Below are 250990 nucleotides of genomic sequence, written 5' to 3' on the forward strand. Positions count from 1 at the left end.
TCGATATTAATGACGACGTCGTGTGAACGGATACAGCGTTAAATCGGTATATCGGCCATTAAACCGATTTAAAGTCGCAGTGTAGACCTGGCCTAAGATAGAAGACTCACTGAACTTTAATTCTCCAGTATGTGGGGAAAAATAAACTGTTTAAAATGAACTGCAGTTACAGATCTCTTCAGCCATTCTTGTTGGCTTGTATTTTACATCACTGTCAATTCAATGAATAAGCTAGTGACATTTGCCATTTCAGCTTCCCAGTGTTAAAAATGTTTGTAATATGTGCATTTTGGAAAATAAATACAGCCAACTTTTCACACTTGAACAAAAATAGAATTGAAACCTTTTGAGAAACCGTTTTGCAGCACAAAGTTAGTCATCCTATTTGCAATTTAAACAGAAGAAAGATAAATGTCTTTCATTCCCTAGTGCAATGGCCATTAGTCATCTTAATGGAATTACAGAAAGTAGGTACAAATACTGATCATTGGCTGCCTTATAACTGTGGCACAAGGGTTAGTGTAAAACATCCTATAGCCTGATTAAAAAAAAAAATACCACTCTGTAAGCAACCTCAGTATGCATACACACATCATGTATTGGCATGTGCCAAAGTTGAGTGTAATAAAATTACACTTGCACTTTTGAAAATTTGGGCCTAAAAATTAATGCATTTAAAAATGAATGGAGATGATTTATAATTCTACTAACCATTGTATGATGTCAGAAATGGACTTAATTGTCACAACATTTAGCCATTTGTCTCTTTAAGGACTGGGATGGGGAGAGATAACCTCTCTCGCAATCTATGTAGGACAGCCAAATATTTTTTTAAAAATGTTTTGTTATTTAAGATTTCAGACTAATTACATTAAAGAGGGACATCTGAATGGAGTCTTGTTAAATTATCTTTGGTTAGAAAGATAATTACAGTGATACAGGGCTTCAAGACTTGGGGAAGGGGATTCAGTGGGAGGTTCTTCACAACTCCACTAGGCATGCAAAGGACACGGAGCGATCAAATTTAAGCCTTAATATAATCTAAGAATGCGATACCCCATACTAAACTGCTAATCAAAGATTTTGTATAAGCACTGAAGAATCAAGATTGATAGACATCACATATTTTCTGAGGTTGACTATTCGTGTTCAATACTAGTTTTCCACTAAATAGATTAATAAAAGGAAAGAGTGAAAGAAAACAAACAAACAAACAAACAAACGAGGGCTGTCAAGTGATTAAAAAAATTAATCATGATCACACAATTAAAAAAATAGCAATTAATTGCGCTGTTAATACAATACCATTTAAGAATTTTTGTATATTTTCTACATTTTCAAATATTGATTTCAATTACAACACAATATGAAGTGTACAGTGCTCCCTTTACATTTATTTTTTATTACAAATATTTGCATTTGTTTGTCTTAGCGATTGGTTGAACCAGAAGTAGGACTGAGTGTACTTGTAGGCTCTAAAGTTTTATACACTTTTGTTTTTGAATGCAGTGCTCTAGCAAAAAAAAAATCTATATTTAAGTTAGTTTTACAATAGAGATTGCACTACAGTATTTGTATGAGGTAAATTGGAAAAAATACTGTTTTTACAGTGCAAATATTTAATTTAGTGTGCACTGTACACTTTGTATTCTGTATTGTAATAGAAATCAATATATTTGAAAATGTAGAAAAACATCCAATATATTTAATAAATGTCAATTGGTATTCTATTTAACAGTTCATTTAATTGAAATTAATTTTTAAATTGTGATTTTTAAAATCACGATTGAGTTAATGTAAGTTAACTGCGATTAATCGACAGCCCTAAGAAAAAAAAAACAAAAAAAACAGGTCTCATTTTCCTCTTGCTTATGCCTTGTCCGCATAAAAAAAAATTCTACCAGTTTCATTAAAGGTGTTATTTTAAACCAATTTAGTAAAACTGGTACAAACCCCTGTATGGATGCTCTAATTTCTATTTAAACTGGGTTTATTTCAGATGATTTTAATTAATTCTTAATACATTCCCATAATTCCAATACTCTGATGCAAATCTTGAGTAACTCCACCACAGAAATCAATGGATTACACTACTGTAAAACCACTGTATGAGATAGGAGATTTGGTATAACTTTATACAATATAAACTAGACACAATTCGTTGGCAACCTAATCAATGCGAGACTGTAATGATTAAATAATTTTTGAAATATTTTAAGATAATCATGTGAAAGGTGCCATACAAGTGCTTAGTACTATTTTTAGAATTTTGTTTAGGAAAAAAGAGAAATTGAAACAGCATTTTGATAAGGTTGAAACATCCAATTTCAACCTGATTAGAATGGAATGTTTCTCTTTATTATACTGCTTTATTGTTATATTTTATAAAATAGCATAATATAGCCATAGAAAAATTAAAAATAATTTAAAAAGTGAAAATCAAAGCAAAACACTTTGACTTGAAACTAAATATTTTGGAAGTTTCATTGTGGGAAATTTAGACTTTTCATTCTGATTCAGAACAATTTTTGGGGGGAAATGCCAGCATTTCCTGTGAATCAGAAATGGTTTCCACTAGCTCTAAGTGCTAAATATTTTTATTATACAGATGTCTCCCAAGTAAGAGACTCTGAGAGTTAAGGTCATCCCAAGTAAGCCAAAATTGAGAATCAATTCAGTCATTTTAAAATCATGAACTTTTTAATAGTCATATTTTGCTGGAAATGTTGAAGCTTTTCCATTCTTTTGTTAAAAATAATTCAAAGTGATTGCAGTTAGACCATGGGGATGTCTACATATGTGATCCATCAGAAATGCAGGATCACTTCAGTCTTTAGGCTCTCTCAAATAGGGGATAGCCTTAGGTGGAAATTATCTAAAAATTGAGAGGATAGTGGGGGCACTGCTGTCAACCTTATTTCTGTATTTCCTTACTGTCTCATGTTTGGCTTCTCCACGTGAACAATGCATTAATCTCAAGTTTTTGCACGGCTATAATACATCAGACACAGAGGATGGTATTTTTGTAAGTTAAGAACAACAACAACTTGGAATATCCAAGTATTCAAAAAGGCTTCCTCACAATCTGAATGCCCAGTAGTTAAATTTAAATTCAGGTGAAGCTGCACTTTACATAGTTCAGTTAATTTAGGTATTTTTAAATGAGCTACTTATGCTGTCAGAAATGTTAGCCTCTCAGTCACACATGGTAACAAAGGAACTGGGTAGAACATTTATTATATCATCTTCACTTTTGCCCATTATGAACAATGGAACATGATTCCTTCTAGGCAGATCACTTCATCTGCCTCCTCAATCCTTGCTGTGTAATTTAAATTGAAGAACAATCATTTCAGTCAGATTTTAACACCATGATATTTGATAAGCAAGATGTCCTCTTCATAGCATACAGTGTACTCAGTATTTACCTTTCATTTTGAGATTTCCAGTGGCACTAGACTCAGTCTAATGAATGTTAATTTTACAGCTTATTGTGTAAAAAATGATAATGTATCTTTAAAAATTGGTAAGGTAGTCAGGATTCCTGACAAAATAAAGTATCCTTGGCATGTAAAGACAAATAGGGCTAGATCCCACCCATCTATAGACTCTATCTGAGACTGAGTTATAGCTACAGGATGTAGAAACAAAGACGACAATAAAGTGACAAAAGGCAACCCTGCCGGGTGCCACTGTACAGTTGGGAAAAAGCTGTTGCTAAGGATTATGATCATCCACCTAACAAAAGGGCTGCCTGAACCAAGTTTTCCCAGCACTGCAAACAGAAAGCTCTGTTTAATCATGTTGACTGCTTTTTCTACGTCCATCATCAAGATAACTTCTGGCAGGCCTTCTGGGTCTGAGCTTTCAAGGGTAGATAAGAGACTATAGGAAACATCTGACAGATAGTGGTATATTGTGAAGCCTGCCTAGATCACCTTGGGAAGTAGGATATCTGGCATTAGGCTGAAGTTTTGATTAATATTTTTAGCCTGCACTGAATGGTAGGATTGGGCCATAAAATTGGTAGCCTCAAGAGTCCCTTCCTGCATCTTAAAATACTGAAATAAATGCCAACTTAATTTTCTTTTACTTTATTGTTATTCAGTCACAAAATTAAAAGCTTTGCACACTGTCACATGGGGATAGCTGATCTTTAAATATCTTGTAATAGTTTGATACTCAGGTGGGGCAGGAGCTTTATCATCTTTTAGATTAAAACTAGTTCTCTACATTTCTGCCTTCTCTATTGATGTCTGTCTAAGGTGTCTTTATCCTTGGGCTTCACACTTGGTAAATTCATGGCCATTACTGATAAATAAAAAGATTGGGCCAGGGGTCTCAAACTCAATTAACCTTAGGGCCAGTATCAGTCCTCAAATCCTCCCAGCAGGTCAATAATGTCACTCATGCCGCTCAGAACCTGCCCCCCAAAACTCCACCCCTGACCTATCTAAGGCTCTGGGAGGGAGTTTGGGTGGGGGAGGGGTTCTGGGGTGCAGGCTCTGAGTTGGGGTGCAGGCCCTGGGAGGGAGAGCCACAGGGAGGGGCTGGCAGCCATGTGGAGCGAGTAGACCAACGCCTCTCAGCTCTGCTGCGCTGCTGGTGGTGGGCGAGGGACACATGGGACGGGGAGCACCCGGGGGTGGCAGGCAGGGCCAAGAGACCCGTCCTCAAAATTGCTGGAGCCCCACAGGCCACACTGGGGAGGTTCTCAGGCTGCAGACGGCCTGCAGGCTGGGACTTTGAGACCCCTGGATTAGGCCATAAATTGATATTGACCTGTGCCTACAATAAGGATAGAATACAGCCAAAGAAGGGGAGGAAGGAGAAAGTGGGATGAGGGCCTGATCCAAAGCCCATTGAAGTCAATGGAAAGATTCCCATTCCCTTGATTGGGCTTTAGATCAAAACTTAAAGGATGAGATAAAGGAAATCAGACTCACAAAGCTGACCACCAGTTATCCAAAAACTTCAGAGCCTCTTCCTGCAGACCTTACTATGTAAAACATCTGTTAACTTCAGTGAAAGATTTCTCTAAGGAAATTCTGCAGGACTGGCTTGTCTACATGGTTTAGTAGAAACTAAAACAAATTCAGGCCTCTTTAATTCTGAATGAGTGTATACACACAATGGTTTCAGGCAGTTTAAATCAATCTCATGTTAAAGTGCACATAAATTTAACATATTACATTTACACCTTCGGTTAATTCACATTAACTTTCCTGAGTGTTCCTCTGTAGACAAGCCCTCAGGTTTATTCCTCTCACATTTCAGAGCAATGCAAGCATTCTTCTATAACGAGACAATGTGTCAGACAAGTGTTCTGATAAGGCCAACATTATCAGAAAGAGTAACTGTGTAGTTTTGTTTATATACATAGAACAAACATTTGTCACTCACAGTATATCCAGTAAAAAGAAAATACACAATGTATGCATGCATACATGTCATTCTTGTTTGAGTATTACTGTATAACATTTTACAGCAATATATATAATTTTTAAAGAAAAGAGCCTGAGCCATTTTTACTTTATTATGAAATATAAAGAAGGCCTGAAAGTAGAGAGATGAGTCCCCCTACCCTTCCTTTGCGCCATTAGAAATTCAGGTCTTGTCTTCTTGTTTTTTCATGGACAACTCGAGGCTAGCTATGACTAGAAAAATTACGGCATCACATTTACTGAGAGAGGAAGCCATTTTTGCCCTGTGAAAGTTTAAAAAACTTTGTTTTTATTTTTTTGGGGCAGGGAGTGGGAAAACCAAGGCCTTGCTATAAAACAGACTTTTCAAAGCTGTTGCCACTCCTGGCACAGCTCTCAGCATCAGCCTTGCTTCCTGATGCCACATGCAGGCTAGCTCATTCCCCACTTCTCCTGGACTATCAGTGCCCCTTTAAACTATTCCTCCAGTGGGAACACGCCTTGCTCCTATTGAGGGTTCAGGACTCTCAAGCCCACTATTGCTCTACTCCTTAAATTGGAGCCTGGAGACCCCATCACAATGTTATAAAAAAGCAAAAATGGTTTCCTACTTGATATTTTTCTTTTTCAGGTAACCTGTAAATCTCTTTTCCACCTTCCTCACTCCCTCTCACACACAATCCTTCCCTCTACTCCAATCTCCAATTTGCCACCTTTTCTCCCCCCCCCCCTTACTACTATATGGAGCATTCAGGGCTGGCCTTACCATGAGGCAAACTGAGGCAGTCACCTCAGGTGCCAGACTGGGGGGAGGGGGTACCACTAAGACTCAGAGTGTAGAAAGTTTGTGTCTGCTACTGGTGCATATGTATTCTCTCTGCTCTAGCCGCACAGAGATGGTGGAGTGCTGTGCTGGAGGAGGGAGGGCACAAGAGACATAACAGGCAGGTGGGAGAAAAGGTGAGAGGGAACAACAGAAAGCAGCAGAGAGAGAGGGGAGGAGGAGCCTCTTACATACCTCTCTAGCACCCCCAAGAGCCTGGACTGATTATCATCAGCTTCTGAGGGAGCTTCCTGTTTCCTGCTGCTTCCCTGAACCCACTTAAGGAGAACAGGCAGTCAACTGAAGTAGTACGCTCTTAAGATGCTGTTATCTTTCCTCACTCAGGCCCTGCTAGGAGCCTGCTTATTTGTCCACTTCAACTGAGTGTTGAGAGCCACTTTAACTGGCACAGAGCAACAGTCATGAGTGAAAGAAGAAAACACTCCTCTCGGGCAACATTCAGAAAAAAAGCAACCTAAGCAAACTTTTCTATCTAAGCAGGAATGAGCTCTCCTGAATTACATAGGCACAAATGTTCATGGTGAGCCTTCTGGTCCTAGTGAGGATGTGAGTGGTGGGGAGATGCCTGATCTTCCAGTTAATCAGAGTGCAGGTGACCTGGCAGCTACTGCAGCATCCATATCTCCATCTCAAAAGGAAGTAACCATGCACGTTCTTGAATAAACGTGTAGATTAGAGAAGAGTGTGGTGAAGGCACAAGAAACAGCTGATGCTGAGTTTAGTTCCTCAAGTCTAGATAGGACTGTGGACCCACTTGAGCAGTAGCCTTAGGGACTTCCTTGTACTGCATGGGCCACAACAAGTGAAAAATCATGTTCCTCAAAGAATGAAAATAGATGTTTCCATCCAACACATTACTGGCATGAAATCCCCAATGGTGACAATGTGGAGAGGCCATGGCTTATGTACTCAAAGCCCCAGAATGCTGCATACTGTTTTTGTTGCAAATTCTTCCAGTCTAATGTTCCAGCCACATTGGGTTCTACAGGAACAAAGGACTGGAAAAATCTGGCATGCCGTGGGAAGGCAGCAAGTCACCAGAGAGCATTCCAAAAGTGGAAAGAGCTTGAGATGAGACTAAGGTTAAAGGCCCCATGTAACAGGTTTGGACTCACCAGCTGGCACCTCCTGCTGGTGACTCTGGGAATTAGCTCTGTCCAGTGGAGCGCCCCCTCCTGGTGGTGTCCCATCTGTCATTCTGCCCTCCTTGCTGTCTCTGGACCCACATTGCTCTCTGCTCAGCGGCATCCTCTTCAAGGCCACTGCCCTCTGGCAGTGTCCCTTAGTCCATCTGGACCCCCTTCCAGGGGTCAGTGATCAATAGCTCTACTCTCCCCACCGTGTCCAACCACCCTCTGAGTCCAATCCCTCTTGTCAGGGATCTGGCGTAGTCTAATGGCCACTCCCTACAGCCAATGGCTGGGTATACTGCAAGGAGTGAAGTGGGGGACCCAGGCCTGCCCTCTTCTCTGGGTCCCAGCCCAGGGACCCTCTGGCAGCAGCCTCACTGTCCTCCTTATCTCCCTTCATCTGTCTGCTTTCTTGGGCCGCTTCCCCTACGGCCCCTTGCACCCGCTAGGTCCTTCCTTTCAAGGACTGCAGCCTGGCAGGTTATGGGCTCAAGCTCCCTAGCCTCCCCAAGCCTGGCCAGCACTGCGCTGTCCACAGTGCTAGTCTCCTCCCTTGGAGACTGATCTTCTCCTGTCAAAGGCTTGGGACAGACTGACTGGTTCTGCTCTGGGCAACCTTTATATATATCTGAGCCTGGCCCTGATTGGCTGTCTACAAACTGGGCCCTGATTGGCTCCCCATCTGCGCAGGCGCCCTGACCTGCCACAGCCCATTCTCACAGGGAGTGAGGCAGTCTGCCCCACTACACCCCACCATAGATGACCAGCATCAAGAGAAGATTGCATCAAAGTCTCTTTACTGGCAAAATGTTCTGAAAAGGCTCATTGCCATTGTGATAATGCTTGCTACCCAAAACCTAGCACTGTGCGGCTCTTCAGATCAGCTGTATGTGCCAAACAATGGAAACTTCCTTAAAATTGTGGAGCTGATGGCTGAGTTTGATGCAGTACTCCAGGAGCATCTGAGAAGAGTCACCACCCAAGAAATGTGCACACACCATGTCATGGTATAATTCCCCACCCTGAACCTTAGTGTCCAAAAGATGGGGTACCAGCATGAATTCCTCTAAGCCCAATTACCAACTTAGTACTTGTAGTGCTGCCACCAACCAGGAATTCCAGTGCCTGGTACACTCTGGTCCCCCCAAAACCTTGCCTGGGGAACCCCAAGACCCAGATCCTCTGGATCTTAACACAAGGAATGTAAACCCTTTCCCCCACTGTTGCATCTCCCAGACTTCCCCTCCCTGGGTTACCCTGGAAGATTACTGTGATTCAAACTCCTTGAATCTAAAAACAGAGAGGAAAATTCCACCGTCTCCTCTTCTCTTTCCCCTCCCAGCCTCTCCCTGGGAGAAAGTATACCTAACAACGAGAGAAATTAACTTTCTCTCCTCCCTCCCTCCTTTCTCCCCAGTCGCCTGGTGGTCCAGACACCAGTCCCCGGGGTTCAACCAGAATAAAAAAACAATCAGGTTCTTAAAACAAAAAAGTTTTAATTAAAGAGAGAAAAACAGTAACAATTATCTTTAAATTGTAAGAGGATTAGGTAAGGGTTTTTTAGCTAATAGACAACTGGAAATACCCTCAGCCGAAGTTATAACAGTAACAAATTAAAATCCTTTCAGCAAAGTATCAAATTTGAACTCCTAAGCCAAAATACACATTGCAAATAAAGAAAACAAACAAGCCTAACGTCGACTATTCTACCTAGTATGCATTTTTAAACTGTAAGAGCCTCGTATCGAGAGATTGGAGAGGAAATGGTTGCACGTCTGGTCACTCTCAGAACCCGAGAGAAAACAACCAAAACTCACAGTACACACACAAACTTCCGCTCCCTCAAAGATTTGAAAGTATCCTGTCCCTGATTGGATCCTCCAGTCAGGTGACACCAGCTTACTGAGCTTGTTAACCCTTTTACGTCAAAAGAGATATAAATCTTCTGTCTATTAACTCCTACTATTTGTTTAGGACACACCACGTACTTGGAAAAAACAATTCAAAATAAGATCATACAGTTACTGTGCAAACAAAAGTCAAACAGAGATTGTGGCAGCTCTGAGTCAGCAAGATATTACTGTGTTATTCTGACATGCATACTGACATCAGCCATACAGAAAAATATGAGCTTTAATGGATGTTTCATAAGCAACCAACAGACACTAGTGAAAATGTCCTGCATGGTGACTGTCAGAGAGCATTTTCTAGAAGGTATTGACATTGATGAGAGTGGGCAGAAGCTGTATGTCTATGTGCTCTTAAAAAGCTGAAGAATGGGAATGCATTAGCTGACATGAGAGGTCAGGCATTGGCTATGAATAATGGTGCTGATACACGCCAGGACAACGCACAGAGAGTGCAGACCAGATCCGAGAGTTAAAACTTCGAGCTGTTTTTTGTCCATGCAGTTCTCATTCATTGCACTTGGTGGTCAGTGATTGCAGGCATCAGCTTCTAGTGAGGGCTGCTGAATTTTAATGTAATGAAACATCTATGTATTTTTCCTCTGCATCAACTCATCATAGCAAATTTTGAAGCAACATCTGGGAACATCTTCTCTGACAGCTAAAACCACTGAGTGCCACACAATGGGAAAGTTGATGAAGGGATAAAGCCTGTCAAAACCAAATTGAGAAGATAGATAGTCTGACATTATGGAGGAAGAATCTATGACAGGAAACTGTTCATGAAGAACAGTGGCAGAGGGAAATGGAAATCACCCAGAAACATACATGTAACTTCAAATTCTGTGTGGCTTAGGTTGTGGCATGACATACTGTTTGCAAATAAATGTTTGTAAGCAACAGAGACTCCAAGGTGTTGACCTGATACATCTGGAGGAATGGAACACGTGGACAAAGCCAGCGTCATACCTACAGTCTACTGGTCAGATGAGGGATTTCAAAAACATTCTGAAGAGTGCACACAGTCCGGCAGAGGAACTTCAACTGAAGCTATTTTCCTACCCATTCAAGAATACAAGAGGCACCAAAGAAGACATTTTGATTACAAGGCACAGGATAATCCCATAAGAGACCCCAAACAACAATTCAAAGTTGAATTCTTTAAGCAGGTGCTGGATTGTGCAATACAGTCAGTTGAAGAATGTTTCATGCAGCTCAAGAAACACAGCAGTATATTTAATGTGTTGTATGATATTCCAAAACTCCTCACTATATCTGAAGAAGACCTATACCAGCAATGCAGGGCACTAGAGAGAGTGTTGATACATGATGACATGCACGATATTGATGCAAATGATTTAGGTGATGAACTGAAAGCCCTTTCAAGATACATTTCAGCAGGATCAACTCCAAAGGGTGTTCTGAAAATATATATGCATAAATAAGATGATCACCCTCTTTCCAAATGCTTTTGTTGCTCTGCGCTTACTTCTAACACTTCCTGTAACAGTTGCCAGTGGAGAACGCAGCTTCTCCCAGCTGAAGTTAATAAAAACACTTCTGTGCTCCACAACAACACAGGAAAGGCTGGTTGGCCTTGCAACCATCTCAACAGAGCATGAGCTGGCCCAGACTGGGAACCTTCAGGAAGCAGTTCAAATCTTTGCAACCGAGAAGGCACGGAAAGCACCCTTTCTTTATTCAAACAAATAAAAATGCCAGTGTTTACTATGCAGACAAGAAAAGTTACATTTGCTGTTCAGGCATTTGAAAGTTAAGTGTTACTTAAAATTTTTGAATAAGGCATTTTAAGTTGTTAGTTCTCCTTTATTGGGGTAAGTAGCAGAGCAGTATCATGAGAGGAGTAGAACAGGAAGAAGGCAGAATTGAGCATTGGCCCAAGTGAGGGGGTATGGGGGTGTCATTTGAGCCCCCCGCCTCAGGTGCCAAAATGTTGTAGGCTGGCCCTGGGAGCATTGCATCTATGATTGTCCTGAATATAACTTAAGCCAACATAGAGTATGGGGTAGTGTTTGAGCATTGCTAAATTCTTTATTTTTTCATTGTCATTTTCTTATTGAGCAGAGAAGAGCTGATAGTAATGAAAGACTGCAGAGCTTCTGTTTTTTTCTGCTTTTAATTTAGTCCTACAAAATTTTGGTGTTTAGGCCTCTGCTTGTGTAAACTGTTTTTCTAGAAAGTACTGAATATCTGCTTTCTTGGTGTACTGTTCTTGATGATGGAAGAAAGAAAACAAAACAGATGAGCAACATAAACGCAACTCATTAGGCAAGAAATAGAAAACACACAAAGCTAACACAGGTCTATGCAGTATGTTAATACATTATTTATCATATAATAAAGTAATGTATCTGGATTACATCCAAATTACAAGCCATCATTGCTTCTGTTGACCTTTTGAAACTCATTGTTCAGTTTGCAGGATTGCATTCAAAAGTGCAAAAGTTTCATCTCAAAACTTAACCATTCCATTGCATTTAAGATGATATTGACAGATTGGATTATTATTCATCTATGAATGCAAATGTAGCAGACATTCCTTTTGTTAACGTTCCTTCCATGACCCCAGGTCCAAACCCAGTATATTCCAGTATATTCCTTCTCCTTTAACACCAGACTTTCCTTAAATAACATTCTTGCCAGTTTGACATTCCAGTCCTGTAGAAGAAATAATGTAACTTCCCTATGCTGCCTCATCAATGTATTTCAGCCCTGATGAAGGTCATGTCTACACTAGAAAGTTTGACAGAAGTTCTGCCAGCATACTGCAACCAGCATGCTTCTTTTGACAGAGTGCAATCCCATTTGGCTGCCTTTGCTGGTGCAGTATGTCCTCACAGAAACAGGTTATCTGCGCAAAAGACATGGGGCATTCTGGGAAGACATTTCAGTGTCCCCCATGCCATTTTTGGCACACTACTTTGTAGAAAATTTTTTCAGTTTTTTGTGATCCTGCTGCTAGGTATTGGGGGACAACATCACTCCTCCTAGGGAATTATGGGAATTTCCATAAATCCCTCTGTTCCATCCTATACTCTACTCTTTGTTATGCCATTTTTCATTCTTACCATCAGAAACATGGATGCTTTACTGATCAGTGGAGCTGTCTTGTCTGTTTTAGGAACAGAGCAAGAGATTCTTTTGTATCTATGGAACCAAAGTGTTTGGATACTGAGCATGAATGCAAGACAGAAAAGAAAGCTGGAATGCTGGCAAGTATTCACTGACCAACTGCACACAGTGGAGTAGTGGTTTGAGGCCTGTATTATGAAAACAGAATTGTGGGATTGGATTGTGATGCAAACCTGGGACAATCAGCAATGGTTGTAGAATTTTCAGGTACAGATGGCCACATTGTAAGGTTGTGTGCGAAGCTCATCCTAGCTTTACAGTGCACAGAGAACAACTCCTCTGACAGTGGAGAAATGGGTGGCAGTTGCTGTCTGGAAGCTTGCAACCCCAGATTGCTAATGATCAATGGGCAATCAGTTTGGGGCCAGTTGTCATCCAGGTGTGCAAGGTGATTAAACACATTCTGTTGCACAGGGTTTCATGATGGGCAATATCAACGGAGTGATAGATGGATTTGATGCAATGGGCTTCCTGATCTGTGGTGGGGCAATAGATGGGACTCATATCCTAAATCTGAATGCCCCTCCCTCTGCCTTGCCTCTGAGTATATAAGCAGAAAGCGATACATCACCACAGGAATGCAAGCACTAGGAAGGATTTACTAATATTAATGTTGTCTGAATAGGGAAAGTTCATGATGCTCACATCTCAGGAACACAGGACTTTCTGCAAAGCTGAAAGCAAGGACACTTTACCCAGACTGTCTTATTGACCTTAATGGAGTTGCTGTGCCAGTTGTGATTCCCAGGGACACAGCACTTTGTTTCCCTGGCTCATGAAGCCACAAACCATCCAGGTGCCTGGACAAATTTAAACGTCACCTGGGCCAGTGCAAGATGGTTGTGGAATGTGCCTTTGGAAGACTATAGTGTAGATGTAGGTGTCTCATGACAAGGCTGGAAAATACTCTTGATATTATTGCTGCATGTTGTGTACTGCATAACATCTGTGAAGCTAGAGGGAAACACTACTGCCAGGGTGGAGGGGTGAGGTTCCAGGCTGTCTGCAGATTTGAAGCAGCCTGAGACAAGGTTGGTGACTTGTACCAGTAGGGGTGCTGTGTGTTTAGAGGAGCTTCAAAAGCACAGTTTGACAGTAAGCAGGAGCCAGCATGTTACTTTGGGCTTATGCAAATAAGTAACTGGTTTATTAATTGTATTTTTGATGGGAGGAAGGGTCATTGCTTTGGGGGATTTTCATCTCTGCATTGTAAGGAAAAGTAAATAAATTGATATTTTCATAAAATAGAACTTTATTAAACATCATTTACAATATATAAATAAATAGCAAGGTGCATGCAGCTACATCACATCAGGCAGTAGGTGTGTTCAGAGCAGTTCTCATTATTGTCCATTGGGGCTCAATGCCAGGGATACTGCTGCTGAAAGGATTGGAGTCCCTACAGAAAGAGGAATTTATGACCCTGTCAGGAGTAAGGACCCACAGCTAGCCTGCTTACCTGCTAGGTTAACCCCAGGCAGTCAAATGAGCGCAGCTGGGCCCCATTTCAGCCACCTGATTGGCCAAACTGCCCAGTTGGCTGAGAAGATTAGCAGACCTGCTCTTAAAATGAGAAGCTACTAGCTGCTTTAACATTTAACCATGATTGGGATAAATCTTTGTTCCCAGGCTTGTATTCATCGTGGTTCAGCCCAGCCCAGCCCAGTCCAGTCCAGTCCAGTCCTCCTCCTGCTTTTCCTTACTCTAGGTAACCTGATTCTGACCCTCAGCTCTGATTCCTGACTGGCTGTGACCCTTGGCTCTGGCCCTGTCTAAGGACTCCTGCTCTGACCACCAGGTATGACCCTCCACCCCAGCCAGAAGGAATTGTTCTCCAGGCTGTGTAGTGGCTGTTGGGATGCTGGTCTTTGGGTGCTTTGATCAATAATATGCTCTAACAGCTTACTTTAAGAGCTGCGTGATGTCTTGGTGCATCTCTCAATCTTTGTCTTCCTCCCTCTCTCCTCAAGCATATGGTCCCACCATTTTTTGAATCTCATAGACTCTGTGCTGGGCAGTTTGGATCAATCTGAAAACCATGTCTTCTCTTGTCTGTTTCTCTCTCTCTCCTTCTCAGGCTGAGTTGCTCAGCAAGTGTAGAAGGGATACTCCTAAAGGATACCCCAGCTGAGGTTACTGAAACAAATAGAAAGCCATTGTTAGAGGTGTGTGTGTGTGTGTGTGTGTGTGTGTTTGGGGAGTGGGATGCCAGACAGCAGACAATAACAGTCTACATTTTGCCATCTAAGGTGTATAAAACTACTATGTCTCACAATTCCCATTGCTTCAGACGCCTTTAAGAGCACACTGCATGGTGAGTACAGGGGAATGTGTTTTTTTTTTGTTTTTTTTTCAACCCTTGTAGCTGTGAGGGCTAGCTGGGCATGGGGGCCTCATAACTTTTTGGTATAGAATAGTAACAACTACTTAAGTTATTACAGATAATCATGGTCCTTGAGGATATAATGATGTGGGTCTCCAAGGGTCAGAGAAGGAAGCTGCTTGAGAAGGTTAGTGGTCAGCTGGGGCTGTTTACTGCCAGCCTCTTCAAAATGATGATCCTTGAAGGCCTTACAGAATGCATGGGAAATCCTTGCAGAATCCTTGAAGAATCCTTGCAGAATCCTTGAAGGCCTTACAGAATGCATGTCCTACTATGGCAGGAGAAACAAGACAATTCTGATTAGAAACATCCAGGCAAAGATTAAATACTACTTGCTGGAAAAGTTCTGTGAAGTTTTAGCAGCAAACTCCAAAGTTGTGTGTGTGTTAAGATCAATGGCCTTTGCAAGCAGTGAGGAGTCCTGGCACTCACCAGTTAACATATGTCAGAAGTTTATCACTGTTTCTCCCTCTTTCCTGAATTCAGTGCATGCAAGTGTAGACTAAAAGTCATTCTAGATCCTTTTATTTACCCCCATAATATTGCATTTTATTAGTTCTAGTTGTTCCAATGATGCATTTTGTTTGTTTGGATGGTTTGAAGCAAACATGTTCTGTAAAACTATGTACCGACAAAGCTCACTCAGTTTCACGGTAGCTAAGAAGTGCTTTTGCATTGCATAGTACTTTAAAAAGCATTGCAAGTGCTTTTATTTTGTTACTATGTCACTACACAATATTGCATTTTATTCATTCAAAGAAATCTTATTCTGTACGATGATTTATTTAGAGTGCTCACTCATTGGATTCATTGTAGTTTAAAAGCAATACTTAGTAAGTTTTGTCTTTGCTGCAAAATTTCTGTTCCTATTTTTGTATTCCTGTCTTGGTCTACTGCCTGCTAATTTCATTTCATGCTCTTAAAATAAATCAGCTAGTTCAAAACAGAATTTCTTTCATCCCACACGTAAATGGCCACCATGGAGGTGGGTAGGAGGGAAGAAAAGAAGGGTGATGATGCTTTAGGGACTATAGAAAAAGTAAACAAAATGGCCTGTATTAATGGGCCAGTCCTATTAAATTACACGGGAGTCCCTTTCCAATGCATCTAGCTGGGTCACAAAGAGCACCTGGCTCTTGGTTCTGGCATCATCCACGTCAATGTCTTCAGTGGTATTTCCCTTAATCACCATTTCTAGTATGCCCTTCAATGCAGGTCATAAGATGTCCATTGTTGTTGGCGAGAAGATGGTGGGGTTCTGGTTCAGTATGGTACTGAGCATCTCATCATAGGGGCATATCTTTTAGTAAGCCTTCTACAGTTCCTTTCCCTATGCCTGGCCCTGGCCCTTGTCCCTGCTGTACCCTTGGGCCTCTATGCCCTTTGTAATTTTCTAGTGTATATCTTGAAGGAATTCCCCAATTGTGCCTGCACACATTCCTCCCACACAGGTTGAGGAAATCTAGGACCTATTTCTTAGAGCAAGTAACACCATGAGGGTAAGGTTCCTGAACAGATGTGCTTGCAAAGGTGGGTTAGCAGAAAAGGAGGCATTTCCAAGATAGGCTGAGGGCTTTAATTTTTCAGTTGAGGAGGGGGTGCCTCCAGTCACTGTGACCCTGGGCAGCATAGACTTACACACACACACACAGGCTTGAGTGGTCACTGCTGTAGAGAGAGCTGTATTGTAGGCTTGTTGCAGGATGACCTATTGTACTAGCATAGGTACTTCTGCATCCACATGGACATTGTGCCAATTAAAAAGATGGCAGTTGAGTGCTTATGTCACTCAAGGAACTGGTTTAAGTTTAAGGAACTGGTTTAACTTTGCCAGCTAAAATTGAAGATTTTGGCAGCAGGATTTAAAAATTAAGAATGGATTCATTCAAGGTTCTCCTGACAAAAGGCCTGCTCTGCTGGCAAAACTTCATAGTGTAGACCCAGCTGAATGCATCACTTATTGGGGAGAATATTGTTCAGATTTCATAACCATTCAAACCTTGGTCTCTGTTCTGAGAGTTCCAAATGTGCTAGTTGTACTGGGTATACGTTTGGTGCATTTTTTTTCTTTGTGGACTTAGCTTAAGACCACAAACTTATATAAAATAGGCACTGGTGAGACTTCAAGTGGCTGTGATTTTTGCTAATCTGAATCCATCTTGGGTCACAATCTAGAGCTAAAAAGAACCAAAATCCACTTAGTAGTAGTTTTCTCATTCAGTCTTTTTTTTATTTTTCAATTTTCTTAACATTCACGTTAAGAGCCCTCTTCTGCTACACCTAATACAACAAAAAATTGTAACAATCAGCTATTCTAAAGTATACTTTAATTTTATTTTTAATGTTTTCTAGTCTCCACATTTATTTATTTTGGCAGTGCCTAAAGGCCAACCGAGAATGGGGCCCAGTTGTGCTAAGCACCGTACAATCACAGAGTAGCAGATAGTCCCTGCACTGAAGAATTTACAATCTCAATAGGCAAGACAGATGCCACGTGGTGGAAGTGGAATAACACACAAGCACAGTGAACAATGTGATGGCAGCAAATGGCATGTTAGCTTCATAATTCTTTTTTGGGGGTGCAGGAGAGTGGGTTTAGTTAAGAGGGGCATCAGCTAAATTGAAAGACGGGAGGAAAGGCGTGAAATGGACAGAGGAGAAGAGAGTAAGAGGGGCAAGTGTAGAGCAAAGCTGAGGTGAAGAGAGTGTTGGGGAGAAGGTGGGAGCAAAGAGCTGATCAGCACAAGCCCCAAAGTCCTGTCAAAACTGTATAAGGTTTCCTGAGTATCAGGATGTCCCTGCTGTGGGTGCTTCTGTTGCTACTGGCTGGAGTCTGAGGCTGGCTCCTCTGTGCCATTTTCCCCAAAGGCCATATGCAGGGAGGAGGGGAAGGGAGGAACCACTTGGGCTCTAGTAGTACTATGAATATCCTTCCACTGAACATATCTTTGATACTGTGAGGGGCCTGGCACCTGACCGCCCCTTTGGGGCAGGAGTGGGGTGGGGTTCAGAACCTTGCCGCTCCCAAGTTTGCATGGTCACCTCTCTGTGGGCGGCCTGATGCAGCCTAATAGCCTCTCTCAACACGCTCACCCCTTAAGTCAGGGTAGTGTGCCCTAAAGGCCGGTGTCCGTATAAATCGCTTCCAGTGTCAGAGCGGTGCGGCCCAGTGGCCAGAGTCCATGTAACCCCTCACCTTGCAGGTGAGGTAGTGTTGCCTAGTGGCCGGAGTCCATGTGGCTCGTGTCAGCACAGTGTGGCCCAATGGCCTGAGTCCATGAAAGTTGCCCCAGTGTTGGAGCAGTGCAGCCCAATGGCCAGAATCCATACAATCCCCCTTGCAAGCTGGGTAGTGCGACCTAGCAGCTGGAGTCCATGTGCCTCAAGTGTCATGATAGTGTTTCCCAATGGCTAGAGTCCAAGGAAGTCACCCTAGCACTCGAGCAGTGTGGTCCAACATCCATATAATCACACCTCTCAGGCAGGGTGGCTCAGCCTAGCAGCCGGAGTCCATATGATTCCTGTGCTGGGCCACCCCACTCAACCTGGAAGGGGAAGGGGGGGCACAGGTGGCTGGGAGGGGAATAGGGGGACCTGGACCCGCCTTCTCTACCGGGTCCCCACCCAGGGCCCTGGTAGTGGCAAGTTCCCCTTGCTACCAGCTTGGTAGGGATCCACCCGAAACACACCGAGCCTCTGAGGCTCTGACACTATTTTTCCTCTAAAGTTCCCCTGGGTCACTTCCTACCATAACCTCCGAGTCCTCCATGTCAAGGGGTCCTCGGGTCTGTTCCTCTGCTGTGAAGTGCTCTGTCTGGGCGCGTCCCATCTTGGCTGGCTTCCAGATCCGGGAGCACAGTCTAGCACTCTTTGGCAGTCAACTCAGATGGAGCAGCTCTGCAGGCTTTTATACCTGTTCTCCACTTGGATTATGCCCAGCAGAGCCTCAGGGGCATGGCTTTCTTTGCCCTGTCACAGATACCCTTTACAAAGTCACTTTAAAAATATTTCTAAAAGCATGAGACAGTCATTCTGTCATTTCATAAACTGAAACTATTCTGCAGCGTCAATAGAATTCAGCTTCCCAAAAGGGTTGATTATCCTTTAGGGGATGAGGATGATCCCCCACCATCTATAAAGGGCTGGCATTTATGATAGCCTCTGACAGCAAAACTTCTCTTCACTGGCCTTCAAGTGCCATTGAAATTGGGAATGTGAAAGGTGGGTGTCCTGTGCCTGTAACATAAGCATTAGCTCAGGACAGATGGGACCTTTTAGCCCAGGAGGACATCCTAGCTAGGAGAAGGAAAAGTCTGATCTCAACTCCAGGTCCTTGTGTTAAAAGCAGCCTGGTATTGGATAGTGGTGGCACCAGCACTTCCTGTTGATGGTTCACCAAGTCAATCCCAACAAGGTGGGGAAGGGTGGGCATGTACTTAGTCTAACTGGAGAAAGATCCTTGCACTGTAGTGGGTATAGGGGATGCCAATGATATACTAGAGCTCTTAATGGCACAAAGTATCTGTTAGTGCAAGCAGATTTCTTTTTCTTGTGGCAAGTTACCAAAGGGCTGTGGTTGACACTCATTATAAGGAGGGGTGAGACTGGCCTGTATGACTCTCTGCTAGGGACTACCACTAACGATGGGAGCGGATTTCAGCCCTATGCCAGCAGTTTGCCCACCCTAAGCCTGGCAGCACCAGCCCAATAGGATTTCTGGTGGCTGGTGTCTGAACTGCCCTCTAGAGGGTCAGAGGACCAGTGGTCAGAGCAAAGAATCAGACTTAAAGCAGTGACCTGCACAGCCAAAAAAGCCTTATCATAAAAGTAGCAAAACAGTTTCATGGGTAAAGGTATGGAAGTAGCTGATGCGATGTTAAGGAGAGGTATCAATGTTCTGTGTCTACAGGAAAGATGGTGGATGGAGAACAATGAAGGAGTTGAGCTTAGATTGTAAAGTCTCCTATGCAGGTGACAAAAGGGGGCATAATGGAGTCTGGGTGTCAGAGAGAGGAAAGCTGAGAAAGATGGTGTTTAAAGTTAAGGGTAAGTGACAGACTGATGGCTATGTGAGCCCTAGTTAAAAGGTACATCATGTTCATGATACAGTGTATGCACCTCAGCCAGGACATGAAGGAGAGTTTCCACCAAGACTTAGTGGACACAGCAGCCCCTGAACAGCTGCTGGTGATATGGGTAATCTGAATCCACTCCCATGCAAAAATAGAAGAGATTATGAAATTTTTTGGGGAAAATGCAGTCTAGGCTGCATGAATGAGGAAGAGAAAGCACTAATAGATGTGTATTGTCAAACAATGGATAATAGCTGATACATGGTTCCAGAAGAGGGTGAGTCATTTTATTGCCTACATCACTGGTGGAAACAAAAAACAGATTGATGTGATGTTGGTGAGGAGTATAGTTATGGACTATCAAGAGATTGTGGTAGTGTTGGTAAAGGAGGGAACTAAGCTCAAAAGAAACAAAATTAAAGTATGCAGAGGTGTGGACAGGAATTTTAATTTCCTTGCTTTTGGAGGGGCATGTTCTGTGCCCCACAACAGACCTGGGGCCAGAGGAGTTCACTCTCCCCGTTGTGGCCCCAGGGGCAGAGTAGTTCTGCTGATTATTGCCGGTGTGGGAGTGTGTGTCCGTGTTTGCTCCCCCTTGTGCATGCCCCTGAAAGTATGAGAAATTAATGAGAAGGGCGACTGAAGTTTCTGCAAGCAGTGCAGGATAAGTGTCTGGAAACTGATTTGAGATCCACTGAAGAGGAGTGTCACCACCTTAAAAGAACATAAGAACCGCCATAGTAGGTCAGACCAATGGTCTGTCTAGCCCAGTATCCTATCTTCTGAAAGTGGCCAATACCAAGTACTTCAGAGGGAATGAACAGAACAGATAATCATCAGGTGATCCATCCCCTGTCGCCCATTCCCAGCTTCTAGTAAACAGAGGCTAGAGAAACAATCCCTGCCCATCCTGGCTAATAGCCATTGATGGACCTATCATCCATGAATGTATCTAGTTCTTTTTTGAACCCTGTTATAGTCTTGGCCTTCACAAGATCTTCTGGCAAATATGGATCATGGCGGTAGAAGACATTTGTAGATGATGCAGATGGGGAAAAACAAGGGAAAGAGAGGAGAGGTAGTGGACCAATAAAGTGCAAATAGTAATCTGAAAGAAGAAAATGGTGCATAAAAAGAAAAATGAATCCATTGAGAATAAATGAAAACATCAAAACCAATACAAAGGAGCAAAGTGAACTGCCAAGAGGGGAGTGAAAAGGGCCAAAAAGTGCCTCAAATGACTTATATACTGAACTTGTAAACAACCCACAGTTGGCTGGCAAAAAGATCTATAGCATTGCAAAAATGGCACTTAGAGAAGGACGGTATTGTAAATGATGATCTTTGGAGACTGTTAGTAACGCCTGAACACAGGAAGGAAAGGTGGAAACAATACTTTGAGAGAATCTTAAATGAAGCAAATCCTGCTAGGGCATAATTGCAAACATATAATCCTGGTGCTGTGCCTGAGCCTGACGTAACAGAGAAGGTGAGAAATGCAATCCAGGAAACGAATAGTAAGGCAGCGGGACCTGATGAAATGACAGTGGACCCAGTGAAAGTCCTGGGTCAGAGAGGCAGAAAATGGATGAGGAGAGTGGTTAAAGCCATATGGCAAGACAAGAGAATTTCCTTAGGACTAGTGCTAATCTATCTTGGTCCCAATACATAAGTCCACTGCTGTTTATCAAATTGATGGGATATGTCAGCAGGAAGATCTCCATGGGAAATGGTGAGAAGTTGTTGTATGCAGATATAGCAATAAGGACATGCTCAAAAAAAAGGCCTAGAGGAAACAGTAAATCAAGGGTATGACCAGTGACCTGGCATAGGATGAAAATGAACAGACTAAGACTGAGGTCATGTGGTCAGAGATGCCACAGGGAAACTGGTCATAGAGATTAATGGAGTGAGACTAACCCAGACTGATCAGTTAAAGTACGTTGGTGTCTGGATTACAGAAGACTGGAAACTTGACTATGAGGTATAGTCCAGTTTGGGGAATGCTGGAAGAGTGTAGAAGAACATCTCAGGGATTGTATATGACAAGTGTATGCCACTGAGACTAAACGCTCAACGATATAGAATCTTGGTTCGCCTTGCAATGCTGTATGGTGCAGGAGCATGGGCAATAGTGTCTGCAGGTGTCTGAGATGTTGTCTTGCCATAAGAGGAGTTACACAAAGACAGCTTTAGAAATGAAAGTCTGTAGTGTGGCTGACAAAATCCAGGAAGCATGACTGTGTGCTTGCTCTGACTCATGCGGAGGATTAATGAAGGGGACATGGTGCTAATAGTATGCCAGGAGAAGATGGTAGGAAAAAAGACACTGAGGAAGTGATGGATGGATTATTGCAAAGAAGATGGAAAGGAAGTGGACCTTAGTGCCACCTCAGACAGATGACGATGGTGGATGCTTGTACAATGACCTGACCCCAGTTGATGGGATAAGGGAAAGAACAAGAGAAGAATTCATCCTCCTACACTGAAACTTTTTTAATCACAATGAGGAATTAGTGTATGTGTTGAGTGAACAATATTATGCCCATTGCTTTATCTTCAGAAGCAGCAAACCCACTTTTGAAGTTTATTAATTGTCCATTTTTTTTCCTACAATGTGTGGGTAAATTAAAATCTTTTGAGGGTATCCATGCCTGTTTTTTCCTGGCCTACTGGAAAATTCTCATCTTTTAAAAGTGCAGTAGCTTCAGAACAATCATCTTAAGCATCTCTTCTACACTTGGGCTGGGGCCAAGGTCTGCAGGCACCCTTTCAAATTCTGTGCTGTGACTGAAAGGTTCTGCTCCACTTACTTGTACCAAAAGATTTTGTGAATTTCTTCTATTGAAATTCTTTCTTTCCGTTTTGACCTCTGGGAAGTTCCATCTATTTTCAAGTTAGATAATATAACTCCACTGAGATTTTTCGAGGTTCTCTGTTCTGGTAGCTAGACAAACGAGTTTTAAATTATACACACTGTGTATAGAACTATGTGTGATCAGAACTATGCTGTCCTGTGGTGTGATATTCTACTTCCTTCAACTTATTCTGGAAGCTCTCTAGTCTTTTAATGGGATAATGTGGTTCTAGAAATATATTGCTAGGTTCAGCTCTTATGTCAGTTTGAAATAATAATCAGTGTTTCTTTCACAGTGGCAGGAGAAGTGGGTCCCAAGTGCTTTGACCTGCAGAGAAATTAGCTCCGTTCTGCAGAGATAGGATGGATGGCGGGGGAGGAAAAAGAGTTATGGCTTTTAATGGGTTGTCATAACCCCACAAAATAGAATTTAGTAATAAAGTTCTGTCTTGCATGTTTAATTGTGACAAACTATCTAGACACACCCAAAATCCAGATAATTACACCCTTTGGTTAAAACAGTTAATAGGCATACCTGCTTCCTTTGCCGATTAAAACACTTTGCAAACTAAGGGCTTGATTCTCCACTCTCTCATACCAGTTGTACAACAGTGTATCTTATTGAAATTAAAGATAACATTGATGTAAAATAGTGGTGAATCAGGCCTTATGTGTCAATTGGCATAATGGTAGGATTCACAAAGATAGAAATAAAATACATAAAGAGAAAGTAAAAATGATTATAGGAAACATGGAAAGAATATTTTCCCTGTGAACAGGACTTTGCTGGGAACTTTCTGGACCTGCTAAAAGTAAAAAAATGGACTTAGAACGAGACTATATTTGTATTTCTTAGAACAACAAACTCTGCAGCAAAAAGATGTCACATGGAGGTCATGATGGAGAATAGTGTTGAGTGCCTGGAGGTGGACATCAGTCATAGGATGAGAGGGACTATCATAAGCATCTTTCCCAATTCTGAACCTTAGCGTCCAGAAATCTGGGTGCCTAGCATGAACCTCCAAGCTTAATTACCAGCTTGGATCTTATCTCGCTGCCACCCCTCTCTCTCCCACCCAGACTTTCCTCTCTGGGCTAACCTGGGAGTACTGATGCAATCTCTTTACATCACAATACCAAGAAGCATGTCTCCTCTATTCCACAAAGAGACAAACCCCAAATACAAGGAAACAGAAAAGATTCTATTCTCCCCTCCTCCACCAATCACCTGGTAGCCTGCAGACGTTGCACCCTCCGTAGTCAACACAAAGAAATTCCCTCCCCTGTGTTCCATTAGCCTACCAGAGAGAAAACTAAACAAGTCTTTAAAAAGAAACTTTATATAAAAGAAAGAAAAAACATAAGAATGCTAATCTCTGCATCAAGTGCACCAATACAGGCTATGCTTATAAGAAAAATATGAATAAACAGTCTGATTCCAAAAAGATTGATTTCAAAATTTTTGGAAAACATCCAGCAAGCTACACACATGTAAATACAACCAAAACAACATAAAAGCCCTCATATGTCGTTATTTTCTACCTGTAACTTACAATTTGAAACAACGAAGATTGAAGATAAAAAAGAACCTTCTAATAGCTGAGGACAGACAAAGACTCAGCCCCCAAAAAATCCCCTCCCTGACTTTGAAAAATCCAGTTTCCTGATTGGTCCTCTGGTCAGGTGTTTGGTTCCCTTTGTTAACCCTTTACAGGTAAAAGAAACATTAACCCGTAGCTATCTATTTGACAGGGACCTATATAAGAGCCTCCAAATCTACATCATATATAGCCTGTTTGGACTTCAGCTCTCTGTTAATGAGCGCCTAGTCAAGGACAAACAGGAGCGGCACTAATCAGCACTTCTTGGACTGGATTGCAGGCCCGTATTTTTCAGCTAAGTACAAAGCCATTTTGAAGGGCAGATAACATTTCTGCTTTTCACACTAATTATTGAACTTTGGGTGTTTAGTTATGGATGCAGACTTTTTGTAATTAATACTTTAATTTAGGGGATTAATTAGCATTCAGTTTATTAACGAAAAGACACCCCCGCTCCCCTTCCCACATATATACACACAATAGTTAACAAATTCATATGATTTGGCTCAAGATGTTAGTAATATATGGATCTTTTCACCTTAATCTACCAGTTCAAATTCAGTTTAAATTGGTAGTGTCTGCATTTCTGGAACAAGCAGATGACTGTTTAGTACCTTACATGAAATGAGTTGATGGTCTTAGCTACTTCCAAATGTCTGTCACAAATCTCTACCACCAGTTGGTGCCCTTGTTGCCTCAGGACAGAATGGGCCTGTCAGAGCAAGATTGAGACAGAGTGGCTTCAGCACTCAGGGGGAATGTTGCCATGCTGCTGCCTGTACTATCCCATCTTGGATGTCAGGCTTCAGGGTGCTGGGCTCTTAATCCGGCATTTTTCACAAGTGCAAAATTGATTTAAAGTTAAATTAATGTATTCCTTTTAGTTTTAATGTAAAACTAATACAGACTATCAGTCTTGTTGCACAAGCCATTTTATGTTCATATAGAGAATTGTAATAAGGCCATTATAAATAGTATGTAAATATATCCAACACTACCTCTTTTGTTAATTGTTTTATTGTGATTACCAGATGATTTTCCTGGTTTCAGTACAAAGCAGATATACTCTATCACACATGCTCCTGCTGTAAGATACTTGCTTTGCAAGACTGTAAGCTCTTCAACTTGCATGTCACGGTTACTGCAAGGTTGAGTGAATAAGAGGAGAAAGGTGGCACCATAGTCACTCACTGTAAGGAGGCAGAGTAGGTCCTTCTGTCTCTTCTCCATTCGTGTATGTGTGTAGGGGGTGCGCTCCTGGTATCCTGACATTTGCTGTCCCAGCTCCTCATGGAGGCTTGTCATAAACGGATAGTTAAGGGTTAATGTCTCTTTTACCTGTAAAGGGTTAAGAAGCTCAGTAAACCTGGCTGACACCTGACCAGAGGACCAATCAGGGGACAAGATACTTTCAGATCTCGGTGGAGGGAAGTCTTTGTTTGTGCTGTTTGTTTTGTTGGTTGTTCGCTCTTGGGGCCAAGGGGGGCCAGATGTGCAACCAGTCTTTCTCCAATCTTTCTGAAACAGTCTCTCACTGTTCAAATAGTAAGTACTAGCTAGAAAAAGGCGGATTAGTTTATGCTTTTTTTCTTCAACTTGTGAATGTGTATTTTGCTGGAAGAATTTTAGCCTCTGTTGCTATTACTTGTATCTTAGGCTAAGGGAGGAGTCCCTCTAGTCTATATAAGCTGAAATCCCTGTAAAAACATTTTCCATCCTGGTTTTACAGAGATAATTTTTTACTTTTTTTGTCTTTAATTTAAAAGCTTTCTTTTTAAGAACCTGTGATTTTTCCCTTGTTAAGACCCAAAGGTTGGGTCCTAAACTCACCAGGGATGTTGCGGGGGAAAGGAGCTGGGAGAAGGTAATTCCTCTCGTTTTTAAGATCCAAGGAGTTTGATCAGTGTAGCTCTCAGGGTAACCCAGGAGGAAAAATCTGGCTGAGGGAAGGTGGGGGAATGGTTTATTTCTCCTTGTTTTAAAGACAAGGGATTTGGTCCTGCGGTCCCCCAGGAAGGTTTTGGGGGGACAGGGAGCTGTACAGACACTGGAATTTCTGGTTGGTGGCAGCGCTATCAGATCTAAGCTAGGAATTAAGCTTAGAAGGGTACATGCAGGTCCCCACTTTTTGGACGCTAAAGTTCAAAGTGGGGAAAAATACCAGGCTGGAAAATGTATCATCCAATAATGAGTCCTCTCTAAGGATACGATTCTGTCAGTGAAATCATGGATTCTCTGGTTTTGATCAGACCTCCATGATTTCTTTGGCTTCAGCCTGCCGCAGTGGTGGGACTGGAGAAGCTGCTAGCTTCTGCCCAGGAGCAGCGTCAGGACTAGAGCAGCAGACAGCCACGGGAGCAGCAGTCAGGGCCGAGTTGGCTGCTGGGGCTGTCAGAACAGCAGCCTGGGGCTGGAACAGTGTCTGGGAGGAGTCAGCCCCCACCACAGGAGCAGCAGCAGGGCTGGAGCAGCAGCCAGTTGTGAGCCCCTGGTGGGGCTCCCACTGTTAGTCTCTCTTCCCCCCTCTCCCCCCGGCTATTTTTAGTAAAAGTCAAACAGGTTGCAGGCTTCCGTGAATTGACAAAATCTTTTAACCTTAGTCATCTCTGATCCTGATTACCTGAGGGTTCTATGAACCCTGGTTGATTGTCAATCTACAGATGAAGGTCAACTAAGTGACCCAAGGCCAGGAATATAGGTTCCCATTGGCAGCGGCCACTCCAGTCAAGTGCTGGGAGTAATCCCTGACACTTGGTGGATCAGACCAACTGTTCCTTGTTCCAATTCTATTCTTCATTTCTGCTCTGACACTTAGCTGGAGTCCCTAGCCTGATCTCTAGGCCCAACCACCATTGCTCTAACCATTAGGCATGACGATCTCCTTCTCAGTTTGACACCTTCCTATCAGAAATCCAGAAGGAGGAGACTCTTTCAGTCACCAAAAGTAGGGGGGGGAGAGACTCCGCCCCCTCAAGTTCATAGAGAGGCAGAGGGAAGATTCCCCTTCCTCACCTCATCTACCAGAAGCAGAGGAAGGAAGAGAGAGAAGGGAGACCTTCCTCATCTATCCAGAGTTAGAAACCTGACCAGGAAACCCTTTATCCTTCAGAAGGAGGATTACAGCAAGAGATAAAAGCCTTGTCTTCTCTGCATGCTAACATCATGCTCAGCCTTCCCCACCCCCCTTTAACCTATTAGGCATTCACACATCCATATGCCTCTATCAGTGCTGCACAGCATGGCAGCCACCATGCTCTGAATTATAAGGCAGAGCATGTGGTAGCTTTTTTTTAATGTGTTGTCTCAAGGTTAATGCAATATAAATGTGCAGCCACAAAAATCAAGATATGACCTTCACATTCCTTTATACTACCTTGCCATCTTCCTGTGCTGTAACCCCTGACTGGAAGTGGTCTATCTTCATATTCCTTTACTGGGTATCCATGCTTACACCCTGCTTGCAGTTTCTCCAGCTTCACCCATCTCTGGTATTTGAAACAGCAGAATGATGGCCTCTAAGAAGCCAGTGTATTATTTTGCAGCCTCATAGCTATATGACTGACCGCATCAGAGTCTTGGTGCAACTTTGGAACAAAGTGAGCAAAACCCACGACTTGAACAAGGTAAAGAGTATTAGTGTAGTTTGTGAATCCAGTGGTACATTCCACCACAATACTGTAATAATTGTTCAAGGTACGCCATGTAAGGTATCATTTGAAAAAGCATAATTTGCTGATCAGTATTGTCCTGATAAAATGTGTAACTTTGTATGTGAAGCTACAAGATCCCCCTGTATGTTACTATTAACACATGTTCCAAACCCCACGGCTCCGCCAAAGCAGAAGCTGGCAAATGGGTCTGTCCTAAACAAAGGGGATGTTCGGTTTTTGGGGGGAGGGGTTGGCTTTCAAATGTAAAAACTATGAATATTGCTTCATGAGACCACACCAGGAGCCCCTTCTCTTCTCTTCATCTCCCCCAACACAGGGAGCTGACAAGTAGCTTGGAGCTCCTTGCCAGTGACTGCAGGGGGAGGAATGGGCCAGGTTGGCACCATCTCCCAGAAGACATTGCCAGGAGCTACCCCTGTGCTCTTCCACATGGAGCAGAGAAGATGGGAACCAGAAGCAGGCTTTGAGACACTTTTGGCCAGTCTGATTTTCTGACTGTCTTTGTTTTATTCACTCAGATTGAGTATTAGCAATTTTTGTGATGTGGGCATGGGGAGAGGCGGCCACTATGGGTTGGTTGTGGCATATACAGTACATAGAATACAGGAAAGGCTAGTTCGGGGAAATGTAATCAACATGCTATGTATTTTTGAGCTGTTGGTTACCACTTTTTTAATTTGTCTTCTTTGTTTGGATTGCAAGCTCTTAAGAGCAAGGATTGTTTTTTACTCTGTTCTCTAGCATAATGATAGATCTTCCATCATTATGCACTACTGTAATACAAATAAATAATTGTACATATGAATTTGCATTGTAAAAAAGCAATTCTGCTCTATGCCTAGTACAAGTAAAACAATTTTTCACGAGCCTCTCCTCTATATATGTTTTACAGTTAAAGGCAGTAAATGAGAAGAGGGAATCCCTTACAAAGTGAAGCTGATTTGTAATATTCTCTCCAGAAAGTATATTTCAATTGCACTGAAAGAGAGATCAAAAGAAATATCACACAGAATATAATCTGAAAATCTACCATAATGTATCCTTAAAATGCTAAGACATTATATTTCCATTGGCAGTAAGCAACAGCAGGCATAAACAAATGCAAATTGTGTTCCATATTGTCAAAATTATTCCAGGAACAGCAAATTCTTAGACATATGTGATGATTTAATTAGTTTGTGTACCATAGGTTAAAACATCTGACACATTCCTAGGAATGGTTGCATTTTGAAGTTACAAAGAATTATTATTTTTTCTATAAAGTAGGAATACCAATCTAACACACCAACAGAAATGAAGATCCAAATATAGATGAAGTTATTTTCTACCACGGTGAGCCAGGGAAAAATGTGTAATGACTACTCACACAGTAAAGCTAAAGATTGTTAAATAGATAGCCCAGGTAAAAGAACAGTGCTCCAAGGAAAATATTCTGACGCAGGGCTGAATCTTTGGTTCCAACACGGGACTCGGGACCATCATGCACACACGGTCTGCTACTGTATGCTAAGAGAGAGAATTGTGGATATGGTTTACTAGTCCCTTCTAGCATGTGGTTTAAACCTTGTGGATTCAGCGTGTGACCCCTCTAGTAATCTCCAAATAGTCATGCTTTCGCTCCAAGTGAAAGAGCATCATGAAAGTCTACTCCACAGTCCTGGAAGAGGGGCAGGACTCCTGAGTCACTCTGTGTGGCAGTGATGTACATTTCCACTCCATTTAAGCCTTACATGAGTGTGGATGCCTATTTAGCATTAGGTCCATTGGTTGTATTGCAGGGGTAAATCAGAGAACTATGGTTGTATTTTATAATAGAAAACTCCCAAGAAAATCCAGTTTAGGATCCAATTTAGGATCCAGTTTAAAATATTTCTCTCTTAACTATTTGACTCCTAATGATCAAACTGATTGAAGTGGTCCATTAACTTCATAGTTCTGTTTGTGGCTTGTGCTTTTAACATGACAATTATCATGTTTAATGCTCTGAGGTTTTTTATTTTTTGTTTGTATTCATTAAATATTAGTTTAAAAAAAACCCTAAACTGATATTTTATCTACAATGTATTTTGATCAACATTCTTTACTTCAATAATGTCGAAATAGGCAACTTTATCCACACCCATTCATTGTTGGTTTTCCCCCACTTAAATAATGGTTGTGTAAAAATTTGCAGTTCCCAGAATTGTTTCTCAGGTGTAAGATAACTCTTTGCATTGTTTCTTTATCAACATATTAGAAAGAAATCGGTGTCAACAGATTTTCTTTATTCCATTGTGTACACAAGAAAGCTATTGCCAATTCATACACATTCTACCTGGAACCATGTAACCACCACTCTGTTATGTGTCCCACGCACTTCAGCTTAATGTAGAGAATATGGTGTTCTTTACATTTCATTAAGTATGCTGTGCTTTTTAGGGATGGGACTTTGTGTTTAAGGCTTTTAGGGGTGCAGGAAGTTGGTGGTTGTTGTAGAGACATTCCTCTAGCTGCACAGCTCTGATCACTGTTCCTTCCTCAATGCTCATGCGGAAACTCAAGAGCTGCTTCATTCTTTGCTCTCATGTCATATCCTTTGCTCTCATGTCATATAATTTCTGTCTTCTCTATCTCGCCCTCAACTGGCTTTTTGTCTCTTCTGTGCTCTCTCCCCCATAACAAGCACTCGTTAAGTATCGGCTTCTATTCTGAAACTAAAGTTTACTTTTCTGCTGTTCATATATTTTTCTTTTTAACTAAAGCAGAAATACTTGTTACCAAAATATCTGCCAAATGAAATTCCATGTTGTCAGTATACAATTAAAAAAAGGAAATACCAGGTAGAATTCCATAAAGAAACAGAAGAAATGAACTGGAGCCATTTTGTAAAAACATATCAGTATACACTGTAAGTTTTGATTCATCATTAGATGAGTTGGTTAAGCCATTTCCAAATATTCTTTTTCCTTTTTGGAATTTTGTGCTTGCTGATCTTTGTTATATGCATGATTTACTATTACTCTGTGTAAACTTCAATAAGCTTTCATGTGGGTTAATACACATTCATCAAGACTTTCAGACATATGGCCTGTCATGGATTACATTCAGATCTCAACACAGCTTTGAAGCCAAACATGCTGCTTTTTTTCATGTCCTACTCATTAAATTACCATTTGCTGTGAAGTTATTTGACGCCAAGAATTCAGATGTACTGAATCAGTCCAGGGAGGATTAAGGCAGGAGCTTTGTGTTCCAGACTTAATGGTGAAAGAGGGACCTGGTACAGACAGTGGGTAACAGCTGGCATACTGTACAGCTAATAGAAACTGGCCACCCACTAAAAAAAGAAGATGAATTCTAAGTTCATGGTACCCATCCATTGTTGGGTCAGGACATGTTATGTGATTCATGGGAAAAGCTAAAATCAGGGGTGAGAAAACAGCTGGAAGTCATATGGATCTGACTTAAGCTGATTTGCACTTTGAGTAGGTTTACCTGCACTACTTTCAACCTAGGTAGCACATTAAAAATAGCCATGAAGATGTAGTGGCATGGGCCATAGTGCAGGCTAGCTATGTGTGTACGCAGAGGAACTGGGTAGGCTTCTACTGATGCCTGTGCTACCACATCTGCATTGCTATTTTTAACCATGCACTCTAGATTAAAGCTAGCACACATCTGCCTACTCAAGCTGCAAATAACACCTATTGCTTGCAGTGTAGACACAGCCTTTGTCAACATAAGTAGTTCACACTGCTATCTAGAGAAGCCAATTTTTTTTTATTTTTTTTGGGGGGAGGGGTGTGTGAGAAAGTGTCCAAAACTCTCGTGGCAATAAACCTAGTATAATCTTAACTGACCCCTGTGAATGATAGAGCAATTTATAACAGCTTGTGGCAACAGACTCACTTCATTTGTCAGGATACTAGAACAGAATCAGTTAATTGTTAGCCTTAAATGATTCAGTTTCACGTGGATGATGATGATGATGATGATGATGATGACAAAGCTTTAGAATTACAAAGTCTGGTTTCTTTCCACAGAAGAAACAATACCCCAGGAGCTTTCCTTCAAACAATATCATCTTTTATTAGATTAAAAACTGGATTCCGTCGGGCACAACTTTAAAAAAATTCTTACAATCCAGAAGAAATGGGAGACGTTTTATTGTATGAAACCTCACTAAAATTTCTGAAATATAAATTATTCTGATATTTAAATTCATGCACTAATTCATTCAAAAAATGAAAAAGAACTGATGAAGAAACCCCAGAGCCAATCCAACATCACACAAGATTCCCTGTAAATGCTGAAATGGTCGGTCACAAAGACCACAACATCATGAAAACTATATTTACTAAACTCTGCTACCACTGAATGGGCCTTGGAAATCTACCATTTATTAGTAAAAAGATATTTTTCTCCAAGATCCTTGTTGTTAAGTGGATGCCAACACTGATGCTAAATTTCTCCAATAAAATTTATGAACCCTGCAAATGGATTTTGAGAAAGGTATCAAAAGAAAAGTTGGCTGTTACAAGAGGTTATTGGGGATGATACTAAACCTAAATTTATTTTTTCAATATATCTTATTTGGGTATTGTTTTAAAAAATATTTAATTTTGCACAAGTTTTAAGGCAACATGAATATTTATACTTTTCCTATTGTTTTGTTTCCAAGTGAAGTGTGAGAGGCTTGTAATTCCCTACTGCTCACATCTTGTTTTCAGTGTTTGAAGAGCTACAGTAGTCCAGTGCAGTTTAATGTGAAAGTAATCATGCTTTATAAATAAAAAAATTAAGGACAGTAAAGAATGAAACACAAAGTCATTATGAAAATTTTAAAAATCTTTGTGTAAGGGATCAGAAATTCATTAAGATAGATTAAAATTCACTGAAATACACTTACTGGTTCTTTACTAAACCTAATTTAATAAATTGTATTTCTCACACTGAGTCAAATTCACAGGTAATGTATAAAGGTTTGTAGGAGAGAAACAAATTACACATTGGTAACTGGGTGTGAATCTAGAGGAGACAACTGCTACAGCTGCAGGGTGAGAGCGCTAGAAGAAGGTGCAAGAGACACAGAGCTAGACTCTTAGATTTTTTTTGTCCTTGAATATGGTTGTCATAGCTTCCTACTCAGATTTGAACCTTAGCGTTCATAACCTGTGAAGCTAGCATGAACCCCTCTAAGCTTAATTACCAGCTTAGATGTGATATTGCTGCCACCAGCCAAGAATTTCCAGTGTCTTGGCTCACTCTGGTCTCCCCAAAACCTTCCCTGGGGGACCAAGACTCAGAGGCTCTGAGTCTTACCACAAAGGGAAATAAACCATTCCCCCCACCTCTCTCCCACCCAGAATTTCCTCTCTGGGCTAACCTGAGAGTTACTGATGCAACCTCTTTACATCACAATACCAAGAAGCATGTCTCCTCTCTTCACAAAGAGCCAACCCCAAAGACAAGGAAACAGAAAAGTATTCCTCTCTCTTTCCCCTTAGCTTCTTCCCGCCCATGGGGACACTTAGGAGAGTTAAACACAGAGAAGCAGTTTCCCCTCCCCCCCGTCTTTCCTTCTCCACAATTTCCTGGTGGTGTCAACTAGAAAAAAAACAGGTTCTAAAAAAAAGCAAAACTTTTAATTAAAATAAAGAAGAAAGAAAGAATAACAGTACTCTGTAATCTAGATGGTAAGTATACAGGGTTTCAACTTATAGAAAATGAATAACCATAGAAAAAGATAAACAGCCTTACCCCAAACAATCCAAATTAAAGTGCTTATAGCCAATACACATAAAGACTCCAACCAGTCAGATACACAGATGCCAATACGGCAAAACAATTTAAAGACTATACTTGCTAACTTTGTACTTACAACTGGGAAACGAAATTGAAGGACTGAAATAGACCCTCTCATAGCTGAGAAAGCACAGAACAGACAAAGCCAAGACAAAGAAAAACCCACAAATTTCCTCCTCAAGCCTTTGAAAATCCGGTTTCCTGATTGGTCCTCTTGTCAGGTGTTTTGGTTCCCTTTGTACCCTTACAGGTAAAAGAACATTAACCCTTAGCTATCTGTTTATGACAATGTACTCTGATTTTAATCACTCAGAAAATCTCTGTTGTCTTTTGTGGAGGAACTGGAAGACCAGGGGGCAATGTTCAAAAATTACAATGGTAGTTAAAAGAATTGAGGAATCCTCTGGTACCTTAGAGACTAACAATATTTGGGCATAAGCTTTGTGAGCTAAAACCCACTTCTCAGATGCATGAGTGGGAAAATCACACGTAGAGTGTGTGTGTGTGTGTGTGTGTAAAAACAGTACATGAAAAGATGGGAGTTGCCTTACCAAGTGGGGGGTTGATACAATTCAGTTAAAGTGGGCTATTATCAACAGGACAAAAAAATCACTTTTTTAGTGGTAATCAGAGTGGCTCATTTCAAACAGCTGTTAGTCTGGTGGTTAGGCTCTCAACTCCCATTCCTTCCCCAACCTTATCCTGTCTTTTCTCAGATAAAATGTAAAGAGAAGCTGTCTATTGTAGGAACCCAGTTTCCATTACTGGGAAAGCCTAGCCCCTTTCTTATTTACTTTCCACTATTGAGGAAGACAGGGTCATCCAAAGTCCACTGATGTCAAATGGCGTCTTTTCCTTTACCGTAATAAGTTTCAGATCAGGCTCTTAAGGCACATAATCCGAACTCAGAGGATATACTTCTATTTGACTAGGTGTCCAATCTGATCTGACCTCTAAGAGAGTAGCTCTATTTGCCAGAAATCCCCAAAAGTTGTTTACAGGTTTTGCTTCATGTGGCTGGGACCCTCTTACATCACAAAGACAACATACCTATTTTCGCTTATATCACGGTCATTTATATTAGTTTTATAGAGAGAGCTACCTCCTACAGTAATATTTTGGCACATGTTTATACTTATCTTCTTGCAGGTAAATCCTTTCTTATTCCTATCTATAGGCCAAATGTACTATCTTCAGGATACAGCTGTTCTGTGCTAAGCATTGGGAGATTTGAAATTAAACTGAAGCTGCTTGCCTACACTCTTGACCGTATTGTTTTCATTTCAGATCATTGTGCTATACATAGTTCTTTCATGTCCCATAGTTAGCTATGTACAGTAACCTCATATTGTGGTTCAGTGACTTGTGAAGGAGGGAGGCAGCTATAGGAGTCAGCAGCTGATTTGTAAGTCTGGTCTGCTATAGAACAAAAATAGTAAAAGCCAGTCATCAAATCTGATATTTACAGCAAAAGAGACAGTCACGATTAGCTAGTGGCAAGAGTTGGCTATACACTTTAAGACACATGCTAGCCCTACATGGATTCGCTCACATAAGAACAACAAAACTCTGTATCTACTTGTGACTACTTCTTGGAATTGTTCTGTCTGAGCATGAGATGAGGTTTATTACGGAACTAGCAAAAGGTTTAATCCCCTAAGTGCACAGAAACTCCAGGATATGCATTGAATATAGATAAATCAGAGGGTCAAGAACATTTGTGTGGCTGCTTGGCACTGCTACCTGGGCTGCTTTTCACTGCCTCCCCCTTCCCCATATCACTTCTGTACAGAAAATGCTCCCTCAGACCAACTCTAACCCCGGAGTTAGGATCTCTGGAGCATTTTTTGCCATTCTCTGATCTACATGGTGGAAAATGTGTCACCATTATATTTACTGCATAATAAACAAATTTTTGGCCTGTTTTTCAGTTTGTAAACAAGAGGCTTCAATAGGGAGGATCCTCTCTCTAATCCAGGGGTTGGCAACCTTTCAGAAGTGGTGTGCTGAGTCTTCATTCATTCATTCTAATTTAAGGCTTTGCATGCCAGTAATACATTTTAATGTTTTTTTTTTGAAGATCTCTCTAAGTCTATATATTATATGACCAAACTACTGTTATATGTAAAGTAAACAAGCTTTTCAAAAAGTTTCAAAGCTTTATTTAAAATTAAATTAAAATGCAGATCTTATCAGTTTAGTGTGATCCTTGCCCTTGCTTTTCCTTGCTAGTACTTCCTAATTCTAATGGAATTGGATTGCTTGCTTTCTTGATCAAAGAAAGAAAGAGAAAGAACAGACAAAACAAAGCCTCTCCTCGTCCCCCCAGATTTGAAAGTATCTTGTCCCCTTATTGGTTCTTTTGGTCAGGTGCCAGCCAGGTTACCTGAGCTTTCAACCTTTACAGATAAAAGGATTTTGTGCCTCTGGCCAGGAGGGATTTTATAGTACTGTATACAGGAAGGTTGTTACCCTTCCCTTTATATTTATGACAAGGTCTCTACAGGAGATTACTGACTGGGAGAAGGGTTTGGGCCTGAAAGAAAGAGTCAGAAGGCTGAGCTCCATCTAGGAAGGACTGAAAGTAGTGAGTTTATGAAGAGCATACCAGGACAGAAGAAGAGCTCTGTGTATGTTAGAAGCCAGAGCTGAGTATGAATTTTTGTGTTGTGGTGATGGACTTTATTTTGGGACCTTAAGGATTGTTTTGAATTGTTTTGGTTGTTAAACCAGCTCCAGGCAGGAGTGATGTGTTGGTTATTAAACCAGCCCCAGGCATTGTGTGGAGTTCTTAAAAGGCCCTGAAAAGGGGAAACAGGCAGGGTACCATATAGCCATGACTGGCCATGAGGTAGGGCCGCCCAGAGGATTCAGGGGGCCTGGGGCAAAGTGGGGGAGCTGCGGCACTTCTACTCACCTGGTGGCGGTCTGGGTCTTCGGCGGTATTTACGGCGTGGGGCCCTTCAGTTGTGCCACGTCTTTGGCAGTACTGAAGGGCCCCCCGCCATCAAAGACCCAGAACGACCGAAAGGCCCCCCCCCCACTAAAATGCCAGCTGAAGACCCGGATTGCCGTTGGGCCAGGGCTCGCAGGGCCCCTGCGGGGCCCAGAGCAAATTGTCCCACTTGCCCCCCCTGGGTGGCCCCGCCATGAGTCAGTGGTGACTGGCTAGTTAGAAATTGGTGTAGTTGGCAGGATCCTGTGCACCTCCTCTCATCAAGGCATAGTAGAGACTAGAGGATGTTTTCTTTTGCTGGTCTTAACAGCAAAAGTGGTCACAGGCAATTTTTTTGCTGGAGTAGCAGTGGCAGCAGCAGCAGCAATTTTGGGCCATAAGAAAAGGAGAGGTGGTGGTTTGAGTGTATCTGTTGCAGAGAAGATTTGAGTGCAACATGAGGCAGTATGAGCATAAGAAAAGACAGCAGCATGGGAGGGATGGGACCCAGATTAAGGATCTGCTCAAATGTTTTGAATGTGGAGAGACTGGAATGTTCAGTGTCTGCCACAGCAGAAGGGGGAGAAACAGAAATGTTGTTCTGTCTTTCTTTCAGGAGGGAGTGGATCTACGCTGGGCTCTCTGCTGCCTCCTTCTCCCTCTCCTGCTGTGAAAATAGTGAACTAAAGGGAAATACTTTGCTGGCTTCAGGCAGGATTTAACTTTGAGAGGGCTGAAGATTCTACTATAATCATGACACTAGCTCCAGCACCCCCTGAAAACCTATTGCTCAGCAAAAAAATGCTAGAGATGGCCATATAGCATTCCATTTCACAACAGTGTAACTTGACGGTCACACATTTTGTCCTTCTGTAGGCCTAGCTGAACAACGTATGTGAAAGTGCGCTATTTCTACCTGTGATGAGTATAGGCATCAGCAAGGGGCGCCACAAAGATTCCGCTGCCTGCAGCAACTTAGTGGGGGAGAGGATGTGTCGGGACTGAGGGAGAATAATGGAGATGATGGGGGGCCTAGGTGGAGTTACAGATACTCTTTAGCTCCTATACTCGAGTTGCTTTGTCCTTTTACCCTCCACTGACTCATTAACCTGACCCTCCACCCCGTTCCCTCCTGACCCCAGAAGTTCACTGCTCTCCCTCGTACTGGGTCCCTGCTTTTGCCTCCATCTCTACTCTGGGTCCCTGCTTCCCTACATTTCCCTCCAACTCCACTTCCCCCACCACCACTATTTTCCTTCCTTCCATGGGACCCTGGCTTCCTCCCCACTTCAGGTTTCTTCTCCCCACCACCTCCACCCTGAAACCCACTTTCCCTTAAAAAAACTTTCTCTAAGACCTTCTTATTTCTGTTGAACTCCAGGCTATAGTCAATCTTCCCACTCAGCAAGTTATTCTGCTCCCTATGATATGTGGAGGCAGCAGCAGGGAGAGCCAGAGAAATTCTTGGCCTCCAGCACCAATTAGTCTGGAGGCTTGGTTTTCCTCTGAGTCAGGTTTTTCCAGTTTCCAGCAAAATCAATAGGTTCTGCCTATTGATGCCTTGAACATTCCCTGCAACTCTGGAAGTGCCTGGATGCAGCATTCAAAAGTATCTCATTACATGAGAAGCAAACAGGGAAAAGCCACGAAGTTGACTGTAGGGCCTTGCTTCGCTTGGCCAATTACTAACATTCTAGATCAGACCGGACCTGAATGCTTAGAAAGTGAATTGCTCCAGCTTGAAACTGTATACCTTAATCTACTTAGCAGCAAATGCAATGTAGGTTAAGTATTTATGTGATGTTAGCAGTGGGCAATGCGGCACTGCTTAAGCTGTTTCCTGAGCGTGTGGGGTATATGTACATATGTCTGTCTGTTTTTGTCAGGTCCTCTGGAGTGGCTTATGAACTTGAGTTCCAGCCTCAGGACAGACTGTTACAAACCAGGGCACAAACCCAAAATTGATTGTGAGTTCTATACTTAGATTCACCAACCAAGTAACAAGTGTGAACTCCTCATGCGCTACAGCAGCCTAACCATGGAGTCACAGGCAGTCTCCCTTGGGTACTCCAGTCTGTTTTGGCATCAGGCAAACTTACATTTGTGGTAGATGGTCCCTTACATAAAAATCACAACAATAATCAGGTTACCAAAGGACCAGTTATTCTCAGATCTCAAACCAAAGACAATGTTTGTAGCCAATCTGCAACAAACTAACAAAAGATATACTCATTAAGAAAAAGAAATGATTTATTTACAAGGTTAAGGCAGGTAAACATACACACACAAATTACTTAGAGTCTTAGGTTACAAAAGGTAATAGAAGCTGTTGTGATATGCAAGCTTTCTATGAGAAGCTTGGGGATCCCTTGCTTATGCTTAGAAATATAGCCCTCTAAATGCCAAGCAGCACAGTTCATTCTGGTCAGGGGTTTTATTCCTTTTCCCTCCAGTTGAAATGAGTTTGTGCCCATCTCCTCTTCATGGGTGTATGTTGGGGGTGGGGTGGGGGGATCAACAAAGTCTTTGTCCTTTGATGTTTCACAAAGACTCATTTGGTTTCAGTAGCCCTGCTTGTTACAGGATCAGCATTTTACATTAATTAATGCTACTTTCCTTTTTGAGTTACATAGTTACGAAGGTTTACAATGCAAATACTCAATATAATACGTGGGATACATGTTATAAGTGAGATCAATATATGCAGCATCCTACGAGCATTTCATAAAGGCTAAACAAGTTCTGATAGACTTAACATCTATTTTAACAATGCTAATACACAGATGAGCCAGACTGGTTTCCAGCTATGCATTTGTGAGTGTTCAGTGAGGCCTAAGGGCCTTGACATGAGCTGGCACCTGGTCTACCAGTGTCACAGATTTCATTTGGATTCAAATAAGTGATTTATCTGACTGACATTCAGGAAATAGGTTTTAAGTTATTTTTGGAAAGACTACTTTCTGGAAATTGGTATTAGGGTGAGGATAATGTAATCTGTAAAGCTTGTACTGCAAGCTAAAGAAAACCAGCCAGACTCATACACTGTTAGAAAGTTTCTCCTCAGGAATCCTTGTAGCTCAATTTTTGTGAAGCAGCCTAATGCGCCTATATATTTAATCTAATTGAGAAAACATCACAGTAACACCAGAAACCACCACAAGTAAACTGTTGAAGAGTAGCTGCCAAACACCTTAAATACTGTTCAGTTGTATCACAAAAAAATTGATGCATTGAAAATAAACCAGTCTGGCAATAAATGTGAAGACTTGCTGAGGGAAAGCAACCTACAATAACTTTATTTCAAATAATAACCCCTTCCTATCCCATCTTATATCAAGTCCACTTTCCAAGACTAGACATGCTTAAATAAGATCAAAACATGTTAGGGTCAAAGGGACCTGCAATCTGGAAAGTGTTTTATAACTGATGTGAATTCTTCTAATGAATGTTTTGTAATTATCTGCTGAAGCATACAGAAGTCACTATCTATAATCATGCCACCTCTCAGAATTTTGCCATGTGATCTTCTGTGCTGCCATTTATTTGGTTACCTTTGCATTTATCAAATATTTTAAAAAACTAAATCAGTATTCAAAGAAACCTCAGAAAGGCAGTGATTTTTGTTTGTGTCTCCAAAACAATAAAATAATGTATAGTACCAACGCTGGGAACAGATCCTAAGCATACTAGAAATTCTGACCCTGAGCCCTGTAGTCGTGCATTTAATTAACCATCAAACACATTTAATGTGTGGCATTTATCTCTTCTGCTTATTGTAAAATTGGTCTTAAGAAGGCAAGGTAAGTGTTAATTATAAACGTTTAATACAAGAAACAGGAGGAGTGAAGATGAATAAGAACTGTTGCCAGGTTAATGTAAGATCTTTGAAGGCAGTTATGGTTTTCAGATAACAGCCATGGGTCATTATTTATGTAGCTTGGCAGTAATGACCTATGCTTATACCACAGCATCCTGGCTAAAGACTGAGGCAATCTGTTCATACAGCCACTCAGCTGCTGATAAAGAAGGCTTATGCATCTTACCACATGGAAACCGCTGCTTTACTGCTATCCTTTCATAGGACTGTTATATTAGCACTTACGCTAATAAAAAAATAAAGAGAAAATAAAAAAAAATTGACAAGGTAAGGACACTGTCTCTGTGCTTCTTTCATTTAAATTAAGATGGTTAAAATTAGCATGGACAACCTTAATTATGGCCCTTCCCAAATCTTGAGTGCTTGATTCTGCAACTTTAACTGAGGTTATGTCTACACTAGAAATGTAAGTCGACCTACTATAGTGGTATAGTAATTACTGAAGTAGTGCATGTCCACACTACTCTCCTTGGGTTGGTGGTGCATGTCCTTAACAGGAGCACTTCCACTGACTTAAGACTGGGTTCTCATCTTCTCTGGCAGCTCCACAGCCTCCTGGGCTCCTTGAGGGCTGCTGCTGCTCATTCTCTGCTGGGAGCAGGGGTAGCCACTCAGCTTCTTGCCTCCCCGTTCCCTGCTGGGAGCAGGGAAGAGGGAAGCCATCTGGGGATCCCGTGGAGGGAGAAAGCTGCCCAAGGCTTCTTGGCTTTTCACCCTAGCTCCTTCCCAGAAGTGAATGGGACGCTGCCCAGGCTTCTTGCCCCAGCTCCAAGACTGGAGTGGTGTCCAGCCACCCACCTCTCCAGGGCAGCTGGGCTCTGGCTCCTGGCTTTCTTGTCAATTTCATGGCTCCTGCCGTGAAACTGACAGGACAGCCAACAGCAGATGTAAGTAACACACCATCTACACAGACACTGCTTCTTCCTAACTATACTGACATAAGCCCTATGCCTATGGAGTTATTAAATTGGTGTAGTAGGACACTTACATCGAGAGCAAGGCTATTGTGTAGACACTGGCAATTAGGTAGAGGTAATCTGCCTTACATGTACTTTAACTGTGTAGTGTAGACCAGCCCATAGTTATATGTAATTTCCTAAGCTTTTTTAAAAAAAAGTGAAAGAACAAAAATTTCAGCAGGTGGAACTACAATGGCCTCTTCCACATGCACCACTGGCAGGATTGGAATCTTTCAATCCGCAGGAACTGCCTTTATCGCTTGAGCGAACAGAGTGAGCGGCAAAAGTAGTAGGCTTGTTATCCTCTATGCGAATCTATGACTAGAAGGGGATGAAGACATGCTTTGATGGAGAGTTTCATAGCTATATGGAAAACATTCAAGATGCCTGAGTTCAATTCCAGGTTCTGTAAGTGTGTGTGTTATGGTGGTTACAAACTATCCTGCTTGTCTCCTCCCCTGTTGCTGTCCCTCTCAGCTTCTTACCCATTCCCACTGCTCTTATCCTTCTGCTTCTCTCTCTGTTCCTACTTCCCCCCTTCATCCCAGTCTTCTGCTCCCACTTTCTAATCTCTCCTCCCACCCCAAGGCTCCTATTTGCTCAGCATTTCTTTGCTCTACCACATCCATTGTTCCTCAGTCCTCTGCATTCAAGTGAGGCAGCTTTTTCCTTCTCCTCCATTCTGCCCATGGGCAGCTGGCAAAACAGAGTGCCCAGGACCGACACACTCTCTAGCACAAGAGCAGCCTGCAGCAGCTAGGAAACAGAAATTTCAGGGAAAGGGCTGCATAGCCCCTTGAGCCCTGGGATGAAGCATGCTCAGATGCTCTGGGAGGATGGTGTATGTGTGCTCCAGTTGGCATCTAGGAACTGTGAGGTACTGGAGCATGCTCAGGGTAGACAGACTCCTTGGAGAACTTAGCTACGAAACTCTAACAAGGCTCTCTAGAACATGAGGTTTTCCAGAGGCTTATAATGAGGGAGAAATTCACAAGAACGACAAAAGGCATATGCATAGCCCAAATTTCACATCCTTACTCCAAAGCATGGAGGCATTAGAGTTTCTCACTGAAACTGTTTAAAAAAAAAAAAAATCAACATGGACAAATCACTGTATTTTCCCCTTCTAACATTCACAGAAATGGCTCAACTCCAAAAGCATCAGCATGAGGTAGCCTACTACTACGGAAAAATTTAGGCTGTACAGTTTAAGTTAAGCAAAGTCATAAGCAACTAAAACTAAAGTCTTATAAGGAGAAATGGGGGAGGGGCGACCTAATAGTGGGCAGCCTTAGCTGCACCATCTGTACGGGCACCGTGGCCCCATTTCAATGAGGTAGAAGAGCTTGTTTTGGTAGCTTATCCAGATTGTGAAATGACTGATCTCAACTGAAACTGCAGCAGGCCCAGCCAATGCATCCAGGTGAACGAGGACTCAAGGCGGGGAAACAGATGGGGATACAAGATCCGGAAAAATGACAGCTCCTGTGTTCCCTCTCTTCTCCCTTCCCAAGCCGCTCACGGTGCCAGCTGCTGCGGCTACCCACCGCCTGCGCCAGGAGGGCCCTGAGCACGCAGGGAGCCAGGCTGGCTGCCATCACCACCACGAGGGTCCCTGCAGGGGAAATCCTGGTCGGTGCCTGTTGTGCTGGAGCAGGCCCAGGGGGGTGGATCCCGGCACCTGAGCCCAGGCAGAGCCAGGCGTTTTCTTACTTTCAGCGCTGTCAATGACCAAGAGACGGCGGCTCAGGCCCTGTCCACCTTTCGAGAGCGCCGCAGCTTGACTCAAGGCAGCACAAGCCGCCACGCTGGTTCCTATCGCTCCGTAGGGCCGCGGGGAAGCACCAGCGGGAACAGTTCTGCGCCCGCTGCTCCGTGCTCCCGAGGGGGCGACCGGCAGCAACAACAACGGCTCGTGCCCCGCGCGGCCTACCGAAGCCGCAACCGCAGCACACGCAAGTACGTTCCGCGGAGCTGACGGGCGGCAGCAGCAACTGCCACGCCCCTCAAGGGTGGGAGGGGCAATCGCTTCTCCTTCCACCGCTCGGTTCAGTGCCGGCCCCTGCCTCAGAGCCCTGGCGACGTGTCACGCGCAGGCCCCGCCCGGCCTCGGTGCGTGCAGGGGGCGGAGCGCGTTGCTCTCCGGCAGCAGCGGGGGCTGGTGCTGCCCGGTTGGGGGCTCCTCGCTCCCAGAGCTCAGTGAGCGCGCGGCGCCCTCCCTACTGCCAGGTCTGTGCTGCGGGGTCCTCTTGCTGGGGGGCGGCGACGGACTTCGGTGCCGCTCAGAGGCAGCCGGGCGGAGCGGAGCAGCTGGGGTGCAGCAGAGTTGGTCCCGCAGCGCCGCCACTGCTCCTCCACTCGGTAATAACTAGTCCGGGGGGGCGTGCAGTCCGCTCCGCTCCCGGAAACTCTTGGCGTCTCTTGAGAAGGAGGCGGCGGCGCAGGGGGCTGAGCGCGGCTGGAGCGGGGGAACTTCGGGGACTTGGGGCTGTCGCGTGAGGACACCCACTGCCGCCTCCTGGACAGCCTGGCCGGAGGAAACTTTTCCCTGTGAGCTGGGGAAGGCAGCGGGCCCGGCGGAGCCAGCGACCACCCCCAGAAGTTGAGCGGGCGCTGTCAGAGCCCCGGCCGGGTGAGCGCGCTGGGAGCTGCTGGCTGCGGGGCCCGGCTGCCAGCGGACATGAAGCTGAGCAGGCAGTTCACGGTGTTCGGCAGCGCGATCTTCTGCGTCGTGATCTTCTCCCTCTACCTGATGCTGGACAGGGGCCACTTCGACCATCCCAAAAGCCCCCGCCGGGAGGGCACTTTCCCCAAGGTGAGTGGAGCAGACGGCCCCCGGGGGGGGGGCGCGCTGCTGCCGGCAGAGGGGGGGCGAGTTCCGGGCAAAGGTTTTAAACGGTGCGTGGGTGAGTTATTCGACGTTCCTTTTCCCCCAGTGCTGCTGGCTGGAGGTGGGACAGCTGCCCCCCTTCTCTCCAGCTGCCCAGATGCAGGTAAGGTCTAGCAATTTCCTGCCAAGGTTCCTGGGCGCTGTTGGGGGGGGGGGCGTCCTGCCTTTGGGGCATTACCCCCTCCTGGTGAAACCTTAGCGTCAGCGGGGTGCTGGGACTGGCGGTCGGTCAGGTTAGGGGCAGCGTGTTCCGCCGGGGTGCATGTTTGTATCGTTCATGCAGGAGGAAGGAAGAGATCTGTGCAATGGGAAATACCCACTCTAGTTTTACAAACGTGCGTTTGAAACTGCAGTTGTGGCGCAGGGCCAACAGTGTCTCTCCTGCTGCCCCTGCTGAGTGCATGCACACATCTGACATGTGGGTGACTTTGTCGGTTTATGGTGGTGTGGATAGCTGGTAAAGAAGGTGACTAAATGTCCCGATTGTTGGGTCTTTTTCTTATATAGGCTCCTATTACCCCCCACCCTATGTCTCGATTTTTCACATTTGCTGTCTGGTCACCCTATTCCCAAGAGGCTTTCTGTAGCAATGAGACTAACACAGTTTGTCAGTGGAGGTGTCGTCCCCTCTGTTGTTAGCTGTTGTGGCATTCTGTAGGAAAATGAATCTGTTAAGTTTTGTTGTTATAGGGGTTAGTTTAGGTACAAACCACCTGTTTGAGAGGAGGACATAATGCCATAGTGTGTTCTAAATGTTGTTTTTATTTGTAGCAGATATGTAACTGAGGAAATGTAAAACATCTGTCATACTTTGGAGATGAGCTGTGTGGTGCTCAATTATGTGCTGTTCATCTTAACTGGGCAAACCAGACTTTTCTATGCCTAACAGCTTAACTCATGTTCAGTGCAGTTAGTGAGCGGAACCAAAGATGTAAAGTTTATTCTTAAGTGCTAGTTCTCAGAATCCAGAAGTTCAAATAATTGTTAAAGACATGATTATGTGTGTGTTTTATCCTGGAGTTCAGTTATCTGGATCAACAGGTAGGTCTGTTCTAAAGAAAAATTGATTTGTATTGGTCTTTTTTGCTCTCTAAGAGTTACTTTGGGCTGTTTTCTGACTATTATTCATAACAGCATTGCATGTTACATGAGGATGATAAAGTACAGAAAGGCATTTGTAGCCCTTCTCTTTTTCTTGCTGTTTGTGTGTGAGAGAAATTTAAATGCTATTTACATTGTGTTACTGTTGATTTAGGAGATAGTTCTCTAGAAAGGAAAAATGTGGCTTGTAGTTCAGTTAAAAAAACTAAACCAACAAAAAGAATCCAAACTGGTACATGAGTGGTTGAGAAATTGTGTATTCCTGTTGCTTTAATGTGGAAAATGTAAACATTACAACTAGTGTGGAATCCTGAAATTCATATTAGTATTTCTTTTTGATGTAACTAAAAGGAACAATGCTTTTCAAATAAGATGTTGTGCTTTGAAAACTGCCACTTAAAACAAAACAACCACTTCCCTTCACTCTTTTGTAAAAACAGCAGAATACTGACAGCATATGTCTGTGGAAAGATAAATATCCCTGTTGCCTTTACAATAATCTGTCAAGATAAAGTACAAAAGGTCAAGTAAAAGGCACAGCATTTTTATATTTTTCACTATTTTCAGAAACAAACCAAAAATTTCCTTTAAGACCCCAAGAAGCTTGAAGTAAACAGGTGAATCTTCAAATGTTATTTATTAAAAATAAAATGCCTTATTTCTTGAGTTGAATGTCTTAACTGTTCAGATACTGCTAAAATGATAGTAGTAATAAACTAAAAAGAACGGGGGTAAAAAGCAAAACATTGACACCACTTAGGTGTGAAAGAAGGGTACAAACCTGCTATATTCTCTCTCTAAAATAAATTTATGTGTCAAAGTCTATCCACCAACTTTTCTGGAAGGAAAGGGAGAAAATGATGCAGATACTGCAAAGTAAATGGATAAAGTCCAGAAAAAAGTCAGAAAAAGAATGTATTCATTCATTTTCTTTTATGTCATTATACAGTAACTTCAGGGCCTGGAAAAAAAAAAGTAGGACATGTAAGATTTGATGGGGATTCTCATTGTCCACAATCAGTACCTTGGTGTTGGGATTTCTTCCAGTTTTAGGTCTTTCACCTTTTTTAGCATTTGGATCCTATTGACATCCAGCGGGGGTGGGTGGGCGAAGCCCGCCCACTTCTAAAGGACCTCCCCCCAGCCTAAGGGGAGGACCCACAGATCTGGGACACCAAGTAAGTGCATGGGACAGCTAATGAAAAAACAGGATTGGGAGTGAGGTCATAGGGCTAAACTAAGGGAACCTGATCGGGACACCGAGCAGAGAACCCCGGACAACGCCCACTGCTCCTCAAAGGCGTCAAGGGAGCCAGTGGACGCCGCCCAGAGGAACTCCGCCCGGATGCGTGAACAGACGGAGGAACGGAAATAGGCCCTACAGTCGCAGGAAATCCCGTCAGCCAACCTCCTCTCCCTGGTGTTGTAGATGGCTAGTTTGGCCAGGGCTAAGAGGAGGTTGATAAGGAGATCCCGCGACTTCATCTACGCACTCCCCATCCGTGGCCCCACGAACAGGTGAGGGGAAAAGTGCAACCAAAAACGCATTTAGCATTTGGATAGCAGATATTTAAATTTGCCTCCCCCAATCAACCCATTCTGGTTCCTAAAAGAGAGAGTACTCCTGTACCCCCTACTTACCCCCAAAATGTCTTGTTTGCTGTGAGGGGGCGGGGAGGAGACAGTGTTTTTGCTATTCTTGTTAATAGCATTTTGGGTAGTTCTTTCTTAATGTAGTATGCCCACCTATCCTCTGTTTCGGTCCTTCTGAGTGAAAAGCTTCAGTTCTTGTTTTTGCTGCTTATTTTATTTCCCCGAGCAATTACACATGAAACCGATGTTATTTTTGTCAGTTTTTTTTTGCTGTCAGCAGTGAAAGCTGAAGAGACTACTAGTTTTACACTTTATTATAATTTGGGAAAACTATGACACTTATCAGGCACAAGTTAATCCCAGTGATACGTTAGCTTGAGGTTGATATGAAAGATGAGGATGTGAGGCAAAAGCCATCAGCAAGATTTAAGGGCAACAGCCCCAGTGGCACCTTAACTGACTTGATTTTATCAGTTCACTGTTGCTGTCAGGGTTCAGAATAGCATCTGTTAAACTGACCAGTATATTGTCAATTTCATGCTGCTGCTACAGTATACTGTTTATGTCCAGGCAGGGGACACAAAACACAGTATTTTATTGACATTTGGAAGTTTATCTTCGTAGATGCTAGAAAGTTAATTTTTATAAAACCCAAAAGCTGCTGCAGAAATTGATGGTTTAGGTCTCTCTATTTGCTTCCTACTCATCTATGGTGAATTAACCAAGTTTCATGCCCTCAGGGATGTGATTTGTGACATTTCCTTCTCCAACTCCATGTGGCTGAGGCTGTGGTCTTGGTAGAGAAACTTAGGTCTCTTGAAAGGATTTTGTTGTTTCTGTGTTCTGCATGTTAGATCAAACTAGAATTATCATAAACCATATTTTCATTGTATTTTCTTGAACTCTGTATGACCTCTTCACCTATATTAAATCATCTTTAAGTCTAAATAGGTTGGGTGACATGTAAACCCGTAGCTCCCTTAGTATCCATATGCTCCCTTCTCCATGTTTATCTCAGCATGTTTACATGTTAAAACTTCAACTTGCCTCGTCTACACTAAAATTTTAATGTTAGTTAACACCTTAGCCAACACATGCTAAAAAATACACTTTTTTCCTAGTGAAGACTAGGACTTTGTCTTGACTAGGAAAAAGCGATTGATGTTTGTTAGTTTAAGTTAAAATATCCCTTTTTTCCAAGTATAGGTGTGGCCTTTGTTTATTTAAATTGTAAATCTTCAGGGCAGAAATTCTCTTTTCTATGTTTTTGAATGGCACCCAGCACAGTGGAGCCCCAATCCCAGTTTGAGGTCATTTGGATTACCATAGAATAGATATTTATTACTGATAATTAGATACAATTGTCTTGTGAACAAGATGGTGCTAATGACATTCTGATGCTTAAATCATTGCCTTGTTTACAATGACTAACATGAAGTAAGTAAAGGGCTAGTGAGTACTGGATGTATATGGTGGATTAAATGGAAGTTTTAAAGATTGTAGTTCAGTTTCTACCAAATGGAGCTAGTTGCAGGAATATAGGATGACAAAGGTGGCTGTCATCTTTGCATGTCCTGGTATTCTTGGCCTGGCTCCTAGTAGGTGTTATATTTTGGTTGCAATTGCTTCCATGGGCTGGCCACATACTGAGAATAGCCAGAGTGCAAAGCTACTCCTCCTCTCTGGCATGTCCCCTATACTGGAAGCAGGGGAGAGCTGGAGTAAAGCTGTCCTGGAAGCTTTTTACTGGCTTGTGAGCCCTCTTTATGCTGGGGCCTTTCTGTGGGTGGTGCTTCTATGTGGTTTGTAACCCCTCTAATGCTGCTGGAGCACTATGGAAATGCAGTTGAAAACCAAAATTTTGGCCCCAAGTGTTTGTACTGCATGTCAAAGCAGTTAGATTACCATAGAAAATAAAGTGGCACAAGCATAACACACCAATCCCAGAATACTGACTCCAAGTGGACTAGTTTAGGTTTTGTTCAGTAGGCTTTAAGGTAGCGTATTACTTTTTACACCATATTACTATTTTTTGGGGGGCTCTTCTTTCTAGGCCTCTCTAAAGTTTAGCCTTTCTGGTCCTAGAATTCAGAACTCCTTCCTTTTACTGTTTTAATCTGCAGTTAGTTGTCATTTCCAGGTAGCTTGAAGTCATGGGTAATTAAAAGCTTGCATCTGTCCTGGGCCAGTTGATTTGGGCTCATGGGGCTTGGGCTGTAAGGCTATTTATTTGCAGTGTAGACAAACAGGCTCAGGCTGTAGCCCAGGGTCTGGGACACTCCCACCTTGCCGGGTTCCATGGCCAGCCTCTCTCTTTTTGCCTCTCTCTTTTTGCCTCTCTCCAAGTTATTTTATGGCTGCTATAGCAGGGGTCAGCAACTTTCAGAATTGTTATGCCGAGTCTTCATTTATTCACTCTAATTTAAGGTTTCACGTGCCAGTAATAATTTAAACATTTTCAGAGGATCTGTTTCTATAAGTCTGTAATATATAACTAAACTATTGTTGTATGTAAAGTAAATAAGGTTTTTAAAATGTTTAAGAAGCTTCATTTAAAATGCAGATCCTCCCGAACCAGTGGCCAGGACCTGGCCAGTGTGTGCCACTGACAATCAGCTTGTGTGCCGCCTTTGGCACCCGTGCCATAGGTTGCCTACCCCTGTGCTATAATGTCTTTCCAGATAACGCAGCTAAGGATTCGCTCTACAGAGACTAAACTTTAAACTCTCTTGTACAGGTTTCTATCTTGATTTGAGGTTAGTCTGTTAAACTGTAGGCAAGAGCTGGAATGCTGCAGTAGTATGTGTATCCAAGGAGTGTCTTCCCATCTAGTATCAGAGGGTTAGCTGTGTTAGTCTGGATCTGTAAATAGCGATAGAGTCCTGTGGCACCATATAGACTAAAAGACATATTGGAGCATAAAACTTCGTGGGTGAATACCCTCTTCATCAGATGAATACTCACTTTGTCTGTCTGTCTGTCTCACTCTCTCTCTCCACTAAATAATGGGAAAGGTTCCTGTCACAGGCATAGTTATGTGATAATCATTCATCATGCTGTTTTTAGTCAAATTTAGGCCAACACATTCTGCTCACATTGTATAGTGGCAGAAAATCTGAAGAAAACAAATCATTCAGTGGCTCTTTCATCTTAGTCAGTATGGAATCAATAAGCCACAGCACATGAACTATGCAATTGTTGGATTTACCTATGAACTCTGCATTGACTTCCAGTATTAGAAGTTTTCTAAAGTGACTACGTTGGTCAAAGGCATGATTTTCTGAGTATATATTCAGCTACAAAAACCTAAGACTTATGGCAAGAGGAAAGACAAAATGAGGAGATACTTACTACAATACTATATATCCCTTTAAAATGTATATTCTTGTGCCTGACTGGCTACTGAAAAGTCAGCATGAAAGTTTACCAGTCCAGACACACAATCTGCTCTTAAAGATTTTTGTGTAAGATAATCATGCTAAGAAAATATTAAAGCCGCACAGTTAAGTACTCCTGTCAGAAAATGCAAGAGCTAAGGTTTCACAAGTAATCTGAATTCTGATCCATCCTGCATATGCACTTAATTACATGTTCCTGTACACTCTCAAATATGCACATGTAGCATTTTTCAGTATTTATTTAATTTAATATCTCTCTTTTGACTTAGACTTCTTATTCTTTTTTAGGTATATATTTTAGTAATTTTGTCAGCACCCATGTACCATACTCTTCAACCATCAGCACAGCTTATGTTGCTTACCTCAGCACTGAATTGTACCTAAGTTCACTGTTAACTTCATTTTGAAGTTAAATGGCCTATGTTAATTAGTACATGTTCACTGTCATGATTGTGATGATCCGGGGAGTCTGTGTACCACTTAGGAATTTTGGTGGTAGTTATAAAATTGTTGTCATGGAATGCCTCTCTGTGCAATCCGCATACAATTTGCAGACCGCATACAATACCTTTACTAGACCAGGGACAATGGATTGGTTGGACCTCTATTATGGTGGAAATATCTTGAGACAAAAGGCTGGCTCCTACCCTTTAAAACTGCTTTACCAGTATCAGAGGGGTAGCTGTGTTAGTCTGGATCTGTAAAAGCAGCAAAGAATCCTGTGGCACCTTATAGATTAACAGACGTTTTGAAGCATGAATTCCCACTTCATCAGATGTATTCACCCACGAAAGCTCATGCTTCAAAATGTCTGTTAGTTAGCAGCATTCTTTGCTGCTTTACCAGGGGAGAAGTTGCCAGGAAATGAAGTCACCTGCTAAGAGTAGTCACAGGTTGAGGCCCATCAGGAGCCACCTGACAAGGGAAGCTGAAGGTTGCAAAAGAGAGCAGAAAAGAACAGAGATTTCATAGTCTGGATGAGAAGTCACATGAAGGAGGGTAGGGGCCATAGGAAGGAACCTTAGAGGACTCTGGCCTATTCCCTAAATTGCAATTTGGAGTGGTTAGGAAACTGAAGCAGGGAAAATGCATATAGGGCTATTTATTATTTTGTCTAGCTCTGTATATTTCTCATGCTAAGTAATTAGTAGTGGTGCTCTGCCCAAAATCTGTTTTCTTTTTGCTACTGTGTAGCCCTGAAGAAGTAAACTGCAACCCAGAAAGCTTAGGTCTTCAGTGGGATTCTGGGGAATGTACAATAGCTTTTAGGGAGGGTTCGGGGAGATGGTGCTTGTTTCAGGGCCTAGATATTGTACTATGGGGTACCCACTGCCAAGAGATATCGGACACGAAGTCTGCACCTGCTTCCTAGAGGTCCAAAGCCAGGGACAGTGCCTAAACTCTGCCCAGCCTGCAGTAAGCTAAGGGTATGTGGGATTCAGCTTTTGGGTCACCTCACAGAAGTCTGGAATCTGTTACAGTAGTATGCTGTCTAAGTGTGGTTTACTGTGCATTTTCAATGAGCTTTCTGGCATACAAAGTATTATACAGTGCTACAAAATAGTACATGTCTGTGTGATAGGATGTAGAAAAACTGTATGATTCTGTATTTGAGAAACAGTTTGAATATCAAACTTTAGTGTGTAACATATTCCCAAGACAGCTGAGTTAAGGTGGTTGCTGCATATAACCTTAACGTTGTAATTCCTTGACTTTTGAGTGCTGAAATGTGCAAGCATAATGACATCTTGGTATGGCTTTAAGATGGTATGGCTTTAAGAGTGAAGAAGACAACAAAAAGGATCTTAATTTTCTAGAGCTTTGAAACTCTGCTGGGTTGCGCGCACACCCACAAAAAAATTAGCAACAGCGCTTACAGATTCCATAATCTGAAACTCTTCAAATGAATATCACAAGAGTGGTTTGCACATATGCCTAAAATGCTGTACAGGAAGGAGTCTCTCTTTTGCAAACATTTGGAGTTGTGGAACTCATAGTCCATTGCAAAGGTCAGTAAAGTGAAGCAACCATCTGTAATGCCTCAATACCTTCACTACAGGGACTGAGCTCATATCTCGAGTTCATGCACACTTTTTTTGATTATACAGTCTGATTAGCCAAACATGGGTAGCATCAGTAGCTACACTGTTTATGGGCTTAGTGAAAAATGATGTACATAAGTACATTTTGTACATGTGATTTTTAAGAAGTCATAACTTGGTCAAATAAACGTCACTAGAACACTCAGTTCCCAAAGAGAGCTATTTCTGTGCCAAACTTCAATTGTCTGCTCCAAGCCATTTCAACTAGATAGCTTTTTAAAAAGCAAAAAGTATTCAAGTTCCACTTCTACTAAAAAAAAAAACAAAAAAAGGGTTGGACCATATTTGCTCAAACACTTAAAAATAACCTATCAAGTAGAAACTGAGCCTGGAAAATAGCTTGAAAAGTGAAAATTTCAGAAAGTTATGAGCAACTAAAAACAAGATTAGAATGGAAGCAATCATACAGACTTCTCTGTAGTGGTGGCTGCTATCTGTTTTAATGGAGAGCAAATAATATTATTTTTGTCTGCCCTCTCTCACCCCGCCCCCCAATGCATTAGGTGAGAGGAAAAAGTAGAATCTTGCAGTGTTGCACTAGGCAACAGCAAAAATTAAGAAACATTTTGCTATAGAATCTACATTAAATTTAGAACTCTAAAGAGTAATATAATATATTAAAAATAATTTCTATATATGTTGCTTTCTTATGCGTTTCACCTTTTGATAGGTTTATTTTTGCCTTCTGCTTTTTCTTAAAATATGGGTGTCCATTTTAAAGTGAAACTATAGAAAAAATCAAGATCCTAGTTCTGCAATTTGATCCATGCAGGTGGATCTAAGTGCCTGCATGGAACTGAATTGACTGACATGAGTGGGGTTCTCAGGGTATGACTTCACTGCAGAGCTATCCTGTGCTCTTACCAGAGGTTTAGCCCACCCACCCTTACCATCCACGCGCACAAACCTTTTGCCCGGGTTTATATATGCTTTGAACCTGGGCATGTTTCCTGACTTGAGGTGTAAGTTAGTCTGGATTTTGCTTCAAAGCAGGCTCTAACCTGGCAGAGATTTTGGCCTCAGATGTTTGTCTTTTGTACCACCAGAGGGCATGAAACTACACTTACTTTTTCTCCACAGTATTCTGTCATTATACATATCAATTTTCTGTTTGTTTTGGAGTTATAACCTTTACAGATATCTAGGATATTGTTTTGGTGAGGTAGACCTGTATCCCTGTTTGGTTAACCAAACTCTAATATGTGGAAGGGTGGGAATTTAGTCATCATCATGATACGTTTTGTAAACATGGTAAAACAAGTAGAATATTGGGAGGGCAACAGCCATGTTATTTGTTTGTGAAGCAGCGAGTAGAAAAAAAGTATTCTAAGAAAGTTACATTTTAAAGGTTAGTGTTCAGAGAAGGTTAACTTAAACAGGCTGAGTGAACACAGATTCTATTTCAAAACAAACTATGTAGTCCAAAAAAATGAAGAGACAAACTGGAAAAGCTTATGAAATCATGAAACAAGTCTTCCACATGATTGCAAAGAACTGCTTTAATGTTTAAAAGTAATGGAAATGCCTAGTAGATAAGGTAGTGAAAAAGGCCATTTTGTCTTATCTGGATGAGGGATGGTCCTTATGGTACAAACTCATTCAAAGTAAACGCTTTTCAGGGAATTACACAAAAAAACTCTACGCCTCATAATTTAAACAAGAGGCCGATGGCTTAGTGCAATAGTTGGAAAAAATTTAAGTTTGTCTACACTGGCACTTTCACCATTAAAACTTTTGTTGCTCAGGGATGTGGAAAAAATGCACCCCTTGTTAACAAATGTTTTAATGATGAACAGCGCTGGTGTGGATAGTTGTGCTCCTGGCGAAGAAGCGACTGCCCCTAATTGGAGGTGGTTTTATTTTGTCACCGGGAGAGCGCTCTCCCAGCGATAAAGAGTGGCTACACAGCACACCTTACAATGGTGTGGCTGCAGTGACACAGCCATGCTCTTGTAAGGTGTGAAATGTAGACATAGCCTAAGTCTTTTCAAATTGAAGTATAGATCTCTGCACTGTTTTTACATGTTAAGGAAACAATTTGGGCCTTCCAAAGAATGTGCATGAGCATGTTTCTGGTGAATGGGGAGAAAAAGCATTCAGTTTGGAGTTCTATCGCTGATTTTGAGGATTATGTCCTTTCTGTCACTGAAGGCCCTGATGCTGTTTATAGGACATTGAAGCTTCATCACTCATCTTAAAAACGAGTGCTTGTTTATATTCAAGTAAGAATCCCTCTGACAATGGCTGTTAGTTGTATTATAAAATAGAAGCAGCAAGGTACCAGCAAAAATTTGAGTGTTAAGTCATAAACTCTGCAGATCACTAAAAGGATTCATTAAAGGGCAGTTGCTCTGTGACAGTATTAGCTATATGTTGAACATAATGAACAAAGTTTAGGCAGAAATCTTGACCTGTAATTTTTTTTTGATATAGAGAGAATTTTTGGCAAAAATGACTCATGAATTCTATTCTTTTGGAATAGGTCAAGGATTTTTTAAAGAACTTGTTTAAAGTCCCTCTGTCCCTCAGTCTTTCTTACTGATGGTGGAACCTGTGGACCCAAAATACTAGGGTGGAGATAAAACTAATTAGTGAGCAAATATATCCACATGTCAAAAACCCAAATGCCATCTTGCTTCTTGTGGTTGTATAAAACACCTTTTAAAAAAATTATTGGAGTTTGTAAATGTACTGCCTACTCACTAGCTGGAAGTGATTTGAGATTAAAAGATGGGGCAGAGTTGTCTAAGGGTTAGCACCCTGGTAGGAAGTACAGCACCTTTTGCTCCAACTCCCACTGGCCAGTCTAAGATTATTGGCTGATAGGTATGGATAGGTATTGTTGTCCTTTTGTTTTGCCTGGTTTCCACTCATCCCTGTCTTCCTGGAGGAAGGGTCAACTTCTTTTCCTTATGTTTCCTGCCAGCAAGGTCCAGAACTAGATCAGTTGGTCACTGCAAAATTGGTTATGACCCTATGACTGAAGACTCCATCAAGTTGAGAGAGCTTTCATAGCTGCTGCCAAATAGAAATAACTTGTTTAATTTTAGGTTTCATTTGTATAACTGTAATATTATACTACTGCTTGTACTCAATCTAAGTAAAAGGATTAGCTACTATGGATCAGGCAATTTATATTTTTCTCCCTATTATGTACCACTTCTGTTCTTCCTCAGACCTCTGCTGTGTTTCTTTTAAACAGTGAAATCATGTACAAATTTTTATGTAGCTATATCTTTGAAAGGTAATAAAAACTATGGAATGTTACATTGAAAGACCATCTGCAGATACAGGAAAACCAACTTTATGCCTTGTTTTCAAGCCCATTTCAAAATGCAACTAACTCTGTAATGAAAACAGATTTTTCTTCAGATAAAGACATGCTAGTATATGCAGAGGCTGGGTTTTTGGAAAATTTTGATAAGCATGAAGGAAAGTTTTAAATTTGAAATTTCCAGCTAACTCGTAATTATCTGCCATGATTAATTTGGTGTTTGAAACCCAATGTAGCTATTTTTGTCGCTGTTGAATATCCTTTATATTGTTGGTTAAACATTGTAGCATGAGTTCAAGTTTATAGCAAAGTATAAGACATATTTTCATGCTTTGTTTTTCTTTCAGGTGCTGAAGTTTCCATGTAGCACTGCAAGATGGTTAGGAGCCCTTTTTCATAATTAGTTCTATTTCTATAAGTGAACACAAAATAATGGTGTATTCAATAAAATGTTTGTCAGGAAATACCACTTTAGCAGAATTGAAAATGGAATTCCAAATATTTAGATTTGCAAGGAGATAATCTGAGGACTAATAGAATTTTAAATTTCTTTTAATACAGGGCCAGCTTTCAATATTACAAGAGAAAATAGACCACTTAGAACGTTTGTTGGCAGAAAATAATGAGATTATTTCCAACATAAGAGATTCTGTGATCAATCTGAGTGAATCTGTGAAGGATGGTCAAAGAAACCCAGAGGCCGTAAATTTCAGTCAAGGATCTTTTTCTGAGCTTCTGCCATCTGCTCTAGTATCTCTCACAATTGATCCTGAGGATTGCTCATTTGCTTCAAAAAGTGGAAGTCAAGATTCAAATGTACAGGTAAGAAGCATGTAAATAAATATTAACCTTCCTAGTAACAAGAAATCTAACCCTGATATAGCACCTGGCACTGCAGAACATTACTACTAGGTCACAAAATCTACCACCTCGATGTTTAAATTCTGATAATTTATTATCAAACATTAATACTGATTATAGAGGTCTGGCTGGGCCTATTTTTAAAGCCTGACTTGAGCACAGCCAACCTGATTCGAGCGTGTCAAGTCAATTTTAGACCTGACCAAAACCTGACACTTCCCCTTGAACCTGTCAGTGCTGCCACTGCCTCTTTGTCAGTAGACTTGGCCTGGTGGGACTTTCCACTCCCTACACCCATGATCCATCTCTGGATGCCTCCTGCTGGTAGGATTGGTGTGGTGGCAGCAATGTGCCCTGCTCCTGATGGCCATTGCTGTGCTGTGTGCTATAAAATGAGGCGCTATGACTTATGAGTTGGCACTGACAGGAGTGAAGCACGCAGCACCAAACACACAAGCAGCAGGAGATAATCAGAGATGACCTGAGCCCAAGAGGGTCAGGTTGTTTTTAGATAACCTAACCCAAACCTGATAAGAGGTTGCAAGACTCTAACAGATGATACTTTGGAAATATAGTAGTCTCTCCATGGTTATAGGTGTGTGTTGGGTTGGTTGATTTTTGACTCTCCTTCCATCCTAGTCTCAAACTTTTCTGAAATTGAACCACTTGAATGGAAATATGGAAACTTCTGTATGCTGCTTTTAGAGAAGAGTTGCAGAGGTGATAATTTAATTTATTTTTGAGGGGTAACAATGCATGTGAAAAGTGGAATTTTGAAGGAGAGAGAAAATCTTGGGTACTGTTTCCTTTTTTGAGAACTGTTTCTGTTTTTTGGAATATTCATGTCTCAAAAAATTGGCCTAGAAACTTGGGCTTGACTTTTCAAAAGTGATTAATGCTTGTGAAATTTATTTTAACATGGACTCTGGGTGTTCAGGATCTTTTAAAGTCGTATTCTACAAGTTAAGTTTATTTTATAGTTATCAGTGAAAAATGGGGTCTTTTTTTATTTATTGTATGGTTACTTTTAAGGAGCAGGGGAACCTCAGAGGTTGTACTCTGTATTATTTAGTTCTGAACTCTGTTATTTTGGATGTCGGACGTGGCTATAGATCCTGTATGCAAAGATTAAATTTTGTGAAGCCTGAATCACAGAGAAGCATCTAGAAATCAGTCTCTGAACAGCAACAATATCTAGGAAACAGTTGACTCTGGATAACTGAATGTGGGCATAACAATATCTATAAAATCTGCTGCACCTATTACAATACTTATAAGCTCTTCAGGTATCCTGGTACTAATTCATACTATATTAATACTTCATATATAGAGAGAAATAGATTCATCTTTTAAAATCAGTAATCTACACAAGTGTCAGTCATCTTTCTATAATGCATTCTAAGGTGATCAGATAAAAACTTAATTAAGCTAGTAATAAGGTTATAAATACACATGAACACTGGTAGCAGAGGGTGCGGGGGGAAGTTTTTAGAGCGCTGCAGTTTTAGAAAAGATGTCAGAGCTGGAAACATTAATAGAATTTCAAGGCCAGAAAGAATAATTATAATGATTGTCTCAGTTCAGCTCAACTGCACTTGGAGTTCCACTCTGTGCAATCACTTTTAGGGCAATCGCTTTCAGGCTTCTGGCTCCCCTACCTCTGGTGGGCGGAGACCCACATCTCTCTGCCTCAGGACCAAGGTTTTTCCAGGCTGCACAGTTCCCTTCCAATACTGTCTGTGTTTTTCACCAGCAGGTGAGACAGCCTCTGAGGAAAAAGCAAAGTGCAGGAGCAGGCCATTTTAGGCAGTGTTCTGTTATAATTGCCAACAGTTGTAAGCTACCACACAGCTCTTTATAAGCAGGAACATTCTTCTTAAGGTGAAAGCATTAGAGAGAAAATATACCAAAAACAATAAAAGATCACCCTTCCTCCCCAGCTCCAGCAGGGGCTTCTGCAGGAGTCAGTCCTTCAAACCCTACCAAGGGGTTTTTCTCTAGGGTTGCCAGGTTGCCTGTTTTCGACCGGAATGCCTGATCGAAAAGGGACGCTGGTGGTTCTGGTCTGCACAGCTGACCGGGCCACTAAAATTCTGTTAAGCTGTAGAGGCCAACTCTGCGTGGCTCTTGGAAGCAGCCGGCGTATCCTTCAGGCTCCTAGGCACAGGGGCAGCCGGGGGACTCCACACCGCCTCTGCCCACAGCACGGGTGCCACCCTGAGCACCAGCCCCTCAGCTCCCATTGACTGGGAACTGTGGCCAACGGGAGGTGCAGGGGTGGTACCTGCGGAGTTCCTGGCCACCTCTGTGCCTGGGAGCTGGAGGTACATGCCAGCCACTTCCAGGAGCCACCTGAGGTAAATGGTGCCTGGAGCCTGCCCCCATTCCTGCACCTCAGCCTTGAGCCCCCTCCCACATCCAAACTCCCTCACAGAGCCTGCACCCAACTCCCTTCCTCAACGTTGAGACCCCTCCGACACCCAGACACCTCATCGTCAGTCCCACCCGGAGCCTGCACCCCCAGCTGGAGCCCTCAACCCACCCTTGTACCCAACCCCCTGCCCCAGCCTGGAGCCCCATCATGCACCCCAAAACCCTCATCTCTGGCCCCACCCCAGAGCCCACAACCCCAGTTGGAGTTCGCATCCCTTCCCACACCCCAATCCCTTGCCCCAGCCCAGCGAAACTGAGCAAGTGAGTGAGGGTAGGGGAGAGCAAGCGACAGAGGAAGGGGAGATGGAGTGAGTGGCTGACAGGGCCTTGGTCAAGGGGCGGGGCAGATACGAGGCCTCAGGGCAGGGGTTGAGGCAAAGATGTTTGGTTTTCTGTGATCAGAAAGTTGGCAACTTCAGTTTTCTTTGGTTACAAGTTCATAACAGCTCAGAACAAGCACTCTCATGAATAAATCAAGTCTCTCTTGTATGCAACCTTGGCCTTTGAACTCCAGGTTCCTGAGACAAGTAATTTGTAAATAATGGTTGTCTCCTCAGGGCATAGCTTCCAAAGGTTGGGTCTGGTGGTGGGTATTAGCATTCACCTCCGCCTTAGGAATTTCCTAGGGAAACCACTTAATTTTGTTTGTCCTGAAAATTACTTCTTGCCTGACACATTGTTTTAAATAGTCCTTTTGAAGCTCACAACATTTTCCAAGGTTTACATTGGCCACGTTTCCCCACTAAAGAAGTTACATCCAATCCCACAATAATGTGTAAACTTTTCAATTGATACAATAGAGTCCACAGATACTTAAATGTAATTCAGTAATATTTTTTCAAGGATATGACTGGAAATTGCCCTATTTGTCACAATAATGTAATCTAGGCTTCTGCATTACACAGGTTGTATAACTTCACCCAGGTTCTGGCCGAACTAAATCGGGGATCAACAACCTTTAGCCCGCGGCCTGCCAGGGTAAGCACTCTGGCCGGGCCAGGTTGTTTATCGGCTGCGTCCAAGAGTTCGGCTGATTGTGGCTCTTACTGGTCGTGGTTTGCCGCTCCAGGCCAATAAGGGCAGTTGCGGGGTGGCTGCCAGCACATCCTTCAGCCCGCGCCGTTTCCCACTGCCCCCATTGGCCTGGGACGGTGAACCGCGGACAGTGGGAGCCACGATCGGCCAAACCTGCAGACATGGCAGGTAAACCATCCTGTCCCGTCAAGGTGCTTACCCTGGTGGGCCACGTGCCAAAGGTTCCCGATCCCTGAACTAAATCATAGCTTTTAGAGAGACATTGTCTTGTGTAACGCATGACCAGAAAGGGTTAAGCATCCTGCAGGATAAATAACTCAAATTCAACCCTTAAAAACATATGATGTTTGTGTGTATTTACATATATATTGGTAATAGTCAACAGTGTAATCAAACAGTCCCTCTCTGCCCTGTATTCTGTTAATTCAAAGATCAAAATAACATATTAACATTTAAATTAACCGTAAACATAGGTTGGGCAAAAGAGCACTGTACTTCCAGCCCTTTGCAACTCCAGTTCACTGTCTCTGCTTGGTGAGTTCAGCTGCTTTCCCTCTGTTTTTCATTTAGACCTTCATCAGTTCCATGTTAAGTCCCTGTGAGATTTTCCTGAGCGTGTTCAGTCTGATGGCATATTGCACCTTTGTCACCGTCTTTGCAGGTCTAATGATACCATGCTGTCAGGTCTGGTTAAATGTGGTGCACAAATAAAGTATTCATTCTTTAATGAATCCCTTCTAGCTCCTGATAGGCTTGAGACCATAGGCGCCAAGTTCTCCTGGTGCCAGTGGGTACTCGACCCTTCCCCCACCCCTGACTCCACTCCTGCCCTGCCCCCATTCCAACCCCTTCCCCAAATCCCGGCCCCGGCCCTGCCTCTTCCCTGCCTCCTCCCCTGAGTGTTCCATGTTCTCACTCCTCCCCCCTCCCTCCCACAGCTTGTTATGCTGCAAAACAGCTGTTTCGTGGCGGCAGGCACTGGGAGGAGAAGCAGGGACATGACGTGCTCAGGGGAGGAGGCAGAGTTGGAGACGGAGGTTAGCTGGGGTGGAGAGCTTGGCTGCCGGTGGGTGCAGAGCACCCACCAATTTTTCCTCTTGGGTGCTCCATCCCCGGAGCACCCACGGAATTGACGCCTATGCTTGAGACTCTCTACTGTGGTTGGCTCAACTAGAGAGTGTGTTTTGAAAAGAATGGATGCCTTTCTCCTTATCTAAGAAGTAGACAAAGACAGGCACAGATGTGTTCAGGAATGCATCTGTGAGCCCCCACTATTTGTGGCCTTCAGTTACCTCAGGAGTCTAGACTTCGTATAAATTTGTTAGAGCTAGGGCCAGCAGGCTCCTCTTATCTTTTTATCATAGATTATGTGACATCCAGTGCAGTTTGTCAGACAGCATGGTTAAAATATATTGCTTGAACACATGTCATGCTCGACCATCTCTCCAGGAATGAGGCATCTGAAATCAAGTGTCTTGTTTGCTTTCTGCAGCTGTCTGCAGAATAACAGCCTACCCGCCTCTCAACATACCATTGTTGATGCTCTGAGTTGGAAGATTTTGGATAGGCTTGAGTGATGGCTCAAACCCAATGTGTTTGCTCTAATATTTGGAATGGGGCTCCTTTTGGATTCATATCCTTGTTTGATATGAATTAGAGCAGGAGATGTTTGGGGTCCTGTCTGAGAGTGGGTAAGGACCCTTGGTGCATACCAACACCTTTCTTTTATGTTGAGGTGTGTTGGGTTTCTTTTACGTCTTTCCTCAATTTCCTCTTTCCCCCAGAATATTGAGCAAGATAAAGCCCTTGTGACCTCAGATACACTTGCTTGAGCACTGCAGGCTGTTTTTCAGAGCTGGTGGCTCTGTCCAGAAATGAGCCATTCTTTTCCCTCTTTAAGTCAGCTCCCTTGACCCAGTAGTCTGGCAGGGGTCGTATGTCCAGATCTCAAGTCCTTTATTCTAACAACATAGTTATTGGATTCCTATGCAAAACGTCCTGATCTTGTGAGGAAACCAAGATAGTGCTGTTTTAGTGCAGGACACCTTTCACTAAGAAGTGCTGTGCTGATCAGATGCAATTATTAAGTAATTTGTTCAAATAGGGAACTGAAGAGAAGAGAGACTAAGTGACTTACCAAGGTCACACAGGAAGTATGTGATAGAATAAGGAATTGAACCTGCATCTCTGAAGTCCTAGACTAGGACCCTGTCTGCTGGACCATCCTTCTATTCTGCTATCCCTGGCAATTGTATAGATTTATTTAGGCACTATTTTTGCCTACCATATTGCTGTGAAGGACAGATAAGAGATCTTGGCAAAACAATATTTAATGGATCTTAGACTTTCATCCTCCTACTCATTAAAATTGGTGTCCATTACCTTTGACAGGAGGGTCTTAGAGATGCAGTCCCAGAAAGCCTCATGAATTTTAAACCATGTTTCTCAAAGAGAAAGTGGTGCTTGCCCCTCATACCAATATCTGACAAAAGTGATATTTGACTTTCATCTAAATAAGCTAACGTCAAAGCCTGCCCCCGCCTCCATAGCCCCATGCCGTCCTTGAAAGGCAAAATTTTTCACGCTTTATGTGAGAACAACTTTAGCTTTTACTTAGTCTGGTTTTCTAAATGTCCTTGTACTATTTGTGGCCTTCATAGAAAAATGTAATGGTTAAGTGATCTTGGTTCAGTCTGTGTAAGTGGAGAAGACTCAGCATCTAGTCCTGTTACAAACTAACTATTGATCCTTCTGTGCCTGAATGCCTTAGGGAATGCCAAAGGGATGGCAGATTTAAAAGAATGTAGTTGCTGTGTACCCTTAACTGAAATCTTTAGGGTTCTGTGTGGCATTTGAGTCACACCTATCTTAATTGTATCTTCTTGACAATGCCTGAAGAACAGATGAGTTTTGGGAAGACAGTGATTTAGTCTGAGTTATTGGAGCTCCGCAGCCCACCTTCTCAAGGATGTCATTGCTACCCTGGGGCTTTGTGGGGGAAACTCCATGTAGGAGGAACAAGTGGTTACTTACCTGTGGAGACACTTGTTCTGGAACTGTATTGCCACCTGAATCCACACTTACTGTCTCCCCTTCTGGTTGTAGAGAACTTAGAAGATCTCTTACGGGATATGTGGTATTTATGCCTGTGCCTGCATGTCTTTAGGCAAGTGACTCCAGCAGTGTATGCCTGGATGCAAACCAGCTGGAAAATGAGTTACTGTAGATAAGTAAGCTTTTGTTTTAGATTAGGTGAGGCTGTATTTGTTTTTGTGAGAAGGGACTGAATGATCAGTATAAGCATTGAGGCTACGTGGTCTTTACTTATGCTTAGGAACATTCAGTCTCTCGGTGCTTATGTGGTCCTCAACAGTATATTGAGTGCCTCACAATCAGTGAATTTTATTCACACAATACCCTTGTGAAATAGAGGCAAGCTGAGTGTGTCAGCACCCAGGTGCATTGGACCCCCATGTCTTGGTCTTACCCTCAGTAGCTTTTAGGGTGTTAGTTCATTCACAGTGCAGAGTTGTCCTCAGTGCGTAAGGACCTTAGTGCAATTGTACCTGAATGGTGAACCCTACCATGGTCTTAATGTTGCTTTTGAGTCTTGATTCTTTGCCCTTGTTGGGGCATAGTTTGTTAGTATCTCAGAGTAGTCTTTTTGTTTGTCATAGAAGCACTGTGTTTTGAATAAGGGGTTAGGTCTATTCTGAATTCCAGAGACCTGAATCAGTTTCTCTTTGTAGAAAAAAAAAATTTAGATGAATTCTCGTAGACTTCTTAGGGAGTGTCTACATTAGCCTTTTTTCCCTAAAAAATTCCTGCTGTTTCTACTGTTAAATATAGATCAGAATTTCAACCATAAATTTGTCTGACTGCTCAAAAGAGATGTAGACCATACACTATATTGTTAAAATGCTGCCTGTTGCTGCTTGAGAGATCTAGGAATAACAATTACTAGTTGAATTGCATCTCTAGTATCAATATTGTGAACTTTTAGGAAAGGTGAGTCCAGTGTAGACAAAGCTTTGTGGCAGTCTAAACCAAGCTACTTGAGTGGTCTCTATACTCTTGCTGTTGTCCATAAATTATAATATAGCATATAAAATGAGAAATTTGCTGTGATCAGCCCAAACTGAGCTATCTTTATTTTATTTTATTTTATCTTAAAACAAAAGAATAAACCTTTTGAGTGATCAAGATCTTACTGCCAACAGATCTCTACAGATGAAATCCTGGCCGCATGTAGATGTCAAACTTATGAAATTGTATGCTATCTCTGATTCGTTAGTGACAAGTCAATTTTCTCTAAATTGATACCATCTTTCCATGAGTGTTGTTGTTTAGTCACATAAATTCTTACTGTGCTATGTAAACATTCATTCTATAAACTTTTTCTGAGATGGGATATGACTAGGATCAGAAAATATAACTGCAACATTCCATTGTGGTTTATTTATCTAATTTTAAGTCTGTAAAGAAAGTTAAATCTGTGAGCTAGAAAAAGAAAATTGACTCAGTGTGCCCTTAGACACACTAGCATATTGTTATAAAGAGAGTTTAAAGTAGTGTGATTTCTGTAGATTGGTGTTAGTGCCAAAACCTGAGATCCTTGCTTGGTTTTTGTTAATGACTTTTTAGGTTGCCTAAAGATAATCTTATCTGGTGACTGCCTATGCTTCAATTGCATTTTGCCTAACCCAAGCACCTGGAGAGTCGGCCCAAACTTAATAGAAGGTTAATCTTTTGTGTATGATTTTTCAATCAGTCTTTTAATGTTCTGTTAACTGTTTTGGTACTCTGGCCACAATATAAAACCATTTGAGGTTTTACGGATAATGCTTTCACAGAGTGCGTCACTGATATAGACCTGAATTAAAGACCTAAAATATTAAAAAAAACAACAACAAAACAACCCCCCCCAAAAAAGCCAACTTTTTGATTTCATTGCGAAATATGGGGATCCAGCTGAGCTCTCTTTGGAAATGGAAATAATTTATTTTTTTTCAGAATTTGAAACCGTAAAGTTATATGTTCGGACAATGTGAAATTTGCTCTTCCTAGATGATCTTTTTCCTTTAGTAATATGGATGATATAAAGTTAATTTCTAACAAAATAAGTGGGTAACAGCTCTGTGTTTTTTAAAATTGGTTAGAGAGTAAAAACGTGGTTCTCCAAACCCTAATTAGCAAAGTCAGATATAATTCCTGTAGTATGATATCAACACAAGATTTTCTCCATAGAAAATTGTCCATTAGTGTCTAAATTCTGTAGGTACCTCATTTTGGAGAGCTTCATTTACTGTGACCTCAATTATCTGAATAAACTTCATATCTCTTGTTTGACTTGAGCAAGTATTTTACTAAGGAAGAGAGCAGCTACAGAATCAGCCTTTATTATATCAAGCAACAAGAGTGTTTCCTATAGTTTTGACTGGACTTTGGTCTTTTTGTTCCATCCCCCTAGTGTCTGCTGTCTTTGTAGACTCTTTACCTCATCTTCACATCACACCTGTCCTCAGACCGTCCTCTTCTCTCTCCTCACTTGTTTTGTCCCCTCACCTTCTCCGTTCCCTTGACTTCCCATTTCATTAATCCCTTCCTAATAGATTCCCCCACCAAAAAAAATTGTGGAACTAGACATCACATATGCCACCATCATGCTGGTCAATTTACTTGTATTTATATATCACTTTTCCCTACCCTTTAGTCTTTGCAGTTTAGATTGTAAGTTCTTTGGAGCAGGGACTATCTACTGCTGTGTATTTGAACAGTGCTCAGTACAATTAACCCTTGAGCTTGGTTGGTCCCCAGTCATTATCGTACTAAGCATGTTTTGTGCTGCTATAAGTCAGATTGGTCTTCAGTTACCCATTTAAAATATATTTTTTAAGAGCAACAGCCAGAATTTAATACTGGGTTTTAATGAACACAGAGTTTTTTTAATATGGAACTGTACGCTATATCCATTCTGTGAATTCATGCTGTACATTCCTTTTACTCTTTTTAGATGTTGGATGTCTATAATATTCTTCCTTTCGATAATCCAGATGGTGGAGTTTGGAAACAAGGATTTGATATCACGTACAATGAAAATGAATGGGATGATGAACCTCTTCAAGTGTTTGTTGTGCCTCACTCACATAATGATCCAGGTAATACATTGCTATATGGATTTGAAATCTGGGTATTTAGCAACTTGAGTTAAGATATGTAGGACTGCAGCCTTATTTTGGTGTTAGGGTTTGGGCTTTCCTGAACCATGCTGCCTAGTGTATTAGGTGTTGATTCACCAAAGCATTTGAGCATGTGTTAATTTAGCCCATTGACTTCACTGGAACTACTAAATGCTTAAATCTGTGCATATGATTAATTATTAGCTAGTCAGAGCCTTAGTGGTGGCATTGTGCATTGGTGTGTAGTATGGAATTTCTAGATGCTCATCACTGTTAAGTCAAATGGAACTACACATTACTGCATTAACTAAGTTCATTTTAATAAGATTTTTTTTTACCAGCATGTAGAATAAGAAAAATTTCAACTTTGATAATTGTTTGACCATTTTTAGTGCAAGCTGCCAGTAATTATTAATAGTCTTGTATCTTTGGAAGATGTGATACTGGGGAATCTAAAGTTCTGTGGTTTTTGTCTTCATTGCTCATACTTAAAGTGGTTACCAAATGTAATTTCCTCCCTCCCCTGAGACGAGTTAACATTTCTAATGACTATGTGAAGTTAAAAGTGCCAGAGACCTATAAAGTTTATATAACAGGGCAATAAATGCAAAAGGTAATCTGTTCAGTACATAAAACTAAAATTCAGGTAAGTTGCCTGCCACAATTTAGATTTCTTTTCAGCAAATCTACATTCCATGCACCTCAGGGGAGAGTAGGGAAGAAGTAGCTTAAAGTCAGATACCTAGTGTTCCTCTGAAGGGGAAGGGGATGTATGTCACCATTTTTAGATGACCTAGGACTGAGGAAGCAAAGGTCTGTTTTCAAGAACACTGTTTCTTGGTGAATTTGGAGAGAACCCAGGTCCAGCCTCACAGTCTTTTGCAACATCTAGGGATGACTTTAATGTAGAATCTCCACCATCTGCCACTACCATTTTAAACATTGTATCAACTAAATATATTAGGCAGGTGGTCCTCAAACAGGTGTACGTGTACCCCTGGAGGTATGCAGAGGTCTTCCAGGGATTACATCAGTTCCTCTAGTTATCTGCCAAGTTTTACATCAGATTACATAAAATAACTAGGGAAGTCAGTACAAACTAAAATGTCATACAGACAATGACTTGTGTTTACTGCTCTATGTACTCTACACTGAAATGTAAGTATGCTATTTATATTCAGATTGATTTGTTTTATAATTGTCGACATGGAAAAAAAAATTATACTGGTATAAACTAAAATGTGAATTTAAACCAATATAGTTCTACCAGTATAACCTCCTGTGTGAATAGTTATTCTGGAATAAGAGTTTTTCGATTTTGCTTATGTTGTTATGAAGGGGTGTGAATTAATGTTCTTAAAAAAATAAGTGGTGGGGAGGGAACAAAAAGCTACTTTTACTCCATAATATGCCCATACAGGGAGGCTATACCAGTATAACTGTAACACTTTCCTATGTAGACAAATCCTGAGAACGTTAGCCCTGCTCATTGGTTTGTACACACACAAGACTTCTGTTGATGAGGGGGGAGGGGAATCTACTTAGCACTAATTATAATAATTTGAATGTAACAATTTAAATAATTAAACCTTTCCTACTATGATTCTTTCCAAATATAATTTCATTGATGAATTCTTTCTAAACAGCTTTTTAATATTTGTAATACTATGGGTCAGACTGAAATATATATGACTCATTTTGAAATTACCAGACATCAAGAAATAGCAGATAATAAAAAAAATTCTTTTTTGTATTGCATAATACATTTGTGATAGAAGTGTCACAAAAACAAACACTAAGCACACTGTATGTGATATACATTATCTGATATAACATATTATGAGCTGCCCCTTCTTGTCTATCTTTTTGCTAAGTACCCCACTGTGCTTTCATAAATGTTCCCAGACATACTGGAGTAAAGAGTAGCCTGCACTAAATGAAAGCGCACTTGTAGTATGCATCAGTAGGGTCTACATGGACCAGTTAATGCTCAGCAAGTTAGTGTGCTTTAGAAATCACGTCCTACGTAGTGAGCACTGATGCACCATGTACAAAAGCCCTAAGAGGACAGGCAAAATGTAATTTGGTACAATTTTTTTTCAAAAATTGTCAGAAGACATAACTCATTCCTTTTGTAGTCTGTTTAAATAACAAAATGATATACACAGGAATAAAAATTAATTACAGTTTAAAGATTACAAGAAAGAAATGATTTTAAAACTTAACTGCCCTATTTGCCTTTCTTAACTTATTGCTATTTTGACTTTTTCTAGATTTTAGTTTTGAAAAAGGTACAATATTCAAAAGCTAATAAAAAGGAACTGAAGTTGTTTCTGCTCAGAAGCATCTGTCCTTTTTTGCTACTAATGAATATTTCTGGAGCTGCCTGTTTGAGCCGTATGCTTGATGGCTCCTTGCCAGTACGTGGTTTCTGAGTTTTTAAAATATCTTTCTGTATTCTGTAAAAGCAGCAGAGAATCCTGTGGCACCTTATAGACTGACAGACATTTTGGAGCGTGAGCTTTCGTGGGTGAATACCCACTGCGTCTGTTAGTCACGCTCCAAAACGTCTGTTAGTCTATAAGGTGCCACAGGATTCTCTGCTGCTTTTACAGATCCAGACTAACACGGCTACCCCTCTGATACTTTTCTGTATTCTTTGAAGTAAAATAAAGGTGTTTCATTTCCTTGATCATCAAATTCATACCTAAAATGACCTTTTTTAAAAAGGTGTTCAGTACACAGATTTGAGTTTTCACATTCTGGGGAAATGATTTAATTTAATCTTTCACCTACATGATGTTAATTAGCCACAGTTCTGAAAAAAACTTAGTTCAACTTTTAGTTCAATTCTAAAACAGATTTCCTTTCTTCTTCAGAGTTCTGGGCTCTGTTGCCCAAAAATGAGCTGTGTTAGACCTTCTTATGGGGAGCATGTCCTAGATAATTAAGAGATCCCTACCTTTGATATGTCAACAATTCTCACAAGATTATCTGTCTATTCTTAGATTCTAGACATAGATTAATCAAGAATCAGTTGATTTCTGTCCTTTTTGAAAACAAAGCTAATAGCGTACATTTTAAAGGAAAAACAGACAAAACAATAAAACTCGCAACAAAAGCCAAGTGAAATGCTAGGAATTAAACAAAGTTAAATGTAAATATTGTGTGTTGGCTGGTAACTTAACAGCAGATGTCCTGATTCAGCAACATTTTACTTTGTTTTAAAAGAGAATATATTTTCATCCTTAACTTTTAATGAAGTTTTAGTCTGGAAAAGCCTTATTGTTTTGCATATGTGTCACTGTGGATCCCAATGTGATGCACATTCATGTAAGAGTAGAACCTTTTGAAGAATTCTCTCTGTTGGCACTGCCTCATATTCCAGTGCAAAGGCATAAAGGCTAGAGTGGCCATGACCCTCCCTTGCTTTTTTCTTATCACCTATGGCAGCAATCTGAAACTTAGTGAATATCTGACCTGAAAGACTTCATTTCAGTTTTTCAACTCTTCTGTGTTAAACAAATTTCATCTTCACACTTTTGTTTTCCTCAGTTTTTCTTTTCTTTGGGAGGTCCTATTAGCTATCGCTTTGTGCATCCCTCTGTACAATGGAGGAAGATTCTGCATGCCAGTGGCCACGCCTCTTGGCAGACTCTAAATCATTAGGATTCAAACAGTGCCCGTCTTGCGACGGACTGAATCCCACCAAAGGTGGACGTAATTGATACCTCTTCTACCTACAAAAGAGCCACATACCTGGTAGGTGCTCTATGTAAAAGTCCTTCTCAAGGACCTGCAAAATCAAGGCTCATGTTTCTGCTAGAACAGTGCATGTGGGTCACTTCAGACCCTGAAGTGATAACTGCCAGTGTGAGTCTGGAAAAGACAGCATCGGCTAGCACTCCCTCAAGCACACTCCAGACCCCTGGGATTGGACAATGAAAGGAAGGCTAAGAGGATGCTGATGAAGCTGGCACTAGCAACATTGGCACTGAAAACTTCAGCATTAATGAAATCTTTTGGCACAAGCAGCCTGAAACCAGCATGCCAAGCAATAAAGCCAGCATCTATAATAAGAGTGGGCTGAAATTTTTCAGGCAAATAACTTATTTGCCAAAAAGGTAGGTAAATGCCTGAAAATGTTGATGAATTTGAGACACATTTGCCAAATAGTTTTGGTTTTAAAAAAAAAAAAAATTTTTTTGCTTAGGTGATGATGCTTATCTACAAATTTTATAAGCCTACTCTCTACCCTACTATCCAAGTCATAAATGAAAATATTGAGTAGTACTGAACCTAGGACACTGTCTTGTGGGACTACAATAGATACACCCTCCCAGTCTGAAGCAGAATATTGACAACTGCTCTTTGAGTACAGTCTTACAGCCAGTTGTACTCATCTTATAGTAATTTCCACTAATTTGCTTATCTGAATGTCATGTGGGAATGTCAAAAGCCGTATTGAAATCAAGATATATCATGTCTGTTGCTTCCTCCCCCAGCAAACCACTGGGGCCAGTTTCCTTTCGTAAGTCACACTCTGTTCCGGGAGAAGAAGCAGTTGCACACTTGATGTTTTCAGGGCCTTGTTTTATTATTTTAACAGAACCCAACTATACAAGCTGTCCCCCTGGTTGTTTCTTGCTATAGTGACTAATCTAAAGGTCAGGCCATCTCATTTGACTATCAAAATGGATGAGACAACGTATTTTGCTGTGTTAGCAGTTAGCTGGTATACTGCTCCCAGTGAACATCATGTAGCTGTCTCCACCACAGCACAAGCAACATGATCTCTCTGCTTCAGAAATGTGCCAGTATCAACAACTGGTAGAGCAGCAATATGGAGTAACTCATTGACCTTTGTCAGACACTAAGCCTTCGACAGAGATGCCAAGTCACATGCCAAAGTTGGGAGACCTGTACTGCAATCGCAATTCAACTGATACGAGACTCCTCATCCCCCTCCCATCCAGAGGTGATACTGCTTTCCAGTCACATACAGATTGGATCCAGGCTGACACATACTCAGAGATATTCATTACTTTCCTTATAGTCCTCCATTTCTGATTTTTGGAGTCCTCTGCTATCGTGGGCTTTGAATTGTGATGGAACGGAGGGAGGGTCTTGTATTATGCCCTTTGTGTCTTCACATGGGAGCAAGAAGAGGCACAGGGTGCACATGCAGCCCTGATGGACACTGCTATTGAAAAGAAGCTGATCTTATGCTGGTGAAGTGCCTGCACACCTATTCCTATAGTGGGATCCACAGTGACTACAATATCTTGAAGAGCCATAGTTAGAATAGGGTTCTTTCCCCTCTTCCAAAACCTTTTAAAGAAAAAAAGAAAAAGCCTTTTGTTACCGAAATGCCGGGTCTGCCTAGCTGAGAGCCAATGACAGCCACGCAGGGATAAGGAAAGGTTGTTTTATTCTGCAGAAGAAAGGAGAGTTCTGTACTTCGTTACAAAAAAACCTCTACTCCATACAAAAACCAAGAATCTTTTATACATACTCATACGCAGGCTTCGATCATGTTAGCGTTTGATTGGTGGTTAGCAAACCCTGCACTTCTGCAATCTGCTCAGCAAAAATCAGCTCTGGATCAGCTTCAACTGCCTCAGGACTGATAAGGAAAGACAGTTCAAAAGTTCAGGCTGCTGTGTCCGTGAGGGATCCAATTTCTCCTAAAGGTTGCTAGCTATTATAAGGCTACTAGCTGTTAGGGTGGGCTGCTGACTGTCACACTATTGTGCTCACATAACTCAGATTAGTGGATGCTGCCTATAATTTGAGAATTTCCTCTGTGCTGCTAAAGAGTCAGAAATTATGCTAAGAGGTTAGAGTTTATGTGCAATTTCAATTGTAATTTCTGGAAGAGGCTACAAGCTTGTACCAGGTATAACAATATTTGAGGGTCTAGGTAATTACATCCCTTGCCTGTGTCAGCTATAACTGTGACCACCATGAATCCTGCATAACAAGTATCTTTAATAATTCTCATGAACATAGCATTTGAGTCTTAACAGTGATTATAAACTTTTGTCTAGACTGCTGACTATTAGTGTCAACAATAGGTGCATTTGAAATTGTGTGTGTGTGTGTGTGTGTGTGTGTGTGTAACGAAAGCTTGGGCCCATAACTTACTGTCAGAGTTCAGGATTTAAAGAGTTGGAAGAGATTACATCAGAAAAATTCAGAACAAAGGTTTCCCTTAGGTGCCATTGTTAATATTTAGAACTGTCCAAGTGTACAGAACAATTGAAACAGTTTTCTGCCTTTTCAATATTTGGGACCTGTTGTCTAGAAAAGAGTTGGTTTGGTCTGCTCCATAGGGAATGAAGCACTGAGTCATTAACAGGCCATCTATCAGCCATGTGTTCTTTTGATCTTAGCCCAGGCTTTTCACTAGACTAAATGTCCTACTGCTTATTTCTCACTCTAAAATTTCAGTTTGTACCATAAATCCTAGGCTATGTCTTTACTGCAAAAAAGATGCCGTTTCTTTTTTCCCAGTGGTATAGGTAAATGTGTATTAGCTATTGCTTTATAAAATCCCAGGGGGAACAAGACAATAATTTTACCACGGGTTGCTGGAAGAGGTCAACACCGCTACCCCAACTGTGGTTAACCTGGCTTGGCTACCTTGTGGTAAAATTACGTTTTGTCTTCACTAGGATTTTTATAGCGCAATAGCGAACATTTTTTAGTTATCTTGCTGAAAATCCACCCTTTTTTTAGCAGTGAAAACAAACTATAGTAACTCTTATGAACAAATCAGATAGTATGAGTTATTGTCACACAGTCTGAGTTTATATTAACTTTTCATACAGTACTGTAAACTAATTGGCCTCTTGGTGACGAGATAAGCCTTACACTGTATTATAAGAATAATAAAAATTCTTAGTTCTTATAGTGGGTTTATATCTGTAGGTCTGAGTTTTCCCACATTATGGATTTCAGGTCAAAGAGGGTTTATAGGGTTTTGTGGGAGTTCGTGTAAAAAAAAAAGTAAAATGGAGGAGAAAATGCATGTAGCCCCCTAATAGTGTTTCACTAGAAGGGCACCAAAGTATTGTATTTTGAGACCCCCTGCCAGTGGTTCAGTAAAGGATATGAGTGTTTGCAGCAGGCTGATAACACTTCTGCTAATAAAACAGTATTATTTATTGGGGTAATGCGGAGGAACCCTAGTCATGGATTAGACCCCATTGTGTTAGGCTCTGTGTAAGCACCCTGCAAAAAGATGTTACATGCTCCGCAAGAGCTGCCTTATATAGGAGAACATGCCCTATTCAAATGTTGCTTATTATGTACAACACAAAGCATATAGACTGTGGAAACATGTGTCCCTGAATTAGAACATTAGATATTCCTGCTGTAAATTTTAAGGAGCCTGAGGGCACCACTGAGCCTTACACAAACGCATTGCATAAGCTCATTTTTGCTGGAGCTCATTGATATGGAAAGAGATCCTTTTGTGGAAAAGGACAGTGTCAGTTTGCTCCAACAATGGCTGAAAGAGAAGACAGGAAAGTGTGTGGAAAGCTTTTTCATATTGTTTAAAATATAGGGCATCCTAAAGTGCTGTAGGCCAAAAGTATGAAGCCTTCAATGTTATTTCAGAATCTAGAACGGGGTGGGTAAACTTTTTGGCCTGAGGGCCACGTTGGGGTTCCAAAACTGCATGGAGAGCTGGGAAAGGAAGGCTCTGCTTCCCCAAACCCTAACCCTATCCGCCTCGTCCCACTTCCCGCCCCCCTGACTGCCCCCTTAGACCCCACGACCCATCCAACCCCCTCTACTCTTTGTCCGTGACCACCCCCTCCTGGGAACCCCTGCCCCTACCGCCCCCTTGGAACACCACCTCCTATACAACCCCCCACCTCTCCCTGACTGCCCCAACCCCTGTCCACACCCCTGTGTCCTGATATCCCCTCTGGAATCCAACCCCCCAAACCCCTTTCAGAATACAGCCCTGCAGACATGGGTGGAGGATTCAGGAAGAGCAGGGGCAGCGGCACAGCCAGAGAGAAGTGACGGTTTCCCCTTCAAAGCTCTGCTTTTCTCCGTTCGGCTGCACAGCTTCCCAGTGCTCCTCCTGAGTCCTCGCCTGTGTTCTCAGCGTTCCTGCCACTCGCACCTCCCGCCTGCTCCCCTGAGGGTGCAGGTGAGCCTCCCTCCCTGCCCTCCTGCTCCCCACAGTGCAACCCCCTCCTGTGTTGTGTCACACTGAGGCTGCAGGGGAGGAGGGACAGCAGGGGAAGGGTTGGGGGCAAGCCTCCCTGGCTGGGAGCTCAAGAGCCTGGGCTGGATGGTCCCATGGGCCGGATATGGCCTGCGAGCTGTAATTTGCCCACCTCTGATCTAGAAACTGGACATATATCAGTGAAAGGTAAACCTGAAGACATTTTTCAGTGAAAATTTAAGCCTCCAAAGCTGATCAAGATTTGGTTACTCAAACTGGCAATGTCAACATGAACTTTTTCAGATGTCTTATTTTGCACAATGTACAGCACATTTACCAGAGAAAATCATATTCTTCCCTGCATAATAGAAATGGCTTCAAAGGTTCTAAAGATGTTCAAGAGCTATCAGTGTCTGGCGCTGTACATTCATGACACTTTTGAATTGATTTGTGATTATGTGAGTTTCTGTAACTATCAACTGTTTTTTATGCTGAAATTAGATTATGCATGAAGTAAAGTGCTATCTTGGCTTGTTTAATTATGAGCAGAAGTCAGGGACGGCTCCAGGGTTTTTGCTGCCCCAAGTGCCCCCGCCAAAAGCTGCGATCACGATCTGCAGCACTTTGGCGGAAGGTCCTTCGCTCTGAGCGGGAGTGAGGGACCTGCCACCGAATTGCTGCCTAAAAGCCAGACGAGCCGCCCCTCTCTGGTGTGGCCGCCCCAAGCACCTGCTTGCTTAGCTGGTGCCTGGAACCGGCCCTGGCAGAAGTGCAGGTTTTCATTAATGGTTAGTGATTGCCTTTTGCTTATGCCTTCAATAATTGATCTTGGTGGTATACTTAGCTTACCTTCCTGAGGTCTTTAGGCACATAAACTGAAGACTTCATTCTAAAGGTGAAGTATGAATGTTCTACTATACACAACAAGGTCAAAGTATTAATTCAGAATGCTTGGAAATTGGTAGGTTGGAGTGCATAAAGGAAACTTGGAGCCATTTCATCATGTTTCAGACTTTGAAAGAACTGAGGAGCCAGATGGGAAACATTACAAAATTATGTCTGCATTTGAGTGACCTTCAAATTCCAGCTGTCATACTTCCTACCCCCTCCCCCAATAATTTGCAGAGAGGGAAAGAGGTGGCTCATCAATCCCTGTCTGTAGTTGACTTGACAGCACTAGCTGGGCCATTACAAAATGTAGATTTGTCCAGTGGCAAGATCCTGCAACTGACTTTGTCTGCTGGAACTAGTAGAAATAGGGTGGGGCTAAAAAAGGTATACTCAGTTTTACTTGCAGAAGCCTTAAATTATCCTAGTTTCTCTCTTCTGAGTTTATTTGTCTATGCAGGTAATGGTAAATGAGTGCTGTTGAGACTTTTAGACCACACAATTATATGGTCCATATACACCACATATTTTACAGGAAAATCAGTTAAGAAAAGTTGATTTGTTTAAAAAAAATTGTCATAATAATTTCTTTAAATTCCTCTACCTATAAACCTGACTTTGTTAGCACTGTGAATCTAAATGTATAGACTTCTGAGAGAGTGAAATCATTATATTTGTATCTGTTTACTTTAAGTTTCGTATGTACCGACTTCACAGAACTAGAAACAAATGCTGGGGATCTTTTTGAAAGCTGAGAATTTCCTCTATTCAGTGGTATAAACCCTGCATTTTTAGTCTTGAAGGATCGTGAAATAGCAGATCTTCAACCTCTTAATGACCTGGAACTTGAATGTTGCCTGTCTTACAGAAGTGCCATGAGAGTGAAAGTTCCATATGGTGGGAAAAGGAAACTTTTTTTGGTGGGGGTGGCTGTAGAAGATGTTTAGAAAGTATGGAATTTTAGTAGTTCTAAAGAGGATGGTTTAGTGGGGGAGAATGTGGTAGAGGCATTTGAAAATGTGGGATAAATACAAGTTATCATATGAGTCTTCAAATTATTGTGTGGCTATTACCTTCAGACTGTGTGTGTTTAACATCTATTTAATTTATTTTAAAAGGCCTCAACTTAAGCAAGCAAACAAAAAGGGTTCCTCAGGATTTAGGAGTCTAACTTTGGGCATCCATTTTTGAAACTCTTGGCCATAGTCTCCATATTTGATGTTACAGCTAGGTTTCATTTTGTGGGTTATTTTTAACCCTCCCATAACTTTGGTTAGTGAAATTGGATTGCTCTGAAAGTGAGAGAGATGTTTTCTGCAGAGTTTGAGAATTGGTCAAACTGTGTTAGTTATCTTGATATGCAATCCTGTAACATGACTCGTAACTAGTTACATAGGATATACAGCACTGTAGTATGTCGTCTCTGACTGTTGTAAAAATATTCTTCAGTAACAGTAAAACTGTCCTGTTTAAAAAACAGGCCTTGTTTCTGGAAACATTCCCCACTGAAGAAGGTAACTAGGGTTCTGTCACTTTTCATATCTTCAGTATTGCTCCATTTTAACATTGTTAGAAATTTTGAGGTCAGGTCCTCTGGTACATTGGGGCAGTTTTGTGCTGGTCTGTTAACAAAGCTGTTCTAAATCCAGGTTAACTAGCCCTAACTGAATTCTACTACTTAGGAGGAATGTGGGGTGCCTGTGTTGCCTCTTTTCCCTCTGACTGGAACATGGGGCATGGTTGGGGAAAAAAGGTGTGGCCAGGGATCCCTTTCATGGATCTAATCACTAGTTGTCATAATGGTACTTTTGTGGTGTTGGCAACTGGTGGCAATTAGAGCAGTCCTTGAGCTGCTTTAATTTGGGACTGGCTCAATGCTGACCTGCCCCAGGAGTGGAGGAGTGCAAAGATAGCTTTGTCACCTTTTTCCATCTCCCCTTCACTTCCTGGGTGAACCTGAAGAACATCTGTTTGTGATTAATGATCAGTAATTTGTCAGTAATCAAGAACCAATTAATTGATAACCAGTAATGGTTAATCTTGTTAACTGTGATTATATGTTTAACGAGAGGAGTTATTTTAAGTATGGATTAGTTTAATAAAAACAAACCTCAGCTTTGATTGGATTTATTGATTTAACAATTAGAGAAGGCAGCACATACATAGAGAGGCATACAGTTACCAACAGCTATGGAAGATGTTTCTTGTAGTTCTATGAGAACCTGCATCCAGTCTGCAGATGGTCTTACTTTTCCTATGATTTAGGGGCAGTTATGTCCTTTTTACTCTTCCTCTGAATCATTCTGGTCCGTATCTATTCCTTCGTTTTGGTACACAGTTATTAAAACAGGGTATTTCCAGGGTTCTCTGTTCCATTGCAAGTATCCAACCATTTCGACACCTGTTGGTTAGTCACATAAGCCTTTTTTTAGACATTTATTTGTTTCATATCTTGTGGTTAGTACAATGCGGAGATTTCTCCTACAACAGCTTTCAATACTTGCTAAGGGTTACTGCTTGATAAAATTCCACTCTGTAAAGTTAGCTTCATCTTAATGTCAAAACATCCTGGGAGTCTTATTACCAGGCAAACCTTAAAATATTATTTGGCTGATATTAAATATCAACACATCTAATGTTCCTCAACTGGCCCCCAGGATCTTGATAATTGCAATATCATTTTTCTCCACTAGCAGCTTGACTTGCAAGTTTGTTTTCTACTATCAGTATGTAGTAGATTGGAATCTTTTTAGAGCTGTGTAATCTATTGTGTATATAGTAGTTGTGAAGAACCAAGCCCATAGTGATGATGATTAATGTAGAAATTAGATTAAATTCAAACGAGAAAATAGCCTTCAGTTTTTCCATAAAAATATTTTTGCTTTAGTACATGCAAATACCTAGCTATTCACTGACAAAGAACACTTCATTTACACAGAGTTAAGGTTTCCTGGTGATATCTCATGCACATCCATAGTGTCGAATTCAGCAAAACTCAAACATATGAGAACCAAGAAATACGGAATTAAGGTACACAGCGATGCAATCTTAACTCCGCACTCCTAGAGTGGGCAACAGCAACTGGGAATTATCTGCATGCACTCGAGCTGCATTCCCAGTGTTATGTATAGCAGTATTGAATGGAAGGGTTGTATAAAGCAAATTTGGCAGGGCTATGACTGTTATGAGGTGATCTGGCGGGGTTCTGCCCTTCTAGGAATATGAGTCCTTCTGTGTGACCCCACCCCCATGTATGTGATGAAAGGAAAGAAATGCATGTGTACCTTCAGAGATTCAGTATGCCTCATTTCGGTACTGTATTATGTAGGTCAGGGGTGGGCAAACTTTTTGGGCTGAGGGCTGCATTGGGTTTTGTAAGTTGTATGGAGGGCTGGTTAGAGAAGGGGGTTGTGGCCAGGCACCCACCTCCTATCTGGTCCCTCCCCCCGACTTCTGCCCCATTCAAACCCTTGTTTGCCTGTACCCCTACCCACATCCACATCCACACCCCCACCCCCTTACCACCACCCCAAACTCCCCTGCCCTCTATTCAATCTACTATGCTCCCTGCCCGCATACCGTGCTGCCTGGAGCATCGGTGGCTGGCAGTGCTACAGCTGTGCTGCCGCAACCAGCACACAGCACAGAGACTGGGTCAGGCTGGACTCTGTAGCTGCGCTGCCCCAGGAGCTCACAACCCAGCTACCTAGAGCATTGTGCTGGCAGCAGAGTGAGCGAGCTGAGGCTGCGGGGGAGGGCGGACGGTACGGGAGGGGCCGGGGGCTAGCCTCCTGGGCCAGGAGGCCATAGTCCTGCAGACCATAGTCTGCCCACCTCTGATGTAGGTTGTGCCAATATCTGGGCATAGGAGTGGTCTTGCTATGGGAATTGTAAGCACTAGGTGGGAGGTGAGTTTGCACTGTGAGTATAATGAAAGGCAAGTGAAAGTATACTTGTGTACATAAGGGTAAAGGTAGAGTTTCCAAATTTTCAATTTCTCAAAAGTGGACACTCCAGCAGAAGCATCGGAACCTCCCCTGCTCCGCCTCTTTCCCCTGAGGCCCCATCCTCGCTCACTGCTCTCCCCTCTCTCTCCTCCCCCTTCCTCATTGCTCTATCCTCTCCCATTCCCATCCTCCCCCAGCTGGGCTGCTTCTGCTTGGAAGGGGACTACTCGTCTGCCACCATGGAGCCAGGGCTGGGAGCTGCAATCTGACGCAGAGCCTGCCTGCCTGCCTGCCCGCCCATGAGATGCAGGTAGGAGGTGGCCTTGGCTGAGCAGGGATTGGTGCAGGTTGATGATGGGTGCCTCCCCTCTGCCTATTTTCCCTTAAGGCAAGTAGAAAGTTCCGGGACCCAGGTTCCCTCCCTGCCCCCATTCCAGTGCCCCAGCACTACAGCTATGGTCAAAATTGTGTGGAACACTCAGCTCCCCCCAGGAATCCTTCCCTGCCCAGCTGCCGCCAAAGAGCCAGGCCCTGCTCTCTTACCTCGTGGGTGGCTCCTCCAGGTCCATTGCAGCAGCCAAGCCAGCCCTGCTCGGGCTGGGGTAGAGTAGAACCAAAAGAGCCTCTGGCTGGGGGCAGACTGGCCCCTACCAGTGCTCCCTGCTCCTGCCTGGCAAGTGTTGCTCTGCCCTGGGCTCTGGCTGATGCTGCTGGGCCCAGAACTGCAGGGGGTTGGGTGCTGATGCCGCACTCCACCGGCTCTACACCTGGGGAAGCTGTTCCTCTCGCTCTACACTAGTTAAGGTCCTGTGGTAACTGGACTTTTGGTGTCCGGTTCATACTTCTGACTGGAGGCTGTAAAATTGGACTTTCCAGTCAAAAACTGGACACCTAGCAACCCTAGGTAAAGTGATTGTAAAGTGAGGTAAAGAGGTTATAAAACTTTAGCAGATGTGGAATAGACTAAGTGTTTGAATAGAAGGCATCTATAGGTAGTTCCTGTTCAGCACAGTGTGAAGGCAGAATGTGACTCTGTGTGTTATGGGTATACTGGGACATGGTTCAGAAGGCAGAGTTAATGTTCTGTGGGCATGTATGTAGGCTTGCCAGTTGGTCAATTGACCAGCCAAATAATGTCAGTTCACCACCTATTTTTGACCACTGTCCTGTACTGGCAAGTATTCCAGCAGAAAGCCCAAATTTAGGTGGTGGCCTGTGTTTTAATTGCATCATCGTGCTATGCTTTATTAAGCTTACATAGATGTCTTGATTGCTCACTTTTCTATATGCTAATAGCACCTTTTGGGAAAATGCTTAACTAATTGAAAGCTGAGCATCTTGATTGGCTGGAAGTTTCTAGAATCAACATTATGTATTTATTTGTATACCAGGTCATCTATATACATGGTGGTTTACAAAGCACTTTAAACAGGTTTAAAAGACACAGTTCCTGCCTGAAAGAGTTTACAGTCTAAACTGACCTATACAAATACCGAAATTAACACAGAATGGTGTGAATGTGGAGGGGTAGAGAGGAGGGTTCACAACCATTTAGCTGTTTGAAGAGTTGGCCTCCTGTGTGCCTAACATTAAGTGCATTTAAAAATGACCTTTTCTTTTATAATGGCTACATGTTTTTTTTGTGTAATTTTTTCTTTTGTAACTGTTCAGTCTTGAATAACGCATTTAAATGCTGACTTGACATTGCTAAAAAGTAATTATTCTTCCACTTTTAAAAACTTCATTTAATTGTTTTGCATTTTTTTGAGTTAAAATAACTTAAGTAACTTTGTTTTTGTAATTAGGCATAAGTACGTATCCAAGGCTAAACCTATTTGAGACCCTAGTCTGTCTTTTTTGTTTTCGGTCAAATAAATTACTGCTTTAAAATATTTGACCATTTATGATGTTGTTTGGCTTGTTAGTTGCCCAACCCTGAATACACTGATCTGTATTTCCTTGTTTTCAGAAATTTGAGTTTTTCTCCACTCAGCATTTTGGAAAGGGATTATATGCTGCCAGCCAGCCTTCATTTTTTTTTTTTGTCAGTGAATTTCCTGGTTGTTTTTAACAGAAAGATAAATGTGAATAGGAGTTAATTGTCACTTAAGCAGTTGTAATGTATGTTTGCAGTTGAGACATTACTGTGAACAGGTATTGATAAGAATACCTAGCTATACATCAATAAAGCTCAAGGCAATTTACCAAGGTACAAAACTTAGAAATATAGAAGTGTAGGACTGGAAGGGACCTTGAGAGGTCTTCTAGTCAAGTCCCCTGTGCTCAAGATAGAACTATTATTAGATTCTAGACCATCTTTAATAGATGTTTGTCCGACTTGCTCTTAAAAACCTCCAGTGATGGAGATTCCACAACCTCTCTAGGTAATGTGGTCCAGTGCTTAACTACTCTGGCAAGAAGTTTTTCCTATTTTCCACCCTAACTGTCTCCTGCTGCAATTTTAGCTCATGGCTTCTTGTCCTATCCTCAGAGGTGAACGAGAACAATTTTCCTCCCACCTCCTTGTAACAACCTTTTCTGTATTTGAATACTGTTATAATTCCCCCCCCCCCCCTTAGTTTTCTCTTCTCCAGACTAAACGAACCCAATTTTATCAATCTTTCCTCACAGGTGATGTGATGTTTTCTAGACCAGGGGTTCTCAAATTTCATTGCACCACAACCCACTTCTGACAATAAAAATTACTACATGACTCCAAGAGTGGGGACTGATGCCTGCGCCTGCCCGAGCCCCACTGAACTAGGCCGGAGGGAGCGGGACAAAGCTGCTGCTTACAGCTCTAGACTCAGTGTGAAATGGCTGCTGAGTGAATCCTTCAAAAGCGTTCTTTTTGTTTAAAATCAATAATACTCAGGATCAGAATTCTCTTATTAGGGAATGACAATGTTTGTTTCTTTGGTGGAACAAAAGTGAGAATCTATTTTGAAACTAGACAAGCTGTTTCTTCTTGGAGATACAAATGTGTAATTCTGGAGGGTTTTCATTTGCTATGACCAAAGGCCCATAAATCTCTAGAATTTTTATGTGATAGAAGAAATCTCTCTGGCCTTTCACACTTTACGACAGAGATTTTGCTTTTGGTTAAATATCTGATCACTGAATGCCTGGATACACATTTGAAGCAGAATACAGCTTACATCCTCAGAAATGTGGCACTTTTCTTTGTCAGATACTTCAAGCTAAAAAATGTACCACTAAATTTATCAATAATCTATGGCATGTAATATTTTTGTAATGTTATCTTTACAGTCCATTGGGTAAGACTCAACTACCACCAACTCTTAGCAGAACACACAACCATAGCAGGTGACTATGGAATGATTCTCAAGTTAGGGCATACCACCTGTCCAGAAGGTTAAAGCTGATGTCATGCTCTTTCAACAGGAGTGTTTTTCCTCCTAGCTAGTGGGCATTACTTCCAAGATATTTTCTAGAGGAGCTTTAAGTGGTCTATCAAAACATCCCGTTTCCAGCATACTATTACTAATACTGGAACGCAGTGATGTTCCAATTAATTTTCTCCTTTGCTTCCATTTTCCTCACTGACAGAGTATAAACTGGAAGGTAAAGCTCTTGCCAGAATCTTTTAATTTTTATTTATTTATTTTACCATACGGTAGCCTCCTCATGAGTAGTAATCTTACTGTTTTCTCTAGGTTATGTCATCACAGCCAGTGGTTCTTCAGATGCAACAGTGAAATCCTGGCCACTGAATTGCTTGATTCTGTTGAGTCATAAAGTAAGGGCCAACACCCATCCTTTACAAAACAGACAAATGTTTGATGCTATCAGAAACTATTTGTAAAATAGTAGCTAGTTTGTTTTATCTACTTTGACTATGTTGCTGCAGGTTTATATGAAATGCAAAGGTGACAATGTTATGGGACATCAAAAGTAAGGCAGAACATTTGCACCCAAGTTTTGAAACTTTCAGAAAAGGGGGATTTTTCCCATTGATTAAATCACACAAGTGCTGATGTTGAATTGTCCAGTCATTGTAGCTATGCAAACTGAAACATTAAACTTTGTTCTGTGATAATGTATATATTTTTCCACCTTCAGGAGGTCATCTTACTTGAACTGCTTACTACATTTATCGTCATTATTCTCATTAGTGTATACAAAATATGATCAGCTAGGCAACCATGCTCCAGACTGTTTATATGGGAGTGTCATGGTACAATTCTCCACTCTGAACCTTAGCGTCCAAAAGATGGGGTACCAGCATGAATTCCTCTAAGCTCAATTACCAGCTTAGTTCTTGTAGTGCTGCCACCAACCAGGAATTTCAGTGCCTGGTACACTCTGGTCTCCCCAAAACCTTGCCCGGGGAACCCCAAGACCCAGATCCTCTGGATCTTAACACAAGGAAAGTAAACCGTTTCCCCCACCGTTGCCTCTCCCAGGCTTCCCCTCCCTGGGTTACCCTGGAAGATCACTGTGAATCCAAACTCTTGAATCTAAAAACAGAGAGGACAATTCACCTTCCTCCTCCTTCTCTTTCCCCCTCCCGATCTCCCTGAAGAGACAGTAATCCTAACAGAGAGAAATTAACCTTTCTCTCCCCTTCCCTCCTTTCTCCCCACCAATTCCCTGGTGGATCCAGACCCAGTCCCTTGGGTCTCACCAGAATAAAAAACAACCAGGTTCTTAACAAGAAACTTTTAATTAAAGAGAGAAAAACAGTAAAAAATTATCTTGTAAATTTAAGATGGATTAGGTACAGTTTTTTTAGCTATAGACACTGGGATAACCCTCCCAGCCTAAGTATACAAGTACAAATTAAAAATCCTTTCAGCAAAATAGAAATTGAACTCCTTCCAGCCAAAACACATTTGCAAATAAAGAAACAAACATGGCCTAAACTCGCCTATCTACCTAGTACTCACTATTCCTGAACTTATAAGAGCCTGAATGGAAGATTGGAGAGAACCTGGTTGCACGTCTGGTCACTCTCAGAACCCAGAGAGAACAACCACCAAAAACTAACAGCACACACAGAAACTTCCCTCCCTCAAGATTTGAAAGTATCCTGTCCCCTGATTGGTCCTCTGGTCAGGTGACAGCCAGGCTCACTGGTCTTGTTAACCCTTTACAGGCAAAAGAGATATGAAGTACTTCTGTTCTATTAACTCTTACTTATCTGTTTATGACAGGGAGTATGGACAAGGACCTAATGTTGAGCATTTCGTGCGTAGAATGGCAAAACTTATTATTAGTCCTTTTTTTGAGGACATTTGTATCTGAGGCTTTCACATTCATCTTGAAGCATTAATGTAGTTACCAGAAATGGAGACCTCTTCCTTTTAGTCCCTAATCTTGGCCTCTTTGGCTTTTCCGACTGTCAAGTATATTTAATGGTTAAGAGTTCTGCTAAGAGTTGGTGGTATTTTCGTCTTATCCAATGGACTATGAAGATAACTTTACAAAAAGATTACATACTGTGGATTGTTGATAAATTTAGTCGCACACTTTTTAGTTTGACGTATTCGACAGAGAGAAGTGCCACGTTTCTGAGGAGGTAAGCTGTCTTGCTTTTTGGGAAGTTGTCATCTAAGTGAAATTCAGAAGTGTGCTTTTTTATTCATTTAATTCCGATAGAAGTACAAGATTATAAAAAAATTTCTTATACAAATTACTTTGATCAATGGAAGCTGTTAGTACTGTTATGTTTGTACTCTCAGGTTCACTGAAATTGAATTTGAATGACTTCAAAGATCTTAAAAAAAGGAGAAATTGGCAGCCCACTAGATAGAAGAAAAGTGTCTTGAGTGCATTAGTCTGATAAATGGTTAAGTACTCAAGTTATGTATAATGTCAATCTTTTCTTTGAAGCAAACTTTATTATTAGGAATGACAAGCCTCTTGCATGAATGCCTTTTTCCCTTACCCCATGCATGCTGCCCACACAATGCAGTTGGATGTTTCTGCTAAAACAATCAATAATGAAAAAGTTAACATTGTTGATGTTTTAAATGGCCATATTTTGGTTTCATATTAACCATCCATTGAATGCAGGAGGCAGTGAACACTTGTTTGCTTGTTGTGTTTTGTTTGTTTTTTTTTTTAGGCTGTGTGCAGACTCACGCAGACAGCACCGCATGGTAGAGTCTCATTTAGAAGGTTAGGAACACTGCATTCTTTTAAAATGCAAGCTTAGGTTCTGAAGCATCAATTCATCATCAAAAATATTATAACACAAAAATATTTAATGTTGCTTGTGATGTAGCTAGAAACAGTATTGACTACCAATGGTAATAAATATCATGAAAATGAGAGAGTAACCTGTGCTTAGATTTTGGCCTGGGACTTAGTTTATAAGATGAAAAATGGCCGGAGCAGTAGATGTTAGGCAATTCTTTTTCTCTTGTTTACTATTTCTGACTTGAGGTAGGGGATGGAGACTGGATTATGATCTTGAGAGCAGCTGACGGAAACAGGAATAGTAGAAAAAATATCTGTTATGTTAAAACTTTATATTCCTTATAAAGTGCTTTAACCTGATGCTTGGGCTATCTCTGCTGAATATACTACAGGCATAGATTTGATTGAAAGTTGGGGCAAGTTGGGAGGTGCAGGCCTGTGCAGGGGTATATTGAGGGTACTTTCCAGAAAAAAAATGTTCGTATTATTTAAAAAGTTTAAGGTTACCACAAACTTCACTTGACACAAAACCACAAAAGCAACACCAGTTACCAGTTAAGCAATTTAACAGTGCAGACCCACATTCCCATTTGGATACAAATGGAAAGTTGTTGGTTCAGCAGTGCAGGCTAAGATCAGGTCTACACTAAAAACTTTTACTGGGATAGTAATGTTGCATAGAGGTGTTACTCTCTTTTTTGCTACCTTTTTATACTGTCAAAAGCTCAAGTGTAAACACAATTATACTGGCAAAAAGGTGTTTTTGCTAGTATAGCTTTTTTTGCTTTGGGAAATGGCATAAGCTCAATTAACAAAAACACACTTTTATTTATTTATTTCCTGGCATAGCTCCCATCTACAGTAGAAGGAATACTAGCAAACCTTTTCTGGTGTAAACCTGGTCTTGTCTTGGCATAGTTTCCTGATGTTGTTTAATTAGTGTCTCAATGGGTGATGCACTTTAGGTCAGTAGCTACTGGTGTGGGGCTCTGCTCTTCTTCGATGATAAGTTGGCTGCGTGTGTGTTCCCTCTGTGTGCTGCCCCAGCTCTGTGCAGGTAGCTGACACCGCAGATCCCAAGAGAACCCCCAAAGACCACAGACTCCAGTAAGGTATGAAGGTACCCAGCCAGGTTTATTGTCAAACGAAGCACAGTAATAATTTCCTGTAGACTCTACAGGACATACTACGAATATGTGCCCCCTGGCAATGGACACAGCTCAGTCAGTGGCGGGACACTCCACTGCCCCCTAAGTTGGATGACAATGTGCACTTCCAGACCTATTCTTATACAGGTGCAGAACAGATTACTCATCCCTCATGACTTATTGAGGTGCAGCCCCTTTACTCATTAGGGTGCTACTTCTCCCATTATATGTTGGTTCAAACAAATCTATCCATCATGTTGTTCTTTTGACCCAGTCTTAAGATGCATTTGCCTGTTTTTCGTTATCTCTGTGGAGTGTTCTGATGCCATCTTGTCACAAGTTCCTCTTATTAGCACTTATGTGTGGATGCACCTGCTTCTAGCAACCCTCTTCTCGCCAACTTCTGTGAGTGGGGCCTGCCTCTGGTTCACAGCACAGCTTTTGGTTAGCAATGCCTGTAAGTACTTTGGTTCTTCTTCGAGAGATGTCCCTGTGGGTGCTCCACTTTAGGTGTCAGTGCGCCCCTGCGCCTTTGATCGGAGATTTTTACAGTAGTACTCCTACCGGCCATGCATGCTTAGAACCTGTCACTCACTTTAAGTATGTCACTAGAGAGCATGTGCGGCTGGTACCCTCAGTTCCTTCTCTACCGCCCCCAGCTTGAGACGGAGCTCAGCAGACTCCTTAATATTTCTTTCCTTATCTTAAAATACCTGTAGTTAGCCAGTTTTTTCTCCTGTTAGTTAGCTCTTAGTTAGCGTTACTTACTTTTCTTCCTACTAGTTAGAAAAAAAAAGAAAAAAAAAGAAAAAAAATTTCTCGTTCTGTCAGCCGCTTCAAATATGCCTGGCTCCACAGGCTTTAAGCGCTGCTCCTCTTGTAAGGACTCTATCCCTCTTTCTGATGGGCACTCTAAGTGTATAAAATGCTTGGGGGACGCTCATATTCCCCAAAAATGCCCTCACTGCACTAAGTTAACCTCTATAGCTAGGAAGGACAGGGAGTTAAAGTTAAAACTTCTTCTACTTCAAAAATCCCTGCAGTCTGCCTCAGATCTTGGCGCGGACTCTGCCTCCAGACCCAGCTCTAATCCTTCAAAAAAAAAAAAAAAGAAAAAACTAAGAAGACGGCTAAAAGAGAACACTCACAATCAAGAGGAAACTTCACTGGTAAACCTTCTCCTGTCAGCTCGTCAGTTTCCCCGCCCGAGTGTTTGACGAGCCGGGCTCCTCCGGTACCATGCTAAACCCGCCTGTGCTTTTGGCGGTGGCACGAGGCTCTGGTGCCAAAGTGACAGGCTTTCAGTTGCCTGCCTTGATTGTGGCACCTATCGGCACCGCGATGAATGCAGCACCGACAACTCAGGCACCGAGGGAGGCACCGCAGCCTGCTATTAATAGCACAGCACTGCCTGCAGCACCGGCATTACTACCGCTACTTGGCACGGAGCCAAGACTAAAAACTCCGGTGCCAGCCTGGATTTCCTCACAGGATCTCTATCTGCCTTCGTCTACGACAGCCTCACCGTTACAAATTACCCACTCAAGTGACCTCCTAGTGTCACCTACACTGCAATCGCCCTTTTTTGGGGACGGCTTCTCTATACAAATAACTCAGGGTCCGAGCAGCCTTTCTCCAGTGAGCAGGAGTCTGAACTGCTGTGCCAGTGCAATCTGCATTCTACACTCACAGTCCTGTCCCCCGCGGACACAGGAAAACTGTCCCACACCAACCTCAAGTTCCCACCTCCTGGGGTGTTCACCCCTGGATGGCACCTGCTATGCCTTTTCCACCACCATGGCAGTATTGGGCTCCATGGCCATCTTTCCCTCGGCAGCACGTCCGCTACTCTACTCACACTAGACGCGAACGTCAAAATCCTATGACGCACTTGGCGGCACCCTCCCATCCTCAGGATCAATTAACTCCAGCTCCTGACCCAGTATTACCTCACGTGCCAACTGATCCAATACCTGAGGAGGCGTTACTTCCTTCCCCTCCACTGCCATCAGATGATTTTTCAAAACTCCAAGATCTCTTCAAAAGGGTTGCCAATGAGCTTAGAATCAATTTGGAGGAAGTACCTGACCAATTAACTCAGCCCTTCTGGGACCTGCTAAATCCATCTGGCAGACTCTAGCCACAAGCCAGCCTACCTGCAAACAGGCGGACCGGAAATACTTCATTCCCTCGAAGGGCTCTGAATTCCTTTTCTCACATCCTGGGCCAAGCTCTTTGGTAGTGGATGCAGCCAATCAGTGAAACAAACAGTATTTCCGCCATACCCCAACCAACAGAGAAGGCAAACGCTTAGACCTGCTGGGTCGTAAGGTATATGCCTCTTCAACGTTGCAATTTCGAATTGCCAATTGTACCGCAATTCTAGCAAAGTACGACCATAACAACTATAATAAGTTCATGCACTTTATTGAACACATCCCAGACAACAAGAAACAACAGTTTACAGCTTTAGTTTCCGAGGGCCAAATCATATCCTGCACGGCTCTTCAAGCAGCTCTGGATTCAGCCAATACTGCAGCAAGATCCACCGCTACAGCGGCCGTCATGCACCGAGGTTCCTGGCTTTCCTCTTCTCTCTTTCCTCGCGAAGTTCAGAGCACCATAGAGGATCTCCCTTTTGATGGTTATAAACTCTTTGCTTCCACCACTAATGAGGTGCTGCACTCAATGAAGGACTCAAGGGCAACTCTGTGATCCTTAGGTATCCAGACCCCTACAAACAGAAGGCGACAGTACAGATATCAACCTTACCACCGTCCGCGCTAACCCTCATATACTCAGCATTTCCCGGGAGCTCAGGATCAACAACAACAACGCCAACGCCAGAGGTCCAGATACCAGTGGCGTTACCCCAATTCTTCCGGGGTACCCCAACTTCTTCAAAATAATAAACAAATTTGAACCTTTGGTCGAGGGTCTTGAAAACGTCGCCCCTATTCCGGCGCATGTACTTCTCACAACTGTCTTTGGACATCGTCTACAGCCATTTTTACACCAATGGCAGAGTATTACCACCGACAAGTGGGTTCTAGAGGTCACCACAATGGGGTATTCCATTCCCTTCCTCTCCTTACCTCCCTCCCACCCTCCCCGTCCCTCTTCAGGGACACCTTTCACGAGCCACATCTCCAGCAAGAAGTACAACATCTTCTTCACCTGGGTGCTATCGAACTCGTGCCCAAATGCCACAAGGGGAAAGGATTCTGTTCCCCTTATTTCCTAACACAGAAGAAAACTGGAGGATGGTGACCTATCCTCGACCTCAGCAGACTCAACGATTTCATCAAGAAACAAAAGTTCAAAATGGTTACTCACACCACCATAATTCCAGCCCTGCAGCAGGGCGATTGGTTTTCAGCCCTCGACCTACAAGACGCCTATTTTCACGTCACAATCCACCGTTTTCTCCGTTTTACCTTTGGCTCGACGCATTCCCAATACAGAGTTCTACCATTTGGCCTTTCCACTGCCCCTCGAGTTTTCTCCAAACTTCTACCGGTAGTCACGGCCTACCTCACGAAATAAGGGGTTATAATATTTCCTTACCTGGACGATTGCCTTCTCGAGTGCTTTCAATCCCTGGGCCTGCAAATAAATGAGAACAAATCCACATTAAGTCCTACCCAACGCCTGGACTTTATAGAAGCAAGCCTCGACTCCAGAACCGGACGGGCATCCCTTCCACCCGACTGTGTCAATACTATACAACTGCTGGCTGCAAGGCTTCACAGCAGCCCTCGGGTCGCCGCCTGAGACTGCCTCCAACTACTGGAGCACGTGGCCTTGTGCACTTTCGTGGTCCAGAATGCATGTTTCCACATGAGGTGCTTCCAAGCTTGGCTGACCACGGTTTACAAACCAAACATGCACTCAATAAACAAATCATTGACCATACCTTACAGGGTCAAGGACTCTGTCATACGGTGGACAGTCCCTGACAACCTCTGTTCTGGAGTCCCCTTCCTCCAGACTCCACCAACTGTGATGATGACAACTGACGCATCCCTCACCAGCTGGGGGGCCCATATCTCTACACGGGCTGTGGTCTCACTCCGAGACCTCCCTAAACATAAACGTTCTAGAACTTCGCGCTATCCAGAATGCTTACCGTTGCTTCCTTCCACTAATCAAGAATCAGCATGTACGCATAATAACAGACAACATTGCCTGCATGTTCTACGTCAAAAGACAAGGAGGGGCTCGTTCCCACTCTCTTTGTTCAGAAACCATGAAACTCTGGAATTGGTGCCTTGCAAACCACATCCAGATATCAGCTGTTTACATCCCAGGCGTGATGAACACCACTGCCGACGAGCTAAGCAGACGCTTTCGGAGATGGGAAAGGTCAAACCCACTCCCACACGCGCCCCAGCCAGATCAGAACTGGTGGGCAGCGTTGCTTTACCCTCCCTGGAGCGGAGGCAAGAAGCAGAACAGTCTCACAGGAGAGACTTTAACAAGGGTAGGGGGTCTCCCGCGAGATCCCTACCCTCTGTGCTGACAACACCAAAGGCAGGTGCCTCAGCTTTTTCTGATGCCTCAGCCACAGCTCTCACAGAGCACTGAGGCAGGGACCCGACCTCCCATGTCAGGAAGGTCCTTGTCGCTCCTGTCCCCTTGGCACCGCAAATGGGTCGCAGTGCCAGCAGTGCACTCCCCCTGGGCACCGCAAATGGCCATGGTGCCAGCAGCGTGCTCCTCCTCAGCACTGCAAATGGCCGCAGTGCCGGCAGCGCACTCCTCCTGGGCACACCAAACGGCCACGGTGCCGGCAGCGTGCCTCTCCCTGGCACCGCAAACGGCTGCGGTGCCGGCAGCACGCCTCTCCTCAATCCTCTACCCAGACATTGAGCCACCGCTCATCCCGTCACCAAAGGTTTCCTGAAGGGGCGCCAAACCCTATATCCAGATGTTAAGTCACCTACCCCTCCATGGGATCTTCACCTAGTATTGTCCTGTTTAACTCACCAACCCTTTGAGCCCTTAGCCACCTGCTCCCTTTTGCACCTCTCAATGAAAACAGCCCTTTTGGTGGCCATTACCTCCGCCAGACGGGCAGGCGAGATAGCAGCTCTTGCGGCGGATCCACCATGTGCCCTCTTCTTCAAGGACAGAGTTGTTCTGCGTTTACACCCAAAAATTTCTTCCAAAAGTTCATGCTCCTTTTCACCTCAATGAACCAATACAGTTACCAACTTTCTTCCCGAAACCACACGCAAACTCCTTGAGGCCACGATGCACACACCTGATGTGCGTAGGGCCTTGTCCTTTTATCTGGACAGAACACGACCCTTCCGAGGCTCGCCTGGACTTTTTGTCTCTATTGCGGACCGTTCCAAGGGCATGGCTATCTCTGCTCAGAGGCCTTCGAGATGCATCTCTGAGTGCACACGTCTCTGTTATCAGATAGGGAACGTTACACCTCCGGCATTGATCAGGACACATTCCACTGGATCTGTATCTACCTCTGTAGCCTTCCTACGCAGAGTACCCTTGTCAGACATCTGTAGGGCGGCCACCTGGTCCTCCCACCATACATTCATTACTCACTATGCCCTTACTCAAGGCCCCCTCTCTGACACTCGATTAGGCAGGGCAGTATTGTTTACGGCATTCCTGCCAGATCCGAAGTCCCTACCTCCTTGAGATACACTGCTTTGAAGTCACCTAAAGTGATGCACCCACAGGGACATCTCTCGGAGAAGAAGAGGAGGTTACTCACCTTGTGCAGTAACTGACTTTCTTCGAGATGGGTGTCCCTGTGGGTGCTCCACTTTAGGTGTCGGTGTGCCCCTGCGCCTTTGATCGGAGATTTTTACAGCAGTACTTCTACCGGCCACGCATGCTTAGAACCTGTCACTCACTCTAAGTATGTCACTAGAGAGCATGCGCGGCCGGTACCCTCAGTTACTTCTCTACAACGGAGGCTACCCCAACTCTGAAGCAGAGGGGAGGAGGGTGGATTTAAATGCTGCCTGAAATGTACAGAGACTATCCCAGTCAGCGAAGGACACTCTTAAGTGCATTTGCTGCCTAGGGGAGTTGCGTGTTCCACAGAAGAGTGACTTTCGTGTAGCCCTCAAATCCATGGCATGGAAGAACCAGGAAATCAAGCTGTAACTGTTAATCATGGAGCACTCCCCTTGTCCCTATTTGGGAGTAAGGTCAGGAAAATCTCTCTGTACGCCAGTCTCCTGGGGTCTCTGACATCTCTTTGACCTTGGCACAGCACTTTCCTAGAAAGAGGTAAGTCTCAGATCCTTTTCTAAAGATTCCAAGAAGAGGAGCTTAACTTGCTTCTTAAAGAATTCACCTAAAAGAAGACCTTGCTCTCTGAGCAGGTCAGCAGCCTCAGAGACTTTGACCTCAAGACTTGGTATTGTAGAGGTGAAGGACTCCTCTGGTACCACCAAGAGGGGAAGCTCTTGCAGCATTTTGAAAAGTCAGCATGGCTCTGAGAAGGCCCTGGTATGTACAGTCTGTCAGAAATGGTGAGAGCAAACGCAATAGATCAGTACCTTCAGCCTTAACTTCTCTCCCAGTGCCCCTCTCAGGCTGTTCGGAATCATGTAAGAGTAAGCCTCTATGCTTATCAGTGATGTCTGTGAAGCGCTCAAAACACTTGGTACCATCCTGCGGGGATGAGCATAGCAGTCTGTGTTGTCACAACTTTACTGAGTGCTGCAACTCCATTCAGTTCCACAAGTCTGCTTGGTACCACAAAACTTTAGGTACCTGAAGAACTTATTAGTGATTGCTGCACCAGAGTATCAAGAACCACATGGCCTTCAGGCTCTGATATATCCCCAGTACTGTTTAATCCACCTCCCTCTTTGGCTGGAGCTCTTTTGTTAAAGGAAGAAGAGACAGAACAGTGATGAAAATCTCCCTTCAGTTTCATCAGTCATGAAGAGACAGGGAAGAAGTCCAGACACCTCATTGCTCTTGGTGAAGCAGCCCAGGATGCCACCTGTAAGGGTCTGGTGCTGGGGCTCATTCCTCTCAGGCGCGGCGGGGAGCCAGGGCGCCTCCCTACAGGCAGCGGTCCGTGCAGAGTCCAGACCCTCCAGCTGGGCTGAGCAAACGGATAGTCTCTAAGCAATTCTGAGCCCTAGCCCTTCAGCAGGGGCTAAGCTGACACAGGATCTATAAGCCCGGCCCTGGAGCAGGGGCAGGGCAACAAGCAGTTTGGGCTCATGGCCCTTCAGCAAGGCTGAGCAACACAGTACATAAGCCCGGCCCTTGGGTGGGGCAGCACGCAGTTCAAGCTCAGGCCTTTCAGCAGGGGCTGAGCAACAAGTGAACAGTAGCAGTCTGCAAAGCCCAAGCCCTGGCTCGGGGCGGGGCAACAAACACAGGTAAGGGTCAGACCCTCAAGCAGGGACTGAACAGCGAGTTAAATGGCACAAGAGGCCTCTTCAGGCCAGGGGGAGGGGGAATCTGCCACCCTTGGAAGGGTGGCAGGGGGGACGCAGGCCCTCCCACTCCACTGTGTCCCTGCCTGGGGCCCTAGCAGCGGCAAGCGTTCTCTGCAGTCAGTGGGAATCCTGGCCGCAACACACTGACATTGGTTCAGGGTCCCCTGGAGCCAGACTGGGGTCAGCTTTCCCCAGGCCACTTCTAATCTCCCCCTCTCTAGGTACCTGTCCTTTCGCCGGTGTCGTCCGGCGGGTCCCAGACCATGAGTTCCTCTCGATACTGGGCACGGGGAAGCTTGGGCCAGCGTTCCTCTGGGTACCAGGCACGAGGCAGGTCAGGCCAGCGCTCCCCCGGGTAGTGAGCACGGGGTAGGCTGGGCCCGGCCGGAGCCCGGATACCAGCGTCTGTCCTCTCCGGCAGTCTGCGGCCAACTGAGTGCTGAGGCCAGGCTTTTATACTTCCTGTCCTGTCCCGCCCCTTGACTTCCGGGGGTGGGGGGTGGGGGAGACAGGTGGTGGTGGCCCCGCCCACGGAGGCACCTGTTCTGGCTCGTCCCTCTCAGGCGTGGCGGGGAGCCAGGGCGCCTCCCTACACCACCCTTTCCCACATTGCCTGCACTGAAAGACTCCAGGATCATGTTATGTTCATTATATATCTGCATTCCTGTGAACAAAAGAGAATTTAGTAGATCACCAGCTCAAAGATCCCCCACCCCCAGTGCAATTCTCTGGCATTTAGAGACTGTTGGAAGTTCCAAGAAAGGGACATGGGTTCCAGAGAAAGATCCTCTAACCCAACAAAAGTTCGCTGCAGGCTTCATCTTCAAAGTGTCAGTTTTGACAGGATGGTCAAGGGTTTAGCCTGTCAGCTGCCATGATTGGCCTGCCTCCCCCCACATGGAAACCAATGCATTTCTGGCAAGCATGGGAACATACCTCAAAATGAGTGCTGCAAATAATATCATGGTGCTGCAAATAATATCATTGTGCTACACAATCCATTTTACTTCCTTTCTTCTCACCCACCTTCCCTGTTCTCCTTCAGGGATCTCATTCCCGAATTCTGACTAAGACCGGAAATGAACTCCCTTCATATAGGAGTGATGGAGCCATTCCCTGCTCAACACAAGGGAAGAGGCTTCTACTTGAGGTTCTTTTTCAGGCCAAAGAAGAATGGGGGAGTGGAGACCAATCTTAGATTTAAGACACCTAAACAAATTTGTGAGGTCTCAGAAGTTCATGATGGTGACTCTGACAGTTATAATTCCTGCTCTCAATGCAGCGGTTTGTTTTTTGACCCTTGACCTTAGACATCTTTACATATGGCAATACAACTGTCCCACAGAAGGTTCCTGTGTTTTGTCATAGGTCAGGATCATTTTCAGTACAGGGTACTCTCATTATGTCTCTCCTCAGCTCTGAGTGTGTTCAAAGGTTCTGTCTGTCGTGACTTCCTACCTGCATTATCAGGTGATCATAGTATTCCCATGATTAGTTGTTCAAGAGTTGATTTTATCAATAAAGGTTGACCGCCATGCAGAAAGCACTTTCTCTGTTCTTGGACTTGGGTCTTCAGTTGAAAATCCACAGTGACTCCCATACAGGCTATACAATTTATTCTGGCACCCCTGAATTCCTTGGCATGGACAGATTGATGATACTATCAAACCGTGTCAGAACTAGTCAAGGGAGCCCCCAGACTTGAGTCAAAAACTGTCTTCAACCTCTAGGTTAGATGGTGGCTTGAACTTTTGTGACAGAACAAAAGACTTGCTGTTTCCAGTGATGGCTCAAATCAGTTTACTCATCACACAGACAAAGCCCAGAGAAACAGGTGTCAGTTCCTCAATAGGTGAAACACTCCAGAGACTTGTGGAAGGTTCAAGGCAATTGAGGGGTGAGAGTTCGCTTGCTCCAACCAACACCAGTGGTAATTGTAAGCATGAATGCATCTTTTTGTTAGAGCATTGAGGTGCACTCCCTGTCCTAACAGTACAGAGCAGAAGGTCACCGCCAAGAACCCACCCTCCACATCAACCTATTGGATCTCAGAGTGGTCAGAAATACTTGTCTTTGTTTTATGTCTATCAGAGTTATGACAGAGAACATGGCCAGCGTGTTATATCAATTGACAGGGAGGAGCGAGGTTCTCTTCCCCTTCTGCCAAAGCAATAAGGTTATGGAACTAGTGCATAAAGTATTGCATGGAATTTCGGCAGTATATCTCCTGGGCAGTCAAAATGTCACAGCCAATGTTCTCAGCAGGTGTTTTTCCCAAGACTATAAATGGGAGTTGGATTCCCAGCTTCTTGCCAGTGTATTTCAACCTTGGAGATCATAAAAAGTGAATCTCTTTGCCACAGCTACAAATAAATTGCCATCTATTCTGTTGGGGGGAGGAGAGGAATGGATGTTAAGATTGCAGTTACTTGGGGGATACTTTCCTCTTCATTTGGGCAAAGTAGGTATTCTGCGCATTTGTCCCAAAGCTTCTCATTCTCAGAGAGGTGAACAGAATCATAGGATAAGGCCAGAGTTATCTTAATAACCCGGATGAGGTCAAGGCAGGCATGGTTTCCTTATCTGTTTTACCTATCTCTTTGTCCAGTGGTAAATCTTCCAATCACTCCTCAGCTCCTCTCCCAGTACACTGGTTGACTGCTTCATCACAAACTGAGTAATCACTGCCTCAAGATGTAGTTCCTCCATGGTTTGTAAGGTTAGAATTGGCCTGTTCTGCAGAGGTACAGCAGATATTATTAAATAACAGAGTCTCTGTCAGAAATATTCACTTTCAAAAGTGGAGAAAGTTTAGACACTGGTGTGAATTCCAGAAAGCTGTTCTCACTTCCTTTTGTTCTAGATTAGCTGCTGCGACTAAAGAAAATGGGCCTTTTAGTTCTCTCAAGGTTCCTTTGGCTGCAATTGAGGGTTCTTACTGTTTGTTTATCCTACAACTGTAAGGTTCATGAAAGGTCTGAAAAATCTTCTCTCAGGTGAAAGTCTCCATCCCAGTTTGGGATCTTAATTTGGTTCTTAAAAATCTCATGGAATCTCCTTTTGACTTAATGGTGATCTGCTCCTTACTGTATTTGTTTGAGAGGAGCTTCTGAGTGCCTATTACACTGATGCCCCATATTCTTCATAGAAATATTGTCATGATTATAGCCTATGATGTATTTTATACAGGATAGATCATGTGAGGTATCATTGAAAAGGTTATGATTTACTGAATATGATTATCCTATTTGTATACATGTATTTTCATATCTGAACTTAGGAATATTGTCTATGCATCTACTACAAATGTGTTTACATCTGGGGAATGCCCACTAGACAGAGTGAAATCAGTCTAGATGGCTTGCTGGGAAGGGTCATTGGGGAGAACAATAGGTCTTAAAAGATGCTAATCACTCACTGGGTAGCCTTCCTGAGAAGCCTTTCTGGAGACACTGCAAATAGCCACTGAGTTACGGCTGTCTGACCCTACAGGGACGTGTGACCAAGTCACCTGGTACTGGAATCCATGATAATAGTGTTTTTCCACGGATGGGAGGTGGGAATCAAACTGGGAGACAAAGGATTCCTGCCATATGCAAAAACTATTTAAGGCAAGGGAGTGACATCGTGGTTCATTCTTCTGACTTCCCCTGCCCCCCAAGAAAGAAGACTGCTGGAAACAACTGAGAAACAAAAGGACTGAACCCAGGCTAGAGGGTGGTCTAGCCTGTGAATGGAATATCTGGAGTTTTAAGCTGCAAGCAAGTGCAGCTCGCCTTCAAGACTCTCTGCAAACTGCCTAGAACAACGTTTAGGATGAGAATTGCTGCTCATATCCATTTTATTAGTACGTTAAGCATAGGTTGCATTTTTGTTTTATTTGCTAGATAATCTGCTTTGGTCTGTTTGCTATCCCTTATTATAGATTCATAGACTCTAGGACTGGAAGGGACCTTGAGAGGTCATCGAGTCCGGTCCCCTGCCCTCATGACAGGACCAAATACTGTCTAGATCATCCCTGATAGACATTTATCTAACCTACTCTTAAATATCTCCAGAGATGAGATTCCACAGCTCCCTAGGCAATTCCAGTGTTTAACCACCCTGACAGTTAGGAACTTTTTCCTAATATCCAACCTAATCTCCCTTGCTGCAGTTTAAGCCCATGCTTCTCGTCTATCATTAAGAGGCTAAGGTGAACAAGTTTTCTCCTCCTCCTGATGGCACCCTTTTTATACCTGAAAACTGCCATCATGTCCCCTCGTCTTCTCTTTTCAATCTAAAAACCCAATTCTTCAGCTTCCTCATCAGTCATGTTCTCAAGACCTTTAATCATTCTTGTTGGTCTTCTCTGGACCCTCTCCAATTTCTCCACATCTTTCTGAAATGCAGTGCCCAGAAGTGGGCACAATACTCCAGTTGAGGCCCCCAGCGCAGATGAGCGGAAGAATGATTTCTCGTGTTTCTCACACACACCTGTTAATGCATCCCAGAATCACGTTTGCTTTTTTTGCAACAGCATCACACTGTTGACTCATATTTAGCTTGTGATCCACTGTAACCCCTAAATCCCTTTCTGCTGTACTCCTTAACTACAAAAGATTTTAAGTGACTGTTGGGTCAGGCGGGCTCAGTGATAACACATTTCCAGGCAGCACCCTGAAGGGTGGGGAACCAGTCAAGCCTCCTTTAACAATATTCTACAAGGACAAGTTTTCCTTAAGGTTACACTCCAGATTTCTTCCTAAAATATCTCCTGAGTTTCACCTGGATCAGATCCTTTACCAACAAGTTTTCTTTGCAAAATCATGTAATTCTAGTCCTGAGATGTCCTTCCATACTCCAGATGTTGGAAGGGTGTTGGCCTTCTATCCAGATAGGGCTAAATCATTTTGAATATCTACTAAACTGTTCTTTTGGCGACAGACGTAAAGGTTGTGCATGTATTATTGATTGTTACAGAGCTGCTAGTGTTCCATCCTCTTCTGGTATATCAGCTCACTCCATTGTCTATATCTATGGCTCTAATTAAAAATGTCCCAGTGTCTGAGATCTGCAGAGCTGCTACAGGTCCTCAGTACGTATTGTCTCCAGGCGCTATGCCTTAGTTGATTCCTCTAGATCTGAAGTGAGGGAGTTGGCAATGCAGTTCTTTTGCTATATTTTGGACTTTGTTTTCCTTATGTTACCCACAGAGCCTGGTGATGGGTGGACATAGTAGGGTCCAAGATTAGTTACAGGATACTAGAAAGTGTAAGACATGTTTCCAGAATTTCAGAAAAGGGACAATTACGAGGGTTTGTAACTAAGTCTAGGAGTGCTTGTCAGTATTCCCAGTACTATCAAAATTCAAGGGGAATAGTTTTAGTTCTATTTTTAGGGGCTTTTGGATGGTAAGTTTTGTGAGCTACAGAGAGGGTTTAAGGGCTAGTTAAGGCCAGATGGTTTACACAATGCTTTCAGGGTTGCTGCTGGTCCTCTGTAATACCTGACATACAGCCTCTTTTGCTGAATACACACTGTTTGTTTTTTTTAGTTGATCTCACATTAATGTATTACATTTTGCATGAATGTATTAAAATAGAATTCAACATAACAAAACCTCTTGATTACTCTATTGTATAGCATCTATAAAAGCTAATTTACTGTTATATTGTGCCAGTTTTACTGTGTATAGGTAAAAGTGTATCAAGCTATCTTTCAATCCATTCTTAATTGTGTGATGTGGTAATCATAGGACTAGAAGAGATCTTAGTAATATTTGTAAATATTCCAGAAGAACTTCATGGTATAAACAGTTCTTAATTCATAGTTCATATAAACACATTGTTTATGTGAACCATAGTGCTGGTTCACATAAATATCTTTGAAATATTTGTCTTTGATTGTTGAAATGTGAAAGGAAAATTAATTAATTAATTCTGAACCCACTTCCTACTGCATGAAAACTTCCACAACAAAACATTCTCTGGAATGGATGTTGTTCTCAGCAAATTACAGCTCTGATAAAAGTAGCAAGTTAGAGAAAATAAGACATTTTTCTGTTTGTTACTTTTCCTTTTTCAGTCTCTTTGCAAATATTGCATATAATAATTCACTATCTACTTTTGTTAACCTGTTGCAATCTCAAACAATTTGTATGTTTTATATTTAGTTTTTAAGCAGTCTTATTTTAATTACGTTTTTCTTGTAAGATGTACTTTCCCTCCACTAAGAGACCCTGTCAGACAGCTTAGGCCCCCTACTACTAAATCTATTCAAATTTAGAATTGTGGTGTGGTTCCTCTAGATTTTAAATATGATTAAAAAAAGCTTAGCTATAATCATAGTTGAGGCTTTAAAGAGATGCTGCTGCGTAAGGAAACCATAAAAGTGCTATTACGCTCTGAAAACTGGCACTGAGGGTGGTTTTCTTTTTCCCTCTGTGACCTAAAAAAATCTATTTTACTCAATTTATGAGTAAAAAGATGTCTCTCCCTCTCCTCCCCAACCCCCAACTGCCAACTCTGCAAACTTAGGCCTGGTCTACGCTACACGTTTATACCGATTTTAGGAGAGTTAAACTGATTTAATGCTGCTCCCTTCCACACAACGAGGCCCTTTATATCGATATAAAGGGCTCTTTAAACCGGTTTCTGTACTCCTTCCCGATGAGAGGAGTAGCGCTGAAATCAGTATTACCATATCGGATTAGGGTTAGTGTGACTGCAAATCGATGGTATTGGTCTCCGGGCGGTATCCCACAGTGCACTACTGTGACCACTCTGGACAGCAATCTGAACTCGGATGCACTGGCTAGGTAGACAGGAAAAGCCCTGCGAACTTTTGAATTTCATTTCCTGTTTGCCCAGCGTGGAGAGCTCACCAGCACAGGTGACCACGCAGAGCTCATCAGCACAGGTAGCAATGTAGTCTCCTGAGAATCGAAAAAGAGGTCCAGCATGGACCGCACGGGAGGTACTGGATCTGATCACTATATGGGGAGAGGATTTTGTGCTAACAGAACTCCGTTCCAAAAGACGAAAAGAAAAAACAAAATTTCCAAGGCCATGATGGAGAAAGGCCACACCAGGGACTCAGTGCAGTGCAGAATGAAAGTTAAGGAGCTCAGACAAGCCTACCAGAAAGACAAAGAAGCAAACGAAAGGTCCGGGGCAGAGCCGAAAACATGCCGCTTCTACACTGAGCTGCATGCTGTTCTAGTGGGATCCGCCCCACTACCCCACCCCTGTCCGTGGATTCTGAGGTGGGGGTGGTAATTTCAGCCATGGCTGAGGATTCTGCAGATGGGGAAGATGAGGAGGAGGAGGAGGAGGAGGACGAGCTTGCAGAGAGCGCACACACTCCGTTCTCACCCAGACGGAATTACCCTCCCAGCCCTCCCAAGCCAGTAGCCCAGACAATGAAGCCATGGAAGCAACCTCTGGTGAGTGTACCTTTGTAAATATAAACCATGGTTTAAAAGCAAGCGTTTTTTAATGATTGATTTTCCCTGAGGACTTGGGATGCATTCGCGGCCAGTACAGTTATTGGAAAAGTTTGTTAACATGTCTGGGGATGGAGCAGAAATCCTCCAGGGACATCTCCATGAAGCTCTCCTGGAGGTACTCCAAAAGCCTTTGCAGAAGGTTTCTGGGCAAGGCAGCCTTATTCCATCCACCATGGTAGGACACTTCACCACGCCATGCATCTAGCAAGTAATCTGGTATCATTGCATGACAAAGCCTAGCTGCGTATGGTCCCGGTGATTGCTGGCATTCAAGCAACATCCATTCTTTATCTCACTGTGTTATCCTCAGGAGAGTGATATCGTTCATGGTAACCTGGTTGAAATTCAGGAATTTAATTAAGGGGACAGAGATGGCCATTCCTACTGGGCTGTTTGCCTGTTGCTTAAAAGAAATCCTTACTTGCAGGTAACCAAGTGGGGGGGAGAGGAGGGCGGTAATGGTGCTGAGCTTTTTCGCATTTGGCTAGCAGGGATCTTCCCTGCTACCAGCCACACGGTGGGGGGAGGGGTAAAGCGATCATCCCAAGGAATTGGATGTGGGGGTGGTGTCTGCTGCTGCATGTTAACAGGAAAGAAGCAGCACTGAACGGGATTTGCTTGGCATTTGGGAAAGGTGGGCACTGTGTATATGAAGACTGCAGAAACCGAAAGACAATGGCTTACCATGGCCACATGCAAGCTGAATTCTGCTGCCCGGACCTGTCTGTGAGATCTCTAACACCAGAGCCACAGACACTCAATATTAAGATGCAAAATGCGACCTTGTAGTGAAATCACATGTGCTATGTAAGGTGAATAATGTTGTTCACCGTAAAAGAGTATAACCATTGTTCTGTAAAATGTATCTTTTTAAATACTTCTCTCCCTTTTTCCCCTCCCTCATGCAGCTGCAAATTTTTCAAGAAGGCTATCTCAGATAAGACAGAGGAAAAAAGACGTGAGATGAAATGTTCTCGGAAATCATGGAAGTAGCCCGCAATGAAAGAGCTCATCTGAATGAGTTGAAGGACGTGGTATCAAATCGCAGGAAAGATGCCAGTGAACGTGAGGACAGGAGGGATGCTCGAGATGAGAGGTGGTGCCAGGAAGATCAGAGGTGTAGGCAGGAAGATCAGCGGTGGCAGGATGCAACGCTGGGGCTGCTGAGTGATCAAACTGACATCTTCCGACGTCTGGTGGAGCTTCAAGAACAGCAGCAGGGTCACAGAGTGGCACTGCAGCCTCTGTGTAACCACCCTCACCACTCACCATGTTCCACATCTTCCTCACCCAGACATGTAAGAAAGCATGGGGGAAGGCTTCGTGCACCTGCCCACTCCATCTCTGTGGACAGCTGAACCAAAAGGCTGTCATTATTTTGAAATTTTTTCAGTGGCCTTTTCCTTCCCTCCTATCCTCCTACCAAACCACACCTGGGATATCTTGTCAGTTATCTCTCTCTCTTTATAAAGACTTTTAAATAAAGAATACATGATTTTTAAACGATAGTGACTTTATTTCCTTAAGTAAAGCTTATCGAGGGGGAGGGTGGTTGCTTCAGGGAATGAGTCAATTCAAAGGGCGTTCATGAAGCGGAAACAAACACAACAAGTCACATACCGTAACCTGACCCGGATGAAACTCATTTCAAAGCTCTCTGATGCGCCAACCGCTCTCTGGTGTGCTCTTCTAATGCCCTGGTGTCCCGGCTGCACAGTAATCAGGATGCCCTGATTTGCCTAGATCTCCACCCCAGCCAATAAAGGTCTCCCCCCTACTCTCACAGCCATTGTGAGCAACACAGCAAGCGCCAAAACAATGGGGACATGGGTTTGGCTGAGGTCTGATCGATTAGTCAGTAATGTTGCCACGATCGCCTTAAATGGCCAAGCCACATTACCACCATCTGCATAAGCTGAGCGCTGTAGTTGAACAGCTCCTGACTACTGTCCAGGCGGCTGTGTAAGCTTCATGAGCGCATGACATCAAGGGGTTAGGCTGGGTTCACGCAGGATAAGATACAGGCATTTCAACATCCCCAACTGTTTTCTGGTTTGAGAAGAATAATTCTCTTGCATGCAGCCGTTTTAAAAACAGAGTAGTGTTCCTGAAGACACGCAGCGTCAATAGAACCTTCCTGGCCATCCCACGTGGAGTTTGTGAAACATCCCTTGTTGACTTCCACCAGTGCTTGCCAGCAGCCATGGAAAAGTACCCCTTGCGGTTTACGTACTGGGTGCCCTGGTGCTCCAGTGCCAAGATAGGGATATGGGTTCCATCTATTGCTTCCCCACAGTTAGGGAATCCCATTGCAGCAAAGCCATCCACTATGACCTGCACATTTCTCAGAGTCACAACCTTTCGTAGCAGCAGCTTAATGCTTGCTTTGGCTAATTGCATCACAGCAGCCCCCAGAGTAGATTTTCCCACTCCAAATTGATTCGCGACTGACTGGTAGCTGTCTGGCGTTGCAAGCTTCCAGAGAGCTATTGCCTCTCACTTCTCAACTGTGAGGGCTGGTCTCATCTTGGTATTCTGGCGTTTCAGGGCAGGGGAAAGCAAGTCACAAAGTTCCATGCAACTGCCCTTACGCATGTGAAAGTTTTGCAGCTGCTGCGAATCGTCCCAAACCTGTAAACTATGCAGTCCCACCAGTCTGTGCTTGTTTCCTGGGCCCAAAATCAGCATTCGATGGCTAGAACCTGCCCCCTTACCAGCAGGATCTCCAAAACGCAGGGGCTGTGTCCATGTCCTCATCGCTGTAGCCGCCGCCTCCTCGCCTGGCTTTGCAGGTCCTGGTTCAGCATAGACTGCACGAGAATGCATGAGGTGTTTACAATATCCACGATTGCGGTCTTGATCTGAGCAGCATCCATGCTTGCTGTGCTATGGCGTTTGCACAGTTCAACCAGGAAAAAAGGCGTGAAACGGTTGTCTGCTGCTTTCATGGAGGAAGGGGTGAGGCTGTACCCAGAACCACCTGCGACAATGTTTTTTGCCCCATCAGGCACTGGGATCTCAACCCAGAATTCCAAGGGGATAGCTACCCACAGTGCAACGCTCCGGAAATCGATGCTGCCTCGGTACATGGACGCACACTGCTGAATTAATGTGCTTAGTGTGGCTGCGTGCACTCGACTTTATACAATCAGTTTTACAAAACTGGTTTATGTAAAATCGGAATAATCCCGTAGTGTAGACATACCCTCAATCTGAAACCTGAAAGTCAAGCTTTAGTCTTTGTGGCTGTCATACATCACCAATAATAAAAGTTTTGCATTTGAAACTTAGCCAACAATTTGGATATGTGAGCTGGAAAAGGATTAGCTTGTTTTTGCAAAGTGTATTGGCTTTGCAATACTGACAGAAGTAAAACTTTATTTTAAAAAATATTTGAGTCGTTAAGATAAGTACATAGGATCTGAATACCTGGACAGAGAAGATTTGTTTAGCAAAAAGGAAGCTCTTTTTGGATAGTTGGTTTTCTGTTTGATATCACACTCTAAAATACTCTTTTTTTTTTTTTGTATTTATCTACTGGCTTTGGAGCATTATTTAACGCTAGTATTGCCAGAGCAGTATGGGACTAGTGTGTTGAGTTGTGGGGTTTTTGATGAAAAATCCCCTTTAGTGTGTAAACATTAGAGACAAGTTTCTCATCTGTTGCTTACTCTTGAGGGGTGCTCTGCAGCTGCTGTTTTCACTCCAGAGTCACCTGTTGCCTTCCTTTGTCATCACTATACAGCAATGTGCATTGCTGCTACAGACATCAGGAAAAAGAAGAGACTACTTGTGTTCCAGGGTGATAGAGATCATCGCTCTTCCTTGTTCACCCCTGGGAAAGAGGGTGAAGAAACCATGCTCCCAGCAGGGCCTATGAAAGGGAACAATATGAAATATTTCCCTGTGCACTTTCATAGGGTCTTTGGGGTGTGGGTTAAGAATCTCATGGCAAGATGCTCTCCCGTCTAGGATTACCAACATTGTATTTCAAAAATACAGGACTGTTTTCTTAGTAATCCTGTGGGGGAGGAGTACCTAGTACACGAGGGCCAGGGGTGGGATGCCCAGAACCACAGGTGATGGGGAGAACTAACCATGTGCCAGCTGAGGAACCCTTCTGTGCCGGTCAGACTATCTTGACTGCTGGGGTCCAGCTCTGGAATTGAACAAGGGAGCACTGAAGGGGCAGGACTGGGAGGGGAGCGGAGGATGCATCTGTGAGTAATGGCCCCCTGCGGGACAGGCTCCCTGCTGACTCCAGCCCTTGAATGTCTCCCTGTCTGCTGTCACTGTGCATTCTCTGTCTGGCAGGGCAAGTGGATGGGGCTGTGTGCCCTGGAGCTGTGCTGAAGGGCCAGGGTCAGGAACGGGCTCTCTGGCAGAGGGATCAGTACTTGCTGGATGTAACTTTCCATTTCCTGCTCACAGAGTCTCTGCCAATGCCCCCAGCAGGGGAGCATAATTACTGGTTGGTGGCAGCTGCAGCAGTGGAGGAGTGAGGTGGGCAGGGACCATGGTTCTGACAGCTGAGGCCATCTGCACAGAACTCTGTCTGCTTTTCCGGCTGGACAGAGCCACCTCCTGACTCCAGCCTCTCAGTGCTGCTCCATCAGCTCTTCATGTCCCCCAATAACCTTATTGCTTCCACCCCCAGGGGGCTGCAACCCATAGTTTGGGAACCTCTGTACTGTAGGTACATCGGTTCAGTAAATCATGGGACTGATTCTACATTACTAAATTGTCTAATTTTGCGAACTTTGTATCATTGGAATGTAAGGTAATAATAAAAATATCATTATGCAAAGCCAGTTTTTATTATGTTGAAATACTGGATAAAAGGCGTCCTATAGTTGTTTAGTACGGGACAGGCAATTTTCTATTTAAATAATGCACGTGCTGACTGTTCAGAACCCTACTTGAGGCCTAAGCAGTTGGTTAAGCTCCTCCTGCAGAGCACCCTTTTTCTTCACTCTCCACTTCGTGTTTTATGCTGGTAGAATTGATATGCATCCACAAAGCACATCTTCCATTCCCAGTTACCTTTAGCAATAAATCTTTTCCCTCAGTATCTGTGTTTAGCTTCTCTTAAAAGCCATAGAACATAAGTCACTGGTGCTTGGCTGCGTTCCTCTTCACCCTTTTTCTAGGGGAAAACACATGGCTCTTTACCTTCCTCCCCAGCCATGGATGTAGGGTGAAGCTGGGGCATCTTTAATCCAGCTCTTCCTCCCGCCCTCCCCCCCCCAGCCCAGTGTTTTAGAGAAGAGGAGGATTTGAGTGTACTTCTCCTCCCTTCTTAAGCGTAGGGGGCGGGAAGGAGGGAGTGTGGCCTGCTGGGTTTTTTTCAGATCCCCTCTCTGCAAATGGATGGGCGAGCTATTGGAAACGTCTTCCCTGTTCTTTAACCTTGATGGGGGAGTGGTTGAGAGGAATCACACTGCCTAAGGCCCAGGAAACTTATTTCCTTTCCCAGAATCAATGCCTCCAGTGTGTTTTGATGTGTTTCCTTGGTGATGATGTCCCACCAAAAAGAGGCAGTAGCTGAAGGTTTCTAGGCAGTGCAGGCTACAGGGATTCGATAGTTTAAATTCTTTCTTTGTGGTGCTTACATTTTTTAAGTGGTCATTTCTGCTTCAAATATTAAGCTTCAGGCCTTCTCTGTTTAAACCTTTTCTTTCTGTGTTTCCTTCCTATTTTTTTCTGTGTTCCTCCACCACTATAACCAAACTCCTTACCCTAGCAATTACTTCATCATGGATTATGCTAAAACTACAAAACTTTTTTGTAACTGAGCCGTTTGACAATTTATCTTTATGTAAATATGGTACTACTGGCTGGAATGTTATGTTTTTAAGTTGAGCATGTTTTTTTAAAGAAAAACCAAGATATAAAAATTGTAAAACCAAAGCCAAAAAATAGACACACTATAAAACTGCTTAGGAGGATTCCTATTGCTTATGAAAGTCTAGCACTGCAAAATTGCCCATAGTATGAAACGTTTGAACATTTAAATGAGTGCTACACAATAATATTTAAAACTAACCCTTTTTCTGATGGGATGAAATCTTTAGATGGGACCATTTAAACTTACATTTTATGCCTTGTATTCTTATTTTTAACTTAGGTTGGTTGAAGACTTTTGATGACTACTTCAGAGATCAGACCCAACATATCCTAAACAACATGGTGGTAAAACTGCAAGAAGACAACAACAGGAAGTTCATGTGGTCTGAAATCTCTTACTTTTCAAAGTGGTGGGATGGAATAGATAGCCAAAAAAAGGATGCTGTTAAAAGGTTTGAACCTCTGTATTTGTTGATGTATACCATATTTGTAGAGTTTTGTAACTCTTAATGATGTGCTTAAATATATGTAAGCTTGGAGCATCATTGATAGAAGTATACATTTCTTAAAGATATCTTATTTTTAATATTATGCTGGATGATTATACTTTCATTTTTTTCATAATTTTTAATAAGGTTGTTTTCAGGGAAATGGAGGCAGGCTGCACATAAGACAAATGTGTTTGACAAAGAACAAAATAAAAATATCTGTGTACATATATTAGGATCAAGTAGCAGCTGCTCCATAGTTCATGTTGCAATTAAGTCTTCATTTTAAGCTTAACTTATACTTCCCATCCCCAACACATAAAAAAGTTACATTGTCCTTGACATTGATAAGTTGGGCCTGAAGCTAAGATAGAATCTTTCTGTAAAATATGTGCATATGATAAGGTTCCTTGATTGGGACATCTAGGAATTGAGGTGCTCATCAGATTTTTTTTTTTTTTTTTTTTTAAATCCTTGATGTTTTTGACAACACTCTGTAGCAATAAAAAAAAAATTGTCCTCCTTAGATGAACTCTAGTGCAAGGACTACTTTTTTTTATTTGAGAACAATCAAATCAATGCATCTGATGAAGTGGGTATTCACCCACGAAAGCTTATGCTCCAAAATGTCTGTTAGTCTATAAGGTGCCACAGGATAATCTCTGTGATCTTAAGCTACCCTTAACAAAAAAATAAAGTCGGGGTGGGGGTGGGGGAGGGAAGCAAGCCTCTCCGTTTAATTTGTGGGGATAGTCCTGAAAATGTAAGCTGATCACTTGAGGGACTTCTAAGTGAATAAGAACTTTCCACCAAAATTAAAGTTCTCAAATAAGTTGGTTTGCTCCATCTATCTTGAGAATGTAGAGTAGAAGATGAATACAGATTAAGAGATTTCCCCATTATTTCGAACGAAAGTGATCAGAAAGCATGAGTCAAGTTCTCCTCCAAAATTGATTGGTTTAAAAATCATGAGACTGAAAGAAGAGGGGAAGTATTTGTCTTCTGGTTTTTAACCTGTAAAGGTGCATTTTTCACATTTTCAAACTTCTTTACAAAGATGTGGGCTAGAAACTTAAATAAATCTGATATTCTCATGTAATCATAAAACTCCAAGAGTTGGGACTCTGATAAAAAGAACAAATTTCAAGACTCTCATTAAAATCACAAGAGTTGATAACGTTATTTATGTATTTCATGGTGGGATGTGAACCTTCATGCTTGGGAAGAACATCTTATAAACAACTGCACAACTACTTTGGTATCCTCCTTCAAAACCTCTCTTTTACAACTTTTCCGTAAAACCTCTAGAAGGTTAACTGTTAGGCCATTTGTTTGCTGAGACCATTGCCAATCATCTTAGTTAATACTCTTTCTTCTTCAAGTAGATGCAGCTGTGTATTCCACACAAGAGCTGGAGAATTTTGCCTAGCAGTAAACGTAGGGACAGTATTCATGCCTTGTGGATGGTAGCCCACCCTCTGGCTATATGAGGTGGTGCCACCCGAACTCCCTCTTGGTTCCTTCTTGTTGCCCATAACTGGAGTTGGCACTCAGTGGTTATCACTTCACATTCACTTATCTGTTTTCTGAGAATTACCTTTCCATGTACTGTATATAGTTTTTATGTAGTTAGTAGTATTCTAGATAGTGTTAGGATACTTATTGCCCTGTGCGATGCCCTCACTAGGGTTCAAGTACTACCTGTAGAGTGAGTGAGTGTGTGTGTGTGTGTAGCGATTCCTAATAGTGATCCCTACATGAGGCGCTTGCTGTGTTCAGGCAAGGGGCGTACTAAGGACTGGTACTCTTATATTTAAGTTGATCACCAAAAGAACCCAGGTGGTCAGTGAATTATACTTGAAGCAGCCCCTTCTTGAGCAGACCATGAGGCCTGTTTTGGTACAAAGCCCTGTGTCTGATTGGCGGTCTCTTTCAGACTTGGTGACTGAGGCTGCTCTGTGTTCCAGTGCTGCCATCTCCCCCAAGAGAAGGAGGGTTCTTTCACCCTTCATAGTGGTGCCAAGAAAGAAGTCCCATAAAACTGACTGGGACCAGCGCTCGTAAAAACTCTTCTTCCTCCTCTAAAAAGAGTACAGACCACTACCATACCACTTCCAGCATGTGGGATGGAGCGGGTCTGTCAAACCACTCCCTGATGTCACGCCGAAACCTCCAGGACATGGTACCGTTGACTCTGATTCTGGCCGTGGGGCATTTGTGGAGTGCAATACTGATTACACAACACGGGCACCAAGAGTCTCCATGCTGGTGGCATATCAGGCAGCAGCAGATTTACTTTGCCAATCTGTTCTGGACTTTGCCATGGTTGTGGCCTCCACTTCCTTGATACTCAATATGCAGAAGCTCAGAAACTATCCAGTTTTGCCACCTCTATTCCTAGTGACTACAGGCCAAATTTTTAAAATGTATTTTAAGTATCAAATGATACAGATAGGGATTTAGTGGAATTTTCAAAAACACTTGGGTGAAATAATTGAAAGCAACCTATCTGCATATTTAGTTTCCTAAATACCTTTTAAAATCTGGCTTTAGTACCTTACTATGTGAGTCGCTTCTGAATCAATGAGATTTTTTACAGAATAGAGTACTACTGCAGGTAAATACAGGTGGCAAAATTTGGCCCTACAATTTAAAGTCCATTCACCAAGTGATCTAAAATCCCCTCTGATAAAGCCATTTGAAATAATGTAGCACACTAAAAAAATTAACATTTATGTTTACAAGGAGAGAAAAAAGGCCTGTGTCCAAGATTTCATAGTCTCCTTTTAGATTTTTTTCATCTACAGAAGTCTGAAGTAAGGGAGTTAGTCCTAGAATATGTGCATAATTACATTTCTTTCCCTTTGCTTTGCATGGTAAAACAGGCTAATGGGAATTTTTAAAGTACCGCTGAACTTGCTGACTTATTAGAGAAGACCTCCTGGTAACCATCTTCTTGCCTGACTAATAGCTGTTCGGCAATGGGTTGCAGAGGTATTATCCTTTGAATCAAGCTACTTTCTGGCTGTGTTTAGAAAGATCCTTGTTGTTGATATTTAATAATTACAGAGATCACATTTTTCTAGGATTTGTTTTGATATTTTCTCTCAATCTGTGTCTCTCAAATATTTATTACAGTAGTTGTCACTGAGATTATTTTTGGGGGAAGAACGGTTTTACAGGTACTAGTTTTATAAACCAGTCACGCTGGTCAGTTACATTTGTTTTTGCAATGTTTTAGTCGTGTTGGTCCTGGGATGTTAGACAGACAAGGTTGGTGAAATATCTTTTATTGGACCAACTTCTTTAGGTGAAAGAAACAAGCTTTCAAGCTTCTTTAGAGGTCTGTTTATATTATCAGTCTCACTAAATCCTGACAAGAAAAAAATATATAAACAGGATGACAAGCGAAAACAAAATTAGTATGAAATCTATTACTGTATCTCAGCAAAGAGAAACAAATTAACCTTGTCTTGTTTTGATGAAAAACAAACAAACCCACAGTCTGATGTACAATTAATTCTTTACTCTTTGAAAGGAAATGTACTATATTACTAGTGGAACTCAGTACCCATGTTATGTATGAATTGTTCAGCACTGATCTTCATGGCTTAAAAGTAGCGTGAATTAGCTATGAAAGTTAAAAATAGTCAGAGTGCTTTGAGACATCTACTTTTTCTTAGGTCTTGCTATTTATATATATGTGTGTGTAGTGTTTACAAGCACTAGAAAAATATTTTTAAAGTGCAGAGTCGCTTTTATTGTGCTTGATATATAGTAAAACCAGTCTATACTAAGATTTTTTGTTAGACTGCTAACAATTATCTAGGGTCTCTGTGTTGGTCTCTGTTGTGCAACAGTTTATCTCAAAGACAGCCTTCTCTGATAGCTATGACATTTTGGGGTGCAATTCAGACCAATGAGTGGCTATGTCACTTCTGCCTTGCAACGTTGGGTGCTTCACAATGCCTTGCTGCTGTAGCTCTCACCTGTGCCACTCCACAAACAGCATGCCTGTCACACCCTGGGTGTCTGTGAATGGCCACTGTTCTTGTTCAGGAACTATGATCCCAGCAGTCTGTCAGCAAACACCAGCCACACTCTGGCTTCAACTAGCCTTGGTTGCAATTACTTGCAAGGTGACTCCAACACACTTCCAGACCTGAATTTTCCCCTGAAAATGTGTTCTATACTTCTCAGCTTTCTCCTGGACTGTTCAGATGTTTTAGGTCCGTTGTTTCTATAAGGGAGCAATACACAACAACTTGCCTCCTTAAATAGAGCTACCCAAAACAGTTCACAACACTGGATGAATTTTGATTTAAAGAACAAAGAACGTTTATTTAACTACAAAGAGAGATTTTTAAGTGAGTACAAGTATTAAGTCATTAAGATCAGAAATGATTACAAGAAAAATAAAGATGAAATATTTCCTAGTACTAAACTTAACAAACTAGACTTGGTTTAAGCTGAAGTTCTTATCACAGGTTTTCAGTGCATTGCTGACCAAATTCTCAGACCAGGATCTGCTCGCAAGGTCCAGTGGTGGTTTCTTTTGTTGTCTTGGGTGAAAAGAGATATGGACAGGGAAAGAGAAACTGGGTGTTTTTGTCCCCTCGCTTTTATAGTTCAGTCACTCTTTGAAATGTATTTTCATGAGAGTGACTCCTAGATAAAGTTTTTTCTAGCTGAGAGCAAGGATACATGGAGTCTGGTGGAGAAGAGGGGTTATAGTGTTTCTTTTCACTTGTGTATGATGAGATGCTGATTTTGTTTGTTTCTTTTTTCACTCTCTCGTTGTCTGAGGACTCTGTTTACAGCTTGTATGCAAATTGTTTTAAACATACATTCCGTTAGTTAACACAGGCTAACTTGACCAGTTCTATCTAATTGGGGCTACATGAGTTTGAATGTGTGCCTTTAACATCATACGGGGAGATTTCATAACTTTACTCAGTGTTGCAACATTCATTTCAAGATATTATCAACCAGTGAGTTACTAGTTTTCAAATGATACCTCCCAAGGCATATTTTGTACAAAGATTATTACAGTAGTGCTTACGGTGTGAATACAGAAATGTTTGGTCACAATAGCATCAAAATATGTTTTACTTGATGTTTAGGGTTGATTTTAGTATCCATTTTTGTTAGTGCTGAGCAGCTCTTACAGCCTTGGCTCTTTTTTATAGTGGGAGTGGCAGTGACTGCTATAAGCAAGTCCCTGTGTACTCTGCATTAAACTGGATCTAAATTCTGTGACAGAATACCTGGTTTGTGTTGCAGACAGGTAATCTTACAAGTTTCATTAATTTTCTAAAATGGAGGCTTTTATTGAATTACACTTGAAATTTAAAGAACAATTAATACAGCATCCCCTATCGTGTTCTGTTACATTCAGCTTAATTTACAGCAACCTAGACTTGCAATATTTTCATGTGTGAGATTTTTGAATTGACAGTGCATAATTGTATAATGGAAGTTAAGAAATGGGAAGTTGAAGGTTTTGACAAGGTGGAGGGCATTTTGTGACTTTGTCCCCTAGGTAGGTTGGTTATGGGAAAGGGATTGAGATTGTGGGATAAGCTCATTAATATTTCTGCAAAATGGATTTCAGTGAAATAGTTAAATTTAGGTATTTTGGCACTATTCCCATGTGAACATTTTACATTGTCAGTGCTATTACTGTGAATGCTAAACTTCATGGATTTTTACTTTATAGATATATTATTTTGTTAAATCAGATTTGCACTTCTGGACACAAGTTTACTAAATATTTTTCTCCCAGATTAATAGAAGATGGCCAGTTTGAAATAGTAACAGGAGGATGGGTCATGCCTGATGAAGCTTCTGCTCATTACTTTGCTTTAATTGACCAGCTGATAGAAGGACATCAGTGGCTGGAGAAGACTCTAGGTATATATGTGTAATTTTTGTCCCTCAACTTGATGTTTAAACTTAAAAACTGACAAAGAACTAGGTCAGTCAGCAAGTGTTATACAATGTTTTGATGACTGACTATAAGTAGGCATCATTGCAAGCTAAACTATTTTCAGAGAAACAAATCTGTGCAAAGATAGTTACATTTTTAATGAGTTTGTGACTCTGAAAGCCTATATGTCAGGAATATTGTTCATGTCTACTCTGTTAAGACAGCCATAATTCTGAAAAGTGACTTTGGACCTGATTCACAATTTCTGAAGTGGCAGTCAGTGACATTGCGTGGGTGCAGTGGTCTGCCTATACATGGTAAATTGCAGGATTGGCACCTGTATTTGTGGTGATCATTTGTAAATATAGGTTCCCAGGGTAAGAGCAGTTAAACTATTTTCCGTTCTATTATTTTTTCTGTTTTGATCTGTGGAAGAAACTTATATTACTTAAGCATAATAAATGAGGAATAACATTTGCTTTAATATAGCACCTGTGAACCCGTGGAATGAGGGAATTGGGAAGCACCAGTATTGTCACTACCAACTTTTCAAAATTCATGAATCAGGTCCAAAATATCAGATTTTCAAAATAATAAGCATGGGTCCTTATTTGCCATCTGGTTTTTGAGCTTATGGCATTCACATTTTCCACCTTTTCTTTCTAAAAGTACGGGCCAGATGCTTACTACTACTTTTTTCAGTGAAAGCTGAGATTTTTATATAATTCTAATTGGTTAATGGGGTTTTAAGTAAAATATGAAATATTGTGACACAACAAAAATGCAAGAGACAGCAATAGTAGAAATACTATAGATTCTATTTACAGGTTTTTATGAAGGAAAAGAGATTGGCCTACTTGTAATTATATATGTATATACTTCGTTTCTGTTTATACTTTGTAATGATAGTGTCTTAAGCAGACTTTTTCTTTCATTTATCTACTTAAACTGTTTGTCAGAGGATGTGTGAAGTCCAAAACTATAACAGGTTTCAAAAAAAAACTTAGTTCATGAAGGATAGGTTCATCAGTGGCTATTAGCCATACTCTGAAGTGTCCACAGTCTCTGTTTGCCAGAAGCTGGGAATGAGCAATAGAGGATGGATCACTTGATGATTACGTGTTCTGTTCATTCCCTGTGAAGCACCTGGCATTGGCCACTGTTCAAAGACCAGATACTGGGCTAGATGGACCTGTGGTCTCACCCAGTATGGCCGTTCTTGTGTTCTTAAACTAAGTGCTTTTCACCACTTGACATTTCCGAACACTGGGTTGAATAATATGGGTGTAATGTTCTTTGAAATGAGAAATAAGAAAGAAAGATACAAACTTCTGACACATTCTTCTACTCAACAGGAGTAAAACCGAAGTCTGGTTGGGCCGTCGATCCCTTTGGGCATTCGCCAACCATGACTTACCTTCTGAAACGCTCAGGATTTTCCAACATGGTTATACAGAGAGTCCATTACTCAGTTAAAAAATATTTTGCAACCCAGAAGACGCTAGAATTTTTTTGGAGACAGAACTGGGGTATGTATTGTTTTCTTGGTATCACTCTGTCATTAGTTGCTTCAGACCTCCTGAGAATTGGAAATAGGCATTGAATAAACAGTTTTGAAAACCTCTACAGCAAACAGATTACTTAGTGCAGAATGTATTAAGTAATTAAAAGTAGGGCTGGTCAAAATTTTAATATTTTACTGGTGCAAAAAACATTTTTAAAGAAAGGAACACATTTCATTGTGTTCAAAATTGTGATTTTTTTTCAGAATTTTTGTCTTTTCTGTCAAAAATGAGAGAGAGAAGCGTCATTTAATTTTGAATTTAAAATATGAGTTTTGTTATTTTCTCACATTTTAAAACAAAACAAATGTTTTTTCCCATGTTTTCAATGGGCAGGAAGAAGTAAAAAGCGGGAAACTTTTTTTCTCCCCCTTCTCTCTCTTTTGCTTTCACTTTTTTTTCCTTCCCCAACTGAAAAAAGTAAGGGAAAAGAGGGAAGAGTAGAGTGAGGATGCAGAGAGAGATTTTTTTCTTACAACAAAAATTTCAACAAAATTTTTCAGGTATTTTGATGAGATTTGAAGGTGTAGAAGGGGATGTGATTCTTCCATTAGTTTTTAATTTTATCAAGCAAGACTTCAGAATAATTAATCTTCTCAAACAGAATTTTACTAAGCAGGATTCTTCAGAGTAATTAATCTTCTCAGACAGTTGGGGTGGTAGAATTAGAATGCAAAGGATAAAGTTTAATCTAGTACATCAGAATTGTTAAGTGAGTATTCTGGTCTGCTTTAATAACAAAAACCAAACCAAACAAGAAAACTTTAGTCTCATTAACAGCTGTAGCCAAACAACCCCTATTCAAAAATACAAGCAGGATATAGATCAGGTGTAAAGGTTAAGTATCCAGTATACTAATTAAATGTTAGCAGATGGATATTGGCTAGAAATGTATATTCTGTTTTTGTATATATTTTTACACCATGCTCATTACATAGTGTGAGTGCTTTCCAGTAGTATATTAAGCAGCATGACTAAAATCCGTCATGTATTAGTTCATTCATTCTTTCCCCAGGGAGAGAAGTGTGTGTAATAGGATGTTTTTGTTTCAGAATTTAAAAAAATAATTAACATTGCTGTTTGTTGGATTTAGAGTAGACCTCGTCAAAAACGTGTGCCTTTCACTTAAAACAGAGGCTGGTGAGGTTTGTAATGGTCGTTAGTTCTTGTGGGAGTTTATTCCACAGTTTTGGTTTGGCTTGGCTCCAGAGAAAGTTCTGTGTACTGCATGAGCTAGTTTTACTCTTATTGTTGAAACTTCCATTGTGCCAGAGGAGTGAAGTTGTTAACCACAGTCTTCATCCTGGAGTAGTTTTTGTTGTTAAACTTATTTTTTCATGCATGCTGCTCAATTTCTAACTTGACATAGCTTTTCTAAATGGTAGTCGAAATAAACACCGATGATATCTTAGTGTCCTAGGGTTTGGGTTCGCATCAGAGTATTCGAGTCTTTCTGAACTGAAGTGACCTTTAATTCTTCCTGTAAATGATTTTTTTAAAATAGTTTTGGCTTTTTTGTTAGATAACAAAACACTTTTCTGGCTTTCTTTTTTGTCTTATTTTTGCTGTTTTATCTTAAAAACATCAGGAATGTTGCATATTTTCTTCCCTAGAATTACAAAGGATTTCTTGGGGATATCTGAGTATATGTATTGTGAATACCAGGGCCTCAGTTGAAGGTGTCGTATCTTTCTGTCAGGCATTGGAATTAAATAAGTACTAAGAAGACCCCTGCTGCAAAAATCAAAATCTCTTCTCACCTGCTTAGTTTTCAGTCTCTTGTGTTGTCGTAACTTCTTTAACTCTCCAGTAATTTTCAAGTGTAACCAAAACCTGAAGGCAAAAATCAAACAATTTTTTGAAAAAACTTTCAGGTCTTTTTTCATATTCATAAAGAAGTAAAAAGCCAATTCCCACCCCCATTTTTCAGCTCGTCTAGAAAGCTGATCGCCTGCAGACTTAAAAATATTAATTGATCACCCTTTGCCTAATATTAGATGTCCTGAAGGGATTCGAATGAGTGGGAAATTAGATTTGAGTGGATAAGAGGTCGTAAGGTCTTAACAAATCTGAAATTAAGACTGAACAAGTTCACCAAGAAAAAGTAGCTAACTCTTAACAATCTAGTACATAATCTATTAAGCATATTTCTTGGTAAAATCCTATGAAATATTAAATGTTGTTAAAAATTACTTGCATGCTAACTTTAAAGCTTGTATTAGTTTTGCATAAATTGACTACCAAAAGTTGGTAGAGGATCTAGAGTGTTAGTGTTTATTTATTGATCAAGATTGGGACCCCAATGTAGTAGTATGCTGAGAAATATGACTCAGTCCCGATCAGTTTACAGTCTAATAATGCAGAAGTATTAAAAGCATAGCATTAGTATGTAATATAATTATATCGCCTTCCAATAATAAATAGAAATCTAAATCTGTAATGTGTCCCTACTTTAGATGACTATCATCAGCATTGATTTTTATACCATTATCTTAATCCCAGCCAAGCGGATGTTGCTTATTTGATAGATGGGTAAAGGGCCATGGGAGAGCCAACTGCGTTGTGGTTTGCTCCTTCTTCAATTAGGATGTTTTGAATGATGATTTTTAAAAAGAGATGTGTCTCAAAACAAGTGGAGACATGGTCCCTGTCCTGAAAAGTTTGCAAATTAAATTCTGGTCTCTGGCAAGTGTAAAGTGTAATAAAGGGGAAAATTGAAAGAAGGGTGACAATTATGATTTTTATTCCTCCTCACCCCTCAAAAATCTTGATTTTTTTGATATTTATATTTTTCTTTTCTGTTGCTTTTAATAGGCAAAATGGCAGCACTGAATGTTTAGGAGAGCTTGAATGAGGTGAGGGAGGTGGTTTGGCAAATAGATTTGGGAAGGGTGTTCTAAGCAAAATTTGCAGCATTTAAGAGAGATGTGGAAGGAAGCCTATTGAAGTGAATGGTCCTGTTCATTTGCTTGGCAGTAGTCTCGTGTTGCTTTAAGCACATATATATGTGTCTGCAACGTAAGGACCTTGAGGCTGTACATTTTAATTCAAATAATTTAACACTCCTTTCAGATGTTTTATTATTGGGTTTCATTGTAGAACTCCTACAACTCCACTTCTCATATGCATGGTGATGTGATATTTTGATTTACTAGAGTCAGTTCTGAGTGGATAAGTCTCTCTTTCTCTTGTTGGGTTATATTGAAAACCAGGCCCCAACCGGGCTGCTGGTTGGTTGGCTTCCCCTCACTACTCCCTACAGTGTCCCTCTTCCTACAGTATAGCAGCTCATGTCAAAGCAACCTTTATTCTTATCTGCAAGACCAAACCTCTCTTCCTGTCCTCTCTACTGAATTATTCATATATATTTAAAGTAGAAATGAGTGGGAAGCTCCAAACTCTGGTGCAAAATCATCTGGTGAGTTCTTGTGTTCGGAAGTTTTCAGGTATATTGAAAGCACAGGACATAAATAGATGGCACACAAAGACAGACAGGCTTTCCAGTCAGCAATCTGCTCTACCTGTTGCTTCCTATGACTAAACTCACATTGCATCCAGATTCTGCAGATGTCAAAATTTCTAGTTGACTTACATTATACCCAACTACCAAACACAATCCTAGTATTTAATATCTAATCAAAGGATTGTAAATGTTGACAGTTCAAGAAAATCATGATAGTAGTAATTCTTGCTTAATTTACTTTTTATTAGTATCTTCTTATAGTAAATTCCTGATACTGTTTTACTTAGAACCTCTTCAAGAGAAAACCCTGAGATGCCCACTAAAATTTTAAATTCTTATTTTAAGAGAATCTGACCTGTTGGAAAAATGTACCTCTGTCTTATTTGAGCTAAATAAATTATTTCTCCATGCAAATTTTTCAGTGGAAATTCTTTTGGGTAAGCACCACTGAAAAATTGAATTATAAAAACATATAGAAGAATGGATTTTGTCTGTTAGAGAATTTAGGAAAATTCAATTACAATTAATTATTCATTGAGGTATTGTCTTTAAGATAACTTAATCATTAGATACTTGATCCTACATTAATTCAAGTCAATGGCAAAACTCCCGGTAACTTAAATGATGCAGAATCAGGGTCCAGATCTCCAAAATGGCACTGTATTTTAGGCTGACATATTAAAAGTACTCCTGGATGAGGCCCAGACAGTTAACTTAGTTTAGACAATGAAATATGGCTTTAATTTGTAGATGTATTCTGTTCACGTACTTTTAGATTTGGGATCCAGTACAGATATCCTTTGCCACATGATGCCTTTCTACAGCTATGATGTTCCTCATACTTGTGGTCCAGATCCTAAAATCTGTTGCCAGTTTGATTTTAAGCGTCTTCCTGGAGGAAGAGTAAGTTGTCCCTGGAGAGTTCCTCCTGAGGCCATTCATCCTGGGAATATTCAGCACAGGTACAGTACTATAAGTATTGTGGAATTCAGTAATTTGAAAATGTTTTTGTGCTTGTTGAAGGCAATGCTTATTAACATCACAACTTGCTTGATTTAGTGTTTAAAAAGACAGTTGTCGTAGGAGAAATAATTTTTATTACATATGCACTGTATGTGTCAATTCCCAAAACAGTTGCTAGTACAATTTATGAAAGTGGTAACTGTAAGAGAAATTAAAATTAATACACTGAGCTAGTGTGTTAATTCTGCAGTTCCTGATAAACAAGTCTGCAACTCTTGGGTCAGTTATCTTCTATGAGTACCAACGAGAGGTACAAACAATTTGCTTATCAGACTGTTTGTTTGATCATATCTGTTTTTCCAAATTCTGTACTGTCAGGTACCAGGATGACATCAGGATCTCTCTGGGTTTGTCTGCGCTCCAACAAAAGACCAGTGACACTGAGTCTTAGACCCTGGGTCAATTGATTCAGGCTTGTGGGGCTAAAACAACAGGGTAGCTGTTTGGGCTCAGAAACTGAGAGAGAGGAGGGTCTCGCACTTCAGGCTGGAGCCCAAGCCCAAGCCCATATGTCTACACTGCTACTTTTAGCCATGTAAGCTTGAGTCAAATGACCTGGGTTCTGAGATTCAGCGCCATGGGTTTTTCTTTGCAGTGTAGATATACCCTCTGAGGGAGAGCAGTGGGAGCATACAGTGTATCTTTGCATATAACTCCCACATCTAATCCAATTAATTTAAAACAAAACCAAATATTCCCATAAGAGGAAAAAAATGTTTATAATAGTTATGCTGATAGTACCTATCAGTAATGTAAGCTGAAAAAAATTGTGTTTATAAAATCAAAAGATTAGAAAAAACGGAATTCAGAGTTTAGGCAAATATAACAGAAATCAACACTTGAATGTATGGAAGTGCACATTTGGTACTGTGCTGCCAGGGAGCCAGAAGGGATGGAGACGAGGGCCTCAGAGGTGAGGTGAGGTATGGTTCCATAACACAGATATTTCTTGTGTCCAACAGATCTAAGATTTGGTGGATTTTGCCCTGATTATTCTTCAGTGTATGAGTATTCCATCCTCCCTATGCTATAGAAATCCATTGACAATCTGTGCAACTGATTGAGAAAGAAATTGGAGAGGGAAGACAGGAAAGAAGAGGTGCTAAGGGAAAATCCCTCGCCTATTAACCTATTTTTTTCCACATCACACAAGTAGCTTTGGGCAGGTGATCATAGATATGGACAAAATGTTGTCTTGGCCTCAGAGTGCACATGTAAAATTTGAACCACAAATGAACTTCTTTTGGCATTCCTTTTCTTCTATACTGCCAATTGCTGTAGTTTGTAAGTGATAGGATACCAGCTTCTCTGAGGGGAGGACCATACATACCCTAGATTCAGAGTACCTCTGTCTGACTTCACAAGAGGTGTTGGTTCAGGCAAGGCAGTTCAACATTTTCAGTCTGGCTAATGACAAACTATAAAATGGGCCGCGGAGAAGAAAATGTTGATGATACTAGGTGGGTTATATTAGTCTCAGCAGACCATGTAACTCAATGACTACAGTTTATTCATTCATGATTTAAAACTACCTATTAATGAGAACAATAACAGAAAACTTATTCTAAGTAAAAGCAGTTTATATAGCTAAAAAATAAACAACTTATTAAAATTTTTACAGATTTTGGAGATATTGGAAAAATATTTGTAATTCATAGGAACTTTCACGTATAACATTTAACCCCCCCACTCCCCAAATTTTAAGCATTAATGGTTTGCAAACCATTCTAAATGTGTACGTGCTGCAATCTCTTTGAGAACATGCCTTAAAAGTAGGTAAGTTGTTTTTAAAACCTTTAGATTTATAGTTTCTCTAAAATCTTTGGCTGCTGTTGGCATGTAACTAACGTAAGTGCAATATTGACAGTATTTCTTATATTAAATGTACCTAAGTAATGTTAATTAGAAAAAAACCAGTACTGAAAAGATTTTAATGGCAATCATGGTTATTTATGAACACTTTCACTAGCTCAGGTGCTAAACTTATTTACCCACTATTTAATATGTTGCTATTAGGGAGGAAAAAACGTACCTTTTTAGTTATCACAAGTAAGAGGACAAGTGGAGTTTTGCAAGGCTAGCTGTAGGGTGTGGTATAGAATATATTTTAGACATTTGTCGTCTTGTCAAGTGATTGATTACTTTTCCATATTCTAAATTTTCTCATTTTCTTTTTCTTTTTCCAAGGGCTTGGATGATTTTAGATCAGTACAGAAAGAAGTCAAAGCTTTTCCGTACTAAAGTTCTGTTGGCTCCATTAGGGGATGATTTCCGCTACAGTGAGAGCTCAGAATGGGATCAGCAATACCAGAATTATCAAAAGCTTTTTGATTTTATGAACTCTCATCCTGAGTTACATGTTAAGGTAAATTGCATATTTAATTTTTCAAATAGTTGTAGTCCTGCACTAACATTAATGAGCCCTAATTTAAACTTTTTGTGTTCTCCTATTTTGTTTGTTAGCACCTTCTGATGTACTGAGATTTTGCATGAATTTGTTGTGCATCATGAAGAAAGCTAGTTAAATGCTGCTATAGCTTAACTGAAACTCTTAGTGAGTAAGGAAGGTAGTACTGATCAAGTTTTATAGTTAGGCTTGGCAGGATTTGATTTGAATCAATAACTGTCAGTAAATGGAAAAATAATCTCTAACAGTTGGCATGGATGCTTGTCACTGGCCTTAGCAGCCCTCTGCAGCTCTCCTGTCAGGGCAGAGAGTGAGCAGGTCCATGATAGTGGTTCTACAGAGAATTAATTTACTGCTTCAGGGTCAGTGACACTCAGTCCCTGCAGGCTCAAGCTTCAGAGGGAGGCTGCAATGCTGGTGAGACAGTGCAGAGACCCCTGCTCATGACTTGCATGAGGAAGAGGGTGAGTTCCCGGCCATGAGGAGACCACAATATTGTTGAGTGGCTCTTGTGGCAGTGCAGGAAGACTTCTGCAACTCTACTGTCATGGCTCTGCTCACTCACTCACCACAGCCAGGCATGTGGGAGCTGTCCCTGAGCAGAAACTGTTCAACAGTGGGTTGGCCTCCCATATAGCTAGGGGCTCATTCTCTTTCTTACAGTCCTGGCCAGCACCTTGTGCTTCACGGAACCAGGATGATCACTGCCTCCCATGCACCTTGTGCTGTGTTATCTTGGGCCCCAGCAGACCCACTGTCAGCACTACCCCAACCCCACTCATCCCATAACTGTAAAAATAAAATTAAAAATAGAAGAAAATTCCTTAAAATAAAAGTGTATAGTTCAGCTGATAGATGAGTTTGAGTGTACTTGAGGTTAATGACAAGTCAGACTATTTCTTTCCTTCCAAGGCTTGAAATTGTTCTGTATATAGCACTTGGTAAGAAATATAAACAATGGCCATAGTGATTTACTTTAAACAATAGCCTTTAAGTTTAAGGGAGTTTTTTACCTCTCTTGTTGCTTTGAGTATCTTCCAGTTCTTCTTTGATTCGTGTCTCTATGGGTGCTCCACTGTAAGTGTGCTTGCATCTCTGCGTTACTGAGTGGAGAATTTTTGTAGCAGTGTCCATTAGGCCTGCACAGTCCTCCTTGTGCCGTGCCACGAGGCTAGCCAGCAATGGTGGGTTAACCCCCCTCAGTTCCTTCTCAACTGCCCTGGCTAGAGGCAAAGCCCTTAGCAGTCCATTTGCGATCGTTAGCTTGCTTTAACATTTCTAGTAGTCAGTCGTGTTAGTCTTAGATGTAGTTTTTTCTCTTTATTTTCTCTTCAAAAAACAAACAAACAAAAACGTTAACCCCCCTCCTTTTTTGATTGGGGACCCCTTTTCCCAACGGGGTATGTCTGGCTCATTGGGCTTCAAGAAGTGCCAGTCTTGCAAAGAGGCCGTCCCTTTGCCAGACAAACACTCTTGCTGCATATGCTGCCTTGGGGAAGGCCACGTTACGCAGAAGTGTGGTCTCTTCCAACACTTCAGAGCCAGGTCTTGAAAGGACAGGACGTTAAGACAGAAGATCATCTTCATGGAGGCAGTCCTCCAACCTTCTCTGGATCCATGCCAGGCATCACCCAAAAGTGCAGGTTTTCTCCACACCCCTCAAAATCCAAGGACTGTGGGTTGAAGAAACCAGTTGCAGACACCTCTCATAAGATATCAAAAAAGAGTGTTGAGTCTCCAGAGTGAGCCCCAAGCTAGCCGTAAAAGATCTCCTGCATGCTTGGTATCATTGAAACCTGAGACAATCCAAGCTTGGTTCCTATGGCTTATGAAGATCTAGAGTGGCAGATATTGTCTATGCACCTAAGGACCTGATGGGTACATGCACCAAGCCAACAGTACCCAGTGGAAAAAGATTGGAGCAGAGAGCACTCCAGTAAGGAGACACTGCCAGTACGTGCTGTACTTTTTGGCACTGCCATCAGTGCCCCATCCAGCACCGGAGCGTTTGGTGCGGGAGAGATCCCTGACTCTCTCCATACCACCTATGGCACTGCCAGAATTCTGGCACTCAAAAGGCGGCCAGTACGTCCCTTGGCCTTCGCCGCTTCCAGCAGCTCCCATTGGCCTGGAGCAGCAAATCGTGGCCACTGGGAGTCGTGATCGTCCCAACCTGCGGACACGGCAGGTAAACAAACTGGCCCGGCCTGCCGGGGACTTTCCCCGCACAAGCAGTGGAACAAGTTTGGGAACCCCTGTGTTCGGGATTCATTAGAGATGTATACACCCAGACAAAAGAGAGAGTTTAGTCTGCCGTGTCAACATAAATCCCATACTTCTCACTACCTGACTCAATGCTTTTATGAACCTCAAAGAAAGAAATCTAGGTTTTCCAGATGTAAACCATCAGGTCCACAGTCTTCCATGTCTCAACCTTCCACCTCAAAACACCAATTTTGACATGTTGGTTGAGGTGTTGACAGACCACTCCCCTTGATCACTAAAGTTGGCCATTCTATCGCATCCATTTGGCTACTGCCTTGCCACGTTCTGCAGCACCTGGGAACACATAACATCAGACTGATGGGTCTTGGAGATATTTTTTTACTTTATCCCCCACCACCACCTCAACATCCTTCCTTGTCCCTCTTCAGGAACTCTTCTCACGAGAGTTTACTATGACAGGAGATTGCCTACTCCAGTTAGGAGCCAGGGATCCAGTACCTCAACATCTATGAGGCAAAGTTGTTTTGTGTGGGTTTTTTTTAACTGTCACTATTTCCTAATGCTCTAGGAGAAGGGAGGTTGGAGACCTATGCTAGACCTCTGAGCACTCAAAGTTTGTTGCAGCTCAAAAATTCAAGATGGTCACTCTAGCAATGTTTATTCCAGCATTGGAATAGGAAACTGGGCTATCATCAACTGTGAGGGTATTCTCCAAGGTGCTGTCAATAGTGGCCACTCACATACCATCTCAGGGGTTCATGGTCTACCTGTACCTGGATGATTTCCTCCTCAGAGCCCGTTACTTCAGCGAGGGTTGCTGGATTACCAAAACCACAACAGATTTGTTCACAGAACTGGGCTTATAGATCAACAGCCAGAAATTAACTCTCACCCTAGTAAAATTCCTGGAATGCATAGGGGCTGACTTTGACTTGTTACAGGTCAAAGCGCTCCTACCCCACCACAAGTTCCTCTCCTTGACCGTGCTTATAGAGACAGTACAAAAGAGACCCCAAATATCAGCCAGCCACTGCCTCCAACTCTTAGGGCATATGGCAGCTGGTGCAGCAGGGATACCTCATGCCAGGCTTCACATGCGGTGTCTCTAGATGTGGTTCAGCTTGATGTACTGACCAGAGAGAGACTAGGCAAATCTCTGTTGCTGCCCACCAAGGTCAAAAGCTCCTTGGACTGGTGGAAGAACCCAGCAAATGTTTGCCAATGGATCCCATTTTTGCAAACTTCCCTGTCATTACTTCTCACTGTCAATGCATCCCTGTGAGGGATGGGGCGCACATCTAAACGACCTTACAACACAAGGCAAAAGGTCATCGGTGGAAACATCCCTCCACATTGACCTCCTCTTGCTCAAGGCTGTTAGGAGTACCTTCACCTATTTCTCTTACTGATCCAGGGAAAACACGAGAGTCCTAACAGACAACATAGCTTGTATGTATTACATAAATCAATGAGTAGGAGCCAGGTCACTGTCCCTCAGTGCAGAAACATTAAAGTTATGGGACAGATGCATTTCCCATAATATGACACTGTCAACAGTTTACCCTCCTGACATACAAAACTCGATGCAGACAGTCTGTCATAAGTTCCCACATGCCCATGAATGGGAGATAAATCCAGCAGTGCTTCATGACCTATTCAGGCAATGGGGTACACCGACCACAAACCTGTTCCCCACTTCCCTGTGTAGGAAATGTCCACACTACTTCTCCAAAGCAAGGATAATACAGCACTCTCTAGGTGACTGTCTTGTTCTTCCGTGGGACAAGGACCTTTTCTATGCCTTTTCCCCATTTCCCCTACTGTCAAAAGTCATATTGAAAATAAAAAGAGAAGGAGCACGTGTCATACTGATTGCTCCCACCTGGCCAAGACAGACTTGGTACCCTTATCTGTCACAGCTAGTGATGTGCTTGACGATCTCTTTCCAATCCACTCCATATCTCCTCTTTAAGAACAAAGGAAGCACTCATCCCAACCTGGGGATTCTCCACTTCAAAGCTTGTCTCCTTCATGGTTCCAATGCATAGAAAGCTCCTGCTCGGAGGAGGTACAAGAGGAATTACTACACGACACACTGTATGTACCTGTAAAAGTGTTCCAGGTTTCAGACTTGATGTAGTTCCGAACAAATTTCTCTGACATCCGCTACTCTTCCAAAGATCCTATGTATGGGCTCTTAAAAAATTGAGACAATCTTTCAATTCACTGAGGGTCCACCTACTGGCTATAGCAGCCTTTCACCTACAAGAAGGTGGATACTCAGTGCTATCAAACCTAATCACAAAATGTTTCCCTTGGTGTATAGTAAACCTTTTTCCACAACCCCAACATACCACCCCTACATGGGATCTAAATCTAGTGTTGAAAAGACTGATTAGACCTCCCTTCGAACCCGTGGTGACCTGTTCACTTACGTAAGTGTCAATGAAAACTGCCTTGCTGGTGGCAATCACCTCAGCTAGGAGAATAGGGCAAATAGTGGTTCTCATGGCATATCTCCCTACACAGTATTCTTTTGGGACAAGATTACACTCAAACCACACTCGAAGTTCAAACCCTAGCTGATTTCCCCTTTTCATGCGAACCAACTGATCCACCTTTTTAGTTTTTACCCTAAGCTTCACTGTGATTACAGGGACGCTATACTACATGTGCTAGGCATTAGGAGAGCTCTGGCCTTTTATCTGGATAGGATGAAGGCTCTTAGGAAGTCTCCCAAGCTTTTTCCTTTCTATTTCAAAAAGATCCAAGGGCTCAGCAATATCAGCTCAGAGGCTCTCCAAATGGGTCTCAAACAGCATTAAGCAATGTTATCGGGTTTGCAACATAACATCTCCAGTTGGTATTCGCACACACTCCACATGGTCAATCTCTATATCCGTCATCTTCCCCAAGAATGTCCTTATCTCAGAAATCTGTAGAACGATGACTTGGGTGTCAGTCCATACCTTTGCAGAACATTATGCGATCAATGGGGACTCTGCCTCTGATTCAATCTTTTGCTCCAGAGAATTGTCATCTATAACTGACCCAACTCTGAACCTCCAGCCCTTCAGTGGGATTACTGCTTGGGAGTCACCTACAGTGGAACACCATTGGGACACTATTCAAAGAAGAAGTTACTGACCTTGTGCACTAATGATGATTCTTCAAGATGTGTGTCCCTATGGGTGTTCCACAAGCCACTCAGCTCCCTTGGTGGTGCACGAGGAGGGACAGCACATGTGCAGGACTAACAGACGCTGCTACCAAAAGGCTTTGATCAGCAGTGCAGGGACACAAGCATACTTGTAGTGGAGCACCCATGGGGGGATATATCTTGAAGAATCACCGTTACTGCACAAGGTGAGTAAATTCTTGCTTCCTGACTTCTTGGAATGTGCACTTTTTGTGTCTCACTCATTCACATGCAGTTCAGCAACAATTTCCTTGTTTGAGAGATGCTAAACTACCTTCTATATGAAAGACTTTGCTATATAGTAATTTTCAGCTATTCTTTGTCTGTTAATGTAAGTTCTTTATGGTTTCTCAGATAAAAGCGGTGTATGGCACTTTGAAAGTGAGTATTGGTATTTAATGATTCGAAAATATTTGGTGATCCTGCTTTCCTTTAAATATTGATTTTTTTTTTGTAAACTGAGTTTTTATCTCTTTGATACTAATAGCTGAGCAGGCTAAAACTTAAACGTAATACATTTGTGAACAAGTGATATGCCTGCAGAAAGATAAATTGTACTAGTATAATTCTCAGGCAAGTACACATACTAAAATAAACGTTAATTAGTAATCCTTACCATCTCTTTCTTAGTGGGCATCATAGCAAAATCATACTGAGCTATGAGATCTGTAAATCCTGTAGTGTGGTAGAAGCACTATCAATGCACAAGAAAGCATTCGAGGTGGCTGATCCTCCCTTATAGTAGGGCTATTTGTTCACTTACATGCGATGTGCTTGATCTTGTGTCCATTGGTGTCAATAGTAAAACTCCTGTTGCTTTCAGTGGTGCAGGATCAGGCATGTACTGGATTCTGGGAGTTGACAATGAATCTTGATTTAGCCTTATTTTATAACTGTATTGTCATTCTTAAAGCTAAAAAATGTAAATCATAAATGAAAGGAAGGATGTATAATTCACACAATGAAAGATTTTTAGGTGTTGATTAGCAGAGCTGAATAACAACGAAATTAAAAGTAAAAGGCCTGAGTCACCAAAAACATCCACATGGAAATACTGTACTTCTGAGAGATTTTCTTTTCCCAGTGTGAATTTGCTGAAGTACATATTATAAAACAAGCAAGCTTAGAAAACAAAGGACATTAGTGTAAGAGGATAATTCAAAATCACTCATTTGCAAATACCTTTTTCAAAACGCCCAAACTGGACACCATTATTTTCACAAAAGTACATCTTAATTGCCAGTTAACTTAAGGTTGTGAAAAAGTCTTGTTTCCATATTTAATATAAACATTATGAAAGGATTGATTTATAAAGCTTCTTATTTGTGTAGTACTGCCTTTTTAATTACTGTATTTCAAGTATATAAATTCTCAGTTGATCATAGGGAGGTTGCTTGTCTTATGTCTCCATGCTGTTCCCTCTCCATTTATCATTTTTTTGTGTGATTCAAACTCCAGTTAGCTCAACTATCATCTCTTTAAAACAACTACACTTAAAACTAAACGTAAAGATTTTAGACTTATTTTCAGTTTCCTGTTTTCAGCACTAAGTTTGAATAAAAATGTAACTGTTTTGTGTAAGCATACTTTTGAAGAAAAGCAGATGTTAGTTGGTTTTATTCATGATCTATAAATAGCTTTGAAAGCATAACAAACTTTGTGCTATGACACAGTAGAGCTAATAAACTGAAGATAATGAATCAAGGAAAAAAGGGTGCTTTTGTTTCATTATATGAGAGGTAATCTCTTCAGGCATCTACATAAACTGGATTACTGGATGCTGGATTACTAAACTCCAATGGGTAGCTTTTAGAGAGATAAGGGAAATGTAGGGTGGTTTTCTTACAGCTGGAGCCTAGATTTGCTCAAGTCCCTGATACGTGCGTATAAGAGAGAAATGAAAAACATATTTTCTTCATCTGGCTCTTGATTAAACTGTTGCTGCTTTACAGAGAATATTTTTATACTTGGAAACACAAAAGTTAGCTTTCATTTTGTGAGTTGGAAATAGTTACTGATGGGATATATATGTCAACCCTGAATCAAAGGTGTCAAGGGAAATTTTTAAGCTGCTTTATTTAAAACAATATTTCTGTGATGACCTTACTTGCAGAAGGCATACTGAAGTACCTATTTAAAGTCACCATGTTCCTGCACTTCAACCCTAAATTTGTAAACTAAGAAAATGGAAATCTGTCAGTCACGTGAACAGTTCTTATAATTTTCTTTCAGGCCCAGTTTGGGACTTTATCAGATTATTTTGAGGCTCTGCGCAAAGCAGGTAATTTGGAGGAAAAGAACAGCAATTCAGTTTTTCCTGTTCTGAGTGGAGATTTCTTCACATATGCAGACAGAGATAATCATTACTGGAGTGGATACTTTACATCACGACCCTTCTACAAAAGACTAGATAGAGTTCTGGAATCCTATTTAAGGTAGGTGTAGTCATCTGATACATGTATTGTGTAAATGTTTATGTATAATACTGCAGAGATATCAAATGTCATTTTCAAATAAACTGAAGCTTATTTTGATTATTCTGTAATTAAGGTTCATATTTCACCAGGGAAAATATAACTGACATCAAAAGTTTAGACTTTGTCATAATCTGTGTAGAAGAAAAAATATGGCTGTGGCATTTTAATGGAATCACAAATATATGGGATATTTGTCAGTCTAAACAGTTTTTTGTAAAAAGTTCCACCTATAACTTATTTGTTTTAAGATTCCATGGAAGTTACCAGTCCCTTTGGATACCATGAAACTAGCAAATGTATTCTTGATCTTTGTCTTTGTAGATGGGACTTAAATAATTGTGTTGATTTGCTGTCAGATCTATCATTTTCTGGAATGCTTTGCTTTTTGGACAGGGAGATGAAAGGAATGAATTTTGCCAGGACATAGTGGCAAATCTGAAGTAGTCAAGGGTATTTGTGTGCCCAGTGAAGTGATGAGAGCTCTTTGGAATCTGCTTAAAATGAGGCAGGGGAGTACTTGAGGACCTGTATCATCAGTCTGGTACTTCTCTTTGGCAGTTACTTGGCTGTTCCCAATAGCCGCAAGAGGCACTGAAAGCAGAACTAGTTGCAATTAGGGCTCTGTGATGGGGTGTTTACCCCACACTTGCCCTGAAAAAGTTAATGCAGATTGAGAAGGTGGCTGATTAGTATGCTAGACTAGTGCTGAGGGGAAATCAGGTGGCTAAGTAATCCCATGACTGAGTGAGGGGAGCCCATCTCAGGAGCAAGGAGCTGGGCTGGATTTATGAAGCCAAGAAATTGGAAGCAGAGGGGGACTGCTGGGGAAAGTCTGCAGTTGCTCCCTGGGAGAAGGGAGGAGTATTGAGAGGCTGCAGAGACGGGTACCCTACAGTTACTCCCTGGTAGGAGGCAGTTGGGAGGCTGACAAACTCAGGATTTGTGTGGGGGAGTGCCAGATAGTAAGGAAAAGGCTCAGGGAAAGGCAGTAAAGTCTAGAAGGGACGAGACATTTGATGCTGACTTAGATGGTCTCTGAGAAGAGGGTGGCCTCAGGTTCCTCTGCCAGCCACTGAGGGAGTGGCACCATGGGGTGAAAACTGCCTGAGACTGCTAGTGTGGAGAGAGTCTTTGAAAAACACTTGTACCCTGGGAGGGAGGATCATAGTGACCTGGATGAAGAGGAAGGTGTAGCTCCTGGGGTGAGAGGGGCCTCGGGGGTGAGACTGGTGAAGAGACTGTGAGAGGAGAACCCAGCACCTTTAAAAGAGCTAATCTCCAGAGCAACTAGGGGGAAGTGTCACCTGTGGACCCCATTGCAGGCTCTGAAAGGATTGATTTTTGGATTGGCACATACCTTCTGAATCCTCTTGGCTTCCACCTGAACCCTGCTTCCAAAAAGACTACTGCTCAGAAGACATCTTGGCTTCTAGAAGGGCCATTTTGGAATTTTATCTTTCAGGGGTTTCAGGATCTCAACTAGTCCACTTCTGAATAGAGAAGAACTTGCATAATAGGGGGACTGTGGCCATCTTGAAGGAAGCATCTCACAGGGCTTTGCAGATTGTAATGGCTGCTGCCACGTTCAGAAGGAATATCTTGATGATAATATAAATAGTATTGCAGAGGAAAGTGTGATTTCCCAGGCCCAGAATCAGCCCATTACAAACATGATGTCCAAAGTGCCAGGGCCTGTGCTTTGGGAGAAGTCTGTGTCCATGTTCTCATCACTCTTGTCACCGCGCTGCCATCGCCTCCTTACCTGCTTTTGAAATTTCTGGTGCTGCATATACTGAAGAATAATGTGCATGGTGTTTACAGTGCTCACAACTGCCACCATGACCTGAGTGGGCTCCATGCTTGCTGTGGTATGATGTTTGCAGGAGAGCAGAGTGGCAGTGGAAGCGGTTGTTCGATGACGACAGTTTGCAGTCTTACTGCACCGTCTGCTGTCACCAGCACCCAGGACATAACAGCGATGGCTGGGCTAAGCTGAGCGGGTTGCACGCTTGCTGTGGTATGCCGTTTTCGCAGAGAAAAGGTGCAAAATGATTCTCTGCGATTGCTCTCACAGAGGGAGCAGCGACTGATGACATCGCTTACTGAGTTGGCTTACAGGGAATTAAAAATCAACATAGGGGGCGGGTTTGTATCAAGGAGAAACACACACAACTGTCACATCGAAGCCTGGCCAGTCATGAAACTGGTTTTCAAAGCCTCTGTGATGCACAGCGCGCCTTGCTGTGCTCTTCTAATCACAAACAGCCTAGTCAGCAAACCACGCCAGCGAGCTTTTAAATGTCCAAAGGCACATTCTACCACCATTCTGTACTTGCAAAATGGAGGAACTAGAACTACTGGTGCAGGAAGTGAAACCAGATATTATAGGGATAACAAACATGGCGGAATAGTAGTCATGACTGGAGTATAGGTATTGAAGGGTAAGTTCTGTTCAGGAAAGACAGAAATAAAGGCAAAGGTGGTGGAGTAGCACTGTATATTAATGATGAAGTAGACTGTAAACAAATGGAGTGGGTGAGGTTCTGTGGCAATGTGCAGGACACCAGCCTGGATGATCATGATGATTCCTTCTGGCGTTAAAGTCGCAGTCTACTGGTTCAAACCTTATTAAGCCAGGTTGCTTTTAGGGTTCCTGCATCAGGACTGCTGAACCAAAACATTCTATTCGGCGAAGGCTTGGTTCCTGAGAGTGATGGGAAAATTCTACCTTTTAACAAATGGCACCCCTTCTTGAAGAGAACAAGCACAGACTGATGGGACCGCGTAGTGTTGCAGGTCTGGGATGATTCCCAGTGGCTGCGAAACTTTCGCATGCGTATGGGCACTTTCATGGAACTTAGACTTGCTTTCCCCTGCCCTGAAGCGCAAGAATACCAAGATTATATATAGTGTGTATATATATATAGTATATATAATCTTGGTATTCTTGCGCTCACATATATATGTGTATCAGTCTTTTGTTTGGCAAAAAACATTTCCCTGGAATCTAACTCTCCCATTTACATTAATTCTTATGGGGAAATTGGATTCCCTTAGCATAGTTTAGCTTAAAGTAGCATTTTTCAGGAACATAACTTCAACATTAAGTGAGGAATTACTGAACCAGTCATAGCCTTTCCACCTAAATTCCTGTCAAGTGGAAAACAAAAACAAGACCCAAACGAACACCAAAAGAAAACCAGAACACTACACTGCACCCCCTACTCCAAATTCCGTTTATGAATTCCCACTCAAACTCTCCTGTTTACAGTTCTGCTTGGTGGGCCTGTACCGCTGGCTGGCTGGCTGTTTGGCTGCCTTTATAGGCCTCCTAATCAGGACTCAGCTTCTCTTACAGGACACTGTCCCCTACCAGCCTCTACAAACTGAACAAAAAACACATTTATCTTCTAATGAAAATATCAAGAACAGATTGGGAAAGGCTTTCCTGCTTCTTAAAGTAATCCCTTATAAATATAGGATATTCCTAAGAATTTGGTAATTAAAATATATAGGGTGTTGGACCTTCGTCCTCATGAGAGAGAAATACCTTTCCATTTAAATGACCATGCAGCTGTCAAATTCTAGAAAGAAATAGTTACTAAATACATTTTGAATCATAGATACATTTTTTGGGTAAACAAGAGAATTAGGAATACTCTTTAAAGAGATATAGAGGGAATGGTAGCAACTCCTATGCTAATAGTTCCTACTGTAGAAACTTTTTCAACTGTTCTTTTAAGATACTTGATTAAACCTTCCCCTCACCCAATGCCTCCCTGGTTTGTAGCAGGATTCTGTAATTAGTTTCGGGGGGTGGGAGAGAAAGGGAGAATAGATAGGCCTGGGAGATACCTTTTGCAGTTGCCATGAAAATCGTTTCAGGATTGGCCAAGTTATAAAGAATTATAAACACTATTTGTAATCTGTGTTATGCTCAGTAGAGCTTGCTAGGGATTTGGTGCTAATATTGCTGAATGTTCCCCAGCTATCTTATTTGGATGCAACACAAAACAGAACTCTGGATGGGTCATAGATAGACTGGAGACCTGCTGCTGCTACAGGCAGTGTTAATCCTAATTTTAAATTCTTTTGTGGTCTTGACTTTGTAACATTGACGTTTTTTAACTTGAGTTCTTTACTGTGTGGTGTTAATGTTCTTTTAGCATAGTTTTATGCAAATTAAAAGTATAATTATGATTATATGCAAACGTATCTAAATCATGCAGAATATATTGAAGCCAGTCCTTATTTGTGAAAATATTAGTAGTCACCATTCCTCACTAATGTAGTAGGAATTAGTGTAGAAAATATTTATTAAAAAGCAGAGGTTCATGAGATACAGAACTTTTTGCCCATTGCACAAGTGACACAATATCTATCTGAATTTAGAATTAAAAAACATACCTTCAAAATTTGAAAGATTGCATTAATAATTAGTCCTGAGCATTAAAGTGAACATTTAGAGCTCAATTCTGGTATACACACTACTGATCTTTGAGCTACTGAGTTATGTTTGGACTTTTAAATCACTGTAAGGTTAAAAACTGATAGCAGTCATTGCTATCAGTTAGGGGACATAGGGAGAGTAGAGCCTTTTCAGCTTATGAAAAGTGGATCCTCTTGGCTTGAAAACCAAGAGTAGCTGGAACTGACTATAAGTGAGAAACCTGCTTAGACAAGGGTTCTAACTTGCTGAAATTGTTTCACTAGAAAGCATGTTTTGTTTTGTTTTTACTTGTAACTATATCTGCATTTTTTCTTATCACGTAAATATCCGTTTTTGTTAATAATCATAGTTTTGTTACTACAAAATCAGCTCAGTTTTGTGTGTTAAACTGAAGAGTGAAGTCCTTAGCTAAATTAACAAACTGGTGTGTGCTCTGTCTCTTTGGAGGCAGTTAAATTGATAATTTCTCTGAATATTGACTGAAAAGGACTGGATAAGGCAGGGGAAATGGTTTTGGGGAGACTACAGACTGGAAGGGCTGTTGGTGTCACCCAGCAAGGAGTAACCAGGCTGGTGAAACCCAGGGTGAGGATATTGCAGTGATTCTCAAACTTTTGTACTGGTGACCCCTTTCACATAGCAAGCCTCTGAGTGCGATTCCCTCTTATAAATTAAAAACACTTTTTAATATATTTAATACTATTATAAATGCTGGATTCAAAGCGGGGTCTGGGGTGGGGGCTGACAGCTCACGACCCCCTATGAAGGGTCCCAGCCCCTAGTTTGAGAACCCCTGGGATATTGTGTTGTAAGCAAGCTGATGCTATTAGGGCTCTGCACTGCACAGAAGCACCCAGGATTACAGGACAGGCAGTGACACAACCTCCTTACTGATCTGGGTGAAACTCCAAAGCGTTACAATGACATGCAGCTTTCTGTCTCATCTGACCCTGTATGTGCTGTTGAAAGCCTTACTCAAGGGGTACGTCCGCACTACCCGCTGGATCGGCAGGTAGCGATCTGTCTATCGGGGACTGATTATATTGCGTCTTGTCTAGATGTGATAAATCAATCCCCGAACGCGCTCCCGTCGACTCTGAAGCTCCACCAGGGCGAGAGGCGGAAGCAGAGTTGACGGGGGAGCCGCAGCTTTCGATCCCGCGCTGTGAGGATGAGAGGTAAGTCGAAATAAGATACATAAACTTCAGCTACACTATTCCAGTAGCTGAAGTTGCATGTCTTACATTGACACCCACCCCCCAGTGTAGAACAGCCCAAGGTGTCTGAGATTCTGGCATGGATAAGTGCCAGCTGTCTGAAGATCACTCCAGGTTAGATTAAAGGAATGCTGGAATGTTGTTGGGAGGCAGCCAGAAGGTATTCAGCCAGGACTATATCTTTTTGTTTGCAGTCTGAAGGTTTTATTGGTTCCTATGTAACACAATCACAAAGTAGCAGTTTCTAGGAAGGCCTTTTTTCCATCTGTCTGGCAAAGAGATTGAAACTATTTCTTTTGGATGTGGTGCTGTTACTGCCATCCATATCTGTCACGTTAGATTTCTGCAATGTGCTCTCCATTAAGCTACATTTTAAATAAAAACCCCAACGCAGAATTCTTCATAGAATGTGGCAGTCTGCATAATGTGTCTCACTGAGAGAACATGCCACAAATTATCAGGGTTTGACACTGACTGCTTATTGTTTTGGGGCAGAGGTTTAAGGTATTGGTTTTGACCAATAAAGCTGTATATAAATGATTTGAGATCTGTCTCCTTGAGAGACTATATTTCTCCCTCAACAATGGTTGTGGTGATAGAGATGCTTAAGATGGAACCATCTGGGTATGAGAGGGGGCTATCTGCAGCAAATTCACCAAGAGGCCTCCTCCTTATGTCTAGGTTGTTCTAGGTTAAGCATCTTCACTGAGTGCAAGACGGCCCTTCATTTTGGAATTTGTAGTGTTCTACCACTTGGTCCAAAATAGTCTGAAACTCTTCACCTTCAGAGTGTGCTGAAAGTTCCATCTCATTTACACAGGCTTTTACACAGGGGATAAAGGACCACAACAAGAGCTGGTGTTTTGAGGCAAAGGGGATTGTCATGGTATAATTCCCCACTCTGAACCTTAGCGTCCAAAAGATGGGGTACCAGCATGAATTCCTCTAAGCTTAATTACCAGCTTAGAACCTGTAGCGCTGCCACCAACCAGGAATTGCCAGTGCAATCGGTACACTCGGTCCACCTCCAAAGGGTCTGCCCAGGGACCCCAACGACCCAGACCCTCTTAGGGATCTTATCCAACAGGAAAGAAAGCCCTTTCCTCCACCGTTGCCTCTCCCCAGGCTCCCTCACCTGGGTTATCCTGGAAGATCACTGTGATTCAAACTCCTTGAACACAAAACAGAGAGGAAAAATGCACCTTACCCCTCCTTCTGTCTCCCCTCCAGACTCTCCCTGGGAGAGACAGTAATCTAAACACAGAGAGAAATTTAGCCTCTCTCCCCTCCTTCCCTCCCTTGCTCCCAACCAATTCCTGGTGATCCAGACCACGCGCGTCCCGTGGGGTCTCACACCAGACAGCTAAAAAAAAACAATCAGGTTCTTAAACAAGAAACTTTAAATTAAGAGAGAGAAAACAGTAAAATGATCTTTGAAATTAAAAAATGGAATAGGGTACGGGTCTTCCAGCTATAGACACTGGGATACCCTCCCAGCATAAGTATACAATGTAGCAAATTAAAATCCTTTCCGCAAATAAATTTTGAACTCCTTCCAGCAAATGCATATTTGCAAAATAAGGAAACTATCAAGCCTAACTCGCCTTATCTTTCGTAGTACTTACTATTCTGAACTTATAAGAGCCTGTAATGGAGAGAGACCTGGTTGCACGTCTGGTCCCTCTCAGAACCCAGAGAGAACAACCACCAAAAATTAACATCACACACACAAACTTCCCTCCCTCAAGATTTGAAAGTATCCTGTCCCCTGATTGGTCCTCTGGTCAGGTGACAGCCAGGCTCACTGGTCTTGTTAACCCTTTACAGTCAAAAGAGATATAAAGTACTTTGGTTCTATTAACTCCTACTATCTGTTTATGACAGGGATGATTTTAACACTTGGCTTAATTCTCTTCTGGTTTTAGGATGGGTAGTAGCTGCTGGCTCAGTCTTTCCTGTTTGGTTCAATTTTGAATTAGTACACCTTTGCCCTCAGAACCTGGAATAGATTTCTTTTGTGTGTGTTTAATTTATTTAGATTTGTAAACAGTTGTAATAAACCGTGTATGTTTCTGGTGTTGTGACAATTTGTTGTATGGCAGGCCTTTTTTTTCTTATTTTTGAAGGGAACATAGTGTTGGTAGCTGCAAAATAGATAAGGCTTATGAAAAACCTCTGAGATAACTACTTTGCAGCAGGGAAAGAATATTTTAGATGGGATTCAGGACAGGGCAGATTTGATTTAAATTATTAGGAAGATTTGATTTAGTCACGGATTTCTACATAAAAGTGTATTCTTGTTGTTATAACCTTAATACGTATTCACAACTCAAATATAGATGTAGGTTTCATTTTTGGAAGGTACACACTAGACATTTTTTAAAACTATTTATTTTGAGAACTTTTTAGATTAGTTTTACAGCTATGTCAAAAAATGAATGATTGGTTGGTTATTTCATTTACCAAGGGTGATTGAAGCAGATATTTATGAAGTCTCTGGGAGGTGAACTATCTCCAATTCAACAGGTTAATTTATTAATATTTGGACGATTTTCTTGCCATGCTGTATTAGGAGGATAACATCACTAGACAAACATTTAAATTGTTTTATTTAACTAAAATAACATTATGTATTCTGGATTCTTTTCTTCAACAGCAAACATATAATATTTTAACAAAACAAGCATATGAATTTTTTAATTTAGTTAAACATTCAAGTTTCTTAAATCAGGTTTGTTTTTGTTAAAATTGTTTAACTAAAATAGTTAAATGAAATATTTTTAAAAAAATAATAGACTGTCAGCCAGGTCAACATGAGAAACTTAAAATGTTGGCTTCTGCAGCTAACTCGATTATCTTCATCTTCATTTTCCTGTTTGTTCATAATCTGGAAAAGAAAAACAAGCTTTCCTGCTTTTTTCAGGTCTCAAACAATTTCTCAATTTGGAATTAATTAGTCCAAAGGGAAAAAGAATTTCTTTCTACACTGTCAGAGGAAGCTACTGCTGTTACAAGTGAGATTATCACTTCAACAGTCTCTGAATCCAAGTGCTTAAGTGACTTCCTCCAGTTCACTGGTGTGACTTTCTTTAAAGCATCGTCAGCAAACATACATTTCTTGAATGATTCACCTTTAGCTCTGAAGTTTATTATAGTTGATATTATGGAGGGATGATTGCTGGATGTCCATGTCATAGCCACCTCCCCTTCTTCAGCAGTTAAGGTTTGACGCTGATACCGAATATTGAAAATATTTGCAAGAAAATGAGCTGGACATAGTGCTTGTCCCATTTGTGTTTTTAATGCTTATAATTTAACTCTGTCATTGCATATTTCTCTTTTTAAGATCTCACTCAGTTCCTTCCAAATTTCAACAGTATTAGCAATAAAACAGCTATTTCCCTGCATTTTGTTCAAAACTACAGAAATAGGCTTCAGGGTATTCAGTAAGTGTTCAACATTTCTCTTAAACCCAGTTAGAATTTATAATCCCTATTCCATGATGAGATATATTTGAGCTATAATGTATCTTAGTTAAAACTATCATTAGATAGGTTTTTTCCTCAATAAGCATTTCACCAAAAAAATCTGATTTAAATTAAAAAAAAATCATTGATTTTTATCCACTCTGATTCAGGGACAATTCAGTCTGAGTTTATAATAAAAGTGCTTGCTATTTAGTATAGCCTGGTGCATTCCAAAGCACAATTTTATTTATATAATGAAATTGCTTTGCAGAAACATGTTTAAGATAGGGATAAGTCAACCTTGCAACAATGGCTTAATGATATCAAGAGTTAGACTGAGAGGCCGGGAAATCTGTCACTCATTTGCATGTGCCTGGGAACCTTGTGCTTTTGGTAATGGGGGACTACATAGAATACACATGTATTGCCTGTTAAATCCCACTAGTTTGGTTCTTTTAATGGACAGTCCTTTGTGATAGTTCACTGTAGTGCTGGCAAAACAGAAGCACCAGTCGAGAGAGTAGCAAGGGGTGGGAATGAGAGAAAGAGTGGTGGTAGATTGTAGTCTCTTCCAGGAAGAGCCACAGAGTGCAGTTGGGGGGGAGAAGGGCTGATGACCCTCCATCATTTGAGAGAGCACATTCCTCCATTGAAAGTATAGAGCAGTGCTGAGATTTGTTTGGTCATGTGACCTTAATCCTACCCCTTGTAGGCCCATCCTGTGCAATGAATAAATCAGGATTTATGTGGGGAAGGTGGGGGGGGAGAGGAATGTGATCATAGAGTTAAAGACTATATCATAATGCATATCCACAGTGGGCCATGTTAAGGTTTTGTGAACAACTGTAATCTGGCATTTCCTAACTTTTGAGTGCTTGACTTGCAGCCTAAATAGTATTTTTAACTTTTCTGTATGCAACTTCTGCATTTTTTAAAAAGGAAAAGGTAAAAACAAATTGTTATGTGCAACTAAAAACTGTCCATCATTTGAACTGTGAATGTATATTGTTGTTGCACAGACCACTGCCCCTTGAGCTACAAGACTAATAATAATTTCTGGCAGCAGAAAGCTGTGATACCCAAAGGGAGGATGAATTTTTGGGTCTAGGTGCTGAGTCTTGGGAGGGCAGTGTGTTATGGGTCATGTGCTGTCTCAGAGTAGGGAGAAGCCCAGATACTCCCACTTCCTCCTGCTAGGGTGACCAGACAGCAAATGTGAAAAATCAGGGCAGGGGGTGGGGGGGTAATAGCAGCCTATATAAGAAAAAGACCGAAAAATCAGGCCATCTGGTCACCCTACCTCCTTCCTGTAGTTCCAAGGCATTCCAGTACAATGGTGGTGGTTCCTGCTGCTTTGGCAGCAGGATTATCATAGAATATCAGGGCTGGAAGGGACGTCAGGAGGTCATCTAGTCCACTCCCCTGCTCAAAACAGGACCAATCCCCAAATGGTTCCTCAAGGATTGAACTCACAACCCTGGGTTTAGAAGGCCAATGCTCAAACCACTGAGCTAACCGTCCCCTATCTGGCTTTAAAATACTTTATTATTTTGCCATGCTGCCAAAACTTCATTGAGGAAAGAGAGAAGGGAAATAGTGATTTTAAATAACATGTATCTCAATTCAGTCCAGAGTTCCCTCAGCCTGGATTTTTTCTGCAAACTGTCCTCATGAACACCAATGGCAAGTTCAACACCAAGTGCTTTATTAACAATATGCTTTTGAAATGTTTGTTCCCCACAGCATAAGGTTTCCCCCCAAATCTTCACTCCCCCCATGCTTTGGTATTAGGTAATCTTACCTCTCTGAGACCTTGGGCTTCTCTGGCCCTTCCTTCTAGCCTTCCTGGTATACTATCTCTTCCTGCCTCTCTTCACTGTTTCCAGCTGATGAGCTGAATCACCTCTAATTAGTTAATCACTTAGTACTTAAAATTATTACCTTGTATGTTTACTGCTTGTGGGGATGCTTCCAAAGTGCACAGAATGAGTCAGCCTTAGGCTATTCACGCTTTGTCACACTCTGCAAAAGCTGAACAGAATTTCATGGGACAGAGAAAAGACACTTTTGTAGCCTAAGGCTATTCTCCCTGCTAAATATCAAAGATCTGCTGCAAACAACAGAGATGTGAAATTCTCAAACAGAAGGTTGCAAGAATACTTTGATACAAAGTGTTGGGCAACCTAAATCCTACCAGCTCTTCCTAAAATAAATATTTAATTATGAAGTTGGGTCATCCTATTGAACACTTTAGTCTGAAGATACTGGTGTATCAGGAAAAGACACAGGGTAAAACTTTAAGGGTTTGAAGTAGTCACCTTCCCTTTTAAGATGGAAGAGCCCATCTCCCCAGGAAAAGCCTTTGTGCAATTGATGATGGTAGATTGAACTGTTGACAGTGGTATGATTAGCTGTAGCAAGAACTTGAAAGACAGAGTGCAGGTATAGCTCCGCTGTACTCAGGAGCTTTACATTTAACTGAAAAATAATCAGAGGAATAGTTTTGTGTTACAAGAGGCTGGAAAACAAGACCAAGGTAGCTACAATACTCTGGCTCATTGTAAGTAAAGAACTTGAACAGGCTAAAACTTTTAACAATATTGCAAATTTTTGTTATATGAGTTAAGCTTTAAAAGAAACAAGATAGTGTAGTTTTTAGAATAGCAGAGTAAATATGAATTTGTCCAGTATTCATTAGAAAATTTAAGAAGTCAAATGGGGAGCCTTGAGAGAATTTTACATTCATTTTTTGACTTGTACATTATTGAAATTAAAATGAATTTCATTGTTCAGGCTGTTCACTTAATTTTTTAAAATTTTACAACTAATTATTTTTATTTTTCAAAAAGTTGCTGAATTTACTGTGCAAAATATTTCTATCCCTAATACCTGTAGGGCAGAGTTGTTAGTTGTCACGGATCATTAGAGCAGTTGCACAGTGTTAGTTAAATCAGATCCGTCCAATGAGATTACCAAAGGTGCACTGTAGACTTCTGTCCATGTTATAACTTCATGCCAAACATTACTGTCTTGAGACAGGTTGTATCAATGAGAGATCAAAAGGGATCAATAGGTAACAAAGTGGCTCATTTCAAAGTTGTTGCCCAATATTCAATGGCTTTTGGGACTTCTCAAGTCCTATTCTTAACTAATTTTAGAAAAGTGCTTGGGGATAAATTATGGATTGATTGTTTATAGTTCTCCGGTGAAATACTCAAGGCAAGAAGAGTTTTATTTTGGTTAGATAGGATTTGTCTTTCTATAACATTAATTATTTCTTTATTTTTAAGATCCCCTGTGTAGGATATTTTTCTCACTACTGGAGTTTTCATTGCTGGTTGGTGTAACCGTGCATGACTCACCCCTGCGGCGCCTCCTGCTGGTTGCTTCAGGGAATTAGCTCAAATATGCAGCTGGAGCGCCCTCTGCAGGCTGGTGATCCGGCTTCTGGCCCTGTGTCCCTCCCTGGACCCCGGTGCCCCTTTTACATGGGGTGCTGCCCCCCAGCAGTAACCCCCTTCTCTTAGGGTTTCCCCTCCCTGGGAACCCCCCCATTCTATCCCCACTTTGCCTCAGGGTCTTGACAACTGCCCAGTCATTAGCTAGCCCCACGTGCTGGGGCAGACTGCAGTATTAGCCTCTCATCACCGGCAAAGGGGTTTGGACCTGCTGCCTTGGCCTACCCCTGGGTTGCACCCTGCAACCCCAGTACCTCCTAGCCTAATTCTAAGCCACAGCCTGGGGCTTCCCAGGCAGGAGCTCCCCAGCTCCTCTGCCTTTCCCCAGCCCTGCTCCACGCTAGGTACCTTGTCTCAGCAGCCAGGCCCTTCTCTCTCTGAACGCAGAGAGAGACTCTTGGGCTCCTGGCTTCTCTGCCCTTTTATAAGGGCTTGTGGCTCAGTTTGGGGCATGGCCCCAGCTGCAGCCACTTCCCCAATCAGCCCATCTCAAAAGTCTGCTTGCTCCAGCTCCAGCCCCAGCCCCAGCCCCTTCCCTGGGCTGTTTTTAACCCCTTCAGGGCCGGAGCAGAGATCCACTCTGCTACATTGGGGATATGCTATATTGATCCTTGCTTCTGTAAAGAGATATTCTGCTAACTTTCCTTAGGCTGAGATTAAATTAGAGAGAAGAAAATTGCTGTCCTGAAGCTTAAATTTCTCAGAAATGTAGTTTTTCATATGTTCAGTTCATTTAGCCTTAGGGATTTGATCCACGTTAAAATTTAGAGTAAGGTTGAGGTTTAAAAGGAAATCATGGTTTAAGAGATTGCAATATTACAGATACACCCTTCTGAGATGCACATCAGTCACCTATTTTTTTGGTGTGGAAAGCAAAAGCCTTAAACTGCTCTAAGAGAGTGATTAATTCGCCTAATGTGATACTTCAGAAGCGATGTGAACTAAGAGTGTGGATCTATTATAGTACCTTGAGTGGATTTAAGAATAACGGCCCACTGAATATATGAACTGGGTCTTAGTGTTGACTGTCAGTGGCCTTTTGAGTGGGTGACCATGTGTGCAGCGGTGTGTTTCACAATAAATCTCAGTTACAGTGTTTATATCCCCCGCCTTCCTTGGAATCTATCTTGGATCCCATGTAGGTGCCAGGGAGGGGACCAATAGTAGAGATGAAGGGTGATGGCGTAATGCCGGTTGCCACGTCCAGCAGGAAGTGTTGAAACAGCAAACATCATTACCCAAATCCTGTGCTCTGGGTGCCAAAAGAAGGGGGCGGGGAGATGGTTCACACTCACAAGGGAGCATACAAACAGCATAAATGGGGAGGGGTGGAGATGTCTTTCCCATGCCCAGCAATGACTGTAGATGTGGCAGTAGCTGAAACCTGCCTTCAGGATGCTGGGAGGGAGTGGAGAACAGTGTTTTCCATGCCCGAAGGGATGATACAAAGTGACATTTTTAAAGCCTGTATAGATTGGTTCTACAGAGGCACTGATGAGCTCCTTAGGTCATGTCTCCCCTAATCATAACAATCATGAATCAAGTCTTTACATGGCTGAGGTGATGCTATTTCAGCTGCCACTTCCTTCTTTTTTCATTCCTCCTTGAAGTCCTGGATGTGGTCCAAGTGTCTGCGACCCCCTATGGAGAGAATCTGCTCTGTTCCCTTTGAGGACACTGTGGCTGTGGATGGTACTCACTCTGGGTCATTCTCGATGTCCTATGTGGTTGGTGCCCACAAAGTTTCCCCAAGTGCCCCTGAGCTGTCCAGAGTGTATATGGGCTTTGTACTCAGGGTTCCAGGAGAGCACCCGCTTAAGAGGGGTGAAAGCATTATCGAAGTTATATCTACTTTTGTCTAAGGTACAGGGTCTTGAGGTATTTGACCTTATCTGGTACTGGTGGTCAGTCGGTGGATCCCTTCCTCAGACAGTTTGGATATGTTGTTATAATCTTTTACTTTGACTGTTATGGTATTTAGGAAAAAATAAGTTTGGGTTCTCAATGACCAAACTAAGACCCAAACCGACATCTTAAACAATTAAACAAGACTTCATGAATACTGCATGCAATATATACAGTATGTACCTTTTGAGAGGAATAATTCTGTTGGTTAAATAAGTTGTGTGTTCTTGAAAGTTTAATTTTCCTTCTGAGACAGAAGCTATCCTGAATGGATATATCTAAGGTTTGAACACAGATCATTTCAAATTTGTGCAAATTAACTTTTTGTTGCTTTATTTGTAAATAGTGAATTATATTGTAATTGACAAAATTTAACTTTTAGTTTAAAGAACCTAGAGGACCACTTTTGGGGGAAGCTAAGAAAGCACTGTAGTTGACCTCTTAAAGTGCGTGTTTGTCTTTGTGTGTGCATGTTTATGTGTAAACAGATAGCTACAATAATTGTTTTCTTTGATTTTTTCCAGAGCTGCTGAGATGCTTTATTCTTTGGCACTAGTAGAGTCTAAAAAATCTGACAAGATGAATGCATTTCCTTCAGTGGACCATTACAAATTGCTGACGGAGGCTAGGAGGAACCTAGGACTCTTTCAGCACCATGATGCCATCACAGGAACATCTAAAGATTGGGTAGTTGTGGATTATGGAACTAGGTAATGTACTCATTAAATTAAATTTAAATATTTACCTTTATTTTCTCCTGTTTTTGTTATGAATATACTGTGTTTTTAATATACCTACCAAAAAATATACCACTGAGAAAATATTACTGCTACTACTATTATATTTTATATATTCTCTTCTATCTCAGCATATCTGTATTAAGTAGGAAATTATTTCCCCAATTTTGTAGAGTGTAAAATTGAGGCACATAGAGGCTACAGTGTGCACGGGAGTTGCAAAGGGAGGTTGAAGATAGTCTGCAGCTTGTACCTTAACCACAGGGCTATCATTCAAACCAAAACTAGGTACTGTTGCATTAAATCTCTGCCACTGTTAAGCACTGATCAAGAAACATATGTTGACTAGGTATTACGTGATTATCTTAATCTTTCCCACTATACAATTTCCTATCTTCAACCTGGGACATCATTTTCTTGTGATGCTTATTAGCTCATTTGTAGATTAATTCTTTGTCAAGTTTGGGAGGTGAATTGCTTTCTCTATATTTTGATAGAATAATTTGTAATATTCTCCTAAGTAGTTACAAAGTAGAGATATTGCTTTTAAAACATACCACCCCCACACACCTATAGCTATATGAATGAATGATTCATTTAGAACATTTTTATGTGTAGAAAATATGAAAAGTAGATGCTGGTGAACTTGCTGAATATGTCTTATTGGTAGAGAGAGAGTACTATATTAAATAAGCCAATGTTTGAAATAGTGCCCTTAAAAACTCTCTTCTATTTCTATTACATTCAGAGAGTGTATTTAAAAAAAAATCCCCCAAACTCAATTTGCTCTCCGCCTTTATCTGTGCCACAGAAGATAGGGAAAGCTGGATCAGTCCCAATTTACCATTAATTCTCCAAAGCATGGAATGTGAAAGAGTTCAATACTCTATAAATTATTCACTTCCTTTTATCTGTTTATTATATAAGGAAAATGAGGCACCCTTCTAAAAGAGCGTCGTGACAACAGAGAAGCAGTATTTCACATACTTAGTGTCAGGAGAGCTTTGGCATTGTATTTGGATAGAATGAAAGACTCTAGGAATCTCCTAAAACAGTGGTTTTCAATCTTTTTTTCATTTGAGGGCCCCTAAAACATTTAGAATGGAGATGTTAGACCCCTTTGAAAATCTTAGACATAGTCTGCGGACTCTGTGGTCCGCAATCCACAAGTTGAAAACCACTATCCTAAACTATTCCTCTCAATTGCAGAGAGATCCAAGGGATCCTCAGTATCAAATCAGAGATTCTCCAGGTGGATATCCAACTATAATAACTACTGCTCTCATGCCCGCAATCTTCAATCCCCATCTGGAGTCTGAACTCATTTCATGAGATCTGTTTCCACTTCTGTAGCCTTGATCAGAAATGTTCCCATTACGGAAATATGCAGGGCAGAAACTTGGGAATCTGCTCATACATTTTCAAAACATTATGCAATTTTCCATGCTCATCATCCCATGCTATATTTGGCTTCACAGTATTAGCATCCGTTATAGATTCGAATCCGAAGCCCCATTCCTCCATCAGCGGTACTGCTGTGGAGTCACCTACAGTGGAGCACCCATTGGGAAGGTGAAGCTGGGAAAACCAACAGTAAGCTTTTCTGGGTAGCGTCATTCACAATATTGCTGTTTATGTGTTTGATATGAAGCCCATAATAGGTAACACAAGTGCTGTATTTAAAAAACTTTATGCAGTATGGAAGTCCAGTATGATTAGCAAAAACATCACACTGACTGCTTATAAAGACCTTAATTATCATCTTCTGTGAAGCAGAGTCCTGGAAAAGTAATTCTGTCCCATGCAAATTTGAAACAGCTTTCAATACAGTTGTATACATAGACTATCCAAAGTAAAATGGACTGATTATATAAAGTAATGGAGGGCTTAAAATGGACACACCTATATACCGGGCAAGTAGTACCTAAGAAAGTTGGGCATATTTTGGACATCTTTTAAGAATGCCCAGTAATAGGCTACATAAACCAAAATTGCTTTGTTGGAGATGGAGAAGTTGACCTAGAGGCACGCTCTGTGGTATAATAATGGCTGTAACAGCATTATTTCAGCTAAATACAAAAGCGCTAGCCACTGGAGCCCAGGGTAGGGATGATTAGATCCATTTGCCTTCTTCCATATGCTTCTGATAGTGTGGCAAGGATGGTGATGATTTTTGGGTGCCCAAATTGACACAGGGTAAAGTGAGGGTTTAATCTTCAGGAGACAAGTGCTTAGTACTTCCTCCAAATTAGGGTCTTTCAAGGTATCTCAAGTTGGACACCCAAAATAACGAGTCATTTTTGGAAATTTAGGTCAGAATAAAAAATTAGACTCAGCTAAAGCAATACTTTTAATAATTAATGCTATTTCTGTATCCTTTTTCCAAGGGTCTTATAATGGCTTTTTATAAACATATCTCAAAACTAGTAACAATTGAAAATTCAATCAACAGGCTTTTCCACTCATTAATGAATTTGAAGAGAGTGATCACTGACTCTGCTCATATTCTTATCCTAAAAGACAAAGATACCTACAGCTACAACCCATCAGCTCCGTTCCTTAAGATGGTGAGTTCTCCTACTTACCTTTTTTGTATTTTTTAAAAGTTTTATATGAATAATCTTTTAAGACTGATTATGAATGATGTGGAGAAGTTCGACTTCTACTTTGAAAATTAACTATGTAAAGATGGTCCCTTCTTACTCAACTGATTTGGTCTCTATATGTAGTTCGAATTACAGGGGGTCTTGACAGCAAAAATAGATTTTACTACTTTTTGCAGTTAGCCCTGCAGAACCTATGTAGCTGAAAGTGAACATACTGGATGCTGTTTCATGTTATGCATTATCAACATAATTTTTTATCTATTATCCAATTATCTATACCTGCTGCTTGTGAAAATTGATGATAGTGAGGTTGCACAAGTGTAACTGTAGGCCTAACTTGACTTGTAGGTCATAATTACTTATGATAATGAAGGAGGAAGAAAGAGCCCATCTTGAATCTGAGCCCAGGCTGAATTTGCGGAGTTGGAATATAGAACAGACATGCTTTTATTTGTAAATTGAGAGAATTTGATATGGGAATCCACTGAGAAAAAATGAGCTCAAAATTCCTGCAGGTCACTTTTGAAGAGTCACTTTTCAGAAGAGAAATATTCTAAAGGAATAGTGTCCGTCTTTAACAAACTATATTATTCCATACCAAAATCCTTTGTTATTGTTAGAAATATTTAAAAATTGCCTGGTTAAACACTGTAAAGACAGAAAATAACATAGTTAAGGTTATACACATCTTAACTCGGTGCCTTTGCACGTAAGTGTTATAGTGCAGTCTCTAGTTACGTGGTCATATGACACTTAAATAATTTAATATAATACATGAAAATGTTTCTACAATCAGCAATGTGCATAAGTAACAGCTTGAAATGTTTTTTCATTCATATATACTTAACACAGTTTTGTTTTTACATATCTTCAATAACTTGAACTTTTTAAGGCACATGTTAATTTGGTCAGCATCTGTGTTGTCACAGAACTGATCAAGAGCACCCTCATGGGCATGGCCGATGCAACCATTTAGGCGACCTAGGCAGTCACCTAGGGCGCTAGGATTTGGGGGGCGCCATTTTCTTCGGCAGTGATCACAGCGGCCGGATCTTCGGCCGTCCCAGTTGCTGCCGGCATTTAGGCGGAGGGAGCTAGGGCAGGGAAGCGCAGGGAGGGCTGCCTGCAGCAAGTAAGGGATGGGGCAGCACGCAGGGAAAACTCCCTGCCCCAGCTCACCCCTGCCCCCGCCTCCTCCCTGAGCACACTGTGGCTGCTTCACTTTTCCCGCCTCCCAGGCTTGCGGCGCCTAAGCTGATTGGCCTGGGAGGCGGGAGAAGTGAAGCAGCCATGGCATGCCCAGGGAGGAAGCTGGGTAGGGGTGAGCTGGGGCGGGGGGGGTACCTCAGGGCGGAGGGTGGGGAGCTGCCACGGAGGGGGGCACCTCAGGGCGGGGGGTAGGGAGGACGCAAGGTGGAAGTTTCACCTAGGGCGCGAAACATCCTTGCACCAGCCCTGCTCATGGGCACTCATTACTCTGCCGTGAGAAAAATCCTGCTTCTAGATCCCTGAGGGCATGTCCACAGTACAATAAAACACAGCTGACCCTTGTCAACTGACTTGGGCTCAGAGGGCTTGTACTGCAAGGCTTTAAAATTTCAGTGTAAACATCTGGGCTTGAGCTGGAGCTAGGAAACCTCTCCCCTGATAAACCACTCTCCTGGTTGGGAGCCAGTCTTTTCTCAAGAGCAATTACATTTCAATGGTTGTGCACATAACTCTTTTTTACTAGACCTTTGCCATCCACCTGTGTAATTCCAGTCCAAGATGGGGGCAAACAGACCATAGAGAAGGCTAAAAGTACTGCACATTTGAAATTAAGTTTGCAGCTTGGTAAAGATGCGTACAGAGAGTTTATAATCTCACCCAGCATTCACAAATTGTGCGCACAGATTTCCCCAAATCATTACATACGTATTAAGCTTTTTTACTAGCTGGAAAGAAAATGTAATCTGGGAGTGCATTCAGGGATTTAAACAGTTAACTGTTACATTTACTTCAGATAATTGCTTCCTCCCCTGAAATATATTTCAGGGCAGTTGTGCTGTGGTCATGTCTCATGCTGAGTTTTCAGTATTACTCTTACGCTATAGTCATGTAGTATAGGAGTATAGTTATTACTATAGCATGTAAGAGTCCTAGTCGTGGACCAGAGCCCCATTGTGCTAGGCACTCTACAAACATAGCACAGAAAGATGGTCCTTCCCCGTTATAATCTTATCAGACAAGGGACAACTGATGGATACAGAGACACAAGGAGTACAAGGAAACAGTGAGACCATATTGGCTCTGCATGGTAGGCCATAGTCTCTCCACACCAATGGCCTAACCATTTTCAAGTTTTTTTGTAGACATCGGGGAAATCGAGAGTTTTAAGGAGTGATTTGAAGGAGAACAATAAGGGAGCTGTGTGAATGTTTATGAGGAGCTTCTCTGAAGCATGAGGAGCAGCATGGCAAAAGGTACAAGGGTGCTTGTTTGAAAACGTAGCTAGTGTGAGTTATGGAAGTGGAGTCAACGTTTGATAATAAATGAGAAATGATAGATAGGTGGGGATATGCCATGAAGAGCTTTCAAAATGAAGACACGTTGTTTACATTTGGTGTGATAGAGAAGGGGGAGCCAGTGGAGGGATGCAAAGAAAGAGGTTGTCACAGATCCTAGCTGAGCATCTCTTCCAGGCAATTTTTACTCAGACCTTTAGGAACATAACTTTGGGTAGAAACCAAACATGGAAAATTTCAGCCATAGAGATGAACTTTGAGAATATTCTGAATAACTGAAATTAGAGAGTTCTAAAGAAAGCCATTTTACTATTTTTAAGTATAATGGCTGCTACTCCCAGTATAAATAACCTATAGATGTGAACTTATCAAGTCAGTGTTAGAAGAGGTGTTTTATTTATTTATTTTGTTATATTCATTCATGTTTTTAAGACAAAATGGAGATCTGTAGGCCACAACCCTTAATGATTTACTAGCAGTAACACAAATGTTACTGCTTATGTAGTAGTACAAAAACTTACCTTCTTTAGGCTGTGACTACTAGAGGGTGACATGGTCATAAGGGGGAGCTATATAAAGACTCCTTGTGCAAGGACAGGCCAACAGTCTTAGCATTTTATAGGGAGATTCTGGAGTTAAGGCAATAAATCTGTTTTAGAAAGTGCTTACTACATAAACTTACACTGTTATTGACATAAACTCTCTCAAACCTTAATTTATCTGGAGGCCCCCACAATCCTTCCTCCACTCCTTGTGTGTGTGTGTGTGTGTGTGTGTGTGTGTGTAAACTTGAGTGGTGGAGCAGGGAGAGACTAGTTGGTTGAATTCTAACAAAGAGTAAACCTATGGCTTCTGCAACTAAACGATATGGCTATAGTGCTTGAAAGGGTAAACCTCCAGCAATCGAAAGTTAATTTCAGTGTACTGAAACTGTTTGTAAACCACATCAGTTTTATTAGTGATTAGAATGTCTAATACACTGATGTAGAAACCTGTATAGGGGTCAGTGAGTGTGAAGGTTGGGAATAACAATAAATGACTTAATGGGAACAATGGTTTCAAATTGGATGAATAAGTATACATTTTTCCTTTATATCAAAATGTATTTAGACAGGTATGTTCGTAATCTTCTTCCCTTAAGTAGGGGGTTGGAGATGATGATCGGGTGAGGTGGGGATTAGTGTCTTCCTGCATATTGTGATAAATTAGATTTCATTGGAACTCACTATTGGTGTGATGTGGATAGTGCATCTTTGTCTTGGTTCTTCCAAAACTGAAATGTATGATTTTTAGTTTGATCTGTATACACTGAAATATAAATTTAAAGTTTTCTCCCGTGTAGGATGATGATCAGTCCTCACAAGATTCTCTGCCACGCAAGACAGTTATAAAGCTGAGCATACAGCCAAGGTAAATAATGCATTAATACGCAATATTTGAAAGTTTCCATATAGCAATGTCTGTTCTTCTAATCACTTAATTTCTTTGGTGTTTTTAACATTATTTTGCTCTAAAATTAATTTTAGTAAAGTTTTAGTTGACGTTGACTTTTCCAAAATTAAAAATATTTCCCATTTTTAATTGCACAATGGAAGTTTCCCACTTTATTCATGCTAAAAATTAGCATAAATGGAATGCTAAGATTGGAAAATAAGGCACTCAATTTGAAAAATTACAAAATTTAAATATTTCTCTCATAATACTATTTCAGCTACAGCTAGCCTAGTAATTATACAATATAACATGCATTTATAGCACAACAGTATCTGAATTTCCCTCTAAAAAGGAAAATAAGAATAGAAAATAATACGTATGTGCAAAGTGGCTAGGATAACATTGTGGGAGAAACACAATAGCTAAATGCCTGACTTTTATACCCTTAAATTTTCAACTGCAAAGCAGGAATGTTTTCTTTTTTTTTTCCCTACATCTTTCTAACACATTAATATTGTTTTTTTTTTTTTAAATCTACGTTGTTGTTCGTTTATTATTATACTTGATCAGGATTGGAGCCCATTGTGATGGGTGCTGTACAGACACGTTGTGGGGCCCATCCATCCTCCAAGTGAGTTATACTGTAGATTAATCTGAAACAGCCAAATAAAAGGGAATATAGAAGGAGAATGAAAGTAACAGTAATAGAAACATATGGATAAGAGCAGTTGTGTGCCTGAGTTGAGTAATTCTAGGGTTTTGTTAGGTTTTTTTAAGCACAAGATTTAAGACATAAATAAGAAATAAAGGGCAAAACCAAACCTTTTGTTTTTGCAGCACAGTTTAAATAGCGTCCACGTTTAATTTTTCATTTTAGAACCGGTAGGGGAACCTTCTTGACATGTACAATTTGTAAGATATATCAGCTTCCCCAGCAAAACTTATGAGTTATTTAAATGACAGCTACAGTTAAATCTTGTTAATCAATGGTTTGGTTAATCAAACTCATTGAAAGATTGACTGAAGTCCACTTCCTATGGAGCTGCAGAAGACCCTGGTCCTCCATAGCTTGATACGTTCTTAGTTCTGAGCTGACATAAGTCGCCTGTCTCATTGAGGAGCACTTGCCAGTTTATCCTGATTTGTTATGCAAGTTTTATTCAGTGCAGAAATATGACAGTATAGTTAAAGCCAGGCCTTTCCTTGTGTTGTTGTCCTTTGTTGAAACAGTGTGGCTTTATTGATGCTGTTTCCCTCCAGCTTTCTTCCAAGACTAAATCATATCTGGACGACTCTGGATACCTGATTTATCCTTCCAACTGATTCAACAAAATATTATTAAGGTGGACCCCAGAGTAGACAGTTGCTGTATCACATTCTGTCTTCTTTAGAAGGCAGTAATACTTCCTGGGATGACCTATAGAGATTCCATTGTCTTGTACAGTGGTTTTCAACCTGTGATCCTCAGACCCTGGGGTCAACAGACTGTCTAAAGGGTCTGCAAAAACGGTGACTACGAGTTTCAGATCTCAGAAAAGGCATTTCGTTTTTCTGGTCAATCAAAAGTATGTGAATACCCCCGCCTACGGATCAAAACCCAGAAGTGTTGTCATTACCATAGAAGCCCACAGTTTAGTGCTCTTTCTCATGCTGTGTCAAATCTGTGCTGAGGACATGCAACATTTATAGTTGAATTCTGTTCAGTCAGTTTTCAGTCTGAGACATCTGTGGTAGGGGTCTGCAGACGATAGGTTGAATTTCCAAAGGGAAATTTGAATTTCCATTCAACATTGAAAAAAGTTTGAAAACCACTTGTCTAATAACTACTTGTAAAAAGGACTATGAATATTTTTATGTAATTTATCATTTCATTTCACTCACTGTGCAAGATCCTTTGACTGGCTTAAGTCTCACTACTTTCATATCAAAATATAAAAGCCCATTACCTGGTTTATCTTTATCAAAACAGTAAAACAAACAAAACCCACCACTCCTTCCTGCCACCAAAATAAAAAATCCCCAGAGAATAAGCACATGTGAAAAAACCCAGGCTGATTGAGGCTGGAGAGTAAGAAAAAATCCTTTAATGTATTTTCTGTTAGATTTTTGTAATATGCTTATTTACCACAGTGATGCACACAGTATAAAAACCTAGCTATATATTGATTTGATCAGTCTTCTTTCTTTCAACATGTCCCACAAACTAGTTCCACAGTGAGAGAATCATAGGAGTTAGAGATGGGGGAAAAAAATCAGGCGGTCAGATAGCCCACTTCCATGCAAATGTAAGATGGCTTGAGGAGTATTTTTTTTTTCCAGTTTATTTTCTAATGTGCCAACTGATGGAGTTTCCATCACTTTCTTTAGGAGACTACTCAAAAGCCTATTAGATTTCACTAACGGCTTGTCTATACGAACACTTAGCTCATGGCAGGTTGGAGTGTAAATCTACTCTGCACAAGCCTGCTGCACACTAAGTTTCTGTGTGGACCCTTCTTCTGGTCGATAAAACTTCCCTGGTGCATTTTAATCCACTCCCATTTCAAAGTGGAATAGATTAAAGTGCACTCTGTAACTTATAATGAGCAGTGGCAGGGTCCACACAGACACGTAGTGTGCAGTAGGCTAATGCAGGGTAGATTTGAACCCCAGTTTAGAATCATAGAATATTAGGGTTGGAAGAGACCTCAGGAGGTCTAGTTCAATTCCCTGCTCAAAGCAGGACCAACTAAATCATCCCAGCCAAGGTTTTGTCAAGTCAGGCCTTAAAAACCTCTAAGGATATAGATTCTACCACCTCCCTAGGTAACCCATTCCAGTGCTTCACCACCCTCCTAGTGAAATAGTGTTTCCTAATAGCCAACCTAGACCTCCCCCACTGCAACTTGAGACCATTGCTTCTTGATCTGTCATCTGCTACCACCGAGAACAGCCTAGCTCCATCCTCTTTTGAACCCCCTTCCTGCTGTTTGACAAGTTAAATCTCTAGTGGCCTTTTTTGTTTCCATCTCAGTTTCAAAGTCATGTATAATACTATATCCTTTATCACAAGACTTGGTATCAGAGGTTTACTAAAATTCAGTTGTTACATCTCTTGACTGTTACCAGGTGCCTTATAATTTATCAATAATGTATTAATTATAAATGTGCTGTTTATTCATGGTCTGTTATCCTGTAGATGTTAAGTAAATTTTTTTCTGTTCACGTGTGTTCCAGTATTGGAGCCTCAGCAGTGTCTGAATTGAGTTTACCTCAACTGTATTTTTCTCTTCTCTAACTAGCTAGTTTAGTGTTAGTACTTTAGTGTTGGCTTTATATTAGTTAGTTGTAGGAATTCGATAACTTAATACAAAATTAAAATATTTAATTTTTTTATTTATATATATATATTTTATTATAGTTTTAGTGTAAGGACCATTGTCCTTTCCCTTTTATTTTCTTCTCTTAGGAGAACTTAAATACTGGGAGGGCACGCCCAGTCCTCCAAATATTAAACACTGCCTTTCATGCTGTGAGGCGATCCCAGTCATAAGGAAGACTTTAGCTCTCGGGGTTTCGGAGGAAAGTCCAAAATACAGTTGATTACCTTCCTTTTGACAGATAGAAGCTATTTGCTGAAAAAAACGAGTTCCTTCATAACTTAAGACTCTAAGATCATCTTCTTTTCGCTCAGAATTTACACCCCTGCACATAAAAAAAACATAAAAAAATTAGTGAGTCCCAGATGGTGCAGAGATTTCTTCCCACTCAGCTTCCTTTCTCCCAGAGACATTACGAATTCTCAGCATAACAGCCAACGGTTCCGAAGAGAAGACCGTCTATCTCTGGGGCATCAGGCTCACAACCTACAACTTTGAAACATCAGTTTTTATGAGGTGGTCAAGGTGCTGAGTTACCGTCCTCACTCATATCTGCTGCAACAATTTACATGTCTCCCTTGTTTTGGCAACCATCTTTCTCATTTCTGTCAGGAGTGGGACTTTATCTCTATGGACAAGTGGGGTTTGGAGTTAACTCTTGCAGAGGCAATTCCAATAAGATTGGTTCTTGGCCCTTGACCTGCAAGAGACTTACTTTCATGTAGCAATCCACCCTTCCTGCAGAAGATTCCTATACTTCTCTCTGGGTCAAGAGCATTTTCAATGCAGAGTTCTGCTCATCTTCACAGAAAAGGAATTCTGATATTCCGATACTTCAGTGGTTGTCTTCTCAATAAAACACACAAGACTTCAGGGGTGATTCAGAACTGTTTATTTGCCAAGCAAACACAGTTTGAACAAATTACTCTCAATGGCTTCAATCATGGAAGTCCCTCGACTGGTGGAAGGACCCTCACAGTGTTTGCACAAGGGTTGTCTTTGCACAGCCATCTCCAATGTCAGTAATAACAGATGCATCCCTACTGGGATGGGGAGCTCATATAGACATGCACCTTGGTCATAGCAAGTGGTCACCTCTTGGGTCCACGCTGCACGTCAACTTAATGGAACTCGGAGCAGTCTGAAATACTTGTCTCCATTTTCTTCCACTAATCAGGGGGCAAATACATGAAGATCATGACTAACATGTCATGCATATTTATATCAACCATCCAGAGGGAGTGAGATCACCCTCCCTCTGCACTGAAGCAGTGGGTTAGATCCCATTACCCTCCGCCACCTATTTCGTTCTTGGGGTGTCCTGCAGATAGGTTTGTTTGCCACAGCCAAGAACAAGAAGAGCTCCCAGTTCTGCTCTAGAGGCAGTCTGAATCACTACTCCTTGGGGGTTGCCTTTCACTTTTGTTGGAGTTCAGATCCTTCAACTTCAAGATTCTTTAACTCAAGGGATGGCAGATGGATGGTTTGCAGGGTTGAAAACAACTTGTTCTAAGGACATAGAGAGTGCTTCTGCATAGAAGAAGGAGAAAGTCCATTCCTAACACCTACCTGTAAAAGTGGGGAGATTCAGTCACTGGTGTGGCCTAAGGCATCTTTGACCTACATCCTCTCCATTATCCAATATATTAGATTACATACTAGAGCTGAAAATGACAAGATTGTCTCTAAGAAGAATTAGAGTACACTTGACAGCTATTATAACTTTCCTTCATACAATAGAGGGTTTTTCCATCTTCTCTTATGCTACAATGATGTGGTTTCTCAAGGAATTGGGGAATCTTTCCACAAGTCAGATGCCTGATACTCACTTGTGACCTCCACTTGGTACTTATATGTCTTATGAGGCCCCCTTTAAACCTGTGGTTGCCTGCTCTCTTCTACATTTGTCTGTGAAAACGGCCTTTCTCTTAGCCATTACTTCAGCTCAAAAAGTTTGAGAAATAGGGGTTCACAGTCTTAAGGATAATGTCACATTGTGACCACATCCCTGTCGCAACCCTGAAGCCTATGCTCTAACATGGCATCTGTTTGGCCAATTGTCAGTCAAAAGGTCACATTGGTACTGTGTGAAACACTGTAGTGCGGTGTGCAACAATATAGTACCGTATGCCTTTTCCCACTCTTTTCCCTGGTCACCTAAGGGTCAGACTAGTGTGCAAAAATACCAGTGTGCCTGTTCTTGAACCTTCTGTCAGTTAAAAGGTCAAGTTGGTACTGTGTGCAGAAGCATAGGGCTGTGTGCAAAAGTAATGTGCCGGGTGCAGCTCCCATTGATATAGAGGGCACCAGCTCGGAACGTGGTTGGTGAAGGAGCTAGGGATCAATCAGACGCTGACACGAGTAAGAGTCTTTGAATAAAACTAAGTCTCTCGCCGAAATCTGCAGGAGTATCCGCGGGCTAGCTGAAAGGCCTGATCACCCTTTCAGCCAGGGTTTCCTCCGAATTTAGCTGGCTCAGGTCGTGTCGATTTGCTTTCTTTTTTGGATTATTTTCCCACCAATTCGTCATGCTCTTGGTGTCTGTACTGCTGGTCAGCTGCACCTGGAGTGTGCTGTAAATACTCTGTTTAGCCTCTTTCCTTTTTTCCCTCCCTTTCTTGATACCAAGATGTGTATATAGTATATGAAAGTTAAATTGTTGTATTGACTGCTATTGTGGTTAATTGTTGTATTTTACAATATTCGGTTAATGTGCGCACAGTTTACTTAGTTTTGTGTATCTGTTCTGGATTTTAGTAAGCAGTTGATCGTAGACTGCTTCGTTTTTTGTTGTTGAATGTAAATATATTGTTTCAAGTTGTGTGTATATTCTTGTTCTGATAGTGTTGTTAGTTGGTAAAAGTGCTCCTCCCCATCCCAAGTTTCAACTTATTCCCCATTAATAAACAACCACTTGGTTTTGAATTACAACCTATTTTTGGTTTTGATTTTCCTCTCTCAATCAAATCCTTACTTGAACTTGCTTTGGTCTCAGACAATCCCAAGCCATTAGTTTGTCTCAATTCTTTTCCTTTTTGTTCTCTTCCTTTCCTTATCTTTATTTTCGATACTAGCATTCCAGGTATAGGCCTTTGAGGGTACCTCGCTGTCTTGTGCTAAGACATAGAACAAAGGTATTTTGATTGACTAGTTTCCTGTTGGCTTAAGCCAAATGGTCAGTTGTGCTATTGTAGGGTATTGTGGGATGTAGCTTAGTGTGAGTATTAAGAACTTTTGGAAAAACAGAGGTCAGTTCAGCTCTCATAACTGCCAGGCATTCATGTAATGTGGTATATGCTGAAGTAACAATCTCATGTGCATATATCAAAGTACAGAACATTATACAATTGGTCCTACATGAAGCAGTTCCAGGATTCACAAGGCCTGGTGAATGAGGAACTGCATCATCCAACCTTTATCACAGGGCTTCTTAACAATGGAGAGCAGCAGGACCGGGCTGTTGCAGCCTGAGCCACAACCCACAGGGGGAACCCTGTCCCACAGTGCAACCCCTGCCTGTAGTAGTGGTAACAGGGGACTCTCATGTAGGAGCCTGCTACTAGGATGGCAGGAGGTCAACCATCACTGGTCTTTAGGTAGGTTGGAACCTCTCTCCACTGAATTGAAGTGAAAGGGCTGTCAGGTCAGGCACCCCATCTCACTGAAGTTGTTAGAATATCACAGGAAGACATATCTAACGTATCTAGCTCTCAAATAACATAAGGTTTTCTAGGGTTAAACCAAGCTTCTTAAAATTTATCCAGAAATGAAATGATTCACTGCAAGTCATAGGGCACAGATGTAATATTTGAGACCTATTTCTTAATAAGCAGGCAAACATTCTGTGCTGGCTGAATTTTTCAAGTTGTCTTAAGGTTTAGCCCTATGTAGAACACATTTTATTAGACAATACTCAAGGTGACAAAGCCATGCATAATTACAGTCAGGTCTGTTTCTTGAAATACAAAGTCAGTTGTCTTGCTAAGACCAAATTGAAAAAAAAACCCCACCCTTAGTTATGGCTCCTATCTCAATATCTAGCTGCAGATGGACACAACAGAAGTTCAGTTTCCAAACCTGAGTAACAAATAGCGGGCATACTTTTGTTTGAGGAAATTAATTACCTTTCTCCTCCCCAGCCCTCAAATATTACATCAGTCATTTTTCACAATGATACTCAGCCAATCAGTTCTCATCTCTATTCTGATCTCATTTGGACAGTAGGTCAATCAACCTCACTGATTACCTCTGGAAAAAAATGTCAGTGTAAAGTTGCTATTACTTTTTCAAAGAAAGCACTTGACAAGATTTTTTTGCTACTGTTGTCAGAATACACAATTGTAATGCATGCTAAGAATACGTTATCCATGTAATATGTGATAAGGAATATATGCACAAGAAGCGTAACTTAGTTGTAAAGGAGACTTGTAGTGTGAAATGATGCGAAGGAAAGCCTGTGCTGAGGACTTGAGCCAAGGCTGAGAAACCTGCAGTGGAAAGTGCTATAGGAAAATTAGGTGTCTTGCTGAACTACAAAGATTAAAACATCACCCAGAGGCATAATAATCTGAGAATTTGGCAAGTCTAATTTCAAGTCCTGTTTGTGTTGCCCGTCTTTCAGGTATAGGATGAGTTTACATGAGTCTCCATAAGGATATGGAGTTCTGAATAAGAGTGTATTTTGATCACCATGTAGATTTTGTTACATTTGTACATGGACCCTGAGATAAGTGATAAAATGATTCTTATAACTACATATGAATAAAATAAACTGTATAGGAATAAATTCTTTGACTAGCATAATAAAAATAACATTTGACTTTCTTAAATATTGTGATATTCTAGCATGTAAAATATGAGCATAAAAAAAAGAATACTAGTGTTGTGTATAAACTATACAGAGTTAATAAACTGCAAAGAATCACAGGGTTAGAAGAGACCTCAAGGGTCATCTAGTCTAACCCCCAGTCAAGATGCAGGATTTATTTTGTCTAAGCCTTCCAAGTCAGATAGTTATCCAGCCTCCTTTTGAAAACCTCCAAAGAAGGAGCTTCCACAAGCTCCTTAGGCAGTCTGTTCCATTGTCCTACTGTTCTTACAGTTAGGAAGTTTTTTCTGAGATTTAATCTAAATCTGCTATGCTGTAGTTTGAACTCATTGCTGCTTGTCTTGCCACAAACGACAAGAGAATAACTTTTCCCATCTTTTTTTAAGGCAGCCTTTCAAGTATTTGAAGACCCTATCAATCTCCTCTTTTCCAAACTAACTGTATCCAGTTCCTTTTAGATTTTGCTTGTATGGCTTGCATTCCATTCTTTTGATCATCTTTGTCACTCAACACTGGATCCTTTACAGTTTCTCCAAATCCTTTCATTCGTGACCAAAATTGGAGACAGGACTCCAGCTGAGACCTAACCAGCATCAAGTAGGACAGTACTATCACATCCTGTAACTTGCATGCTAGGCCTCTGTTAATGCAACCTAAAATGAATTTGTTTATTTATTTTATTTATTTACTTACTTATTTGCAGCAGCATTGCATTGCTAACTCATGCTGAGATTGTGATCCACCACAACTCGCAGATCGTTCTCAGCAGTGCTGCTGCCAAGCCAGTTATCCCCTATTCTGTTTTTGTGCATTTTTCCCCCCTAAGTGAAGCACCTTACATTTGTCTTTGCTGAATTTTATTTTGTCGTCTACAGTCCAGTTCTCCAATTTATCAACATTCCTCTGAATCTTAGCTCTATCCTCCAAAGTGTTGGCAACCCTCTCTAGCTTTGTGTTATCTTCAAATTTGTTCAATATGCTCTATATTTCTACATCCAGTTCATTAAGAAAGATATTGAACAACACTGAACCTAGAACATAGATCCCTGTGGAACCCTATTTGAGACCTCCTTCCAGACTGACATGATTCCATTAATTGTTACTCTTTGTTTGGGGTTGTTTAACCAATTATGTATGCACTTAATGTTAGTTTTGTTGAGCCCGCATTTCTCCAGCTTGCTTATTAGAATGTCATGTAGGACTATGTCAAAAACCTTGTTGAAGTCCAGGTATATTATGTCCATTGCATTCCATCTATGAACCAAAATAGTTACCTGTCAAAGAAAGAAATCAACCTGGTTTGGCATGATTTGTTCTTGATAAATCCATGCTGGTTGCTAACGTTTACCCCTTCATCCTCCAGGTATTCCAAATTGAATGTTTTATACATTGCTCTAATAGCTTCCTGGTATCAGTCAGGCTGACTAGTCTGTAGTTCCCCGGCTCCTCCTTTTTTCTCTTTTTTTAAAGATGGGCACTACGTTAGCCCTTCTCCAGTCTTCTGGGACCTCACCTGTCACTATGAGTTTGCAAATATTTTTTTGCAAACTAATTTTATAATTAAAATATTATAATTTTCTTCCTTAGCATAACAAATTGGTTTGGAATTGAATTTTGATAGAAATATTGCTTGAGTTTTGCTTTGGATAAGATTGCAGTAACATTTGCAAAAAGGGTTATATCTTGCCAGCTGTTTTAAAGTAGAACTTCTCACTGACTTTTATTGCTTTTATTTTATTCTCAGACAAGTGAGAGAGAGGGACCATTAGAAGTATGCATTTCAAAAGAAAGTATTTGCATTTTTATGACAATTTAGTTATAGGTTTGGACTGAATGATCACTTCATCACATCAGAGTAGTTCAAATATTTTAGAATTAAGACAATCATGGAATTTTATGAGCATAATTATTGTGATTAAATAGTTGCATTTTTAATTTCTCTGATATAATCTTCTTAGCTACTTCATTTAACACTGAAATTGGTGGACAGTTCATGCTGAGTATTGATTTTGATAGTTTATCATCAAGCACATGAGTGAAATTGGATTGTTGTTTTTTCTTACGCCAAACCCTCTTTCAGAAATGGTATTGAAAATGAACAAAACCAAAGATGGTGTTTTTTTTAAGTCTTAAATAAGAAGAGTACTTTTTACTATATGAACAAACATATCTGCTGTTTTTTTAAATAAACTCTAAGTGCCCCATGACCTCCATATTTGTTCTATGTAATTTGCATAAGTAACTGGTATTTTATTAACAGCTTATTTGGAATACTGAAAACTAAGTGATAAATAAGATCAGGGCATGTATGTGGATTTTGTTGTGAGGGGGCAGTCTTGTTTGTTGAAACCAACCAAAATTAAAAGTCAGAAAACAGTTCCCTTAATAGAGAAAAAAATACATATTTTGACCTATAAAAACAAGAAAGATAATCACTGTGAAGACTTGCTTTTGGTTCATTTTTGAGAAACAGAGTTGATTTTGGTTTTTCCACAGGAAAACATATCTCTTCTTTAGTGACTCATTGTTCTTCAAAGCATTCTAAGAAATTAATGTATTTCTCTGTGAATATCCGATTTTGACTGTGCATCTCTTTGCTTCTGAATTCAAGTACTGTAATAAATTCTAAAGTTTTCAAACTTTTATCATAAACCATTATTACATGAAATAGTTATATATAATTATCCTTGTCCTCTAATTATTGGTTTCTTATTATTTTTGATGAAGTAGTGATAGTCTGTTCTGAATTCTTAATTTGCTTAGTTTCTTTCAGTAGTCTTTCTGCTGTTAAACTTCAAAATTACACTGTAGAAACTAGTGTATGCATTGTTCTAAATTGTTTAACTTTGCAACTTTTCACAAATGAATTAAAATTTAAGATTTTCTATGTAGTGTTTTGAATTCAAAACAACCTTGACAAATTGGAGAATTGGTCTGAATTCAACAAAATGAAATTCACTAAAGACAAGTGCAAAATACTTCACTTGGAAAGGAAAAATTGAATGCAAAACTCCACAGTTGGTAATACCTGGCTAGGTTATAGTACTGCTGAAAGGATTTGAAGATTATAGTTGGACACAAATTGAACATGAATCATCAGTGTTCTGAGGGGGTGGAACAGGGCAGTATCATTCTAGGGTGCATTAACAGCAGTATTGTATATAAGATACGGGAGGTAATTGTCCTGCTGTACTTAGCACTGATTAAGCCTCAGCTTGAGTACTATATCTCCAGTTCAGGGCCACACGTTAGGGGAGATGTGGACAAATTGGAGAGAGTCCGGAAGAGAGTAACAAAATTGAAGAAAGATTTGGAAACCTGACCTATGAGAACAGAATTAAAAAATGGGGCATGTTTAATCTTGACAACAGAAAACTGAGGGGAGACCTAATAAGTCTTCAAATATATTAAGGGCTATTATAAAGAGAATGGTGTCCCACAGAAGGTAGGACAAGAAAGTAACCAGCTTAATCTGCAGCAAGGGAGGTTTACGTTAAATATTAGGAAGATCTTTCTACCTATAAGGATAGTTAAATTCTGGAATAGACTTCCAAGGGAGGTTATGGAATCCTTATCAAAGGAGGGTTTTGAGAACAGGTTGAATGGACAGACCTGTCGGAGGGTCTGGGTTAACTTGGTCCTGCCACGTTGCTGGGGGCTGGACTTGATGATTTCTTGAGGTCCCTTGCAGTCCTACACTTCTATGATTCTATGATTCTGACAATTTTGTAGCTTATTTTATTTCTGATTGCAACAGTAATGCAGTCATTGCATTATGAAGGTGTCATTTTCTGACACTCACAAATGATATCTCTCTTTCCAGGGCAAAGAACATAATATCAAAAATGAGGAATGCTGCATCATCTTAGAAACAAGTTCTTGATACCCATTACAAATAAGTTGCATTGGGTTTATTATGGAAATGGCCTGTGAACTGCAGTACCACTGCTTTAGCTTGAAAGGTGTCTTTCTGTGAAGTGTTTTCACAAAGCAGAGAATGCTCTTCATTGATTAAAATAACTATTCTAGCCAAGAGTTAGAAAAAATGGAACCTTGTGGATCCTGTGCATGTATTTTTAAGTCTTTTTTTGGAAGTAGAGAATATTCCCTTTCAGTATATCAAGATATCTGTATACCATTTCTTGACTGCAGTGTCTGGTCTCCTTCAGCCTTTCTTCTCAAGTTGCTTAAATCAACATTGTAGTTAGTCCAACACTATCAGGGCAGAGACTGAAGTGATATGCCATATTTCACATCTTCTTTTCTTCTGAACCAGATTTTTTTCCCCTCTAAATACAGATTAATAAAGCCTGCACTACAAGAGGAACAAGGAAAGGATTTTAGTGAAGGTACTTCCTGATCCTGAAAAAGTCAGGGGGCTTCAAGCCCATCTTGGACTTCAGAACACTTCACAAATTTGTGGTAAAAGAAAAATTTAAAATAGTGCCTTTGGATTTAATCCTTTTATCCTTAATGAGAGAGTAGCTTTGTGCTCTAGAATAGGGATATAAATGCTGCGTCTGAATCACACGAAGTACCTGGATTTGGAATATCTCGAAGATGTGTAACTTTTATAGAAAGTGTTGTCTTAGGTTGGTGTTGGCTTTTTGTATTTTCTCTGAAAATTTATCATTCTTATTTATTGTGCCATTGTGTCTGTGTTCACTGTGAGTGCTGTTTTCTTGAGAGTGTTCCATATCGAATAATAGGCTGAAGTAGCTGACTAATGTGGAAGGTAGGCCTCAACAGACGAATGAGAACTTTGAGAATTTTCTAATACATTTTCTAAATCTCTTCTTATAATGTCATCTTGCTTGTATAGAGTGACATTGCTCAAGTAAGGTCACATAACATTGTTGAATCACATGGCCCAAATCTGTTTGTTTCCATGGCATGTGTCAAAGGGCAAATGGTTAACTCTTTTAAAGTGAGTAAATAAGACTCTCCTCTGATATTTACATTTTTCAATCTATGCTACACCTCTCTTCTTTCATCAAATCACTTACAGCAGGATTTCTGAAATGCAAAAGTGAATAGTTGACTTTTTGAAAATGTCTCTTCTTCTTGGCCCTAGTCATTAACTCTTGGGATGGGAATCTGAGGGGAAGAAGTCTCAAACTGTTTCCTCATGGAGATGTCCTCATATTTGTCATCTTAAGAAAAGCCCATTGGATGCACCTCCAAACTTAGCAGATCTATGAGGATCCATGCAGATTCTATAGGATCAGCAGAAAGTTAGGGCTCTCTCTTCAGAGGTCCTGTATCTCTTAACTGGCTCTGTTTCCTGATAGTGCAGTGCTGTTGAATTCCTCCTGCCAGCTGCTTGCTCTGGCAAAAACTACCCAAGGTGGTGGTATTGTCACCAGAGAGTATCCGTAAGGCTAAAGGGGGAAAAGTGTGCCTGTTACCTTATCTCCACATTTTCTCCATAAGCATCTGCCACTCAGCAAGCTGACTAATTTATTTGGCCTGTATGCATCACATAAGAACATATAAGAACATAAGAATGGCCGTACTGGGCCAGACCAAAGGTCCATCTAGCCCAGTATCCTGTCTACCGACAGTGACCAATGCCAGGTACCCCAGAGGGAGTGAACCCAACAGGCAATGATCAAGTGATCTCTCTTGTCATCCATCTCCATCCTCTGACAAACAGAGGCTAGAGACACCCTTCCTTACCCCTGCTGGCTAATACCCATTAACAGACTTAACCTCCATGAATTTATCCAGTTCTCTTTTAAACACTGTTATAGTCCTAGCCTTCACAGCCTTCTCAGGCAAGGAGTTCCACAAGTTGACTGTGCACTGTCTGAAGAAGAACTTCCTTTTATTTGCTTTAAACCTGCTGCCCATTAATTTTATTTGGTGACCCCTAGTTCTTGTATTCTGGGAACAAGTAAATAACTTTTCCTTATTTACTTTCTCTACATCACTCATGATTTTATATACCTCTGTCATATACCCCCTTAGTCTCCTCTTTTCCAAGCTAAAAAACATACTGTAGCATCTAGCGTTTAATAAGGATGTTTAACCTTAATCATGGAATCATAGAATATCAGGGTTGGAAGGAACCTCTGGAGATCATGTAGTCCAACCCCCTGCTCAAAGCAGGTCCAATCCTCAGACAGATTTTTTTTTTACCCCAGTTCCCTAAATGGCCCTCTCAGGAATTGAACTCTCAACCCTGGGTTTAACCAGTGCTCAAACCACTGAGCTATCCCTTGTCCCAGTTATAATATGTTGAGGCTACTGAAGAAATATTCATAAACTAGTAATAGCACATTAGTTCGCTGTGTAACATGATGTACAGATTAAAATGCTGTTTTCCAAGATTACCATAAATCTATATGTAATCTGTAATTATTTTTCAAATCTGAGGTTAGATTTCTCTAGACTCGTAGCTCTTCTCTAGTATATAACAATTTTTCTCTCTCATGGGCACTTGCTGCTCTATGATCCATTACAACTGGGTTTATAATGAAATATAATAAAGAAGAGTAAGTCACTAAAATATGTATGTACACTGCTCTTTCAGTGCTTTTTCTGTGTTCACACTATATTGGTTCTTTTTCTGTCATCCCTTTTTTTTCCCTTTCTGCACAGGATTATTTGTTGCTTTGGTGCATACTCTAGATTCTTGGCTGCATCTCTTGTTAGCCTTGGATGCATCACTTTCAGCGATGCTTTCTTTTTTTAGGTTTTCTTCCTGCATCTCCAGGAAAGAAGTTCAGCGGTTTCAAGCAATGTACCTGCAGTAGAAACGTTTTAGTCATGGATGAGCATTATGGCTGTGTCCGCTGCATTGTAATTGAGCAGATCTGTCTGGAAATGTCATTCAGAGTAGTCACGTTTTGTGGGAAATAAAAAATTCTTCCTGGAAGCTCCCCAGAGGGAGTCCAGGGACTGTTTAGTATCGGACTTACATTGCTTCAAAGGATCAATCCTTGAACCAAAAACCCAAATCAGACTCTTCCACTGAGCACCAGGACTTGATGTTGATACAGATTCAACCCCCAGGTTACCTCAAAGCAATGTGCACTGACAGCATCATAAATTCAGGTTTCTTGAAGAGGTGGCATTAATGCTGCCTCAGATTGGTGGTAAATTAGCTCTGGTTCTTGAGAAGTTGCCTTTCACTGTGCCACCGTTAAAACACAAGACAGGACTTGGAAACAGATTCAGGGAACTTCTGGGGCAGTGTATGATCTTAGACCTAGTTAGATTCATCAGGTTTGTTTTTAAGGCTGCCTCAGCAACAGTCTTATCCTCAGCACATAGCTGGAAGATCCTTCATCAAAGACTGTCAGAATTCTTGTGCAAGAGCTGTGCTTTTTTCACTAATGTTGATGCATGACTCTGAGAGTTGGCTGTATCAGTAGGATCACTGGTCTTGATGCTGAGGATTAGAAGCAGTCGGAAGCATCATTTGTCAAGTTAGTGCTAATGGTCCTACATCTTAGTGAAGCATAGTAAACTCCTTGAGTGCAAGTAGCAATCCTATGGTAGATGGCATTGAAGATAGAGATTTCAGTGGCCTGCGCTTGGTGAGTTGATGATGAAAGTGTATGTGGCTTATCAGATCTCCCAATGCAGTAGAAATTTTTTTCCAACCCCTACATGGCATATTTTCCAGGAGCAAGGTGGATCTGCAAGCTAATCCAAGATTCCTTTCCAAGTTGGTGATGGAATAACACCTTAATGAGCCTATCATATTGTCAATATTCTTCCCATATGGGCCTGCCCATACCAGTGAGGTGGTTCATCACAAATTTGCCACAGTATGGTCCATGTGGCTTTATTTGAAATGAAGTAAAGATCTCAGGGTCTTCTCAACTGTGTTTTTTTTCCTTTGGGTAAACATTCTTGCCAACAATCTCAATAGATTAAATGACTATAGCCTTCTATCTCTTGTCTTTTCTTGACTAGCCAGCAGTTGGGTCTCATTGGATCATGCTATCTGAGGCAAAGCAGCTTCTTGCAAGCCTCAAGAATGTTTCATTCATGGTTTTACGATAGTGTTCATTACATATTTTTTCAAGGTACTATTTCTTGTATTTGCCTTCCAACGTAGAATCTTATTTCACTCTGTTCCATAGAGCTCCTTCTAAAGAAGGGATGCCTGCATTTTCCTAACCTCTGTTTTGAGACTATCCTTATTTGAGCTGGCCAAAATTTTGAAAGGTTTCTTTTTATGAGCATATATCCTAGAAGTGCTCTTTATTCGAGTCATGTTTGTTTTGGAAGCCTCATTCTTTCCCTTTTATAGAAAAAATAGATTCTTGTTAGCTTGTTACCTGTTGGGTATTGATCTATGTTTTTATGACTGCCTGATGCAATATTTTATTATTTGTTCCTTAAAGAACTTGGCCCAAAACTATACTAAGAATTTATAAGAAGGGAGAATCGCTTGACTGTAATTCTCCTTCGAAGATATGCAGGATTCACATTCCACAGTCCTACACCAAATTAACGGCTGTTTTTGAATTGATGTACTGTTGAACATTGTAGTTTTTATCCTGAGAAATTTTTGTTTTTGTTCATATAAGAGACATTTCAGTTGGTTATTTCAGGAGCAGGAATTGACTAGAAGGGTGTAGAGGCAGCTGTTGGTGTACATTGGCCAGGGTGTCAAAAATCTGTATGATGCCTGCTGCTACAATTTCCTGTAAAGGCCAAAAAGCCTCTGAGCTAGGTTAGTTTTGCCTTCATGTTGGAAGCTCAAGACACGAGAGTGAGAATCGTGCATGAAGGTCTCTTTAAAGACTCAGAATTAGAGGTGAGTAATTTCCCCCCTCTTTAATTTTTGTATAATTTAACAGTTGGTGTAACCAATTGTTAAATTGTATTATTTGAAAAAAAGTCAGCCGTCTTAAAACAACTTTGAAACTTTGACTATATATGTAAGTAATTATAGTGATCACATTAGACTCTCTACAACAACATATTTGCGTACATAATGTTACTGCAGTGTTCATGATAGTCCTTGGTCTTGTTATAAGGAATACTGTGGTAATGTTAATTACTTGCAAACAGTACTGGTGAAGATTTTAAGGATGACCACTTCATTATTTATTTGTTTATTTGTATTACAGGAACACTTAAGAGGGCCAAACCAAAATTACAGCCTGTATTTACTAGGCACAGTACATACTCCAAGTAGGAGATAAGATCTTTTTTCGTGAACTTTTTTTTTTTTTTTAATTGAATCTGATGGGGAAACCTAGGGGGAAATCTAAGCAACAGCGAGTTTCTAAGAGGACTTTATTAACAGCGAATTAGGCCACACCTCACTGATACCTCTGAGGTAAAATGTTCTGACTACAGACTTGTTTCTTCAGGGTCTTACTGGCCAATCGAAACAGGAGAGAATTTTTAATTTTTTGAAGAAAGATATTGTGATGTTGCATTCCATATTTTATTGATGTATGCTTATGAGTGTGAATATAATGTAACTGGAATATGCTTAATGTGGAAGGTCTCTTGTAAGGTATCATTACAAAGCTTATGATCTACTGAGTGTGTTCATCCTATTTGTGTGCATGTATTATTTCTATGTCTGAAATTAGGAAAATAAGATATAAATTTGTATAACTGATGTAAGCCCATTAACTGGAAGCTGTTAAGGGTACTTCAGAATCAGGGGCAGCTCCAGGCCCCAGCATGCCAAGCGTGTGCTTGGGGCGGCATGCCACGGGGGGTGCTCTGCCTGCTGCCGGGAAGGCAGCATGCAGGCAGGCAACCTTCGGCGGCATGCCTGCGGAGGATCCGCTGGTCCACCGAAGCCGCGGTACCAGCGGACCTTCCGCAGGCACACCTGTGGGAGGTCCACCGGAACCGTGGGACCGGCAACCGTCAGAGCGCCCCCCGTGGCATGCCGCCGTGCTTGGGGCGGCGAAATGTTTAGAGCCACCCCTTTTCAGAATCAGTGACCTGTAAATGGCCTTCCTGTGTGCATGTGGGCCAGCTCGTGGGCAATGAGGAATGAGGTCTCACAGGACGTGACCAGGTCACATGATACGGGAATCCATCTTAAATCTGGTACTTTTCCATTTAGAAGGAGAGGTGGGGACCCAGAGAGACAAAAGATTTCCGCCATGTGCCTAAGCTGTAAAAGAGGGTAGAACAGAACAAAGCGGGCTATTAGTCATGAGAAAACCCCTAGTTACCACCTGAACTGGAACTAACAAGGACTGCTCCAGGGGAAAGGATTGGGTCCAGACTAGGAAGGAGTCTAGTCTATGATAGAAGCTTATTGGAATATCTTTGAGGGTGAGATTTTACCTGTAAATAGTTTTTTAATATATTAGGCTTAGACTTGCGTGTTTTTGCTTTATTTTGCTTGATGACTGACTTTCTTCTGTCTGTTTATTACTTGAAACTACTTAAATTCTACTTTTTATACTTAATAAAATCACTTTTGTTTATTAGTAATACCTGGGGGAGCAAACAGCTGTGCATGTCTCTCTATCAGTGTTCTAGAGGGCGGACAGTTTGAGTTTATCTGGTATAAGCTTTATACAGAATAAAATGGATTTATTTAGGGTTTGGATCCCACTGGGAACTGGGTGTCTGGGTGCTGGAGATAGGTGACCTGCGGAGCAGTTTTTGGTTAAAGTCTGCAGCTTTGGGGGGCGTGGACCAGACCTGGATCTGTGTTGGGACAGGCTAACTTGTCTGGCTCAACAAGGCAGGGTTCTGGAGTCCCACGCTGCCAGGGAAAACGGGCTCAGAGGTAATTCCATCAAGTCAGGTAACAGTCCCAAGGAGATATGACTTAGTTTACCCTGAAGCAGTGCCACAAAAAGTGCTCTGAATGGTGAGAGTAGCATAACTGCAAATTGCCTTCTAAATGGAGGTAATTATTACAAGTTTTTACCTTTAAATTCAGATTATAAGACCTTTAGATGGTGCCAGACTACCTCCATGTTTCATGTGGGCAGGATATATGCAGCAGTTGCATTCCACACTGCATGCATGCATTCTGCATGATGATATTGTATAGGTGAAGTAAGTCCTGTGTAAATGTGATGTCTCATAATTAATCTAGAATTTTTTTTTGCAGTTAATGATTCTGAGTATGTGATTTGAGGGTTAGCGTTAAATGCCATTCTAAATAAATGCAGTTATTAGTCACTGTTGTAGTATGTGCATAACTTAATTATATACTGAGAATAAATTCTTCAGTTCTACTGAAGTAGAATTTGAAAAAATATTAATTAAACATCCAGGCATAAGAAAAATGCTGCATATATTGATATAATTGTATTTTTCTTCCAAGACAACTTTTCCCCATTAAGTTAACTCTTCCATAATTAACTGTAGCTCCATCCAATGAATTCTGAATTGTGATTTTAGTTTCCCACCTTTCTATTCAAACGGAGAATCTAAGTGTGAAATGTAAAACAAGTATGTAATAAAGCTAATTCTAAATTCTTAACCTTTAAAACTATGTTGCATAGGGAACATTGGTCTGGGAATAAAAGTTGGTATATTCCCAGAGCAGTGAAACCCTTTATTTATTGAGTGGGACGACTTCAGCTGGTCTCTGAAACTTCATTACTTAAGTTAATCTTTCCCCTACTGTCAGCTGGCTAGTGGCATGTTTCATGGTGCCTGGTAGGAAGCTGTACTTTTTCTAAACTAGTTAGCAAAGCCAGAGGTTGTAAACTGACTAGCTGGCCTATGATTACTCTGTTGCTCCTGTCCTTCTCTTTGCTCTCTCTCTCCTTCTCTTCTCATCTTTCTTGCCTTTCTAGTTTATCACTTTTTCCCAGCTATCCTTTCTGCCTCATCTTTCTGGCTTACTACAACTCCTTGTTGTCATCCAACTCTCTCCTGTGCTTAGGAACTTGCCCAGCACTCCTTACTACCTTCATCTTCTTATTGTATAACTCTAAACTTATTCCTTCTTCCCCTTCCCTCACACACAGACACATCTTGAGGAAAATAATCGGAGTTATGCAGTTATATCACGCCTTGGAGATTTTAGTATTCTGTACGCTTAACTTCACATGCCATGTTGTCTGTGTCCATATAGCAAGGGAATACTCCTATAACTTGGTCTTGTAGCATGTCAAGTTGTAAATTGTCAGGTCAGTATTTTCTGGTGAATACGGTTATCAGTCCAATTTATGGTATTTTGCACTTCTCATAATAAATATGTTATGTGGAAAAATTACATACACACAAACATGTTTTACAAATAGATACAAAGTTCCTAGAAATATTTCCATGCAGTATTATCCTGAAATAGTTAAGGTTGTAACTCTGAAGACATAAATGAGTATTGATACTTTAAATTGCATTCATATGATCATATGGAACAAGAATGTATATACAGTCTCTTTATAACCAGATTTCATATGATTCATATGGAAGAAGAATGTGTAACCAATCTAGTTATAACCAGAATGTATATCCAATTTACAAGTCTGTCGCAACTTACGCACATTTAACATGCGCGATTTCAGGTTTACGCTGAGTTGCCTGGAGTCCGGTGGAGGCGTGGCCTTGAGATTTAAAAGGTCCTGGGGCACCAGCTGTGGCTGGGTGTCCCAGGGCCTTTAAATCACCCAGGGGGCTCCCAGCTACAGAGGTGTCTGGTAGCCCCTGGGGCGAACTAAAGGACCAGAGGCTCCAGCCACGGTGGAGCTCTGGGCCCTTTAAATGCCAGCCCCAGCCCGGCTGCCAAAGCTGCGGGTGGGATTTAAAGGGTTCTTCTGGGCTCCACACTGCAGCGGGAAGCCCAGTGGAGCCCTTTAAATCTCGCCTGCAGCTTTAGCAGCTGGGCCGCGGCCAGCATTTAAAGGACTCCTCTGGGCTCCCCGCTGCGGAGGGAAGCCCAGTGGAGCCCTTTAAATCTCACCTGCAGCTTTGGCAGCTGGGCCCGGGTGGTATTTAAAGGACTCCTCTGGGCTCCCCACGGCGACAGGAGCCCAGAAGAGCCCTTTAAATGCCGTCCCAATTCAGCCACTGGAGCTGCGGGCGGGATTTAAAGGGCTTGGGGATATAATTTTCAGTATACACGGTTTTTGCTTTACACGATAACAGCAGAACAGAACCCCCGCGTATGATAAGACTTACCTGTAGTTATAACCAGATTTCAATAAAGGCTATTATTTTTCCTATCACTGTTTTTTCCCCCTCTCAAAGCCACTGCTGAGGCTGAAAGTTATTTTAAAAAACAAATATCTTAACAAATTCTTACTAAATGTTTTAAAATCTTTACAGTTTGCCTTGTGATTCTTTTGCCATTTACACTGAACCTACTAGGAAGCTATCGTTCTTCTTTTGCGTAATTTACAAATAATGCAGAATTGAACAGTGAACAAAGTTTTACTCTTGATGTTCAATAATTCAGGCTTTTAAAAAATATTTACATTAAGGGCAATCTTTGCATTAAGACTGTATTTGTAACAGCTAAAGAAAATTCCTAAGCATCTCATTTTCTAAACATATATAAAATTTTTCTGAGTACCATAAGATATGTCTTTCTGTCTAAAGCCTATGAGAGAGAGTAGCATTAAGAAAGGTGTCTACTGTTTTTCCTGTTTACAGTTTATATATTTTTATTGTATACATATATATTATAGTTTTAATTATTCCACTTATATAATTAGTGTGAAATAATACAATAACTTGAAAACATTATTTTCATAAAGATAATGTGACAAAAATGTTTTTGCAGGTACCTTTTGGTTTATAATCCTACAGAGCAGGAGCGGTTCTCAGTGGTTTCAGTCTATGTGAATTCACCCAAAGTTAAAGTATTATCTCCTTCAGGGAAACCTATTATGGTCCAGGTCAGTGGAGTATGGGATGGAAGAACTACAGTATCACATGAAGCATATCAGGTATGCCACTTGAAATAAAAAGTGTAAGTTATACTGATTTGCACTTAGATATGTACTATAGCTCCACGTTAGAGGAAAAAATAAAGAAAACTAGATTTCATATATATGAATTGTATCAATTTTATAAAGAAGATTCTGTGTCTGAGAGAGAGGGAATAATTAAATCATTTTGGTCTTCATTTAGGTCTAAGAAATAGCACCAACTTTCTAAACCTCATTACTTTTCGTGATATTACCAAAGCTTAATACTGGATTAGGTGTTTCAGTAATGAGCCTCATTTTGAGGAATTTATTATTTGGTATCATTTAAAATTGCTTTGGGTTGAAACTTAGTGTGTATGTGTTTAACTAGAATTTTTTCCCCTAACTTTTCTACAAGTGCATTGATCTCTGTATTCTGTTTATATTTCTGTTTATCCATGTTTGAGTCAGAAAAGTGGATTTGTTGCAATATTTGTTTTAACATTGTTGAAAATTGTTTGAATAGCAGCTGCTGTGTACACGTGTTAGATACTTCATTTTTTTTAGCTCCATTAATTTAAATGGCAGTTAGCATCACAGGGATGTTATAGCCATTTCATTGCATTTCTGAGGAGATGTAAGTACTTGAATTCGATGCCCTGGTTACAAGTAGAGCCCCGAGGCCAATTCTGAAGCGTTTCAAGTAATGATTTTTGTAACTTTTCCTTCTTAATAAATAGTCTTACACATACAAGGATTTTTCTTTTACCCCAAAATAACAACAATATCACAGATCCAAATCTTAGTCTCTTAGAGCTTCACAGAGCAGTAGAATGAAAACTCCCATCCTCTGGAAGGCTATGTTTTTTACAGTGTGCAGTGTATCAGGCCACACTACTAAATGTATTTTGCTTAAGGAAAACTGTTTCTATTAAAAATATAGATTTGAGCTCCTCCTTATGCGAGGATTAAAGACTCACGCCAAGGAAATAAGGCCCCTTTCTCATTAAGTGAGAGGCTCAGATATGAAGACCTTTTTTTCTCTTTCTTTAAGTCTCCAATGGTGTTGATAGTACTATCATTCCAACAAACAAAAAACGTTTTTTCCAAAATATTCAATGCTCACTGTTAAAGGGAGTGTTGAGAGACGTGAACATTTATACTTCGTGTGAACGTGAGTATCACAGAACTATTGAACTAATGTATTAGAACACTTTTTTTAAAAAATAAAAAGTAACATAAGGTGTACATTTTAAGAATCCATTGTTAATTTTCCTTGGATTACCATTTTAATCAATCAGCTTTTTGGAGTACACAGCCTTAATATTGGAACTTCTGTTATGAGAAGTTCAGAAGAGAGAAAAACACTCCCCTTACTCCTTCTTGGTAGAGGAAAAAAAGAGAGGATAGGGGGATGATTGTAGTGGAGAACTCAACACAGCAAATTCATATGTAACAAGGCATACAAAGAAATATACTAATAGTAATATATGAATATAATAGTATATTAGTGTACTAAGACTAATTTTTTTTTAAAATACTTGTTATTGAAAGAAATGTTGATACAAGTCTTTATATTCTTAGAAGGTCTCATACTGGCAGGGTATATGCAATATAAAAGTACAGCTGAATCCTAAGAAAATAGGGACACTTTATACTTACAAGAATGTTAAACTGGAAGGCTAAAATTTGTATGCTATAGGACTTTAACACATTATTTTGAATTGTGGGGTTCTTGTAGACATATTAGTCAAAAAAGCAAACAGGATGTTAGGAATCATTGAAGAAGGGATGGAGAGTAGGACTGAGAATATATTATTGCCCTTGTATGGATCCATGGTGCACCCACATCTTGAATACTGTGTGCAGATGTGGTCTCCTCACCTCAGGAGAGAGATTCTGGCACTGGAAGGGATTCAGAGGAGGGCAACTGAAGTGATTGGGGGTTTGGAGAGGGTCCCATATGAGGAAAGATTGGGGAGGCTAGGACTCTTCAGCTTGGAAGGGAAGAGACTGAAGGGGGATATGGTGGAGGTGTATAGAGTCATGAGTGATGTTGAGAAGGTGGATAAGGAAAAGTTATTTGCTTATTGCCATGGTACAGGAACTAGGGGTCACCAAATAAATAGGCAGCAAGTTTAAAAGAAATAAAAGGAAGTTCCTCTTCACGCAGCGCACAGTCAACTTGTGGAACTCCTTACCTGAGGAGGTTGTGAAGGCTAGGACTATAACAGTGTTTAAAAGAGAACTGGATAAATTCATGGTGGTAAAATCAATAAATGGCTATTAGCCAGGATGGGTAAAGAATGGTGTCCCTAGCCTCTGTTAGTCAGAGGATGGAGATGGATGGAAGGAGAGAGATCACTTGATCATTGCCTGTTAGGTTCATTTCCTCTGGGGCACCTGGTATTGGCCACTGTCAGTAGACAGATACTGGGCTAGATGGACCTTTTGGTCTGACCTGGTACGGGCATTCTTATGTTATGTTCTTATTTATAAATACTGTACTTCAGAATTAGGATTGTTAATTCTGTCGATAAAATTGTATTTAAAATAATTTCAATTGTCTTAGTAAATGAACAACACTGTCACAATATTCTTTAGTGTAAGGAAGTTTAAGGAATGCAACAAATACAGTGGTAATGGTATCCAGTAGCAGAAAAAAAAATTGAGAAGTTTGAGTTCCAGTATGGCTCGGCTGTCTTATCTTCATCTCAGATAGAAAAAGCTCTGGGTAATGTGGACTTCAAAGAATAATGTAGAGGTAAAATTCAGGTACAGTCAGATCTACTATCTGTTGTTCTGAAGTGGAAGAAAAAGCATAGTTTCCACCACTCTATTGACTAAGGGGTATGTGTGTTTGGCTATAAAAGCATTATCAGAGGAGGATCTGAGATGACATTTGAGCTAAGTGGACCTTCAGATCCAAAGACTTCAGCTGTAAGGTCTTGGATCCCTAGTCCTCTGGGTCTGAACTCTGATGTAATCTCCATTTCTCTATACTCAAGCTTGATCCTTGCCTTGGAGTCAATGCCTGCTTTTGGTTCTGTTTGATAATTCTGGGAAATTTCAAACCGTATTGCATCATAGAGATTCTTCTCAATCATCATGTGCCAGTAGTTGTATTTTGCTATGAACTTCGCACTGAGATTTGTCCAAAAAAACATTACATGGAGCTCTGTTCAGATGTTTACTTAGCATTACTCTTTTGATCTGGAAGCCAGATTGAATTCCTATTTCAGAATCTTTTTCCTGCAATGTATATTATTTTCAGCCCTCTTCTAAGGGGCTAATTACTGCTAATAAATCTCAAGTGTGGGGGCTCTGCAGAGGCTATCTTAGAAGGAGAAAGGAAAGTTACATATGGAGTTCTGGGCACATTGTTTCCAGAGACCCACCCACCCTGTTTCTCTGTTATGAAGATCTTCTAAGTAAGCAGCAAAGAATCAGTGGCAGTTTGAGCCACATTCCATTATATCCTCCAGTTCTGATCCATAATGGTATGTTAGTGTTGTGCTCCAACATTATCTGCTTTCTAGAATATTTCTGACCCTTAGCACCAATTTTATGCTCATTTCCTTAATATGTGGTAATATGCTCAACTCAAGATTATAGATCGTATTTCTTTATAGCAATAGACTAAAAATTGTAACTGTTGTTCATTTTAGTAAACAATGATCATGTCCTTCTGAAATATTACTAATCAGATGAATAGCAGCAAAATTTCTATTTGTGATGAAATATTAGAACATTTGATTTAATAACTGGAAACATTCTTATTAATATCTAATACTAATTTGCGTTCTTGGAAATTTAGGCAAAATTCAGTGCTGGTGTAACTGTTGAGATGAATAGAAATGTAGCAGGCATTAATTTGGTGCAGTACATTCAAAATTTTATTTTAATGATAGTACATTTTTAATATGTTTTCTTGCTCCAACAGATCTCTTTCATGGTGCACCTACCACCTTTAGGTCTGGGAGTTTATCAGCTTTTGGAGGTTCTGAATTCAGAAATGTTCTTGGCTGATTATAATATATATACTAGTGGAGGAAATAATGTGCAGGTGAACCCAGATAAAGTTTTCAAGATCAAGGAGATGCAAAATTCTGCAGATGACATTACTTTAGAGAACTCCTACATGAAACTATGGTTTTCTGGGATCTCAGGGCTTCTGAAGGTGTGTTGGCTCACAATTTGAAATTTGTGTTTGTTTATAAAAATATTAATGCATAAAAACTATAAATGTGTCACTCTTTCAAATTGTGATTATTTATCTTTTTAGAAAATTAACACAAAAGAAGATGGCAAAAACCATCAAATAAAAATGGAGTTTGCTTGGTATGGAACCACAAGTAACAGAGATAAGAGCGGGGCTTATCTCTTCTTACCAGATGGAGAGGCCAAGGTAGTAGTACGCATATTATATTTGTAAATAAAGGCTTTCATCCGGAAAGATCCCCCAAAACTTTGCAAATTATATATAAAAGCAGTAGTTGACCCACCATTGAAATATAGCTACATCTTTTGTGAAGCATTGCATTCAAATTATGCACATGGGAATTTTAACAGGACACTGAAAATCCTGGCAGAAAGTGCCATGGGATTTTCAATGACCACAAGTGCCCAAGATTGTAACTTCTTTGCGGGATGGGCTGTTATTTATGATGTGTTTATACAATGCCTAGCACAATGCGGCCCAACTTTCATTGAGATGTTCAGCACTACTGCATCATAAATGATAATAAACATAAAAGGAAGAGCAAGTGACTGTTTAATTCAGCTATCTACTACTACAAACAGGCATTGTTTTAGTTCAGCAATTATTTTTTTAAAAATCACATACTCTTTTCGGTTAACTCTTGTTTATTTTCAGCTTCCTTGGAAATTCAGAAACATGCCGTGTATCTGTACTTGTTACCATGTATATTCATATTAAGGAAATATATCTCAGAATTCAAAAATATTTTTTCAGAGAAATGCTATATACTGAAAATGGTGTAGAAAACTGTTTTCTAAAGGGAAATGATAGCATGCAGCTTAATATTTCTCTTCATTCTTTGTTTCAGTTTTCCCTTGGAGGAACTTGAATTACTAATGTAGGGTCAGACTAAAGCCCTTCCTGTGTGTTTGTTCAAGGAAGAAAGGGCATATAACATGTTTATTGTCCCTTGTATTGGCTAGCCATACTGTGGGTGGAGCAACTTTTGTATTCTTGCTGCTTCCCACCACCTTAGCTTTGGGGATATGTAGGACTCACATAGGGTATATCCCACTTCCCTTCCACTAAGTTCCTCCCTCCCTTCTGTAGTGGGAAAGGCAGACTGTGACTGAGTCCTAGGCAGTTTGCTGGGGCAGTGAATCAGCGTGCTGCTTCGCGTGCAAGGCTCCTGGTAAAGCCATCATTGAACTCTAAACAATGCATCAGTCAGGTTGACGTAACTGCACATCTCAGTATTCTTATGAGCCCCAGTGGAAACGTGGACCGATTTCTGAGGAGTACAAAAGAATAGCACGTAGGGACAAAAGCAGAAAGCTGAGACACAAAATGAGTTTTATACTGGGCAAAGGAGGTAAGAAGAAGAGGTTTTTTAAATATATTAGGAGCAAAAGAAAGATGAAGGAAAATGTAGGCTCTTTTCTTAGCAGGGAAGGAGAGCTAATAATGTATGACAAAAAGAGGGCTGAGGTATTTCTATTTTGCTTCAGTCTTCTCTAAAAAGGTAAATTTGTGACCTAATATTTAACACAATTAATATTAACAACAGGGGGTAGGAATGCAACCCAAAATAGGGAAAGAACAAGTTAAAGAATATTTAGATAAGTAAGATGTATTCAAGTTGGCAGAGCCTGATGAAATTTATCTTAGAGTACTTTAGGAACTAGCTGAAGCGATCTCGGTTAGCAATTATCTTTGAGAATTCTGGAGGAAGGGTGAGGTTCCAGAGGACTGGAAAAGGGCAAGCATACTACCTCTCTTTAAAAGAGGAAGCAAAGAGGCCCTAGAGAATTTTAGACCAATCGGCTTGACTTCAATATCTGGAAAGATACTGGAGCAAATTATTGAACAATAAGCTTATTAGCACCTAGAGGATAATAGAGTCATAAGTAATAGCCAACATGGATTTGTCAAGAACAAATCATGCCAAACCAATTTAATTTCATTCTTTGACAGGGAACTCTTCTGATGCCAGATATTTCTTTCAGGAGTACCAAGAACTCCTGATTTTGAAAGGCAAATAGTACAGGACTTTAAAGGAGCTACAATAGTTAGTAACGTGGGTCAGGAACCCCTATCAGATAGAGGTGCCACACCCTTGCACTCCACTGTGAACCAGCTGCTGAAGAATGTGTGGCAAGGACGTAAAAGGTTGCTACAAGGAGGAGGGAGAAAAATTGTTGTTCTTAACCTCTGAGGATAGAACAAGAAGCAGTGGGCTTAAATTGCAGCAAGGGTGGTTTAGGTTGGACATTAGGAAAAACTTCCTAACTGTCAGAGTGGTTAAGCGCCTAGGGAGCTTGTGGAATTTCCATCACTGGGGATTTTTAAGAGCAGGTTAGACAAACACCTGTCAGGGATGGTCTAGATAGTACTTAGTCTGCTGCACTCAAGGCAGGACTGGACTAGATGACCTCTTGAGGTCCTTTCCAGTTCTATGATTCTATGAAAAACCTCACCTCACTATACCAACCTTCAAGGCAATGAGGAAAAGATATATTCTCCCCAAGAATGTATAGTCTCTCAGTTCCCCATGGGAGCTTGTGGGGAGGTAGGGACAGCCATAACTAGAGGGACGATTAAACACAATTATGGTACTGCCTTCCCAAAAATTATGCGGTGGTGTTGATAATGAATTGAGCAAAAAGTTCATCAGATCATGACTGCTACACTTCACATTGTGAACTATGACCCAAAGATCAGATGGAAAAAGGCCTCCACCCTGGATGCTTAGAGTCTGTAAGAATGTAGACCTGGCCTGGCTTCAGGTTTGGGCAACCTTTGCAGGTGAGACAATGAAAAAATCTTTGCCCCAAGTTTGGAAGACTGTTGGTCTGCTTTGCTGTTCCATCAAAAGGCTTTGGTCCCAATAGCAATAGCATTTTTAGCTCAGTGCTCTGGAGATGAGGTTAGTTCTTGTAGGTATGAAGGACCTTCAGAGACTCAGTGTCCCAAAAAATTGTCCTGTTTAAAATGGAAAGCTAGGCCACCATGTTTTACATAAACATAGAGGGAGACACCAGGTTGTGATCCCTCTTTTGTGAAACAGTGCAGGTGTGGAGTATTGTGTGTCCTACAAGATGAGCCCCGTCATCATGTATCCGAGGGGGAAAGAGAACACAATCACAGATAGGGCTGAGCTGAAACAGATCTTCACAAACTGGCAGATCAGATTTTCCTCTACTACAGGACACCCAGGGGCAGCTCTGTATTTTACCTCCCCAAGCACAGCAGTCAGACAGCTTTCAGCGGCACGCCTGCAGGAGGTCTGCTGGTAATGCGGATTCGGCAGCATGCCTGCGGGAGGTCCACCAGTCCCGCACCTTTGGCGTACCCGCCACCGAAACTGCGGGACTGAACTGACCTCCCGCAGGCATGCCACTGAAGGCAGCCTGACTGCCGCCCTCACGGCAACTGGCATGCTGCACCGCCATGGCTTGCTGCCCCAGGCACACACTTGGAGCACTGGTGCCTGGAGCCACCCCTGAGGACACCAGCAGTGGATCTTATCATAAATTACCCAAACAAGAATCTCTGCTTCTCATCATGGTACCAAAAACATCATAGTAACATGATACTCTGTAAGAGGCTGTTACATGGCTTTATACTAAACTCTGTTGTAAATGTAGTGCCAAATTTCAGAAGAGACAATGGTTTGAAGATAGTAGCTCTTATTGCTTAGACAAGTATATTTCTTTACTCTGTTGCAAATGGCCATGGTCAGTATGATTCATGCTGTTGAGTCTGGTTTCAGATTGTCACTCAGAACCACAATACCTGCTTCATCACAATATGGGAGTCTTCTCCCAAAGAGCTTGCCTTCTGACATAGAGATTCATGTGCATGGTGTATCTGAGAAGGTGGTTCTTGACTTCTGAGGTGCCAGAAGGACGTTTAGCAGAAGGACATTACAAGTCCAAGTGGAAATATCTTTTAGTGCAGTACAAATAAACCCCATGGTTGGATGATGGGGAGCAAGTTGGAAGGAGGTTAAAAAAGCAAGAGGCCTATTTCTACCCTCATCTTTTACATCCATGCACAATAATATTCATCTCTGCGAATCTTATAGAAATGTGCCTTTAATCTTCAATAATGACCCTTGGGCTTTGGCTCCTATCCTCAGCCTTCCTACCAGTAGTCCCAGTCTGACAAACCCACTCTGGATCAGCAAACCGGGGCTAGGAGTTGGAAGTTTGAAAGGCTCTGTGCTCCTGAGACAGCTTCAGCTCCTGGACCCAGATGTCCTTCTGTCTCCTCCTAATCCCCTGTAATGTTCAGATGGAATGGGATGGGGCAAGGCTGAACTAGAACTAAAGCTTTGTCAGGAGTGCAGTTAATGGTTCAGCTAAGTCTATGCTGTAGTGGCTCCTTCTGTGTTTTTCCAAAAGTAATTGTGCATTAAGTTTAAGCTAAGACAGACCAGTAATGATATTTTTTCCCCTCATTTGTGTGTGTGTGCGCATGCGTGTACAAACTGGCAAAAAAGTATTAGACAACTTCAGGAATTCCCTTTCTTTTTTGGATATCCGAAATCAGGAATCCCTTGTCCAATTGACTTCAGATTTTTAGAAACATTCTACTTTAGCTCCCACAACTGACCTACTAATTTCCAGATATATTTGACTATTTTGTGGATTTTAAGGAGACCAACATCATGGTTTAAACGGATGATCTGCTGCAACTTTAACTATGGAACGACCATATATCACTCCGTAGTGGTTGGACCAAACAGACAAAAAATTCTTCCTGTTCTTTCAGCTGTGTTCACACTTCCTGCTTTGCTCAATCCGTACATTCATTTGATATGTTAAATGTGAACAGAAACTATGTTGAAATCAACTGTTAAAAATTAATGAAATCATCTAACAGTGACTTGGGCTTTGGATATGAAGTCCTAAGTGTGTAAGCAGCAGCTGACAAGTATAACTTTGTGAGAGAGAAAATTGAAGCTAAAATATATGTAATCACAGTAATATGTTACTTAACACTTATGTTGCTCTAATCTCCAAAATGCTTCACAAATTTTAACTCGATTTTCACAACATACCTGTAAGGTCTGTAATGAAGATTATTGTCATTTTCAGACAAGTTAGGGTTAAGAAAATTGCCCAAGACTACAAAGAAAGTCAATGTCAAAGTAGGGATTAGAAGTTATGAATTCCCAGCTCCCAGTCTTGTGTTCAGATGACCAGCCCCACACTCATTTAATATAGATGAAGAGTTATTTTTGGAGGGGTTTTAAATTAGGATTTAAACCTATTTAATAACTGATCTGCTGTGGATATTTTATCCTGAAAACAATTTTCATACCATTGTTTTAACTTTGTGTTTCTTTTTTCAGCCTTATGTTTTCACAGATCCACCTACCATAAGAGTTACTCATGGAAGGATTTTCTCAGAAGTTACTTGTTTTTTCCTTCATTTGACACACACAGTGCGACTCTACAAAGTTCAGGGTAAGAGGTTTTAAAACTGCAGTTACATGTGTCATTTTATTTTCTGTCTAATTTTGTTGTTCAGTTTGGACCTTACATTGGCTTTCCAGTGCTTTCATAACTTTTTATGCTTAGTATAGTGCTTGTCTAGGAATTGCCTTCTGATTGCAGCAGTCACTGGGTTTAAGGACAAATGATCTATTCTTGTGGTTTGCAGCAGTCACTCAACTAAAGGCAGACTTAAATCCAACAAATCTTCCTGGTGGAGGACTCCCTCAACGTTGGGAAATCATCTTATGGTGTAGGGCTGCCAAAGCGGCTCCTACACTATAGAATCGTAGACTTCAAGGTCAGAAGGGACCATTATGATCATCTGGTCTGACCATCTGCACAGCACAGCCCACAGAATCTCTCCCACCGACTCCTGTATCAAACTCCTAAACTATGTCTGAGCTATTGAAGTCCTCAAATCGTGGTTTAAAGACTTCAAGGTGCAGAGAATCCGCCAGCAAGTGACCCGTGCCCCGCGCTGTAGAGAGAGGTGAAAAAACTCCATGGCCTTGGCCAATCTGCCCTAGAGGAAAATTCCTTCCCGAGCCCAAATATGGCAATCAGTTAAACCTTGAGTATGTGGGCAAGACTCACCAGCCAGCACCCAGGAAAGAATTCTCTGTAGTAACTCAGATCCCACCCCATCTAACATCCCATCACAGGCCATTGGGCACATTTACTGCTAATAGTCAAAGACCAATTCATTGCCAAAATTAAGCTATCGCATCATACTATCCCCTTCATAAACTTATCAAGCTTAGTCATGAAGCCAGATATGCCTTTTGCCCCTACTGCTCCCCTTGGAAGGCTGTTATGGAACTTCACTCCTCTGATGGTTAGAAACCTTCATCTAATTTCAAATCTAAACTTCCTGATGGCCAGTTTATATCCATTTGTTCTTGTGTCCACATTGGTACTGAGCTTAAATAATTCCTCTCCCTCCCTGGTATTTATACCTCTGATATATTTATAGGGAGAAATCATATCTCCTGTCAGCCTTCTTTTGGTTAGGCTAAACAAGCCAAGCTCTTTCAGTCTCCTTTCATAAGATAGGTTTTCCATTCCTTGGATCATCTTAGTAGCCCTTCTCTGTACCTGTTCCACTTTGAATTCATCTTTCTTAAACATGGGAGATCAGAACTGCACACAGTATTCTAGAGGAGGTCTTACCAGTGCCTTGGAGAATGGTACTGACACCTCCTTATCTCTACTGGAAATACCTTGCCTGATGCATCCCAAGACCGCATTAGCTTTTTTCTCAGCCATATCACATTGGTGGCTCATAGTCATCCTGTGATCAATCAGTATTCCGAGATCCTTCTCCTCTTCTGTTATTTCCAACTCATGCGTCCCCAGCTTATAACAAAAATTCTTGTTGTTAATCCCTAAATGCATGACCTTGCACCTTTCACTATTAAATTTCATCCTGCTACTATTACTTCGGTTTACAAGGTCGTCCAAATCTTCCTGTGTGATATCCCAGTCCTTCTCTGTATTGGCAATACCTCCCAGCTTTGTGTCATCTGCAAACTTTATTAGCAGATTCCTATTCTTTGTGCCAAGGTCAATAATAAAAAGGTTAAATAAGATTGGTCCCCAAACCGATCCCTGTGGAAATCCACTACTAACCTCCCTCCAGCCTGACAGTTCACTTTTCAGTACGACCTGTTGTAGTCTCCCCTTTAACCAGTTCCTTATCCACCTTTCAGTTTTCATATTGATCCCTGTCTTTTCCTATTTAGCTAATAATTCCCCATGTGGAACTGTATCAAATGCCTTACTGAAATTGAGGTAAATTAGAGCCACTGCATTTCCTTTGTCTAAAAAATCTGTTACCTTCTCAAAGAAGGAGATCAGGTTGGTTTGGCACAATCTACCTTTTGTAAAACTATATTGTATTTTGTCCCAATTACCATTGACCTCAATGTCCTTATCTACTTTCTCCTTCAGAATTTTTTTCAAGACCTTGCATACTACAGATGTCAAACTAACAGGCCTGTATTTACCTGGCTCACTTTTTTTCCCTTTCTTAAAAACAGGAACTATGTTAGCAATTCTCCAGTCATATGGTCCAACCCCTGCATTTACAGATTCATTAAAATGTTTTGCTGAGGGGCTTGCAATTTCATGTGCTAGTTTCTTTAATATTCTTGGATGAAGATTATCTGGGCCCCCTGATTTCATCCCATTAAGCTCTTTGAGTATGGCTTCTACCTCAGATGTGGTAATATCTGCCTTCATATCCTCATTCCCATTTGTCATCCTACCATTGTCCCTAAACTCCTCATTAAAGACTGAGGCAAAGTATTTGTTTAAATATTGGGCCATGCCTAGATTATCCTTAACCTCCACTCCCTTCTCAGTGTTTAGTGGTCCCACTTCTTTTTTTTTCTTATTTATATGGCTGTAGAACCTTTTACTATTGGTTTTAATTCTCTTTGCAAGGTCCAACTCTACATGGCTTTTGGCCTTTCTCACTTTATCCCTACACCACTCAACACCCAGCACAGCTAGCATTCCTGAGATAAGGGATGTAGCAGTGGTGTAGCTGGGACATCCTGTTGCTCTGGCACTGTGCAGCTATTTTAGATTAGACTGGCCTTGAGGCTGCACCTGTGTTGAGGAGCACGCCATTGTAGAACCAGCCCCAGGAACAAGAAGTGTAAATGGCTCCTTTGTGCCTCCCTAAATCTCTCTCAGCTGCATGCGGCATTTAATGGGTCTGCAATCCTGACTAGGGTCTTTGGCTACCTACTGTAGAAATAATAAATATTTAAGTAATAATTGCTAAAATGAGGGAGGGAGAATTGTAATATTTTGAGAATTTCTCAAATCTGTTCCATCACCACCACCTCCCTATGGACATTCTTTTTTGTAGCTCAGTAAAACAGAAGTATAGTGTTTGGGGGAGTGCAGAGAAAATTTTATTCCCTACTTTTTTTTTCCGATTTCTTTATCATAGTGTTTGGATTTTTAAATGTAAATTATGTTGATAAGGTTAATTTCTTCTGACAGCCAGAGTTCATATCCAGCCATATTGCTTGACTTGCTTAACCAATTTTATTAATTTGTGTTTTCTTCATGGAATTGCCTCTTGAGTAGCACAGCATGCAAAGATTTGTCTATTTGAAGTCGGTTGGGAACATCAAGACAGAAATGTTGGGAATCCACTTATTGTCACATCAGAACTTTTAGTGGCATAGGCAAGCATCAGCCTGGCAGTTTGTAACTCTTTAAGTGTTTGAGTTTGCATCCTGAATACATTTCTTCAAATATAATTTTTTTTCTAAGTAATTATACTTCTTTTCCATATTTCAGGGCACAATCCAGACTAACGAGCAGCTGTCACCCTACCCTGCAACCTCAGATATCTTACAATGCCTTGCTGAAATATCTTCCACCTGGGCCACTCACAAATAGCTTTCCAGCATGCAAAACTACATCCTGAGTGTCTGTGTGTAACTGCAGCCTGCCTGCCACACTTGGGTTACACGCTGGCTCTCACCAGCCTTGGTAATACTGCAGGGTGACCCCAACACACCCCTAGTTTTAGATTTTCCCTCAAAAATGTATGTCCTGTACTTTCTTGGACAGTACAAAATATTTTAAGTCCACTATTCCTTAAATAGAATATGCCATTTTATTATCTCAGATAGTTATTCTGACACTTCTGTTTAAACACCCTGGATTAGCTAAACGGTAAAATAAGTTCATTAACTACAAAGAGGGAGATATTTTAAGTTTCTACAAGTAATGAAGTACAAGTCAGAAATGGTTACAAGAAAAATAAGGATAAAACTTTTACTAATGCCTAACTTAAACTAATCATATTCAAACAAAGTTTCTCACCATGTACTTTCAGCAGTCTTACTGACCAAACTCAGTAGGTCATGATCTCTCCCCCGAAGTTCAACTAATGCTTTCTTTGTCACTTCAGATGCTCAGGGAAAGTGAGATGTGCCTTGGGGTATTTGTTCCTCCTTTTTATAGTTTCAGTCCCCATCCTGAAAAACATTTCCAGCTAGGAACGAGGAGACAGAGTCCATATGGAAGGATGTTCTTGCTGGCTTTTTCTCAACTGTTTGAGCTTTCTTTGTTTCCCTCCCTACTTGATGATTCTGTTTACTGCTTAAATGCAACTAAAGGCATGCACACATTCCTTTCTGTAGGAGAGACCTGTTCGCTGACTTGTTTGGGCAGGGCTGTGGCATTTGGAACAAGTGTTAATAACATCATATAGAAAAATCTTATAACTTTACATACAGTGTTGCCATACAAATTTTACCAGGACAATACTGATCAGAAAATTGAGTTTTCAAGGCAGACCTTCCAAGGCATACTTTTGTTACAAAGTTTTATTACAATAGTGTGTAAGTTGTGGATACAGAGGCATATTTGATCACACCTATGTAAGTACTTGCAGACTCTGATCTAGGCATCTTTAAATCTCCTCTGGGATAAAGTACACAGCTTAAGTCTCTCACTGTGTACTTTCAAAACCTTGAATCATTCTTCTATCTTTTCTGATCCCTTTCCAGTTTTTCTGCCATCTTTTTTTAAGTGGGGACACACATTCAATAAGGTTTCACTAGTGCAGTATTACAGAGGTAATGCCACTTCTCTTCTCCAGGGATTGCAATTTCCCTCTTAGCTACAATATTGCACAGGAAGCTCATGTTCAACTGGTTACCTACTGTGACAGGGTTGGGCCAGATGGCTACAGGAGAGTGATAGAAGGCAGATATATTAGCCTCAAGTTAAGCAGGTCCCTTTTCCTGGGTAAGGTAACAGAGGCAGTTCCAGAACCATCAGGAACTTGCTGGAACAAATTAAGGCAGAAAGGCTAATTAGGACACCTGGAGCTAATTAAGAAGCTACTAGAATCTGTTAAGACAGGCAGCCTAATCAGGGCACCTGGTTTAAAAAGGATCTCACTTCAGTCAGTGAGGCGCACGTGTGAGGAGCTGGGAGTAAGAGGTGCAAGAAGCTGAGAGTGAGTAGGCATACTGCTGGAGGACTGCAAAGTACAAGCATTACTAGATTTCAAGAGGAAGGTCCTGTGGTGAGGATAAAGAGGATGTTGGGAGGAGGCCATGGTGAAGTAGACCAGGAAGTTGTAGCTGTCACGCAGCTGTTACAGGAGACACTATAGACAGCTGCAATCCACAGGGCCCTGGGCTGGAACCCAGAGTAGAGGGTGGGCCAAGGTTCCCCCCATCCCCTCAACTCCCTATTTGATATAAGAAGAGTTGATCTGGACTGTGGGTCCCATCAGAGGGAAAGGTTTCTGGCCTGTCCCCTGACACATTAGGTGGGCCAGCAGAGACTGTGGGGATTGTTCTCCTCCTTTTCCCAATCCTGGCCAGTGAAGAGGTTAGCCAAGTGGATGGCAGGTTTGTGCCACTAACAAAAGGAGCCAAACTGAAGACTGCCATGAACCTCTGAGGCGAGCAAATCTGCCAGAAAGCGCAGAACCCTCCAAGGCAGAGGAGGAACTTTATCACACTATCATGACCTTAAGTTCTTTTCAATGTCACTGCATTCCCGGATTCAGCCATGTATATTGTAAGTGTGACCTACATTCTTTGTTTATGTACGACCTCACAATTGGCTTTGTTAAAACACACAATGGCATCTTACCAAGCAGTCCAGATTGGTCTGTACATCTGACCTGTTTCCATCATTACTTGCCAGTCAAGGTTGGATCTGAAACCTGTTAATTAGTTGTGTTTTGGGAATACAAACGATGATCTCTGTCCACTATAAAAATCTTAAACTGTTTGAACCTCATGGTTTATAAGTAGGAATAGAGCTCAGGACCACCTGCTCCAAATGGCCATGTGAAAGGCAGTTCAAGTGGTTTCAGTGAAACCGGGCTTTGCTCCCCTTCCTTTAACTTTTTTTCTCTTTTCTTCCATGTTGGGGTCCTAACCTTCTCTGTAACTGTTCCCTTCACTAGACCTCAATTAAACTTATCCACATTCCTGAGCTCTTTTTCATTAGTTTTACCTGATGCAGCTCTGAGTTTCACAGAGGTATTATGATCTCTTACCTGACTTCCTTACGTTTCATTAGCTCTTTCAACTTCTAGTGCAGTTATTCCAAACATAGCAATTCATTCATAAAGAGCATGGTGGGTGAATTCTTATGGTCAGCTGTGATTTCCACCATGAATACCTACAAGCACAAGAGTGATGCTCAAAAATGCAAGCTGTAGCAGGCCCATGAAAACGGTGATCAGAAAAGTGTGAGTGGTCTACAAAATAACTTGAAATATTTGACCGTGTTGCAGACAGTTCTGCTACTTGCATTTCTTACCCTTACCCTAAGCTAGTGAGGATGTTGATTTGGGTTTGTCAGGCTTGTTCAGCTCTGGAGTATCTGATTCTGGCACAAAACTTGATATTGAATTGTTGGGTCCCAGAATCTGATTTTTCAGCAGAACACTGCCCATTGGTTACTAGCACAACTGTTACAGATGTGGATTCTGAAAGTGATTTGGTTATTGGAAGCATGGGGCAGAATTTTGTCTTCAAGGAAGATCTGGCTGCTTGGCCACAAAAGTGACAGATTGTTTGTTTTTTTGGTAGAAAGTGGTCTCATTGTTCAATTAGAATGAACCTGTTTGCTTAGTGAATGCAAATAAAGGCAAATATTAAAATTGTGACTCTTTGTCAAAATTTCTAATGGGGAATTGCACCAGCGATCTTGGTTGATATGCAGTTTGACTCTTGCCTTCTTGTTCTGTTTGTTTGCTTTTCCAGCCAAACTCCTTGTCTTCCTTTGCACACTGTAAAACTGGGTTCACAAACTTTTTCCACGTTAGCAATTGATTATGCCTACATAAACATTCAAAGAACGGGTGGAAGCAATTGCTTGCTGGATAGAAATTGCAGAATGGTTGGTAAAGGACTGCGCAATTGACAAAGATATGCAAATCTGCTATCACAAGATACAGTATTTTGCTTTATTTCTTGGATATTTTGCTGTGCTTGGGTGAGAGATTTAGTTTTGAGAGGTTCAGATGAGAAATTAGAAAGTTGTCATAATGGTAATTTTTGGTGTGTGTTTGAATTGCTTGCAAGGCATGGTAGCATGTTGTGAGATCATGTAGACACTATTAAGACCAGTCCTATAAAAAGCATGTAGACTCTTTTTTTTGACAGATTTAGGAAAGTTTAAATACTTCTCCATTGTATTTGTATTCCAAACTCTTCCAAATGGAACAAATGTCTCAAGTGTTTAAGGTATATTGAGATATCAAAAAATGGAGAAAAGGTTGGTGACTGCTTTATAGGTTTTATTGATACCCTTCTCTGTTTTGGTGTAAATATGACAGGTTATTTTAGAGATTCTGAAAAAAGACTGTTTAGATATCGCTAATTGGAGGGGACAAAGCTATGACAAGAGTGCTAACATGGCTCCAGCATACAAAGGTATTCAAAATAAAATTCACCAGATAAATCAGTATGCATCTTTTGTCCCCTGTGCTGCTGACTCACTAAATTTTCTTGGAGAACCAGCTGAAATGTGTTTTCCACAAGTTATTCTAAATTTTGGAATTGTTCAAAGATTGTATACCTTCTTTTCCTCTTTTATTAGTTGTTGAAATATGTTGAAAAACATGTTAGAATTACATTGGAAAGCCAAACCACAACAAGATGGTCAACCAGGGTAGAGGTAATCCATTTACTATGAAATTAACTTGAGGATTTTCTTGATGTTTTGTTGAGATCAAGGCTACACACAATCTTACTGCAGAATTTAAGTCTGAAGTTCATAGTTTACAAACAAATATTTCTTAATTTTCTTTTCTTGTTTTGGCCAAGATGTGGCATACTATCTTATAAAAAAAAATTAACCTGTAAGCTCCATTTTGAAATTCCTCATAGGTTGTGTACACCTAATTAACTTTTAAAATCTGGTTCTCATCCCTCCCCCCTCCATCGCCCAGTAGACATACTTTGTGTTCCCAGTCACATCAAAATTAAGTCTTCAAATTCTCTGCCCTTGAAAGCCTTATTTACTCATATTCAAATGACTCTGTACTTTCTCTTCAGTCCTATGATTGTATCAGAGTTGTTGGGGGGGAGGGATAGCTCAGTGGTTTGAACATTGGCCTGCTAAACCCAGGGTTGTGAGTTCAATCCTTGAGGGGGCCACTTAGGGATCTCGGGCAAAAATCAGTACTTGATCCTGTAAAAGCAGCAGAGAATCCTGTGGCACCTTATAGACTTAACAGACATTTTGGATCATGAGCTTCGTGGGTGAATACCCACTTCGTCAGATGCATGTAGTGGAACTTTCCAGGGGCAGGTATATATGTGCTAGCAAGCAAGCTAAAGATAACGAGGTTAGTTCAATCAGGGAGGATGAGGCCCTGTTCTAGCAGTTGAGGTGTGAANGCTCTGCTCTGACTCACTACCAGCTGCTCTGACTGTGTGTGTGTTAGGTCCCCTCTAATTACTGGGCCTGGATCCAAAGTTCTGCCTCAAATCCACCCTTGGGAGCTTTAAATTATAGATTAAACATTCTTTCCATTTTAATAATCTAAAATCTTAGTGAGGGGAGTGTACATTTTCAAAAATAGATTTGCTTTTGTTTGCCAAAGTGCCTTTAAAAATGTCTCCATACAAGTAGGCATCACAATGTTGTGGCTGTGGGCTGTGTGTTATGACGCTCTTTTGAAACTCAGGAATGCCAAACCTGATCTATTTATGTATCTATTTTTATCTTATTTAGATTATAAACTCTCTGGGCAGGAATTATCTCTTATTGTGTATCTGTACAGTGCTTAGCACTGATCTCAGTTGGGGCATTGAGACAAATCAGTAGTAATAATAAATAAATGTGATGTGTTTTGAAAGAAAAAAAAGTTTAAAAGAGAAATGAGTTTAACTACTTGGTCTTTGCTCATGTACCATACTGTCATCTCCTGGGTTATTAGAATATCCTTATGCATATGGCTTTTAACGTTGTGCCAACTTTTTCATTATAAGTCATTTTTTCCAGAGTTTAATAATGGGTCTGTAAACATTGGTTTTGGTATGCAGCATAGCTCACATAACCCTAACCTAAGAGGAAGTTGTTTTGGAAAATATCAAGCCAATCAATCTCTCTTATTCATTGTAGTTATAAGTGTGTTACAGGAAAAAGGAGTAGTTTGAATGTAAAGACTCATTTTTCTGCCTGTGTCTGACGAAGTGAGTATTCACCCACGAAAGCTCATGATCCAAAATGTCTGTTAGTCTATAAGGTGCCACAGGATTCTCTGCTGCTTTTACAGATTCAGACTAACACAGCTACCCCTCTGATACCTGAGTACTTGATCCTGCTAGTGAAGGTAGGGGGCTGGACTCGATGATCTTTCAAGATCCCTTCCAGTTCTAGGAGATTGGTATATCTCCAATTATTATTATTATTTATTATCATAGGAGTGGTAGGAGACTAGCAGCAGCAGACCTACACCCACAAAGGAGAAGGAGCAGCAGCAGCATCAGGCACCAACAATTTAAGGTGGAGGAGCAGCCTGTTCCAGAGGATTAGCTAGTGCTCAGGGGCTGTACTCAGCAATGATGTTGCACACCCCATTGCCTGCGGGAGTGTGCTGACTTCTATACTGGTTTTGGCTATTAGTAATCTGCAGATTTTAATAATCCACATCGTTTTTCTACTCCATGTTATTGAAGCTTTCAAAATTATATGGCAAATCTGGTAGGTAGCAGTGGTGTAGAGTCTCTGCTACCCCATTCTATAATACTGATACATGGACTGGGTTCTAAGATTACTCCTCTCTATAAGGGTAGACATTAACATGGAAGGAAAATTGATTGAGGGGAGCTGAAACATTGTTATGCTATGGGGAGAGCTCTATAGAACTTGGTTTTTATTTTTTAATAATCAGAAATTGTAAATATACTTTTAAATTTAGGATTGGAAGGTGAGTCTCTTGAGCTGTCCAATATTGTGGACATTAGAGGAGAATACAATCGTGAGATTGCAATGAGAATTTCATCTGATGTAAACAGCCAAAACAGGTTTTACACTGACCTTAATGGATATCAGGTAATTACCATCTGTTAATTCTGAATATAGTAACTATGACAAATTTAGAATCATTATGGCTTAATATTTGGCTTTTTAGTTGATTTTTTGTCTTATTTACCCAAGCAAATAATAGTTTAGTATGAGAATGTTAATTAGTTTGAAAGTAGACATTGATTTAAATATATAATATTTTTCCTGACATGACTTAGATGCACTTAAATGCTGTGGATGGCTTTTCCAAGATTAAAAAATGTTTATTTTAGGCTGATTTGTCATGACAGACAGACATATGTTGTATACAAAAACTGTGTTTTGGTTATAACAATATGATGGTACTAATATATCCTTTGTTTATAGACTATTATTGTTATTATTATTTTATTATTATTATTTTAGTTTTGTATGATGCTTTGGACTTCAAAGATAATCTCCTCTGTGCATGAGTATTGGAAGGAGGAGGAGATTTTTAAAAATGAAATATTTGATTTTTCATTATTTCTGAGTGCTATCAGCATTGTATGTGCTGCAGAATATGTAGAAGACTCAGATTTTTGTCTCAGAAACTTCAGTCTACATAAGGTACTAAAGTAGATGTTAGTCATCATGGAAATTAGCATGTTACAAATATTGGAGAGACTTTCAAAGAGAAATATATGTTCCATTTCAAGGCAATTTAAGATTTAAATAACTTCTCAGAGTTTGTATTTTGGCATCTGCTCTGTCAGGAGGCCACGAAATTCTGCAGAATCTAAGAACCCCAAAATTCCTTTTTCATACTGTCCAGCATTGATAAAGTGATAGCATCCATGGCAAAGGATATGATATTTCCTGAGGAAGGTGCCTTCTTTTAAAACAGCAAAACAACCCACCAGCCCCAACAAAGAACAAACCCCTGCAAAAAGGAAAGTAGAATCCGCCCTTAAAATGGACTTCAAAGCTACATCAGTTGTATCAAGAACGTTTCTGGCAACCACATATTTTTCTCAGTCCACATTGTGATGATCTGAAACAGTTCTCAGGGTCAAAGCATAAAAATAAATTGAACTAATAGGTCATTAACAAATCATCACACGCACTATAGATATGTTGTATTCCTTTCCTTTTCTGTCTTGTCTATTTAGATTATAAGATATTTGGAGTGGATGCTGGCTCTTACTATATGTTTGCACAGTGCCTAGCAGGCCCTGATCTTATTTGGGACCTCTAGTGGCTACTGTGATGCATATAAATTGTATAATAATTTATTGGACCATAGTAAGCCATAGTATTGATGATGCATCTGATGGGAAAGAATGCAGATCATTTTTCTTAGCTATGTTGGCTCTGTGGTGTTTGTAGAAGTAAAAAGTAGTAAAAATTTTGTTTCACTATTCTCACCAGATATGATTCTGAGTACATAGGGACCCAGATCTGTCCAGTAAGAAATGGCCATTTTATTTAATTATTTCAAAGTAGTACTGCACTTAAATATGAAAAAATCAAGTGAAGTTTTAAAGAACTAAAGAATATTTAATAGTACTATACATTCATCTACACAGATCTGTGCTAGAAATCCTAGGAATAATTTTTACACTACTTTGAGCTTATTCACAATCTGCTTTTCTCAAAAATACTGCTCCTCATGCTAAGAGCCATTACAATTCTTTATGCAAATTCCATTGAAGAACCTTTCATTTTTTGAAAACTACTTTGAACTACTAGTACATGTAAGTTACACCACTTCTGAAATAATGTTGGCCATAAGTCCCTGCTAATCTGAACGATACAGTGGAGGGACTTGCTTTGGTGTCCATCAGTTGTTGCTCCCAAAGCGTATAAGATAAATGCCTAGAAAGATATTTTGTATTTTTTTACATATTTAAATATCAATGGAATGTACTGATGTTAATTTTGATATTGTAGATTCAGCCCAGAGTGGCAATGAGCAAATTGCCTCTTCAAGCAAATATCTATCCAATGACTACAATGGCTTATATCCAGGATAGTGGCGTTCGTTTGACTCTACATTCTGCTCAGTCTCTAGGTGTTACAAGCTTGAAAAGTGGTAAGTACAGTATGGGAAAGGTTTTCAAAATCTGACCTACATATTAAATCATCTCAAGTATTCAGAGGATTGTTTCACAGATTACCGTGCTGTGTAGTATCCCTTCCTTGAGAATGTAAAGAAAAAGGAACATTTTTACTACATCTAAAACATTACAGTTTGTAGTGTGAGGAATATATTAGGAGCATGGGAGTGGCCATTCTGAATCAGAATACTAGTGTCCAGCTACTCTAGTATCCTATCTCCAGTAGTGACGAGCACTTGTTGCTAAGAGGAAGCCATGCAGTAGGCAGATACGAGATTTACTCACACAGAAACTCTCTTCCTAACTCCCATTAGTTAGAGGTTATTTTATGTCCTTGAGATGGGATTATGGCCAATCCATTGCTCTTGGGGGGGTTTTAATGTTTGCTTTTATAATTCTGGATAGTTTTGTTTATCTATAAAAGTGTTTTTTGAATCCTGCTAAACTTCTAGCTTCAGTGGTACCTTATTGCGGTGAGTTACACCATCTAATTTTGTGTTGTCTGGAAAAAGTATGTTCTTTATTCAGTTTTGAATTTTCTACCTTTTGATTTACTTGAATATCTCCTTATTCTTGCATTGTAAGAGAAGGTGAATAGAAGTTTCCTATATACCAACCCAGTTCATAAAACTAGCTTTTAGTATTTACTTTTAGGCATAAAAGTGGTCATGAATAAATCCTGTTTAAGCATATGAAGTGGTGCTGAAAGATGTGTATAGTACTCTAGGTGCTATCTTCAGTAGATCTTTATTTACTGTCTCCCCAACCCGCGCTAGTTATCCAGTGCCCTATCTGCTTTCTCAGTGTGGCACAAAATAGCTTATTTTCCTGAGGACTGAAAAGCTTTAGGGCATGTTTACACTGACAAAGTTACAGCACCGGCAGTTGCAGTGTCACTCAGAGAGTGCAGAAGAAAAACTGTTGTTGTGTGTTCACACTGGCAGCTGCCTGTGCAATGGCATGTTTACACTTGCGGCACCTGCAGCGGTATTCGGAGTGGTGCACTCTGGGCAGCTGTCCCACAGAGTACCTCTTTCTCTTTTGATGCTAAGACTTGTGGGAAGGCAGAGGAGGCTGCGGGGCATCCTGGGTACTGTCCTAATGCCTTGTGATGCATTGCTTTGCATCATAGCAATTCCTCACACCACTGAGTGAAGGAGAAAAAACAATTGCTTACCATGGTGTGACTCTTTCTCAGATTGCCTCAGTGTATCTAGACTTCCTTCGCCTTTCCCTGTTGTTTTGGAATTTGATAATAAATTCTTGACTTAGTGTAAGAAATGTAGTGAATGTTGGGGCTGCACTCCATATATAGTCTTGGCTGAGGGCCCTTGCAAGTGTGTATGCACAGTCTCAATGAACTCTTTTAGCCAGGAACATCTGATCTCAGGTGTCAGGATGTACACTGTCACCCAGGATATGTATCCATCCAGCAGAACAACACAGATAGCAGTAAGTAGTGGTGCTTGAATATACCAGCCATATGCATCACCAAGTATCTCTTTGCTACTCTTGGGATCCTGATCTATGGTATGAGGAACATAATAATTTCTATGCTTCGGTCCACATTTGACACCATCTTTCAACTGTTTGTGTACAGCACGGGCTGCCTCTTTCGGGTTGCAGGAATGGATCCCGAGCTGCTGACCAGTATGCTGTTCGCTCTGACCAACATGTCACAAGTGACAGTGGAGTTATTCCTTAAACTACAAAGGCAAGAGGAGTGCAACATTGATCTCGCCACATGGAGTAGCTACGACACGAGATTGCTTGTTGCATTCACAGAGGTGCTGACCACAGTGGAACGCTGCTTTTGGGCTCAGAAAATGAGCACTGAGTGGTGGGATCACATCATGATACACGTCTGGGATGATGAGTAGTGGCTGCAGAACTTTGGCATGAGGAAAGCCACATTCATGGGACTGTGTGATGAGTTCACCCCAGCCCTGCGGCGCAAGGACATGAGAATGAGAGCTGCCCTGTCCCTGGAGAAGAGTGTGGCGATTGCACAGTGGAAGCTGGCTACTCCAGACTGCTACCAATCAGTCGCCAACCAGTTGGGAGTGGGAAAGTCAACCCTTGGAGTCATGTTGATGGAAGTGTTCATTAATCGCATCCTGCTCTGAAAGACCCTGGCTCTGGGCAACGTGCATGAGATTGTGGATGGCTTTGCACAAATGGGCTCTAAATGCGGAGGGGCAATACATGGCACACCCATTCCAATTCTAGCACTAGACCACCTAGCCACCGAGTACATTAATCACAGGGGTATTTCGCAATGCTTCTCCAGGCGCTTGTGGATCACCGTGGGCGTTTCACAGACATTAACGCAGGCTGGTCTGGAAAGATGCATGACGCATGCATCTGGCCTGTTCAAGAAGCTGCAAACAGGGACTTTCTTCCCGGACTAGAAAATCACCATAGGGGAAGTAGAAATGCCCATTGTGATCCTGGGAGACCCCACGTACCCCTTAATGCTGTGGCTCACGAAGCCATATATGGGGCAACTTTACAGCAGCAAGGAGTGGTTCGACAATGGGCTGAGCAAGTGCATTTGGCCATTTAAAAGCCCACAGGTGATGCGTATATGGGAAGCTGGACCTGATCGGTGACGATATCCCTATGCTTATAGGCATGTGCTGTATGCTCCATAATATTTGTGAAGGGAAGGGTGAAAGCTTCACTCAGGGCTGGGCCGCAACAGCTCAGCACCTAGAGGCTGAGTTTGAACAGCCAGAGACCAGGGCTATTAGAGGGGCACAGCGCAGGGCCATAAGGATCAGGGATGCCTTGAGACTGAAGTTGAAAGCCACTAATATTTGTTGCTATGCTTGGGATTGCTATGCTTGTAATGCTAGGTGGTGATTGGTGCACATGATGCAAGAAGGGGGCTTGACATAATTGTTACTTTGCAGTGGTCTTTTTAATTTCACTTAATAGAATAAAGATTGCTTTCAAACCAACACAATTCTTTTATTAAAAGACAACAACCGGAGGAGAGAGTCAAATGAAAAAATACATCAGCAGGGAGGGGGATGGGGAGAAGGGAAGATCTCAAGAAGTGTCGGAATCCCAGGAAGGCTACAGATTTATGTATGTCCAGAGTCCATACCCAACCTTCTCCTTTGGAGTACAGGGCAGCGGGTGCTGTACTTCAGCAGGGCCAAACTGCAGAGGGACGAGTGTTCAGTGCAATGGGTAGTTGGAGTCCACAGTGCTGGACTGTGAGGAGGGAGGAGTGGGATGCTGTGGGTAGAGACTGGAGCCAGGAGGTTGATAAGTATGTTGGCGGTTTGTGTGGGGCGCATGGGAAAGAGTGTTGCGACAGCAGTTGCAAGGGTGGGCGGGTGTGGAGCTCCTTGGTTTGAAGAGCTAGTATCGCCTGGAGTGTGTCTATAACATTTATGAGCCGCTCCATGGCTTCTTTCTGGTGTACTGTGTTCTCCGTTAGGTCCCTCTTCTAGCTGTCCCACCACTCCTTCCATTCCTGTTTCTCGGCAGTGGAGTGCATCATAACCTCACAGAGAAGTCCTCCTTAGTACTTATTGGCCGCTTTCTAATTCTGCACAGCCATTCTGCTGCCGATAACAAAAAGGGAGTCTGGGGTCCCAAGGTCAACTCTGTGAAGTTTAAATGCAACATTTTACAGAAGCAGTATTGTTTGCAACACAGACAACACTGTTTCAGTGCTTTAGAACATAGCCAGTACTCTCACCTGTCACTAACTGGCTGACCTCAGGCAAGCACACGTGAGCCCAAGACCCCCAAAATGGTGAGTAGCCACGGGGGCAGGGTAAATCACTCGTCCCAGACCCTGCTGTACTCTAAGCACCTAGATCTTGTGGAGAGCCAGCACTGTGGAGGGCAGGGGGGCTGATAATCATTTCTGTCCCCACACCTTCCACAGGCTGTGACCATTATGGAAGCTATCTCACTGCTAAGGGTGAGCAGAGAATCAAGGGAGGGTCGTCTCCAAGCCTGCAGCTTCCTCCCTGGCCCCAGTGTGGCTCTCATGTGCAGCAATGGTCCCCCTTCCCTGCCTACCGTGACGGCACAGTGGCATGGGAAAGTTATCATTAAGGGGGCAAGAAATAAAGCAGTTCTGCCAAGGAACATGTAGCAGCGGATTGCCCAGTATCTGCTCAAGAGTTTCCTGGCTATCTCAGAGGGAGATTCCCGTGAAGTGAGGGAGTCTGTCAACAGCCTGTTCCGCCACTCAGACTAGGCATGCGATGGGAGACAAGCCTACTTTCTGCAACCCTCCTGCCCCCAACAACTTGCTTCAGCAATTCCCAAAATCAGATCCACTTGCCAGGGGTCTCCTCTCCTGCTGTGACTGGCTAGGCTCCTCCAGAAGAAAGCTCCTGGCTGCATGCATTTTTGGCCTCCGAGTCATCTTCTGCCTCTGGGTTTCTTTTCTCCCCCCCACCCCGTGCTTCGTCCAAGATTTCCTCCTTCTCCTTGCTCAGTCCAGGGGTGGCTGCAGGCACCAGCGCACCAAGTGCATGCGTGAGGTGGGAAGCTGCGGGGGGGGCGGCGTGCCAGTCACCATGAGGGCAGCAGTCAGGCTGCCTTCAGACCTTCTGCAGCCTGACTGCTGTGCTTGGGGCGGCAAAATACATAGAGGCGCCCCTGGCTCGGTCCATTCTCGACTGGCATACAAGCCAACGAAGTATCCACAGGGGCCTTCGCAGTGGAGGTGGGGTCGCCACCAAGTATCGTGTCCAGCTCTTGGGTGCAGCACCGGAGCAGTGGTTTACCTCCCGCACCTTGTGGTAGGCATTCTGCAGCTCCTTCACTTTTACCCTACACTGCAGTGTGTTCTGGTCATGGCCCCTTTCTATCCTGCATCGTTAAATCTGTCCGTAGTCGTCATAATTCCTATGTCTGCAGCGCAGCTGGGACTGCACAGCCTCCTCTTCCCAAATGCCGATGAGATCCAGCAGCTCGGCATTGCTCCAAGCAGGGAATCGCCTGGTGCATGGAGCAGGCATGATCACCTGGAAAGATGTGCTGAGGCCACTACATGCATCACTGAGGAAACAGGAAGGAAGGGGACTTCCAAATTTGCAAAGGAATGTACGGGGGGTTCGGGGAATGATGGTTGGTCACCTGAGGGCAGGGCAGTAGAGTTCAAACTGATGACCAGAAAAGTGAGAACAGTCATTGTGGGACACCTCCTGGAGGCCAGTTACAGCGCCGTAATTGCCATGGTGTCTACACTGGCACTGCAGCGCTGTAGTCCTGGCACAGAAAGCTCTACGCCTCTTGTTGGGGTGTTTTTTGTTTAGAGCACTACAACTGCGCAGTTTCTGTGCACTAAGTGGTTTGGCAGTGTGTACACCTCGGGAATTACAGTGCAGAAAGCTGCTTAGGCCTTTGTCTAAATAAAGTATTTGGGCTTAATGTGGGGGTATGGGATGAAATATACAGGTCAGGATAGACAATCTAATATTCCCTTCTGGTCTTAGTTTCATAGAATTTATCTGCCCATCTTCTGTACGTCAGAGTTCTGTGTAACATTTGTGGTTAGGAAGAAGGAATGTTGGAGGTGCACTGCGTTACATGGAATAGGCCAATTTCATCACCCTCACATGATCTCTCATGCAACCCCTATGGGCACAAGCTTTTCAAGGCAGTTTATCAGCCTGTTACCAGAGACATATCTCAGAAGTGTAAATGTGCAGAGGCAACTCTTGAACAAGAGTTACACATAAGTAACCCCTCTTTTCCTGTAAAACTTCAACTTTCACATCCCCCTGTTGTAGGGCTAGAGCTGTTCAAATAGAAATTTTTGGGACTTCTTTTATAATAGGGAAAGTATTTGTCATTTTCCTGCAGCTCAAACATCTTACTAACTTTTGTCCAAACTTGGGAAAAAACCTAGTCTTATCCAGAGACCACTGCTTGAAAATGTTAGCCTGATAAGTAAAAATTTGAGAACATCATAAGAAACCAAAGCAAGGGCATTATGAAAATGCTTATTCAACCCTCCCAATATCATAGATATCACAAACTCTCCAGTTGTAAGAAATATTATCTGGATTATTTTTACCATTGCTGTTTACAGTAATAACATTCATGTGGCTAATAAAAACAGCACATGCTGCTGTTATCAACATAACCTCAATATTTGTTTTTCAGGACAGTTAGAAGTCATTATGGACCGTCGACTTATGCAGGATGATAACCGTGGCCTTGGACAGGGTCTCCAAGATAACAAGATCACAGCTAATCTGTTCCGACTTCTGCTGGAGAGAAGAAATGAAGTAGATGAGGTAGGAGTAATCAGATGGGTTTATCGGCTGTATTTTCAATAAAACATTATAAATATTTGATACTTCTATAAAGAAATATTTAAGCAAAAATACCTGATGTGTAGGTATCTGATCTATCTAAATTGTCGCAATTTATGTAAACCAGGAAGATATGAGAATGTTATATGCGATAATAGTATTGGTCAGTTTGATTTGCTTTTCCTTTTACAAACATTTACCCTTGTATGTATCCTCTTATTCCCTCTTTTTTTTTTTCTCTTCTCTCCTTTCTTCCCCGTCACTGTGGGGAAATAAGCCTGGGAAGGACCAGTTGAGTATCATATTGCAAGAGTAAAGACTAATGACAGCAGTTACAGTGCTGAGTGGATTTAAAATCAGAAGGCAGTTTCTAAAGATGAGGAATTGTGTATGAATTTGTAATACACAAAGGAGCTGGAATTAACTTTTTTATATGGGTGATAGCAACTACTAGAGTGATGAGGATACTTACACTATACCACTTAAAATTAAATTCCAATGTTCATTTGATTCATAGATTTTATTTTTTTAATGCCAAAAGGTATTATTGTGATCCTCTACTTGACATCCTCCTTTATATAACAGGCCATAACATTTTACACCATAATTCCTGCATTAAGCCCATAACATTTTGTTGAGCAGGATATTTTAGAAAGATATCAGGTCTTAAGTTAAAGACTGCAGAGAGTGGAGAATCCATTGCATCCCTCAGTAAGTTGTTCCAAATATTAATTAACTTCAGTGTTAAAAAAGTAAAATAAAAATTATGCCTTATTTCCATTTTCAATTTTCTAACGCCAAATTCCAGCCTTCAAATCTTAACTCTTTGTCAGATAGATTAAAGAGGCATCTACTACCAGAAAGCTTCTCCTTGCATAGGTACTTATGGACTGTGGTGTAGTCACCTCTTCAGCTTCTCTGGTAAGCTAAATAGTGATCTTAAGGCTATAACATAGAAGTTGAGCCTTTTTGCACAATCACTTTTGACATATTTAGATTAAATGCAATGTTAAGGTTATGAATCTTAGAACTAAAGATAGGTAGTGCAAAAAGTAAGGTTCCCATAACAACTTGAATCGAGACATATTTCAAATACTATATGTTTGTAATCCGTTTTCACAGGTAAGCCTGAGAAACCTGATTTTGACTTCACAAAAACAAAAGTGAAAACTAGGGTTGAGATTTTCAGAGCAATACAGGGGTCTTAGCCACACTTCTTCCATCAGTTTCAAAGGAACACGTGTAAGTCATCCCCGAGCTGTAACATATCCACCTGCTCATAAAATCTTTTATAAATGTATCTAAGGGTACATCTGTACTACCCGCCAGATTGGAGATGGATTTATCGTATCTCATCTGGATGTGATAGATCAATCCGCTAATTGACGCCTGTACTCCACCTCGGCAGGAGGAGTAAGCGCAGTCAATGGGGGTGCCATGGCAGTCGACTCGCTGCTGTGAGGGCGGCCAGGTAAGTCGAACTAAGATACTTCGACTTCAGCTACATGAATAGAGTAGCTGAAGTTGCATATCTTAGTTCAAACCCCACCTGCTAGTGCAGCCCAGGCCTAAGTGGATGTATTTGCCTTACCTGGACTGTTTCCAGATGACATTGTGCCATTCAGATCAGTCACATAAATATTCAGTGTTACCTGTCAATCTGCTTCCAAATAAAAAGGCTATCTTCTATCCCAGAGGTCGGCAACCTATGGCACATGTGCCAAAGACGGCACGCAAATGGATTTTTAATGGCATGCTGCTGCCTGCCGGAGTCCCATTAAACCCAGCGTGCCATTAAAAATCGTGCCCAGCCTGCTCTTCTCTGCCCTCCGCTCCCTGGCAGCCGGGATCCCCGCTGGCAGGAGCCAGCGGATAGAACTCCTGAGCGGCAGAGGGCTGAGCACTGGACCCTCACAGCCTGCTGCTAGTCTCGGGTTCTGGCTGCTGGACCCTTGCCAGCAGGAGTCTTGGCCGCAGGCCCCGCATAGTCCGCTGCCGGCCTAGGTCAGCAGATCCCCAGACCAGCAGCGGGCTGAGTGGGCCGGCGGTGTAAGATCAATGTTTTAATTTAATTTTAAATGAAGCTTCTTAAACATTTTGAAAACCTTGTTTATTTTCCAATACAACAATAGTTTAGTTATATAATATATAGACTTATATAGAGAGACCTTCTAAAAATAATTAAAATGTATTACCAGCATGCGAAACCTTAAATTAAAGTGAATAAATGAAGACTCAGCACACCACTTCTGAAAGGTTGCTGACCCCTGCTCTATCCATTGAGTATCTGCTAGCACCGTTACATAAGAGAGAAGGTTCTTGAGCTTATATAGATATAATAAAAATGTAGTGTAGACTATTAAGGAAGTTGATAAGTGCATTAAAGATGTAATTTTGGAAGCTGGAAAGTGTTTCCATTTTTGGAGATCTCTCTCTGTGATGTCATATACACAGTGCATCCCAGTCCATTAAATATCTCACCACATTCTTCAAAAGTTAATTTTAAATTTTTAATTTATTTCTCATGCCACACACCAATCTTTTTGTAGAAAATTGCTTTGCAAATTTATTGAGCACCAACAAAACTGATTTTTTGTACCACAGTGATTTGTCCTTCTGCTATATGTTCATTAATATATTTTGCTTGAATATATTTTCTTTTTCTTTGCAATTTGTGTTGAGAGTGACATATTTAATTTTTTTTATTGCATGCATGACACTGCACTCCTTGTGCTGGAAATCTGTGTGTGATGATTGCCTCTGCATTTCTTACAAATATATATGGTCTCTGCTGTTTTATTTTTTTATGCCTTGGTATGTATTTGCAATTAGACGAACTTCAGTTCTATCACTAATTTCAGTTTTTCATAAACAAGTCAAAGCACAGTTATATTATCAGTTATACCACCAGTGATTTGATCTTTAATTGCTTCATCTAGTTAACAGTTCAAATTGATATGATTTAGCTCTAATACATAGCTCTTTAACATAAGGCTCAATGATACACCTGGCAACTCGTTCCTAGTAAAGAAAATGTGCCAATGTAAGTGACATTTTTGCATGGCTCATAGTATTCTTGCAATTTTGGTTAGCTGTTCTTACAATCATTTTCTTGCTTCTACTGGATTGCATTATAGATCTCAAGTCTCTGGGCCTGCCACTTGTAGCATTGTAAAGAATTTCACCATCTCCAGTTTCTCTGCAATACCACCTGGTTTCAGGAAAATTAGGAAGTTCTGCTACCACCTCCAATTCTCTTCCAGTTTCCTTTGCAGACTGAGGGATACAAGTGTCTTCATTTGCTCTATTTTTGATTCAGTTTTCTTCTGACACTACATAATAGATTTGATACACAGGAATGCTGGTCAGAGTGTGATCTTCATTTCCTGGCTTCAGTCACGTGACACAGGTCATGAATATGAAAGGTTAATATCTCTTTTGCATAGCAGGGAGCAGCATCCACTCACTTAAAAATCATTAGTTATTAAACCTTTCTCATTTCTACAGTACTCTAGCATTCACTGAAGTGCACCTGTCTTTACAGCAAACTACTCCCACCTGATTTAAGACCATATGAAGTTGCCAGAAAAAATACCCACAATCAGAACCATTGTTTAGGTCAGATGGGCAAGAGTGTGTGTGTGTGGGGGGTTCATATGTAAAAGCGTTGCCATATTGTGAGAGTTAGCGTAGATAGTTATCTATTTGTATAATATTTTCTCTGGTTAAGACCCTGTTCTGACTATTGGACCAAAATTAGGTAACTTACACAACAATGGTGCAGAACGATAGGCAATCACACTTATGTATAGATCTGAGTACTTTAGTAACTATGCCCGAGGTTATGGACCTACTATTGGAGTGGCTGGGTGAGGTTCTGTGGCCTGCAATGTGCAGGAGGCCAGACTAGATGATCATGATGGTACCTTCTGGCCTTAAACTGTCTATCATGAATCCATACATACAAAAATACGTAGGATCTTAGACTCCATAGGCAAACTATGCCAATTTAAGATGTCAGAAGCTGCAGAGTATAAACTTTAAAGTTTCTTTATCCAAAAGTTCTTCATTAGAATGTTTCCTTCCTAAATGCAAGGCCCAATGAGTATACGAGAGGAAATGGTTGGATGGCAGCAGAAAAAGTTGAGGTTGTTTAGGTGGCTTTAGCTGTTCATATTAATACTTTCTAATGGTTATTATGTGTGACATTAACTTTAAATTCCCAGTATTTCTAACATTTGTGGTGGTTGAGAGAATTACACCACTCTATGTAGGTGCACAGTCTTGTTATCAAGAATTCAGTTTAAACTCCTTGCACTGTCCTTCAGTTTGACACTGCTTATTAAACACCACTGAGTGAAGGAGAAAAAACAATTGCTTACCATAGTGTGACTCTTTCTCAGATGATTGCCTCAGTGTATCTAGACTTCCCTCACCTTTTCCTGTTATTTTGGAATTTGATAATAAATTCTTGACTTAGTATAAGAAATGTAGTGAATGTTGGGGCTGCACTCCATATATAGTCTTGGCTTAGGGCCTGAGGATCCTTGCAAGTGTGTATGCACAGTCTCAATGAACTCTTTTAGCCAGGAACATCTGATCTCAGGTGTCAGGATGTACACTGTCATCCAGGATATGTATCCATCCAGCAGTCATCTAGCAGAACAACACAGATAGCAGTAAGTAGTGGTGCTTGAATATACCAGCCATATACATCACCAGGTATCTCTTTGCTACTCTCGGGATCCTGATCTATGAGATGAGGAACATATAATGCAATCAAATTGAAAAAGGAAAATGGAGGAAAAGAGAATGTTAGGCCAAAAATTCAGGAAATCTATAGAAAGAAAGGTGGTCCACAGATACTGCACAGGGCAGCAACTGACATGCGCACAACAGTAACAACAAAAGGGCAGAGGAAGAAGCTGGAGCTGGGCTGAGTGAGGAAGTGAGAAAATTCACATAAACAGGCTAAGGGAGCTGCTGAAATCATTGGACTCATGCTTACTCTCTCCCTGCACTACAATCTTCATGCATTGGAGGAAGGCAGATTTTAATGAGGCTTACTGCAGGCTTAGTGGCATATGTTATTGCAGGAGCTATAGCTCACCGAGTTTGACCAGTGGCAGTCCGCCTAGCCAGGAGTGTGCATCATTTGTCAGAAGGCTGCACTATAGTGGCTGAGTGGTTTTTCTGGTCCTTGGGACGCTTCCTACAATCAGGCACCAGCCATAAGGGCTAGTGCACTTTTTAGGTTTTAGATCTTATAATAGGATGAGTATATTCTATTACTACCAACTAATATTTTTATGACTGTTTAGTGTAAGATTGGCTCGTTTTAAAATCATTTTCAGATGCAAGCTATCAACTCATTTTATAGAAAATGAAAGAGAAGAGAATAAAGAATCTGGGGATAAAATATATTGATGGACCATTTTAAAGCATAGTGAATTATATTTCAGTTTGTCCCTGACAGCCTTTCTAGTCATACTTGTCATCTACCTAAATATTTTCTTATTGCCATTTCTCTGAATTATTTTATATTAGCAGTATTTGAGGCAGATATTTTGAGTGGTACTTTGGGTCTTAATTGACTAATTAAACTTACCAAAATGAATTTAGATTAAAATGTTTATCAAATGAAAAATCAAGAAGTTGCCATAATTAACTTTACCTAGTATAATCATGGAAATGTACAAAGGGGGGCAAATCCGCTCTTACATTTTTTTGTATTCAAAGAGCCTAAATGCAATAGCATACATTAAATGGCCTGCAAAATTTCATATGTGGGACTCTTGTTGTTAAATGCATGAATGAAGCCAATAAGGCTGTGTCTACAGTGCAGACCCCTTAATGACATGTAGGTTATGTGTAGCTACACACTGCAGTGAAAAGCAGGCTGCCTCCACATTGTGGTGTATAGCTACGTGGAGCAGTGAAAGGCTCTAGCAGGGGTGAGATTGTTGCAGGGAAAGGCTCTATGGAGAGAATGTGAATGCAGCAAGAGTAATCAGAATACCAAATTTCAAGATTAGGCACAGTGGTAGGCAAAAAATAGCTTCCATATGGTTTGATAGAATCCAATGTTCTGATGAATTACTTACCGCTAGAATAGTTGTTTTGCCTTTAACAAATGACATAAGACCCTGGGTTTCTAAATGCTAAGTGCACTTTCAAAATGTATAAGAAAGTTATGGGAAGGCATGAGACCTATGAGAACTTCGGAAATGCACAATGGCAGTGTAAACACAGGTCAAATGCACCAAGGATATCTTAGAATCAGAGAGAGATGGATTTCTACAGGATAAGAGTCCCACAAGAATTACAAGAATAAAAGCATTTTACAACTATAAAGTACATAATTTGTGCAAATAAACTCTTGTTACTGATGTGATATTGCTTAAACCCATCTTTGTTAATTGTAGTGTTGCAAAAATCACAGATGCAACTTTTAAGACATTGATATTTCTTCATTGTCTGTGATGATTCTTAGGAGTCAATTTTAACATAAGGGAGAAAAGGAATCTCTCTATTCAGAGAGAGAGAGAGCACAGAATCATAGATGCTGGAAGAAAAAGGCCGGTTATGTTATCTGGTCCAAACTTTCAGTGCATTTTGGTTCCTTTAAAGTAGATTTTCTAGTGTTTTTGAGGGCATACAGATGTCTTTATTCTCCTCTTAGTTCTCTAATCAAGAAGATAGTCATGATCAAAGCAAATTGTACTCTGTGGCAAGCTAGACCAGAATTCTGTGGAAAGATTTTCCCTGCCAAGTTCTGGAGATAAATTACGTGCCAAAGTGGATGGTATGTGACAGTTTCAAGTACATGGGGAAAAAAATGGTGGATTTTTATTGAATGTGACAGTGATTCGATAAGTATTAAATAACTGACTTCAGCTTTGGCCCAAAATAGGAAGAAAAGATAGTCATTTGAAACTTTTTGATGAGTTTTCCTCTATCTCAACAACCCTTGACAACAGCCAGCCACCCCACTGTTTTACACCTCAATATCAGCCTCATAGACTCATGGACTATAAAGCTTGAAGGGATGATCATCATCATCTGCTTTGACCTGCACATTGCAGGCCACAAAACCTTGCCTACCCACTCCTGTAATGAGTCCATAACCTGTGGCTGAGTTACTGAAGTCCTGAAATCATGATTTAAAGACTTCAAGTTACAGAGAATCCACCATTTATACTATTTAAACCTGCAAATGACCTGTGCCCCATGCTGCAGAGGAAGGGCAAAAAAAAAAACACCTCGGCCTGACCCTGGGGAAAATTCTTCCCAACCCTGAGAGTTTCAGCAAGACCCAACAGCCATACATCAAGAGAGAATTCTGTGTAGTAACTCAGAGCCCTCCCCATCCAGTGCCCCATCACTGGCCATTGGGGATATTTGCTACCAGCAGTTGCAGATAGGCTGTAACATTGTAGGCAGTCTCAGCATACCATCCCCTCCATAAATTTATCAAGCTCAATCTTGAAGCCATTTAGATTTTTTGCCCCTCCTACTCCCTTTGGAAGGCTGATATTTAGAAAACTGTGTCTTATTTCAAGCCTAAATTTGTTGATGGCCATTTTATGTCCGTTTGGTCTTTGTGTCCACATTGGCAGTTAACTTAAATAACTCCTCTCCCTTCCTGGTATTTTTCATTCTAATGTGTTTATAGAGTAATTGTATCTCTTCTTAGCCTTCTTTTGGTTACTTTAAACAAGCCAAGTTCTTTGAGTCTTATCTCATAAGGTAGGTTTTTCATTTCTATGATCATCCTAGTAGCCCTTCTCTGCATCCGTTCCAGTCTGAATTTATCTGTCTTAAACATGAGATACCAGAATTGTGCACAGTATTCCAGATGAGGTTCACCAGTGCCTTGTATAATGGTACTAGCACTTCCTTATCTCTACTGGAAATACCTTGCATTTAGGATTGCAGTAACCTTTTTCATGGCTGCATCACATTAGTGGTTCACAATCATCCTGCCATCATCCAGTTCGCCAACTGATAAGCCGGAAACTTATAGCAAAAATTCTTATCCCTATGTGCATGACCTTGGACTTTCCACTATTAAATATCAACCCATTTCTATTACTCCAGTTTTCAAGGTCATCCAGATCTTCTTGTATGATATTCTAGTCCTTCTCTATATTGGCAATATCGCCTAACTTTGTGTAATCTGCAAATGATATTAGCACACACCCGCTTTTTGTGCCAAGGTCAGTAATAAAATGTTCAATAAGACTAGTCCCATGAACGATCCCTGAGGAACTCCACTAGTAACCTCCCTCCAGCCTGACAGTTCACCTTCCAGCATGACCCGTTGTTGTCACCCCTTAACCTTATCTTCTCCAATTTAACTAATTTCTCATATGGAACTCTGTCAGATGCCATACTGAAATCCAGGTAGATTAGATCTACTACATTTCCTTTGTCTAAAAAAATCAGTTATCTTCTCAAAGAAAGGTCAAGTGGTCTGGCATGATCTACCTTTTGTAAAAAGATGTTGTATTTTATCCCAATTACCATTTACCTCTATATCTTTTAGCAACTTTCTATTTCAAAATTTGATCCAAGACCTTGCATGTAATTGAGGTTAAACTAATAGGCCTGAGGTTCTTGGATCACTTTTTCTCCTTTCTTAAAAATAGGTACTATATTAGTAATTCTCCAGTCATAGGCTATGACCCCTGAGTTAACAGATTCATTAAAAATCCTAGCTATTTGTCTTGCAATTTCATGTGCCAGTTCCTTTACTATTCTTGAATGGAGATTATCTGGGGCTCCTGGTTTATTCTCATTAAGCTGTTTGAGTTTGACATCCAGATGTGGTAATTTCTACTTCTGTGTCCTCACTGACATTAGCCACCCTACCACTACCTCTAATCTCCTCATTACCTCTATTAAAAACTGAGACAAAGTATTTGTCTACATGTTGTCGCTGCATCTAGCAACAGTGGATAAAACAGATTAGTTGAAATAGTTAAAATGTATTATTAAGGAGGAGATTTACAAAGACACAAACAGGCAGCTATCTTTAGTTGAAAGTCAATGTGGGAGTCCCTTGTGCATTTGGAAAATCTCCCCTCATTATTTATTATTAAACTTCAGAGTTAATATACAATTGAGAGGAATAGAGGGAGTTTACAGCTCTCAGAGCTGTTGTTTCAAGTTCTCTATCTGCAAGCTCATGACGCATCATTCATCTCAACTTTACTAAATGTATACTAAAGGCCACTAAATCTCTCCACCTCATTTTCCCCATTAGTCAAACCATGTTTTCACCGCTTTTGTAAAGCTTTCTGAAATCCTCTGTGCAGAGTTTTAGTATTTACTGATAAATATTCCCATGTCACCACTTGGAAAGTTATTTTAAAAATTGAGTTGAAGAAGGCAGAGGTGGTGCTCAATACTTTAAAATCCTATCCACATCCCCATGACAGAAACTTTTAGCTTTTCCTCTCCCCATGTATCAAACTGCCCTGATCCCTCCTTTCTCTGACTTCAGTTGCTAAATTCCCACACAAATTGGTATTTCTGTAACTGCATGAGGTAAATAGAAATGTTTTCTAAAACCTGGAATTTCATTGATTTTAATATTATGGAACTGATCAAATAAAACTTTGAATCTCTCCCATTTATTTAATATTTCTGTGTGTTTTTCAACCTACTATCAAATACAAATTTAGGAATAAATTGCCTAGGGAGGTTGTGGAATCTCCATCTTGGATATTTAAGAGTAAGGTAATAAAATTCATCCAGGGATGGCTAGACAGGTATTTTGTCCTGCCATGAAGGGCGGGACTCGGACTTGAGACCACAATCGAGTCCCTTACCATCCAGAACTACAGAATCTAGATTTAACTCTGGATATTGACTGAGCCATCTTACTGTGATGCTCTTGTAAGGGAGGCGTTATACGTAACTTTAGAATCAAGAAAGAAATATTTTGTTACACTAGCACTAAACTTGACACAAGATTCAATCACACACCCCCCAAAAAAAAAAATGGAAAGCAGAAATAGTTCTACCCACATTTTTCCAACCTCTTGCTCATGACATCTTTCCTTCGGCCTTTTTTTAAAAAAAATTAATAGTTGTCCCAGTCATCTGCTCCTGTACTCACATACTTTCTCCTTAAAAGCAGGTTTCCAAGGAGCTGTAGCAGCCAGTGCAAATGTATACGTCTTTAGACACATGTCAGGATCCTTGGTACCACTTCTGCAGCTCCTTTTAAACATTGCAACCGCTGTGCTATAGATCTTGGAGCATTTGATAGTGGCTACTGCCATGGCCTTAAACACAACTGGTGGACGTAATCCTAAAATACTTGAGACTCAAACAAAAATGGCGCTACCTGTTGTTGCTTCCAGAAAACTTAATTCTGAGGAGAAGGCAGATAAAAATGGAGAAGTGGGACATGACAATAAGATGAAACTGAGAATTAGATGGGATGGGAAAGATTATGCAGAAAAAGAATAGGGAAATATTCAGAAGGCAAGACTAACTAGTTGGCTGTGACTATTCAGCCATTGACTAGTTGCGGCGGTAATAATGGTAAATTGTCATTAGTCATGTAATCCTTTCTTATCCAGTAGTATTGTTTGGTCATTACAGGACGTAGTGTATATTTCCTTACTTCTAGCTGCATGTTGTATATTCATCAGTGATTTAAAAGAACATATTTACTCCTAAATTATGGCATTATGCAGGGGAAAGTTTTAAATGGGAGATAAGGAGAGTTAGCAGAAGGAAGAGTATTAAATATAATTTTATAACAATTAACAAGTCACAACTTTTTCAAACTTTAAATAATGAAAAGATTTAATATTTTGGAGTTGAGAGAGATCCTCAGTCTGTCTTGAAGAACAGAATTGGCAAGGGTTTTTATTCAACATAATGTATAAAGCTGTTTGGAATGATATAATAACTTTCACAATCAAGAGATATTTATCTTAACATAGTCTTGTGCTAGTGGCATAATACAAGAAGTAAGTAAATGTTTCAAGTACTTTTTCAGTTTGACAATTCATTATTTTAGTTTTATGTTGGTGTCATATGAAATATATGTTGGAGATAATTCCAGAGAACTCCGTGATAAGCAACACCATAAACATTGCCTGCATGTGTTTATAAATTTAGGAAATCCTAGATCAGGGATTTTAAGTGTGGTGAAATATTTAGGTGAAAACTAAGCTTGTGCTTGGAGGTATTTAGTTGAATACCTAGAGCTGTTTGCTATTATCCTAATTGTTTAAGTATAGAACTCAGTACTTGGATTAGTTTTAAAAAGTCTACATGTGATTGAGAATATTTTTAGAAAAATTGTTTGAAATACAAACAGTATTACTGTATAGAACAACTGTTCAGAACTATTCAGTGGAGTTGGTGCATTTTTTGAGTTTATGTCCCTGTGTGTGCTACACCATAGAATGTGCATGTGCCTGTGCACTCTCAACTGGAGATTGTAAACCAGTGATTGTGGGCCCACACCTGCACAGAAAAGCTCTTTGTGCTGCCCTACCAGAGCATATAGGGATGTGTGGACCTGCCCACCTGTAGTTCAAGATGGACCATTTGATGTCAACTGTTTTACAGCTTCTTGCCCTTTACACTTCTCTTTGTCAAGCTAAATAGATTGAGCTCCTTGAGACATGTTTGTTTGTTAGGCATGTTTTCTAATCCTTCAGTCATTATTGTGGCTCTTCGCTGAACCCACACTAATTTATCAACAACTTTCTTGAATTGTGGGCACCAGAAGTGCCCACATTATTCCAACAGTGGTCAGGGCCGTCCAGAGGATTCAGGGGGTCTGGGGCAAAGTGGGGGAGCTGCAATGTTTGTATTCATCCGGCGGTGGTCTGGGTCTTCAGCAGCATTTTGGCAGTGGGGAGCCCTTCAGTCGCTCCGCATCTTTGGCAGCACTGAAGGGCACCCACTTGCCGCCTGCCCCGGGCAGCCCTGGCAGTGTTCACATCATGCCAAATACAGAGAGAGTTAGTTTGACAGGCTCTATTTTCCATAAACTCATGTTGATTTGTCAGTTACATTATCTTCCTTTAGTTCTTTATTAATTGAGTCCTGTATCAGCCGTTCCATTCTCTTGCCTGGTGTTGATGTCAGGCTGACAGGCCTATAATTACCTGGGTCGTTCTGCTTACCCTTTTTAAACATTGGCACAACATTAGCTTTCTTCCAGTCTTCTGGAACTCCCAGTGTTCCAAAACTTATTGAGAATCAGCCAGTCTTTTGAAACTCTTCGGATGCAAGTTATCTGGATCTCCTGATTTTAATATTTCTGACTTTAGTGGAATGGAAAAAAACATCGTTATCACCATATTATGAGACTGATTCATCTGTTCTCCCCCCCCCCCCAAAACAGAACAAAGATTTATTAAACATCTTTTCTGTATTATTTATTATTAAATTAATCATTTAATAATAATTTTTCTAGCGTTTCCATTTAGTGATGACCTATACCATTGTCAGGATTCTTTTTGTTCCTAGTGTGTTTAAAAAACTCTTACTGTCTTTAACTCTGCTTGCCATACATTTTTCTCCTTTTGTGTCCTTTATTGATTTTCTGCAATTCCTAACTTCTGACTTATTCATTAATGTTAACTTGCCTTTTCTTCCATTTGTTATATATTATTTCTTTTATATTTTAAAGCTGCCTTCACTTCATTTCTAAACAGTTTGTTTTTTTAACCAGCACAGCCTTCTTCAATTGTGGGATTGAGGCTTTTGGGGCATTTAGTAAGGTGTTCTTAAACGATTCCCAATAATCATTCACGTTTTTTTAATTCTTTTCCCCAGCTTATTTGGCTCATACTGTTTTCAGCTTTGTAAAATAGGCCCTATTAAAGCACCAAGTATATATATTACTTTTAGTCTTGTGGTCAGTTCCTCGTTATCTGTTGGAACAAGGTGTAATATAGAATTCCCCCATGATGGCTTTTGAGTTAGGAAATTCTCATCTATAATATTTAGAAATTCCAAGGATGTTTGGAACTGGAAGTATGCAATCAGGCAGCAGAGACCAAAAATCCCATATACTCTACAGTATAGTGTTGTGTTACATGTAAACTACTAAAAAAAAAAAAAAAAAGGAGGTGGGGGGAGTTTACAAAGAATTGATAAGGTAAGGAAACTGTTACCATGCTTGTTTTATTTAAATTAAGATGGTTAAAAGTAGCATTTTTCTTCTGCATAGTAAAGTTTCAAAGGTGTATAAGTTGTAAACTTTTGAAAGAACCCCCCTAATGTTTTGTTCAGAGTTAGAAACATTTCAGAGTTTCAAACAGCCTTCATTCCTGAGGTGTTCGTAACTGAGCTTCTACTGTAGATTGAATTTATGGACCTAAATGACCAAGTCCAGTTCCTCTGGTTTGTTGGTCAGGCTCTTAGCATTAATGTATAGGTAATTGAAGCATTTCTCCTGTTTGTCCTTTGATTCCTTGGTAAATTTTGTTCTCGATATCTTGATTTTGTGCTGAATGCTCATATCTTTCCTCTTTTTACCCTCCCCGTACGCTATTAATTTAACACCTTCCTAACTACTCTAGCCAGCCTGTCCTTGTCATAAGCATAAGTCCCAATTCTGAACCTTAGCTTCCAAAATGTGGGTGCCTGCATGAACCCTCCAAGCTTAATTACCAGCTTGGATCTGATAGCCGCTAGCACCAGACAGGATCAGTGCCTGCCTCACTCTGGTCTCCCCAAACCTTCCCTGGGGACCCCAAGACTCAAATGCCCTGAGTCTACAACAAAGGAAATAACCCCCTCCCTGTCTCCTCTTTATTTCCTCCCCGGCTTCCCCTCCCTGGATGGCCCTGGACGATCACCCTATTTCAATTCCTTGAAATGCAAAACAGAGAGATCCAGTTCTTTCACCCTCAGTCAGAGTCCCTGCAAAGGGAAGCTTTGCAACTCTGACACAAAGAGATTTTCCCCCTCCCAGTCTTTCCCTGAGAGAGACCGTAACCCTGGCACAGAGATTCCTATCCCCCTGAGCCTCAACTAGAAAAGAAAATCCAACAAGTTTTAAAAAGAAAGCTTTATATAAAAAGAAAGAAAAAGACATAAAAATGGTCTCTGTATCAAGGTTGACAATATACAGGGTCAATTGCTTAAAAGAAAAATGAATAAACAGCCTTATCCAAAAAGATATACAATTTAAAACATTCCAGCAAACTACACACATGTAAATACAAAAACAATATAAAAACCTATTGTTTTCTACCTTTTGTACTTACACTTGGAAACAGAAGATTAGAAAAGCCTGGAGATAGAGATCACTCTCTCATAGCCGAGAGAGCACAGAGCAGAGACACAGACCAAAGACACACACCCAAAAATTCCCTCCCTGAGCTTTGAAAAATCCGGTTTTCTGATTGGTCCTCTGGTCAGGTGTTTGGTTCCCTTTGTTAACCCTTTACAGGTAAAAGAAACATTAACCTTTAGCTATCTGTTTATGACAGTCCTCAAGAAGTTTGGTCCCCCTTCTGCTGAGGTGGTGACCATCCAAACAATATAGCCTCCTCTCCGTCATAGAAGATGGGCCAATATTTCACAAAGCTAGAGCCTAGACCACTTACCTAGCCAGTGATTCACTTCCAGAATCCTCTGCCTTCTGTCTTCTGTTGACATATGCAGCAATATCTTCAGTAAAATATATGAAATAATATACTTGAAATGTTTATACCATTGCCTATCATTAAGATTGAGCAACCTGTTTGTAATCTAGATATGTTTACTTGTTTAGTTGTCAGCTGAATCACATATCAGATGTTTGCTGTTTGTTGTACCCACACACACAAAAATTAAAAATGTATTGTGCTGCTAACCGAGAGGAGGAAGAGCAACACTCACTTCTTCCTTAAAAAGTTAGCATATATCTTATCTGTTGAGAACTAATCAAAACATACATAACATTTGCATTTAAATTGTATAGAACTCTGTAGCTTGCTTTAATTTTATTTTGCTGGCAGTATTAATTATTTGTATTACACTAAATGATCAGGACTCCACTGAGATTATTGCTGTACAACTAAATCCTTGCTCCACAGTTTACAGTCTAGATATATGACAAGATCAAGTAGGTAAATGAAATAGACAAGTGGAATGGCAAGACAACAGTAAATGGTACAGTTCCTAGGAGACCATGATCTTTTTGCTAACTGTCTAGCCATTATCATCTGGAGTGTTTTGTAGGCATTACAGCATTAGTAAGTCTTAAGGAGATACTTGAAGGAGGATGAAGATACTTTACAGATTTTACAGGAGGTTTGACGGGTGGCATGGAAAAAAAGCACAGAACTGTTAATGATACCTCCTTTGCAAACTTTTTGAGAAAGCTACTGATTATTTGTATAAGAAGTCCAGTAAGAATAAGAATTATAATTCTTTGAGTGCTTGCACATGTCCATTCCACTTTAGATGTGTTCACACCAGTGCACTGAAGCTGGAGAACTTTTCCCAATAGTTGTACTTGTTGGGGCAGTACATGCTGCTTGCTGAAAGCATAAAGGGTTGGAACCATCCCAGCCCCCCTTCAGTTCCTTCTGACCACCCATGGTTGGTAGTCAGAGTGTGTGGGTGTGAGTCTTATGGTCTTTCCCATATTTCCCTTTAAGAGAACTTTCTAGAGGTCTTTTATTGTAAGTAGTTTAGTATAGTTGTAGTTTAGATAGTGGTACTTGTTTTTGGCTCAGTTCCCAAGCATGTCCAAGTCCCCAAGATTTAGGTACTGTTCTGGCTATAACAAATTTAGGCCAGTCAGTGATCCTCACTCCCACTGATAGAAGTGTTTGGGAGAAGGGCACATCAGGTATAACTGCCCTATTTGTAAGGTATTTAAAACAAGGAGTAGGAAGTTGAGGGAAGTTGAACTTCAAGACATCTTGGTTGAAACAGCTTTTGTGCTCTCATTCAGAACCCAGATGCTCAGTATACAGGGATTTGGATTTAACTCCATCTCCGAGTGCACCACCAGACTTGGAAGAGAGTTGAAGAGAGCTGGTGAGAAGACACCACTCTCCATCTCTGGTGCCATGCAGGCAGCAGAAGTCCAGCCCACAGACCTCTTCTGGCCAGAAGAAGCCCTCTTCTTCTCTGAGGGCTAAGTCCTCAACACACTCACATAAAATGACCAGTACCGAAGTTAGTTATAGTTAAGATAACTCCTGCAAGATGCTCCCCAGTGCTGCATTCTAGAAATGTAGAGTTATAGACTCTGGCATCTTAAGTTGTACTGCCCACCCACTTTTTAACATGAGTGTAGTTTGGGGGTGCGGAGTGGTGACTGCAGCACCTGTGCTTTGTGTCAGGGGAGCTGATCAGCTTCCCCACCATGAAGTGCAGTCCCTACCGCAGTGCCAGCCTCTTTCCAGTGGGGGGACTAAAGGGGACCTTAGTCCTCCTTGCCTTGAGGCCTGGACCCTCCTCTCTTCCCCTCCAAGACCCTCCCCTCTGGCAAGGCCAAAAGTCAGAGCTGGTCTGTAATAAGAGCCTCCCAGGGATCCAGAACCGCTGTGGGGAGCCATGGACCCTCCACCTGCTCTGGGCAATGTACCAGGATGGGTGGGAACATGGGCCCCACAACAGCCTGGGCTCCCTGGGTGACTCTTAGCATGGCCCAGCTCCAAGTTCTGGGCTGGCCTCAGGGTGGAGCCTTGGGTGGGGGGGAAGAGAAGGAGCAGGGACATGGCTATTGGGAACGAGGAAGAGCAGAGGCGGGGCCACGGTTCTGGCAGTGTTGCTTATGACTGTTAGGTTCTTGAAAGGTTTGGACAGACCTTGCCTCCTATTAGGGATCCCACATCATCCTGCAATCTGAGTTTGGTTCTTTCCATTTTAACAGGGCTGCCATTCAAATCTATAGCTACGCCCCCTTTTTCATCTCTCAGTGAAGTTAGTATTCCTGGTGGCTGCTATTGTAGCCAGGAAGTAGCAGAACTTTAGGCCTTGGTAGCTGACTCTCCTTAGATACTGTTTTATAAGGGTAAAGTTAGTTGGCATCCACACCTCAAATTTCTTACTAAAGTGGTGTCAGATTTTCATGTAAATAATTCTGCATACTTACTACCTTTTTTTCAAAACCTCACACCCACAAAGATAGGGAAAATCTTCATACCTTGGGCATTTATAAGATATGGCCTTTTAGCTGAACAGAATTAAAGAGTTTATGGCATCTCCACCGTATACTCTTGTTCATCTCCACTGACAGGATGAAAGGGCATTCTGTCTCTTGACAGATGATTTCTTCCTGGATCTCCTCTTGTATTTATCTGTGCTACGATAATGTCCATGACCTCAAAGAGTTTTAACACACTATGAGAGCATAAGCAGTGTCAGCTGCTTTCCTAAGTCATGTTCCCATAGTGATATTTGCAGGGCTATGACTTGGTCCTATGCCCTAAGAGCCAATATGTTTGGGAGAGTAGTGTGGGAGTCCTTGCTTAGGTAGACACCAATTTCCTCCTCCATTTGAAATTGTCAGACACCTAAAGTGGAATGGAGATGTGCAAGCACTTAAATGTTAGTTACCAGTTCAGAAACTACTGTTGTTTAAGATGAGTGCACATGTCCATTCCATGACCCATCCTCCTTGCTCTCTACATGGGCGCCACAGCAAACTCTGGCTCCCTGGGCCAAGGAACTCAGTGAGGTCAGAGACTTCACCCTTTCATAACTTCAGCTAGTTGAACAAATGTGCAGAGGGCACATGCTCCACGTGAACAGGTACCACTGTTGGAAAAAGTTCTCTGGCTTCGGTGAACAGGTAATCAACACACCTAAAATGGAAAGGACATGTGCAACATACGTTGAAGAACAGTTACCGAGCCAGTACGTAACCATTTTTATTATTAGAGAAGCAGATGAGTAGCTGATTGAGAAGTTTTGTCTTTGTAAATAATAATTGTCTTAATTTACAGACTTGCATTTAATTAAGGTTTTATCTGCTTTTTTATAGAAAGAAGAGAAGTCATCAGTTAGTTTCCCCTCTCTTCTGAGCCATACGACTTCTTTTTTCATAAATCATCCTGTAATTCCAATGACTACATATGCAGAATCTGGTGTCCCACAGATTTTGAATACCTTTTCTCCACTCACTTCATCCATGCCTTGTGACATGCATGTGGTCAATCTAAGGACAATACAATCAAAGGTATGTTCAAAATACTAATGTTATGAACAAATGTATGATATAACTAGCCATATATTCTAGAAAATATTTCATTCTATAAAAGTAAATTATGAATCCACATAAGATGTAGTCACCAGGTCTTTTTCTTCTGCAACAGCTGAAGGATTTTCATCTTCTCACCAGTCACTGTTTTTGAAACATCATACAAACATAAGATTTGTCATTCCACATCACATATATGTGTATTAAGTCCATCCTGCCTCCAGCAGTAGTGAGAGAACTCAGAAGATGGAGAAAAGCAATCTAGGGTCCAATATTCACCAAGTGTTTAACTCCTTGACTTTGTGGTTGACCGGTGTACTGTAATCTATCTGCATCTCTACTCTTCATTCCACAAGCTTGCTTCGCACTGTTTCTGCCAATATTATACCTTAGAAGTTGTATTGCTGGCGTCATGACCATAGGAGTCTTCATGCACTTAGAGGTCCAGATGTGCCTTCCTTGGATCTTAAGTTATTCACTTGATTATATTGTCCTCATAGACTTGGAGGATTTACAGAGAATAAATGCCAAGGGAGACAGGGAAGCAGAAGATTCAGACTGAAGGTTGGCACAGAGAAGACAAGAATTACTTCAACTGGAAGACAAGAGGAAGAAATAAAGATCAAAGCTGGAGACAAAGAACCAGGATAAGGGAAAAAAAATGTGTTCCCTGGAGGACTAGTATCGAAGAATGGGAACTGTGAAGATGACATCAAAAGAAGAATCCAAGTAGCCGCTACTGCACTTAGAATACTCTGCAAGAACTGGAAAGCTAAAGAAATGTTGATTAAAAATGAAAATCAGTGTATATGAAACAACTGCTGTGCCATTGCTGCTGTACCAGATTGGAATGCTGGAGTATGAAGAAGGCTGATGAACTAAAGATATCGACCTCAGAAATGAATTGGCTTAGGAGACTATTGAGCGTTTCAAGACTGCTGGAAAAAATGAAATGAAAAGAAAACAAGTAGGGTAAGAAGAAATAATGCTATGACAGAAGACTAAAAAATGATGACTGTGGTGGTTTAGACACGTGTCAAGAATGAACTCAAAGTATACCATACATGGTAATACATGAGAGTGCAAGGAACTAGAAATAGAGGGAGACCGAGCAAGCATTAGATAAACACAGTGAAAAATGACATAGAACAAAGCGTTTTAATGATGAGTGAAGCCATGAAGCTGGTACAAGACAGTGTCAAAAAGTCTTCATTTAACCACCTCATTACTGTTGTGCTGATGGATGGGAATGAAAGAAGATGTGATAAAAGGGTATCCGCCTTAAAAATGTTAATTTCTTACTAGAACTCTGGTTTTTACGATCACAGGAGTTAATTTTATGGTTCATGGGTATGTATAATGAGCTTTTGCCCTGCATATAAAGTAGCAACCACGCTCTACAGGTCAATTCTAATACTTACAAAGCATATAAGGAGAACAAAGAAAACAGACGTTAAAATACTTGTGTTTAAAAGTCAATTGGCTGTTAATTCTGGAAATGTTTTAACTTGTGTTTAGCAAAGTTCTTCAGAATGAAGTATCTCTCTCAAATCTTGCTGATACTAAGTTTTTCTTGGGGCAAAGAAAGAGTCATTCTCTCTTAGATAAATAGTTATTGTTAAAATTATTCCTGCTCCCTAAACAAGCATGACAAACGCACAAGAGGGAATGAGAGAATAGAAAAGACTAACTTCTGTCTCACCGATATTTGCTTTATTCACATGCTGGAGACAGAATTTGTTACACATACAGGTCTGTGCCCTTCAACTTTTGAAACTTCACGCCACTGGTAGGTCTTGATAATTAAACAAGGTTATTTATGCTGCTTTAACCTGTGATGCTAGATATGACGATGGTATCATGGATTTCAGCTGATACAAAACCAGTCAAGCTTGATCTTGATTCCACAGAAGCCAAAAAGGGGGATAGGAAAGAGAATAGAATAAAGGTGAAATAACATTTAAGAGAAAGTATGGCTTGCAACTATTATCATACGTTTCAGTCAATCCAGTGGTGATGGCCTGACATCCTCACTAATGTTTGTGAGTTGGGTGTGTCTGAGGGCTTCACCAGAGTCCTTATGCAGAAGTATTGTCCCTTGAGTGAGATTAGGATGTTGAGGATTTTAAAGTCCCAAAGATGCCTTTGTGCAGGACTCTCAAATTTTCAGAAGAGGCATGGTCAGTCATGTGTCTCATCACTTTAACCAAATAAAAATAATTCCAATGCCCCAAACATAGCTGTGTGTTTTCCATTTCAAAGAATTTCTTGTATATCATTATGCCAACTTGTGGTAGACATCCTTGGGAGTAATTTCACCAATCATATTTCAGCAAAAACAAGCTACATTTATATAACCTTTTTTCCTCCAATTTGTGCTTATTTCTATCAGCTGTTTTCTAACATGTCATTTTTTAATCCCTGGAGTTCAGGAAAAAGTTTTGACTTTCTTCTGTCAGTCTGTTTTAAGAATACTTTTGTTTTCAACATCATAAAGATATAGTGCAGGAGTGTCCAACTCATTCTGTATTGAGGGCAAAATTATTCTTTATTAGTATGTGGGCTGGAAGTAATGTCATGGGCAAGAGGTAAACGTTGCTGTCTTGGCCAACTGCATAATAATCCTCTTTAGTCAGTGAAGTTAAATGATGCATGTAAAGAAGATAATTTCTTAAAGTACATTGTATGCAATCTCCTTTTCTTTGTCCAATAGATTAACTGTCCATATATTTCCACTATAAACAGCTCTTCCTCTGTCTCCCCTCTTGTCAATTTTCCCTCTTTCAATTCCCCCCTTGGGCAGTTGGTCCCTCCTCCCTCTTTTAATTCACCACAACCTCTTGAGAGCTGGTGCCGCAGGATCAGGAGTGGTCATTGAGGGGTGGGAGTTGAATAGGCAACTGTTCCCTGAGGCTGGGTTTGTTGGCTCAATATGAAATTGAGGGGTGAAGAGAAGAAGCCATTCTCCTAATTCTGTTTCTGGAGTGCTCAGTAGCCACAGCACCAACAAAGAGGTGGGGAAAAAGTCCCTCTTGAAAGCTGGCCAGAGAAAGGCAGCAGATAGAGAGGAAGGAGCTCAGTTACTCTTGCCCAGTCTAGCATGAGCTCCTACTTCTTCTTCAAGTAGTGTGTCTATGGGTGCTCCACTATAGGTGTATCTGCGCCCCTGCACCTCTAATTAGAGATTTTAGGTAACAGGATCCATTCAGCCCATACATGGATTCTCCTCTCTTGTGGTCTGCCTCAGGGCTGTCTAATTGAGGGGGGTTCGCCTGCATGGTGCTAGATAGCCCCGAGGCAGGGAGAGTTCATGTAAAGGCTGAATGCACATTGCTACCTAAAATCTCCAATTAGAGGTGCAGGGGCACAGATATACCTACAGTGGAGCACCCATGGGGGGGACATCTCAAAGAACCATCATTACTGCACAAGATGAGTGACTTCTTGTTCAGTCCTGCCAATCTGTCTCTGGTCCTTTTGAATTGCAGTGGCTGTGGTCCAAATGCTTTTGGAGAGTGAAGAGAGAGCTTCAGCCCGAAGTAAATGGTTCAATGGGATGTGTAGGTTTGACACACGTAATGTAGTGGAGTAAATCTTTCTCTTTACCTTCGGAAGAGTGTCCAGGAGGTTAGGTTATGTGGATCAAAGTTATAATTTTCTAATACTCTCCACACCACTAATTATCAGTCCATTGATGATCAGATCAGTTTTTACTTTGATTCAGCTATTCATTGGGAGCTGCCACAAGATCAGTACAATGGCTGTTAAGTTTGGGACCTCCAGCCTGTCTCTCAAATCTAAATTTTTAAACTGTCTTTTGAAGGTTCAGATCTGTTTAGCAAGATGAAACTCTTAAAACTTAAGGGAGCAAGTTAGCAACTAAATCTTTGGTCTACCTGAGCCTTTCTTCAAGAAGAAAATACTTGATATTGCAGAGTAATCTTAATATCAGAGGGCTTAATTAAGTCTTTCCATGAAATCTCCGGAGAGAAAGTGTTAAAGTAGCTTCCAGCAGGTAGGGAAGCCATCCTCCTTGGTTCCTGTAGTGACCTGTAGGGTCAAGAATGAAGAAGAGCCTAGATGTGGTGGACTATGATGTGCGCTACATCAATGAACTAGATGTTGTCATAAACAGATAGCTAAGGGTTAATGTTTCTTTTACCTGTAAAGGGTTAACAAAGAGAACCAAACACCTGACCAGAGGACCAATCAGGAAACTGGATTTTTTCAAAGCTCAGGGGGAGGGAATTTTTTGGGTCGGTGTCTTTTGTCTGTCTGTCGGCTATGAGAGGCTCCTTTCTATCTTCAAGCTTCTAATCTTCAGTTTCAAAGTTGTGAGTACAAAGGTAGCAAAACAATAGGCTTTTATATGTTTTGTTTTGTATTTACATGTGTGTAGCTTGCTGGAATGTTTAAATTGTATCTCTTTTTGAATAAGGCTGTTTATTCATTTTTTCTTTTAAGCAATTGATCCTGTATTATTGTCATCTTGATACAGAGAATATTTTGATGCCTTTTTTCTTTCTTTTTTTTATATAAAGCTTTCTTTTTAAAACCTGTTTGAGTTTTTCTCTGGTTAAGGCTAAGGAAGAAGGAGGGGGAAATCTCTTTGTGTTAGCTTGACTAGGTTTGAATCTGCATAGCCTCAGGGGGAAGGTAAATTGCCGTCTCTGTTTTGCATTCAAGGAGTTAAGTACAGTATCGCCAGGATAACCCAGGGAGGGGGAGCTGGGATGAGATAAAGAGGAGACAAGGGGAGGGGGTTTACTTCCCTTTGTGGTAAGACTCAGGGCTTCTGAGTCTTGGGGTCTCCCAGAGAAGGTTTTGGGAGACCAGAGAGGGAGCCAAGTCCTGGAAATCACTTGGCTGGTGGCAGCGAAATCAGATCTAAGCTGGTAATTAAGCTTAGAAGGGTTCATGCTAGCTTCTCAGTTTATGAACGCTAAGGTTCAAATCTGAGTAAGAAGTTATGATAGATGTCATGGGATTTTAAGGACTAATGCGCAGTGGGTGAAAGATGGACTATTTGGGGAGTTTGTTATAGATTATTTACACTACGTTGTTCTAATAAATCTGTCCCAAGGAGGGGTATTACTGAGGCAAGAGAGCCTATTGTGGAGTCCTCTGGAACTTGAGAGGGCAAAGGGTATGGCAACTCCAGTGTTAAGGTGCTCAACTACAAGGAGGCACTTGGGATCAGGGAGAATCGTTCAGAGACAATTTAAGAGGTAGACATCAGAATAAATAGTCCCTTAAAATACATAAGTGGTCAAAAGAATCTTCAGAAAATGGTTACAACTCTAATTAGAACTTTTTTTTTACTCCTTGCAAAGCCAAATACCTTCTTTATTGTCAAGAGCAGGCAGGGTACTCTGACCATGCATTTCTCCTACATTAGATTCATGCAGCCTGTATACATTCCCACTTGTCTCTTTTTCCTTCCTCAAATCATAGATTCACAGAGATTCAGGCCAGAAGAAAGATCATTATGGTCATCTGCATAAAACAAGCCAAGGAACCTCCTCCAATAATGTGTACATCAATCCCATCATTTATGTTTCAGGTATAGCATATACAAAAGATATCCAGTTTTGATTTAAAGTCCTCATTTGATGCAGAATGCACCACATCCCTATGCTAAATTCTTCTGATGGTTAATTAGCCTCACTGTTAAAAATTTGTGCCTCATTTCTAATCTGGATTAGTTTGCCTTCATCTTGACAACCATCCAGTCCAGCACTGGATCTCATTATGACTTTTTCTGATTGATTAAAGAGAAGTCTACTATTAGAAATCACTTCCCCATTTTGATGCTTATGAAACTGTGATCAAGACATGTCTTGACTTCGTTTTGGATAGACTAAGTATATTGAGTTTCTTTAGTCTCTGACTATAAGGACATGTTTCTTTTTGAGAACCTCTATATGTTCCTACTTGTGGGATATGGTATTGAGCTGCAGAACTCAGAACTGAAAACCACAACCTGCACCTGCATTGGCATTTCTTCTCCTCAAGAAGAATTGTCAGTACCTGTTGAGTGGGATGAGACCCCTTCTGAAGGGGTTGACAAGTCACCCATCAAAGAGGATCAGACGGGCTTCTTCCTGGATGAACAAAGGCAATTCCATGAACTTTTGGAGCTAATGGTTAGCACTCTTCAATTTGATCCAGGTATTTTGGCAACAGAATTGCTTTGATCCTCTTTTTGATATTTTGGAGTTGCATATTGAAGATAAATTGATTATTCCTATTAATCCAGGCCATCTTAATTCATCCAAGAACATTTGGCTCTCTTGTTTTCCTCAGCACCAGTATCAAAGAGAGCTGGCAGCATGTGCCCAGTACTTACTGAGGGTCATCAGTTTTCACTATAACATTCTTAAGCAGCACTCCATGGTGTTATCTTGCCTGTGGTAACAAGACATCTCACTCTTTTTTCCCTCTGACAGGAACGGATACAAACTGAACACTTTTGGCAAAAAGACCTGTTTGCTCCACTCCCTGGGTTTTCATGTAGCCAATTATCAGGCCATGATGTCTTGATATAACTACACACTATGGGACACCAGGAGTCCCATTTTGGACTCTTTACCAGAAAAGTAAAAAGAGGCTATGAAGCCTTTAATTACCCAAGTTGAATGCTAGAGAAAATTCAGAGGAACCTATAATGCCTCAGATACTAATGCGAGAGCTATAACCAAAGGTATGTGTGACTCAGGAACCAGGAAACGTCTATATAGCCTTAGGGAAGGTACTCCTGGTTAAGGTCCTCTGGCCTTTCTTCTGAGTCACAGAAGAACATCAAAGAACATTCTTTGAAGGCCGAGGCCTTTGGAAAAGATCAGAAGAACACAGTCGCTGCCTGATCCTTAAAGCTTACTAAGTCTGTCCGCTATAAGAAGGAAGCATTTGAATCCAACATTCGGCTTCCAAAAGTCTCCCTTTCTGCAGAAACAAGGGGATGCAGCCTCAGAGATGGTGGCCAGTTTGCTTCCTTGACTAAGCCTGCTTCTAATAAAAGATGTCCATATAGGAGTATTCCTCACTGCTCATCAGCTGAACTTTGGCTTCTAATCAACAGCTTTTTGGTAGGATGGTTGAAAACTATGCACCTTTGCCTCCATCCTTCGGACCTTATGTCTTCTCCTTTATCAGTGCCTGGATTACTTCCAACCGTTGAGTACTAAACATATCTGCAAAGGTTGTTTCATACAGTTCTGCACCAGGCCACTTCACTTTCCTCTCCTTTCTTCCTTCCTCTTTGCAGACCCATCTCATGAGAGAGGCCTATTGGAGGAAGATTTCCTCCATCTATAAGGGGCCATAGAAAGATTTTTTGACCCCACTGTTTCCTAATGACCAAGAACTCTTTAGCCCTTTTTCACCGTCACTGCTTTCCAGGATACAATCATACACCCCCTCTTAGTTGCCTTCATTCTTTATTGCTAGATGCATGATCTTGCATTTGGCTGTGTTATTGTGGTATTTAAATGAGACCACCATACCAAGAGATCTAGGGTGGTATGTGTAACTGGCCACTCCACCAAATTTTTCCTGCAGGACCCCACTAGATCATTGGACAACAATTCTGCATTTACAATTACTTCTTGAGATTTATCAGCCAGTTTTTAATTCATTTAAAATGGCTGCATTGACTTTTTATTGTGCAATTTTTGTAATTAGAATGTCACACAGGATTAAGTCCTGCTATGAGTAGGGGGATGGACTAGATGACCTCCTGAGGTCTCTTCCAACCCTAATCTTCTGTGATTCTAAATCGGATGCCTTACAGAAATATGTACATTATGCCAACACAGTTACTTTTATCAACCAAACGTGTGATTTAAATAAAAGGTAAAAAGCCCTTTTTCTTATTTCCCATTAAAAACAAATTCGTTGGCATTAATTATGTTTCAAGCTTTAAATCTTTACTGATTGCATGCAATATCAGCTTTTCCATGACATAGTTGGAATTGATGTTAGGCTAATCATCCAGTAGTCTCCTGTGTCATCCTGTTTTTCCACGCTGGCAAAATATTACGTTTTTCTGTAGTCCTCTAAAACTTTAACTGTGTTCCAAGTTTTGTTAAAAGTCAATATTAATGGTTCAGATAACTCCTCAACCTATTATTTTAATACTTTTCAAACCAAATTATCTGGTCCCACTAAATTTTTGTAGTTGCTGTTTAATAGCCTCCCTGGTTACTGATGGGGCAAGTATTTTCTTACTCCTGTAAGATATGGATACAGCCATTTTGCTGCTTTCTGAATACAGAACAGAAATATTCTTGTATGTCTCCCATTCCTGCATCATTATTGATAATTTTACCATCATTGTCTAGTGTCAGATCTGTCATTGTAAGAATTTAATTTGTTCCCAATATATTTTTAAAAATATAATTTTTTTCACCCTACTTGCCATAGATATTTCCCTGATACTTTTAGCTTTGTTTAGGATTGTCTGTCTGTAACTCCTAACTGCTGATGTGTACTATTTACTATTGACTTGCTTCTTTTTCCATTAGTTACATATGGGATTTTTGTTGTTTTTTTGTATTGCTGCTTTTACCTACCCTCTAACCATGATTTTTTTTAACCAAAGACCTCTTTCCTGACTGTGGAATGGGTGGGTGGAGATTGGCATCTAATAAAGCATTTGTAAACAATTCCCAATTATCCTTCATATTTTATGCTTTAATATTTCCTCCAACTCAGTTTTGTTCATAATTGTTTTTAGCTTTGAGAATTTTTCCCTTTTTTAAAGCAACAAGTGTATATATTACTGTTCAGGACTATATTGTGTTTGCACGTAGCAGATGAAATTAGATCATGATCACTTGAATCTAGGCAGTTTTAATTCATCTTTATCCATCAGAATGAAATCTGATACAGAATTACCTGGAGATGGCTGCAGTGTTTAAGTTATGTTATCTGTAATTTTTAGAAATTCCCAGGATGTTTTACACCAGCATGAAACCTCCAGCATATGTGTCCCTGATTGAAATCTCCCATAATTTTTTCTACATATTCTAGATAGATGTTGAATGTGCAGCTTGTCCTGTTTCCTCATCTGATTTGCTCAGCAAACCACACCTGTGCCACTTTTTGTGATTTATCAGATAGTACACTGATACATAAGCATTACAGGTCCTCTTTTTCTGAACTATCAATAACTCTAGAACAGATAATACTATCTTTAATGCAAGAGGCCCATGTCTTCCCCTTCTGCCCACATTCTTTCCTACATAGGGTTATTCAGTGATTTTAATATTAACGAGCTACTTGATGTTCAACAGGATATGTGGCATCAATAGCATCCTGTTGTCTTCTAATTCAAAGACTTTGTTCCCCTCACATGAGCCTCAAGGACTTAGGATGTGGGGGTAAGTGTTCAACAGAATGTGAGGCAGATACATGAGCCCAGCCCACATCAGTCCTTTGCAGGACCCACCACCTTCTTTGGAGTTAAATTTATAACTGACAACTTCACGATCTGCTCTTTCAAGCCACTGTTCCCTCAGATTTATTTTTACTATGTCATTTACAACAGCTCAATCCATAAATTTTCTTACCATTAATTTTGTGATTCTGGATATGTCTACACTGAAGTTAAAAACTTGTGACTGGCCTGTGCCAGCTGACTTTGGCTCTCAGGGCTTAGGCTGAGGGGCTGTTTAATTGTGGGGTAGATGTTGGGGCTCAGGCTGCAGGATCTCGCATCTCGCAGAATCCTAAAGCCCAGGATCCAGCCAAGGCTGAATGTCTACACTGCAAGTAAACAGCTCCATAGCCCGAGCCAGCTGGCACAGGCCTGCCACGGGTTTTTAATTGCAGTGTAAACATACACTTAGAGGCCAAAGCAGATGCTCCTTTCAGGAGAGCAAACTGCTAGCCTCATTTGTGTGCTACAGCCCTTCTTCAAGAGGTTTTTACTCCCATCTGTGAACATCTGCAGAGGGAATTCTCTATTTTCCTATCTATAACTGGTCTCCAAGTGCCACTGCTGATCCAGAGCTTGGATGGGTTGGTTGGGGTTGTGATCCTTTATGTAACCACAAAGGTGCATGTGTTCAATCAGTGCTTTATAGAGGGCTCCAGGGCTTGCAGTACTGATATGTGCATTTGCAAAGTGTAAATCTGCCGAGACAGTATGCGAAGCGAATAACATTTGTAGGTATGAAACCTTTCTTTTCCACAGCAAAAACTGCATTACCCAGTTAAATGAATTTCTTATACAAACAGCCTTTCATTTTTTTCAGAAAAGTCAAAGTGAAAATGATAAATGTCATAACTTTTATTTGCTAACTTACAGAACGTATTTCTTTCTTGCAATTATAAATTCTTTGCACTGCTCTAGCTGTTGATGCATATTTTAGAGAAGTTAGTGTGTTACCATTTTACATACTAAAAAGAACCTTCAGTTACAAAATTACAAGGAAAGCATTCTTTAGATTTAAGACAGCAGAAATCAAAATGAGTCCATGAAAGAACAAGTGAGAGAAATCCTATGATAAAATGTTGTTTCAATTTTTCAATTCTGTTCTTCTAAGGAAAAAATGTTAATTCATAATATTGTAAAACTTCAACCTTCCTATCATAGTGCCTCAGGGATATGGAACATTTATTTTAACAAAAGTGGATTGATGTAAAATGATATACTATAAATAAATTGGTTTTCGACATTAAAAACTGCTTTTTAAATACTGTTTTATAGGAAATGTTTATCTTTATAGTGTTGCTTAAACGTCCCAATAAAGGACTATAAGTCATATGGTAGTCACTTAAAAATTGTTTAAATGGCGCTTCTCCCTCACTCAAATAAAAATCTTAGCAGTGTTGCCCTGGGATTCTGATTATGAGAACTCATGGCACAGAGCTTTTTTGTTTTTATCAGCCAAGAACCTGACAATGTTAAACTGTTGAGGGTTCAAAATTAAATCAGCATTGATGGGGTTGGCAGCTGTACAGAAAAGTTGGGAGATTCGATAGTGCAGTAACTTAGCAATTTTTGTCCCATAGTAAAGTGTAAAATTTTACAGGGCTGAGAAGAGTAAAGTAGATTTTCATACATTAATCATAGCAAGCCAAATTCATAAGTGAGGTATGAGATGTTGTAAGTTTGATTCCCTTACACCTAGTCAGTCTGCTAGACATAATTATGCTCAGTCTAATTTACATGCCGAGGTGATGTAAGGAGGTATAAGTAGCTCTCTATATGCCCAAGCGGTGCCTGTCCCTGTCTCCCACTGCAGTGCAAAACTCTATTAGGATGGAGGCTTTAGGGAAAGGCTCTGGCAGCTCCCTGTTGCCAGAACCTTTTCCTGCTGCCTCCCTCCTGTGAGAGACTTTGGCTGCATTATGTAGCTATACACTGCAGTGTGGCTTGTATTTCGCTGTGGTGTCTTAGCTACACATTCCCTACATGCTGAAGCAAGTGTTCTGCGGCATAGGCATAGCCTATTTGATTACTAAATCATAGACATGCCTATATTTTACTTGAAGTCCATTCATTAACATGTAATTGTTTTTATTAATACATATATATTTTAATAGATTCAAATTCTTAATTAGAATAATTTTTAATTTAAAATTGAGTTGAAATATTCATACCATCATTTGTTATGTAGATGACTACAAGATAAGTCCACTGGATGATTGGCTTGTCATTTCTATTATCACTTCACCCCTATGGAGAAGTCAGGCTTCTGCAAAATGAATTTTCAGTGATGTTTCTCTAACCTGCTGTTTACACAGACATTGTTATTTTGTGTGCAAAACAAAAATGCTTTGTCTAGTTTTCTGAGTGTAACTTAATTAACTTTGAAATTATGTTTTGAACTAATACTAAGTGTGGTATTTCATAGTTAGAAACTCAATATTGATTGATTATTTTTATCCCATTTATTTTTATTTTGGTCAATAATATGTTAATGAGTTATTATTCTAATAAACAATATAGAGAAAATCTTGACTCACAAATGTACTAAGTACAATATACCTGCTTAATACTATTCTACAATGTACGCATAACTCAGTAATTAAGGATCTTATTTTCAATGAGGAACTTTCAAGTAAAGCTCAAGTTTTATTAGTGATATCGTTACTTCTTTTTCTCTTCAGTCAGTGCTTGGGATTTTATTCCACTATCAGACACTGTGCTATGGGAGGTGATGTTTTACCAATAAGGTGATCCAGAATGCCATAGTTGTTTTCTTGTAGTACTTGGTTTAGTGCTCTCCGTCCTCAAGATCTTGATAACAGGAGTCTCATAGAAAATGCGTTTAGTCTTAACTGAGCAAGGAAGCCAGTTGGGACATGGTATTGTCTTTCCACCCGGAAAAGTGTATTTGCATCAAGGATATTTAGTGGCAAGTGGCAACTTCTCCTCAATAACTGAATTTTCAGGTGTATCCAAAACATGACAATGAGTTGATTTAGGCTCAACCTCATCTTCATTATTCCAGGTTGATCCACATTCACGGTGGGTTTTGTCAGTACAGTGATGGTTGAATTGAAAGTGTCTTGGATCGGTCGTTTCCAGTCTTCTTTTGTTGGAGTTTCCTTTTGATGGATAAATGTCATTTACTCTATTTCCCCACCCACCTTCACACACTCATGATACCCCTTACACCTAGCACTGTTGCTGTATGACTACTTTTTCTTTTGTTCTCCTTATCTTATATATTGTTCTGTTTTCATTTTCTGTTTGTATTTATGTTGTCAGATTCTTTGTGCCTTGCCACTGGCTGCTTTTCAGCCAGCAATCTTACTTGCTAGAAGGCTTTAAGTTGCTCAAAGTAGGGGAAATCATTGTATAGCTCCCAGAACCTGTGATTTGACTGCTGAACTCTGTTGTGAGAACAGAGACAGAGTTTGGACTGTTGAACAGCTTTCTGAGCCTGTAGCCTTTGTGTGTGAGAGTTGTTTCTGTGGCCAGCTGTACAAGGGATTGCTCTAGGAGCTCAGGATCAGAATTATAGAAGTGTAGAACTGGAAGGGACCTCAATAGGTCATCTGGTCAGGTCCCCTGCACTCAGGGCAGGACTAAGTAATAACTAGACCATTCCTGACAGGTGTTTGTCTAACCTGTTCTTAAAAACCTCTAGTGACAGAGATTCCACACCCTCCCTGGGCAATTTGGTCCAATGCTTAACTACTCTGACAGGAATTTTTCTTACTGTCCAACCTCAACCTCCCTTGCTACAATTTGAGCCCCTTGCTTTTTGTCCTATCCTCGGAGGTTACGGGGAACAATTTTTCACCCTCCTCCTTGTAACAATCTTTTATGTACTTGAATCTTGTCCCCCCTCTCTCCAGTCTTCTGTTCTCCAGATTAAACAAACCCAGTTTTTTCAGTCTTTCCTCATAGGTCATGCTTTCTATGTCTTTAATAATTTTTGTTGCTCTCCTCAGAACTTTCTCCAGTTTATCCACATCTTTGCTGAAATATGGTGCCCAGAACTGGACACACTACTCCAGTTGAGGCCTTGTCAGCATTGAATAGAATGGAAGAATTACTACTTGTTGTTTTTTGCAACAGACTCATATTTAGCTTGTGATCCATATAACCCCCAGATCCCTTTCCACGTTTCTTCTTCCAAGACAGTCATTTCCCATTTTGTATGTGTGCAATTGATTGGTGCTTCCTAAGTGGAGTGCTTTGTATTTCTTTGTTGAATTTCATTCTATGTACTTCAGACCATTTCTCCAGTTTGTCCACATCATTTTGAATTTTTATCCTGTCCTTAAAGCGTTTGCAACCCCTACCAGGTTGTTGTTATCCTCAAACATTATAAGAGTTCTCTCTCTGCCATTATCTATATCATTGATGAAGATATATTGAATGGAATCGGAATCAGAACCAGGACCTGTCCTCACAACCCCACACTAGTATGCTCTTCCAGTTTGACTTTGAACTTCTGATAACTACTTTCTGGGAACGTTTTTTGTGTTTTTTTTTCAACCAATTACGTACCTACCTTACAGCAGCTCCATCTTGGCTATATTTCTACCATTTGTTTATGAGGAGATCATGTATCAAAAGCTATACTAAAGTCAAGGAAAAAAGCAGAAGCTACCCTCTGCTGTAATCACAGTAATTCATGTGCATTGAGCCGTTGGACTGGATCCAGAGTTATTTTTCCAGGGATCACCCGAACTTGTCTTTTTTCTGTTCCACAGCCCCTAGTAAACCAGTCTAGCACCTGATAATGTGAAAAATTTGAATAGGAAGGTAGTTTCCACTTTCTTTGTTTCTCTGGACTTAGGCTTAGAGGTCTCTCCTGCTGCTGATCCATAGCTTTGCCTATTTGGTGAAGCCCTATGTATATTCTGTAATATTAGTTTTTTAGCATTTTGAACTTCATGTACCCACCATAATGAAAAAGCTTCAAACCTATGCTGAGAAGCCCATGTGTGGGTCTTACAGCCTCAGGCTGAGCTCATCAAGGAGAAGTCAGCATAGAAGCAAACTTGTTAGAACTCATGGCTCCTATTACCAGCAGCCTTCTTCTCAGTTATCAGAGGGTTATGCTAGTGGCTATATGTGCCACCTAACAATTTGGCAATCAGTTGCAGACCAACTGCTCAGTAACTGTTGCAGTCCAGATATTAATCTCATACTCAAAGGCCAAATGTTACCGTATTTTGTGTTCAAATGGCAAGAAATGGAAGGTGCATGTCAGATAACGTGTCCTTCAGCTGAGCAGAAAGGTATCTTTATGCATTCCCTTCTTTTCCTTTTATACATCCACTCCTTTTAAAGTGGGTGACAGTGTACTGATATCCCTGCTAAAATATACGGTACATGTTCATTGATGGATCTTAAGACTGGATAGAATGCATGGACTTAATTATTGAATAGCAGGATGGTTGTAGGATGCTTACGCTAAAAATGACATTACTTTAATATTTTACTATTTAATAAACACATTAAATGTAAATCTCATGTTTTGCAGCATTTGTTGACTTACGATCTGTTTTTGATTACATTAATAGAAATATTTAATAGGGAAGAACTAAATGAAAGAATGAATTTACTCTGATTTTGTGAAATTAGTAAAGTATTTTGTTTGGAGCTAGCTGGAAAACAGTCTTTCCCATCCATGACCAATGTTCAATTTGAAAAAATCTTTTGCCCCTAAAGGGCAGAGCCAGGAAGCCTGGGCACCATGATTCTGTGGCAACTCATTTAGTGGGCTATATGGAGGTGACAGGAAGGTGGTTGAGCTGGCAGGAAACTAGACGGGTTTCCATTGCCTGCCTGATTTCCATTGAAAGTTTCACCAAAATCTACACATTCCCACAGAAAAGTTAATCAACAAATCTGCATCTTCCAATGGAAAAGTGTTTTGTCAGAAAATTTCTGATTAGCTCTAAAATTGTGCCAGTACTCCATAGTACCAAATTCTTAGGCTCAGTGGCCACAAAAAAGTATATTTGTACATAAAAACTGTACACGTTTTGGTGTTTTCCTGTCTGTTGCCCTTTCCTGCATGATTTGTCATCTGAGTTTATAAGCTCTTTAAAGCAGGTATACTCTGCTAAAGCTGGTCTGGAATTTTCCAGTGCAAAGTTTTTTCCTTCAGTAAACACCAATTCACTGAAATCAAAATGTTCTGTGGAAATGTGTTGATTTCAGTGAAACTTTTGATGAAAACCAGGCAGGTGTCCTTCAGTTTCCATCCGTGTATCCTGCCAGGTTGGTTGCCTGGCTCGTCTGCAGCCAGCCAGGCTCCTTGGGAGCACTGGGAGCATGTTTCATTTCTGAAACAAAATATTGCAGAAGTTAACTTCCATGAAAAAATTTGGAGTTTTGGCTTTTCATTCCAATTTGGGAATTTTTCATGGAAGTGAAGTTATTTCCCAGACAGCTGTATTGTCTGTCTTTGTTTTTGTAGAATACCTAACAAGGTGGGTTCTGATTGAGGCTTTTTTATGCTATTGAAAATAAGCAATTAGTAGTAATAATTGTGGTGGTGATTACTTGAAGAGACTTTACATATTAGATCAAACACAGCTGAGTTTCAATGAGTACCTGAACTCATGCATATTCCCTCTTGTGGGTTCTGTGCCCATATACCAACCTGTACAGTTAATCTCATAGTTGTACATTATTGGTCATAGTCTCTAGTAAGTTTTGTAAATGATTAGTAGCTAGGTTTCTAAGAATAATCTGACAGGAATCATAACATTCAAAAACTAGTGGGAGAACACTTCAACCCCTCTAACCACTCAGTGACAGACTTGAAGGTGGCAATTTTGCAACAAAAAAGCTTCAAAAACAGACTCCAAAGAGAGACTGCTGAACTCGAATTAATATGCAAACAGAGGCTGGGAATGGTTGGGTCATTTCACTAATTAAATCTATTTCCCTATGTTGAGTTCTCCTCATACCTTCTATGGGTCATCTTAATTATCACTTCAAAAGTTTTTTTTCTCTTGCTGATGATAGCTCATCTCAATTGATTATTCTTCCTGTTGGTATGCATACTTCCACCTTTTCATGTTCTCTGTATGTATAAATATCTCCTGTTTCTGTGTTCCATTCTGTGCATCTGAAGAAGTGAGCTGTAGCTCACGAAAGCTCATGCTGAAATAAATTTGTTAGTCTCTAAGGTGGCACAAGTACTCCTGTTCTTTAAGCCTACAGTGTTAAAGCTTGGCAGGGACCAAAGTCATGGTCAGTAATTTAACCTGGAGGTGTGCTTGCATAATTATAAAGCCTTTACTTCCTTGTTTATTCTGGGAAGCCTGTTAATACAACTATTATGACCAGTGCATTTAAATTTAGGACCAGGTTTTTAAGATACTTGAAAAATAAAGAAAATTCTTGCACATTGTCTTTTTAAACTGTTACATGAAATGTGTTCTGTCGGCTTAGGGAGAATGGTATTCATAACATAAGTGGCCCAGAAGTCAAATGCTAATGATTAGTCTGAGGTTCTAAAAGTCTTCTGTTTGTAGCATTTAGTTTCCAAACTACACTTATATTTTGCTTGTTTGCAGGCAGATTCTGGGCCATCTGATGAAGCAGCCTTGATCCTTCACAGAAAAGGACTTGACTGTAAATTTTCAAACAAAGACACAGGGCTATTATGCTCTACTACTCAGGGAAAGGTATGTTGAAATATTAGAGGATTTTTAGCTTATAAGGTAGTTTTTGCATGCATGCTTAATTTAAAATGTTTTAAAACTGTTATGGTATGAATTCTGGCTGAATAATTATTTATTTAATTTTTTAAAATGTCATATTTTCAGGATGCTTGTGATTTAATGTGTTTTGAAAGCTAAGTAACGTTCTATATTTGACAACTATATGAAGATTCTGATGTGTGTAGATTAATTTGGTATTGGCAAATAAAAATACCCTAGTGAAACATTGCCATAAACTTCTGGATTGGAGTTCAGTCTTATTAACTTTTTGTAAATAGGATTTCTAATAGTAGTTTTTTGTTTAAAATGATTTTACTACAGAAATACTTATTATTATGCAGTTTTGAATGTATTTTTCTTCTGCACATATGATTAGTTAACATAAATATGAATTCTCCCATGTGAATGCTGCCTTGAAGGTTGCAGCAAACAGCATAGCAACCCAAGCATTTCCATCAACTTCTCTGTGTATCTAGGCACTTGTATGGCCCACATCTCTGTGGTATCTGAACACTTCACAAACATTAATGACTTTACCATCTCTGATTCTTTGATTATGTAATCAGATTGGGGGGAGTGGGTCATAGAAATTTGTTTGGTGATAATGAATCCATAAAATTCACAGAGTAGGTTTAATCCAACCTGGAAGTACTTTACTGAAGGGTTGTCTGGAGGGTTAGTGGGGCAAGATGAAATGTTTTCTTGGTTAAAATTTTCATTATAATATTGCCAAACATATAATGCCTATAATAAAATCTATGTATTGATAAATTTTAATTAGTTACTTTCAAATGTGACACAAAGTGACTAGTGTCTAATGGGTTCTTTCTAGCATAACTTATAACATTTTAAATGTGGTCAGTTAGGAATTTTAATGACTTTGGTGTTACAATTCCCTGTCATGCATGCTGTTGCCTGTAATGAGATGTGACGTAATGATCATTATAAAGGTTTAAAATTAAGTTAACTTAGGGCTTGCCTACATGGTTCTGCAATGTGCAGTAAATGCAATTACAATGCAAGTTTGAAAACCAATTTTATAATAACTAAGGGCTTGTCTACATGATGCAGCAATGAGTACTATGGTGTCACGCGCTAACTGACCTGTGTCGACCTTGATGGTGCATACTAAAAGTTCCTTAGTGCATGTTCATGTAGTACTGTTTCAAACATCACTACATTACTGCATAGTGGGGAACTTGTAATGCACACCAGCAGGGTCAACACAGGCCAGTTAGTGTGCAATACTCTAGTGTGCATTAGAATTTATACAGCCATAGTGCTCATTGCTATGTCAGGTAGCCAAGCCCTTAGTTACTTTAAAACTGGCTTTAAAACTTGTATTAAGTTCTCTAAATATCATTGACTTTTATTTAATTTTGTGTCTTTCAGATAAAGGTGCACAAACTCTTTAATAAGCTAATCGTTGAAAGTCTTATACCTACATCTTTATCTTTGATGCATTCGCCTCCAGATGCCAGAAATATTAGTGAGATCAATATGAGTTCTATGGAGATAAATACGTTCCGGATTCGACTGAGATGAAACTTGGCTTTAATATTCATATAGTGAGGAGGAGTCTGCAGTTATATTTCCTCTAAGTTTGACGTGCAATAAAGAAGCACATTGTTGTTCCAGCTTCTGGATACTGTGAGAAAACATGCATTCTAGAATTATTTTTTTGACCAACACAGTGAATAGCCATGTTGCAAACAACTTTTTTGTTTTTACATAAAATACCAACAGCAGTATAAGTTAACACAACACATGAAGAAATTTCTAAGGATGTTAACCTCTCGACAACAAATTGAATCTCAGGTTAAATGATAATTAATGGTTTCTGGGGTTTTTTGTTTTTGAAGGGAGAGGGAGTGGGACTTAAATGACTTGTTTTGCTGAGCCTTGATTAATTTATATACAAATAATTGCAATGTTGAAATCCCTAATAAAGCTTAGAACTTAAATGGAATAAAAAGCTCTTGTGTAATAGCTAATGTCCAAATATTTGAAACCATTTATATAAGTGACCGTAATCTCAGTTTATTCTATATTGAATTTCAATTTATTCTATGGGATGGAGATTTGAATTCTGTGGTAAAGTGAAAGACCGGAGACTTTGTCTCATAAGAGATGGTAGATTTTAACACTTTTTGTTCTACCATCACTTCGTCAATTTCATAGCTTAAGAAAAGAGAGATATTCAAATTAATCCTGCAATGGAAAACTAATAAGTCCCATTTTGTTGCTTGACACATTGGGATATGTGCAATTATTCCATCATCATATACAATAAAAAAGTAAATCTGTAATAATCATGAATATAAGATTTTTTACAAAACTCATTTGGATACTGATGTTCTCTGAAATGGGTTTTCTATATCAAGATTACCATATCAAGATAAATGTGCCTTATTTTTTAATGTGTCCTGTTACTATTTTACTGTCCACATCACTGTTTTGGAGAAAAGGGTAGTTTATATAATACTTAAACTGTGTGTCTTCTATTTGACCATGCTGGCCACACTCTGATCTATGTCCTTCAGCACCAAATTTGTGCTGTGTTGTTCTGAACATTTTGACTATTTGAATATACTGAAACAATGTCATAAAACTAAATATTGGAAGAATAAGGAATATTGTAATATTCAGATTCACACCCCGTCTAGACTACGCGCCGTATCGGCGTGTTAAAATCGATTGCTCGGGGATCGATATATCGTGTCTGATCTGGACGGGATATATCGATCCCAGAGCGCGCTTAGATCGATTCCGGAACTCCACCAAAACAAACGGAGTTCCGGAATCGACATGGCGAGCCGCGCACATCGATCCCGCGCGGTGAAGACGGGTAAGTAAATCGATTTTAGATATTCGATTTCAGCTACGCTATTCTCGTAGCTGAAATTGCGTATCTAAAATCGATTTTCGCGCGTAGTGTAGACCTGGCCTCAGCCACTGTCAAGGAAACTGCAACTTGATGCAGAGAATTGATAGTGTATAAGACATAGTTTGCAAAACCCATCATACAATGTATTTACATTTCACAGATTGTAGTAAACTGTGCATTGAGAATCACGTGCCTATATTTTAAAAATGCCACTCTTCAAACCTAATAATCATGCTTACATATGTTGTCAATGTTTACCTTATTGAGGAATAGCATCTTACTCCTCTCACTTCATTTTCACCATATCAAGTATTTTGCATTGAGTGCTGAAGCCATGTGAGTATGAAAATTCTATTTCCCTGCATACAGCTACTGTTTACAATTAAAATATACTAATTTGCATCTGAGTGTTTTTCCCTTTACTGATCTTCCTTAATCTTTATACCTCTGACTTCATTTTGTTTAGGCTTTATTTATGCATTCATCAGTGATTTTCTTTAATATTAACAGATGATAAATCCTCTTAACTGGAAAAGACGTACTGTCTGCTAACTCTAAAATTGACTGCTGTACTATTTTAATTAGGTAATTTTGGTGCTGTGGATATCAATTTATATCTTGTAGCCATACATCCAACTTCAAACATAAAATTAATTTTTTACATTTTTTTGTATGTATTGTCATGGTTTGGATCTCTCTTTATCATGATTGCATAATTCATAGTTTAGTTCAATCTGCTAAATATTTTGTACTTAAGAGTAGAATATTTAGCAGAATCTGGTATGAATTACGTCAAAGATATATTGACCACTAACCATTTATGAAAAGTAAGAATTGAATTTGAGAGTATATAGAACAGTAACTTGATGTTTTCATGCAATAAACATGTACTGTAAGTTTTCTTCATTACAGTATTTGAATTTTTCTCCCTTTTTAGTTTAAATTTACAATCTTTAGGCTTGCCAGCAGAAAATTGTGGTAACATTTTCTATTTTTGTTGCATATGTAGATGAGAGATCTTCAGAGCACTCTGTAGATTCTGTGCAAAGAGAATATTCAAAATAATATCTTAAATTCTGTTAAGCAGCAAATTTAAAGTTTTGATGCGATGAACTTTAAAGTATTCTTGCGTGTTGGACTTGTTTCCAAAGGATATGTTTCAATATAATTAAACAATGTATTGTATCAGTTTTTCATTTGTCACCAGCTGTACAATCATGCCTGAATACTCCTTAACCAGTAGACTTCTCCTATGTTCTAGTAATTTTATTTTTTTTATCAGAAGGAAAAACTGAAATGCATTCTGTTTAAGTTATAAATTACGGTAAATTATGACTTTGAGTCAATTTGAGGCCCAATGTTGAACTCCTTAATAGCAATCAAAATTTCCACCAAAGTCAGCAAACAGAGATTTTGCCTAGGTGATCAATTCAAGATTGGGCTCTTGCTTTTCTTCCATGCCTGCTGGGAATGGTTACTCAATACTTTAATTGTATTATTGCAGTTTTGGTGACATTTTTGGTTTTCTGTTCATTCACTATATATACGCCAATTAAACATGTTCTTTTACATTTTTTCTAATTTTCATAGCTGCACTGGTGGTTAAGAGGTCCAAGCATCCTTATTTTCCACAAATATGGATTTAAATAAAATGCTGTTCAAGATATGGTTTCAAACATTGTACTTATTTTCCAGACCAGAGTTGTACCTGTACTGAGATTTTTTTTTACATTCCCTTATCTTAAATGTCTTTAATTTTTCTTGTTCATCATATCTCTGAAACAAACTGATTTAAATGGAAGGTTTTTGATATTTTCTCTTGGAAGGTTTTATATCTTTTTGGGGAAATGGAATATAAGATCTCTAATAAAAGATAACCTTATGGTGATATGCTGTCTGTGTCCTCAATGCCTTGACCACAGTTGATTAAAAACAGAAAATGTAGGTGCTTTAAAAAGATTGAAGCTTCAGTAACATTTCATGGATATAAGGATGTTCTGTTGTGAAATGCATTGCTAGTGAAGGACACCTGGGGCCTTTCATTTTTGGTTTTTATTTTGTTTAAAATTTCCCAGGAATATATCAGTGTTTGTTACAAAAATTAAACACTTGAAAATCAGTGCAAAAACTAACTTTACAGTTTTCTGGGTAAATATCACTCTCTTCTCCTGATTTTTTTTTTTTAACTTTTTGAAAAAATCCTTTTATCATCAAACATCAGATGACTTTTTGGTTTTGACCGATTTTGACATGAAAAGTAATTCACTAACTTAGATTTGCTTTGCATGCTGATAACTATCCTTGATATCTGTAAAGCTGGTAGTATGTATGTGGTGGACATGGGATTGACAGCAATATGGAGACCAACACTGGAGTCTTTCTGGTACTTCTGAGCCAACACCCTCTTTTGGAAAGAGAAATGGCATTTCAGTAACTTAGTTACAGAGTCTTCATTTCTCTTGGGGCAGGCCTGAAAGTGGAAGAGGTGGAAGAGGCAGCATGAGGAGATGGTGCCCTTATCTCCCTCACTTCTTCTCCTTCAGGGTCCACTCTGGGGGAGAGATGATGGCTCAGTACCCTGGGTGGCCCAGGCTGCCAAGCATCCAGGTCTCCTGGAGCAGGGAGATGGGTTTGGGGAGTTCCAGCACTTCCAAAATATGATGAAAATCAGTTTTTTAAAAACAAAAAACAACAACAACCCCATAATGGCTTTTGTGAAAACTGGGAATAAAATTGGTAAAAATAAATAAAAACTGAAAATGAAGGGCCTTGAGGAGGAGGTCTCATTCATTATTCTCTGGTGTCAAGTAGATAAAGGATAGATACTAACTTCAGAAAACTAGGTAGACTTCTGACCAAAGGAAATGAGATACTTAATTCAAAAGGAGATGCTCTGTAATATCAAAAAGGAAAATGTTGTACCAAGTAACAGAGAATGAGTGTGGCTTTAAAATAATTTAGAGTTGTTTTCTAATAAGATTTAAAAGAAGAATTCGGCTCAGTTCTGTCTTTATGCATTCGAGAGTGTTAAAGTGGAGACTACTCCCAATTTACTTCAGTAACTTCATTAAGTAAATTAACAAGTGCAGACTGTTAGAAAATGCAGTCAAAATGACAATACACTAACTGGATTATATTTTTTCATTAAAATGATTATGAATGTCTTGCATTTTTTGAAACTAACTACAGCATACACTACTTATTTGTGATGCCTTTAATTGGGACAGATGCTTGCTTTATTAGGACATCTTCCAAGGAGCTGATTTAGCTTAATGATAGTGAATAGCAATGGCTGCTGTTTATTTGAGACAGAATTAGCAGAAAGTTGGCTTAATGGGGGACACGTTCAGCCAGATCCAAGAGGTTAACTGATGTTTAACCAGGTGATAAAGTGTAAAATCTCAGGCTCCAGGATTTTAAATCAGAAGTTAGAGAATAAAGAACAAAATTAACTGTGTGCACTGCAGTGTGTGGCATGTGCTACACTGGGCACATGCTGCTGATTTGTGGAGTACCAAAGCACCTGTTCTAAGATCACCTTACTGTGGAATCATAATTGGTTACAGATAGTTTACCAGTGATGGAGCAAATAATGTTTTCTCCTTTCAGAATTACTTGTTTTTGTTCAGCACCATCAGGAAAGTAATGTGGGGGCTCACATGGATGCCACTTACAAACAAAGCATTCAGTATTAGGATTTAAAGCAATGGTCTCCAAAATGTGGTCATGGACCACTGCTGTTGATTAGTGGAGATCTGGCTGGTCTTGTGCTGGTGCTGAGACACAGGGTTACCATGAAACAAGAAAGGGATCATACTTCCACCCATCCTTCCTTTCTTGTCAATTTTAAGCTGCAGACCTCTAAGCCATGTTAAACTAATCTCTTCTTTTGGTGAGGATTAAAGCATATTGCTCTTGCTGGCTCTTTACTGGATGCTTTCTAACCATCCAGAGTGAACTGAAGGGAAAGGACTGTTACCTATTTCAAAACCGGGTCAGTAGAGACCTCCACAATGTTGAGAGAACAGGAAAGAGATCACAACGGATCAGGCTTGGCAGAGAACAAGAAGCTGCACGTGAGCTCTAGCCTCGGTGTTACCTGTCAGAAAGAAGATTGGGCAGTCATCAGCCTTAGAGCTGTGACTAGGAACTGAGAGCTCAACAGGAAACAGCACAGTGCCCTGCAAGGAGAAGGTGTTAACTGCACGTGTGGACACCAGGACCATGCAGATGGGCCCAACAAGACTGGACAGAAGAATTGAGCTCTAGCCACTTAAGTCTGCGGGCCATTGTTTCATTCCTCTGTGAGAGGAAAGGACAGAAAGTATCCATGGCACTAAGCCTGAAGATCCCCATGGAATACAGTTACTTTTATACCAAAGTACTGGACTGCACCAGGAGCTGACATAGCAATTTTAAGTTGATGAGTATTGTAGCAGTAAAAGTAATTATACCTAGGTTGCTTGCACCTTTTATTTTCTGGGACCCTTAGTAAAGTAAATCCACTGTTATCTGGACTCTATTAATGGTGAGCCACCCAGTATAGAGCCTGGTCAGCCTAGTGTGCAAGTGCTTGCATTCAAGCTTATGGTGCTCAGAGCACATCTCCTTGACACCTAGAGGGGAGTGCAACAGTTGGTTGCAGTGGGTCAGTTTTTTTAGAATCCCATCTTGATAAGTTGGATTACTTGATTCAGTTCATGGTCTGAGAGAGCATCTCCTGTTTAGCTAGAGATATAAGCTGAACTCAAAAACCAGGATTTTAAGAGGGTAGTAGAGGTCTTTCCTGACACTATAATAGAGAAGAGCAATATGAGGAGAAGCAGCATCTTCAAGGGGACATTTGTTTCATTAGCTCTAAATTAGTATCTTCCAGGACTGGACAGCAGATTAGATAGCTGGATCTCTTTATAGCGGCATGTCAAACTTCTGAGAGGTAAATAGTGATGCCCCTAGGGGTCTGTTCTGGGACTAGTCCTATTCAACATATTCATAAATGATCTGGAAAAAGAGGTAAACAGTGAGGTGGCAAAATTTGAAGATGATACAAAACTACTCAAGATAGTTAAGACCCAGGCAGACTGCAAAGAGCTACAAAAGGATCTCTCAAAACTTGGGTGACTGGGCAACAAAATGGCAGATGAAATTTAATGTTGATAAATACAAAGTAATGCACATTGGAAAGCATAGTCCCAATTATACATATAAAATGATGGGGTCTAAATTAGCTGCTGTTCTTCAAGAGATGTCCCTGTAGGTGCTCCACTCTAGGTGTCGGTTCGCCCCTGTGCCTTTGATCGGAGATTTCTGCAGCAGTACTCGTAGCGGCCGCACATGCTTAGAGCCTGGCCCCCGCTCTGAGTATACCTCTAGTGAACATGCACGGCCGGTTCCCTCAATTCCTTCTCTACCGTCCCTGGCTTGAGACGGAACTCAGCAGACTCCTTAAAGAATTTCTTTCCTCATCTTAAAATAACCTGTAGTTAGACAGTTTCTTGTTAGTTAGTGTTACCTACCTTTTTTCTACTGTTTAAAAAAAAAAAAAAAAAAAGTTGTTCTCTCAGCCACTTCAAATATGCCTGGCTCCACAGGCTTTAAGCGCTGCTCCTCCTGTAAGGACGCTATCCCCTTCTTCAATGGACTTTCACAGTGCATAAAATGTTTGGGGGAGACCCATATTCCCCAAAAATGTGCTCACTGCACTAAACTAAGCTCCAGAGCAAGAAAGGACAGGGAGATAAAACTTAAACTTATTTTACTTCAAAATCCCTAGGGTCCGCCTCAGACCCTGGCGCGGACTCTGCGTCCGCTCACCGACACAGCTCTCCCACTTCTAAAAAGCAGAAGAAAGCAGCAAAATGAGGACATCTTCTGTCAAATTGAAAAGAGGCCCTTAGACACAAACCTTCTCCGGTCAGATCCACAATCTCCTTACCGGTGCTCCCCCGCCTGAGCACTTTCGACGAGCCGGGCTCCTCCAGCACCGCGTTAAACCTGCCTGTGCTTTTGGCGGCAGCGCAAGGCTCTGGTGCCGAGGCAACAGGCTTTCAGTTGCCTGCCTCAATTATGGCACCTATCGGCACCACAATGAATGTGGTGCTGACAAATCAGGCCCCCCCGAGGCACCGCAGCCTGCTATTAATAGCACGGCACTGACTACGGCACCGGCATTAACAGCGCTACTTAGCACAGAGCCAAGACTAAGAACTCCGGTGCAAGCTTGGGCTCCCTCACAGCAATTCTATCAGCCTTCACCTTCAGCTGCCTCAGCGTTGCTGTTTACCCAGGCAAGTGACCTCGTAGTGTCACCTACACTGCAGTCGCCCCTTACGAATGATTCAGGGTCCGAACAGCCTTCCTCCAGTGAGGAGGAGTCTGAACTACAGGGTGGTGATTCAATACAATCAGAATTCCATCCTCGGAGTCCTGTCACCCGCGGGCACAGGAAAATTGTCTCAGACCACCCTCGAGACCCTGCCTCTTGGTGTGTTAACCCCTGGATGACACCACCTATGCCTTTTCACCACCATGGCAGTATTGGGCCCTATGGGCATCTTTCCCTCAGCAGCACACCTGCTATTCCAGTCCAACGAGACATGAACGTCCAAATCATATGACTCACTTGGCGGCGCCCTCCCATTCTCAGGATCAATTAACTCCTGCTCCTGACCCAGTACTAACTGAAGTACCAACTGAAGCAATGCGTGAAGAAGATTTACTTCCCTCCCCTCTACCGCCCTCAGATGATTTTTTGAAATTCCAGGATCTCTTTAAAAGGGTTGCCAGTGAGCTTAGAATCAATCTAGAGGAAGTACCGGACCAACAACATGAGTTAACGGACATCCTGCAGCCCTCTTCTTCGTCCAGACTGGCATTACCAATTAATGCAGCCCTTCTGGAACCTGCTAAATCCATCTGGCAGGCTCCAGCCACAAGCCAGCCTACCTGCAAACAAGCGGACCGCAAAATACTTCATTCCCTCTAAGGGCTCTGAATTCCTTTTCTCACATCCTGCGCCAAACTCACTGGTAGTGGACGCAGCCAATCAAAGAACAAACAACAGTATTTCCGCCATACCCAGCCAACAAGGAAGGCAAACGCTTAGACCTGCTGGGTCGCAAAGTGTATATGCCTCTTCAACTTACAATTTTGAATTGCCAATTATACCGCAATTCTGGCAAAGTACGACCATAGAAACTATAACAAGTTCATGGACTTTATTGAACACATCCAGACTACAAGAAACAACAGTTTACAGCTTTAGTTCCGAGGGCCAAATCATATCACGCACGGCTCTTCAAGCAGCTCTGGATTCAGCCAATACTGCAGCAAGATCCACCGCTACGCGGTGGTCATGCACCGAGGTTCATGGCTTTTCCTCTTCCTCTTTCCTCGCGAGGTTCAGAGCACCATAGAGGATCTCCCTTTTGATGGTGATAAACTCTTGCTTCCACCACTAATGAGGTGCTCCACTCAATGAAGGACTCAAGGCAACTCTTCGATCCTTAGGCATCCAAACCCTACAACCAGAAGGCGACAGTACAGATATCAACCTTACCACCGTCCACGCTACCCCTCATATACTCAGCATTTCCCAAGATCTCAGGATCAACAACAACACCACCAACGCCAGAGATCCAGATACAGCGGCGTCGCCCCAATTCTTCCGGGATGCCCAACTTCCTCCAACTAATAAGCAGATTTGAACCTTTGGTCAGGGTCTCGTAAACATCGTCCCAACTTCAGCGTATGCACTGCCTACAACTATCTTTGGACACCGCCTACAGCCATTTTTGCACCAATGGCAGAATATTACCACCGACAAGTGGGTTCTAGAGGTCATCACAACTGGGTATTCTATCCCCTTCCTCTCCTTACCTCCCCCACCCACCCTCCCCTCCCCATCTTCAGGGACACCTTTCATGAGCCACACCTCCAGCAAGAAGTACAACATCTCCTTCACCTGGGGTGCTATCGAACTTGTGCCCAAATGCCACAAGGGAAAGGATTCTACTCCCTTATTTCTTAACAGAAAGAAACTGGAGGATGGCGACCGATCCTCGACCTCAGGAGGCTCAACAAATTTGTCAAAAAGCAAAAGTTCAAGATGGTTACTCTCACCACCATAATTCCAGCCCTGGAGCAGGGCGATTGGTTTTCAGCCCTCGACCTACAAGACGCCTACTTTCACGTCACTATCCACCCGCCCACAGACGTTTTCTTCGTTTTACCCTCGCTCACACGCATTTCCAATACAGAGTTCTACCATTTGGCCTTTCCACTGCCCTCGAGTTTTCTCCAAGCTCCTAGTGGTAGTCACTGCCTACCTCAGGAAAAAGGAGTCATAATATTCCTTACCTTACGATTGCCTCCTGAAGGCCTCCACATTCGACGAGGCCCTCCGCTTCACACAAATCACCATCGAGTGCTTCCAATCCCTGGGCTGCAAAAAACGAAAACAAATCCACATTAAGTCCTACCCAGCACCTGGAGTTTATAGGAGCGAGCCTCGACTCCACAACCGGACTGGCATCTCTCCCCCAACCGATTCAATACCATAAAACTGCTGGCTACAAGACTTCGCAACAGCCCCCAGTCACCGCCCGAGACTGCCCCCAACTACTAGGGCACATGTCCTCGTGCACTTTCGTGGTCCAGAACGCACGTCTCCACATGAGGTGCTTCCAAGCTTGGCTGGCCACGGTTTACAAACCAAACGTGCACTCACTAAACAAACAATTGGCCATACCTTACCGAGTCAAAGACTCTCTCATATGGTGGACAGTCCCCTACAACCTCTGCTCTGGAGTCCCCTTCCTCCAGACCTCCCCCAACTCTGATGATGGCGACCGATGCATCCCTCACGGGCTGGGGGGCCCACATCTCTCACCAAACAGTCCATGGGCTATGGTCTCATTCCGAGACCTCCCTGCACATAAACGTTCTAGAACTTCAAGCTGTCCGGAATGCTTGCCGCTGCTTCCTCCCACTAATCAAGAATCAGCATGTAACCATAATGACAGACAACATTGCCTGCATGTTCTACGTCAACAGACAAGGAGGGGCTTGTTCCCACTCTCTTTGCTCAGAGGCCATAAAACTCTGGAATTGGTGCCTTGCCGAACCACATCCACATATCAGCTGCTTATCTCCCAGGGGTGATGAACACCACTGCCGATGAGTTAAGCAGACCTTTCCCTTCGGAGCACAAATGGGAGATAGACGAGGGAATCATTTACAACATATTTCGAACTTGGGGTCACCCAACCATAGATCTCTTTGCAACCGCAAAAAACACGAAATGCCTCAATTTCTGTTCCAGGGCAGGACTGGGCAAACACTTCCTCGGAGACGCATTCATGGTCTCATGGCACCGGACTTAGCTTATGCATTTCCCCCAATACCATTGCTCAGCAGGGTCCTCATAAAGATACGAACGGATCTTGCCAGGGTGATCTTGATCGCACCTTCATGGCTGAGACAACCGTGGCTCCCTTTCCTCACTAGAATGTCAATTCAACCACCGATCTCCTTGCCTCTCATCCCGAACCTCTTATCAGAGCAACACGGCCGGCTTCTTCACCCCAGTCTCCCCATGCTTCATCTCAAAGCCTGGTACATGCATGGTTCTCCCAACGAGAACTAGACTGTTCCGACCAAGTTCAGAGGGTACTTATACACAGCAAAACACAATCCACCCGTACCACCTATCTCCGAAAGTGGAAACGATTCACAAAATGGTGCTCAACTAAACAACTGTCTCCCACCTCGGCACTTCTTCCCTGCATACTCGACTATCTATTGGACATTAAGCTATCCGGCCTTTCTTTCAGCTCCATCAGAGTCCACTTAGCTGCCATCACAACCTTTCATGGTACAGCTGACAATACCTCGGTCTTCGCTCATCCCATCACCATCGTTTCCTGAAGGGAGTCCAAACCCTATATCCAGACATTAAGCCACCTACCCCTCCATGGGATCTTCACCTAGTATTGTCCTGTTTAACTCATCAACCCTTTGAGCTCTTAGCCACCTGATCCTTCTTGCGCCTTTTTGGTGGCCATTACTTCTGCCAGACGGGCAGGCGAGATAGCAGCCCTTACGGCAGATCCACCATATACACTCTTCTTCAAGGACAAAGTTACTCTACTCCTACACCCAAAATTCCTTCCAAAAGTTCACGCTTCATTTCACATCAATGAACCAATACATCTACCAACTTTCTTTCCGAAACCACATGCAAACTCTTTCGAAGCCACAGTGCACACACTTGATGTGCGCAGGGCCTTATCCTTCTATTTGGACAGAACCAAACCCTTCAGAAACTCTCCTAAACTCTGTCTCCATCACAGAACTCTCCAAAGGCATGGCTATCTCTACCCAGAGACTTTCGAACTGGATCTCCGATTGCATACGACTCTGCTATCAGATAAAAAACGTTACACCTCCAGCATTGATCAGAACACATTCCACTAGATCTGTATCTACCTCTGTAGCCTTCTTACGTAAAGTACCA

General features: G+C 41.1%; 1 protein-coding gene and 1 long non-coding RNA gene across 3 annotated transcripts; both read left to right on the forward strand.

Moving 5' to 3' along the window:
* The first annotated feature begins 43690 nt into the window (after positions 1–43690).
* On the forward strand, positions 43691–242362 carry MAN2A1 (mannosidase alpha class 2A member 1). Of its 2 annotated transcripts, XM_032762597.2 has the most exons (23): positions 43691–44411; positions 56516–56776; positions 66297–66441; positions 107854–108025; positions 113847–113974; positions 115346–115519; positions 119791–119977; positions 122226–122403; positions 130103–130305; positions 145369–145554; positions 148034–148148; positions 152034–152101; positions 174000–174165; positions 178070–178306; positions 178412–178534; positions 183687–183801; positions 193763–193896; positions 195781–195922; positions 202092–202225; positions 220218–220412; positions 237441–237551; positions 238980–240247; positions 240540–242362. In XM_032762597.2, exons 1-22 carry the CDS (start codon positions 44277–44279, stop codon positions 239130–239132), a joined length of 3462 nt encoding a protein of 1153 aa, XP_032618488.1. In that variant the 5' UTR covers positions 43691–44276; the 3' UTR covers positions 239133–240247; positions 240540–242362. The 2 variants fall into 2 exon arrangements, with proteins under 2 accessions (XP_032618488.1, XP_032618489.1); XM_032762598.2 differs by lacking the exons at positions 237441–237551; positions 238980–240247; positions 240540–242362 and adding an exon at positions 220549–220921 and having other exon boundaries at positions 43713–44411.
* LOC142047050 (uncharacterized) lies at positions 101584–103229 on the forward strand. The gene is made up of 2 exons (XR_012656198.1): positions 101584–101663; positions 102635–103229. It is a non-coding gene; the product is annotated as an uncharacterized LOC142047050 (long non-coding RNA).
* Positions 242363–250990: the final 8628 nt, after the last annotated feature.

Source organism: Chelonoidis abingdonii, chromosome 6, assembly GCF_003597395.2.
Source record: "Chelonoidis abingdonii isolate Lonesome George chromosome 6, CheloAbing_2.0, whole genome shotgun sequence".
Lineage (NCBI taxonomy): Eukaryota > Metazoa > Chordata > Testudines > Testudinidae > Chelonoidis > Chelonoidis abingdonii.

Coding starts and splice junctions, on each gene's coding strand:
- MAN2A1 (XM_032762597.2), top strand. CDS start 44,277: ATGAAGCTGAGCAGGCAGTTCACGGTGTTCGGCAGCGCGATCTTCTGC. Junction 119,978..122,225: donor CCTGGGAATATTCAGCACAG/GTACAGTACTAT, acceptor TCTTTTTCCAAG/GGCTTGGATGATTTTAGATC. Junction 193,897..195,780: donor CTGACCTTAATGGATATCAG/GTAATTACCATC, acceptor TTGATATTGTAG/ATTCAGCCCAGAGTGGCAAT.